At 51.0% G+C, this 264,657-nt stretch overlaps 9 protein-coding genes and 1 long non-coding RNA gene across 10 annotated transcripts; 3 read left to right on the top strand and 7 right to left on the bottom strand.

Moving 5' to 3' along the window:
- The first annotated feature begins 20,731 nt into the window (after positions 1–20,731).
- FSCN1 (fascin actin-bundling protein 1) lies at positions 20,732–28,607 on the top strand. Its single transcript, XM_081092971.1, has 5 exons — positions 20,732–21,678; positions 26,254–26,410; positions 26,527–26,648; positions 26,859–27,026; positions 27,414–28,607. The coding sequence occupies exons 1-5, from the start codon at positions 20,847–20,849 to the stop codon at positions 27,614–27,616; spliced, it is 1,482 nt and encodes a 493-aa protein (XP_080949097.1). The 5' UTR covers positions 20,732–20,846; the 3' UTR covers positions 27,617–28,607.
- Positions 28,608–34,426: 5,819 nt separating this feature from the next.
- Positions 34,427–158,699, bottom strand: RNF216 (ring finger protein 216). The gene is made up of 18 exons (XM_081092963.1): positions 158,571–158,699; positions 156,666–156,709; positions 146,054–146,173; positions 139,087–139,220; positions 137,536–138,219; positions 135,713–135,789; positions 135,239–135,341; positions 130,887–131,051; positions 127,345–127,459; positions 124,708–124,847; positions 123,391–123,441; positions 121,575–121,712; positions 119,304–119,452; positions 118,721–118,799; positions 67,679–67,776; positions 53,661–53,883; positions 37,499–37,568; positions 34,427–37,180 (listed from the first exon to the last, which is right to left on the bottom strand). Exons 3-18 carry the CDS (start codon positions 146,118–146,120, stop codon positions 36,861–36,863), a joined length of 2,613 nt encoding a protein of 870 aa, XP_080949089.1. The 5' UTR covers positions 146,121–146,173; positions 156,666–156,709; positions 158,571–158,699; the 3' UTR covers positions 34,427–36,860.
- On the top strand, positions 47,054–50,232 carry LOC308520425 (glutathione peroxidase 3-like). The gene has a single exon (XM_081092969.1). It carries the CDS (start codon positions 48,684–48,686, stop codon positions 49,377–49,379), a length of 696 nt encoding a protein of 231 aa, XP_080949095.1. The 5' UTR covers positions 47,054–48,683; the 3' UTR covers positions 49,380–50,232.
- Positions 158,700–182,024: 23,325 nt separating the features above from the next.
- Positions 182,025–182,996, bottom strand: LOC308520321 (olfactory receptor 10AC1-like; the record flags this gene model as incomplete). The annotated part of the gene is made up of 1 exon (XM_081092808.1): positions 182,025–182,996. The coding sequence occupies one exon, from the start codon at positions 182,994–182,996 to the stop codon at positions 182,025–182,027; it is 972 nt and encodes a 323-aa protein (XP_080948934.1).
- Positions 182,997–193,369: 10,373 nt separating this feature from the next.
- On the bottom strand, positions 193,370–195,374 carry LOC308520427. The gene is made up of 3 exons (XR_013996091.1): positions 194,535–195,374; positions 194,247–194,377; positions 193,370–193,705 (listed from the first exon to the last, which is right to left on the bottom strand). It is a non-coding gene; the product is annotated as an uncharacterized lncRNA (long non-coding RNA).
- Positions 195,375–198,623: 3,249 nt separating this feature from the next.
- RBAK (RB associated KRAB zinc finger) lies at positions 198,624–203,224 on the bottom strand. Its single transcript, XM_081092967.1, has one exon. It carries the CDS (start codon positions 202,369–202,371, stop codon positions 200,863–200,865), a length of 1,509 nt encoding a protein of 502 aa, XP_080949093.1. The 5' UTR covers positions 202,372–203,224; the 3' UTR covers positions 198,624–200,862.
- Positions 203,225–205,175: 1,951 nt separating this feature from the next.
- Positions 205,176–214,020, bottom strand: LOC308520320 (KRAB domain-containing protein 4; the record flags this gene model as incomplete). The annotated part of the gene is made up of 4 exons (XM_081092807.1): positions 213,941–214,020; positions 212,818–212,876; positions 205,966–206,092; positions 205,176–205,477 (listed from the first exon to the last, which is right to left on the bottom strand). Exons 2-4 carry the CDS (start codon positions 212,830–212,832, stop codon positions 205,176–205,178), a joined length of 444 nt encoding a protein of 147 aa, XP_080948933.1. The 5' UTR covers positions 212,833–212,876; positions 213,941–214,020.
- Positions 214,021–216,164: 2,144 nt separating this feature from the next.
- Positions 216,165–221,847, bottom strand: LOC308520319 (speedy protein E4A-like; the record flags this gene model as incomplete). Its single annotated transcript, XM_081092806.1, has 7 exons — positions 216,165–216,218; positions 218,362–218,436; positions 218,593–218,761; positions 219,609–219,694; positions 220,034–220,092; positions 221,042–221,215; positions 221,742–221,847. 7 exons carry the CDS (start codon positions 221,845–221,847, stop codon positions 216,165–216,167), a joined length of 723 nt encoding a protein of 240 aa, XP_080948932.1.
- Positions 221,848–233,879: 12,032 nt separating this feature from the next.
- Positions 233,880–244,403, top strand: ZNF12 (zinc finger protein 12). Its single transcript, XM_081092966.1, has 4 exons — positions 233,880–234,400; positions 237,005–237,131; positions 237,370–237,465; positions 240,299–244,403. The coding sequence occupies exons 1-4, from the start codon at positions 234,386–234,388 to the stop codon at positions 242,143–242,145; spliced, it is 2,085 nt and encodes a 694-aa protein (XP_080949092.1). The 5' UTR covers positions 233,880–234,385; the 3' UTR covers positions 242,146–244,403.
- Positions 244,404–252,452: 8,049 nt separating this feature from the next.
- Positions 252,453–261,892, bottom strand: ZNF316 (zinc finger protein 316; the record flags this gene model as incomplete). The annotated part of the gene is made up of 6 exons (XM_081092805.1): positions 261,864–261,892; positions 259,074–259,464; positions 258,690–258,802; positions 257,769–257,895; positions 257,184–257,297; positions 252,453–254,749 (listed from the first exon to the last, which is right to left on the bottom strand). The coding sequence occupies exons 2-6, from the start codon at positions 259,435–259,437 to the stop codon at positions 252,453–252,455; spliced, it is 3,015 nt and encodes a 1,004-aa protein (XP_080948931.1). The 5' UTR covers positions 259,438–259,464; positions 261,864–261,892.
- Between the last annotated feature and the right edge of the window lie 2,765 nt (positions 261,893–264,657).

The raw sequence follows: 264,657 nt of genomic DNA, 5'->3' as shown, positions 1-264,657 counted from the left end.
GACACCCCGGGCTGAAGCCACTGGACACTGGACACCGGGGCAGGGCGGGCAGGGGCGGGGCAGAGGAATGCGGTGGAATTCAGGCGGCGTCAGGAAGAGCAGGGCTGGTCTCTGGTCCCTGGATGAACCTGCGCCCAGAGGCGCACACCCTCGCTCTGGCCCAGGCCCCGCTCCCAGGCAAAGCTCACGTCTGGTGACAGCAGTCAGGGTGGTGATTCTGGGGGCAGGTAGCAGCTGGGGGGGGGGGGGCACAGGGAGCTTCCTGGAATGGCAGCGTCCTGTGTGCTGGTTGGGGTGACGGCTGCTGGCCGACAGCCGCATGGGGCTGTGCACTGAGGGGGTGGCGGCGACTGTGGGGACATGACACCCAGGGCAGGATGTGAAGGCACGCACAGGACACGCGTGCCTGGCACAGGGCTGGGTGGCTGTGGCAGGGGCTCAGGGAGAGGCGCGGAGGGTGAGGGTCCCGCCGCCCACAGCATGGCCTCCATTTGAGAAGCCGGAGCCGAAGAGGTTCGGGGGGAAAAGCTTCCCGGGCCTGGAGGTGGTTCAGTTCCCCTCGGTGCTTTTCCGTGTATTGGAAACGGTTCACACTTTTTAGGAAGAAGCCGGTGGGGAGACGGGGTCGAGCTCTGACCGTTTCTTGTTCGGTGCAACGCAGTCACCAAGAACTCCCTGCGGTGCATGAGCCCCCGCCGCTCAGGTGCTCAACAAAGGGGTCTGGCGTGGGGACCCCCTTTTCCTCAGTCCCCCTGGGAGAAGGCACGACTTCCTGGGGTGGGGAACCAGGGTGGGAAGGTCTCCACCTGCAGCTCCTTAGGCCAGTGGCCTGGCCTGGCCTGGCCGGGAAGGCTTGTGTTTCTGACAAATGGGGCCAGCCAGCCCCATGCCCTGCCCGTCCCGTCCCGTCCCGCCTGTCCTGTCCCCGGGGCCAGGGTCACTCCAGGTGAGGCTCGGGGACAGCACACTCAGCAGGACGCAGGTCACCTGGCCTCCGAGTCCACATGGCCCGAGCCTCAGGAGCCTCTGCGGCGGCGAGGACAGGCCTGGATGGGGTGCCAGCCCGTGAGGCCTGCAGCCCCGCTCCCAGGGCACTGTTGGGGTGCTGGGAGCCCGGAGGGCTGTGGGCAGCCCAGCTGGAGCCAGCAGGAAGGAAGGGAGGAGGGTGTGGGGTTAAGAAAGTGCATTTGGGAAAGGAGAGGGAAGAAGAAAGAGAAAGCAAAAGGGGGGTCGCACCAGGTTCTCGGGTGAAAGCCCCCGTGACCCCCGGGAAAGAATCTTCCCAAACGCGGAGGTTAAGTGCCGAGGCCAAGGTGAGCCAGCTGCGGAAGGCAAGGTCAGGGGGAGGTGTGAGCAGGAGAGACTGACAGGCTTGTGGGGGTGGGGCAGGGACAGCAGCGCCTTTGTAGAGGGTGTGAAGCTGCCCAGGGGAAGGGAGGCCCTGAGAGTAAGGAAGGAGGGGCGGGGCCCAGAGGAGTGGGGTCGGGGAGTCGGGGGTGGGGGGGAAGGGAAAGGGGGGGAAAGAAGTGACTGGGGCTTGGGCAGGATTCGGGCAGGACCTGGTGGAAGACACTCCTCCCTCCCGGGTGCCCTCTAGTGGGAACCTCTCACCCTGGCGAGATGGACCAGTGCTGCCTGGGCTCAATCCATTAGGGACCAGGGACCAGCTGGGTTCTCCCGGTGCCCCCAGCCCACTGCTGGCTCCCCATCTGTAGCTCCCCTCCCCCCTCCGCAGGCTCTGTCTCATCAGGTCTTGCTGGACAAGTGGCTGTGGGAAAGCATCAGGTAAGAGGAACGTGCTTAGGTGCCCAGGGCGCCGCTGCGCCTCCTGGGGACCCTGTCAGTGAGGACGTGTCTCCCCCTTTTCCAGAGGACAGCGAGGCTAGAGGGTCCGCAGGCACCCCGCCTGGGTGCACTCATACACACGATCAGCTGGCACCGGTGGAGCAGTCCCCTTCTGAACACTCACCTGAGGGACCCTCTTGCAGGCTCCACCCTTGTGGCCTTCAGCCCCTGAGCTGGGGTCAGATCCCAGCATGCCCCAGGGCTGAAGAGCAAGGTTGACCTTGGAGGAAATAGCTTCCACTCCAAAAGGAAGTCAAATGCTGCCGATTTCCCTCGGTGGGAAACCAGGTGGATGACGCCACCGCCTTGGGCCGGATTTACAGGTATGAGCGGCACCCAGAGGCAGCCGGCACGGGCATGGCCTCCGGCAGATGGCTTGGCCAGTAGAAGCTCCAGCCCCTCGGTGGCCTACATTCAGTGAGGCGGGCGTGCCGCACGTCCCGGGCAGGACCGGGAGGAAGAATCCACAGGGAGTGACTTGTCAGGGGTGACCTGCTTGCCTCTGAGAAATCTAGGGGTGAGGCGCACCATCATCCCTGGACTCTGTGTGGTGTCCTCCCGGCTGACGGGCGAGAAGGGAGATGGTTCCTGATCCCAGAGGGCGGATGGCACTGCAAGCGGCACAGGCTGTGTGGCAATCTTAAGCAGAGATGGAGCTGTTTCCAGAAAGTTCTACTTGTAGGGATCTTTGATGGAGGGTAAGTGATCGTGGTGCCCTTAGGAATGAAGTCGGCGGGCCATGCACAGAAGCATCACTCGAACTAGGTGACAGGAAAACCCGAAGTCTGGGGACAGGACAGTGAGCTTCCAGGTTTGAAATATGTAACTGAGAGCATTCAAAGAGAAATGCGTACTTACTGCCTCGCAGTTGGTTCTTTCCATTTGTTGACAACCCTAATAAATTATAAAGTTTCCTTTATCATTCGACGCATTTATTTTATGCATTTACCCGTGAGACTCTGGGCAAGGTTCTCTCTGTGGAGCACCCCTGCCTTTCCCCACCCCTCCCCCAGGGTGTTCTCTCTCTCTCTCTCTCTCTCTCTCTCTCTCTCTCTCCCTCCCTCTCCTAAGCTCTAAGAGCCCTTTTTTTGCCTCTGTACCTTCTTTCCTGAGTCCATTTCTTCTATGGCTCACTTTTACCTCTGCAACTTTCTAAATAATCTTTCTCTTAATAAATAAGATAAAAGTGCCATTCTGACCGCTGATGAACGGATAAACAAAATGTGGCGTGTACATGCAGTGGAATATAGTCCACCTTTGAGGGAAGGAAACCCTGATTGGTGCTATGACAAGGGTGAACCTCGAGGACTTTTGCTGAGTGAGTGAGCGAGCCAAACAAAAGGACAAGTGCTGTCCTTCCAAGAACTACCGAGAAGAGAAGAGTCAAATCCTACAAACAGAAGGCAGAGGGTGGCTGCCAGGCGGAGGGGAAAAGGGGAATTTCAAGGGGGTAGGAGTTTCATATTTGCAAGATGTCAAAGGTCTGCACGGCTGTTCCACAACCGAGTGGGTGTACTTAATACTACTAAACCCTAAAGTTAAACGTGGTTAAGATGGCAAGTTTTACCCTGTGTATTTTGCCACAATTTAAAAAGTACAAGATGCAATAAAAACACACTTTAAAGACTTAAGCATTTTAAAAGCATGATGCTTAGCCGGCATCTCTGAGTATCATTGATCACAAGCTAAACAGTCCACAGGCGCCCAGGGCCCGCAGAAAGGTTGAAGTCCCCAGCGCCCCCTGTTGGCAGAGCCCAGCAGGAATTCCGGGCGGCCGGGAATTCTGGGAATTGTAGTTTGCAGTCTCGGGCGAAGCCTCGCCGCGAAACTGGGAGACAACAGACCCAAAGCCGGCGCCCACGCCCACAGGGAACCGGCAGGACGCGAGCCCGGCGCGCCCGTCCTCCCGCTGCGCTCGGCAGCCTCTCACCGGGAACGCGGACGGGGCGCACGCCGGTCCACTCGCCCATGAAGCACGTGGCGCCCCCGGTTGCGGTTTGCACCTGGATAGATTGGCCAGGCTGAGTGCCCACCCCACCGTCTGCGGTCAGCTCGGAGGTGCCCCTGACACACCCCCGCCGGGGCCGAGGCCTCGGCAGTGACCGTGGGAGGACGCTGCCGCGTAGGGAACCGAACGGCGCTCCCTGTTCCCACTCTGGTTGCAGCTGCAGCCTCGGAAGTGACTCAGCGGAATTCCTGGGAACTGGGGCCGGCGGGAGGGGGCGTGGCCCGGGCCGAGGCCCCACCCACCCAGGTCCGCGCGGAGCCCGGGCTCGCCCACCCTCGCGTTTTCCGCACCCGCTGCAGGCCTTAGCGGGCACCACCAGCCCAGGGTTGGGGGAGGGCGGTCGTTCTAGATGGGAGTGCAGCCTGAGCTGGGAGGGGGTGGGGAGGGAGGAACTGGAGACTTGCGCGGTGGGGTGGGGTGGGGTGGCGGGGATTTCTCCCGATCTTCCCGGAACCTCCATCTCTGAGCCTGGCCATAGGTGGGGGTGAGGCTCTGGGGTGGGGTGGGGGCTGGTTCTGTTTCCAACCCCGGGGCCCAGCGTTTGGCAGGTGGCGGGCGAGCAGAGTCGGTCCCGCCTGGACTTCCCGGGTGACTCAGCTGCGGGTCAGGCCCGCTCCGGGACTAATTGCCTCCTGAATAAAGGGGATCAGTTAGCGGCCTTCCGGGGTGACCATTCCCCCCGGTGGCAGCCTGGGCCGCTGTGTGGGGGGGTGGGGAGGCGGGGAGGGGCGTTGCTGGGCAGGCTTGGGTGAAGGGCCGAGCGCTGCACCAGGGCCGCGGCGCCAATGTTCGAAGAACCGAGCCTCAGATTTCCAAATGCGGGAAATGGGCGGGGCGGGGTGGCGCTGCGCAGGCGAATGGTGCGTCCAGCGTGGCCCCGCGCCCGGGCGCCCTCCCCGGGGAAGCCGGCCGCGGCCTCCGAGACGGCCCAGGCGCCTGTTTCCTCCGAGGGCGGAAGCGGGTTGGACGCCTCCCAGGCCCGGCAGCCCCGGGGCAGCCGAGCGCCACCTCCCACCTCCCGATTAGGGTGCGTGGGCACCCAGCGGCCACCAGGTGGCGCCGGAGACGCGCCTGCCACGCCAACTGGGCGGGTCGTCCCCAGAAGAGTCCCCAGACCATATAGAAGTTGCTGGGCCCGGCCCGTGTGGCCCAGTGGTTGAGCGTCAGCCCGTGCACCACGAGTCACTGGTTCCGTTCCCTCGGAGGTGACTCATGCCCGGGTTGTGGGCTTGATCCCCAGCTGACCGATGCTTCTCTCTCATCAATGTTTTTCTCACTCTCACTCTTTCTCTAAAATCAATAAAAACACTTTTTTTTAAAAGAAGCTTATTGGACAAAAAGAAAAAAAAAGCACTGAGTTGAAAAGCTGTCATATACAAGTAACACAATCATTATATATTTAAGCGGTGACATTGCAACTGAATCTGCCTCTTCCCTCCCAGAGGCGGGGACCTGTCCTGGCTGGGTTAGAGGAAAGAGCTGCCGGTGATTCCCAGGGTACCAGGTTCCAGCCAGTGAGAGGTGGGCAGAATTGGGAGGGCAGGGGAGGGGAAGGGAGGGGAGGGGAGGGGAAGGGAGGGCAGGGGAGGGCAGGGGAGGGCAGGGAGGGGTACAGAGCAGGAGCTCATCCAGCCGGTAAGAGGGTGGGTGGGGTTGGGCAGTGCAGCAGAGGGGGTGGAGGTGACATCTCTGTGTTGCCCAGCTGGGGGCTGGCCAGGGTTTGTCCCAGAGTGGGCTCAGGGACGTTAGTGGAGGTGGTCCTCACCATGGTGTCTAGCTCCGCTGGACACTGATTGGCCACCCTGGGCTGTGCCTGGCCCTGTCTCCCCGGCCTCACAGCATCCATAGCTCCCCAGGGCCTCAGCCTGACCCTGCTTGCCAGTGGCAGCCGACATTGCCTGGCAGACGAGGTCAGGGAACTGTCTGTGGGCGCAGGGCCAGGAGTGACACCCCAGGTCCTCAGGTCGGAAAGGCGTAATAAGGAAGCCTCTGCCCAGAGTCAGGGTGCGTAGGGCAGTGTTTCTGACCTGGGAGCAAAGTGGGGGAGCCCTCAGGGTGACCAGGCCTTGACCCCACCCCCAGCCCAGACTTGACCAAGGTGGGGAGGTAGAAGGGCCCTGTGTCAAAGTATAATTTCCCAAAAGCTAAAATCATGACTCTTGTACAATTAGAGAATACACAGTTGTCAAAGAGTTAATTCAACTCATTAATTAATGAGGGAAGAGTGAGATGGTAAAGCTGATGCCAAGAGCCCTTTGGAAAGGGGTTTGTATGATCCATTTTATTTAATTAATTAATTTATTTTTCGAATTAAAGAGTCACATTTATTGCAATCCGGGACTATGAGGGGCCATTCCCCAAATCTCATAGTCATAAGATGGTGGCAAAACCAGACTTAAATAGGCAAAGATCACAAAGGTATTGATTACATCCCAGGGTTTGGAATGAGGAACCTGGCTCACAAAAAGCAGTTTACAGAAGCAGAATTAAGCATGTTAATCATAGTTTTGGGTCTCAGGGTCACGGAATTGACAGAAATACATTATCTAGAGCCCGCAGGTCTGGAATAAGGAACCTAGTTTGCAAAAATCAGTTTAAACAGCATGTTATAAACACATTATCTAGAGCCCTTAAGTAACCTGGGTTAAACTTAGGCATGTTATCCAAATTACAGTTTTGGGTCTAGAGCCCTCTGACCTTGGGATAACGGTGCTGTCCTTCCCAGGTGAAGGAAAATGTGCTTCCTAAGACCAGTGTGACCACAACCCAGGGGATATTCACAGTACAATCAATAAGGCATTTAATCGAATGGGATGATTTATATAATTCAGAAAATCAAAATAACCTGTCTGTATGATTCATTTTAAAGTGCCAGGGTGATCGCTTCTCGGCCTTTTGGCTAAGATCAAGTGTAATATCTGTTCTTATCAGTTTAAAATGCCAGGGCGAGATTCCGAAACTCTATTTAAAACCCTGATTGCTCCATGAGACGATCAAGAGGAATCTTTGGTTTTGTATCAGATACAAATCCACAAGTTAACCTGTAACTTCACCAAACGCGAGCCCTTCATTAATGGTAATTAGCAAGGCAGACAGAAGCTTCCTGAAAAGAATCCGACCAGACATTTGTCCCGAGAGGACACACCGATGGCCAACAGACACGAAAAGATGCTCAACGACGCTGCTCACCAGGGATCGAGACCCACCTCACGCCTGCCAGGGGTGATCAGCAAAAGACAAGAAGGGCCCAGAGCTGGTGAGGATGCGGGGAAGGGGGCCTCCCGCACTGGGGGAGGGGGGGGAGGGGGAGAGTGTAAATTGGTGCTGCCGCCATGGAGACGCCTCAAAAAATTAAAACTAGGACCAGCCCCAGCCATTCCAGGTCTGGGTGTTTACGCAAGAAAATGAAAACACTGATTGACAAGATACACGCGCCCCTGTTCACTGCAGCGTCAGTTACAGCGGCCGAGGCTGGGAAGCAGCCGGGTGTCCCAGAGCCGAGCGGATGAGGACGTGGGACGGGCGTACAATGGATGCGACGTGGCAGGGACAGGCAGGGTCTCTACCGTGTGCAACAGCGCGGATGGGCCAGGGGTGCAGTGCTGAGCGAAGTAAGTCGGACAGAGGAAGACAAACCCCTAGGCTTTCCCTCCTGCGGCGAATCTAAACACAGTACATGAACCAACACAGAACAAAGTCACAGACACAGAGGACAAGCTGGTGGTTACCAGATGAGCGGTGTGTTTGACCACCGTAGTCTAGGAAACACACACACACACACACACACCACAAACAGACACACACACCACACATACACACACACCACACACACACACACACCACACACACACACACACCACAAACACAGACACACACACCACACATACACACACACCACACACACACCACACACACACACACACACACCACACAGACACACCACAAACATACACACACCATACACACACACATACACATCTCACACACCACACGCAGACACACACAGAGACACACCACACACACCACACACACACACCACACACACACACACACACACCATACACACACACACACCATACACACACACACACACCACACACACACACACCACACACACACACACACCACACACACCACACACACACCACACACAGACACACACACACCACACACACACACACACCCCACACCACACGCAGACACACACACACACACACCACATACACACACACCACACACACCACACGCAGACACACACACACCACACACACACACACACACACCACATACACACACACACACACACACACACACCACACACACACACACAGTGACTAAAGGCCCGGTTCCGCCTGGACTTCGCTGGGTGAGTGGAGGAGGAACGCTGGTGTGGACTGGAGGCCCCTTCGGGGTAACTGCCTCCCTTCGCTCCGGCCGGAGCCTGGCTGCTGTCCTGTCCTCCTGTGCCTGCGTGTCATCTCAGTCCCCTGGCCCCCCCCCCCCCGGGCGTGGACCCCTCGCTTTCCCGCCGAGAGGTGCCCCAGCCCACGCTGGCCACCCCCACGGAGCCCTGTCCACTAGCGGGGCTCAGGCTTCAGGCCCCACTGCTCCCGGGGAAAGGAAAGGCGGGAAGAGGCGGGAAGAGGCCTCCTCCATTGGGCTTTGTCCCAGAAAGTCACGCCCAGTGCGCTGGCCTCTGCGAGGACCGATCCTGTCGCTCCCTCTCAGGTGGCCCTGTGCCCGGGGGGGGGGGGGGGGGGGCGGGTTTCCAGGGCTGGGGGTCTGGGTGGAGACAGACCAGGTTGGAGGGGGGGACGCGGTGCCTGGGGAGGGCTGGGCAGGGCCTGGGCCTTCAGAGAGAGGCCTGAGGTGCTCTCCTTCCTTCCTTCCTGAGACCATGGGCCCCGCCTGTGCCTTGGAGATAAGGGCCCAGTCTGGGCGCAATCACAGCCTCTGGGTGCTGTATGGGAGGACAGCCTCCCCCAGCCTCTGGTCCCCCAGCCTCTGTCCCCCAGCCTCTGGTCCCCCAGCCTCTGTCCCCCAGCCTCTGGTCCCCCAGCCTCTGTCCCCCAGCCTGTGGTCCTCCAGCCTCTGGTCCCCCAGCCTCTGGTCCCCCAGCCTCTGTCCCCCAGCCTGTGGTCCCCCAGCCTCTGGTCCCCCAGCCTCTGGTCCCCCAGCCTCTGGTCCCCCAGCCTGTGGTCCCCCAGCCTCTGGTCCCCCAGCCTCTGTCCCCCAGCCTGTGGTCCTCCAGCCTCTGTCCCCCAGCCTCTGTCCCCCAGCCTGTGGTCCCCCAGCCTCTGTCCCCCAGCCTCTGGTCCCCCAGCCTCTGTCCCCCAGCCTCTGTCCCCCAGCCTGTGGTCCCCCAGCCTCTGGTCCCCCAGCCTCTGGTCCCCCAGCCTCTGTCCCCCAGCCTCTGGTCCCCCAGCCTCTGTCCCCCAGCCTCTGTCCCCCAGCCTGTGGTCCCCCAGCCTCTGTCCCCCAGCCTCTGGTCCCCCAGCCTCTGTCCCCCAGCCTCTGTCCCCCAGCCTGTGGTCCCCCAGCCTCTGGTCCCCCAGCCTCTGGTCCCCCAGCCTCTGTCCCCCAGCCTCTGTCCCCCAGCCTCTGGTCCCCCAGCCTCTGTCCCCCAGCCTGTGGTCCTCCAGCCTCTGTCCCCCAGCCTCTGTCCCCCAGCCTGTGGTCCTCCAGCCTCTGGTCCTCCAGCCTCTGGTCTCCACACTCCGCACCTTGAGCCCTTGTCTGGTCACCCTGCCCTGGCTCCAGGACTCAGTCACTCACAAGGAAAATGTTTGTTTTTTTTAGTTTTTACATTTTTTTGTTAACCCTCATCCGGGGATATTTTTCCATTGATTTTTAGGGAGAGTGGGAGGGAGGGAAAGACAGAGAGAAACATGGATGTGAGAGAAACACATCGATGGATTGCCTCCTGCATGTGCCCCGACCAGGGCTCAGGCCGGGGCGGAGCCTGCAACCAAGGTAGGTGCCCTTGACCAGAATCAAACCCGGGACCCTTTGGTCCACAGGTGGATGCTCCACCCACTGAGCCCAACAGGCCAGAGCAGCCTGCCTGTTCTTGAGCTTCAGGCAGGGGAGTCGCACAGCGCGCGCTCTTGCCTGTCTGCGAGCGGTTGCTGGTGTTCACATCTTGGCCGCTCACGGGGAATTGAACGAGCCAGGCCCTGGACCCCGATGAAAAGGGGCTGTGGCCCCAGCTGTCGTGGCTCAGTGGTTGAGCATCAACCCGTGAACCAAGAGGTCATGGTTCGAGTCCTGTCAGGGCACATGTCCAGGTTGCCGGCTCCATCCCCATTAGGGGGCATGCAGGAGGCAGCCAATCGATGAATCTCTCTCATCTGTTTCTCATCTTTTTTTTTTTTTATCCTCACCTGAGGATATTTTCCCATCGATTTTTAGAGAGAGTAGAATGGGGAAGGGGAGACAGAGAGAAACACCGATGTGAGAGAGACACATCGATTGGTTGCCTCCAGCATGCCCCGGACCAGGGCCGGGAGCCTGCAACCCAGGCGTGTGCTCTTGACCGGAATCAAACCCGGGACCCTTCAGTCCGCAGGCCGACGCTCTATCCACTGAGCCACACCAACTAGGGCCGTTTCGCTCTTTCTATCCCTCTCCCTTTCTTCTCTTTAAAATTTAATAAAAACATATTGAAAAAAGGATAAGGGGGATTGCAGGCCCAGCACCGCGGTCTGTCAGCCTGGCGCACAGGGGAGGGGGAGCGAGCGGCTTCTAAGGGCCCCTCGGTTAGGATTTGCCTTCCGTTGGCTCTACCAGAAACCCCCAAACTGGGCCACAGGCTGGGGACCCTGCCGCCCTCGGGCCCCTCCGTGACCCGCGAGGCTGGCCCCGCTGCTGGGGGCAGTGGCCACTGCGGGCGTCCGGGCCTTGCACCCCATCCTCTCCATCATGGCCTCATGTGGTGGGGCTGGGGGTGGAGGTCGGGGGGACAGTGGGAGGCAGAGGCTCCATCCGGCCCCGTGGCCTTGACCTCAGCAGGCTGTGGCTCCCCAGGGCTCTCTGGGCACTGCTCCCGGTCCCGTCTGCCGGGCTCTCCTGCTGTGTCAGAGTTCTGCCCCCAAAACTGAAACTGCTTTCCAGGCGCATCCTTCCGGGCTGCCCCCCTCCCTGCTGACTCACCCTCCTGCCACCTCACCTCGGCTCCCCCTCAGCCACAGGCCGGCTCCTTCAACCACTCCCCTCCCCTCCCAGGAGGCGCTGGGCGGGCGGCAGCTGCAGCGGGGGCCCCCCCTGCTCAAACCTCCCAGGCTAATCCCTGGGCTCAGACCCCCAGGGCTGTCCTCTCCACACCCTCTCCTCCCCGGTGCCCCAATCCTACTCCAGCGGCCCCTACACCGCCTCCCGTGCCGGCTCCGGGGACGCAGCACCCTTCCCAGGACATTTCCCCACAGCCCTGAGAGGGAAGCAGTGCTATACCCATTTCACGGATGACAAACTGAGGTGAGAGAGAGAGAAAGGAAGGTAGAGGACAGGCAAGGGCGGAATCCGGGAGGCCATGCACCGTCCACGTGCAGCCTGTGTCTTTGCTGAAGGTTGGCATGTCCACCCGAGCTCTCCGCCCCCGAGGTCTGTGTGTGGTCCTGCCCCAGCCTTCATGTCTCTGTGGCATCTTAGTCACCAAGCCAGGCCTGGTCAGTTCACCAACGCTGTTCCACTTACTCCCCCCGCCCCCGCCCCCGCCCCCACCCGGTCCCTGCACCCACCCTGCTGCTTCCTGTCTCTATGAAAGAGACTCGCGGGGACTCCTGTAAATGGAACCGTGTAGCATTTGTCCTTTTGAGTCTGGCTTATTTCACGCAGGACAATGTCCTCGAGGTCCTTCATGCTGTGGCAGGTGTGAGAACGTCCTTCCTTTTTTTTTTTTAATATGTTTTTATTGATTTGGGAGAGGAAGAGAGAGAAACATCAATGATGAGAATCATTGATTGGCTGCCTCCTCCACGTCTCCTACTGAGGATCGAGCCCATGACTGGGCATGTGCCCTTGAACGGAATCGAACCCAGGACCCTTCAGCCCGCTAGGCCGACGCTCTATCCACTGAGCCACACCAGCCAGGGCCTGATTAACATGCTATTGTACGCAGAGATCGAATTTTGCTTCTCCACGTCTCCCCCGATGGGCATCACGGTTGCTTCTGCTTCTGGCTCGTGTGACTATGCTGCTCCGAACCCGGGCGTGCACGTGTCTGTTGGAGTCCCTGCTTCCAGTTCGTTCGGGCTTGAATCCAGCTGGGGACTTGCTGGGCCTCACGGTCATTCGAGGGGCACGGCTGTAGGGGTGGGCTCCACTCCCGGCCGAGAGCGAGGGAAGGTGGCCGGCGGTCTGGGAAAGGCTCTCGGGTTTGCAGACATCCTCTCCCGGGGAGAGCTGAGCGCCGGGGCGTCTGGGGCCTGCGGCCTTGGGTGAGAGACCTCACATCCTGACCACGCTGAACTCAGCGTTTCCCCCCCGGGGTGAGCGTGCGCAGCAAACCCGGGGGCCTGCGGCTTGGTCCCCGAGGCGCCACCCAGGACTTGAGACCAGGTTACACTTCCTGCGGCACATCAGGTCCAGTCCCGCGGCTCTCCCACCCGCCCGCCCTCGGGCCGCTAGGGAAGGAGCTCAGGAGCACAGGCCCGCGCTCAGTTACACACGCGGGCGGCTCCCCGCGCCTCCATCGCCTCGCACCGCTGGCGTCTTCTCCGCACGTGGCGACCGCGATGCGGGAGGGTCCGAAGTGGCCAAAGCCTCGTTTGGATAAAGTGGGGCGGACGCGGCTGCAGCCCTGGCAGCCGCCTTGGGACTCGGGGCTCAGCCCGAGGCAGAGCTGCCGGTGAGGACGGGTGAGCAGCCGGAGTCCCAGGTCATTCCCGGGAACCGCAGAGGGAACTAACCCTGGAAACTCCCTCCTCAGACTCCTTACTTCTTGCGGTAACCGAGGGCCTTGTTTAAGCCGTTGAGTCCGTTTCTTTTTCTTTTCTTTTGCATTAAAGGCATCATGACTGAAAGAGGGGGTTTCCAGAGGGTCCTGCCACGGTCTAGGGCAGTGGTTCTCAACCTTCTGGCCCTTTAAATACAGTTCCTCCTGGTGTGACCCAACCATAACATTATTTTCGTTGCCACTTCATAACTGTCATGTTGCTATTGTTAGGAATCCTAATGTAAATATCTGCTATGCAGGATGGCCTTAGGCGACCCCTGTGAAAGGGTCGTTCGACCGCCAAAGGGGTCGCGACCCACAGGTTGAGAACCGCTGCTCCAGGGTGAGCGGGCGAGGATGGTGCAGAAAAGCGCCCGGCTGGGCCGTGACGTCTGGCACAAATAGAAGTCCCTCTCCTCCCGGTGGCCGCAGCCCCATCCTGGGGTGCAGGGCTTGTCTAGGGGGCAAGCTGTGCAACCCAGGGGAGGGGAGCAGGTGGGCTCCCGGGAGAGGACACACTCCCGGGCCTCACTTCCTCCTCCATGGAGCCCCTGCAGACCGGCCTCTTGTTCTCGCCCCAAAACTGCCCCGTCCCCACTCAAGGAGCCATCAGTGCCCTAGACCGTTGCAGGGTCCTGGACACACGTTGGGTGGGGGAGGGAGCGGCTGAAGGTGCCAGCCCGGGACCCCGGAGCGGGCAGGCAGGTCCCCCAGGTCTCCATCTGAGCATTTCCACTACCTGGCCCGTGTCGCCAGCACAGCCCGGAGGCCATGCGCTGTGGGCAGCCCCAGCTGCAGGCTCTCTGGGCAAGCAGTCCGGCGCTGGTCTGGGGGACCCCCATCCGCTTAGCCGTGGTCGGCAAACCGCGGCTCGCAAGCCACTTACGGCTCTTTGGCCCCTGGAGTGTGGCTCTTCCACAAAATACCACGTGCGGGCGCGCACGTACAGTGCGATTGAAACTTCGTGGCCCATGCGCAGGAGTCGGTATTTTGTGGAAGAGCCACACTCCAGGGGCCAAAGAGCCACGTGTGGCTCGTGAGCCGCAGTTTGCCGACCACTGGCTTGGGGGACTGCCAGGGCCTGGAGTCCGGGAGGTCGCCGGGCCAGGGAGGATGGAACCAGGACAGGCCCAGAGGCAGGGGAGGGGGAAGGTCTGGCCCGCGGGCCTCTCTGTGTCCCTCTCTGTCTCCGCAGGCCTGACCTGGGTGTCACAGCCTGGCACAGGGGCACACACAGCCTTGCCCACTGGGGCGGCAGGAGGCAAAAGAGCAAAGTCACTCCTAGTTGCTGGGTGCCGGCATCTGTAACTCATGGGACAGCCCTCCAGTCCCCAAGCTCTGCTCCGGCCTCCAGGGCCGCCCAGGCTGTGGCAGGGCCCCCAGACCTGTGCTGCCCAATATGGTTGGCACTAGTCACATGTGGCTTTGCCCATTTCAATTAGTTCCGGTGAAGTCAGATGGAAAGCTCAGCTCCTCAGTCCGCGAGGGGCACAGGCTGTACCAGGCTGCGCTGAGGGCACCGCGGAGGCAGCAAGACCAAATGCTCAGTGGCCACATGTGTGCCTGGAGGCTCTTGTATTGGACAGAGCAGATTCTAGAACATTCCATCATTGCTAAAAGTTCTGTTGGGCCATGCCGGGCCAGATGCCTGCCCTGACCCCTGGGTCCCCTAGTGCTGCCTCCGTGGGCGCTCAGGGAGCAGCCAGGAGCCTGCCCAGAGGAGGTGGTGAGGTCCGGTGGGTCCTTAGGATGAGCAGGGCTTGGCAGCTGGAGGGACAGGGAAGGGAGTGGCAGGCCACAGGAACAGCATGTGCAAGGCACGGAGGCTGGGAGCACCCGCCGTATAGGGATGGGGGTGAGTGAGTGAGGGGCAGGGGAGGGGACACAGGAGATGGGAGGCTCTGGGCTTTGGGCCCTGGGGGCCAGGGACAGGGTTAAGCTGAAGGGGCAGGACCAGACCTGCACTGAGGAAGCCACGCTGCCTGAGGATGGTGGAGGCAGCTGCACGGGAGGGAGAGCGCTTCTTGTCATTCTCGCCCCGTAGCCCGGGGGCTGGTCACACACCCAGAACCCGCTGAGCTGGGAAGAGACGCCCTTGATCCGCAGCTGAGCCTGGAGCTGAGGGCACTGGCGGCAGAGGGCCCGTGAGGACGCGGGAGGAAGGTGACCATGAGGCCTCCGTGCGGAGAGGGAGTTAGGGGACCACGAGGGCCCGTGAGGACGCGGGAGGAAGGTGACCTCGCCATTTGACAGACGGAGCTGAGGCCGAGCCGCCTGTGCTGCTGAGGTTTCGCGCGCTGGGAGCCCTGTCGCAGGTGCAGTGCCTGGCGCAGGAGTGGGGTGGCGGCCGGTGGGGGAGGTCTGAGGCCTGGCACCAGCCAGCAGCCTCTCCATGGCCCAGGATTGGCCCTGCTCCTGGCAAGGACATGTTGGCAGGCCATTGGCAGGCTGGGGCTCCGCCGGGTGCTAATGTCCTCTTAATTAGCCGGGCGCTTGCCAGGCACCCGCCACCGCGGCTCAGGGCAAAGCCTGCGGGGCCTCGGAGGGACCAGCATTGGCCACGCTGTGGGTGGGTGGGTGGCCAGGGGGCCTTGGAGCTGCCTGCAGAGGCCACTCAGGTCCCCTCGGGCGTCGCCATCCAGGAGGAAGACAGAGAGAGGATTTCTGGGGTCACAGGGATTTTCAGTAACAGCCACAGGGCAGGCCAGACGGCACCCCCTTGCTCCGGCGGAGCCAACTCCACCCCGCTGAGCTCCTGTCCCCCAGCAGAGCACCGCCTCCTCCTGGAGCTCATGGTAACTCTGAGGTCCCCCCCAAGACAACAGCTCATCATGGGGGCCCCTCAGGCTTGGTTCCTGCCTTTGAGGGGCTACAGTTTAGGGACAGGGGGTGAGGGTCACAAATCTGGCAAATCTGATGAGAACCATGAGCCTGGGTCCTGAAAACTACACGTCTCTCCTTAAAGCTCGGCCAGAGCCTCTGGTCTATCCGTGCCTCAGTTTCCCTATTTGTAACCGAAGGCTCTGAAGCCAGTGATTGGCAGGGATGCCTGCAGAGATGGGGTGATGGGTGTGGCCTGGATGGCACAGCTGGCGGGCCCCGTGGGCAGCGGGGAGCCGGGCCTGCTAGGATCCGCCCTGGACTCCGCTCTTCCCACGTGGGGCTCCCGCGAGGGGCACAGGCTGTACCAGGCTGCGCTGAGGGCACCGCGGAGGCAGCAAGACCACAAAGACCCATTCACAGGCCCGGGCCCGGGGCTGTTGTCACGGGGAACTGAGCGCGGACGTCTGTGCAGCTGGGACGTGGCCAATGCTCTGGCCCCTCACGAGACCTGGGCCGCGCTTGTCTCCCTTGCAGAAAAGGGAAACTGAGGCTCGGGCTCCGCCACAGCCTCTAAGGGATGCTGGCAAGAAGCTCCCAGGACGACGTCACCCGCTTTCAGGGACAGAGGCTGCGAGGGGCCCAGAGAGACAGGTGCGGGCGTCTCGCGGGGACTGAGAGGCAGAGCCTCAGAGCTGGTGTGGGGGGCCCAGGAGGGAGCAGGTGTGGGGACACCCCGGCGGGAGCCTCAGAGCTGGTGTGAGGGGGCCCAGGAGGGAGCAGGTGTGGGGACACCCCGGCGGGAGCCTCAGAGCTGGTGTGGGGGGCCCAGGAGGGAGCAGGTGTGGGGACACCCCGGCGGGAGCCTCAGAGCTGGTGTGGGGGGCCCAGGAGGGAGCAGGTGTGGGGACACCCCGGCGGGAGCCTCAGAGCTGGTGTGGGGGGCCCAGGAGGGAGCAGGTGTGGGGACACCCCGGCGGGAGCCTCAGAGCTGGTGTGGGGGGCCCAGGAGGGAGCAGGTGTGGGGACACCCCGGCGGGAGCCTCAGAGCTGGTGTGGGGGGCCCAGGAGGGAGCAGGTGTGGGGACACCCCGGCGGGAGACTCAGAGCTGGTGTGGGGGGCCCAGGAGGGAGCAGGTGTGGGGACACCCCGGCGGGAGCCTCAGAGCTGGTGTGGGGGGCCCAGGAGGGAGCAGGTGTGGGGACACCCCGGCGGGAGCCTCAGAGCTGGTGTGGGGGGCCCAGGAGGGAGCAGGTGTGGGGACACCCCGGCGGGAGCCTCAGAGCTGGTGTGGGGGGCCCAGGAGGGAGCAGGTGTGGGGACACCCCGGCGTGAGCCTCAGAGCTGGTGTGAGGGGGCCCAGGAAGGAGCAGGTGTGGGGACACCCCGGCGGGAGCCTCAGAGCTGGTGTGGGGGGCCCAGGAGGGAGCAGGTGTGGGGACACCCCGGCGGGAGCCTCAGAGCTGGTGTGGGGGGCCCAGGAGGGAGCAGGTGTGGGGACACCCCGGCGGGAGCCTCAGAGCTGGTGTGGGGGGCCCAGGAGGGAGCAGGTGTGGGGACACCCCGGCGGGAGACTCAGAGCTGGTGTGAGGGGGCCCAGGAAGGAGCAGGTGTGGGGACACCCCGGCGGGAGACTCAGGAAGGTGCCTGAGAGGGGGGCAGCCCCAGCAGCCGCCCCAGCCCGCCCGCCACGTCTGGTTGGGCTGCGAGGCCAGGGTTCCAGTCCTGCTTCCATCACTCCCAGCGCGGAATGTAGTTGCCTTCCTTTTCCTTTTCTTCAAGATAGATCGATTTTTAATTATGGTAAAAGTCACATGACATAAAGTGAGCTATTTCCAAGTGCACGGGGTTCTGTAGCGTTTAGCACCTCCACAGCGCTGTGCGGTCACATCTACCGCAGACATGCCTGCCCCAGGGACCTCCCACCAGGCAGTGCTCCCCCTCCCCAGCCCCAGGTGCGCCACCTGCTTCCTCCTGGTCCCCTCATCTGGGAACAGGGAAAGGAAGGTTTGTGGGAAGCGCAAGTGGATATGGCCCCTGCACGGCGCCTACAATTCTCCTGGTTGCCAGTGATCTCACGCCGGTTGGGAGAGCCCAGGTGAGAGGCCCCGCTGGGCCCGCAGCCCTCGCCCCAGGATCAGGCGGGAAGCACAGCAGGAACCCACAGGCCCCGAGAAGAATGGGGCGGAAGTAGCCGTGGTGACAGGGGGTCACTGGGACGAATCGCCAAGGCATGGGAGCAAGATGCACAGCAAAAACACCCAAGCCAAAGCCGAATAAACAAAACAGAAATCTTCAGTAACAGAGCTATGCCTTTCTATATCTAAGTACCTATCAATGTCGCCTATGTAGCTGTCAATCAATCAATCAATCAATCAATCAATCAGGAAACTGCCTGTCTGCACCACCCGGGTTCCCTCCTCGCCTTCCCCGAGTCTCCGTGACACTGGACACTTCCGTGTCCGGCGAGGTCACACGGTCCCGTCTGCAGGCCCCGCCTCGGGTCCCTCTGGGGAGGAGGGACACGGACGCTATTGTTCTGGGCCCCACAGGAGCCAAGCAGCACCTGAGCCGCCCTGGGCTGGCCACTGGGCAGCCTGCTGCCTGGTCTGGGAGGGAAATGAGGCCACTGGGAAGGGCTGATCAGCCAGCTCTGAGGCCGGTTTCCTGAGCCTTGGAGACGGAGCCCCCCTCTCTCCAGCGATGCCGCCTCAGAGAATTCTGTGCCCACTGCAGGTGAGCAGGGCTGTCCCACAGGAAATCTCAAGGTGACCCTGGCACAATGCCAAGGACAGGAGCCAAGCCAGGTGACCTTGGCACATAACTGCCACGGACAAAGCATAGTGAGTGCCCCATCACCAAAGGCCTTCAAGCAAGACCGGGCAGCTTTAGGTTTTATGTGGTGCATGGGCCACGGCTGGGCAGAGAGAAGCACAGAAAGCATTGGTTTGTGGTTGAGGGTTTCACTGTTGGGGGGAGGGGGGAGGTGTTCTGGCCAAGGCAGGACATCAGCAGCAGCCACCCAAGTGTCAACGCACGTGGGGCAGTAAACGAACCTGGCCCGGCAGACAGCGGAATATTACGCAGCCAAGAAAAAGAAAAGGCAGCCGCTTACGCACTGGAAAACTGTGTGAAGACACACCAGGTAATAAAAGCAGGTGGAAATACTGTTTAAAATGGAGAGAAGAAGAATAAGAATAAGAAACAGAGCCACGCTGGCTTGTGTTTTTGTAAAGAAAGCAAAACACAAAAAACAAGTGTAACAGCGGGTACCGAGGCTGTGGCCTGGGAATGGGGAGGGGGAATGGAGGCCTTTTTACATTCTTGGAGTTTCGAACTCCGTCAGGGGTTCTCAACCTGTGGGTCGCGACCCCTTTGGGGGTCGAACAACCCTTTCACAGGGGTCGCCTAAGACCATCGGAAAACACATATATAATTACAGATTGTTTTTGTGATGAATCACTATGCTTTATGTTCAATTTGTAACAATGAAATTGGGGGTCACCACAACATGAGGAACTGTATTTAAGGGTCTCGGCATTAGGGAGGTTGAGAACCACTGAACTACGTGAACGTACTGTCTATTTGGAAACAATCTGGCTCGCGGCATTCTCCAGCCATGCCGCCAACACCCAGTCTGGCACCCACAGCCGTCCCTAAATGCCTGCTGTTACTCAGCCCCCTCACCTCTGAGCCTGGTGGCGGCCAGATGCTCGGGGCCTCCTGAACTAGGTCTTCCTGGGTCCTGAGAGTGGTCAGAGCCGGTGTCTGAGAGGCCTCAGGGACGCTCTGCCCACCTGAGTGGGGGATTGATATCTCTTCCACAAAAGGAGAAACGGAGGCTCAGAGAGGGGAAGTAACTTGCCAAAGTCACACAGCCAGTGAGATCCTGGGTTTCAACGTGATTTCCCAGCATCCAGAGGGTATGCTTTGTGGGAGGGATGCTATGGGGGTGCCCACCGGGGCCCCAGGCTCTGCCAATAAACCCACAAAGCTGAGAAGGTCACACCTCCTGCCCCTGGAGGAGAAAACACCTTGGAGGGGGTTCCTGGGGGAAGCACAGGCTCAGAAGACCAGTGCAGTCCCTCTGCTTTCGCCTGGAGACCTCGTGGGCAGCCTGTGGTCACACTGGCATTCCAGGGGCCTGCCTGGCATGTGGGGAATGTCCCTGCAAAGGCCTTGCCCTTCGGAGAGGCTCGGAAAAGGGAAGTGCTCCTAGATAGGGTGAGGCGCGGGCTGCAGCGAGTCCCCTTTGGAGGGTGGAGAGTTGGGGTCCTGGAGGATGAGGGTGTCACCCCTCCCTGTGCTGGCTCCGGGTCCTGTGACGTGGGGGTCCCGGGTATGAAATGGAAGGCACACTGGCCCCAGAGGGGGGACCTGGGCTCAGACCTTCAGGGCTGCCCAGCCTCTAGCACCCCCTGCCCTGCCCAGTAAGAGGGCACACTGCCCACCCACTGCCCCGGAGGCCACTGCCCAGGAGACCTATTGGCAGCCAGGCTGGGTGGTGCCCGGCCACTGGGAGCTGGTCTTCAAGGCAGTGTCCCCAGAGCGAGGCCTCAGGGAACCCCACCCCCCTCGCTGGGAGGGCCTGACTGCAAGGCCAGGGCTGGGTGAGTTGGGGTCTGCAGACCCCTCCCCAGCTCCTGGCCCGCCCACCCTCCACCCCAGGACCCACAGGCCCTCGCAGGGGCTCTGGCGGCTCCTTCAAGGCTCTGCTCCAAGGCCACCTCCTCCAAGCAGCCTCCGGGCTGCCTCCGCCCCGGGCGTTCCAGCGTCTCCCCACAACCTCAAACCTGGCTCACGCTTCCTCCCGGCTAGGCTTGGGGTCGGGGCCTCCGAGGGGTCTGGGCTCTGAGCGAGTCCTGAGTCTGCGGCGCTGCGGGGGCCCTGGCATTGGGGGCAAGGATGGCGGCCAAGGTGGGGGGCCACAGAGGCCCGCGGGGCAGGAGGAGGGGACGCGGCGAGCCGGGCCCGCCGCCCGCGCCCCCGGGGCCCCGGAGCTGCCGAGCCGGCTCCCGCGGCCGCGAGCCCCCTCCCACGCCGAGCCCCGCAGCGAGGGGGCGGGGCCTGGCGGCGTGACGTCACCCGCCTATAAAGGGGCCGGGGCGCGGGCGGCTTTGTGCAGCGCTGCGGCGGAGCGCGCGGGACCGCGGTCGGGAACAAAGAGCCGGGCGCTGCCGCGGGGACCCGCCACCGACCGCCGGGCCGCGCCGCGCCGGGGCCTGCCGCCCGCCGCCACCATGACCGCCAACGGCACGGCCGAGGCGGTGCAGATCCAGTTCGGCCTCATCAACTGCGGCAACAAGTACCTGACGGCCGAGGCGTTCGGGTTCAAGGTGAACGCGTCGGCCAGCAGCCTGAAGAAGAAGCAGATCTGGACGCTGGAGCAGCCGCCCGACGAGGCGGGCAGCGCGGCCGTGTGCCTGCGTAGCCACCTGGGCCGCTACCTGGCGGCGGACAAGGACGGCAACGTGACCTGCGAGCGCGAGGCGCCGGGCGCCGACTGCCGCTTCCTGATCGTGGCGCACGACGACGGCCGCTGGTCGCTGCAGTCCGAGGCGCACCGGCGCTACTTCGGCGGCACCGAGGACCGCCTGTCGTGCTTCGCGCAGACCGTGTCGCCGGCCGAGAAGTGGAGCGTGCACATCGCCATGCACCCGCAGGTCAACATCTACAGCCTGACCCGCAAGCGCTACGCGCACCTGAGCGCGCGGCCGGCGGACGAGATCGCCGTGGACCGCGACGTGCCCTGGGGCGTCGACTCGCTCATCACGCTGGCCTTCCAGGACCAGCGCTACAGCGTGCAGACCGCCGACCACCGCTTCCTGCGCCACGACGGCCGCCTGGTGGCGCGCCCCGAGCCCGCCACGGGCTACACGCTCGAGTTCCGCTCCGGGAAGGTGGCCTTCCGCGACTGCGAGGGCCGCTACCTGGCGCCGTCGGGGCCCAGCGGCACGCTCAAGGCGGGCAAGGCCACCAAGGTGGGCAAGGACGAGCTCTTCGCCCTGGAGCAGAGCTGCGCCCAGGTCGTGCTGCAGGCCGCCAACGAGAGGAACGTGTCCACGCGCCAGGGTGAGTGGGGACGCCGCCCCCGCCACCCCCCACTCCCGTCCCCGCACAAAGCGCACTCCACCCCGGGCCTCCCAGTCTCCCGCCCTTTCTCGCCTGCGGCGCCGCCGCAGTCCCGAGCGCTGCCCGGTGCGCCCCCGCTAGGCGCCCCGGCCGCCTCGTCCCGCCCCGGGACTGGCGCTCCGGCCCGAAGGAGGGGGCGAGGGGTGGGGCTTTGCCCAGCTCCGCGCGCCGCCGCACCACCCCCACCCTGGCCCCTGGTTTGCGGCGCCCCGGGTGCCATTCTCCGACACCCTGGCCCAATCCGCGTTCTCCCCACGCGCGCTGATCCCTCGGGTCGGCCGGCCCAGCCTGGGGGAGGGGACACCCCTCGCCCATTTCCTCGACCCCCTCCCCGGGTCAGCGGACCTTTATCTCAAGGGCGGAGGCGAGGGTCGTCACACGCCCGGTAGCGCCCGCGACCCCCCCTTTCGAGGGCGGGAGGGAAGGCTTTCATCTCCGCGGGGTGCGCTCCGCCTCCCCGCCCTCCCGGCCTTTCTCCACCTCCTGCGGTCGGGAGGGGTCGGCCTCCGCTGGTGTGAGGCCCCCGGGGTCTGCCCTTCCCCCCGCCCTCCTCCTGCGCCTGCCCTCGTCCGAGGCCGCGGCCTTTGTGAACAGGGGGGCGGGCTCCTCGGCAGGGACCTCCCTCGCCCCCTTTGTCCTGCTCGGCCTCTGCAGATGGGAAAACCAGATGCGCCGGCGGGGGAGGGGAGTCCGCTTTCTGCGGGTCCCCCCTGCGGAGGACTTCCCCCCGCGGCCCGCCAGGCACCCCGCCCTGCGCCCTGGGCTTCCCCGGCCGGGGCGCACTGCTCCGCGGTCGTCCGAGGGCAGCTGAGCGCCAGCCCGGAGCCCGCTGGCAGCCCTCACCCCCGAGGGAACCCACCCGAGACCCCGGCCTGCAACTGGCTGCAGGTCCCTGCTTCCTCCCCGGGGCCTCCCGCTGACCGGGCCGTTTCCTAACCAGAAGTGAGCCCCACTTCCTTCCTCAGATCCCCCCTTCCTTCTGGCGTCCCTGCCCCTTCGGTGAAGAAGGCCGTTGGTTCCTGGCAGCAGAGGCCCCACTGAGGGACCTTTGGGGTCTTGCTCCCCCGGATGGAGGTAGCTGGGTGGAGCCCAGCCAGTGCCCCCTCCTGCGGGGCTGCCTTCCTGCCGCCGGCCACGCCTGCCCTCCCCGCTGGGGGTGGGTGAGGCCTGGAGAGGTGAGGCCTGCTGCCTGCTCACCGCTAGGAAGGGGCGAGCAGAACTGGGTCTTTTGACTCTAGAGTGGGCTCTTATCTGCACCCCTGCCGCCCAGCCTCGGGGCACACGTGGCTTCCGGTCTGTTCTCACTGCGCTGGGTGGGGCAGGTCTCCCACTTGTTCAGCAGACAATGAGCCCCTGACAAGTAAGACAGGCTGAGGCCTGAGTGCTGAGCAAGTGGGCATGTGGTGGACTGTTCCCTGGGGGCTGATGCTCTCACTGGGAGGTGACCAGCATCCCAGAGGGCAGGCAGAGGCCTGGGGTCCAGGAAGTATATCAGGATTCCAGATTATATTGGGGGGGGGGGGCTATCTGAGACAGGCGCTTGAGCTGCCCTGAAGGCTGTGTACAAGGTAGCTCAGGTGTGTGGCCTGCTGTTGCAGCACAGCCTGTGCAAAGGCCCCGGGGCAGGGAAGGGCCGAAAGCCCAGCTGAGCTCGCTGTGGCAGCCACGGGCCAGCCTGGACAGATGCCTGCTCCTCTAGGAAAGCTCCCTGGGGTGTCATGATGTGATTCAGGCTGATGGGGCAGAAGCAGTTGGAACTTGGGCCAAGAGAGGTGTGTTGGCTCATCTGTGAGTTTAAGGGAACATGGAACCGGGGGAGGGGGCTTTGGGGCCTGCTATTGGGGCTCTGTTGGCTTCAGATCTTAGGGTCTTAATCCTGTTCTCACGTGAGCTGACCAAGTCTTTGGGGCAGGGGGGTGAGGAGGAACGAAGGACCCAGCACTGGCATTGGGGGTGGGGTGTCTGCAGAGGCCATTTTGGACAGGCCTGCGTGGCTCCCGACACACACACACACACACACACACACACACACACACGCACGGAAAGGCAGCCAGGAAGGAGGAGGATCCTGGACTGGTGGCTGAGGGATGTGAATCATCCCAGGCCTTCAGCTGTCTGGTGGGGGTGGGGTGCTCCCACGGAAGCTGCAGCCTGCTCTCCTGCCTCAGTTTCCCCATCTGTAGGGCTGGCTCCAGGCTGCCCTGTGCACATTTTCAGCCAGCCTTTATATCAGGGCCACAGTTTGGGGCAGGGTTTGCCGCCAGGGAGTGGGGGCCTGGCAGGTGGCACACATCTATCCTGGGTCCTGGGGAGCCGTGTGGCTGTGATCACAGGTGAGGACGTGGCTGGGGCAGGGGTGGAAGGTGGCAAGGGCACTCTCCTTGGGAACCTCACCTGCCCTGGGCTCCAGCCAAACCCTGGGCAGTGCCTCATTCTCAGCTGGACCTGCAGCCTCCTTGTGGCTGCCCGCTGCGCCTGGGGACTCCGTGCTAAGGAAGTGCCTGGTCCCAGCCGCTCAGAGGCAAGGCTGGCTGGCTGAGGAGGGCTTTGCCGGATGTAGAAGAGTTCTCACGAGGTGGGACGTGTCAGGACCAGGGAATGGCTTAAGCCAGGGTGGAGGAGGCATTTGAAGTACTCAGGTATTGGCAAGAGTGACCAGAAAGAGGGGAAGGGAAGGGAGGGGGGATGGGGCCAGGATGCTTCCAAACCCCTCCTCTAAACTGAGTGAGGTTGGGGGAGTTCCCTGGGAGTTTGGGAACTGCTAAGGCTGAGCGGGGTGGGGGTGGGGGCCAGGGTGGTGTCAGGCAGGGAGGGGGTGGGGGATCCCAGTGTCTGGGGGTCTGGAGGAAGGGGGTGGGTGTGCCCATGGGCTCCATGGAGCCCCGTACCCTGCCTCGCCAGGGCTCCTATGGCCTATGACTCAGGTTTTCTATGCTGCTGTTGATGTAAAGAAAAATCCCAAAGAAAACCCTGTTTCCATGGCAACCCAGCTCCAATTAGAGACTCCAAGGCCAAGAGGGGCCTTTCCTTGCCTGGGCCTGGCCTTGGAGCCGGGAGGGGCCTTGCTGGATCGCAGGGCGGCGGTAGCCCCCCTTCCCCCACCCCTTCCTGTTGGGGTTGGAAGACCTGGTGTCTACGTGGCACCAGGCCCCAAACCCTCTCAACCTCCGGCAGAATGGAGAGGCGGGCCCTCTGCCAGGCAGAGTGCAGCTGAGGCGGAGACGAGGTGTTCCCCACGGCGCCCGCCTGGCCCGCTCTGGGGCCCTCGCTGGCGGGCCTGGGCCTTTTCATCAAACCTGGACACCCCGGGTGTGGGGTCTGAGTGGGGAGCAGATGGCAGGCATGGCCCTGGGCGTGGAACGTGCGTGGCGGAGCCTCCCTTTGTTCCTCTAGGAAGGAGGATGCAGTGAGGACTCCGTGGCTCGAGCCCACACGTGCCCACATCCACTGTCCACAGAGCGGAGGGCAGAGGGCCCGGCAGGAGCCTGAGTGTCCACCTTCCCTCCTAGAGCCGCCAGGGCCCAGTACTTTCCCTCTGGGTGACCTTGGTCAAGGACACCACCTCCCTGCCTCAGTCTCCCTCTTTGTGAAGTGGGGGTGAAGGTCCCCACCCATTGGTGCTGGTGTGGGGCATGTCATTGGGTTAAGTAGGGGCAGACACCTTTCAGGCCCTCGGAGCGGCGGCTGGAGAGCTAAGGGTGGGCCCCTGGGAGGTGCGCTCAGACCCCGGACCCACCAGCCCCCAGGTTCCTGGTCTGAAGGGACACTTGACACCCATCACCATGGTCCTGACTTCAAAAAGGCATCAAGGCCCAAAGGTAACACCCTGAGCCCTGGCAGACTCCCGTGGCTGCGGTTCTGAGAGCCCAGGGCCCTGGGGATGTGAATTTGTTCTGTTGGGACAAATGCACAACGATGCAGATCATATGCAAATCGAGATGTGCAGGGGGCGGAGTGTCCGCAGGGAGGCCAGGGTCCCCGTGCTGCGGGGAGCTTGGGAAGATGTGTGGCTTCGTGTTTACGCGTGTGCACGGGTGCGAGCTTCCTAACTTCCTGAGAGCCTCAGGTTCCACTCCGGGGGAGGAGGGCGTGGCCTTGGCCACCTGCGCCCCCAGGAGCCGCACCGCCACCCTCTCCCTCTGTCCTCTGCCCCTCTGTCCGCGTCGTCATGGTTTTTGGTTGTTTTTAAAGCAGATCCCCGGCATCAGGGCCTTTCATCTTGAAACGTTTGTAAAATGAGGCCTCAACTGCCACATGCTGAACAACAATTAACCCTTCGTATCTCATCGAGGGCCACGGGGCGGTCCCCGGTCGGCTCCCCGATCGGCTCCGGAACATCTTTCTAGTTGGTTTGCCGGAAGGTGTCGGTTCTGTCACCAGAGAAAGTGACATGGACAGGATGCAGCCGGGTCGCTCCTGGCTGGCCTGCTCTGTCCTTGCGGTTCGGCGCCCCGGCGTTGGTGGGATGGTGGGAGGAGGGCAGGCGTGGGTACCAGCTCGAGGCTCTCCCCCCAGGTATGGACCTGTCGGCCAATCAGGACGAAGAGACTGACCAGGAGACTTTCCAGCTGGAGATCGACCGCGACACCAAAAAGTGCGCCTTCCGCACCCACACGGGCAAGTACTGGACGCTGACGGCCACCGGGGGCGTGCAGTCCACCGCCTCCGCCAAGTAAGTGCCCGGGCCGCCCGGCACTGCCCGTCACTGCCCGTCACTGCCCGCGCTCTTAGCAGCCCTTCCTGGGGGACCGGGCCTGGGGGCTCCTCTGACTGTCCCGCCTCCCCCAGGAGTGCCAGCTGCTACTTTGACATCGAGTGGCGCGATCGGCGGATCACACTGCGCGCGTCCAATGGCAAGTTTGTGACGGCCAAGAAGAACGGGCAGCTGGCCGCCTCGGTGGAGACAGCAGGTAGCCGCCTGAGGGTGCCCCAGACCCCCCTCCCTGCCGGGTGCAACCGTGGTCACTCACCAACACCCCTGAGGCCTGCCCTGTGCTGGGCCTCCCCCAAACTCCCTGCCAGCCCCACCCCAGGGCTGGCGGCAGGGCCACCCCAGGTTCCCGCTCTCCCAGCGTCCCAGCCACACCCGTGTGAGCTCACGCCCCTCCTTCCTGGGCCAGGGGACACGGAGCTCTTCCTCATGAAGCTGATCAACCGCCCCATCATCGTGTTCCGCGGGGAGCACGGCTTCATCGGCTGCCGCAAGGTCACGGGCACCCTGGACGCCAACCGCTCCAACTATGATGTCTTCCAGCTCGAGTTCAATGACGGCGCCTACAACATCAAAGGCAGGTTCTCCTGGGGGAGGTGCTGGGTGGGCCCCAGTGTCCAGGCCAAGGAGAGTCCTCGTGCCGGCCCCCCCCCCCCCCCCGCGGCGCTGTCTCTGGGGCTCAGCCTGGCCTCCCTGTGACTGGGCTTCGGTCATTCCAAGCCCCAGAGGGCAAATGTCTTGAGGCCACCAGTGACCCTGGATTGGAGGGAGACTTCCCAGCCCACCCCAGACTGGATGGGGCAGGAGGAGCCAGGTTCCCAGAAAGGATGGGCAGGGGAGGACGCACCCTGAGTTATGGGACCAAAACTCTGGATGGGTGCGAGGGAGGCTTGGGTGGAAGCGGAGATTGCCGGGTGCGGAACAGACGGGGCCTGACGGTCTCGCTCCCCCGCCACCCCCCCAGACTCTACAGGCAAGTACTGGACGCTGGGCAGTGACTCCTTGGTCACCAGCAGCAGTGACACCCCTGTCGACTTCTTCTTTGAGTTCTGCGACTACAACAAGGTGGCCATCAAGGTGGGCGGGCGCTACCTGAAGGGGGACCACGCGGGGGTCCTGAAGGCCTGTGCGGAGACCATCGACCCTGCCACACTGTGGGAGTACTAGGCCCTGCCCCCCGCATCCCTGTCACCCCTCCCCTCCCGCTAATTCCTCTCCAGGTGGCGCCGCCACCCTGGCGAGCCCCTTGCCTTTCCTACGGTGTCCCCCCTGCTGCCCTGCGTGGCCTCTCCCGGGCGGTCAGCGCTGCGGCCTGGCCCTTAGCAGGACTGGGGACCCTCCGCCCTCTCTGCTGTGGGCGAGGCTGGCACCTCTTCTGACCTCAGACAACTCTGAGCCTTATTTCCCCCAAGTGGCTGAGGAGCAGTGGGGGCTAGAGCCCTGGGTGTGGCGGGGGTTTAACTGGAATCTCCTGCCCCTCCCCCCAGCCGAGGTTCCCCCCAACTTCCCAGGGGCCGGGCCCTTGCCCCAAGCCCTTCGGTGGCCCCTCGGGAGGAGCGCCTGCAGGGCCGGGGGCTGAACCAGAGTGCCCGTCACCTGTCCCCTCCGCACGGAGAGGACTGCCCTGCCCTGCACGTCCCCTGTGCTCCGGGGACCCTGCCCCTGTCTCTCTAACCCTGGCCAAACTGGAAGCAGAAAATGACCAAATCAGTATTTTTTTTTTTAATGAAATGTCATTGTTGGAGGTGGCGCAGGCAAGCCTCGGGCGGCATCTCCAGGCCTCTCGCTAGTGGTGGGGCAGGGAGGGCACCTCCCCAAATCCAGAACCTGCCTCCACCTCCCAGGGGTGCTCACTGGCCCTGCCCTCCTGCCCCCCTGCTCCCCTCCAGCCAGCGTATTGGTGCTCCTTGTCTGACTGGATTCTGGGTCTCGGTGGGACGAAGCCGCGTGTCCCCCTCAGCTGGGAGCCTGTGAGGAGACACCCAGCCCTGACCCTTGGCTCTCAGCCGCACCCCTGCCAGCCCCCCACCCCCTGTCCGCCATGCATCTCACTCTGGGTGTCTTGGTCTTTTATTTTTTTGTAAGTGTCATTTGTATAACTAAATGCCCATGATAGTAGCTTCAGACTGGAAAGAGCAAATAAAATAACACAAAACCAGCACCGAGGCGGCCTGTGTGTGGGATGAGAGCAGCGGGGAGGGGTGGGCCAGGGCTCTGAGGAGCCAGGACACCTCCGGGGACAGAGGACCCTGCAAAGGGATGGTCTGTCCCTGCACTGGGGTCCGACTTCCTGGTTCCTGCATGTCCTGCCGCCTGGGGCCTGAGGCCTGGGCAGGAGGCTGAGGTGGCCAGCGCCTGCATGTTTAGAGCGTAGCCATCCAGCCAACAGCGAACCAGGTGAGCACACCCGCTCAGGCAGGTGGCCTTGACTGGAGCTCGAAGGGCCAGGCCCTTCAGTAATGCAGGAGGGCCTGTTCCAAGGGGCCCCGGCCCCTTCCAGTGGGCTGTCTGGTGGCACAGGGCCTGGGAGGGCAGGCTGGGAGGGGGCACAGGGCCTGGGAGGGCGGGCTGGATGGCCCAGCTTGCTGACCACGTGAGTCCTTGCATCACAGCAGGATCCTGGCCCAGCTCTGGGTGGGAGGGAGGCAGGCCTTTTCCCACCTGTAGTTTCCAGGTGCAAGGGGAGACCTGGGACCTGAGCCCACGGTGACCACCACGTGGCCAGCAGCGGGGATGCTGGGTACCCATCTTACCGAGGGCCAGAGCAGCAAGTCAACCTTCCGTGTGGAACAGGGTGCCACGTGCGTGTGCAATAGGGCGGTGGTTGAGGAGGGACAGGGACAGGGATGTGCAGTGCGGGGGGGGGGGGGGGCGGGGGCGGGGGGGCGGGGGGGGGTGTAGGGGGAAGGGAGGGGAGGGCACTTGGGGCTCCGCCAGCCTGGAGCCGCCTGGTTCCCACTTCGATGCGGGAGCAGTCAGCGGAAGCGCTGATTGGCTGCTGATGACGAAACTGAGATGCCTGCGCTGTGATTGGTGGTCCCTGGGGGAGTCTCGAGATTGACAGGAGCAGATGGGGGCTACAAAGGGATGCTGGGCCTCCAGCTGTGTCCTGGCGGCCAACCCGCGCCCGTTAAAGCCGGGCTGGAGGCCAGGAGCGGCTCAGTGACGTGGAAGGAACAGCTGCGCGTTCCAGGCCTGGGGGTGGGGGACGGCGGGAAGGGGTTCGTTTGGGGTGGGGACCCCAGTCGGGCACTTGTACATCCTGCGGGGTGAGGTAGCTCCCTGCGGTGCCAGGGGCAGGAATGGCCTGTCCGGGGATGTCCCCAGGGTCCCCTCTTACATCCCCGAGGCAGGTACTGACTACCGTTAATTCTGCAGAAATGGCTCCTGCGCGTTGGGAGGCTGTGGGTCCCGGGGGAGAAGGAGGCGCAGGCTTATGGGGGAGGCGCTCGCACCTATGGGAGGCGCAGGGAACCCACTGCCCAGTTGAACGGCGCCTTCCCCGGGTCCAGCCCAGGCTTGTGCCGCTCAGTGGCGTGTGCTCAGGTGTGTGGACAGATGTGCACCGTGTGCAGGGCGTGGGCATGGCCTCCACACTCTAGAGTCCTGTGTGGGGCTGGTGCAGCCTCAGACGCAACAGGGGGACAAGCACTTTGTCCCCAAGGAGCCGCCCGCAGTGGTGAGGGACCACAGCCTGCGGACGTCAAGGGCTGAGCGGGTCCTGGGAGGGTTCTAAGGGCAGCGAGAAGGGAGCCGCAGTTCTCCCTCCTCATCCTCACCTGCCCGCCCAGGCCGGCACTTCCTATCTCATTCTCAGCCCGCAGCCGAGGCTGGGATTGCCCCCTGTGCAGCGGGAGGTCGGGGTTACAGGGTGAAGGCACGGTTACGTTTGTGGGGGGAGGCGTAGAGCTGGGGGTCTGCACACACGCAAAACCCACGGGGAAGATTCTGGATACCACACCCCAGGACAGCCTGGGCGGACTTTCCCTGACCACAGACTGCTGGCCCACGCCCTCTCCTGAGGGTTTTAACGGGCACCTTCATGGTCAAGCCACAGTGTGCTGATGGAGAGGCGACTACAGAAAATGGTTCACCCACTGAACCCTGCGCGAGAGGGAAGACGCGGGTGGGGCGGCGGGCGCGGGTGGGGCGGCGGGCGCGGGTGGGGCGGCGGGCGCGGGTGGGGAGGTAGCCGCGGGTGGGGCGGCGGACGCGGGTGGGGCGGCGGGCGCGGGTGGGGCGGCGGGCGCGGGTGGGGAGGTAGGCGCGCACGAGAAAGGGATGTTGAGAAGGCGGCTGGGGAGTCTGGCGGGAGCTAGTTAACACCCGCCTCGCTGAGGCTGCGTGAGGATGAGGCCCGCACACCTGGCTTCCCAGTTTTGTGAAACGTATTGTATCATCATAGGAAAAACCACACAGGAAGGAAATGCAAACTATCAGCAAAAAAACTTACCAGCAGTTACAGACTAAATCCTCACCTGAGGCGAGAGCGAGATGCGAGGGAACATCAATGGCTGCTCACCTTGAACCAAACCCGCTACCTTGTGGTTCACGGGATGACGCTCGGACCAGCTGGGCCACCGGCCAGGACTAGCAATGGTCACCTTTATCCCACGAAGCACTCCTCTTTCTTGATACTTTTCTCTGTTTTCAAATTTTAAAACATTTATAAGTGGCAACTGTGTATGTAAAAAGCGATACTTGCTGGGGTGGACGCTGGGGCTGGGGCGGTACAATCACAAGTGCTCCTGACCTGACGCCGCTGGAGCTGGAGAAGGGGGCGAAGACACGGGCGATGCCTCCAGGAGGTGAGGGGGGGGGGGGGACCTCAGGCGGCGGGCAGAGCGTGCTCAGCTCTCGCGAAGCTTTGCAGGGAGGAACCCGGTAACGTCATCAAAATGCCCCCAATCCTCTGATTCCCGTGCAGGTGGAGGTGTGCGGGGCGCACATGGAAGCATGTGAATTCCCGCAGCGGGGAATGCAGAGTAACTTGTGGCCATTCTACACAGAAATCTCACCGGCCCCAGCCGGTTTGCCCAGGGGATAGAGCGTCGGCCTGCGGACCAAAGGGTCCTGGGTTCGATTCTGGTCAAGGGCACGTACCTTGGTTGCAGGCTCCTCTTGTTAACGTAAAAGCATTCAAACCTGTAAAGAATTTTTGTGAGTTTATTTGAGCCAAACTGTCGACAATTGCCGGGAAGCAGTATCAGAAGGGACTGGGATAGTGCTCCGGAGAATGGAGGTTTCTCACCTATTTTTATACACTGCAGTCAGAGGAGGAGATGTAGGTGGGTTACAAGAAATCCACTGGTGACAGATTAGAGAGGCGGGAGAAAGCAAAGTGGAGAAACCTCTAGAATGAATAAAAAGATAACAGACACATCACTTAGGTGGGTAACAGTCAACAATGAACATGGTAACAATAACAATGAAAGAATTTATGCTCTCTGTCCTGGCGCCCGGGCCTGGGGGGTCTGGAAAAAAGGGAAGTTACAAGTTACCCTGACATTTCAAGGGTGTGTTATCGTAGATGCAAAAAGACAATTGGCTCAGTTAGGTAAAGGTGACCTTGCCAGGGAAGATACCGGCCTATGTGAGGTGACTACCCACCACAACTGCTTTTAGTTCAAATTTAATTTCAGACCATCCTTGTGGTTACTTTAGGTCTTAGAGTTTGCAAGACCGCCATGCAGGCCTTCCCTGAGCTGTCAGGTTAGCACGTGGCCCCTTTCGTCCACTCTCCAGCCCAGGCCCTGTTCAGGGTGTGTGCAGGGGCAATCAATGTATTTCTCTCACATCGGTATTTCTGTCTTTCCCTCTCCCACTCTCTCTAAAAAAATCAATGGAAAAATATCCTTGGGTGAGGATTAACAACAACAAATTTAATTCACTTAAAAACAAAACAAAATCCTAGTCGGTTTGGCTCAGTGGATAGAGCATTGGCCTATGGACTGACTGAAGGGTCCCGTGTTTGATTCGGGTCAAGGGCACATGCCCAGGTTGTGGGCTGGATCCCCAGTAGGGGGCGTGCAGGAGGCAGCCGATCAACGATTCTCTCTCATCATTGTTTCTCTCTCTCTTCCTCTCTGAAATCAATAATAATATAAAAAATCAGTGGAGCCCTGGCCGGTTTGGCTCAGTGGATAGAGTGTCAGCCTGCGGACTCAAGGGTCCCAGGTCCGATTCCGGTCAAGGGCATGTACCTTGGTTGCGGGCACATCCCCAGTGGGGAGTGTGCAGGAGGCGGCTGATCGATGTTTCTCTCTCATCCATGTTTCTAACTCTCTATCCCTCTCCCTTCCTCTCTGTAAAAAAATCAATGAAATATATGTAAAAAAAAAAAATCAGTGGAAAAATATCCTTGGGGAGGATTAAAAAAAATCTCACAGAAGGCCTAGAAAGGACAGATCAGAGCTATTTCAGAGCCACAGACCTGGAGAGGAAGGCAGAGAGCGGGTTGCAGGGCAAGGTCTGAAATTATTTTTGTAAGAACAAAGGCCCGAGCCCCTGTGCGGGTCTGGAGTTGCAGCATGCCAGCAGACACGTGTGACTGTTACGTGGATGAAGAAAGATTGTAGCAGTTTAGGAAAAGAGCCATTACTCTAAAACTAGAACGGCCTTTCCAAGCAAGAGGCAACCAGCCTCTATTTGAAATCAGTGAGAACAGCTACGCAAGAATGACTAATTCAGGCGGAAGCCCAGAGAGCGTTCGGATTAGGAGACAAAGCAGGAGCGCTTAGGAGAAGGGGAGGGGACAGTCACCCAGAGAAGGAAGGTGTTGCTTAGGTGCAGGCAGGCTAACAGTGATGTTAATGAAGTGTCCCCAGGTTTCAGCTGCCCGTCAGGTAGGCGAATCTGCTTTCTTGTATCTTTGCACAAATCTTTGGGACACAGTGTCGCCCTAGGCCCAGTCCAAAGGTCGTTTTAGACATTTTAAAATTCCAAAGATTTGAGGCCTCAGGTAACCAAGGTGGTTCCTCCAGGATGTTAGCTCTGGCTCTGCTGTTGTTAAATGATGGAAACTGTAGCGGCTCTGATATTGCTGCAAAGGTGCGACACGCCCAGGAACAAGGACTAGGCAGCACAGGTAACTACAACGCACCGATCCCATGGGAGGATTTCTCTCAGAACACAGGTGACCCTCCAACAGCGCGGTTTGAACGGTGCGGTCCACCTATGCGCGGATTTCTTTCCATGGACCCTCTCAATGTGAACCTGCGTGCTTACGGGCCACTGGCGCTGGGAACCCAGGCACCTGATGAGGGGCGACTGGAGTGAGATTCGGTTCCCGACTGTGTGGCGGTTGACGCCCCTTACTGCATTGCTCAAGGGTCAGCTGTACCTTTTTCAGACATACAAAAGTAAATAAATAAAAGAATCATTCAATAAAATGCTGCAAACAGCAGGAGAGGGATAGCCCTGTTTTATTAAAGTTTTGAGCTCCCACCTGTGCCCAGAATGCCCTCCAGGACCTGGGGCCGATTCCTGCAGGTGGGAGCCTGGAACCCAACAGGAGGTGCTGTGATGGGGCCGGTGGCAGGAAAGAGGCCCTCCAGCCGTAGGGCAGGACCCAGTGCTGGGCTCCTGTGCTGGGCGGGCACCCTCTGCTTTGTCTCAAGACTCAGAGGGTGGGTGTCCCTCATTCTCCCCCAACCGTCAGGGAGGTGGGGTGGAGCTTCTGCAAGTGGCTCTCGGGGAGCACCTGCTGCAGCAGCCAGGAGGAGGGGCTGACCACAATTCCTCAAAGGGCATTTTGTGCCAAAAAAAAAACAAAAAATAAGCCACTTGTGCCCAATCCGGTCCACTTCTCTCCTGGGCAGGGGAGGAGGGAAGAGCTTCCTCCCCAGCGGCTGCTGCACTGGGATCAGATCCGGCTGACCCCTGTGGAGTGGTGCTTAGATCACTCACCCCAGGAATCTGGGGACCCTGTGGTTTCATGGGAGCAGTGGGGCCATGCAAAGAAACAAAACCAGAGGGGAGAGTGCACAAACATTTATTTACAAAAGTCCAAGGTACATATGATACAGGCTCTGTACATAGTAGTTAAAACAGGGTTATTTTATGTTTTTACTACCAGAAAGTAAAGAAAACATTTAGTAATCATTTCTGCTATTTTTATAAAGTGACAGATCATGCACTTTTAAGTTTTAAAATCCTTTGCGAAGTGCAAATACTAAATTCCTCTCTCCAGTTTTAAGGCAAGTGGAGCGGGACTGTCGCTGGGCGGTATCTGGCTCTGGGGAGCACGCCGCCCAGAGGGGAAGGTGTCAGGCGCCGCTGAGCATCCTGCTTGGTCCCCAGAAAGGGGCTGATCTCTGTGGGTTCCTGTCACTTGCATCTTGCAGCCACTGGCTTGTCAGATGATTACGGCCCCATCTCTGCCCCAAACCCCATCACTAGCAGGACAGCTTCTTGAGGACCGGGGAACCAGGTCCTGCCTCCAGGGCCCTGAGGTATCTAGAGGGTCAAACAGGGTTGAACTCATGACCTGTGAGCCTCACTGGCAGGAATGCCTCCCGGGGAGCCGGGTGGGTGAGCAATAGCCAGAATTCTCCAAGGACAGGTTCTCAGGTTGGCCTGGGGGGGCCATTACTCTGTTTGTTGCATGCCAGGTCCCTGGGAACTTGCTGGATGGCAGTGACAGGCACATGCTACCTGCCCCAGGCCCTCCATGGAGCCACAGAGCCCGCTGTGGGCCAGAGGTGGAATGAACCCACTCAGGCCTAGGAGGCTAGGGTGAGCGCTGTCACTAGCGGGGCAGGGCAGTGCATGGGCTCACCCTTCCCACGGGCGGGATGTCTGTTGGGGGCTCACTGTTCTCAGAGACCCCCCTTTGGGGAAGAAAGCAGAGGGCACATGCTTTCTCAGGTCCTGTCACTGCCATCCAGGCTAGCACCGAGGTGCAGGTAGCCCCCGGCAGCGGAGACCAATGCAGGCCTGTCCTCATGGATCCCACCTCATGCCCAGGTGCCCAGCTGCCTGCACAGCCTCCCCTGAGGAAGGGCAGTGCGGGGCAGCTTAGCACACTTATCCGTTCTAATTCTGGAAACATCTGAGAGGCCGAAGGCAGCAGGTGGCCACACGCAGTGCTGCTCACGTCCTGCCGCGGTGAGCAGGCCTGGGTGGCGCAGCCTCTGAACAGGGACAGGGAGGGTCGTCGGCTCCCCCTCCTCTCTGAGGCCTGTGGTGCCCTCTGAACTTCTGGGAACGCCCCGACATCAGACACAGCAGTAGAAACTGGGCCAACACAGGGAGCCAGGCAGGCTTGGCCCAAGCGGAGGCCTCTGCTCTGCACACGGCAGGGGTGAGGACAAGCAGGGACTCCAGAGCCTCAACGAACCTCAGGACAGGGCAGCGGCTAGGCCTGCCGAGCACCTGGCGGGGCAGCACCTTGGGCGGGTACTGAGCACAAGCTGGGGCCTCTGTCCCCCTGGAGAAACCCACTGCCCCCAAGCCTCAGGGGAGCTGCTCCCACCTGGTTGCTGACTGAGAAGGCTCCCGGGGAACTGCTGCTGCGAGAGCCACCAGACCCGGTATAGCTGCCCCAAAAAGGCCTTCCATTTGGCAGAGTCTCAGGGCCTTCCGGCTGCCTGACCTGGGATAAGGTGACTTCCCAGGGACTGCGGGAGACTAGTGGGCCACGGAAAACAGTAAATGCAACGTAGCAAATGCGAACATTTTAGGTAAGTCACAGAATAGAACCCACAGCACGATGGTCTCACCTGAGCAGGCCGAGAGGAGAGGACAGACCTCTGAGCTGTCACCAAGGTGGCGCCCTGGGGTTCTGGGCGTGGGGGACATGGTCTGTAGCTCCCCCACCTTGCATGGTGCTCTTGGGCCTGTGGCCACTGCTCTGCCCTCTTCACGGGGTCCAGCCGGCTCAGAGCGCCTCACTCTGGGGCTCCAGTGCAAGGGGGTGCTGCGGCACTGGCCTGGGGGACACGACTCTCACCTCTCTCCAAACGGCACTACTTGTGGCTTCAGCTTTATCAGGACCCTGACAGCTGTGGCGAGGAAGGCTTGTGCGGTTTCTCACCAAGACGCCCGTTGTCTGGTGACGAGGGGATGGAGGCAGGCCTTCCCGTCTCTCTGCAGGGAGCAGTAACGGGGCCGAGGTGACCACCTGCACCAGGGGCCATTCACTGGCTGCTAGGATGGCAGACCTCTTCGGAAGGGGGTGCGGCTGCCCCCGAGCTCTGGTCAGCAAGAACTAGGCCGCCAGCCACTCTTCCAGGGGAGGTGGCCCTTCCTAGGGAGGGAGGGAAGACCAGCCTATGCTTTCAGGAGTCAAGCCCATCATCCCTACCTAGAGAGCCTTGCACAGCCACTGGCCGCGGGGTGGACGGGGGACCTAGCCAAGCCCCGCCTGCACACGCTGCTCACTGGGGCGCCGAGGGGCAGGGCGAGGGGGTCAGAAGCGATGGCGCGGCTGGGGGCCAAAGTGCATGGGCAGGTTGTGCTCCAGGGGCAGGTGGACGGGGGCAAACTCGTAGTTGACCCGCACATTGGGCAGAGGCGGCACGTAGGGTGCCGGGATGGGACCCATGTTGAGGGGGAAGTTGTTGAACATGGGCCGCACGGGGGGCAGGGCGAAGTGGGGGTGCACGAAAGCGTAGGCGGGGATCTGCGGCTGGTGCAGGTTCTGCGGGACGGGCCTCGGCAGGGCTTCCATCCTCTGGACTTTCTCTGGCGGCTTCTCCAAGGGGGGCCCGATGCGCTTGAAGGTGTTCTCTGAGGAGAGAAAACAGGCTGAGCTGAGACTCCCCTTTAGAGCCAGGGCCTGGAGGCCCTCACAGGAAGCCATGTCATGCTCTGTGGCCTCAGGGTGGGCCTACTGCCTTAGTCTGGTTTGGCTGCTCCTTGTTCTTAGCTGCAACCTACCCCTTGGGACCTGCCTGCCATCAAGGAGGCGCTGAAACTGTATCTAAGCTCTCGGGCTTCCCACAGGGAGCAGGACGGGATGGAGTGTGTCTACAGCCACCTGAGACCAAACTCCCGGGTGGCCCCGGCCAGGCAGGGCCTGTGGAGGGGAAGGGGAGAAGCACTTGCCTCCGTTCTTTCTTTTCTGTTCCTCTTCGGCTTCCTTCTGGATTTCCTCAATTAGCTTCTCATCATCTTCCTAGAAGAACAACAAGGTGACAGGCTGGCTCCCCACCAGCTGCCTGCAGTGGGGGCCCCACCGGGACACTGGGACGCCAGTTAGCGCTGCTCAGCAATGGGTGAAGCCAGAAACCTGCTGCTGACCAGTGGGCCTTCATGTCACTCGTTGCCAGCTCCCTGAGAACCCTCCTTCACCACGGGAGGGGTTCAGGGCAGGGGGCCTGGGGCTGGGCCCAGCCTGCTTTGTTCGCTCAGCTACAGGGTAAGCAGAGGGAGGTCCTGTCTCATGCAGCTGGGGGGGTTGGGGAAGCTAGTAAGGCTGGGTGGGCAGTGCCCGATGATCCCAAGCTTATAGCCTCTGAGCCCAGCAGCCTGGCTGGCTCCCTCCCTGCGTGGGCTGCACTAATGTCTGCTCAGGCCCTCGAGCCCTGAAGCCAGCCCTTAGTGCCTCGGCGGCTGGAGGGCTGTGGAAGCAGCAGCACCCGCCAGTGAAGCCCGGGCCGGGTCTCGGTGCAGGAGGAAGGGCACAGCAGGTTCAGAACAGACCCTGCCACGCCCCTTCCCAAACTCAACACCTGGTGGACCGGCTATGCTGACTGGCACTTCAGACTTGGATTACCCAGCCTGGGGGCAGGAGCCAGAGGGGCTATGGGCAGGGTGCGGAGCAGGGCAGGACCCTGCAGGCCACATCAGCTGCACACTTACACGGAGTGACAGGCAGGCCTGGTCTGTTCTGGGTCTTCCAGCTGTGGCTCTAGGAGTTAAGAGCAGCCAAGCTGGAGACGTGCAGGGAAGGGCAGTGGTGTCCAACGTGGGGGCAGGAGCTTTGGTGCTTCAAGAGCCTGCTGGACACCGTGTTTCCTCCGGCTGGGTGTGCTCTGGGGGAGCAGTGTCAGTGGTAAGTCTGCATTTTCCACACCGACCTGAGGCTCTGACCGGCTGAGCCTCCCATGCAACGTCTCAGATGTGGGTGGAGTCACAGAGCGGAGGACGAGCTGGGAAGGACCCTGGGAGTCCCAGGCCCAGAGGAGTGTGGCAGCGCCTGGTGGGGCTGAGCAGTGGACGGTTCGCAGATTCACTCCGCGTGGCTTTAATGTCCCAGCCAAGAGGTCGCCAGGTAGTCACGAGCCCCTGATGCTGTCACTCAGTCAGCGTGTCAGATACCTGCGCTGTGCCAGACACTGTTCTACGTTTATGGTTCACCTTCTGGTCAACAGCGAGACGGATGGAATGAGTGAACAGCTACATAATATTGTCCCTTTCTTTGCAGATAAAAGCTTTTAGGACAGAGCCCTGGAGATTGGGCTCTGTGGGCAGCAGTGGGCGCCTCACTGAACTGTGCTTCCATTCTCCAGGCCTCAAATGATGGTCTGGGTTCAATGGTCTCAAGGACTCTTTCCTACTCTGACATTTGAAAATCCTTATCATTAGACACCCAGCCTCGCCTGGCCAGCTGTTCTGAGCAAGGCAAGGGGAACAGGAGACGTGACAAAGGTTAAGACCCCATCATGCATTTTGGACGCTGCCACGTGCTTGAGCACGTAAGAGAATCGCATGTCCTGGAGGAATGCTGGTGGGTGTTATGTCCACTCCCAGGTAATGCATAAAAACGCTAAAAAAATCCAAGATGCGGTCACCCTGCCTCTCTGAGAACACACTAAACAAGGAACTTACTGCTCTACAGGGCATTCACTAAGCCAGTCAACACAAAGTAACTCAGGGGCTGGTGGACAGTCTGAGGCCTTCATGTGAATGTCAAGGTAAGTTCTACCAGGTATCCAGACTAAGAGCTGGCAAACCTCTACTTTGGTGCCAGAGGGAAGTGGTGAAGGAGAAGGGAAGCAGGAGTGCAGTGAATACGCCTCGCAACAAGTAACCCGGGGCGAGCTGCTGAGCACCCGCGTCTCAGCCCCCCATGGAAAACTGGCTGCTGGAAGGATGGATGAGCCCCAGTGTGTGAAGGACTCAGCACGAGGCAAGCACTCATGATTAAAGGTAGGAAAGTCTGACAGACGGCAGGCTAGAGTTCAGAAAGATGAGAAGTTTTGAGAAAAAATGGTACAGATTGGGAGATGCCCCCAACATTTCTCTCAGTGGCTTCTTTAGGTACAAGTGACAGGTTTCTTGACTGGTTATTTATTAATTATAACTATTAGTACTACCTTCACCATCACCACCACCACCACCACCACCACCACCACCACCACCACCACCAAGTCCCTATTTCGACCACATCACCTAAATGTGCTTATGCCCATCAGTCCCCAGAGGAAGGCTCAAGGCCTCTGACAGCACAGAGGGCATCTTAGAAATCCCTATTCCAGCTTCCTTATAGCACAGAAACTGAGGACCCAGAGAAAGTTGTTCCAAGTTACGGCAAATGCTTTATACTGTCCTACGGCATCACTCAAGTAGCTTTCCTGGAGGAAATTCGGAGGTCTGTGAAGGTGTCCCTGTCCCACTGCTGACTTGGTGGGAAAATCTGAAGGGTGTATGCACGGCTTCTTTCCAGGGTCAGTACTGAGAGCCATGGCCAGCGTGGCTCAGTTAGTTGGGCATCATCCTATGCACCGAAAGGTCACCGGTCAGATTCCCAGTCAGGGCACATACCCAGTTGTGGGTTCAATCCACAGTGTGGGAGGCAACTGGTCTGTTTCTCTCACATTGATGTTTCTCTCTCTCTCTCCCTCCTTCTCCCTTACTTTCTTTCTTAAATCAATTAAAAAAAAAAAAAGCCAGTATTGAGAGTTCAGTATACATCAGGCCCTGCGCTGGATGCGCAGCAGAGAAGAGTTCTGTCAGGGTAAGTGAAGAATGAGGGCAAGAGAGATGCCAGGTCCCCTCTCACTGCTGAGAGGCACCTGCCTGATTTTATTTATCGACGCGTTCCCTGTGCTAATCCCATGCTCCTGGTGGAAGCTCCACCTGAACAGACGCAGTTTAAGGGTTCCCTCAGGTGGGTCTGGGGCCCTTGCAGAGGTGAGTGTGAACTGAGCTTCTCGATGCGGATCTGCCAGCTTCGGGAGGGCAGGGCGGCAGGTGCTCCTGCCGGCACAGAAGCCTCGGCTGCCATGGAGACGCTCCCTGGCGGAGGGGACAAGGAGCCCGGGAGTTCTTCTTTTGAAGAGAGCCACCGGAGCGCTCCCCTTCCTTCCTTTGCTCTGATCACGCCAGATCTGGTGAGTGCACTCAAGGGCATTTGTCCTTAAGTCCTGTCCTTCCCCCAGTAGGCAGTGCCCTTAGAGTCCGAATTCTGTCTGTATTTCACCAGAAAATGTCAGCACTCACCTATTTTGAGCAGCGATTGTTAGCATAAATAACGAGTAAATTGTCATTTACACCTAGAATATGGGTCAGGAGTTTCAGATTTCAACTTTCTCCAACTGGTTGGAATCACAGGACACTGTGTTTAGAAACTAAGAACTGAAACACTGGCTAACAGCCCTGGCCAGTGTTGCTCCATGGCTAGAAAGTTGCCTTCCACCCCGCCACCCCGGCCCCCAGGGTTGAGAGTTCAATTCCTGGTCAAGGACACATACTTGGGTTGCAGGTTTGCTCTGCAATTGTGGGAGGCAACCAATTGATGTGTGTTTCACATCAATGTTTCTCTCTCTCCCTGCCCCCCCCCATCTTTTTCACTCTCTTTAAAAATCAGATTAAAAAAAAACCCCAAACACTGTCTAACATATATTTTTTTAAAATTATAGTTTCAGCCAAATATTTTAGATTATAAAGGGAAGATTTCTTACTTCATTGGGATGTAAATCCTTTCCACAAGCAGCTTCTCATAAGCATTTTAAATTCCTCAAGTAAAGAGTGAAGACAGACTGAACTGTATACTTTTAAAATAGCAAGTTTTATTTTTATTTTATTTTATTTTTCTAAAATATATTTTATTGATTTTTTACAGAGAAGAAGGGAGAGGGATAGAGAGCCAGAAACATCGATGAGAGAGATCGATCAGCTGCCTCCTGCACGCCCCCCAGTGGGGATGTGCCCGCAACCAAGGTACATGTCCTTGACTGGAATTGAACCTGGGACCCCTGAGTCCGCAGGCCGACACTCTATCCACTGAGCCAAACCGGTTCGGCAGCAAGTTTTATTTTATATGTATTTTTCTACAATTAAAAAAATTAATATTTAAAAAAAAAGAGAAGGTAAGTACAGGGTTATTTTGAGATAAAACATGAAGACTGGCTCCTATCAGAACACTTCTTGGGTTTGGGGTTGAGTGACAGATGAGGCACCGAAGCGCTCTTAGAGGGAAGCTTCCTCGGGAAGCATTCTAGGCACCCATGGCCATCATTCACAGTAAATAAGGGCATTTGTGGAAAAGGCTTGCCATTCTGCAAATCTAGGACACACCCAGGCTGCTGGACATGGAGAACAATGGGAGGAAAGAAGATGATGTGCGGGCCAGGTGCGCCGGGATCACAGAATTCATTGTCCTGCAGGGGCTGAGTCACTCACAGGAAATCCAGGCGAGCTGGAGGGCTGTGAGCCAGCTCTTACTCCAAGTACCTCACACAGAAGTAACCTTCCTAACTCCCCGCGTTAAGTACTAGTCATCAATCCCCACACTACAGATGAGGAAACGAGGCCCGTCTCAGAGCCTGAGCTCTTCCCCACACAAACTATAGGCTTCTGAACGGGAGCTTCTGGAGCAGGGAGCCTGGAGACCAGGAACCCTGCCCGCCAGCCCTCATCACTGTCAGAGGTGACTATTTTTAGGCCCTGCTTTGTTCTAGAAAGAGTGTATCTTTCCCATCTTGAAATACAAGAGGGTTTTTTCTTTCTGGAATGGACAGAACTCTGAAATCTCCTTTCGCCACTAAATGCAGAGTAAGGCAAAACAAACATCCCAAGGAGATAAACAACCAATGCAGCCGAGAAGGGGCTGAGAAGGGGCCATGTCCCTGGAAAGCTTTTGGGAAATCTTACTTTCTTGGGGTCATCTCACATAAAAGTACATGTGCCAGCCCTTAAGCAGGGGTGGGGACCCTTATTTCTGCCAAGGGCCATTTGGATATTTATAACAGCATTCTGGGCTATATAAAATTATCCACTTAAAAATTAGCCTGCTATATTTGGTCAAACATTTCATTAACTCACCCCTAATACCTTGGCAGGGCCAGACCAAATGATTTTTCGGGTCTTATGTAGCCCGTGGCCAGATGTTCCCCACCCCTGTCTTAAAACGAGCCATTTGAACTGGCCTCCCTGGCACCGGGCCTCTGAGGTGAAGCCAGCAGACTGCTGCCCCAGAGTGGGAGTGGGAGTGGGGACTCAGGGAGCTGGAAACCTCAGGTGCAGGCTGGGCCCCACCCGAGGCGGGAGGACTTGCTGGCTCATGGCAACTGAGCTTCCCATCACCCCTGACTGGGTGCTGTTCTTGGCCACCTCGATGGTGGAACAAACACTTCTGATTTCCCTGCCCGACACGTTTTCTTAGGAAGCCACCGAGTTACTTGTATACATATTATGACGCCCCATAGACTTTTCTCCTGTCACAAAAAGCCCATGGTTTTGATCCTCAGACACATTAACCTCACCAGCGAGATCGCAGGGCACACTGGGCCTATCCCACCGGTTTGGCTCAGTGGATAGAGTGTCGGCCTGCGGACCGAAGGGTCCCAGGATAGATTCTGATCAAGGGCATGTACCTGGGTTGCGGGCACATCCCCAGTAGGGGGTGTGCAGGAGGCAGCTGATTGATATTTCTCATCAATGTTTCTAACTCTCTATCCCTCTCCCTTCCTCTCTGTAAAAAATCAATAAATTAAAAAAAAATACATATATATAAAGCCCGAGGCTTCCCCCAGAGGCTCTGCTCGGCCCTCCGTGTGTGCCGCTCCCGTCCTCAAGCTGGCTCTCCAAGTGCCTTCCAGGCCTCACAGGGCTGCCGGGTCTCTACCCAGGAGCAGCGGGCTCCGAGGCTGTGGTGGAGGGAAACCAGAACCAGGGCAGAGCCTGGCGCTCCTTCTGGGCTGACAGCCCCAGGGGTGGCTGGTCACTTCTGGACTCTGCAGGCAGTCACAGGCCGCTGGCCCTGGGAGTTAGCCATTAGGGCCCCTCCAATTGTTCTGCCCTCAATAGGGTTGGAGGATAAACGGAACCTGCTTGAAACCTGCGCTCCCCTTCATCCTCCCTGGCGAGAGGGACAGTTGTCTGTACTCACTGTGCTGGACACACCGTTCACACCTTGGTGGTGAACGGCCACCAAGGGTGACACCCCCCACCCAGCACAAGTCTCCCTGGCCTTGGCTCGGGCTTTAAGACAGACCCATAGGTCTGGGTGAGCCTCCTCTCTGCCTCCCTTCTGGCCTCCTAATCTCAGTGAACACTTTCTAACAGGTCCACAGAGCGTTCCTGTAAGCACGGCTGGGCTGAGGTGGGAGGGAAGACGCTGGTGAGCGATCATTGTCCCTAGATGGGTGGCTCTCAAAACACCAGGTGGAGTAGCAGTGAGCCACGCATGCCACTCTGAGAACTGTGACGGGAACACGTGCAGCACCCACAGTGTGCCGCGCACGGGAAAAGCAGTAGAGCAGAATGGGACATGGAATCTCACCGGCCAGTAGGTCTGGAGGATGCTTTATTTATTTATTTAAATACTCTTATTGATGTCAGAGAGGAAGGGAGAGGAAGAGACAGAAACATCAATGGTGAGAATCACTCATCGGCTGCCTCCGGCACACCCCTTACTGGGGAACGAGCCTGCAACCTGGGCATGTGCCCTTGATGGGAATTGAACCCAGAACCCTTCAGTCCCCAGGCTGAGGCTCTATCCACTGAGCCAAACCAGCTAGGGCTGGAGGACACTTTAAATAAAGAACCAAGCGGGTTGCATCTTAAGTGGGAGAAGAGTTTATTTCCTTCCTTTCCCTGAATTCCTGAGCTCAGCAGGATGCAGAAAAGTGCTGGCCTGACACGGAGACTCTGGCGCGCCCGCTTCACGGGAGGTGGGTGGGGAGCGAGGCCTGGCGGGAGCATGAGGTGGACGGCGGGCTCAGCCTTGCCAAGTAACGACTCGGCATGCAGCGCTGGCAGGAAGTGAGGCAGAACTCACCACAGGTTCTAATTAAGAAAAAAACTGCCACAAACCCCAACTCCTTAACTTGTCTTTCAACAAGCCTGCGGCGCAGCCAGGCGCAGGGTCTGGACAGGAGAGCATGAGGGGAGAGAACACTCACCACTCGGGCACTAACACCGACCGCCAGCCACAGGTTGAAAGCACCTAAAACCGACACTCAGCCCGGGCACATGGCTGTCTAGTCAAAGCTGGGGACAGGCCTGAGCCTCTGTTTCCGTCAGCATTTCTGTCACCAGGGCTGGCTGCCTGCCTGCCGGCTGTCCAGCCTCCTGTGACCAGGGAGGGAAGATGGGCGACTTTCCTTCTTCATCTGACTTTTCTCCCCTTAGAAAGGTGACTGGGAACTGCAAGGCAACTACTGCTTCCCGCTTGCGATACTGGGGGTTGGGATCCAGGTCATGTGTGGCCACAGCTGTTGTTAATAAACTTGCAATGATTTCATAAAAGGCTTCCAAAGAGCTGAGGATTTAGTTTCAAATTATTCCCAGATCGACTGCAGATCGCTGAGCAACAGCAGAGTCTTACCCCCCCACCCCCAGCTGTCCCCCTGCAACAGGAAATTGCGGGGGGTGGGGGGTGGGGGGTGGGGTGACGCTCAGCCTGGAGGGGCACACGCTGTGCAACTGGGGTCTGGACCGCGCTGGGGAGAAGCAAAGGCGGAGGCTCTGGGCTGCCTTCTGCAGTCTCTCCTGGGGCGAGGCCCAGCACCACACACCTTTCTGTCCAGAGCTCCCCAGGGCTCTGAGGCAGCCTGGAGTGTGGTCATATTGTGACTCCTCTCAGGGTCTCAGGGTTAAGTGCTCAGCCCGGGGCCTGCTGGCATTTGCTAAAGACAACACATCCCCACCCGCCATGCTTACTGGACTGAGCCGTGCTGTGTCCTCCTGGGGAAAGTCCTCTAGTGACATCCAAATGCCATCAGGGACACTCAATTTGGAGGGGCCAAGCCCCCTTTCTACCACCTGCAACTTGCTCAACGGGGAAGGGGTCCCGTGAGGGTCCCACCCTGTGGAGGCTCACTCAGTTCACTGGGCTCAGGGACCCCGTGGGGACCCTGATTGGAGAGCATCTTTACTTGGGACCTTGCTCCAGGACATGGAGGCTTTCGGAGGGGAAGGAGCCGACATCTGGTCCAAGACCTGGACTTGCATCCGGTTTTCCCAAGTGACCTGAATGTCATTTTCATCATCTGTATAACAGGAAAGTGGCCCTGCCCCCAGCTGTAAAGGCAACAATGGTATTTAAAACAGTGACTAGAAATAACATGCTATGGCCAAGTGTGGGAGCTGGGGGATGGGGCAACATGAGGGCTCACTTGATTCTTTTTCTTTTTATAGAAGGTAAATTTAAAAAGTTAAGAAAGCCTGGCTAGAGTGGCTCAGTTGGCTGAGTGTTGTCCTGTGCACGAAAGGTTGCTAGTTCGATTCCCGGTCAGGGCACATACCTGGGTTGGGGGTTAAATTCCTGGTTGGGGCACATACAGAGGGCAACCTATGATGTTTCTTTCTCTCTCTTCCTCTCTCTAAGCATTTCCTTGGGTGAGGATTAAAAAAAAAAAAGTGAAGGAAAAAAAATGCCGAGGCCAGAAATTAGTTACCAACCTCAGGTCTGGAATATCTTCTTCCAGGGTGGGTTCCCACCTTTCCTCATCAGCCCCCCCCGAAGCACTCTTCTGCCCCTCACTGCTGCAACAGTGCTTCCTTCCTCGGCCGCTGCAGCCAGGTCTCCAAGCTGCCGGGCCTCCACATGAATGACTGGGGATGGACACCCCTCCTCTGACCCATTACTGACCAGTCTCCAGCCAGTTTATTCATTTGTAAAAGTGGGATGACACGTCTGCCTTAGGGAACGGCTACAGAATTAAAATATATGAACGCATATGGCGGTCACGTCCAATCCACTGCAGACTTGGGAAAGGTAAGTAGGTTTCCTCACCAAAAGCCAGGAGATAACGGCACCAAAATGCAAACTGGCTGCAAAAGCCTAAGGTTTTATTTGAACTGAACATGCTTTACACGCCTACATTCAGAAAACAAAGTTGTAGAAAACAATTCTGTGCAGTTTCTGGTAGCCAAAACCCATGATCAATACCGACTTTGTTTTGTATTAAGGAATTCTGCCAACCTGGTAGGGTCCAGGCTGCCAGGTGACTTCTGAACACAAACTCCCGCAGTGAGGCAGGAAGCGTGCGCCCCGCCACTCACGCAGCCGCACTCGGCCAAGGGAAGAGTCAGCATATTTGGATCCAGTCAAGTCCCGGGAGAACCCTCCCCCATTGCAAATGTTTGTTCACTTGTGTGTTGGGATTTCGCTTTGCATTCTGGCCCCTAAACCAGAGAACTGTGGTTTGCTGTGACTATGTTTGCTACTCTGTTTTTTTCTTTCTAAAATGACATCTTGTTTTTGTAAGACTCTTGGTGAATGTTTGGTTTATTTTAGATAACTAACAGAAAGAGAACGTTACCCTTCACCATGTTAGCTCTCCAACATGAAGTTAGTTTGGGTTCCCAAGCAATCGCTGGTCATTAAGGATGAAAGCGCCACTTCTCGCTAACGCACGGACCGCTCCCCACTGACAAACGAGACTTCCCGGCCCTGTGGGCTCATTAGGCGGAAAGCAGGCTCTGCCGACAGGGCCTGTTTGTTTCCCTGAACTGCTGAATGGCTTTGTGTTCTCAGAAGCCCCAACAGATGCCGGGCTGGAATTCAATCGGTCTCCTGGCGAGAATTAAGGAAACGGCTGATCCCAGTTTTGATGGGAACGGGACACGAAGAACAAAATCTCTGGCTGTGGCTACCAGAGGAAACCGAAGGGGTTTGTAGGTGCCCGACCTTCCTTCCCAGCTTGTTTTAAGCAAATCCAGAACCTTTCTCCGAGGAGAAGACAACTCAACAAGAAGACAAGGGGCAGCCGCATGCTATGGCACCCAAACAGGGTAACAGAACAGGAGAAACCTTTATCATTGATTCCACGCGTGGGAAGAAAGGAGGTGGCAGGAGAGGGACTAAGAACCGGAGGAGGAGCAGAAAGAAAACCAGCACTAAGAATAGGCCAGCCTGCCGGCATCCTCCCTCGTGGTCCTCCCACTCTGCTCTTTGTTTCTAGAGACAAGATGGGGCGGGGGAGGAGTACTTCTCAGGAGCTGCAGCTGAAGAAAAAGGATCCTGTTTCCCCACCTCGTTCCTAGAGATGCTCAGCCCCCATGGCTGCTTGGATGGGGCAGCGGAGGGAGCCAGCAGAATGGCCGTGACCTGAAGTTCTGTCCCCACAGCAGCATGGCTCACCTTGCCCAGTGCTCCCTGCCCTGCGCCCCCGCCACACCCCGGCCACAGAAGGACGGCTCCTCTCTTTACTAAACTCCCCTTTCTTTCACGGTTTTTCCTCAGCGATGGGGAGGGCAGGGGGGTACTAATCAGCCTTATGGGGTCACAGAGCTGTGGGATAAGAGCAATTCCTGGGGCCTCGCCCCAACGTTCTGACCAATGAGGAGGTTGTTCCTCACACTCAGGTGCCTGGTTTCCAGAGGACTCACTGCTTTTCAAAGTTGGTGGCTCTGTGGCCCGCAGCCCGGTCTGCTGTGCTGTCACGGAGGCCTGTTATCCCGACACCTCTTGTCAGGCACATCTAAGCTGCTCTGCTCCAGGGCAAAGACCTTTTCTTTGGCTTATAAAATACTGGCTCGAACTGTGTATTTAAAAAAATTATTTTTGTTAATCCTCACCCAAGGATATATTTTTTCTCACTGATTTTTAGAGAGAGTGGAAGGGAGGAGGAGAGACTGAAAGAAACATTGATGTGAGAGAGACACATCGACCGGTTGCCTCCTGCATGTGCCCAACCAGGGCCAGGGATAGAGCCTGCAATCGAGGTACGTATCCTTGATCAGAACAGAACCTGCAACCTTTTGGTCCGAAGGCCGATGCTCTAACCACTGAGAAAAACTGGCTAGGGCTTATAAGTCTTCCTTTTTAAATTTTATTTTAAAAAATTGATTTGAGAGACGGACAGTGGCCCGGGATCAGCGGCCAGGCCAGTCCCAGATGCACCCTCCGCGCGCCATGGCCCGGCTGCTCCGGGCATCCTGCCTTTTCTCCCTGCTCCTGGCCGGCCTCGTGCCGAGCCTGGGGCAGGAGAAGTCAAAGACGGACTGCCATGCTGGTGTGAGCGGCACCATCTATGAGTATGGAGCCCTCACCCTCAACGGGGAGGAGTACATCCCCTTCAAGCAGTATGCCGGCAAATACGTCCTCTTTGTCAATGTGGCCAGCTACTGAGGCCTGACGAGCCAGTACATTGAACTGAATGCACTACAGGAAGAGCTGCAACCATTTGGTCTGGTCATTCTGGGCTTCCCCTGCAACCAATTTGGAAAACAGGAGCCAGGAGAGAACTCGGAGCTCCTACCTACCCTCAAGCATGTTCGACCAGGTGGGGGCTTCGTCCCCAATTTCCAACTCGTTGAGAAAGGAGATGTGAACGGGGAGAAAGAGCAGAAGGTCTACACGTTCCTGAAGAACTCCTGCCCTCCCACCTCGGAGCTCCTGGGCTCGCCTAGCCGCCTCTTCTGGGAACCCATGAAGATCCATGACATCCGCTGGAACTTTGAGAAGTTCCTGGTGGGGCCGGACGGTAAACCCATCATGTGCTGGTACCACCGGACCCCGGTCAGCAACGTCAAGATGGACATCCTGGCCTACATGAGGGAGCAGGCAGCCCTGGGGGTCAGGGGGAAGTAACCGAGGCCTGCCCCACCCTACGTCCACCACGCGGGGCCAGGGAGGGACTCTGTTCAGGAAGGAACCCCGTATCTCTAGCCACACTACTCCCACAACAGACCCTTCTTACTATACAAGGCCCCAGTGTGCACACAGTGTGTCTGTACTGCTGTGCACGTGGGTGTTTGCCCACAGGTGTGAGATCATGTGTGAATGCACCTGAGTGTGCAGCCACATGTGTCTACCTGGACGAGTACCCAGGAATGTGTACCAATATGTGCCCACGGCTGTGTGCTGTGGAGAATGCTAGAAAATAACACCCTTTCTCTCCAGTTCTCTGCCCCAGTGATAATTCACTGAGCCGAGCCCAAAGAAACCAGCTCTAGATGCAATTATTCTGCTCTCCCTGGGCCTCAGCTTTGGGGCCAGCATCTCCCCCTGCCTCCAAGTACCACCACTGCAGTGCCCAGAAGTTCCTGGGTCTACCACACTGTCCACCCTCCCTCCTCTCCTCTGTACGTGTCTCGCTCCTTCCTGAAGGGTCCTCCCAAGCCCCTCCCCCCACCCCACCGAGCTCCCTGAGCAGCCAAGGCAAACGTGAGAGTAAGGGCCACGTTCCCCGCGTCAGGAGTGGCGTCTCTATGAAGGAGGGGCCCGAAGCCCTAGTGGGCGGACCTCCCCTGAGCCTGTCTGAGGGGCCAGCCTTTAGTGCATTCAGGCTGAGAACCCCAGGCAGGGATGCCACCCCTGCTATTTCGGAGGATGTGCTCTCACCCCTCACCCTGGCCCATTGGCATAGACTCACCCCCACCTGCCCAGTAAAGGCCTTTCTGCAGAAAAAAAAAAAAATTGATTTGAGAGAGGAAGGGAGAGAGAGAGAGAAACATTGATGTGAGAGAGAAACATTTATCAGTTGCATCCTGCACCTACTCTGACCAGACATTGAACCCGCAACTTAGGTATGTGCCCTGACTGGGAACTGAACCTGCCACCTCCTGGTACACAGGATGATGCTCCAACCAACTGAGCCACACCAGTCGTGCTGAACTGTATATTTAAAAAAAAAAAAAAATGTTTCTTATTCATTTAGAGACAGAGGGAGGGAGAGGCTGAAACATTACTTGGTTGCCTCCAGTCCATGCCCTGGCAGGGGATTGAACCCTCAACCCAGCTTTGTGCCCTGACTAGGAATCAAAGTGGAGACCCTTTGGTGCATGGGACAACACTCAAGCAACTGAGCCACATGGCCAGGGCTGGACTGTGTTTTAAAGATCCTTGGATTAATAACCCAATCTTTAAAAATTGGGAGAGTTCACATTAAAATACATATTTCTAGCCTCTTTGGAAAATTTGCAGCCATGGTAACTGAATATAATCTCACCTGGCAACAAGCTGTGGGAGCTGAATAGCAGCCCACACCTTCTCCTGTTTGCTGCAGTCCCTACCTACCACACCCTACTGTCCCCTAGACCTGGCCTACTCAATGCTCACCAATCACTTATATTACTACTCGCCCTTGTGGTAACGTGGGTCGTGACCCCCAGCTGCATGCTGTTTTGTATTTTATGTGTCAATCTTCCCATGCTTCCTCCCCCCCTCCATGTTTTAAAATAGATAAATAGCATTGCTTTTTATAGCTGTATACTATACTAATGTGAGCATCCAACCCCTGGGCTGTCCACCACTGTTACATGAGGGAGAAATAGACCTTTACCTTGTAGAAGCCACTGCTATTTTGGGGCTTTCTGATATTCACAGACAAATTAATCCTTATTTTAAAATAGGAATTTTTACTGATTTCTTAAAAAAGAATAAAAAATATATATAATCACTGATTTCAGAGAGGAAGGGAGGAGATGGAGAGAGGGAGAGAGGGAGAGAGGGAGAGAAGGAGAGAAGGGGAGAGAGAGAGAGAGAGAAACATAAATGATGAGGGAGGATCATTGACTGGCCACCTCCTGCACACTCCACACTGGGGAAGGAGCCCACAACCCAGGCATGTGCCCTAACAAGGAATCAAACCAAGACCTCCTGGTTCATAGGTCGATGCTCAACCACTGAGCTACGCCAGCTGGGCTTTACTGATTTCTTATTGAGTCACATTACTCTTTAGATATTAACATATTAAATTACCTGTATCACATATATGTTACAATTTCCCCTTGTTTCTCAATCCACATGATAGCCAGTGTGACCTTGAAAACTTAAATCAGGCCAAGTCACTCTCCTACAGAAGTCCGGCAACAGCACCCACCACACTCGGTGAGACCTATCCACAGTCTGGTTCTTTGCCCACCTCTCTTACGTTCCTTCCTTAGCTCACCACCTGCAAGCCACACTGGAAACTTTTGTCCCCAAAAAGGCTCAATTTGTTTTATTTCCTTGGCTTGCCTTGCTGCTTTTCCTCCTCCCCAGACAGGTCTCCCAGATCACTCTGAGGTTGGCCGCCTCCTCCAGCTCTTGTCCTTCCCTCTCACGGTACTCTCATTATTCCTACACAGCACCCACTACATGAAGGATTCTTGTTTTAGGCTGTAAACTTCATGAGGACGAGGCTTTTCTGTCAAACTAGTCCTGGCAACACTGAATAGTTAAGAATGAATCTATCATTTTCCTAGTGAATTGAAATGGTATTTTTTTCACATTAAACTTGTATGGGTCTATTTCTGGTGTCTATTTTGTTCCTCTGATCTAGCTGCCTATTCTTTTATCAGCCTATATGGTTGTTGTTCTTTTTTAAGTATATTTTTATTGATTTCAGAGAGGAAGGGAGAGGGAGAGAGAGAAACATCAATGAGAGAGATTGGCTGCCTCCTGCACGCCCCCTACTGGGGATCGTGCCACAGCCTGGGCCTGTGCCTCTGACCAGAATTGAACCTGGGACCCCCTTCCGTGTGGACGCTCTATCCACTGAGCCAAACCAACCAGGGCAGCCTATATGGTTTTAATTAGTTTAGCTTAACAGTAAAAATTAGTCTTATTTTCAAAATGATAGGTAATTTTTCAGGGAAAAGTCCTACTGAATTTAAATGGGAATTGCAGTGAACTAGATGACTTTGGAGAGAACTAATTTCTCTATAAATACCAAGTCTCCTATTTGAGGGACAAGATGCTTCTCCATCATCCAGGTCATCTTCACTGGTCTCAGGTGAAAGCTGAGGAGTGACTGGCTGTCACTGGGCACTCCCATGGGATTTGGTGCCCTTCCTCAAGGCTTTTCATTTGCCCAGCCAGCAGGTACTCACTGTTAGGCTGAATCACTTTTTGGTAGAACAAGTCTTCTCACATGTCACACTGCTATCCTTATAGATCAACTTACAAAGGACTGTGATAGTTTCAAATTTAAAACTATTTTAAGAACAACTGATATTTCTAATATAAAACTATTTAAGAACAGAGCACATTTGTTCATATGTTCAAATCTCTTTCTTGTCCTTCGATACGGTTTTCCTCACATTTCTAACTAAAGTTCATTTCTAGGGTATTTGATGATTTATATTGCTGCCGAGTGGCATTCTGTGTACTTATTTTGTATCTAGCCATCTGCTGCTTCTATAGCCTTCATGTTGATTATTTCGTCTTTTCTCAGGTCTAACATGGTGGATCTGCTTTTCTTCTTTACACATCAAAGTGCTTACAACAGAGTCTGACACATGTGGGTGCCCAATAAACATTAGCAATTATCTTCTCCAATACCTGTACCTTTTTTTAAATTCTCTTAACTAGTTGTACTGACTAGCAGTTCCAGAATAAAATAGTGATAGTCTTACATTTGACTTTTTGGGAACGTGTCTATGTATTTCATTATTAAATACATGCTAATATTGACTGCTTTGAACTATGGACTTTAAAAATATATTAAGTAAAGCATCCTTCTAACACTATTTTTTAAAGCTCAAAATCAAGACTGGCTATCTGATTTTTTTTTTTAATATTTTTTATTGATTTTTTACAGAGAAGAAAGGAGAGGAATAGAGTCAGAAACATCGATGAGAGAGAAACATCGACCAGCTGCCTCCTGCACACCTCCCACTGGGGATGTGCCCGCAACCAAGGTACATGCCCTTGACCGGAATTGAACCTGGAACCCTTCAGTCCGTAGGCCGACACTCTATCCACTGAGCCAAACCGGTCAGGGCAGGAGTAGTTTTTTTATTACTCAAGTTTTTCCTGTGGTTATTGGTCTATGTATTTCCTATCTTTTCACAGGTCACAACATGTCATGATATATCACCTTATTTCATTATATTATCTTACTGACATTCCCCCTACAGTGCAATAGGCAGCCAGGCATTCACTTACAGTGGGGTCGGTCCAGAGAGAACATCTCGAACACTCCTGGCAGGGGGCTCCTGGAGAGCGAGGATGCTGGCAGAAATGGTCATACCCATTGATGGATACTCGACAGAGGTAGCACATTTGGGCTCCGCAGCGGCAAGACATGCGGTTGCAGCCTTCGGATTTGATGAGGCCCGTCCCACATTTATGGCATTTTCTAATGCGAGCAGCAGTCATTTTCTCTTCACTGAAAACAAAGACAAAAACACATGATTGGAGACAGCAGGGAAGACGGAGAGAGAAAAATACGGCTACTCTGTATGATTGCCTAGCCCGTGGTCGGCAAACCGTGGCTCGCGAGCCAAATGCAGCTCTTTGGCCCCTTGAGTGTGGCTCTTCCACAAAATAGGGACTTCTGCACATGGGCCACGAGGTTTCAATCGCACTGTACGTGGTATTTTGTGAAAGAGCCACACTCAAGGGGCCAAAGAGCCACATAAGGTTCGCGAGCCACGGTTTGCCAACCACTGGCCTAGCCCTTTTGGTGACATTCAAAGAGCCTATGTTTTGGACCTGAGAACTGGGTTCTGTCGATCAGTTGTTAACTTTCAGTAAATTACTCAATTGGAGACTCAGTTTCCTCATTTTTAAAATTGGGAAAACACAGCTTTCTCATAGTGTTTTGAGGATTACAGGCAAAATACAAAGTACCCTGGCACAGTGCCTGGCACAAAGCACTTAGAAAATGACAATCTAGCCAAAACCGGTTTGGCTCAGTGGATAGAGCGTCGGTCTGTGGACGGAAGGGTCCCAGGTTCGATTCCGGTCAAGGGCATGTACCTGGGTTGCGGGCACATCCCCAGTAGGGGATGTGCAGGAGGCAGCTGATCGATGTTTCTCTTTCATCGATGTTTCTAACTCTCTCTCTCCCTTCCTCTCTGTAAAAAATCAATAAAATATATTTAAAAAAAAAGAAAAAAAAAAGAAAATGACAATCTATTTGTTATAGGAGTCTCTGTAGTCTTTGTAGGCTTAAAATGGAGAGAAACACTCAGGGTTTTCTGAAATAATGTGTTTTATATATACAGAGCTGGGTAATGGAAAGCCAGTAAGACTAAATCTTAGTTATATTCACACCTTGGACTTTTAAATATCTGGCACAGGGGTGGGATAGACACAGTTGGGGGTGATCCAATAGCCAATGAAATCCCACATTTCCAGACTCCCTGGCAGCGAGGGATGGGCACACATGTGACTCAATGGGAAGCCTGTGGGCTACAAGTTTCCAGAAGCATTTCAGCTGATGTGGAAGGGCAGGTGACTATGGTCAAAACGACAGCTTGGCTCTTTGTCATGAGCCGCCACTACTGAACTAGTTACGTCCACGATGCTCTGTTCATCACACTTGCTACCATGGCCTATAATTCTTTACGTGTCTGTCTTCCTCTAAGTTGAGTTCTCTGAAGGTAGAGAGCAGAGGCCGGGCTGTCATTACCAGTATGATCTTGACAGGAAGGTGTTAAAACGCTTCCTGGGACTAGGGAAGAGCATGGAGGACCCACTAAGTGGACAGCCCTACAGATGGGACGCCCCCACTGCTCCAAGCACCATAATGACTGGAACTACCTGGGGATGGGTTCTGATTTGCGCCTCTCTCCTAAGGCTGAGAAAACGCAGCCTTCGGCCTCCACTACTCCAGGTTTCCTGCTACATCAGAGCAGCCCTGGGAGCCAGGGCACGCACGGGTTTTTCATGACTTATATTTATAAGATTGCTGTGGTAGTATGCTCCTGAGAAGCCAGACCATTCTTTAAAAATAGAAAAATGCGTTAGGAAATTGGCTGCTATTCGTTTAGGTCTAATTTCTGAATGACCGAAAAGGAAGGAAGTCAGAACTCTGGCTTGAAAAGAATTTAAACCCAGTTCAAGTTACAGAACAAACGAGTTCTAAGTTTTGCTGAATAGGAGACATTGTCAAGAAGACAAAATTTAAATACAGTGCATTTACTATTGTCAACTAAATAATATAGTACATATGTTCATTATTTCTGTTACTGAGCAACTGTGAGGACACCTGTCAATGCTTCATGTTAAGGCTTACAAGGTTCTAGTGAAAAAATTTCCAATTTGAAATGCTGTGACCGAAACACAATTGAAATTTTCTAAAGCACAGACTTCCTGCGTCAGAGCGCCCTGAAGACGGAAGTGTGGCTTTCAGCCACCACACTCTGGTCGGCTGGGGCTGGCTGACTTCTTCCCTGGGAGCTAGTAGGCTGTAGTGTGGGAGAGCAGTGACTGAAAAGAACCCAGGTTATACAGGTCTTCCTGAAGGTTTGGAGAGAGGGCGTGTTTGCTTACTCTGTTGCACCACACTGTCAGCCACCAACGTGAAATAACAGTGGGTGTGGTGAGGGAGAAAAGGCACTTGAAATGGGCAAGGAATATGCACAGGTTGAATGCAACTCAACACTGCATGAATAGCCATTCGAGCGAGTCCTTTGCTTTTGCAGAAGAACAGTAGTAGGTAGGGCCAAAATGGCCTTGTACCAAAAAGGACTGCCATCCTGGGACTGGTGACCACCTGCCCAGGAATAAAAATGCAACTGGAACTGGGGTAAATCAGTGAGTTCTGGGAGGAAGGTGATTTGGCAACTAGATTCTAAACGAGACAGGAAACAGCCCCACAGGATGTGTTGCTGTTCAGAACAGGAAGAGAGGACTGAGTTGCAGCTGTGTCTGCTGACCTCATGCTCAAACAGGAAGGCTCGCTCCCTCTTCCACATAACCAGCAGAAACCCTACGATTCCAAGCCTCTTTTCTCACTTTTTTTTTTAATTGAATCTTTATTGTTCAGATTATTACATTTGTTCCTCTTCCCCGCCCCCCCCCAATAACTCCCCTCCTTCCAGTTCCCACCCCACCCTCCGCCCTCACTCCCCACCCACTGTCCTCATCCATAGGTGCACGATTTTTGTCCAGTCTCTTCCCGCATCTCCCACACCCCTTTCCCCCCCAAGAATAGTCAGTCCATTCCCTTTCTATGTCCCTGATTCTATTATAATCAACAGTTCATTCTGTTCATCGGATTATTTGATTCTTAGATTCACTTGTTGATAGATGCATATATGTTGTTCATAATTTGTATCTTTACCTTTTTCTTCTTCTTCCTCTTCTTAAAGGATACCTTTCAGCATTTCATATAATACTGGTTTGGTGGTGATGAACTCCTTTAGCTTTTCCTTATCTGTGAAGCTCTTTATCTGACCTTCAGTTCTGAATGATAGCTTTGCTGGATAAAGTAATCTTGGTTGTTAGGTTCTTGGCATTCATCACTTCGAATATTTCTTGCCACTCCCTTCTGGCCTGCAAAGTTTCTGTTGAGAAATCAGCTGACAGTCGTATGGGTACTCCCTTGTAGGTAACTGAGTTTCTTTCTCTTGCTGCTTTTAAGATTCTCTCTTTGTTTTTTGCTCTTGGCATTTTAATTATGATGTGTCTTGGTGTGGTCCTCTTTGGATTCCTTTTGTTTGGGGTTCTCCGCGCTTCTTGGACCTGTAAGTCCATTTCTTTCACCAGGTGGGGGAAGTTTTCTGTCATTATTTCTTCAACTAGGTTTTCAATATCTTGCTCTCTCTCATCTTCTGGCACCCCTATAATTCTTTTTTTTTTTTTAATTAAATCTTTATTGTTCAGATTATTACATTTGTTCCTCTTTTCCCCCCCCAATAACTCCCCTCCTCCCAGTTCCCACCCCACCCTCCGCCCTCACTCCCCACCCACTGTCCTCATCCATAGGTGCACGATTTTTGTCCAGTCTCTTCCCGCATCTCCCACACCCCTTTCCCCCCCAAGAATAGTCAGTCCATTCCCTTTCTATGTCCCTGATTCTATTATAATCACCAGTTCATTCTGTTCATCGGATTATTTATTCACTTGATTCTTAGATTCACTTGTTGATAGATGCATATATGTTGTTCATAATTTGTATCTTTACCTTTTTCTTCCTCTTCCTCTTCTTAAAGGATACCTTTCAGCATTTCATATAATCCTGGTTTGGTGGTGATGAACTCCTTTAGCGTTTTCTTATCTGTGAAGCTCTTTATCTGACCTTCAATTCTGAACGATAGCTTTGCTGGATAAAGTAATCTTGGTTGTAGGTTCTTGGTATTCATCACTTTGAATATTTCTTGCCACTCCCTTCTGGCCTGCAAAGTTTCTGTTGAGAAATCAGCTGACAGTCGTATGGGTATTCCCTTGTAGGTAACTGAGTTTCTTTCTCTTGCTGTTTTTAAGATACTCTCTTTATCTTTTGCTCTTGGCATTTTAATTATGATGTGTCTTGGTGTGGTCCTCTTTGGATTCCTTTTGTTTGGGGTTCTCCGCCCTTCTTGGACCTGTAAGTCCATTTCTTTCACCAGGTGGGGGAAGTTTTCTGTCATTATTTCTTCAAATAGGTTTTCAATATCTTGCTCTCTCTCATCTTCTGGCACCCCTATAATTCTGATGTTGGTACGCTTGACGCTGTCCCAGAGGCTCCTTACACTATCTTCGTATTTTCGGATTCTTTTTTCATTTTGCTTTTCCGGTTGGGTGTTTTTTGCTTCTTCGCATTTCAAATCTTTGACTTGCTTCTTGCGCTCCTCTGGTCTGCTGTTGGGAGTCTGTATAGTATTCTTTATTTCAGTCCGTGTATGCTTAATTTCTAGTTGGTTCTTTATCACAACATCGAGGGTCTCATTAGATTTCTTGTAGATCTCAATAAGTTTATCGGCGGCTTCTAGACAGTTCTTGAGAGACCTTAAAAGTGTGGTTCTGAACTTAATATCCTCCATTGACAATTTTGTCCTGTTTCTTTGTATCCGCATTTTTTATGCTTTCTTGGTGCACCCCCTAGTGGTCTTTGTGCGCAGTCTTGTTGTAGTTAAGCCTTGATTGTTGTAGTTAATACTAGGGGGATTTGACCTCCAGGCCAACTGGCTGTGAGAATCAGCTGTGTCTGCAGTGGGAAAACTTCTATCCTCTGGGGAGGTGCTAATCTAGCCTTTGCCTGAGGCTCTCCGGCAAATGGGTCTGTGCAGGGCTTGGGCGGGGCGGGTCGCACGGGATCAACAGGGCGGGCAGAGGGAGCACTTATGGCTGCTCTCAGTTCCGTCCCCGGAGGCTCTGCCTCTCAGAGTCCCAGCAACAGCTGCAAACCTCGGAGAGAAAGCTGCCCTCGCGCTCCGACCGATGCCAGACAGTCCCGCTTCTCCCGTTTGAGTCTGGGTCCCTAGAGACTTGCCCAGAACTGGAGCTCAGAGCCTGAGCCTCCCTCCCGATTGAAAACAACAACTGCGCCCTCAGCCACCAGCCCGCTCTGCGCGCGCCTCCACACCTTTGTATTTTCCGCACTGCGCCTCCTCTGAGTCTCGGTATGCTGTTCTCTTTCCTTCTAGTTGAAGAATTGCCCCTCAGCCAGCCTTCCTGTGGTTCTGGGTGATGTCCGTTCCGTCTTTTAGTTGTATTTTTGAAGTGGTTGCTCGAGGCAGCAAACTCCGGTGTTTACCTATGCCGCCATCTTGGTTTCTCTCTCTCACCACTTTTAAATACGCTGGGTGGGAACTCACTCTGGGCGCTCTCTTCATTTCGTGGGCACATACTATTCAAATCTTAAATGGCTTTCCTTTGTGAGTGTGTGTACATTTTTTTTTCATTTAAATTCTTTATTGATGAAAGTAGTACGTGTCTCCTTTCTATCCCATTGATCTCTCCCCGCCTGCTCTGGCCCCCCAGCACATGCCCTTACCCCCTAGTGTCTGTGTCCATGGGTTATGCTTATATGCATGCATACAAGTCCTTTGGTTGATCTCTTACCACCCCCACACTCATACAACCCTCCTGCCTTCCCTCTGAGGTTTGATGGTCTGTTTGATGCTTCTATGTCTCTGCATCTTCTATGGTTCATCAGTTTATGTTGATCATTATATCCCACAAATGAGTGAGATCATGTGATACTTGTCTTTCTCTGACTGGCTTATTTCACTTAACATAATGCTCTCCAGGTCCATCCATGCTGTTGCAAATGGTAAGAATTCTTTCTTTTTTATAGCGGTATAGTATTCCACTGTGTAGATGTACAACAGTTTTCTATTCCACCCATCTGCTGATGGGCACTTAGGCTGTTTCCACATCTTAGCTATGGTGAATTGTGCTGCTGTTAACATAGGGGTGCATATATTCTTTATGATAGGTGTTTCTCAAAATTTTTTTTATTGTGGTAAAATACAAAAAAACGTACTGCTTTAACCATTTAAAGCAGATGGCGGCATAGGTAAACACCGGAAAATTGCTGCCTCCCACAACAACTTCAAAAGTACAATGAAAAGACAAAACGGACATCATCCAGAACTACAGGAAGGCTGGCTGAGTGTAAATTCTATAACTAGAAGAAAAGAGAAAAGCACACTGAGACTCAGAGGAGCTGCGGAAGTAAAGTGCAAAGGTACGGAGGCTCGAGCGCGCGCACAGAAAGGGGCTGGTACCTGAGGACGTGGCTGTCTTTTTGAATCAGGAGGGAGTCACAAGCTCCCGACTGCTCTGAACTCCGGTTCCGGGAAGTCTCTGGGGACCCAGGACTCATACGGGGAGAAAGTGGACTGTCTGGCAGCAGGCAGAACTCTGAATTTGAGGGCGGCTTTCCCTCAGAGGTGCTTGCAGCAATTATCGGGACACTGAGATGCGCGGCTCCTTAGGGCAGGGCTGAGGACCAGCCATAGCTGCTTCCTCCACCCTTTGATTCTCTGAGACCCCGCCCCACCCAGGCTGCGGCAGAGGCTTTTGCATATGAATGCCCTGGCCCTTTGCAACCTGAAAATTACCTAACAAATTGCAGCTGGGCCAGACAGACCCAGAACTTCCAAGAGAAGGCCCAAGGCCCCACAGCAGCTTGCATTGCTTCACAGCTGGGCCTCATCAGGGCACCTCCAAACTCCAAAAAAGGAAGGGGAATCTGCAGTTTTCTTCGTAGCTCCTGCTGGGTAACCTCAGGCAGAAGCTAAATTAGCACCTCCTTAGATCCAAGAGCCAGTGTACCCAGTGGTCAGAGGGGGACCATCCAGATTACAATTCCTCAGATCCATAAGGGACACACTCAGGGCACAGACTCAGTGAGCACCAAAGCCCCACTGAAGCAAGTCTTGCCCCAGAAGGGTGTCTTCAGCACAGAAGTTCTCCCACTGCAGACACAGCTGATTCTCACTGCCAACTGGCCTGGAGGTCAATTCCTCCCAGTGATCCTCCAACAATCAAGGCATAACTACAACAAGACTGTGCACAAAGCCCACAATGGGGTGCACCAAGAGTGTCCACCTCAGGTAACTGGGAAGGCTGAGCCACTGGGCCCTACAGGACACCTAGCACACAAAACCACTCTACCAACAAAGGGAAGCATAAAAAATGCAGAGACAAAGAAATAGGTCACAAATGACAGAAATGGAGGAAAGCAAACGACTGGATATAGAGTTCAAAACCACGTTTATAAGGTTTTTCAAGAATTTTATGGAAACCGCTGATAAATTTAGTGAGACCCTGGAGGATATGAAAAAAGACCAACTAGAAATTAAGCATACACGGACTGAAATAAAGAATACTATACAGAGATCCAACAGCAGACCAGAGGATCCCAAGAATCAAGTCAAAGATTAGAAATACGAAGAAACAAAAAATACCCAACCGAAAAAGAAAAATGAAAAAAGAATCCGAAAATATGAAGATAGTGTAAGGAGCCTCTGGGACAGCTTCAAGCGTACCAACATCAGAATTATAGGGGTGCCAGAAGATGAGAGAGTGCAAGATATTGAAAACCTATTTGAAGAAATAATGACAGAAAACTTCCCCTTCCTGGTGAAAGAAATAGACTTACAAGTCCAGGAAGCACAGAGAACACCAAACAAAAGGAATCCAAAGAGGACCACACCAAGACACATCATAATTAAAATGCCAAGACCAAAAAACAAAGAGAGAATCTTAAAAGCAGCAAGAGAAAGAAACTCAGTTACCTACAAGGGAGTACCCATACGACTGTCAGCTGATTTCTCAACAGAAACTTTGCAGGCCAGAAGGGAGTGGCAAGAAATATTCAAAGTGATGAACAGCAAGAACCTACAACCAAGATTACTTTATACAGCAAAGCTATCATTCAGAATTGAAGGTCAGATAAAGAGCTTCACAGATAAGAAAACGCTAAAGGAGTTCATCACCACCAAACCAGTATTATATGAAATGCTGAAAGGTATTCTTTAAGAAGAGGAAGAAGAAAAAGGAACTTTTACCATTTGCCACAGCATGGATGGAACTGGAGAGCGGATAAATACCACATGATCTCACTCATTTGTGGAATATACTGAACAACATAAACTGATGAACAAGGACTGATCCAGAGACGGAGAGGCATTGATTGCACTGTTGGGCCTTGGAGGGAAGGTAGGGGAGGGTGGGGGTAAGGGGGAAAGACCAACGAAAGGACTTATATGCAAGCATATAGGCCTAACCAATGGACCCGGACAATGGGGGGGGAGGGAGGGGGTGAGGGCATGAGCGGGGGGGGGGGGGGTAAGGAGGTAGGGGGTAACGTGGGGATAAGGACACATATGTAATATCTTAATCAATAAAAAATATATTTAAAGTGTACAAATCAGGAGCATTTAGTATATTGCCTAAGTTGTGCAACCATCAGCTTATACCTATTAAACAGTCCCCTTTCCCTGCAATGGCTAATCTGCTTTCTGTCTCTAATGGATTTGTCCGTTCTGTACACAGGCAATTATCCATATGTCTACAGACATTTCATATAAATGGAATCATATAAGATGTGCCCTTTTGTGACTTACTTCTTTCACTTAGCATGTTTTCAAGATTCATCCATGCTGCACCAAAGGGGAACCATGCCCGGTCAAGGGTATGTACCTGGATTGCAGGTTCGGCCTTGCCCCTGTTCAGGGTGCATGCAGGAGGCAACCAGTCAATGTGTCTCTCTCCATTTGTAGGCCTGAGAAACTAAAGAAACACGTTACCTGCTCCTAAAATACAATAGGACAGGTATAGGATAATAGTTACAGATATTCTAGTTCAAAAAGGGAGAAAATGGAAGGAAAAAAGGAGTCACTAATCCCAATCAATTTGGAAATCCAGCCGGGCAAACTCATATTTCAGACTCAAGAATAATCCTCTGTGGTTTGAGGCTCTGTGCTCTTGGCTCCACTTTCTGAGCAACCTTTTTCTAAAGAAAGGTAGCATATGCTTGCAGCTGAGCAGTTTTTAATCAGCCTGTTTCCTGCTTGTCGGACTTTGGGCGGCCGACAGACTTCTTTAATTTCATACTCCCTGTCTCTTCCCGTCCAAGCTGGCAGTGTTTCTACTGATGTCAAATTCTCAAGAACCTTGTGGGTCACCGAAACCGGTTTGGCTCAGTGGATAGAGCGTCGGCCTGCGGACTGAGAGGTCCTGGGTTCGATTCCGGTCAAGGGCATGTACCTGGGTTGCAGGCATATCCCCAGTGGGAGATGTGCAGGAGGCAGCTGATCGATGTTTCTCTCTCATCGATGTTTCTAACTATCTCTCTCCCTTCCTCTCTGTAAAAAATCAATAAAATATATTAAAAAAACAAAAACAAAAACAAAACCGAACCTTGTGGGTCTTCCATTGATGTCACAGGGACTCATTCCATTAGGCATGCAGTGCATTTACAGGTATTTCCTAGATAACCCCACCTCTATTTTTGACTTCTGCTGAGATGGCTGAGGGGTAATGCTCTAGTTTCCTAAGGCTGCTGGGTTAGATTGTGAGGATCTGTGTTTGTATGACAATACTCTCGACATTCTGAACATATCCTTGTTTGTTTCTCTAGGGCATGCTTTTCCTGACAGTGAGCCTATCCATTTTAGGGTCTTTTCTCATCTGGATTGGATGAGAATTGCAGAAACAATGACATCCTGTTCCTTTTTGTTAGTAGCTCTTCCCTCAATTTATCTCTTTCCACTTGCATTTTCCTCTCTTCAACACTATGCAGGACACACATTAGCTAAGCTTTCTGCCATTATATAGTAAGAATTCCCTTTCCTCCAGTATTTTTTTTTTTTTTGGTTTATAGCTTTAATATAGAAAGCTCTTAAATATTCTGAACTCTATGTATGACATTGAAAATAATCCTTTATCAGTTTGTCATTTTTATTTTATTATTTATTTTCTTTATTGATTAAGGTATTACATATGAGTCCTTATCCTCCTATTTCCTCCTTACCACCCCCCCTTTTCATGCCCTCACCCCCCTGGTGTCTGTCCCCATTGGTTAGGCTTATATGCATGCACACAAGTTGTCATTTTTCTTTTAACTTTTAATAGTGTTTTCAATTTTGTAAATTAAATATAAAGTTTCTAAACTATGTAGACTGAGGGAGGGATTAATTTTTTAAAAACAAATAGTTTTTCCTCTTTGCTGCATCTACTGCGAGGATGAAGACCATTCTCAGCAATCAGACTGTGGACATTCCAGAAAATGTGGACATCACTCTGAAGGGACGCACAATTATTGTGAAGGACCCCGGAGATGCCCTGTGGAGGGACTTCAACCACATCCATGTAGAGCTCTGTCTCCTTGGAAAGAAAAAGAAGAGGCTCTGGGTTGACAAGCGGTGGGGAAATGGAAAGGAACTGGCCACAGTTCGCACTATCTGCAGTCATGCACAAAACATGATCAAGGTGTTACACTGGGCTTCCGTTACAAGATGAGGTCTGTATACGCTCACTTCCCCAACAACGTCGTTATTCAGGATAATGGCTTCCTTGTTGAAATTAGAAATTTCTTGGGTGAAAAATGCATGTGCAGAGTTCGGATGAGGTCAGGCATTGCTTGTTGAGTATCTCAAGCCCAAAAAGATTTCCAGTTGCCACTCGAATATTTCCTGATTCAATTCCAGAAGGCCTTCCTGTCAACCCAATTCCACCCCGTGAAACGGGGCGAGCTGCTGCTGAAAGTCTGTGATTACTGGCCATTGTTTGTTCACTTTAACCACTGTGCGCAGAAGGAGGGAGGTCGCCAGGCTTGGGGAAGCCACCACCCGGAGTACCAGTCAGCCCCACAAATGTGACCACCCACCCACCCACCCTGGCGCAGCCTTCCCGGGCCCCCTTTTCCTCCAGTTTTCAATCACAGGTTCCCATTTCCTTCGGAGTCCTCACCAGCAGCGACTTTAGTGTCCATATTTCTACTAACAGTCTGTTGATGGTGATCTAAGTATTCTCTAAGGCAATTTAGGTTTTGCCCAGAATGTTCCTCACTTTCTTCTGAGCCTCCAATTGTGGAGTTTCTAATGTCCATATTTCTACTAAAGGTCTGTTCAAGACAATCTAAGTTTTTTTGCTATAATAATTCTCAAAATTCTTCCAGGTTCTACCCATTGTCCAATTCCAAATCCACATGCACATTTTTAGGTAACTGTTACAGCAGGGTTCCACTTCTGGTACCAAAATCTATGTTAGTTTCCTATTGCTGCTGTCACAAGTCATCACAAATTTATTAGCTTATTAAATAATACACATGGCCCTGACCAGTTTGGCTCAGTGGCTAGAGCGTCGGCCTGTGGACTGAAGAGTCCCAGGTGTGATTCTGGTCAAGGGAATAGACCTTGGTTGCAGGCACATGCCCAGTAGGAGGTGTGCAGGAGGCAGCTGATGGATGTTTCTCTCTCATCGATGTTTCTAACTCTCTATCCTTCTCCCTTCCTCTCTGTAAAAAATCAATAAAATATATTAAAAAAAATAACACACATGTACGATTTTATAGTTCTGTGGATCTGAAGTCCAGCACGGGTCTTATCAGTCCAAAATCAAGGAGCTGGCAGGCTGCATGACTTACTGGAGGCTCTAGGAGAGAATCTGCTTGCTGCTCATTTGGGCTGTCAGCAGAATTCAGTTCTTTGAAGCTGGAGGGCCAAAGTCCCTGTTTTCTTGGTGGCTGGAAATAGAAGGTCGTTCCCTGCTTCTAGTTGCATTCCTTGTTCATGGCCTTCTTTCTCCATCTTCAAAGCAGCAATGAGAGGCTGAGTCCTCATGTCTCTCTGATTCTGTCCATCACTGCATCTCCAACTGGCCAGAGAAAGACACTCTCTCTGCTTTTAAGGGTCATGGGAGTAGACTGTTTACCTGGAGAATCCAGAATAACTCCCCTTCTCGAAGTCCATAACCTTCATCACACCTGGAAAGTCCCTTTCGCCTTGTGAGGTAGCATATTCCGTTCATGGGTTCTGGAGATTAGGGCATGGAAATGTTGGGGCCATTATTCTGCCCACCAAATCTGAGGTAAAGAGCAGCCAGGAAGCCATCTGCCTAGATTTCAAATTTCCTCTATGCACTTACTACCTGGGGAACCACGGTAAGTTACCTGGGGCTCTCTGTGTCTCAGCTGTGTCATTTGTAAAATGAGGGTAATAGTACCGACCTGTGATGCAGATTTGGAGGCTTTTAACTACTAGTAAAGTAACAAAACCTGTTCCTTACCCTTCAAACTTAATCTGGACATAAAACCACCCAGCTGGAGACTACATATGGTGCCTACCTGGGAGCAGGCCACGGCCAAGTGACTCAGTCTAGAGCAGCCGTGGGCAAACTACGGCCCGCGGGCCGCATCCGGCCCGTTTGAAATGAATAAAACTAAAACAAAAAGACCGTACCCTTTTATGTAATGATGTTTACTTTGAATTTATATTAGTTCACACAAACACTCCATCCATGCTTTTGTTCCGGCCCTCCGGTCCAGTTTAAGAACCCACTGTGGCCCTCGAGTCAAAAAGTTTGCCCACCCCTGTTCTAGACCAACAGGTATGAGCAAAAGGGATACATACTCGTATACTTTCTGGATCACTTACAAATCAAAGAAAAGCTGCCTGCCTGGCAACTTGTCTCTCTCCCCCCTCACCTACAGGCTGGAGTGTAAATGTGGCTGCAATCAAGTCCCAACCTTAGGTAATGGTGAAGCAATGAGATAAAGGAACCAGTGTCTCTGAATGACCTCATGGGACAGCTCTGCCCCACCATCTGGCAAGGCTGAACTACTACTATATGAGAGAAATAGACTTCTGTGTTTGTTAAGTCAATGTATTTAATAAATTAATATTTGTAAAGCGTTCAGCCACATAAGGAGTGCTACACCGCAATGACTTATTACTGACTGCATTAATATGCATTCTACTCAATGTCACAGGCCACCAATGACAGATAAAAGCAACAGCCCTGGCCGGTTTTGCTTGGTGGATAGAGCATCGGCCTGTGGACTGAAAGATCCTGGGTTCAGTTTTGCTCAAGGGCATGTACCTTGCTTGCAGGCATGACCCCTGGTCCTGGTCAGGGCACATGCAGGAAGCAACCAATTGATGTTTCTCTCACGTCGATGTTTCTCTCTCTCTGTCTGTCCCCCTCCCTTCCACACTCTAAAAATCAATGGAAAAATATCCTCAGCTGAGAAGTAACAAAACAACAATTAAAAAGCAACATCAGTACCATCTAACCTAATTAAAATATGTTATTGTTTATTTATTTAGATAATAAGAAACCAACCTATACTGAATTCATATATGCCAGGCATTTACTATGTTACATTTGGCCCTGGGAATAGCTCTATGAGGCTGCAGAGATGAGGACATGGAGGCTCAGAGGTTAGGTCACTTTCTCGAGATCACTCTAGACCAGGGGTGGGCAAACTTTTTGACTCAAGGGCCACAATGGGTTCTTAAACTGGACTGGAAGGCTGGAACAAAAGCATGGATGGAGTGTTTGTGTGAACTAATATAAATTCAAAGTAAACATCATTACATAAAAGGGTACGGTGGTGTTTTTTTTTTTTTAGTTTTATTCATTTCAAACGGGCCGTAGTTTGCCCACGGCTGCTCTAGACTGAGGTAGCTTGACACCTTGTTCTCTCCACAATGCGCACTGCCCATCTGCCAAAAAGACAGGTTAACGTGTAAGTGTTGCGAATCAGTCAACAAACCCCTCTGAATTATGCTACTCACATAGATGTCCGGTACTTGATGTCATCCTTTTCAGCCAGCTCTTCACAGGTGAGGCCATTGTGCTCCTTCCAGAGTCCCTGACACTTCCTACAGGTTTCCTGCAGATAAAGCAGACACACAGACAGCTCCTGGTGAGCAGGCCCCATGCAAGTTCTGCTCCACAACGGGGAGTGGGAACGAAGCTTCACCTGGCCTGCAGTCTCCCAGAGGCTCTCTCTCCTCTTAACAGGCACCTTTCTGCAGACATCTCAGTGGAAGAGGGAGGATCGTTAGAAGAAAGCATGAGACAGTTTTCTCTCCTTAAAGCAAAGGGATGCATTGCTTCAACACCAATTTGTATAAGGCTTTCTAAAGTGCCAGGAGACATCTGGAAACCCCCACAGAAGACAGATTTAGACTTGGGGTTTTAAAAAATAAAATACTGTGAGCTGCTTGAGGACAGGGTCTGTTGGGGTCTTATTAATTTCTGCAACCCCTATTACACCCAGTGTCCCAGTGTTGTCTGGCACAGAGCGCTCTTGGTTGAACTGAATGGAAGAATGGTCTACAAAGGATTACTAGGAGTCCTTAAGGGAGGCATTCCCTCAGGCACTCCTCCCTCATAAACGTGGAACATTCTCCATAGCTTAACTTCATTTATAAAAAACGTGAATTTAAAAATTACTACTTTTTATTCCAGGATCCTTCGTAGTTTATAAACTGTCACATCAATGATGAGAATTAAAAAAAAAAATTAATCCAATTTAATTAAATTCCCATAAATGGAAATTACAACCCCAATAAGTACAGTAAAGAAGGTAGTGTCAGCTTTAACTGGGGACCGACTGAGCCTGGGAGACAGTGAAGGCTTGAGGAGGTCGCCTGAGACCTGGAAGATGAGCCAGAGAGAGAGAGAGGAAGACAGCATCTGGCAGGGAGCAGCAGAGAAGCTGGCGGGGAAGCGGGACCGCCGACAGTGAACGTGGGCTGCTGAGGCCACAGGGCCGAGAAGGGGTGACTATCAGTTTGACTTTTACCGTAAGAGCACCAGGAGGGTGTCCAAAGGTGCCTCGCATGGAAGTAACATCATCAGTTTTGTGATTTTAGAAGATCATTCTTCATGGAGAACAGATTGGCAGGAGGAAAGAGTGGATGCCTAAAGATAGTTAGAAAGCTATTAAAGTCACCCAGGAGAGAGATCAAGGAGGCCCACTCAGATTTAGGGAGCCAGGTGAGGGCATGAAGGAAAGCTGACAGATTGGAGAGAAATTTAGGACGCAATGGCTGGTGTGGTGATGGGAGTGAGGAGAGGGAGGTGTCAAGGATGACACTGGTTTCTGGTTTGTGTAACACAAGGTAACAGCAACACAGAGGAGCCTGGGAACCGTGGGCAAGGCCTGGTGTGGGTAGGGAGAGGGCAGGGTTTAAGATCCGGTCTGGAATTTGATCTGGGTGGTGATGGCACAGGTGACCTGTGGGACACCCAGCAGAGACACCTGTCAGGCACTCAGGTGGGTGTAAATGTTTAGCATTTGGGAGTGGCTGGGCTAGAGATCACCAGGAGACTTAATTATATTTTCACATCAATTCTAGGAACATCTACCACTATATTCTCCACTCATTATTGAACATTTCTAATATATATTGCTAAGCTGACTCTAACAAGGCACAGAATAGTATGCACAGCATAGATGCCACCATTTCTACATAAAGAAGGTGGTGGGGGTAGAAGACAGTGATAGATAAAACCAACCGGAAAGGGTACCCAAGAGATTGGTAGTACTGACTGTCCTGAGTGGCTGGGAGGCAGGGCTGAGACTTCTCACTGCAGGCCTTTTGAATCTTATACTATATAGAATGTATTATCTAATTAAAAGATAAACAAAATTTAAAGAGAGAGAAAAATGAAATGGACTGTTTAGGGAGCTGAGAACTTGAACAACCCTGTAAAAAGGCGGCAATCAATGCAGTGAGGTGGTGGGTAGAGATGAGCGGATCAGAGATTCTATATTAAATGCTGTTGCTTCCCAAGTGAACGATTTTATCTGTTCCACTAACCACATCCCTGTCAGTAAACAGAGGCTAAGTCAACAGTGATTTAATTATTACACACCAAAATGTAAAGCAGCATCAACCCCATTTTTATTTTATTTGTTAAAAAATATGGTTTTTTAGGTATCCAAATTGGAAAAGAAGTAAAATTGTCATTATTCACAGATGACATGATATTGTACATAGAAAACCCTAAAGACTCCATAAAAAAACTACTAGAATTAATAAATGAATTCGGCTATGTTGTAGGATACAAAATGAACACCTAGAAACCTATGGCTTTTTAAAAAATATATATTTTATTGATTTTTTACAGAGAGGAAGGGGGAGAGGGACAGAGAGTTAGAAACACAGATGAGAGAGAAACATCAATCAGCTGCCTCCTGCACACCCCCCACTGGGGATGTGCCTGCAACCAAGATACATGCCCTTGACCGGAACAGAACCTGGGACTCTTCAGTCTGCAGGCCGACGCCCCATCCACTGAACCAAACCGGTTAGGCACCTATGGCTTTTTTATACACCAATAATGAACTCACAGAAAGAAAACTAAAAAAAAATCCCATTTATCATTGCAACAAAAAAATTAAGATATCTAGGAATAAATTTAACCAAGGAGGTAAAGGACCTGTACTCAGAAAATTACAGGATGCTGAAAAAAGAGATAAAGGAAGACATAAACAAATGGAAGAATATACCATGTTCATGGACTGGAAGAATCAACATCATTAAAATGTCCAAAGCAATATATAAATTCAATGCAATCCCCATTAAAATACCAATGGCATACTGCAAAGACCTAGAACAAACTCTCCAAAAATTCGTCTGGAATAAAAAAAGACCCCGAACAGCTGCAGCAATCTTGAGGAAGAAAAACAAAGTTGGAGGGATCACAATACCAGATATCAAGCTATACAACAAAGCCACTGTTCTCAAAATTGTCTGGTACTGGCACAAGAACAGACATATAGATCAATGGACTACAACAAAGAACACAGAAATTGACCCAAGCCATTATGCTCAATTAATATTTGACAAAGGAGGCAACAGCATACAACGGAGTCAAGACAGTCTCTTCAATAAATGGTGTTGGGAAAATTGGATACATGCAAAAAAAAAAAATGAAACTAGACCACCAACTTACACCATACACAAAAATAAATTCAAAATGGATAAAGGACTTAAACCAGTAAGAAGGGGAAACCATAAAAATCTTAGAAGAAGCCATAGGCAACAAAATAGCAGACATTTGTTGTAGTAATATCTTTACCGATACAACTTCTAGGGCAATAGAAACTAAGGAGAAAATAAACAAATGGGACTACATCAAAATGAAAAGCTTCTGCATAGCAAAAGAAACCATCAACAAAACAACAAGAAAGCCCACTGTATGGGAGAACACACTTGCTAATGTTATCTCCTATAAGGGTTTAATCTCCAAAATTTATAGGGAACTCATACAACTTAACAAAAGGAAGATAAACAGTCCAATCAAAAAATGGGCAAAGGACCTAGACACTTTTCAAAAGAGGACATACAGAAGGCCAAGAGACAGTACGAAAACACTAGAGGCCTGGTGCACGAATTCATGCATGGGTGGGGTCTGGCTGGCTAGGGGAGGGGACGCAGGAGGTTGGTGGGCTGGCCCCGCCCCTTGGTCAAACTCCTGGTCAAAGGGACAATTTGCCTATTGGGCTCTTATTATATAGGATACTCAAAGTCACTAATCATCAGAGAGATGCAAAGCAAAACAACAATGAGGTACCACCTCACACCTGTCAGAATGGCTGTCATCAACAAATCAACAAACAACAAATGCTGGAGAGGATGTGGAGAAAAAGGAACCCTCTTGCACTGCTAGTGGAATGCAGACTGGTGCAGCCACTGTGGAAAACAGTATGGCGTTTCCTCAAAAAACTTAAAAATGGAACTCCCATTTGACCCAGTGATCCCACTTCTAGGAATATATCCCAAGAAAACAGAAACACCAATCAGAAAGGATATATGCACCCCTATGTTCACAGCAGCACAATTCACCATAGCTAAGATGTGGAAACAGCCTAAGTGCCCATCAGCAGATGAGTGGAACAGAAAACTGTGGTACATCTACACAGTGGAATACTATACCGCTATTAAAAAGAAAGAATTCTTACCATTTGCAACAGCATGGATGGAACTGGAGAGCATTATGTTAAGTGAAATAAGCCAGTCAGAGAAAGATAAATATCACATGATCTCACTCATTTGTGGAATATAATGAACATCATAAACTGATGAACAAAAATAGATAGAGAGATGCAAATCAAAACAACAATGAGGTACCATCTCACACCTGTCAGAATGGCTATCATCAACAAATCAACAAACGACAAGTGCTGGAGAGGATGCGGAGAAAAAGGAACACTTGTGCACTGCTGGTGGGAATGCAGACTGGTGCAGCCACTGTAGAAGACAGTATGGAGTTTCCTCAAAACACTACAAATGGAACTACCATTTGACCCTGTGATCCCACTTCTAGGAATATATCCCAAAAAAACAGAAACACCAATCAGAAAGGATATATGCACCCCTATGTTCATAGCAGCACAATTCACCATAGCTAAGATCTGGAAACAGCCTAAGTGCCCATCTGTAGATGAATGGATTAGAAAACTGTGGTACATCTACACGATGGAATACTATGCTGCTGTAAAAAAGAAGGAACTCTTACCATTTGCAACGGCATGGATGGAACTGGAGAGCATTATGCTAAGTGAAATAAGCCAGTCAATGAAGGAAAAATACCACATGATCTCACTCATTTATGGATAATAAAGAACAAAAATAGATACAGAGGCAGAGCTGCCTCGAACAGACTGTCAAACTACAGCAGGAAGGCCGGGGAGGGTGGGGGGGCAGGGAGGGGGTAAGAGATCAACCGAAGGACTTGTATGCATGCATATAAGCATAACCAATGGACACAAGACACTGGGGGGTAGGGGAGGCCAGGGGATTGTCAAGGGCGGGGGAAAAAAAAAGGAGACATATGTAATACTCTTTGTAATACTTTAGGCAATAAGAAAATATATATTAAAAAAAAATAAAGACAAAGAAGCATTGAACAGACTGTCAAACTTCAGAGGGAAGGCAGTGGGGAGGGAGGGAGTAAGAGATCAACCAAAGGACTTGTAAGCATGCATATAAGCATAACCAATGGACACAGACACTAGGGGGAGGTGAGGTTATATGCTGGGGGGGGGGGCAGGGGGAGGTCAATGGGGGAAAAAGGAGACATATGTACTACTATCTGTAATACTTTAAATAATAAAAAATATATATGGTTTTTTAATGGAACAGACTGATGAATTTCAGAGGGAAGGCAGGGGTGGGTGGGTGGTCAGTGATTAACCAGGGAATTTATATGCATATATGGACACAGACAATAAAGTGGTGAAGGCCTGGGAGTGGCAGGTGCAGGGTGGAGGGGGTCAATGGGAAACAAACAAACAGAACATCTGTAATAGTTTCTACAATAAAGAAAAAAATGGGTTTAAAAATTGATTTTAGGAAGGGGGGGGAGAAAGAGAGAAACATTGATGTTAGGGGAAACATGGATCGATTGCCTTCCGTACGCACCCCAACCAAGGATGTACCCACAACTTGGGGTGCCCTGACCAGTGATCTCTCAGTGCACAGGGTGACGCTCAACCAACTGAGCCACACCAGCCAGAGTTAAACCCCATTAAAAAAAAATCCTCATCCAAGGAGTGAGTATATACTTTTTTCTCATTGATTTTTAGAGGGAAGGGAGGGGCGGGGAGGGAAGGGGAGAGGAGAGGAGAGGGAGAAACACTGATGTGAAAGAGACAAGATTGGTTGCCTCCTACATGCACACTGACTGGGAGCAGGGATCATCAAACCTGCAACCCAGGTACGTGCCCTTGACCAGGAATGGAATTTGAGACTCTTCAGTGTACGAGTTGACACTCTAACCATTGAGCCATGCCGGACAGGGCTGGACTCCATTTTTTAAAGACCTATGCCTGATTATTCTGGGAAACTAAAGGATAAACAACAGCTGGAGAATAGATGAACTGGTATCTGGATCCTAACCTTCATAACAATACTAACTTAGCCATCTGCCAGGAATAGCAGCTTGAAAACAATGCACCGCATTTAGATGGTGCTTTGTAGCATTCCCGGCGACCCAGTTATTAACTCATGAGCTCGTCTGCAGAAGAGAAGCAGCCATTTTCCAGGTGAGGCCCAGGTCCACGACAGCAAAATGACCTGGCCAACCTGCATCAGTGTGAGGGGTCACTGAAGCTACCACTCATTCCACAACCACAGCGGTGCTCTCGTAGGCCCACGTGTGGGCTTCAGCCATGGTACTTCTCACTGAAGGGCCCCAGGGCCCAGAGAATAAAACTAGGATGTCTGTTGAAGAATCTAGCTAGCTAGACATTGAAACTCCTAATTAAAACAAGGGAAGCACACAGCAGGCCGGGTAAATTTAACATGTGGAGCTTTCTCTTTAAAAATGTACCCTCTCTTCTAAACACAGTATATACTTTACTAAATTGTAACTCTTTCCTCTCAAGCACAGCCAGACTTTGTTCCTAGACTCAACAAACGCTTAAACAATATTCGGCAGAAGAAATGTTCTTGAAGGTTTCTAACATGAAGAAATCACATTCCTCAAAGTGAGGTTAACGAGAAAGTCCCAAGGACCACTCTGGAAGGCACAGCGCCCTTTAATCCGTAACTTCTAGACACGGAGGCCAGGCATATCGTGGCCACCAGATCTAATGGGAGACACGCTTTCACGGCCCGCGTGCATGTGCAGGTCAGGCGGGAACAGCGGAACTCATCCTCACCCAGAGACAGCTCAGAAAGCAGCTCCTTCCGCCCAAACGGGGAGGGCCGTGCACAGGCCCGTTACCTGGTTAAGAAGCAGCTACCAGTCCCTGTTCTTCAGGACGTCAGAGAAATTTCTGGTTAAGTTTTATGTTGCCCTTTAGTCCTCAAGATACATCAAGGTGTTCTCACTATTCATTAAGGGCCTAACTTTCCTTATAAGGAAAACACTCCACAGCCTCCCCTCATTCATTTACTGCTGCTTAAATAACATTTTATGGGTAAGGCAGAGGGTTAAGTCTGGTTTCAGCTGACCCTACCAGGGAGCTGACATTTCTTCATACAAACAGGTTCCTCAAAGACCAGCAGACACTGTCCTGGTCATCACCTCGTCTACACACAGCAAGGCCTCCTGCTGCTGGCAAAGAGCCTGAGAGATGAGACTAAGGATTCAAGTCCCCAGACTCTGTCCTCCTTGCTCACCAGGCCTCCAGGACTCTGAAGGTGTGGGCGCCCCGTGCACCCGGCACCTGATCTGCCTGCCTTCCAGCCCCGTCTCAGGAGTGGGGCACAGCAGAACTGAGAGCGGTGCTCTGCTCTACACAACTTTTCTGATACAGTGGCAGCCACAACCACAGGCTGTGCGTCTACTGCGCTCGAGAGGGGAAGTCACGACAGGGCAGCAAGCTGTCCGGCCTTGTCTGAGGATGCTTTGGTGGCCTGCAGAGGCTGAGACGAGTGGCAGGAAGAGTTCAGCACAACTGGAAGAGTCTATGAAGGCGCTGAGGGAGAAGTCCAGAGTAACTTCTGGGTGTCTAACTTGGGACACCAGTTGGGCTGGTGGAAACGTGGATCTGGACCAGGGATGCAGGAGGAGAAGCAGATCTGAGGAGGGTGGGAGGACGGGTGAGAAGGTAAGTTTGATTTTAGACTCCTGTCTTTATTTGTTCTCGGTGTTTGAGGAATTTCTACAATTTGTCAAGTGCTACATGAGATGTTGGGGATATGGCAATAAGCAAATTAGATTCACTTTCCACCTTCTTGGAGTTTATGTTCTAGTGAAACAAACAGATTAAACAACAATATGTACTAACCGCAACCATGACAGGAACGTTTCAGAGGAAAAGCATCGGGTGCTGTGAATGTGGAACAGTGGCGTTCAGTCAGTCAGGGGTCAGAAAAGCCTGTTTGAGGATGTGACACTGAGGCTGAGCCCTGAAAGTGGGCAGGCTCGCAGGTATGGGGGAAGGATGCTCTGAGCAGAGGGTGGAGGATGTGTGCCAGCTCTGGTGAGGAAGAGGGCCTATCTCATTCCCGGAGTGCAGGGGAAGTTGGTGTGAATGGAGTCCAAGCGGCGGGGTGGGTGGGTGGTGGTGAGAGTGGACCATGGTCAATGCTGTGTGCAGGCACTGAGGCTGGAGAGAGGAATTTGGAAAGCTAGGCTGAGTGGGTAAAGTGAAATGATCTGGTTCATTCTGGCTGCTGATGGCGGAGGGACGGCTAGCAAGGCTGTAGGATCTTGCAGGAACCCATTCACAAAACTAGGGCCAAGTGGATACCTTCTAGGGCAGTGATGGCGAACCTTTTGAGCTCGGCGTGTCAGCATTTTGAAAAACCCTAACTTAACTCTGGTGCCGTGTCACATATAGGAACTTTTTGATATTTGCAAACAGAGTAAAACAAAGATTTATATTTTTGATATTTATTTTATATATTTAAATGCCATTTAACAAAGAAAAATCAACCAAAAAAATGAGTTCGTGTGTCACCTCTGACACGCGTGTTATAGGTTTGCCATCACTGTTCTAGGGGAACAAGCCCTATAGTCTGAATTCTATTCTTGGCCAGACTTCCTCCACAGTCCTCCACAAGCTGCTTCTTGAACTAAACTGTGCCAACAGTGATCCCAGACCGACTGGGACTGGGGAAATGGCAGCATGCCTATCTTTTCTTACCAGGAATAAGAGGGCTGCTTTTCTTATATGGTTTCAGAAGGGACTTTATTATTATTTTTAGGAGATTCTTTTTCAATTTTGGCTCTTCAGATAATTTCTCACTGAATGTTGCTTACAAGGTAGGACACACCTTTAACAAGCACTTTGAACTCTCACATCCTTCCCACCACCCCGCAGTTCTGGCTCTGTCTGGGTTCCAAACTCAAACATCTTCTGGTACAGGGTGCTTTACACACACATCTCATTCAATCTTCACAAGCAACTCCAAAGAAGTACTGGAACATTAGCCCCATTTTAAAAAATAGAATTTTAAGAAAAAATATGTTTTTATTGATTTTAGAGAGAGAGAAAGGAGAGGGATAGAGAGATAGAAATATCGATGAGAAACATCACATTGATTAACTGCCTCCTGCACACCTTCTACTTGGGATCAAGCCTGCAACCTGGGCATGTGCCCTGAGAGGAAAATGAACCGGGGACTATTGGTTCATGGATCGATGCTCAACTACTGAACCACACCAGCTGGGCCCTATTTTATTATTATTTTTAAGTGAGAAAAGAAAGGCCCAGAAGCATATTAACTTGTTAAGGTCACAGAGCTATGGAATCAAGTTTGCCTGATTCCAAATCCACTTGCTCTTTCCCCTCATGTGTGCCAGCACAGTGTTTGCTAGCAAGAACAGGCCATTGTTTACTGGAAAACTCGAGGGCACGAGGGTATGAGATAACCCTGAGGCTATAATGGGCATCTGTGTAAGGAGACCACAGATGAAAGATCATCAGGGTCTGAAGGCGTAAACCCCAGCCACAGCTGTGTAGGACACGGGCTTCCCCGTGCTTCCTGGAGAGCTGGAAATGATCCATTAAGACACAGGATGGACTGAGATTTCTTAATGATGATAGGAACCTTCTAATCACAGAGCAACCCTAGACTGGACTCATGAGGAAGTGGCTGTTCCTGCCGCCTTCAGGCAGCTGCACGTCTGGCGGCACAGAAGGAAGTGTTTTTAGGTTCCCATTACAGACAGGCTCCACAGGAGTGCCCCACTGAACTAAATATATCAGTTACTTGGTCCTCTTCAACCAGCCCCTGGGCCTTTACTTTTAAATACTTGCCACTCACTTCTCTAAAGGTAGCCAGGATGATGATTCGTGATCTGTCAATGACAGTGCTTGAGATCAGCACCACCACACACTACTCTGGGTCCAAGTCCTGTTCTGAGTGACACTGGTAATGGAGATGATTTCTGCACTGAAGGAACAGTGGCACCTTCAAACCCCGCCCGCCCCCCCAAAACAAATACCTCCCAGAGCAGCGGTCGCCAACCTTTCGGACCTCGTGGGCCTGACCACCATCCTGGAGTGTCCACAGCGACCAGGATCTGTTCTCAGCAAAAGATCGGTGAATGACAAGGCCCCGGCCGTCCTAGAGCCTACATTCTGGGAGGGGGGTGAGTGGACCACTGGACAGGTGAACATGTGCTCCGTGGGAGTGGCGTGGGCGGGAGTGCAGGCAGGGATGAAGGGCACCTCGTGCAGAGCTGGTGTTTCAGCTCAAACCTGAAGGGTATCTGGTGGGGCAGTGGGTGCAGAATGAGGAGTCGCATGAGAGGAGCTCAGAGAGGCAGCATCCCCAGCGGGCCTCACAGCTTGTCCAGGGCCGGTACGGTTGGCCTCCTGCCAGTGCCACACGCCTGACACCCTCAGCCATGCAATGCTCTGCCTAGATGTCCTTTCTCCTCTGGCAACATACACTCATCAGTTCCCATTTCAAATACCAGAGGTCTAGGAAACTCACATGAGCTGGGCAAAAGCTGGCATTCTTTTCCTGGACTCTGGGAGCAAGCGGCTCTCACTCTATGACAGCACCTTTAATAGTGTCTTGTAATCATCTGATTACATCACATCTCTAAGGAGCCAAGCACTCCTTGTAGCAAAGACTATGCCCTACTGATCACTGCAGACAGGCTTGAAATGGAGGGCTCAATTCATCTCTGCAAAAAGAAAAAGTTCTCTTTGAGCACCTATTTTGTGCAATATGGAGATGCACTAGCGAGTAAGCCGCAAATTCTTGATTACAAGGAGCTTATTTACGATCCACCACACTATGCCTTAGTTACCTTTGAATTTCTAGGGCTTCACACCAGGTCTGACCCACACAAGGAGCTAAATATACAAAAAAATGACAACATGACAGCGAGAAGGCAGTGGCAAGACAAAGCACACTCCCCGCTCCATGCAGAGGCCCCACCACTACTCCAGGGCCTTCACACGTAGACGGGGAAAAAGAACATCATTTCCTATCAGGTCTTCAAATTTATAATTGTGTAAAGTATAATGATGATTTGTCATTGTTGTTAATCTTCACCCGAGGATATTTTTTCCACTGATTTTTAGAGAGGGTGGAAGTGACGGAGGGGAAGCTGGAAGGGGAGAGAGGGAGAAGTGGAGAGGGGGGAGGGGGGAGAGAGAGAGAGAGAGAGAGAGAGAGAGAATTGATGCGAGAGATATATCGATTGGTTCCTCCCACACCTGCAACCAAGGTACATGCCACTGACCAGGAATTGAAACCAAGACCCTTTGGTGCCTGGGCAGACCTCTAACCACTTACAACACCTGCCAGGATTATAATGACCATTTTATGAGAAAACCAAGTTATAGAGACACTTTCAGGTTAATTCATCAGGGTTTATGTTGTGAGGATACAGGTTATATATGTATTTTTCATCATGGTTCCTTCCTTTGCTCCCTAACTCCCTTCCCCAATCTAATGCACAAAACTGGAAAGATCAGTTAACAGCCAAATGCTTGCAGATGGTGCTTGAGAAAGTACTGAATACATTTCTTTTTTAAAAAACATATTTCTATTGATTTCAGAGAGGAAGGGTGAGGGACAAAGAGATAGAAATATCAAAGATGAGAGAGAATCATCGACTAGCTGCCTCCTGCACACTGGGGATGTGCTCTTGACGGGAATTGAGCCATGACCTCCTAGTTCATGGGTTGATGCTCAACCACTGAACACCACCAGCTGGGCTCTTTTCTTTTTTTAAAAAAAATAATAGTTTATTGATTTTTAGAGAGAGAGGATGGGAAGGGAGATAGAAACATTGATGTAAGAGCGCAACACCATTGGCTGCCATCTGGGGATCAAGCCTGCAACCCAGGCACACACCCTTGACCAGGGATCAAACTGGCAACGTCTTGTGCATGGGATGACACTCAACCAACTAAGACACACCAGCCAGGGCTGGATATATCTGAATTAACACGTTCCTTATTGACTTTCTCTTATAGCTTCGATGTGTGGACACTGATCTGTTTCCATGAAAGGAGCCTCTGGCGTAGGGGTGAGGTCAGGGCTGGAAAAGCAGTCCGCTGGCTCGGCAAACAAAGCTCCCCACGGGCTCTGGAGGTCAGCTGCCACCCAAAGTCTGACCGCAGGTTCCTTCCATCCCCACTGACTAGAACGAGAGGTCCCAGCCTGCCCAGGGCCACTTTCCTTACACGACAAATGAAATTCAAACATTAATTCTTTTAGCGCCATCTCGCAATTATCTGATTGCATCACACCTCTCCAAGAAGCGGAGCTCTCTTTACAGGGGGTTTCTGTCTTTTCCCAAAGTAAATCATCTCTTGGAGGCAGGAGAACCTAGATTTCTAAATGCAGAAACTCAAATCTTGGCAAGGCCAGGTGACAGCTCTGGGCAGCATTCCTGAGAAAAAGACTTTTTGGGGAAGATTTCATATTATTGCTTTTAGTGGTCATGCACTAAGTTAGGGGGATTCTAAACCAGGTGTGTACTGGCTGTGCACCTTACCATTCTATGTACAGAGCAGAGCCTGGAGAAAGAAATCCCCAAGTCTTACTCTGCAGATTAGTAAGGAGCCAAGCACTCCTTTCCTTTGGAGCCACCAGAAAGAAGTAGGGGTGATGATAAATTGAAACAGGTGGCCTCAACTTTGGTTTCTGTGCTAATGCTGCCCCCTAGAGACAGAAAATTATAAAGGCACCGAGACCAGGTTTACACTGCTTGGGAGAGGGCAAGGCTGGAGAGGTACTGACTGGGAAAGAAAGCCAGCCATAAGTGCCTGCATTTTACTACCACAGGGAGCAGGACTTTTACAATAAAGTAAGAGGTCAATGGTCAATGCTTTCAGGAATACATACAAGTTCTTTTGTTTTGTTAATCCTCACCGGAGGATATTTTCTCCATTGATTTTCAGAGAGAGTGAAAGGGAGGGGAAGAGACAGAGAGAGAAACATCAATGTGAAAGAGACACATTGACTGGTTGCCTCCCGCATACTCCCCAACCTGGACTGGATCGAGCCTTGCTACTGAGGTACGTACAGTGCCCTTGACCGGAACTGAACTGTGATCCTTCAGTCCATAGGCCAACACTCTATCCACTGAGCCAAACCAGCTAGGGCTACAAGTTCTATTTTACCTTTACTGAAATAACACAAACAAAAATACCAACTCCTATATAGCAGTTAATCAAATGACTATTTCTCTCAAATGCCCATTTATATAAAAGAATCATTGGGACGCTATCAGCAGCTCCCAAGGCAATGCCAGGAGGTGGACACTTATGTCTTAAGGAGAAAACCACCGAAGGAAGAAGGCTAGTGCTGGGTGCAGAGAGGAAGTCACTCACAACTATAGAGTGGGGCTGGGGAAGGCCGCTCTGAGAAGGGTGTTTAAGCGAAGGCTTAAGAAAGGTGATGAAGTGAGCCTTGGGGTGCTGGGGGAAAGAATCCAGGCTGAGTAAGAAAGAGAAGGAGTGAGGCAGAAGGTCAGTAAGAGCTGAATGGGATAGCCAGTTAGCCTGGAGGTCAAATCACCCCTGGTATTGCCGACAACAATCAAGGCTTAACTACAACAAGACTGCGCACAAAGACCACTAGGGGGTGCACCAAGAAAGCATAAAAAATGCGGAGACAAAGAAACAGGACAAAACTGTCAATGGAGGATACTGAGTTCAGAACCACACTTTTAAGGTCTCTTAAGAACTGTCTAGAAGCCGTCGATAAATGTAGTGAGATCCTCAAGAAATCTAATGAGACCCTCGATGTTATGATAAAGAACCAACTAGAAATTAAGCATACATGGACTGAAATAACGAATACTATACAGACTCCCAACAGCAGACCAGAGGAGCGCAAGAATCAAGGCAAAGATTTGAAATGCGAAGAAGCAAAAAACACCCAACCAGAAAAGCAAAATGAAAAAAGAATCCGAAAATATGAAGATAGTGTAAGGAGCCTCTGGGACAGCTTCAAGCGTACCAACATCAGAATTATAGGGGTGCCAGAAGATGAGAGAGAGCAAGATATTGAAAACCTATTTGAAGAAATAATGACAGAAAACTTCCCCTTCCTGGTGAAAGAAATAGACTTACAGGTCCAGGAAGCGCAGAGAATCCCAAACAAAAGGAACCCAAAGAGGACCACACCAAGACACATCATAATTAAAATGCCAAGACCAAAAGACAAAGAGAGAATCTTAAAAGCAGCAAGAGAAAGAAACTCAGTTACCTACAAGGGAATACCCATACGACTGTCAGCTGATTTCTCAACAGAAACTTTGCAGGCCAGAAGGGAATGGCAAGAAATATTCAAAGTGATGAATACCAAGAACCTACAACCAAGATTACTTTATCCAGCGAAGCTATCATTCAGAACTGAAGGTCAGATAAAGAGCTTCACAGATAAGGAAAAGCTAAAGGAGTTCATCACCACCAAACCAATATTATATGAAATGCTGAAAGGTATCCTTTAAGAAGAGGAAGAAGAAGAAAAAGGTAAAGATACAAATTATGAACAACAAACATGCATCTATCAACAAGTGAATCTAAGAATCAAGTGAATAAATAATCTGGTGATCATAATAGAATCAGGGACATAGAAAGGGAATGGACTGACTATTCTTGATGGGGAAAGGGGTGTGGGAGATGCGGAAAGAGACTGGACAAAAATCGTGCACCTATGGATGAGGACAGTGGGTGGGGAGTGAGGGCGGAGGGTGGGGCGGGAACTGGGAGGAGGGGAGTTATGGGGGGAAAAAAGAGGAACAAATGTAATAATCTGAACAATAAAGATTTAATTAAAAATAAATAAATAAATAAATTTTAAAAAAAGAGCTGAATGGAAGGCGGGTGCCTGGGTCCTGGCGGCGATGATGAAGACTGTGGCATGTGCCCACAGTAAACAAAGGTTAAAGAGGATGCTCTCTACAAGGATTTGCGTGACACTGGTCCAAAGCACCCCTCCATGCTGGCACCCCTTTTCATGGAGAGCTCCCACCCCTCTGCACTTCACTCAAAGGCTTGAAAGGGCAGGAGGGTAGAGGCTATAGCTAAGCCCCACCCAAAGTTGTGTTGAGTGACAGCAGACACTCAACACAACAATACGAGTTTGTGGAAGCGAAGTTATTTATTAGATACAATTTTTAAACTATGAACTGCAACCCACTGGTGGGCTGTGAATGCATTTTAGTAGATAATGACCGGTGGTGGTTTTTATTTATTTGTATTTTAAACCAGAAAAGATACTAGAGTGCATTTCACATGTCAGGTATTTACTTTGTAAAACTAATTTTCCAGTTATACATACGTATATTTATGTACATTTATATATGTATTAGGTTTATGATAAAATATTACTATAGACACCAGTCAAAACAGTTTGAAAACCATTAACTTAGGATTCATTCATTCATTCCAAAACCTGAAGTTTCTTTCAAGGATAAGAGAGGCTATTCCTCATAATAGGAACTCCCAGGGGCCACTCTGAGGAATTGAAAAATGGCCCACCTCCGTTTGCCCTGGCGGGCATGCTCTCAGTGAGCAATAACGCAGGAGGACCGGGAAGGACAGCGGCGTGCAGGAGGGCGCGGGAGCAAAGCAATGTATTAGGAAGTGGTGGCTCTAATAACAGAGCATTTCCAACTGTCAAAAATAAACACTGCTAGAACTTGGGTAGAAACGAGCCCAACCAGACCTCTGCTCACTGCAAGGAGACTCTCAGACTTCCCGGAAGCTGGGCCTGGCAGCAGCAGCCAGCAAAGCCAGCTCTCCCTGCTCGCCTGTTACCACTTCCTGCAAGAGAGGCTCCAGCTCTCAGGAAAACCAAAGGCTGCACCGCCCACGCAGGATCGCATCTCTATTCTCACGTGCCAGCTAACAGGATGGGTGCTGGGGGAGGCAGACAATAAGGGTCCCTCACCGGACAGAACCGGGAGAGAAGGTGCGTCTCCCTTAGTGTTAACAGGAGAAACGCCACCTGTTTCTGGGGGAGATCGACAAGTGGCCCAAGAGGCAATGCAAACCAAACAGGAGGGCATAATGGCCACTGCAAGTTCCAACAGAGGCTATGAAAAGGGGAATCACACTCTCTACAAGCTGAGGACAAGGGACCTGCACTGCAGCTCACCACCTCTGGCTCTGTCACAGCCACCATCCCGCAGCGCTGACAGCAGGCCATGAGAAGACTGGCCCTTTCTCGCTGCCTTGGTTCCCTCTCAGATGTGCCTCTGGGCACAGCGTGCCCTGGAGGCCGACCTAGTGTCCGCTGGCAGCTCTATCTGTGACACAGTAGCATTCTGTTGGCTCAGTCTCATGAGGTCTTGGTTTGGGCCCGTGTGAAAACCCAGCCCTGCACGAGTGCAGGCAAACAGAGCCTTGGCCTGGCGTCCATTTTCTGTGCATCAGCATCGCTGGGGCTGCCACAGGGAGAGGCAGGCCCTGGGACTCTGTTACAGCTGGTGCACACCTCAATCACAGCCCTGCCGCCCTGTGAGGAGGCCCTGCCTTGGTGGCTTTTCCTGTAGGACAGTCATGACTGTTCCCTCTGTGATTTGGTTTTCCCTCAAGAGAAGAGCAAATAAATGTTAATTAATGTCCCTTACCCAATAGGCTGCCTAGTTTCCTTCGATGGATTCCTGAGTAGACAGAACATACACTCTGACCGCTCCTCTTCGCCGAACTTAAAAAGAAAGGTTTTCTTTTCTGCCTGCTTTATGTCAGCCTAGGTCTGATGACACACTGTGAGCCACGTAAGTGGAAAGACAGGCCCTGCATGCAGGCCTGGGAAGCAGGGACAGAGGCCATCTTATCAGCATCCTCCCCAGCCCAGACTGGCAACAGGCCGGGAGATTGATTCAGCTGGGCCTTGACCAGGCTGGCCAGGTGGGCTGCAGGAGCCCCTGAGGTCTCCTCCTCATGACTAACGCACGAGTTCAAACAACCTGCCAGGTGCTGAGCAGCTGTCAGTTAAATGAGGGAGCCAGTGTTTCTGCTCAGGAGTCAGCAGGGGACAGGAAGAAGTCGGTTCAGGTGTTCTAGGTGTTCAGGGGAGGGGCCTGGGGAGGCTGCACACAGGAGCGGGTCTGGCTGAGGCTCCAAGGGGGAGGAAGAGTTGCCCAGGAGAGGATGGAAGGTGCTACAAGTACAAACTCGGAGATGAGAGAGAGCCTGGCTAGTGCAGCAACTCAAGGAGTGTGTGGCTGGGACAAGCTACTGGGAGAAGGACTGTGTGGCAGGGGAGAAGCCTGGCGAGGCCCAGGAGAGCCAGGGCCAGATGTGTAAGGCCTCCTAAGGGGTGTCCTGAGAGCCAGGGGGCGCTACTGGGGGCTTCAGATGGGGAGCATGTGTCTTTGCTTGGACACTGCTAAGGTGCTCCCCTGGCCAGAGGTGCTTGAGTTGCTCTCTCTGGATTCTATCACTTGACCCTTGGGGATCCCTTGGTCAGAAAATCTACACAATTACTGGTATTTCCTGGGCTTTAGCCTAAGAAGCTGCAACCTATAGGTTTGTTGTGTCTTAACAAGAGACATGGACTGGTGTCTAGTGGCCTCTCCGCCCACTCACGGGGGGACAGGCACACATGTGCTCAATGTGGGCATCCCCTCTGCTCTATCTGGACCTGCTCAGACTAGGTTATTGACCAATTTGTCACGAACACCAAACCCCACCTGTGGGCAGTACTATATCTGGCACAGCGCTACCTCTGGGTGGGAGAAGTAGTTAAATACCCAGTAATTGCTAAGATTCTTCTGAGCCCCAAAGAATAAAACAGGGCCTCTGTCTGCCTGCTTACATATGGTAATTAGTGTGGTGGGACCAACAGAGCAGTGGGCTGGAAAGGCCTTTGTGGAGATAACAGGACATGAGAAGAGAATGGGGAAGGATGGTCTAAGGCAGTGGTCGGCAAACTCATTAGTCAACAGAGCCAAATCTCAACAGTACAACGATTGAAATTTCTTTTGAGAGCCAAATTTTTTAAACTTAAACTATATAGGTAGGTACATTGCTATTAACTTAACCAGGGTATTCCTAAGGCGGCCTTTGCTAAAAAACGTCCTCAATCTGATTGAGGTACGTTCGCTGAGGTCGACCCCTTCCAACTCGCCCATCCACACTCGTCTTGTTTACTTGTTTCAGATAGACGAGCGTGGATGGGAGAGTTGGAAGGGACCTCAGCAAACGTACCTCAAAACAATGTTCCTCCCCCACGCTCAATCAGATTGAGGACGTTTTTAGCAAAGGCCAGTTTAGGAGTACCCTAATACCTATATACCTACCTATATGGTTTAAGTTTAAAAAATGTGGCTCTCAAAAGAAATTTCAATCGTTGCACTGCTGATACTTGGCTCTGCTGACTAATGAGTCTGCCGACCGCTATAGTATGAGAACTGTGACATTCAGAAAACACTGGCCTTCCTTGGGCCTCAGGTTCAAAGTGCTTCCCCTCCAGCCATTGTCCCAGGCTATTCCAAGGCTGACCTTGGGCCTCTGACCAGGTGTGTCCACCAGCTGGGGTGCTCCAAAATGGGGCAGGTCAATGCCGGAAATAATCTCATCCAAGGCCCACATTCCCAGTGGGTGGGGGTTATTATTTCTTAAAGACAAAAGCAAGTCAAAACGAACTGAACCAAATTAAATTACCTTCTTAAAAAATCTAACTGGTGGCCAAATTTAAGTAAAACACCACTACAGAAAATACACACATGCATGGACTTCCCACCCACTTTGAGGGCACTCTGACAGAGCTTATAGAGTGGGAAATGAGTTTATTTTGTACTGGCATTACTTCTCACCTGCTGAGGTGTTCATTTCAGCAAGTGCATGTTACTTAGAGACTGCTGAACACACACTGCCACTGTGTCAGTCACGGGGTCCCCAATTATCCTATTTTCCCCGCCTGTGAACACTATGGCACAGGAAGGGGAACATGAGATAAGGTCTGCCCCTTGTAGGATGTGATTGCTAATGAGCAATGATTGCATTCTTGAGATTCTTCCAAGCTTTCTACTATGATGGAGGGGGAAAGGGGAAACCTCTCGATATATATAAAAGAAAGGGAATGAAATATAAGATCCAGTCCATGATTCAAAGGCCTGTATACAGTTTTGGGTAGATTGTAATAACAGCAAGCACTTACAAAGGTATTGTTCTAAGCTATCAATCAATCAATCAATCATACCTACACTCAGGATCCTCAGTTTCAAAAGAAATAACTAAGAATCAGTCTGTGGTGCAGCCACTGTGGAAAACAGTATGGCGTTTCCTCAAAAAGTTAAAAATGGAATTTCCATTTGACCCAGTAATCTCACTTCTAGGAATATGTCCCAAGAAAACTGAAACACCAATCAGAAAGGATATATGCACCCCTATGTTCACAGCAGCACAATTTAACAATAGCTAAGATCTGGAAACAGCCTAAGTGCCCATCAGCAGATAAGTGGATTAAAAAAACTGTGGTGTATCTATATAATGGAATACTACACTGCTATAATAAAGAAAGAACTCTGACCATTTGCAACAGCAGGGATGGAACTGGAGAGCATTGTGCTAAGCAAAATAAGCCAGTCAGAGAAAGATAAATATCACATGATCTCACCCATTTGCGGAATATAATGAACAAAACTGATGAACAAAAATTGATGCAGAGACAGAGAAACGGAACAGACTGTCAAACCTCAGAGGAAAGAGGAAAGGCGGGGGGGAGGGGGGGGAAGGGAGGACAGTAAGAGATCAATCAAAGGACTTGTATGCATGCACATTAGCATAACCAATGGACATGGCCACGGACACTGGGGCGGTAGGGGCTTGTCCTAGAAAGTGGAGTGGTCAGGGAGGGGTCGATGGGGGGGTGCGGGGAGAAGACATGTAATACTTTAAACCAGGGGTGGGCAAACTTTTTGACTTGAGGGCCACAATGGGTTCTTAAACTGGACCGGAAGGCCGGAACAAAAGCATGGATGGAGTGTTTGTGTGAACTAATATAAATTCAAAGTAAACATCATTACATAAAAGGGTACGGTCTTTTTTTTTTTTTAGTTTTATTCATTTCAAACGGGCCGGATCAGGCCCGCCGGCCGTAGTTTGCCCACGGCTGCTTTAAACAAACAAAAAAACACACAAAAAAAAAATAAAAAAAAAATCAGTCTGGAATTTGGCCAATTGCTAATACTGGGGGTTAAGAGCCAACAGCTTACCCCTGTTCTGGTATTTACTGTCCATCATCTTAGGAGTGTTGCTCAGGGGGAGGTCATCTATGTATGCTGAGACCATTAGGGCTACTGACTGAATCAATTCCCAGTAAAAGTCAGGGCAAGGGTATACTGGAATGTGAAGTAGTTGGATAAACAGTTTCTTGTTCTTTTCCCAATTCCTGTAGAGGCCAGTGGGTTCCTCTTTTACATACAATGGCACACAGCCCCATGCCCCACCCTCAACGCAGGACCACACATGACGATCAGTCACCAGGTTCTGCAAATGTGCTTCTGTTACTAACTGCAATTGTCTACCTTCTACCTGAATCCTGTCTTGATCTCAGAGGTGCTGGAGTTGCCTCTCAGTTCAGAGATAAGCACTGGGTGTGGGCTTGCTTGTGAACTGGCAAGCATCCCAACAGAGCCAGATTCTAGGCTTACTGCATTTGTGAGGCACTGGGGCCCTCTGCTGGCTGCCTGCTGTAACTGTTAGCTTCTCACTAGACCAAGAAAATATAGCATTTTCTTGCTATAAAATCCAGATTGTACCAGAGTTGTGTGCTGTTGCTCAGAGGCAACTGAAGAGACAACTCAGTCATTACCAGCACTCAAGTATTTCTTGTTACCATGCCTAATGTAGAAACCTCTTTCCTGTCAGGAAATCTATTATCTGGGGCCAGAATCTAAATTCTAATCCTGTTTTATCTTCCATCATTTATCTAGAGCAGTGGTTCTCAACCTTCTGGCCCTTTATAAATACAGTTCCTCATGTTGTGACCCAACCATAAAATTATTTTCGTTGCTACTTCATAACTGTAATGTTGCTACTGTTATGAATCGTCATGTAAATACCTTATATTCAGGATGGTCTTAGGCGACCCCTGTGAAAGGGTTGTTCGATCGCCAAAGGGGTCTCGGCCCACAGGTTGAGAATCGCTGGTCTAGAGTATTTAAGGGGGGAAAAACCCATCCTTGGCTTTGAACAAGTGTCACATCGTACAGCTACAGAGAAACGACTGCATTACCATGTCTCCAACAGCTTCTCAGCTTCTGGGAAGAAAACCACGAGCCCTGTCCCGGGACCCACTCTCTCGAGTTTATTCCAGGGTTTTCTCAGAGCCTCAGGGTCAGGCAGGGCCTCACCACCAAGCAGCCTGACCAACCATGTCAGGACCCTTTCTCTGTTCTCACTTACAAATGTCAACAACGAAGCCCATACTTCAACTTGGATCAGTTTTCTGTCTGGCAGGTTGGCCAAGCCTCACTGGTCACACTTACCTGGTCAGCTTATAATACTTAGATCAAAGTGTCCGATCAACACCACCCCTCAATCCCGATTTTACAAACAAAAAAACCCGACCCAGAACAGGAAGGCAAAAGATCAAGCTCAAAAGCAAGCTCAAAGCTGAGACAGAATTTGCGTAGCCTCAAAGGGTGGTGGCCCCAGGGGTCTTCTCAAGAGCTACAACAGCGACCAAAGGTGACAAACTCCGAGCCAACAGCAGCCTTGCTCCCAACCGTGGCCTCACAGCACGTCCTTTTGTTTGGGTTCTTTCTCACACTCCAGCTGCTCTCCTCATGGCAGAGCTAATCAAGAAATGCCTGGCCGGCTGGTGTGGCTCAATGGTTGAGTGTCAAACTATGAAATAGGAGGTCACGGTTCGATTCCAGGTCAGGGTACATGCCCAGGTTGCGGGCTCCATCCCCAGTGTAGGGTGTGCAGGAGGCAGCTGATCCATGATTCTCTCTGCATCATTGATGTTTCTCCCTCTCCCTCTCCCTTCCTTTCTGAAATCATTAAAAAATATATATATAAAAAAAGAAATGCCAGCACTTGATGGGGGGGGAGGGGTAGGGAGGGTAAGAGGGGATAAATGGTGATGGAAGAAAAAGAAATAGTTGTACTTGAAATGCCAGCGTAACTGTCCAGCTGGCGAAGGACAACTGTGAGAGCACGGTGGGTGCCATGCTCCAGGACAAACTGTGTTCACCTGGTTCCCCTTTTCTAAATTGCCAAGCTGTCAGGTTCTGTACCTATGTCTGGCCCACATTTGTTTTTGCTCAAGTTGGAACTTCAAAAATTCCTATTTGTTTTGATTCCTTTGGAATCATCGCAAAGCAGTCCTGCACAGGTGCCAACGTCCCTCTGGAAGGGCAGCCATGCAGCACAGGATACTGTTCAGCTTGAGGCTCAAGAACAGACAGCACTTTTCCTTTTAAAAAAAATGGGCATGTACTGGAGGAAGGATAACCATGTGAAACCCTTCAGAAAGAAATTTGGAATTGTTTTGAGATTCTTAAAAAAAACAACCTGATTATCTTGGACCCCAGAGTCCTACTATAGGGATCTATCCTCAGGAATAAAATTCTACAAAAGAAAAGCCTTGATGTACAAGGCCATGCATTACATTATTCACAGCAGCAAAAATGGACAATACCCTATATTTCCAACTCAGGGGTACATGTAAGTCAATCGAAGCACATGTGTTTGATGGAATGACAGCCATGCATGACAGGTTTGCAAACCATGTAAGAATGTAGCCCTGTTGCTCAATGGTTAGAGCATCAGCCAGCGGACCGAAGGGTCACGGATTCAATTCCCGGTCAAGGGCACATACCTCTGTTGCAGGTTCCTCAGCCCTGGTAGGGGCACATGCAGGAGGCAACCAATCCCCCCCCCCCCATTCTTTCTAGAAATCAATGGAGAAAATATCCACTGGTGAGGATTAAAAAAAGAAGGCAGAAGGCACTTATGTCATGCTAAGCAAAAAACAAATACACAGGGCACAATATTATCCATATGGAATGATTACAATCACATGGCAAAAACCAAATGCCCGGCCCTGGCAGGTGTGGCTCCGTTGGTGGGGTGTTTATTGTCCCGTGCAACGAAGGATTGTGGGTTCAATTCCCAGTCAGGGCACATACCTAGGTTATGGGTTTGATCCTTGGTCGGGGCGTGTATGGGAGGCAACTGATTGATGTTTCTCTCTCACATGGATATTTCTTTCTTCTCTTTCCCACTTCCTTCCTCTTTCTCTAAAATCAATGAAAAACATATCCTCAGGTGAGGATTAAAAACCAAATAAATGCAGGACCACGAGCTAAAGTTGCAGCACCACATGGTGGAAGGAGCAGGGGCCAGGAGGCCAGAGGGATCTGTGTGACCCTGAGCAAGCCCTGCCCTCTGCTTCCTCATCAATGAAAATGGGGAAAACAAGTACCCGGGAGGGTTTCTTTAAAGAGAAATGAGAAAATGTATGTGCGCAATAAATGGCAGCAGTGACAGAGAGACAGGCAGTGCTGTCACACTCTTCGCTACACCCTGAGGTAGGTGCCAGAGGCACACGGGCATTGTGATCTCAACTATTTCACTAGAACTTTCCAATTCTGGCCCTGCAATTCGCAGGTGTGTAAACGGGAGTAAGCCCTGAGCCCCAGCGCCCCATCTGGTAAAATGGGGATAATGCTGCTGCCCCTTTCAGGGTTACTCCGAGGGTGGGGAATAGTTTTCAAGTGCTTGGCACAGCAGCAGATGACCAATGAGTCGGACAATTACTACCAGAGGGGTGGCAGTTAGATCAGTGTCTTGGGATAAAATCGTAACAAGCGCAGGATGAGCTGAGCAGTTTGCAGTTTGGTTGCTCTGGCCATTATCAGAGTCCAACAGGAGACAGGATGTTCCAGTTTCACTCTGGATGGCGATGGGGGAGTTCTGTTTAAAGAATTACGGTAACATTACGCTATGACAAGGTACACAGGGTAAGACAGCTAGCCATGGCTGACTTAAGGGCTGGATAACAGTAGACGGTGATGTGTGAAGAATAAGGGGCCCAAAAGCAATTCTACCTGGCCAGTAGCTGGCACTGATCTTTGATGGCTGAATATGAGTTTCCATTAGCTGGGCTTCCTAAGCTGCACCCTGCATTATAAAAAGAAAAATAAATCCTGAGGTGCAAACTACTGCCCGATTTTGTTATCTCTGACTTGCTCCAGGAAGCACCAGCCACACTCCTGCTGTCCGAGGCTCCCTGTGGTTTCTGGAAACACACGGCTGGATATGTCAGCGGCAGTGAAGATTATCCCGGGGGTCCTGTACGTCCCCCGTTCCACTCAGGCCCGAGTGCCTGTGCCCCGGCTGCTGAGTAGCAGGGGAGGGAGGGGATACTTCCAGTGGCCCCTCGGAAACAGGAAGGGAAAAGAAAACCTTTCCTTGTGTAGGGAACACCAATTCAGAGTATCAAGTGACAGGCCTCACTTTTTTTGAGGTGGCTAAAGGAGAGGTCAGCAAACACTGACTCATCTCCCCTGGAGAGAAAGTGAGACCTGCTAGGCAGTCTGCCGCTGCTCCCCATCAACAGGTGGGCGTGGGCAAGGGCACAGGGACTGCTGATGGCGAGCTGCACCCAGGAAGCAGCTTCTGCTGGCCACACCTCTGCTTCCCCTCCACTAGACCACCTCTGCCACTGGCTGGACCTTCCACACTGACTGACAAGCCAGACTCCTACAGAAAGAGGGGAGCAGTGAGTTGCTGGGCTTGGGCTGTAGGAACCTGGGAAGCTCCCCATGATCGCCATCCACTGCAGCTGTGTGGACACAGGGGTGGCTCTGCTGGCACAGCAGCTGAGAGGGAAGGAGCACCGTGAACCTGAACAGTCACCTCCTCTTTGCCCACAAGCTCCTTGCCCTCCGCCTTCAGAACTACAGGATAAACGTGACTAATGTGAGGAGAGGTGGACTCCCACCGGCCGGGTCTGGTTTCTGAGCCCTTTTGTGGGCCTGTGCCTTTTCCTACGCTCCACACGGGGCACCAGGGTCGAAGGACTCAGGGTGTGAGAGGATTTTCCAGGCTCTAGAACAGTGATTCCCAAAGTGGGCGCTACCGCCCCCTGGTGGGCGCTGCAGCGATCCAGGGGGGCGGTGATGGCCACAGGTGCATTTGTTTTAACTTTTTTTGTATTACCTTTCTATTCTGAGTTCAATAAATAGTTTCATAATTTCAAACTTCAATGTTTCTAATTTACACCTTTCTTTACTATATTTTACGAAAAAGGTAGAAACATTAATGCATATATCTTTGTTTAATTGCTATTAAAATTTTAAAAAAATTAATTTCCAGGGGGCGCTGAGTAATATTTTTTCTGGAAAGGGGGCGGTAGGGCAAATAAGTTTGGGAACCACTGCTCTAGAATCTGTTCTGTTGCCTCGTTTTCCTGGATGCTATGGGATGCACACCAACCACTACTACTTTGAAAACACAAGCTAAACCTCAGAAGACAAAGTCCTCCCCAACCAAAAGGACAAAGTGATGAGCTGAAAATAGGAGAGGAGAGGGGAGGAGGGAGAGGGAAGCAAAAAGCCAAAGGCTGAACCTGAAGTCATGGTTTAGCCCCTCGTCTCACAGTCACATCCAAATGGCAAGTCACCAAGGCTGCAAACATCTACCTCAGAAGTAATTAAATCAGATTAATCTCGGGGAAAAAGAGCTTTCAATATTCAAAGCCCCATTAATCCTCATACCTCGTAATTAAATATGTATGTTAAGAAGGCTTAGACAAAAGCAAAACATTTTCAAAATGTGAATTCTTTACATTTACAGCAGTATAATGTATTCTAAGTACTGATCTTGTAGAAAACTATGTAAAAAATTCAGTGAAGCACACACTGTACAAACAGGGCAGAAAGAATGCAGATGCAATCTCAGTGCACACCGAGCTGCAGAAATGCGCCTCCATAAGCATCTTCACGCCCAGGCTCCACATTATTCACCCAGTGATAATGGTCTCCACGTAGCCAGCCTCTCCCTGATCCCCACCCCTCCGGTTCCTGTTGGAAGTCCTGTGCTTCTGCTGTCCCTTTGTTCATCTTCTGGGGGTAATCTCTCTTTAATAGCCAACCATTAGAGAATGGTCACCTAACACACTGTGTCTTGGAGGGAAAGTCCCCGATCTTCCGTCCATTTCGGAAATAGAGTTGCTGCCTCATGCTCTCTAACCAAGTCAGAGAGCCCCCCCGCCGCACAGAACCATGAACAGGAGCTGGACCAGGAATTAGCAAGTCCATTTTTCCGATAGGCAGTCAGAGTAAATGATCTGCTGAAGGTCACAAAACAAGTAGATTAGAGTCTGATGAAATGCTATTGGTTCCATCAGTGCTTTCAGGAAAGGCTGCCGCAATGCACACAAGTCACCTACAATGGGCCCTAAGTATTTGTCTAAATTGCAAGGCTCTGTTAGAACTATAATTGTCAACTATTTCTTAAAATACATACGAGCTGGTGTTATGAACCGAATGTCTGTGTCTCCGAAAAAGTCCTAGGTTTAAATGCTAAACCCCCAATGTGATGGTAATAGGAGGCAGGGACTTCATGAATGGGACTCATTATAAGCTCTCTCTGCTCACTGCCACACGAGGAAACAGAGGGAAGAAGACCATGTGCAAACCAGGAGCCGGGGGCGGGGGGGAGGCTCCCCAGAAACAAATCTGCCTGCGCCTGATCTTGGACTTCCCCGACTCCAGACTGTGAGAAATAAATGTTTGTTGTTCAAGCAGCCAGTCTATGGCGATCTGTTGTAGAAGTCTGAGCTAAGGCTGCCCGGTTTGGAAGACCTGTCAACAAAGCTTTTCCAGGCAGTGCTATTTGTGGTGATGAAGTTCACCTATAGAAGATCTTAAATCAAAAGCAGAAGCCCTGATTATTCCAATTGGATTCATTACCATGTATCTGTCAGGAATACCAGATTCAAAACAAAACCTAGAAATTAAGAAAACAAGTAGAGTTTTTAGAAACCAAAGTACTCATATCTAATTTCTGGACAAAGGATTTTCATATTGATAGCTGTGGATCTAAACAATATCTTACATTTCTTCTAGGTCCAAAAGTCTGTGATAAGCCCCTTTGTCCCTTTCAAGATCTGAGATCAGCAGAGCTTCTGCCAGAGGAGAAAACCAAGGTAGAGAAACTAAATGCCCAAATGAGGAGGGATCAAGAACAAGGCAAACCGTTACCTTTTGTTTATCCCCAAGCCCCAGGGGAGAGAGACATAGAGAACTCACCCACATTTTCAAGGACCCATGCCTTCCTGCATAGATAGGTATCATTATACCCATTTCACAGATGAGGAAACCAAGCTACTAAGAGACTGAATGACTTGATTAGATCACACAGGTTTTGCTTAAAATTCTACTGTCATACCACAATTAAAATCCTTTCATACTCTTTCTTCTGTTTTCTATCAGAAAAAAAAACCTAGCTGTTTTGACAATTTTACTTACATTTGATGTTAAATCCTGGGGGTTTTGGACATGAAACTAAAGATGTGACTGACTGGAGAAGTAAAAAAAAATCAGAGGAACGAATCTGCTCAATGAACAAAGTCTTTGTGTTCTGTGTACTGATTCTGTTCCATGAGAAAACTTAAACCACTTATTTCAATATCAAAGTTTCTGCTTAATGACTTTTCACTCACATCTACACGATTATAGAGACCCTGACACACCACTCTCGGTCTAGCAGACGGAGGCGCACTTCCATTCAAGTGAGTGATAGCGTTTTACTATCTGAAACATCGCACGAAGCTCTGCCAAGCTCTCCTGGAACAGTCACAGGGTATCTATCATATGATTCAAGTCTGAATTCCGATCACTGGGCAGCAAGGACACCAGGCTTTCATTTTGCTGTTAAAAGCACAGAAATGAGCAAAACGGAAAGGAATTTTTGGCACTGATTAGCCTGCTTTCAATGATTTTCCATCTGCTCCATTGTCAACCTGGGCTGGTTCACCCTTCTCAGGCAACCTGGTGGTTCCCCACACTCGGGAGGTGACCATATTGATGCTGAATTTAGTGCGGACACAAGATCAGCCAAGCGCACTACAGCCCGGAACTCCTGGGCTCAAGTGATCCTCCTGCTTCAGTCTCCCAAGTAGCTGGGACTACAGGCGTGCGCCACTACATTCAGCTTCTTTCAATTATTTTTATTTTATTTATTTATTTTTAAAAATATATATTTTATTGATTTTTTACAGAGAGGAAGGGAGAGGGATAGAGAATTAGGAACACTGATGGAGAGAAACTTCGATCAGCTGCCTCCTGCACACCTCCTGCTGGGGATGTGACCGCAACCAAGGTACATGCCCTTGACCCGAATCGAACCTGGGACCCTTCACTCTGCAGGCCGACGCTCTATCCACTGAGCCAATCCAGTTAGGGTTTCAATTATTTTTAAATTGAGAGGAGTAGAGTAAAAAGCTATAAAATATGTAAGTAGACAGTAAATGAAGTAGAATGCTAAAATCTGGATTTCCATCCTGGAGTCATTGGGTTTCTTTTTCTTCTTAAATCTCTGTTGACACCAGTGAAAGAAAAAAGATTCATGTACACACTAAGAACTACTAACAGGTACAAAAGAGTGATAGCCCCCTTCTCGTTTTAAGCCTTCCTTTTGCAGGTTTGTTTCATTTCAAAAAAACAGACATATTTAAAAGAAAATCGTCTACATTTATACGCAAGGAGCCAAAAGCTCACACCGCACCCAATGTCCCATGCTTTCATAGAATGGAATAAAGGAAATTACCCTTGTTTCCTTAACCCTTTGAGTGCCAACCAATATCCTAGGAACTACGCTAAAATTGCCAAGGCATTTTTGCTGATTTTACAGCAGTTTAGGAAAAAAATTATGAATTGCAAGTAAATGAAGTTACATATTCAAAAACTTAAGGAAACCTTTACTACACGGACATATTTAGCAATATCATCATCACTAATAAAAGCAGACTTAGAACTGGACATTTCGAAGCTTTGATAGCGCTCCCGGCACTTTTGGCAAAAGACAGGAGGAGCTCGCCGGCACTCTAGGGGTTAAGTGGATGGGGGAATCTTTGGGGCACTATGCTTCTTCAGTGAAAGAGCCGGAAGTCAAGGCTGTAAGACAGAATGAATGCCCTGTAGGACGCTCCACCACCAGTGCACGTGGCACCCGCGGAGAGCCCTGAGCCCCGAGGAAGGAGGGCGTTGGGGAGGAAGGAGGGCGTTGGGCCGGGCTGCTCAGTGCCCCTCACAGAACGCCGCCCCACCCACACAGCCTTCAGTGTCCTGCTGGTGGCGGGACATGGGAAAAGTGACAGGGTTTACTTTCAGTTTTTGAGAACCATGACTCACACTCTCTACTCTGGCCACATGTGTAGTATTAAAAAAGAAAAAAGAAAGCAACAGAAAAAAGAACATCTCAAGAGCGGGAGGCAGGGCACCTAGAAACCCCTGGATGCTGTTTTCGAGTGATCAATAATTCGTCTTTCACAAAGCTGTTTTCTTTTCAAGAAGCAGCTAAGCTTTATGTGCTCTCAAAACGGTCTTTCCTGCTTTTCAACAATTAAAAAAAACATTACTTCAAAGTAGTTTTCCTTTTCTCTTTGGTTTTCCACAAGTAAAATTCTAGAGCATAAGAAATGTAGTTTCAGGGTTGTAATCCAGGATGGTAGACATGAGTAAAATAATTTAGATACTCACAGTTCAAGAAAGTGGTTATGCAAGCAGGCAGGTAACCCATGTGTGCAGAGTTCAGCTATATTTTATTTTACTCAAATCTTTAAAATCCCTCTCTACTTCCCGTTTCTCTAGGAGGTCTGTATTCCTCAGAAGCTGGGTCAGTTTTTCCTAAGGTTTCCCAGGTAACATTAATGGTCTGAGATTTATCAATGGCTACAGCAGAATGAAATTCTCTCCCTGCAGCACACACAACTTAGGCCGTGGGAGGAAGTGCTGCCCTTCTCTCTCACAGAAACCATCACACCAGCTCACACTGGCATGTCAACCCCTGTCTATCATATTCGTACCCGCTGGCCATGGAGTTGGGACTTGAGGGCATGAGGGACTTAACTAACAGATGAGCAGACTCAGACCTGGAGGTGAAGGGCCGATTCTAGCACACAGCAGAGCACAGCCGAGTGCAGTCCCCCAGGCACTTTCCCTGCCGGCTCCTTTTGGCTCACACAACCACCGCAAAGGCCCTGTTTTCCCAGGGCCTGCTCTGCCAGAAATGGGATTCTGGATGTCTGTAAGTTCTGATAGAAGCGAATCCCCTTCTCGCACCCTGCTCACCGACTGGGGCCTGGAGTGACTGATGGGAAGCAGAACACCTCTCCTGCCAGCAGGGGCTCTGCTGCCGGGTAGGTCTCTGGTGAAGGCCCACCTCTACCCGGAACAAAAAGAGCAGACACCAAGCAACGTGGCCGCAAGCAGTATTTTACTGTTACGACACTGTCTCCTGACCCACTTCACTCCCGGCTCCTTACTTCGCAGTCAGAAGCAGTAATTAGTAATGTCAGTGTTCTGGCTGGATTGCTCCAGGCCCATTAATAATTCAAGAGTAGGACCAGGATGAATGCATAAATGTACAACAGAGGTTTCAAGGTTAAAAGCAGTAATGGAGAGAGCTATGGCGGGTGTGTATGTGTGTGTCTGAGAGAGAGAAAGAGAGAAAGCGCGCGCTAGAAAGCACCTTAGGGGCAATATGTATGGCAAAGCACAACTTCATCGTGTCCTTGATCAAGCAGGACGGCTTCCTCTCTCTCCTGGAGTGGACATGTGTCTCTGGCCACCTGGCAGGGAGTGAGTCTGTGCTGTGTCCAGTGCTGGAGTTACTAGTATATGAAACTGAGGTCAGAGGAAACTACACCAGTATCTTTCAAACGTATTTGTGATGTCTTAAATGACTTCTCTTATAAAAGGCAACGCCTGCTTGTGCAGCAGAACTATACGTCCTCACTGCTTTTCCAGGAAAGTTGAGGCGAGTGGTGCAGAACAGCCCTGGGTGTGGCAGCCAGGCACTCCTTTAGCGGGAGAGGCGAAGACTATGCTGTTCTAAATGCTTTCATTTCTCTGCAAATCCCCTCGCCAGTGTGTTTCCAAGGGGGAGGGGTTCCAAAAGGTACACTATCTGACATTCCTACACAGAGCTCGGCACAGCAACAGCAAATAAGCCTGCAAACCATGCCTAGGAAAGGATCAGCATGGCTATTTGAAAAGTATTTGCTTGGAAGATGGGGGAGGGTACTATGAAGCAACAAGGCCGATAGGCATCCGTCACTCTTAAGCTGTTCATATCCACATCAACTCCTGCAGAGAGAAGGGCTTGCTACTAACCCTTTCACGTGTCCTTCACATACCGAACGTGAACTGTGTACACACCAGGAAAGCAACAACTATCTGCTGCTTTCACAACCCAAAGGCAGACGCTTTAAAAACGGTCATAGCAATGCTCGGGTGAATCAGAACCCTCCTTACTTGTTAGTCAGAAATAGTCTCTGTGGGAAAAGGAAGCAGTTGGAAGCAGTCCTGAATCACAATTACGGAAAGCTGTTTATTCCCAAGGGGCTGACTTCTGGGCCAAGGTTTTCTTTCTCGCTGCCTGCACACACACCCAGCAGCTGAGTGTGTGCTGTGGGCGGGGCTCCCGCAAAAAGGCCAGCGGGAAGGCAGGGCTGCTGATCCAGCTTTCCACTTGCCACAGGCATCTCTCGCCTACCACCTGCGGCAAGGCATTCCTTCTGAGGGTGGTAAGGCAGCCAGCGCCACAGGACCCAGGAGAAATGACTATGGGCTTGAAATTTACAAGCACATTTTTAAAGTCACATGTCTTTCTTTTCACGTTCTCTTAAACAATACAAAATAAAATCGTTTTGCTTTAAAAGTCAGAGATGACCTGGGCTGATGAAAATGGATGCAATTTCTTAAATTGAAAAAGTAACACGCACACAACCCTCCATGAGCCTCCCTCCCCCACAGCAATTCCCTGCAGCCAATCTCTTATCTACCCTTCCACACAGATTGGATGCACAAATCAGCTCACATCTCCTCCTCCTCCTCCTCCCCATTTGAGACCCAAACAGAAGCACACTGTATACTCACTGTGCTGCACCTCGCTTCTGTCACTTACTACATCTTGGAAACAGCTCCATGCTGGCATAACTGGACCTATGTCATTCTTTTTAATGCTATGGTGTGTGCCAGGGGTTGGCAAACTACAGCTCATGGGCCAGATCTGGCCTGCTGCTGCCAGTTCTGTAAATATACTATCATCTTCATGGATCACAGCCATGCTCATTTGTTCCCGGATCGTCTACAGTACTTGTGAGCTACAAAGGCAGAGCTGAGTAGCCGTGGCAGAGACTACAAAGTCTGAAAAGCCTAAAATATTTACTATCTTACTCTTTATAGGAAATCTGTGCTGCCATTGTATGGCTGTATTTAACCTGTTCCCTGTTGATAAATGCTCATTGCTTAAAATTCCCTATGAATAAACCCTAAATGTTGAGAGGCATTCAGAAGGATGAGGAAAGAAAGCAGGAAGTAGCTGGGAAGAGGCCGGCAGGAAGAAGCAGGCTTAAAGAGGGAACTTGGGGCTATTGAGCTCTAACCTCTCAAGTGTCACTTCCTCTTTTTAGAGGAAGTAAGAGGCAAACTGTAGGTCTTTTGATAAGAGGAAATTCCCCTTTGCTGTATCAAAGTTAATCCCAGTGTTTGTGTTTTTTCTAAATTAGGCAAGACCGCCTGCAGCATACTGTGACCAAATTAGGAAGCAATCAGGCTGATGTCGCTAGCTGGTCACTGGCATGCAGAGACAGTGATGGATGAGGAAGGAGACTCCATCCCAGAAGGAAATGCTATTTGCTCAAGAAATTAGCCTTATAAAAATTATTATGAACAAGAGTTAATAATTGTTTTATAAGACAAAATTTATGTTCTGCTGCTGACAAAAAAAAACAGTTTCCAAGGTTTTCACAAGGAAAGAATGTGTGAGGTGCACAGTGGAGACAAATTCTTTTGGGCATTCTGTTTATTCCAAGGGCAGTGAAGGTCTTGAAAAGTACCAGGGGAAAATATACCAATTAGCTCTATGACAGATTAATAAGCTAGTCAGTTTTACGCTATTGAGAAAAAAGAATTTAGAAAGATTCTGCTAAAGAAGAACTGTGTACACTTCCCATTTGACAACTGCCTACTCAATCACTTTATTTGCTGGAACAGTAAAGTTTTAAACTAGTCTTACAGTTTCCAACAAGGTCTAGGAATGTAATATTGAATCATTCATACTGAGGTGGTTTCCGCCACTATTACTCAAGTGATATTCTCTTTCAGGAATGACTTCTGAGTTAACTCTTGATTCTGAGCCAATGAGCTCAGAATCCATTCTGACCACCAGCACTATCTGGGCAATAAAATTTAACCTTGGAAATCCTGCTTTCCTCCCAAATTTCCAGATCAGCAAGATTCTTGGACATGGTTTTTCCCTTAGGAATGTGCTTGGTTGAGTTCCAACATCTGCTAGGAGATCAGACATGCAGTTAGAATCAAGGTAAGTTTAAGCAACAAATCTGTTTTTTACAGAAAAAGCTTCAAGGGAGCCAGGAAAAAGAGGGGGCACAGTTCTTGGCTGAGTCTGAGATGCTGCTCTCTTCAGGACAGCAGTGGGTCCTGACGGATCAGGCAGAGGCCTGGAGCAGAGATCCGGGTGAGTGGCCACGGGGCTCCTGTTTTTTTTCTTTTCTTTCTGTCTTTCTTTCTTTATTTAGAGAGAGTGGAAGAGAGAGGGAGAAACTTCGATGTGAGAGAGACACCTCAATTGCTTGTCTCCTGCATGTGCCTAAACCAGGGCCAGGGATTGAGCCTGCAATCAAGGGACGTGCCTCTGACCCTTCAGTCCGTGGGCGACACTTTAACCACTGAGCAAAACTAGCTAGGGCATGGGGCTCCGGCTGAAATGACATCTGTGCTGCCACTCAGTCCATGTTGAGCTGGGACCCCGGTTCCCCCGCAGGTTGCATAAGGCAGGAGCTCTGTAGCCAAGTGCTGTCCAAAGAGCTAAGTGTCTGCTCCCTACTTGCTCCCATACTGACTCTGAGTATCTGTTTACGTCACCTACAGGACCCATGGATTTTACATGGAACACGACACAGAAGACAGCAGTGGGCAAAAGTAGGTTTACAGTGAGTACAGGTATTATTTATTACTAACCTACTTTTGCCCACCCCCGTAGATACTTTCTAAAGACCTGGTTGACTGACACACAAACCCACCAATTAAAAAATGTATTTCTATTGTCAAGGATTCTGTGACTCACCACTGACTGAGTCAAACTACATTACTGGACCACTGAGGAAACAGACATGTAACCGGAAGACGGAAGTTTGAGGGTTTCTTCAAGCTTCTGAACCTGGCATGAACTTCTTCCTTCATCTGCCCACTGGAGGTGTCTGGGCTACGTGATCTCCAGGGACCCTTTTTAAGTCCAGCATCTGCAATTACAAATGGAGAGACCCAAATGCCCACAATCTAGGGCAATGGGCAGGTTCCTTGCAGTTCCTCATAACAGGGTTTGAACAACACACCCATGAGCCCCTGCTGAGTGCTCGGTGCTCGGATGCACTGCCGCCTGCAGCCGGCCGAGGCAGCGCCGGGAGCCGGGCAAGCACTGCTGCTCCTGCTGCGCACGCCCGGCCCTGTCCTCTGCTCTCTCCCTGCAGTGGAGGCACCGCAGCTCTGCACAAGCTCTGCTGGCCTTTTATGGTAGAAAAATGAATTGCATGCCCAGCAGTGGAGCTGAGAGAGATGACAGAACGGAAAGTTGCCATTTGTTGTGGTTTTGGCATGAGAGAATAGAGTTCCCCTGTCAGCCACCCTGGATGGACAGTGCCAGCCAGGCACTCAGTGAGGAAAGCAAGACCCCACCAAACTGTTCCCAGGTGCAGTCCTCGCCTGCCTTGCCTGCAAAGGGGTGTGTGTGTGTGTGTGTGTGTGTGTGTGTATTTTTTTTATTGATTTCAGAGAGAAAGGGAGAGGGAGAGAGAAATAAAAACATCAATGATGAGAATCATTGATGGGCTGCCTCCTGCACGCCCCACACTGGGAATCGAGCTGGCAACCCGGGCATGTGTCCTTGACTGGAATCTAACCCAGGACCCTTGAGTCCGCAGGCCAACGCTCTATCCATTGAGCCAAGCTGGCTAGGGTAGGGATCTGTTTATTTATGAGCAGCATCAAACCTTATTTTTGTGTAAATGCATATTTCACAAAATGAGGTATAAAAAGGCTGTTTGTGTTCTGTTGAAAGATCTAAGCAGAGGTGCCCCAGAAAACAGGGTTGCAGTCAGATTGCATCAAGGAACAGAATTAATTTCTCTGCACAACAAAGACACAGAACTAGAGCTGGGCAGGGAGGAGGGCTCACTCTGAGACGCTGTGGCTTTTGTCGTGGCTCAGGCTAGCCCTGATCCCTCTCTCCTGTGCGGCTCACAGGGACAGGAGCATGGCCCTGAATTCCAGCTAAATACATTCCCTGGGAAAACACATCAACATCCAAGCCCCTATGGTAACAAACGGCAGTTGATGCCATGGTGCCTTCAACTGTTTGCATTTCTGTCAGGAGGCCCACAGGAAAAAAGCAGGCCTCCCAGCAGCTGGGAAAACATGTTGCAAAAGGAGAATGAGGCAATTATCTGTACGCACATCAGAGTTAGGGGAATTAAGCTTATCTGAGTGAGAGGAATTAAGCTCATCCAACATGCTTTCAGCTGGAAAACAAGTCTTTTTAAATGAGTGGCGAAAAAACCCTTGTGATGGCTGCACGAGTGCTTCCATATTTAAGGCACCGGAGGACTAAAAACACAGGCCAGCCACACAACTGCAGCGATGCAGCTGCTAAGTAAAGAGGGGCCGAGGTCCTGTTTTTCTGCAGCAGCAAAGTGGCTCCCGCCATCACTCCTGACTGTTGCCACCTCTGCCCTGCAGCCTCCAACCAGTCCTCAGGAGACACTTTGTGTCTCCAGGCCAATCCAGTCCCACTGAGGCCTTTCGGAGAAGGGAGAAGAACTTCAGCAAAGACCTGCACCACCACACGAATGAGCTTTGGGACGGGAGAGTTTACTGACCGAGGACTACGGTACGGAGCCCTGTGTATTTCCATGTCTCGGGTCACTAGGTTACTAGAAATGACCCATTATGATTAAACTGACAAAGCGGCCAGCATCCCTAACATTCTGTATCTAATCTCTCCCCAACTCCCACTTCCTTTCGTGGCTCTACAATGTCCATCTTCCCCAAACAGCACTCTGATCACATCATCCCTGCCTCAGGCCGGCCACAGCTCTCTGGGGCATCTGGAATCAAATCCACCACCCTTATTCTGCTCTGCAAAGCCCTCTTCCATCTGGAGTCTGTCTATCTTCTGAGACCTATTTCCTCCTGCTCAGTCACATCTGTCTACTGGCTGACCCTTCACACAGTTTTGCTCGAGTCACTCTCTGGCCTTGGAGTCCTTTTTTATCTCCACCCATTAGGTTACAACACGGCCGTTAGGCCAAGACCCAGTTCTTTCATAAAGTATTTCTCAATTGTGCCAAATCACAGTGACTGTCCCTCTTCTGACTGCCTCTAGCCATCACCATCACCGTCTCACTTTTCAACTGTCTGCACGTGAGCTGGCTTCCCCTGCCCAGATCTTAGGTTAGGGCTGTGGTGGCCCCTTTTGTAGTTCTTCAGGCACAGTGCTCAATAAGTAACTGCCGAGTGAACGACCAAATAAATTCCAACCAAAGCAGTGATCTCCCACCTGTCCTGGCACAAGCCTATGTGGAGGGAGTGGCTAATGAACCTGTTCAAAGAGGGAAGAAATGGCTTAGCTGGTTTGGCTCAGTGGACAGAGGGTTGGCCCACTGACTTAAAGGTCCCAGGTTTACTCCATTCAAGGGCATGTACCTTGGTTGCAGGCTTGATCCCCAGCCCTGATCACAGCCTGTGTGGAAGGCAGCCAATCAAAGCGTCTCTCACATCAATGTTTCTCTCTCTCTCTGTCTTTCCCCCTCCCTTCCACTCTCTCTAAAAATCAATGAAAACATATCCTCAGGTAAGGAATAACAACAACAATAAAAAACAGGGAAGAAACCTCGGTGAGGTGGAGGGGCAAGATCTTCGTTAGCTTCTTCTGCACAATGGCTAGGCAAAGGATTTTAGGAAAAAGTGCGTCCAGAGAGAAGAAAAGAGGGGAAGAGAGGGAAAGAACTGCACAGGTAGGCCATGGTGGTGATGGTCAGGGGCCAGTGTGGAGAAAAGATCCACACGGAGAGATGGGCACTGGCCTTGGGGGAGAAGAGGAGGTTTTTATGGGAAGTGAGAGGGCCGTGGAGCTAAGACGATTGTGGTAATACAAGCAGCAGCCACAGGAGATGTTTTTAGCAGCAAAATCCGACAGAAGAGGGGACAGGAAGGCAAAAGGACACGCTGTGGTCAAAGACAAGAGAAGAAAAAATTATAATCTACCTCACTCTCTTTGGGCTAGAATCTGGATCAGCTTCTCAGACACAGGGAGCTTTTGAAACTTAAATGCTTTTCATATGAACTTCTGATGAGAAATAAAACTGAAAAGTGCTTTTATGAGGCTACAGGGATTTGATCTGAGAAGTTTCCTTAGCTTACTTCTCTTTGAAAACCAAATGCCAATGTCAGTTTGAAAACTCTCAGTATTCTAGAAGGTACAGGCTCTGGACTAGAAGGACACTTAAGAGGTCACAGGCCCCTCTCCTGGCCTCGAGGCTAAATCACATGCTGGAAGTTGTGCTAGAGCAAGGAGCTGTGCAAGGCTGTGCAGGAGCCTTCGGAGAGTTCCCGTGCAAGGCCCAGGCTTCCGGAGCCCGGTTCACTGGTTATATTATGGCCTAGGATCCATTATGGATTCCTTACAGGGAGCTGAGGTCTGTTTTCTCAAAGTTGGAAAACACCAGGTCACCAGCACTTCTATGGAACCACCTTGTACAAATAGAGAAACTGCCCACAAAGCCTCCCCTCCTCCAGGATGACTAGCCCTCAAATCTCCCCACAAAGAGCTGGAGACATTTTCCTGTTATGTTACAGATTTCCCTCACATCTTTCAAACAGTGGCAATGCTGCTCTGGCCCGTGTGGCTCAGTTGGTTGGAGAATCATCCATGCACTGAAGGGTCGCAGATTTGATTCCCAGTCAGGGCACATACCCAGGTTGCAGGTTTGATTCCCCGGTCGGGATGCATACAGGAGACAACTGATCGATGTTTCTCTCTTTCTCCCTCTTTCTCCCTCTCCCTTTTTCTCTCTAAAATCAATTTTTTTTAAAAAAAGTGACCATACCACAAAATACATAAAACATTTCAGTAAGGGTCTTTCCAGTTCCCAAGAGTGAGGTACCTCAAAGCAGCAAAGCAACGTAGGTAAGAGTACAGATACAGAATGTCAAACAGACCTAGATTTCTTCAGCTGGTGTTTTTAAAATTAACTTATTATGAAAAAATTTAAATATATCCAAAAGTAGATAATATAATGAACCCCATGTATCCATTACTCATCTATCTATCTATCCTATCTAATAAAAGATTAATATGCAAATTGACCACCACTCCAACACACCAGATGGCTGCCCCCATGTGGACACAAGATGGCCGTCAGGGGAGGGCAGTTGTGGGTGATCAGGCCAGCAGGGGAGAATAGTTAGGGGTGACCGGGCTGGCAGAGGAGGGCAGTTGGGGGCAACAGGCCTTCAGGGGAGGACATTTGGGAGAAACCCAGCCCTGCAGGGGAGGGCAGTTGGGGGGGGGGGACCAGGCCAGCAAGGAGGGCAGTTAGGGGCAACCGGGCCAGGAGAGGAGAGCAGTTAGGGGCGACCGGGCCAGCAGGGAGGGCAGTTAGGCATCAATCAGGCTGGAAGGGGAGTGGTTAGGGCAATGATGGCAAACCTTTTGAGCTCAGCGTGTCAGCATTTTGAAAAACCCTAACTTAACTCTGGTGCTGTGTCACATATAGAAAATTTTTGATATTTGCAACCATAGTAAAACAAAGACTTATATTTTTGATATTTATTTTATATATTTAAACGCCATTTAACCAAGAAAAATCAACCAAAAAAATGAGTTGTCACAGGTTCACCATCACTGGGTTAGGGGGTGATCAGGCAGGCTGGCAGGCAGAAGCAGTTAGGGGCAATCAGGCAGGCAGGCAGGTGAGTGGTTGGGAGACAGCAGTCCTGAATTGTGAGAGGGATGTCCCACTGGGATCGGGCCTAAATGGGCAATCAGACATCCCTCGAGGGGTCCCAGATTGGAGATGGTGCAGGCACACCCCCGTGCACAAATTTTGTGCACTGGGCCACTAGTCTATATATAAAAGGCTAAGCGACTGTCTGACCAGCCAGTAGGTATGACACGCACTGACCACCAGGGGAGAGACGTCGGCTCAATGCAGGAGCTGCCGAGCTGCAATGACTTGGCAGCAGTGGTTCTTGGGTGATGCACCCTAGAACCAGAGAGGAGGGAGCTCGATTCCATGATGTGTCACCTGAGAGCCGCCCTCTCGCAATCTAGGACCCCTCGTGGGAAGTCGAAGAGCCGGTTTTGGACCAATCCCCGCGGGCCAGTCTGGAGGGACCCTGCTCACTCTGCAGATGCCCTTGTAGCCACGGCACAGCCCCAGGTGTGGCCGGCCAGGGAGGGACCGTGGGAGGTTGGCTCCAGGGCATGTCCAGCCCATCTCACCCAGTCCCACCTCACCGGCCTCCTTCTAATTAATTTCCTTTCCATGTGCACGAATCCGTGCACCAGGGCACTAGTGTTTAATAATGATCAACTCATGGCCCATCTTAGCTTACCTAGACCGTATCTACCTCTTACCTCCAGTATAATTTTTTTAAAATATATTTTTACTAGAGGCCCGGTGCACAAAAATTTGTGCACTCGGGGGGAGGGGAGTCCCTCAGCCAGGCCTGTGCCCTCTCGCAGTCTGGGACCCCTCAGGGGATGACCACCTGCTGGCTTAGGCCCGCTCCCCAGGGGATTGGGCCTAAGATGGCAATCAGACATCCCTCTGGCAGCCCGGCAGCCCTTGGGGGATGCCCACTTGCCAGCAGGGAGTAGACCTAAGCTGCAGTCGGACATCCTTAATGCTGCTGAGGAGACGGGAGAGGCTCCCACCACCGCTGTACTGGCAGCCATCAGCCTGGCTTGTGGCTGAGCAGAGCTCCTCCCATGTGAGAGCGCCATGACCACCAGGGGGCAGCTCCTGCATTGAGCATCTGCCCCCTGGTGGTCAGTGTGTGTCATAGTGACCAGTCATTCTGCTGTTAGGGTCAGTTTGCATATTACCCTTTTACTTTATAGGATAGAGGCCTGGTGCATAGGTGGGGGCCAGCTGGTTTGCCCTGAAGGGTGTCCCGGATCAGGGTGGGGGTCCTGCTTGGGTGCCTGGCCAGCCTGGATGAGGGAATGATGGCTGTTTGCAGCTGGTCACACCCCCTTCAGGGTGGGCGTCCCCACTGGGGTGCCTGGCCAGTCTGGGTGAGGGGCTGAGGGCCATTTTCAGGCTAGCGGGTGACTGAAGCTCCCAACCTCTCCTTTTTTTCTTTTTTTTCTTTATTCTGGGATTTATTTACCTTCTATGGCTGTCACTGGAGCTGAGAGCCGGCTCCAGCTCTGAGACCTCGGCTGCTGAAAGCAAGTATCTGGTTTGTTTAGGTTCTATAATTGTAACACTGTTGCGGTCCTGCTCGCTCCAGCTCTGAGGGCTGAAAGCAGGTTTCTGAGGTTTATTTACCTTCTATAATTGCAACATTGTTTCTTAGAGTGCAGCTCAGAGGCCGGCAGCGGCAGGCAGGAAACCTTGGCTTCCTCCATCACTGGACCAAGCAAGCCTCCTGTTCGCTTCAGCTGCCTGGCTGCCAGCCGCCATCTTGGTTGGCAGCTAATTTGCATATCTCGCTGACTAGCCAATGAGAAGGGTAGCTAAGTTACAATTAATTACCATGTTTCTCTGTTATTAGATAGGATTATTGATTTAAGAGAGAAAGGGAGAGGGAGAGGGAAAAAACAATAGAAACATCAATGATGAGAGAGAATCATTGATCGGCTGCCTCCTGAACACTCCAGACTGGGGATGGAGCTTGCAACCCAGGGATGTGCCCTGACCGGGAACCAAACTGTGACCTCCTGGTTCATAGGTCGACATTCAACCACTGAGCCACGCCGGCCCTCCAGTATAATTTTGAAGCAAATCCCAGATCACAAATCATTTCAGTTGTAAGTATTTCAGGTTATATCTCCATAAAAAAAAAAGAACTCTTAAAATCAACCCATCCTACCAAAATCACACCTGAAAACACACAAATAATAGTAAGGAAGGAAGCCCTGGATTTGACTCCTGATGTTGCCTGCTAACTGTGTGACTTTGAGCAGATAAGGAGTAGAAAACCCCTAAAACTCCCTAAGGGTTCTGTTGGCAGGTAACTTGACTCCCATCTATTTTAACTATGATGTGAAAGCCCAGCGGCATTTGCTCTGACTTTCTGGTAGAATGGCACAGCAGAGTAGCTTTGGGTTGTGGGCCTCACCCCGACCTCAGAGGACTGGACTTAGTTTCTCAGCACTGCTCTTCTGAGTTTCCAAGGTGATTCCGAGACTGTCTTCTCAATGGACATGAGCACATAGTGCAAACAGAGAGGATGTGGCTGCCATTTAGTTTCCAAAGAATTGGCAGGGCCAGGCTGGTGTGGCTCACTGGATTGAGCATTGTCCCATGCACCAAGAGATTGCTGGTTTGATTCCCAGTCAGGGCACATGCCTGGGTTGCAGGCTCAATCCCCAGTAAGGGGGCATGCAGGAGGCAGCTGATCAATGTTTCTTTCTATCTCTCCCTCTCCCTCCCTCCCTCTGAAGTCAATAAAAACATATCTGGTATTTTAAAAAACAAGAGAGATGGCAGGGCTGGCTCCTTAGCCAGTTACATGAACGACAGTGAGTCTGGGAGGTTGATCACACTTAGAACAGTACGCTGGCCACAGACAGAGGCATGCTTTTCTAACTGTGATCTCGGAGACGGTTATGTGACTGAAGGGGGCTGGGAAGGTGACAGAGGCCTTTCTCATTCTCTGTGTGCTTGTGGGGAGGCCACGGAGGAGGAAAAGGCTGTTTACATTTCTCAGCCACCACACGGCAATCGGAAGATGACCTTGAATTCAACAGCGAACACGAAAAATCCCGCAGCGGCAGCGGTAGCCTAGGCTTCACTCTGACTCTGCTCAATGGTCTCTGAACATTCATTCCTCTTTGCTACGGCTTCCCTTGCCCACATTCTTCCTCCCTGACATAGGCACCCACGGGGATAGAGGGTGTTTTCATGCTTCTGTCATCACCATAGCAACAGCTTCTCTTCTCCCTGGAAGGCTGGAAGCCCTGCAGTGCTCTGTGCTGAGAATGCAAAGAGGGAGCACTTGCTCTGTACTCCAACATATATGCACACACACACTCCTTCAAGGACATCGCAATGAGAATCACTGAGAAAATTAAGATGTTGACACCTGCTAACATGCAATTAGGGTAAAGACAGAAAGGAGGCAAATGACTATAAAAAGATATTTTGTAGATATTAATTCTTGAGGTTTTTTAACGTGAGATTTCTAAAGACTTTGAATCAAAATGCACTTCTCCTTTGATGAGGCCACAGGCACAGAAAAATGACATTAAGTTATTTTAGCAAAACATATAAAAGCACTAAACAAGTAATGTGTGGTTTCCAGAAGTGGAGGCACTCAAAGCTTATTTATGATCCTTTACGGTTTGTGAACAGGGTTAGGCTGTGATGAGACTGATATATTGTGGCCACAAAAACCATGGAACATGGTCAGACTTCTACTTTAATCAAGTGACATGTTCTTTTTCTACAAGGACAGTAAATGGTGACAGCTCCGAACTTCAGGCCTGCCTGCTGCACTGGAGGTGGGTGGCGTGATCAGGCCTCAAAGGTTAGTGCACTCCCAAGAAGACAAAAAAAAATTACCAATGAGTGGTTAAGACAAATCATGGGTTTTTAATCTTCATTTTGCAACTAATTCTGAGATCTCCAGCAAAATGTACTATCGTTTTTGTTCCTAGGCCCTTTCTACATTCATCTCTTTGAATAGCATTCCTTGGGATACCAATACTTTTGGATAGAGATTAAAAAAAAAAAAAATCAATGAAAACCCAGAGAGGAGGGGGCAAAGAAGTGTTGTAAACCAGGCCATTGAGACTTTGGAGGGCAAACCCACAGGCAGCCGTCTTTAGGACAGCTCTCCACAGGGTAGCACAGGGTCCCTTCTCTGAACTTGAACAATGTGGGCTGCAGTGGGAGCAACAATTTCTTACAGAACAAATTCACTAGCAAAAAAATCCCCTTTACATTATAACATGCTGGTAAGAAATGAGTTTTTAAAAAAATATTTATTTTTATTGATTTCAGAGAGGGAGGAAGAAGGAGAGATAGGAACATCAATGGTGAGAGAGAATCATTAATCGGCTGCCTCCTGTACGCCCCCACACTGGGGATCGAGCCCGCAACCCAGGCATGTGCCCCGACCGGGAATCCAACCATGACCTCCTGGTTCACAATCACTGAGCCACACCGGCCAGGCAGAAATGAGGTTTTTTTAAAATACATTCATGTGCCACATAACATTTTGGTCACCAACCATATACGATGGTGGTCGCCTAAGATTATAATGGAAAAACAAATCTAATGTACTGCCAGTCATATAAAAGTATAGCACATACAGTTACATACAGTACATACTTGATAATAAACAAGTATGTTACTGGTTTATGTATTTACTATACTTTAAAAAAAAGATTTAAAAATTCATTTTTAGAGAGAAAGGGAGAGGAAGAGAGAGAAACATTGATGTGAGAGTGAAACATCCATCGGCTTCCTTGTGCACAACCACCTACTGGGGACTGAGCCTGCCAACCCAGGCATGTGCCCTGACCCAGAAGCGAACCAAACTGAACTAGCAATCTTTCAGGGCAGGGGCTGACACTCACCCAAGCCAGACTAGCCAGGTCTATACTATACTTTTAATCATTATTTTAGAGTGGACTTTGTGATTTTGCATAGTAACCTGCTGTACAGGTTTGTGGGCTGGGAGCAGTAGGCTACATCACATAGCCTAAGTGTGAGGTAGGCAGTACCATCTAGGTGTGATGCCTGCAAGATGAAATTGCCTGAAGACACATTTCTTAGAACCTGTCCCCCTCTTTAAGCAGCACATGACTGTACATGATTTGAAAAACGAAGGTAACTGAGGAGTCATCTTTTGGTCCCCCATCTGCCTACTTTAGGGGAACTCCATACTCTTATGGTAGATTTGACAAACCTGGGAGAAGTCCCTCCTTTCTAGGAATTCCTGTCCTCACCTGAGCCAGCACGCACCTGCACACCTGTCAGCATCAGTCTCCGCCTGTTTCCTGAGTGAGGCAGGGTCAGGCACTGGAGTAAGCTTACCCACCTTGTGCCTCAACTCCACCCGCCCCCCCAGCTTTACTGAGATACAACTGACATGCCATTTACTTTCCACCAAAGCTCTACGATGGAGGTACAACTGTCCTCATTTTACAGACAGAAAATGTGGCTCAGGGAGATGACCCTAGGTCACAAAGCCAAGAAGTGGAAGCGCTGGAATTAAAGCATGAGCAGTTTTAATGTCAAAATCCCTGTCTTCATTACTGGGCAAGACTGTCTCCTTAGCTGCAATGTTAGTGCGAGCCATGATTTATCTACTATTCCAGTACAGTGCCGGACCCAGAGTAGCGAGTAGCCCATCAATAAATACTTCTCACATACTGTCTTCAAAAGAACTCGCAAAACAGAGAACTCACTAATCAAGACCAGCAAAAGGACTTTTCCTAAGCAATGCTGACAGAGGAGAAACTCAAAGCCTCTTCATTCTGAACTGAATAGGAAATTCTGATTTGTCTCTCGGAAGGTGGCAACATTTTAACCATCTTTTCTTCACTGGGGGCAAGGCAGAACAATGCCCATTTCCTGGGGGTCAGGGAATGAGCCCACACTGGCAGCTCAGCCTGCCAGATGCCTCACCGGCAGGTGCACTGCACCACCTGGCGGAGAGGCAGCAGTCAACCTTTGAGAGTTTGAAGGGCAGGAATCTGAGGGCTGCGTCAGCCCTCAGGAGGGTCAGGCATGGCGGTGCCGCCTGAGCCCTCACTTCAGTCCCCTTGCCTCTTCCAAGGCCGGCCCGGAGGGAGAGGCAGCTATTTTCACCACTCAATGCCCAAATCAAGGGATAAAGAGTATGAAATATAGGAATAAAAACTATTTCTGTGGGGCTGATCAGAAACAAAAACAAATGTTTTATCCAGATTGGCATTTTACTTTAACAGATGTACATTTTCACCTTTCCCTATTTTGGGTAGATGTTTATCTCCTTTTAAAATAAGCACTGCAAACAGCAGCAGATAAGGTATTTATTTGGCTTTTATTGGAAAGGTAGGGTGGGGAGAGAGGTAAGCAGTATTTGTGTTTGTTGCTTTTATCCTTCACCCCTACTCGAAGAACCAGGTTCTCTCATCATAGTGCTTGATGTGAAATGTCAAGTAAGGGAGCATGTGTGATTATCAGCCCAAATCTCTCAAGAACCCAGAAGGCCTATGATGAACAGATTCACTATGCTGTTTGCTATGGGGAATTTTAAAGAATGGAAACTGACAAAAATACTGAAACCTCACTGCTCTGATGCCAGCTCTACTCAGTGCTTGATGGGAGGGTGGCTCACTGGAATGGGGTTTGGGATCCACTCTGGAATTATATTGGGGTAGAGAGGTCTCCCTTCGGGTTTTAGCCCCCCAGTTTACCATCACCTGATGTCACATTTCAGTGTCCACTTCACAGGGAAGGGCTCTGCAAGGCACTCATGAATATCACTGCGGCCTGAGGTCTTAAGCTATTCAGCCCAAACCCTCACGCTCTGAAGGAAGCACCTCCGAGCAGGAGAGAAACAAGGCAGGCTGAAGGTCAGAGAAGGACCCCTCCCCCACTTCTTTTGTGGACCTGCATTGCGTACCATGGACTTCCACACCAGCAAATAAATGAGTCCTCCATTGGGGACTTAAAACTCTCTTTGTTACCTAGACATTTAGTTCTTGTCAACGTTACTTCCTGAATAAAGGTCTTCCCTGACAGCGGAACAAGAGGATCCAGATTCATTCGTATCTAGATCAATGTCAAGTCCTGTGCTCCGCACAGGAGTCAGCTGACTGGCTGGGCCTCAAATCGTAGTGCTGCTAACCAGTGCCAGCCGTCCACAGTCACAGCTGGAGCCGCCCTGACACGGACAGCTGGTCCCGCCTCATTTACATTCTTTTCACGCAGCCGTCCATCTACTGGAGGGGCTGCAGATGCCTCGTTTTATAAAGCAACACACTGGTTCACTGCAGATGTGAATATCAGTTAGATTTCATTTCCGTGGCATCATAACACTGAAAGCTACATAGGATAGGAAGGGGCCTGGAAAGGGTGTGAAAAAATGAGCAGGGAAGAGAGTTGGTGGGTGAGAAAGATACATTAAAACCAAATATAAGTGACACCTGGAAGAGACGAGTGGTTACACCAGGGGTCCTCAAACTACGGCCTGCGGGCCACATGCAAATACAAATATTGTATTTGTTCCTGTTTTGTTTTTTTACTTCAAAATAAGACATGTGCAGTGTGCATAGGAATTTGTTCATAGTTTTTTTTAAACTATAGTCCAGCCCTCCAGCGGTCTGAGGGACAGTGAACTGGCCCCCTGTTTAAAAAGTTTGAGGACCCCTGGGTTACACCTTCACTTTCTCAGGCTCCCCTACAAGACACGGAACTCAGCGTTCTTCAGTTACTCTCATTCAAGTCTCACCACCTGATGGCCTCTTCTTCAGCCCTTGCCTTGCCTCAGGAGTACTCTTAAACTTCCACCTGGTGGCCCTGGCTACCTTTCTGGAAAGCTCTACTTTCTTATGAAGCAAAGTTATGGTTCTGGAAAAATAGAAAAGACTCAACAGGGAGATTTCTGACCCTAAGAATAAATATTCCAGAAGCATTGCTTTCAAATTTCCTTTTCTCCAACACTGCAGTCCCACACCCAACACATTCCTAAGAGCAACATGCTGAAAACAAACTGATGAGTCCTTTATCAGAAAAAACAGGGCGGGTGGGCACCGAGGGCTGTGACATAGAATTCCAAAACATCAGTGACACAAAGACTCTTTTCTCGTTTCATCAGGGATAGTGTCTTATTCTTCAGGAATTTCAGGGGAATGATTGCAGGCACTTGAGCCCTCCTCCAGAGACTGTATTAATATAAACGCCTCATCTCAGAGTGACAAGCTCCTGGAAATCGAACTGGAGTTTAGATTACTGGCAAAATCACTACAGTGAGGAAGCTGATGCCCTTAGTCTCACATGGACCAAAATTAGTTCAGGATGAACGGTTGGTTTAGCCACGTAACTAAGAGAAAGGCTGTCATAAGGAGAGTCTGGCTGAACAACACGACATCTTGGACATTACATTCTGAATGCATGTAGTGGTTTGCTTTGGTATTAAGCCTAAAAGAATTCTGTAAATGCTGCTTACAAGACAATGTTTTACTGACACACACATTTTAAAATGCCCAAGAGAAAAACCTTTCCTTACGGAGCATCAGTGCCACCTAGTGGCAACTCTTTCCATAACTCATAATAAGGATGGACCTCGGTTGTAAATGCAAGCTCTCCCCATTCAAAGGACAGGGTGGAAACTTCTCTGCAACCTGCTGTCACTTCCTCAGGTTCCCATAAGACATGATTTTCACTTTATTATCCACGGTGGGCCATACACTAGAAGACCTTCCCCTAACAGTAGAAAACAAGTCTAGAGTGTGAACGGTATTATCCACAGGCAAGGGTCAAGTTCTGAAGTATACTGTAATGGACAACGCCTTAATGATGTAAAACATAACTGAGAAACATAATATTTGAATAAATGTAAAGACATACTTTAAACTTAGATAGCAAGACTCGATATTTTTAAGGTAATAATTTCCCTAAACTCATCTATACATTTGATAAGATTCTAATTAAAATGCTACCAGCTGTTCTCTAATTCCTAGCTGGCCCCAGCTCCATCCCCTGTTTCCCCAGCTCCCTGCTGCCTCCTAGTCCTCTCTGTCTGCCCCCTTTCAATGCTTTTTACTCCAAACTGCACAATCTTCCCCTGCCTTGGTCTCTCCTCCTGTGTTCCTGAGCCTAGTCACTTACTACCCCTCCCCTGGGAACTGGCTTCTCAGGTCATTTCACTAAGGACATTCCCTTTGCAGAGACTACATTTCACTTGTAGTGACCACATTCCATGACCTCCCCTCCGGTTAAGCATAAAGAAGTCTCCGCCCAGAAAAAGCCCGCCAAAAGTCCTTTAAAAGCCACTGACTCCCATCATTGGGTGCTGGAGCCATCCAGGCTCAGCCACCTGGTGTGTGGATGATCCCTCACCACTCTGGCCACGTGTGTTCCTCCTTCAGCGACCTAACACTTACCAAATAATAAAGCACCTACTATGTACCAGCCATTGGAAAACATATGCATACCCTCAAAACGCAACATGTCCAAAACAGAATGGATCTTCTCTCCTGGGATCTTTATTTCTATTCTATTTCCAATTTTGAGTGAACAGCGCCATCATCCACTTAGTAGCCCAAACCGGAGCAGGGACTCACCTGGACTTCTCCCCACCCCCCAGTCAGAATATTTCCTTCTAACCCTGTCTCCCTCTTACCTTTCAAATCAAATCTGCTCCTTTTCTCCACAACCACCCCCCCGCACACACCGCATTAGTGTTGGTTCTCAGCATCTGCATTACTCAGAATGTACCAGGTGATGCTGTTGGGAACAAACTCAAAGCTCAAAACGAAGACATTTCTACAAGTCTATCCTGGCAGAAGGAAAAGAGACAGTGAACTATATGCTCCTTTTTCTTAAAATTGTGGTAAAAGACAAATGACACAAAATCCACCCTATTAATACATTTTTTAAGTGCACAGTTAAGTATTGTTAACTATATGAACATAGTTATACAGATATTTTTTAAAATATATTTTTATTGATTTCAGAGGAAAGGAGAGGGAGAGAGAGAGAGAAACATCAACGACGAGAGAGAATTATTGATCAGCTGCCTCCTGCACCCCCCACACTGGGGATTGAGCCTGAAACCCAGGCATATGTCATGACCTGGAATCGGACTGTGACCTCCTGGTTCATAGGTCAATGCTCAACCACCGAGCCACGCTGGCCAGGCAAGATCTTTGGAACTTTCAAATCTTGCATAACTAACATTCCACACCCACTGCATGAAAACTATTTCCCCCTCCCCCAGCTCCTAGCAACCACTTGCTACTTTCTGCTTCTATGAGTGACTACTTTAGATACAACCTGAAAGTGGAATCATACAGTATTTGTCTTTTTGTGACTGGCTTATCTCAGCATAATGTATTCAAAGTTCATCCATGTTGTTGTATGTGTCAGAATTTCCTTCTTTTTTAAATGCTGAATAATATTCCACTGTATGGATAGACTACATTTTCTTTATCCATTCATTCACTGATAGACATTTAGACTGTTTCCATTATCTTGCTTATTGTGAATAATGCTGCAAAGAATATGGAAGTGCAAATTCTTTTCAAAATCTGTTTTTGTTTATAAAAATGTTTTTATTGATTTTGTTTTTTTAAGAGAGAGGAAGGGAGAGGGATAGAGAGATAGAAACATCGATGAGAGAAAAGAAAGATCATGATCAGCTGCCTCCTGCAGGCCCCCTACTGGGGATCGAGCCCAAAACCCCGGCATATGCTCTGACCGGAAACTGAAATGGCTGGCTAGCTCAGTTGGTTAGCATATTGTCCTGATATGCCAAGGTTGTGGGCTTGATCTCCGGTCTGGGCACTTACAAGAAACAACCAATGAATCCATAAATAAGTAGAACAACAAACTGATATTTCTCTCTCCCCCTCCTACTCTGTCTCTTTAAAAATCAAGAAAAACAGCCAGGCGTGGCTGTGTTTGAGTGTTGACCTATGAACAACATTCAATTCCTGGTCATGGCACAGGCCCAGGGTTGCGGGCTCAATCCCTGGTGTGGGGCATGCAGATGGCAGCCAACCAATGATTCTATCTCATCACTGAGGTTCCTATCTCTCCCTCCCTCTCCTTCCCTCTCTGAAATAAATAAATATATATGTGTGTATACACACACACACACACACAAATAATTTAATTAATTAATTAATTAATTAATAAAAATCAAGAACAACAACAACTCTAAGTGATAGCTCACAAATTTTAAGACATTCTTAGTACAAAGAAGAAGAGTCTGGATAAAGAGAAGATTTTCAACAGTGAGGTGACTGAATAGCTTTGGTCTCACCCAACACAATCAATTCTTATGAGAACAGCTGAGTGAATATATCAGACATGATAATATGCCACCACGATGCCCAGCTCTTTAATCAAAGAAGTGAGGTTAGGACTTTGAAAATGGCAGAGTATTAAACTATTTTGGCACAATAGGGTGGTGAAAAGAGAAACCAAGAATAATGCTGGCCCTGTGGAAGAAACACAAACCTCTTCACATCTCACATTACAATACAGGAAGATGGCATAAAACAGAGATCCAGAACCCTGTGACTGCAATTCCGCCATCTCTGAAACCATGTCAACCACCATTCACAAAGTACTGATTTTCATTTGCTTTCACACACACAAAAAACAGCACTCAAACCCTTCTCACAGGTCAGCACACAGATAACCAGTAGATATGCGTGCCATTAGGGTAGCTCATACCTTAATTCAAATATAAATGTAGAAAAAACTTTGCCTCCCTACCTTTCGGCAGCGAGGATTGGGACAGCTGAACCTCTTCACGTCACTGTCCAACAGAGCAGGGAAGCTGCAGGAGGGGCACCTGGAGTACAGCAGAGGAATGTCACTCAGAATAGCAAACCCTGATGTGGCTCCATGTCACTGTTCATACTACGACGGACTTTTCAGCTCTCGGCCACATCTCCTTTCACTCCTTACTAGTCATTAAAACATGGACTGAGGTCTGCCTTTGTGCTGGCCCTGACCGGAAAACGCAGGGACCATTCTGGGTCCTGCCTCAGTCAGTGCAAACCATCCAATAAACATACGTTTCGGAGAACGCCTCACATCTGTCACCGTTCCTCTGGCCCCATGTACAATGTTGTACCTATAAGCCAGAGAAGCCAAGGGATATAGGCAAAAATACGAAGTGCAGATTTTTTTCCATTAATAAAATTATTCTTTTATTGCTCGGCAAGAAATGCCAGAAAAAATGGAAGTCATAGCTTTGTTACAGGATTTTCATCACCTGCTGACAGTACAGTGCTCAGGCAGCTTTCCTAGTGGAGAGAGTTGACAGACCACACTTCCCAACTCTGACACTCACCTGACCAGCTCATCGGCATAGGCTGCAGTGACCTCTTCTTCGGCCTTCCGCTCATAGTATTTACACAGGATGGTCTGGGGTAGCACCTTCTCCAGTTCGCTGGTTGGGAAGGAACATGTGCAGCTGCCTTCCATGCAGCTAAGCTCTGACTGGAATGAGGAGGTCAGGAGGTAAAGAGAGAAAAAAAATAAGAAAATTTAACCAAGGTTTCAAAAAATGAAAAGCCTCAGTAGTTACATGCATCTAAGCAAATAAATCGTGATTAAGAACACAGGTTCTGAGATTATAATCTGTCTTCTGAGAAACCATACTCCAAACAACAAGGAAACCATGAGACAAAAACACAAAGTCCAGCCCTAACCGGTTTGGCTCAGCGGATAGAGCGTCGGCCCACGGACTGAAGGGTCCCAGGTTTAATTCCGGTCAAGAGCATGTACCTGGGTTGCGGGCACATTCCCAGGAGGGGGCGTGCAAAAGGCAGCTGAATCGATGTTTCTCTCTCATCGATGTTTCTAACTGTCTATCCCTCTCCCTCTCCCTCCCTGTAAAAAATGAATAAAATATATTTAAAACAAACAAACCCCACAAAGTCCATATTTGATTTTCCCAAAAGACCTCTATCAGCCCAAACCACAGTGCAAGACGATGGAAAGGGGATGAGGAAGGGTAAAAGGCTTAGCAGATTGGAGGGAAAGTCACAGTGTAGTGTCTGAAAGGAGATACCCGTGAGCAGCAAGCTGGTTCCCTCTGCAAAGGCTGGATGTCTACACACCTTGGAAGGCCGATGTGAGTGGTAGGAGGGGAGGGAACCTACAGGAATATAAACGAAAAACTGGAGGATTGTTTGAAAAGCCCCCAGTTCCTACTCCTTCAGATGGTGTCAGGTGACTAAAACTCTTCCAGGAGAAAGAACAGTCTCTGGAACAGCCGGACCAGAGGGCTCTGGACTTCATCTTCAAAGCCACTTACAGCAGGTTGAGCCCTCACACCACAGCACTTGGACCAATTTTGCTGCTCTTGTCCATTTTTAAGAACCCTTGTAATAATAGTGGGCCCACCTGAATAATCCAGGACAATCTCCCTATTTTGAGGTGCTCCTATTAGCAACCTCAATTTCCCTTTGCCATAGAAGGTAGCATATGCACAGGTTCTGGGGATAAGGAGGTGGACATCTCTGGGGGTTGGGGACATTATTTCACCAATCACATCCCCTCTGCTCATTATTATTACTCAGTCCTTCACTAAACCATAACTGACTTTAGAATAATTGATGAGTGATCTGATTATTGGTTGGGTGTTTAGGAAAATCAACTTTGGTTTTAAAGTATTCATCCAGGCAAAACAAAACTCCTTGCTGTATTACTATTCTACTATCAAGAGAAACTGACTCTGTCTGGTAAGAGAAATGTGGTCTTGTATAAAATAGTTACTAATTGTAATTCTATATAATAAAAGGTTAATATGCAAATTATTCCCTTGGGAGTTCGACTGACCAGGAGTTTGACCGCTTGCTATGATGTGCACTGACCACCAGGGGCCGGCACAGAACGAAGGAAGGCCCCAGCCGGCAGCCGGGGGAAGGAAGGCCTCGACCAGCCCTGATCGGCCCTGATCGCTGGCCAGGCCTAGGGAACCTACCCGTGCACAAATTTCTTGCACTGGGCCTCTAGTACAACTATAAAGTCCTTAAAAAAAAAAAAATCAGTTAAAATTACTAATTTGCACTCATATATTCAAACAGGCTGCAAAATTCTCTTTTTTATTTCATCCTTCATTTTTCTTTTTATATTTTTTATTGATTTCAGAGAGGAAGGGAGAGGGAGAGAGATAGAAATATCAATGATGAGAGAGAATCATTGATCGGCTGTCTTCTGTACGCCTCACAGTGGGGATCGAGCCCACAACCCAGGCCTGTGCCCTAGACCGGAACTGAACCCAGGACCTTTCAGTCTGCAGGCTGATGCTTTAGCCACTGAGCCGAACCGGCTGGGGCTCATCCTTCATTTTTCTCATGAACAGGATGAGGGAAGAAGCAGGTCCTCCACGGCATGTAGGAACTCCACTCGCTGAAAAGACACCTGCTGTGCTCAGAACCAACACAATCACAAACATCAGGAATGTCTAGGAATCACACTCATCCATATGCCTTGGCAGCGTCCCACCGCCCTCCAGAAAAGGCACTTCCACGAGGTATTTACACTTGTCTATAAATGTGGTCTCCTCAGACTCTGTGAATGTTTCTTATCTGTGGGCGCATTCCACAGTTCTTACCTTTCCAGATCCAAAGACAGCCTCCTGGGCATATCTGATGAGACACTCTTTGCAGAACAAGTGAGCATCTGCACACTGAGTCAGCTCCTCAAATGGAAATTCCCCATAGCAGCAGCGGCACTCAATCAGCTGGCCATCCTGCAGGCCGTCACAAACACACATGAAATTCCCCACATTCAAGTATAGGGACAACAGGTTTCATATTCCCCCACCCACATGCACCCAGAGGGAAAGAGCAACCCCTAGAAGCCATAAAACAACCATAAGCTGTTTTCTGCTGTATAAAGGTAGCTTGAGATGGCAGTACATTTTTTTTTTTCAGCATAAATATTAATACACTAGAAGCCCTCTTGCAATCCAGGACCCCTCGGGGGGTATCCAACTGACAGTGTAGGCCTGATTCCAGGATAGGGCCTAAACCAGCAGTTGGACATCCCTCTCGCAATCGGGAACCGCTGGCTCCTAACCGCTCACCTGCCTGCCTGCCTGATAGCCCCTAACCACTTGCCTGCCTGCCTGAACTGGCCTGCCTGTCTGATCACCCCTAACCACTGGCCGGCCTGCCTGATTGCCCCTAACTGCTCGCCTGATTGCCTGATCACCCCTAACCACCTCTGCCTCAGCCCCGCCGCCACAGCTTCATCCAGAAGGTTGTCCGGAAGGTCGTTTGGCTGTCCGGTCTAATTAGCATATTATGCTTTTATTATTATAGATAGTTAAAGAGAGTGAGATTTTCACTTTTTTGGCGTCATCCTTGGTTTAACGTTATCATATTCATGAATTCTAAGGTGCTAGCAGAACTATACCCTCTGCAATCACATTATATTGCTAATAGGATTATAAGAGTCAGGGACAAGTGGCATGACCGATATTAGCTAAAAAGCTTCAAAAGTTGGATTTTCTCGCCTGGCTGGTGTGGCTTATTGGTTGAGTGTCAACCTATGAGCCAGGAGGTTCGATTTCCGGTCAGGGCACATACCCGGGTTGTGGGCTCAGTCCCCAGTGTGGGGTGTGCAGGAGGCAGCCAATCAGTGATGTTTCTATTGCTCCTTCCCTCTCCCTTACTCTCTGAAATCAATTTTAAAAAAATATATATTTTTAAAGTTGGATTTTCTCTTCTTGTTATAAGATAGTTGTGTTAGAACCATGGTCGGCAAAGTGCGGCTCGCGAGCCACATGCAGCTCTTTGGCCCCTTGAGTGTGGCTCTTCCTAAGACTTAGGAGTACCCTAATTATGTTAATAACAATGTACCTACCTATATAGTTTAAGTTTAAAAAATTTGGCTCTCAAAAGAAATTTCAATTGTACTGTTGATATTTGGCTCTGTTGACTAATGAGTTTGCCGACCGCTGTGTTAGAAGATCACATCCCAAACCAAACTTTATCTTAAGGAACCACCAAAGCTTACTACGGCAGCAATCACAATTCCTACCATGTATTATAAGAAAAGGCTGCTATGAGAGGAGCAGCGAAGAGTACAAAAGCCACCTGGCCCTCAGGTCATACAGATCTCTGCCTCTAACTCGAAGCATTACTTGATTCTAAATTTTCCTCTAAGAGTTCATTCCAACGGCTTCTAGAAGGTGTTCCTTAACAGGAGCACTTCTATCATCTTCCCTTCAATTCTCATCCAGTCTGGTATTAAGAGCAACAATAATGTTTCAAGTGTCTGACTATAACATGGTACAAACTCAGCAGATCAACAGGAGATTATCCGGGAGCCAATGTGCCATCAAAATGCTGAGGACATGTGATAAGAGAAAACAGCCCATTAAAAATACCAGAATAAATGAATTAAGTGAGTTTTCAAAATACCTTTTGATACTGTTCTTCATTCATCTGCAGAGCAAGCAGAAAGTCTTCATGCTGAGGAACAAAATTCCAGACATGCAGACACAAATTTAGTAAAGATGCCACAAACCGTTTAGAATTCATTGCCATAGACATAAAAGAGCTATTAGTAATAGTCATCTTTTCAGTTACATGGTTTACCAGTTTAAAATTTGTTTTATCACATTTTGACCCCCAAAAACATTTTCCAATACTCTGACAAAGTGGCAAAAATGTGCAAAGTGCTTTTGCTGCACCCTATGGTCGCCTCAAGCGAAGCCCTTGTGCCACTGAATGGCAAGCTGCTGAATTAGGCACTTTAAAATGATTGACAGAAAAACTGTGATAATGCAAAATTAGGTATTTGGCAAATATTTTCTCAAAGGGAATGAAGTGATTATTTGTGACCAATGATAAAATTCTCAATCTCAAGCAGAAATTAGAATTTTTGAGAAGTCGTCTTGATCCATCTGTCACAGAGCTACCTGTCCACCTGTCATTAGGTGACATAGCCTTTTTGAAAAAATGTGTGCATGTTGAAGAAAATGATGACTACTGATATAATTTGGTACCACTGGCTTGACTCATGCTAAGGCATCATTGCTTTTGTTTTATTAGTATAAATTCAACACGGTGAAGAGGTAAATAATGTCTTATTACCACAAGAGATCTGACCTTGCAGACCCCTAAAGAGTCTTGGGGCTCTGGCTGGTGTGGCTCAATGGATTGAGCACTGTCCCGTGTGCCAAGAGGTTGCCGGTTTGATTCCCGGTCAGGGCACATTCCCAGGTTCTAGGCTCAATCCCTGGTCAGGGTGCATGCTGGAGACAGCCAATCCATGTTTTTTCCCCCCTTCTCTCTCTCTCTCTCTCTCAAAAAAAAAAATCAATTATTAAAACAAGAGCCTTGGGGAAGTCAGGGGGATCTATGGGTCATACTTTCAGAGCTGCTGGTCTGGACAATAAGTATTAAACAACCAAGATACATAATCGGGTTGGCTGGCATCTGATGGAGATTTGGAAGAATTAAAGAGCTCAATGGCATCTTTCTCTGGTTTTTCTCCACCATTAGGGACTGAGGGGGTCAAACACAATGTGTGCTAAGCTCCAATTAAATTCTCTGCCATAAATCTGAGTCATGAAGCTGTGAACTTCAGTATTATTACAAAACCGTTTTCCTTTTAGAAACTTAATTTATTCAAATCAATCACACAAAAGAAAGGCAAATCTTAAAAGACAGTTTTATGCTAGCCCTAAAAGCAAACCAGAATCCCAGAAACACACTCCATGCACATCTTCCTACCTCTGCCATCTCTTTGACTTTCTGTTCATAGAACTCCTGCTCTTGCTGCACAGCTGGATGGAGGGAACGCCGGTCATAGGACCTACAATGCCGCCGCTTATTTTCCAGAAAGAACATCCTTTTTTCTATTTTTATGTCACCTACAAGATACGACAATGCAAAATCATGCAGACAACTATTTGCTAGGAATACAGGCCAGCCATTCTAGTCTTCTGTGGCCTGGGCCCCACCGACTTTCTAGAAGTACGTTCCGTTCCTCTCCTGCACGCGCCACCACTTGGGGAAACTGAGCTCTAGTCCGTCCCCTAACCTACATGCGCTTTTTGACTTCCGTCTTTCCCCGTTTTATACTCCAACTGGAGCACCTCTCCCATACCATCAGTTTTGTGCTATGTGAATATACCAGTTCATTATCCATTTTACTGCTGAGGACAGGTGGGGTTAGTTCAGGGTTAGTATAAATTGGTCTATTGAACATATGTCTACAATTCAGTCAAGCACACGGGAAGGAATGGAATTGCTGGATCAGCTTGGAAAACTGTGCCCGTTTCCCAATGTCATTCTTCCAATCTACACTTGCCCCGACCAGCGATGTCAGGGAGTCCCCGTCATTCCACACCCACATCCACACCTGGCATCATCAGTGTTCAATTTTAGCCATTCTGTAGGTGCATGCACATGCGTTTTATGTATGTTTTTAAACTTTTTATCTTGAAGATTTCAAATACAAAAGCTGAAAGAATAAGACCTATATTCACAATAGATAACACTTAGAATAAAACACAACAGAATGACAAAATATTACATAATATAAAATTGGTCTGTTCAGGTTTTCTATTTCTTCTGTTGATTGGTAATTTTCATTTTCTAGAAAATTGTCTATTTCATCCAGATTTTCTATTTACCCACAGAAACCTGTTCATAGTAAATCTTTTGATTTTCTCAATATTTAACTTTATCAGGTTCCAGACACATTTTCTAGCATGGGCTAGAACTTCCAGGACTATGTTGAATAACAGTGAATAGGACATTCTTTTTTTTTTTTTTTTTAAACTATATTTGTATTGATTTTAGAGAGGCAGGGAGGGGGGAGAGAGATAGAAACATCAATGAGAGAGAATCACTGATTGGCTGCCTCCTGCACGCCCACACTGGGGATTGAGCCCTGACTGAGAATTGAATCGTGACCTCCTGGTTCATAGGTCGATGCTCAACCATTGAGCCATGCCAGCCGGGCAGGACATCCTTTCCTTGCTCCCAATCTCAGAGGTGGGGGAGAAGGATTCACCTACCATTAAGTCTGATACTAGGAATAGATTTTATTGTAGACATTAGTAAGCTGAGAAAGCTCTTAATTCCTAACTTTCTGAGAGTTTTAATCATGAATAGGTGTTAAATGCCTTTTCTACATCAACTGATACGACCAGGTGATTTTTCTTTAGTCTATTAAATAGTGTATTGTACTGATTTGTTTTTGAATAATGAATCAACCTTACAGTTCTGGAATATACTCCACTTGGTTTTGGTGCATACTAAAAATTATTTTTATGCCCTTGACAGTTGGGCTCATTTGGTTGGGCATTGTCCTGAGCACTGAAAGGTCCCTGGTTTGATTCCCAGTCAGGGCACATACCCAGGTTGTGGGTTAGATCCCCAGTCAGGGTGCATGTGGGAGGCAACTCATCGATGTTTCTCTCACATCAATCAATGTTTCTCTCTCTCTCTCTCTCTCCCCCCTCCTCCCCCTCCCTCCCTCCCTCTCCTTTCCCCTCTCCAATCAATAAAAATATATCCTAAGGTGAGAGTTAAAAACAAAAGTTAAATGGATCTCTAATTTATGAATATTAAACTACTAATGTATATCAAGTGTATTTTCTATTTCTAACTTCCAATGTCCTTAAAGATGATTTAATAAGTACAATATAAGAACCGGAATCTAAAATTAAAAGGGATATATCTGAAACAAGGGGCTAAAATGAAGTTAACAGGGAAAAATGTCAGATGCATCAAAACTGAGAGACTTTTTTAAAAAGCAAGGTGGGTGAACAGACAAGTTTATTTTTTTTTATTTTTTTTTTTAATATATTTTATTGATTTTTTACAGAGAGGAAGGGAGAGGGATAGAGAGTTAGAAACATCAATGAGAGAGAAACATCGATCAGCTGCCTCTTGCACACCCCCTACTGGAGATATGCCCGCAACCAAGGTATATGCCCTTGACCAGAATCGAACCCGGGACCCTTGAATCCGCAGGCTGATGCTCTATCCACTGAGCCAAGCCGATTAGGGCGACAAGAGTTTAATGTGAGCCAAAAGTTGGACATATTTGATTTCACAAAGCAACAACATTCTTAGGCTGTATGGACTTATGTACAGACTCAAAATCACAGCTGCTGTCTTTACACAGCAGATCTCACTTGGAATACTTTGTCTAGCCTGGTACACCCAAACTTTCAAAAAGATACATACTGACAAGCTAGTGAAGTGCACACAGAGAAGGAAAATCAAGATGATGAAGTGGCAACAGATTCCAAGTCTTTTCAGAGGCAAGAGCTACAACCATAGCAGGAAATTTCCGAGGCAAGTGTGTGTGGGAAGGGGACGGTTTTGCACAGCAGCGTCACAGTTTGCCATTACCTTGTTCAAACTTGAAATCTATGTAAGAATACTGGTTCATTTCTTTTCTCTTTTTTCTTTTTCCACTGGTTTCTGGTGATAGCTCCTGCCATTTTTTAATGGCATCAGAAAAGGCCTAAAAATTGAGAAAGAGAAAGATTACCACTATAAATAGGACATGAGAATACCTGGAACACAGGCAATCCCCAAATTTCATTTTGCCTCAGTTTCAGCTTCTCCCCTGCATGGCTTACAGAAACAGGTAGTGGCAAAATAAACAGGTAGATTTAATTATTTTTGTTTTCTCTGACTTTGATGAACTGCTACAATGGCAGAACCAAAAGGCTTGCTGACAAATTAAAGGGCAAGGTAAGTAAACAGAAACTGCTCAAACTGTCCTTGAATGAGTGCAGGTTAAATCACTAAACAAATGGCTAGGGAGCTGTACTGCACAGACATCCCCTATATGGTGTCATCCTGGTCATCACTCCCAGGCCCACTCCCCACATTCCTTCCTTGCTTTCACCTTTGTCCTGGAGCACAGAGTTCTTATGCCAGTGATAATCCCATCTTCCATACCTTTTCGCTTTTCCCTTTTTTATTTAATATTATTATTTTTTGTTAATCCTCACCAGAGGATATTTTTCCCCGTTGCCTTTAAGAGAGAGTGGGGGGAGTGGGGTAGAGAGAGAGAGAGAAACATCAATGTGAGAGAGACACATTGACTGGCTGCCTTCCACATACACCCCAACCAGGGGGCGGGGTATAAACCCACAACCCAGGTATGTGCCCTTGACCGGGAATCGAGCCCATGATCCTATGGTGTGTGGATGACACTCTAACCACTGAACAATACCAGCCAGGGCTTCTCCCCCCTTTTTTAGATCTTCCCATTTAGCATTTAAATGAGCTACAGTCTTTGCCACTGAAAGTCTAGTTACATAGACAAGGTAAGTTAGATGTTCAGAATTCCTTCTTTTCAAGACCTGCTAGTTAGAATTCACACCTACGCACCTCAAAGACACCGTGTCTACGTTTTCTTGCCTCGTAGCCTTTTCCTATGGTCTCCAGTGAAGACATCGATTATCTGAGACGGTTTCAACACCACGCTCTTCATTTCTTCCCTAGTGCTCTCGTAGACATACTCCTCTCTTATAATACCATGGTACTGTTTTAATCTTTTTTAAAAATCTCCTCAAAAAGAAGGAACACTCTTTGGAAGGAAGTGAACTGTGTCCATGATGCCAGTGTCCTCAAGGGATAATAGCCAGTAAGGCTCGGAACCTCCCAGGGACAGAGGAACAGCAGACGCTGAAGCACAACTTTTCTTTTCACTATTTTCCAGCATCTCTCCCTCCAGCTCGCTCATGTTCACTAATCAATACCCACTGGCAGTATTAGTTCCAATGGAGAGAATCAAGAACACAGTCCAGTATGATTTTTAGGATATTTGTGAAAACCGCCAAAGCTCCTTTAAAGAATGACATAAAGACACTATAACGGCCCTGGCCAGTGTGGCTCAATTGGTGGGCATCATCCCATGCACTGAAAGGTTGCTGGTTTGATTCCTGGTCAGGGCACATGCCTGGGTTTCAGGTTTGATCCTGGTGGGGGGTCATGCCAGAGGCAGCTGAAACACAGCCATTGATGTGTTTCGCTCACGTCGATGTTTTTTTTCTCTGTCTCCCTATTTCTCTAAGAAATCAATTTAAAAAATCATAAAAAAACACCACTGTAACGGGCATTTGATGACATAAAAGCTGAGGACAGAGACTGGAGCCTGGGGAGGGGAGAGTGAGAACTTATAGACTGAAGAGAAAATGAAATGATTCTTGGAATCTGCTTCAAAATAGTCTGGGAGGGAGGAAGTGGGTGGAGATCAAACAAGATTGGGCAGTCGCTGATAATTACTGAAGCTGAGTGATGGGTTAAGTGTGGGTTTATTATAATATAATCTTTTTAAAAATATGTGTTTGATGTTTATTAATAATAAATGGGGTGAAAATCCAGGCAAATGTGATTGTCTTCACAGTGAACATACGTCCCCTTAGCTATCATCATGTCTGAGGAGCAGCACACACAGGGGAGACATGTTATTGCTATAACTACAAAGTGGAAGCCTTTTACATCCCTGTCCCCCCGAATGTCGCTTTCTACAGGGCAGGACTCTGCATCATCTGCACCGGCAGAGAGAAGTTGTAATTGAGGCGACCAGAACTCAGCCAACAGTGCTTTCCCTTCAACACGCCATCATTTTCATTTAAATAACATGTAAAGTTTCAAACTATCCACCAAAATAAGCAGACACCATAAAAGATATAAAGGGCCAGTAAGACAAGGAAAGGGCTAAGGAAGGTATAAATGAGGGAAACAGCCACAAAATTCTACAACCTCCTACCCAAGTAACAAGTGGGCCGTGGGATGATCAAACACCTTTGGCAGGGACATTACTAATGAGGACCCCCCTTCCCCAATCACTTCTCCTCTGCGCTCCCTGGGAGCTCAGAAAACAAGCCAGGCCCCATTGCAGCAGTACAGCGCTAGGCAGGGCCTCAAGATAAGAGTCGCAGCTTTCTTGCAGTTAATATTTTCAGAGGGAAGCTCATTCACTTTTCAATGACAGTACAGGCATTCCCTAGTTAGTTAACCTGGGGAATGAGATTCAGAAATAGAAACCACTAACTCTGTATTCCCTTCAGCGTAAATTCACCTAAAATTAACCTATGATCAGGAGTTTGTTGACAGCTGCCTGGATCTTCTTGGCAATTTAAAGGTAGAAGGATCTGACTCAGCATGAAGTCACGTTCACCTGGGGTTCACCATCCTTCAGGTTAAGACGCAGTGGGTGCACCATTAAGATAACTCCACATTTATTTGTCCGTTGGAAAAAAGCATACTGTTTGCTGGGAACAAGAACTTCAGCAGGAGAAATGAATTTCATGGCAGGAGAGGAAGAGGAACAAGCCAAACACCTGTTGGTGCTCTCTTCTGTCCTGACCGCCACGAAACAGGTGCTGTGCAGATGTCACTAATGAGGCATGTCTGCGTTACCCGCTAGTGACCAGCACTCTTCTAAGCCTTGGGATGAAGGCCCTCAAGGGGAGTCTTATTTAGGGCCCCAGAGTCGGTGGACGCTTTCAACGGACTGCCACCTCTCTTCTGAGGCAAACCACCACTCCCAGGGCAGTGCTGCGTTCCTGGGTTCTTTACAAACCCGCCTCAGGGACCTGATAGCTAAGCTACTTGGGACAGGATTGTGTGGCCTGCCCTAAGCCAGAAAGCACATCAGGGAGGAGCAGCACTGGAACACATCCTGCATTTCAAGATAAAATGCAGTACCCTTGTCTTTATGGTCAAGCCAGAACTTCCCTGCTTCTAATATATTATTTCTTTTCATTCAGTTCTTCCTAATCAGCAAATACCTTTGTCTATTTATCTTCACCCTGACAAAGCCATTAGCCCTTTGCCATCATAAACCATCCCCATTTCTACAAGCTGAGCTCTTCCTTGGTTATTACAGGCAGTCGTCTTCCTGACCCCACCAGGAAGATGAAGGAGAGCACCTTTCGGGTGATTGCATAGTGTCCTTTGAGCTCATGCAGGGCCCACTTAATGTCCTGGCTGCTGAGCATTTTGAAGTCGGCCATCAGGAGGTCGGCAGCTTGGATGAAGCAGCGCTGGTCAAGAGGAGCCAATTTAGAATAGTCAAAGAAGTCTACCTTAGGCAACTGAAACGAGAGAGAGGCACAACATTAGAGGCCAGAGGAAATCATCGGAAGGATTGCTGACTAAACAACAATCTCATTCATAATTACTCATAAGGAGGTTACCAGCCCTGAATAGAGATGAAGAAATGGTGATTCAGAGAAGTTAAATGACTATCTGGAGTCTGGAGACTAGTTTTACTAGTAAAAAAGTATAGCTGGGGATTTGAACCCAATCTTTCAGTCATCTTCTTTCCACAAAATGTTTAGAAAATTAAATTTTTCCTGCTATAAAATACGTAAAAGAGGTAACTCAAAAGAATGTGTGGGGAATAGAAAGATGGAGCAACAGACCCCAATGAGGCAGTTCCAAACTATGTTGTCCTTCACCACTTATCTTAAATGCTCCTTTGGACCACAAATAAAGATAATGATTAAGATATATACATATTTTTTTGTTAATCCTCATGGGAGGATATTTTTCCATTGATTCTAGAGAGAGTGGAAGGGAGGGGGAAAGGGAGAGAAAGAGGAGAGAGAAACATCAGTGTGAGAGTCACCTCAATTGGTTGCCTTCTACACGTCTTGACTAGGCTGGGGAAATTATAACCCAGGTATGTGCCCTTGACGGGGAATGGAACCTGCAACCCTAGGTTGTGTGGGCCAACGCTCTAACCACCGAGCACATAGGTCAGGCAAGAATTTTTTTAAAAATCTTCACCGGAGGATATGTTTATTGCTTTGAGAGGAAGGGAAAGGGGGGTTGAGGGGGAGGGTAAGAGAGAGAAATGAACCTGCAACTTGGTATGTGCCCTAACTGGGAATCAAATATAGGCTGATGCTTCAAACAGTTGAGCTACCAGCCAGGCTGATAATGATTAGGATTCAAAAAGTCAAACTTTAGCCATAACCGGTTTGGCTCAGTGGATAGAGCGTCAGCCTGTGGACTGAAAGGTCTCAGGTTCGATTCCGGCCAAGGGCATGTACCTTGGTTACAGGCACATCCCCAGTAGGGGGTGTGCAGGAGGCAGCTGATCGATGTTTCTCTTTCATCGATGTTTCTGACTATTCCTCTCCCTTCCTCTCTGTAAAAAATCAATAAAATGTATTAATAAATAAATAAAAAGTCAAACTTTATATTTTGATACAGGATTTGGTTACACAGGTGTATGCATTGAATATAAATCTTACATCAAAACAATAAACAGTCCAGAGGATGTGGTTCAGTGGTTGCAGTTGGATTCTTGGTCGGGCACAGGCCCAGGTTGTGGGCTCAGTCCCCAGTGGGGGCCGTGCAGGAGGCAGCCCATCCATGATTCCCTCTCATCACTGATGTTTCTCTCTCTCCCCCTCTCCCTTCCTCCGAAATGAGTAATAAATAAGTAAAAAACCAAAAAACCATAAACAGCCTTGGCCAGGTGGCTAAGTTGGATGGAGCATCATCCCATTCACCAAAAGGTTGTGGGTTTGATTCCCAGTCAGGGCATGTACCTGGGTTGTCAGTTCAATCCCTGGTTGGGGTGTGTTTGGGAAGCAGTGAACCAATGTTTCTCTTTCTCTCCCCCTTCCTCTCTAAAATCAATAAACATATCTTTGGGTGAGGATAAAACAAACAAAAAACTATAAACAGATACTGAACTCTAGGCAATGATCTGCAGGCTGAAGTATGTTTTCGGCAGTATATCAATGCTTTTGAGATTTACTTTTAAATACATTATAATGAAATGAAATACAAGAGAGAGCTGCTGATGGACAGAGGGACAGATGGGTGGCAAAGTGGATACAGTAAAATGTTAACTTAAAATACTGCTGGATATATAGGTGATCAATATGAAATCTTTCAACAGGACTCATATTTAAAACTTTTCATGTTTTCAATTTTCAATGTTAAAAAATAACTGAGATGATACAAAAAATCCTGGCCAATTCTTGTTTCATTTTAGGAACTTACTTTGTAGGATGAGCGATATGGAGGATTTGTTTAATTTTTTGTGAGAAAGGGAAGAATTAAATTCAGAATTCAAAGTGGCTCAGATGGGTAAATCCCACTAAAGAATAAATATATTCTGAAATCCGCTGGAGAACCAAGATGGCGGCATAGGTTAACGCTGGAGTTTGCTGCTTTGAACAACTACTTCAAAAGTGAAACTAGGACTGTCTAGGGTGGGGGGATAAAATGGACACATATGTAATACCCTTTGTAATACTTTAAGCAATAAATAAAAAAAATAAAAAAAAAAGTGAAACTAAAAGACGGAAGGGACATCACCCAGAACCACAGGAACGCTGGCTGAGTGGAAGTCCTACAACTAGGAGGAAAGAGAAACGCATACAGACACTCAGAGGAGGCGCAGTGCTGAAGTCAAATTCTGAGGTGCGGAGTGCGCGGAGCGGGCTGGCGTTTTCAATCGGGAGGGAGTCGCAGACTCTGAGCTCCAGATACAGGCGAGTCTTTGGGGACTCAGACTCAAACGGGAGAAGCGGGACTGTCTGGCTTCGGTCAGAGCGAGTGCAGCTTTCTCTCTGAGGTTTGCAGCCGGTGCTGGGACTCAGAGAGGCAGAGCCCCTGGGGACAGGACTGAGAGCCGCCATAACTGCTCTCTCCGGCCCACCCTGTTGATCCTGTGTGACCCGCCCTGCCCAAGCCCTGCACAGAGGCATTTGCCGGATAGCCTCAGGCAAACGCCAGATTAGCACCTCCCTAGAGGACAGAAGTTCTCTCACTGCAGACACAGCTGATTCTCATAGCCACTTGGCCTGGAGGTCAAACCCTCCCTGGTATTAGCTACAACAATCAAGGTTTAACTATAAGACTGCGCACAAAGACCACTAGGGGGTGCACCAAGGAAGCATAACAAAATGCGGAGACAAAGAAACAGGACAAAATTGTCAATGGAAGATATAGAGTTCAGAACCACACTTTTAAGGTCTCTCAAGAACTGTTTAGAAGCCGCCGATAAACTTAATGAGATCTACAAGAAAACTAATGAGACCCTCGATGTTATATTGGGGAACCAACTAGAAATTAAGCATACACGGGCTGAAATAACGAATATTATACAGACTCCGGACAGCAGACCAGAGGAGCGCAAGAATCAAGTCAATGATTTGAAATGCAAGGAAGCAAAAAAAACCCAACCGGAAAAGCAAAATGAAAAAAGAATCCAAAAATGCGAGGATAGTGTAAGGAGCCTCTGGGACAGCTTCAAGTGTACCAACATCAGAATTATAGGGTGCCAGAAGATGAGAGAGAGCAAGATATTGAAAACCTATTTGAAGAAATAATGACAGAAAACTTCCCTCACCTGGTGAAAGAAATGGACTTACAGGTCCAAGAAGCGCGGAGAACCCCAAACAAAAGGAATCCAAAGAGGACCACACCAAGACACATCATAATTAAAATGCCAAGAGCAAAAGATAAAGAGAGAATCTTAAAAACAGCAAGAGAAAGAAACTCAGTTACCTACAAGGGAATACCCATATGACTGTCAGCTGATTTCTCAACAGAAACTTTGCAGGCCAGAAGGGAGTGGCAAGAAATATTCAAAGTGATGAATACCAAGAACCTACAACCAAGATTACTTTATCCAGCAAAGCTATCATTCAGAACTGAAGGTCAGATAAAGAGCTTCACAGATAAGGAAAAGCTAAAGGAGTTCATCACCACCAAACCAGGATTATATGAAATGCTGAAAGGTATCCTTTAAGAAGAGGAAGAGGAAGAAAAAGGTAAAGATACAAATTATGAACAACAAATATGCATCTATCAACAAGTGAATCTAAGAATCAAGTGAATAAATAATCCGATGAACAGAATGAACTGGTGATTATAATAGAATCAGGGACATAGAAAGGGAATGGACTGACTATTCTTGGGGGGGAAAGGGGTGTGGGAGATGCGGGAAGAGACTAGACAAAAATCGTGCACCTATGGATGAGGACAGTGGGTGGGGAGTGAGGGCGGAGGGTGGGGCGGGAACTGGGAGGAGGGGAGTTATGGGGGGGGGGGAAGAGGAACAAATGTAATAATCTGAACAATAAAGATTTAATTAAAAAAAAAAAGAAAAAAAATATATATATATTCTGAAATTCTATTTTCATGGCTAGTCTTTAAAAATGTGTCCTGACAAAGCACTTTCTTCTCATAAAGATGATGAAAAGAAGCAGAGCATTTCCAGGTAGAGACGGCAAAACAAGAACTCAATACTTGCCTTTAACTCATCTTGACTAGCAAGCAGGCTGCTACTAGGGTTGATAATGACTCGATCTTCTCTCTTTGGATAATCTGGGTTTTCCAGAAGAAAATTACAAAGTCTGCAAAAATAAATGAGGTTATTTTCATACTGCTTCCAAATCCCACACTTGCCCATTGATTCAAACTGTTTGAAAAATGAAGTCCTGCGCGGCCGGTGTGGCTCATTGGTTGAGCATTGACCTATGAACCAGGAGGTCACAGTTTGATTCCTGGTCAGGGCACAGGCCCGGGTTGGGGGCTCGATCCCCAGTGTGGGGCGTGCAGGAGGCAGTCAATCAATGATTCTCTCTCATCATCAATGTTTCTATCTCTCTCTCCTTCCCTCTCTGAAATCAATAAAAACATATTTTTTCAAAAAATGGTTAAATTATAAATTTTTGTTTTACTACAATAAAAAAAGAAAGAAAGAAAGGCATGGTGGTATACTCACACATTCAAATCATAATAATTCTTCAAATGAATTAATTCCTCAATATAGCCAGTTGCTACATCTGGAAATCTTGCTTCCTGGAAAGGAATAAAAACATCTGTACATTTCACCCATTAGAATGTTTTCAAATTGCAATAAAAACCAGATGTCAGCCCTTGCTGGTTTGGTTCAGTGGATAGAACGTTGGCCTGTGGACTGAAGGGTCCCGAGTTCCATTCCAGTCAAGGGCAGCACATGCCCAGATTGTGGGCTCAATCCTCAGTAGGGGGCGTGCAGGAGGCAGTTAATCAATGATTCTCTCTCATCACTGATGTTTCTCTCTCTCCCTCTCCCTTCCTCTCTGAAATCAATAAAAATATACAAAACACACACACACACACACACACACACACACACACAGCTGTCAAATAATTACAAACTAGTCAAGAGCTATAAAGCAAGTTTGTGTCTGGCTTAAAACTCCACACCAGGTGCCCAGATTTATCTGTCTATACAGAATATGGAAAGATCCCTGGAGATCACCTGGTCCTTCATTCTTTCAATAAATATGGAACATTTCTGCCCAGGCAAAGGGATTCAAAGTGGAATAAAGTGCACTCTAGTGCTTACCCTCAGGAAGCACACAACCTAGTGGGCCAAATGAAAAGATCTAGTGAGGAGGGTTAAGAGAGTGCTCAAAGGCAATGGGAAGCAGAATCAGGACATAAAGCCCTGTACTGTTAATTTTTTTGAGAGGGAGAGAGAGAAACATTAATTTGTTGTTCCACTTATTTATGCGTTCACTGACTGAGTGGGATCGAGCCCACAACCTTGGTGTATCAGATGACGCTCTAATCAACCGAGCTACTTGGCCAGGGCTCTGCACTACTTTTTATTGATTGATTGATTGATTGATTGATTGATTTGATTTTTTTACAGAGAGGAAGGGAGAGAGATAGAGAGTTAGAAACACCGATGAGAGAGAAACATCGATCAGCCACCTCCTGCACACTTCCCACTGGGGATGTGCCCACAACCAAGGTACATGCCTTTGACCGGAATCGAACCCAGGACCTTTCAGTCCACAGGCTGATGCTCTATCCACTGAGCCAAACCGGCCACGGCTACTTTTATTTTTTTAAAAATATATTGTCATTGATTTCAGAAAAGGGAGAGAGAGAGAGAGAGAGAGAGAGAGAGCGAGCGAGAAACATTAATGATGAAAGAGAGTCAATCGGCTGCCTCCTGCATACCCCATCTGGGGACTGAGCCCAAAACCCAGGCATGTGTCCTGACCAGGAATCTATCTGTGACTTCCTAGTTCATAGGTCGACACTCAATCACTGAGCCACACTAGCCGGGCTGCCCTACTATTTAGATCAATGTCAGCCAACAGAACTTTTACAAAGATGGAGATGTTCTACTCTGTGCTTTCCAATGGAGTAGCTGTTCAGCCCATGTGGCTATCGAACACTTAACATGTGATGGGTGGCACTGAAAACAAAACTTTAAATTTTATACACATTTAAACCTAGCCAGCTGCATGAGCCTACACATTGGACAGTGCAGCTCTAGGTAATTTGGTAAACCTGCTTTAAGGTTTACTGGGGGGATTGCTCTTATGACAGCACCAAGTTATCCATAATCTACAGCTAGAATCCCAAAGGGCTTGCTGGGAGTTTAAAAATAGATTAAGAAATTCTGATTTAATTGTCATGTTTCTCTTCTATTCTATAAATGTCCCCCTTAGGAAAGTGAAGTCCACACACACAATGTTTCTGCAATAAAAGGAAACTCAGTATATTTAGTGTCTATACTTATTTACTTAATGAAATCAAACTTACTGTTTCTTCCACTAGTATTGCAACAACTTCTTGGTCTACTTCATTAGCTTCTTGCTCCCAAAGGTTTTCCAAATTGGGCTCCTGAGATCCTTGTAGTGGAAAGGCTGGGCCTGGCTCGTCGTCGTCTATTGCTAGCTGTTGGTCTTCAAGCTCTCCTAGAAGATGGGCGGGCTGAGAAGAGGGGCCTGGAATGCCGTCGTGCTGGGGTTCTGGTCTTGGAAAAGCCGGCCTTGGAAAAGCCAGCCCAAGGGGCTCATGCTGATAGAACAACGGGCCCAGTTCTGCTTCAGGCTGCCGCTCCTGAGGAACAACCTGGTTTGCTCTCTCACGGGGCTGTTGGTTTAGAGACTGGAAGTAAGGAGGGTTTTCTAACCAGCAGTCATCTTCGATGGTCTGATCATCTAGCATATCAGTCGAGTCTCCGAGGTTTGATAGAAGGTCTGTCTCTGAGTCTTCAGATGACTGGTTCTGAGTGTCCAAAGGATCATTATCTGGAATAAGAAGGCCATTTTTTCTCCAGATGATTTTTGGCCCTGATCCGGGGTTGACAATATCATTTGTTGCTTGGTTATGACTTGGCCCAGGCTTGGGTTCTCTTTCTGTTTGGCCACTTGGATTAATGAATTCAGAAACTCCAGGAGGCCCAAGATCCAGAAATTCATCGTAGTCATCCTCAGAATCATCCTGTGCCCCAGAATCAAACAATGAGCCGTTATACACTGCAAAATAGTTGTTCTTATTTGATTCAAAGGCTGCTCTAGACTTTTTAGGCCTTTCTTCTCCCCAACTTTTGAGATCTTGCCACTGGGCAGCTGGTTTGATGAGATTGGGTCGTGATGTCTGAGGTTTACTTGTCTAAGAAAAAATGAAATTTTAATAATAATTCAATTTCTTTCCTATGTCTATGGCCTCCTTATGTACTTATATGCAGCTTCTGAGATAGGACAGGAAAGAAACAAAAACACCTTCATCCACAAAATTTATCCTTCACACTTGTGGTAGCACTGAAATCTGATCATACTATATTCACTATCAGAATAAAAGTAGCCATTCTTATATTGAAGTCTGAATTATAGTTTGAATTATAATTTCATTTAAAACCACTAAAACAGAAACTACTGGAGAGAAAATAATGAAAAAATGACAACACATTAAAAAAATGAAAAACAAGTTTTTTTCCTCCCCACAAGACTAAAAAAATTTAGATAACAGCAAGCATTGGTAAGGCTATGGGACACTGGCAATGAAATTAGAAGAGTACTTTGGCATTATTGACTAAAATAAAAAATGTAGCCCTGGCCAGTGTGGCTCAATTGGTTGAGTATCGTCCTGTGCAACGAAGGATCACTGATTCAATTCCCCGTCAGGGCACATGCTCCGGTTGTGGGTTCAATCCCTGGTTGGGGTATGTGAGGGAGGCAACCAAGCGATGCTTCTCTCTCATATCGATGTTTCTCTTGCTCTATCTCTCTTAAAAAAATAAATACAATTAAAAATAAATAAATAATGTATATCCTTATGCTCATCATGGGTTAAGTTTAAAAAACTCACTTCTGTCAGGATGACATCATCATCCAGGTCCTCTTCGTCATGTTGCTGAGAAGCTGAGGTGACCATCATTGGCACTCCTTCTTCATCAGAGTCATCAGAAATGGTGATGGGTCCGTCTCTGAGACTGATCCAGTCTAAAAACAGGCAGAAAATACTGTTACCAGGAGGTGGGCACAATCACATTCTGTTCTTCAGATTTCAGTTTTGGGATGCAAAAGGTCATGTCTAAAGCCAAGTTCGTGGCTAGTGGTATCTCCTCAAGTGACACATACCTAAGCATTAAGAGCCATGTTTCCATGCTGATCTTTGCCAACAATACATTTTGGGAACCACTTGAGAAAATCTGACAATTCCTTATGCTCTTTTTCCTTACAATTCCTTATCAACTTTTTCTTATACTCGGCTGGAAAAATCTGTTGATGAATCTGTCAATTTCTTAAAATTGAAATCATACCTACCTTCATGTCTAATCCTCCCAGGGAATAAAACACTGTCATTCAAACTGATAGGTTTGAAAAAAATTTCACTCAAAATAGTAAAATTTTTAAGATTTAAAATATTAAGATGTGCTCATCTTAGCCATAACTTTAAGTATCATTTATAGAAACATATTTCAATGTTTTAACCAAGCTATAGCATCTTTGATAGTAAGCAATTTAACTTTCCTAGTTTCTTCTTAAATATAACTAGAGCTAAATATTATCTAGATATAGTAATTGTTTGCCCTATAACTCCTTCAATTTGTCTGAAGATAGATCATGTTGGATGTGAATTACTGAATATCTGATATTTTTTCCTGTATAGCTCCATGGGACTGTTAAAGCTAAAATGGGCAATGAAGTGAAAGTGCACTAACTGTGCTAGAAAATAAATATTTAAGAAAAAAGAGCCCTAACCGGTTTGGCTCAGTGGATAGAGCATTGGCTGCGGACTGAAAGGTCCCAGGTTCGATTCCGGTCAAGGGCATGTTACCTTGGTTGAAGGCACATGCCCAGTAGGGGTTGTGCAGAAGGCAGCTGATCGATGTTTCTCTCTCATCGATGTTTCTGACTCTCTATCCTTCTCCCTTCCTCTCTGTAAAAAATCAATATAATATATATATAAAAAAAGAAAGAGGTCTCACATTACAAATTTTGAAATTTCTCCATTAAACCTCTAACCTTCCTAAAGGTTAATGCCTCATATATGTATTTTATGGTACCAAATGAACAATTTGAAAAGCAATCTAAAATCAATTATCTCATTTCATTCCTGCAACAGAGCTGTGGTAATGCCAGGGATGGCAGTTTAAAACAGGTTAAGTCTGTGTGCTCTAAGATCAGATTGCCTGGGTTAAAATCTCAGCTCCACCACAGGCTCAGCTAGCAAAAGGCTGCTGTTATCTATCTTTTTAAACATACATTTTCTCAACATTAAAAAAAGGTGAACAATGGTGCCTATCTCAAGTAACTGTATTAGTTGAGAAAGCTCACATATAATGCCTATTTTAGTACTTGACACACAGTAAAGTTGCCTGATTTCAAGTCCATTGTTACCTATACAGTAGAGTGATAAATCTAACCAATTGAACAGAGTGCCTGGGAAGTACATGACAGAGGACGTCTGGTTAAATCGGGCAAAATGAATTCAAGTGATTATCATCACTACCTCCTGAAACCTCACGAAAATGATAGTAAAGGAACCTAAAAGCATAACCTCTCAAGTACACAAAGAGAAAGGGAGATGACAGCTGGCAAGAGATAAACAGATGGCCAGAGCTCTAGCAGAGTGGAGAAGGCTCAAATGCAACCTGCAGAGACGGCAGCCAATCAGAAGTGGCCTAATTCATTCTGCAGAATCCTACATTTTCTTGAACAAATATTCTTAATTACTGTATGTCTTTTGTCATTTTCAGTCTTTAAATGTTGTTTTTGACAATTTTGTCTAACTTTATCGTTGATTTTGGGGAGAGAATTTGCCAAGCTTCCCACTTGGCCATTCAGAAGACCCACCCTGTGGAGGTCCACTCTAGCTTCTGAGCCATAGAAGTACTAGATACCAGGCTGGGGTCAAGAAAGGAAAGGGGTGCCACTGAAACAGCATAATGAATAAGACCCCCGCTACCTTCTGCTGCTTGGCTCCCTGAATGCTGGCAGTCTTAGATTCCACATGCAGGAAACTGTAGATTCTTATCTGATAGAATAAGCCCCAAAAAAGGACCCAATGAAAAAGCTGGTTTGAAATCCATCATCTTACAGTGAAGCCCAATGGTTGACAAGATCCTCAACACTCCATAAACACATTAGCTTTTAAAAATATACTTTAAATAATTAAAGTATATATAGCAAAGTCTATGAATCAAGTGTATAACTCCATGAACTAATAATACAAAAAGTCCATACCTGTAACCTGTAAAACCACCATCACTAAGGGCAGCAAATACAACATTTCTAGCATATTAGGAATTTCTTAACTCCGCAGATTAATTTTCCTTGTTTTTTTAGTATATTCTTTTGTTTCTAGCTTTCTACATCCAAGATGTAAGAAATAATATATCCAAGATGAATCCATGTTGCTGCATGTTGCAGTAGTTCCCCTGCTGTATGTAATCCACTATATGACTACTCCTTAAATTAATTATTCTCCAGCAGATGGATATCTGGGTTGACTCCAGTCTTGGCTGTCCAGGACAATGCTGTTAGGAACATTCTTGGACATGTCTCTGGGTATACTCATTTCAGTTGGGTACATTTTTTGATGGGTCATATGGAAAGCTTATGTTCACTTTTCGTAGACAAAGCCAAACAATTTTCCAAATTGTTTACACCAATTTACACTCCCACCAGCAGTGTAGAAGAGTGCTTTTTACTTCATGTCCTTATTGGTACACAGTCAGGCTAAATCATGAATATATTACTAAAGGCCCGGTGCGTGATCAGGAGGGACCCTGGGAGGGCTCCAGGGCGTGTACGGCCCGACTTGCCCAGTCCCGACAGGCTGGACCCTAGCAGAAGCTAACCTACCAGTCGGAGTGTCTGCCCCGTGGTGGTCAGTGCGCATCACAGCAGCTGGTCGAATGGTCAGACACTTAGCACATTAGGCTTTTATTAATAGGACCTACAGCTGCTTTCACAATGCAATGGGAGAGCCGAGTGGTTTCAACAGAGACCATATGACCTGCAAAGCTAAAGTGACTGTCTGGCCGTTTCAGTTTGCTGAGCCCAGGTATAGGTTACTAATTTCCCAGCTTTATTTTTTATTCAATATATGCATTTTAGTTCTCTTGACATTTAGCTTTGTTTTCTTATGCACATATAAGTTTTCTTCAAAACATGATATTAGATGCATCTCATAAGCTTCAATAGATTGTATTTTCACTATCATGCAGTTCAAAAATTTTCCCCATTTTCATTGTTGATTTCTTTGAACCATGGGCTGTTCTGAAGTATACTATTATCCATACATATAGGGACTAATTATATTTCTATAACTGATTTATGACTTAATTCCAACATAGCTAGGGAATCTACATATATAAAAGCCTAAGCAACTGAACAACCAGAACGACAGGTCAACTGGTTGCTATGACACACACTTACCACCAGGGGGCAGATGCTCAACGGCAGCGCTGCTCAGCTTACTGACCTGTCCTGGAAGCCCACCAGCCCGGTGGCAGCCACTCCCTCCCTTAGTAGTCCTGCAGGTCTGATCTCTGGAGAATGGGCCAGGCACCAATGGAACAGTGCCACCGGCCTCCTGAAAGTTGGCCTCGGGCACCACGGCCACACCCCCTCCCTAGACACTAAGCAAGGAAGAAAGGATATAAAAGCGGCCGCCAGGAGGCCCCCTACAACCAGCGTGAACATCAGTGGGATGGATCTGGATCCCGGGCTGGCAAGGGCATCCCACCACCTGCCCAGAGGGCCGATCATGTGCCCCCTCTGCCCCTGGTACCCCACCTGTGCACGAATTCGTGTACTAGGCCTCTAGTATAATCTACATGATTTCAATCCTCTGAAAATTGAAACTTGTTTTGTGGCTCAAAATATGGTCAATTTTGGTAAATACATTGGGTCTATTTCATACATGTCTATTATGCCAAGTTTGGTGATCTTGTTCTTCCAATATTCTATATCCATACAATTTTTGCGTGTCCTTGGCTCTCTCCCAGTTATTTAAAGAAACATGCTAAAATTTCCCATTATGAGTGTGGATTTGTTCATTTGTTCATTTCTTCTTCTAGTTCTGTAAGTTTTTGCTTTGTGTATTTTGATACCATGTTACTAAGTGTGTAGGGATTAGAATTGTTTTATCTTTTCAGTGCACTGACTCTTTTATCATTACAAAATCGTATTAATACTCCTGGCTGGAATGTCTATTTTACCTGATAATATATAGACATGCCAGTTCTTTTTTTTTGCTACTATCTGCATAATGTATCTTTTTCATTCCTGTAGTTTTAAACTCTAATTTACCTTCATATTAAAGCCTATTTTCACTAGGTTTAGAATTCTAGGTGAATATTATTCAACAATTAAAAAGGACTAAATTACTTATACATGTAACACATGGATAAATCTCAAAATAAATGATGTTGGGCAGGATAACTCAGGCACAAAAAATACATACTGCATGCTTCCATTTATATGAAATTGTATAGCAACAAAAGGCAGACCAGTGGTTTCCTTAGTCCAGGAGTGGGGTGAAGACTGATTGCAAAGAGGCATAAAGGAATCTTTCTGGGGTGACAGAGATGTTCTATGGCATGACTGAGGTGATGGTTATATGGGTGTATTCATTTTTCAAAACTCACTGAACTATACACTTAAAATGTGTGCATTTATTGTATGTAAATGATCTATAATAAAAGCATAATATGCTAATTAGACCAGACGACCTTCCATTTGAAGCTGGGGCTATGAGGGAAGCCTGGGTCCCAGGTGCCAGAGGGAAGCCGGTGCTGGCAGCCAGGGGAAGGAAAGCATACTCTTGCATGAATTTTGTGCATCGGGCCTCTAGTAGCTCAATAAAGATGATTACAAAAAAAAACCTGTAAGGGTTGGCATAATAAAAATTATTAATACAGCTAATAAAAACTAAACAACTCTGTATGCCTAAAAACAGTCTTCATGATGGGTGCAATACATAAAACCTGTCTAACAGAAAAATATACCTCCAGGGAGCACCCTTCTTGTTGCTTGATGGGATGCTCCCCAATTCATGAATTGCTTAATAAAGCCAATTAGAGCTTAAAAAAACCACCACCACAACCACAACAAAAAATTCCTCCAAAGTCAATGTTTTCCCAAAAGGAAATTATTGTTCTTAAAGAAACTTTCAAGTATATTTAAGACTTAATTAAAAAATACGCCGGAACCGGTTTGGCTCAGTGGATAGAGCGTCGGCCTGCGGACTGAGGGGTCCCGGGTTCGATTCCGGTCAGGGGCATGTACCTGGGTTGCGGACACATCCCCAGTGGGAGATGTGCAGGAGGCAGCTGATCGATGTTTCTCTCTCATCGATGTTTCTAACTCTCTATCTCTCTCCCTTCCTCTCTGTAAAAAATCAATAAAATACATTAAAAAAAATAAATAAAAAATAATCACAACATTAATTTATACATGTTCAGAAAATTTGGAAATGAGCATATATACAAAGTATATCTAATATTTAAAACTTTCTTAACCACAATAAATTATAGCTATAATCACTACCAAGTAAGAATATACAATTTAGAAAAGCCTTAAAAAATCAGTATTTCCGCCCAGCCAGTGTGGCTCAGTTGGTTGAGTGTCGTCCCAGGCTCCAAGAGGTCACTGGTTTGATTCCCAGTCAAAGCACATGTCCAGGGTTGCGGGCTCAATCCCCAGTGCGGGGCCCGCAGGAGGCAGCCAATTGATGTTTCTCTCTCATCAATGTTTCTATCTCTCCCTCTCCCTTCCTCTCTCTCTAAATTAAAGTATATTTTTAAAATCAATATTCCTGCCGTAGCGGGTTTGGCTCAGTGGATGGAGCGTCAGCCTGCAGACTAAAGGGTCCCAGGTTTGATTCCGGTCGGGGGCATGTACCTTGGTTGTGGGCACATCCCCAGTAGGAGGTGTGCAGGAGGCAGCTGATCGATGTTTCTCTCTCATCGATGTTTCTAACTCTCTATCCCTCTCCCTTCCTCTTTGTAAAAAATCAATAAAATAAAATCAAACAAACAAACAAAATAATAAAATTTGCTCAATTTTAAATGCTTCGAAAGCCAAATATATATAATGTATCCCCTGCTGGAAAAAAAAAGTCATCATAAGCACAAAATATTACCAATTGGAAAAAACAGCCACAAAAAAAACCCTGGTACAACCTCTTTCATGAAATTATACTTGCAAAAATGATCTTTCCTACTCATGGGCTTAAAATTTTTTCTTAGTGATGTATAAATGTGTACCAGGATTTGGCAGGAAATTTCATATATGTTTAGGAATGAAGTTATAGAAATGCAGGCTTCCTTCCCTTTATGAAGCAATGAATTTCCCCAAATTTAAGACACCGTAAAATGAAAGAATACATGTCCTAAAATTCCCTATAAGGCTAAACCAGAATCTCCTGGCAAATACTTTAGCAACAGCTTTAGTACTTTTTGGTCTGGAGGAGTATTCCTTTGCAATCACTATTCCTTCAAAAACAGAGAATTGCCACTTTTCTCAAACTCCAACTTCTTAAGGTCCAAGGACTACATGGTCACAGCTCTTTTTAGACTGTTAATTCATAGCATATTAATCTACTTGTGATGGAAGATTCTTAACCTTCAGTCATGCCATTAGGTATCACCATTTGACACAAAATTCTAGTCTGGTAAGTCCATTTACACCTGATGCTCTGAGACCTAAAAATGAGACATTTCTGGGTTCTGCATGGTGCAAAACAGGTTCATTTTAAAGAAGATATAACTGTAATACTAAGGGAAAAATGGTAAAAGGAGAAAGTGAGAACCAACACTTACCTTGTCCCTGGTGGCAGTGAAAGTTGTTCAAGTGAATTACCTCTTCATTGTTATTTCCCTCTGCCATTTTCAAATGCAGACATACACATTTGCTTGCTAATATCTAAACATGGTGACTACCTGTTCCAAAGGGACAAAAAACGAAGAAAAAAAGAACATTAAGAATGAGGGAAGTATTAAAACTCTTCCCATGTATCTGGTGAAAACACCACAAAGAAAAAAACCTAAATGAATACATAACTAAAGCTAATAAAGCCAACAAAAGAGGAAACAATCCTATATAATAAAAGGCTAATATGCAAATAGACCGAATGGTGGAACGACCAGTTGCTATGACGCGCACTTACCACCAGAGGCAGATGTTTAATGCAGAAGCTGCCCCCTGGTGGTCAGAGTGCTCTCACAGGAGTGCCACTCAGCCAGAAGCCGGGTTCATGGCTAGCGAATGCAGCAGTGGTGGTGGGAGCCTCTCCCACCTCAGAGCAGCACTAAAGATGTCCGACTGTTGGCTTAGGCTTGCTCCCCGTGGGGAGCAGGCCTAAGCCCTCAGTTGGACATCCTGAGAGCTCCTAGACTGTGAAAGGGCGCAGGCTGGGCTGAGGGGCCCCACCCCCGAGTGCATGAATTTCGTGCACCAGGCCTCTAGTGGAATAAATAAGAACAATTACTGCAAAATAACATATAAAAGATAAATAAAAGATCAAAGGACAGGTGGGACATATAAAAAACAAAAAGTATACTTAAAACTCAATTATATGGCAACCAGTGGAATGGGAGGAAATATTTGTAAATCATCTAATTGATAAGGGGTTAAAATCCAAAATATATAAAGAATTCATATTACTTAACACCAAAAATACAAATAATCCAATTTAAAAATGGCAAAGGACCTAAATCCTTTCTTCCAAGTAAGATATTCAAATGGCCAACAGGTACATCTAAAGACAACATCACTAATCATCAGGGAAATGCATATCACCTCACATCTGTCAGAATGGCTATTATAAAAAAGACAACATATAACAAGCATTGTGAGCATGTGCAGAAAAGGGCACCCTCCTACACTGTTTGTGGGAATGTAAATAGGTAACATAACTGTGCAAAAAAGCTTGACACCTTATAATTACAGTGGAAGATATATGTCCCCTAAAGACCCAACAATCCACTGCTAGAAGTCTGAATTATAGAAACATAGTTTACATGTATCAGGTGTATGCACAAGAATGTTCACAGCAGCATTAATTCTACAAGCCAAAAACTAAAAGGGACATACATCAATGATAGAATGGACAAATACATTATGGTATATTCATATAATTAAAACCTTATACAGAAAAAAAAAAATGAAGCCATTACAGTCACATACAATGTGGGTAGATATTAAAACATAGTTACTGAGTGAAGGAATCCAGACATAAAAAGTGTGTGTTTTGTGTGTGTGTGTGTGTGTGTGTGTGTGTGTATGGACTGATTCCATTTAGATAAAGTTTAGGCACAGACTTAAACTTAGTTGTTTGGGGTGAAACTTATTTCTGTGTTATATTACACTATGAAAAGTTAGGGGAAGCAAATCCATTATAAGGGAGGTGAAAGTGGTTGCCTATGTGAAACAGCAATTGGGAATCAGAAGGGGAGCATTATTACTTTTAATTCTTTCTATAATTTGATTGTGAACCATTTTTCCTGCTTTCCTTTGAAAAATTACAAGAATGAAAATCAATAAATAAGAACCAAAAGGGTATAATTGTACCTGCTATGGGGCCTCTTTAGTTCCAAGATCCTATCTGCAACTTACCCACTCAAGATTTTTCTTTATACCTAAGAAAATCTCAATTTTCTTTGCCTTCCTGGGAGAAATTATGTACTTTAGAGGTAAGCTCCCCACTCGCTTTCTCTCATTAACGTCTACAAAGATAGTCAAATAATATCAGCATTTTCCAACTTAGATTATTGATTTTTTTTACAGAGTGGAAGGGAGAGGGATAGAGAATTAGAAACATCGATCAGCTGCCTCCTGCACACTCCCCACTGGGTATGTGCCCGCAACCAAGGTACATGCCCTTGACCAGAATCGAACCTGGGACCCTTCAGTCCGTAGGCCGACGCTCTATCCACTGAGTCAAACAGGCTAGGGCTCAAATGTAATTTTTAAAAAGTATTTTGAACACTTAATTATAACAACCAAGTTTCTTATTTCTTCTTTTACCACAACTAGGTTTCTTCAGTTTTACACTGTAAATCAAAAGGAACTGTGATTTATTTTACATCTAATTAAGAATGTCAAGCTTGTAGTTAAGCAAGTTTCTTCATGAATAGCACACAGTGGCCCAAAGCTGCAGTGTGAAAAAGAATCTGATGAAATTTCTACTTCTAATTTCGCTGTAAAGGTCATTCAACCCCCTGACATTCAGTCCTCTCATCTGGGCTTCAGATCAGACTGCTTAGGTATAAACCTGGTTTCACCATTTAGTAAACCAGTAACTGCGCAAAACACTTAACCTCCTTTTTTTTTTTTAATATAGTTTATTGATTTTTTACATAGAGGAAGAGAGATAGAAACATCGATGAGAGAGAAACATTGATCAGCTGCCTCCTGCACACCTCCTACTGGGGATGTGCCCACAACCCAGGTACATGCCTTGACCGGAATCAAACCTGGGACCCCTCAGTCCGCAGGCCAATGCTCTATCCACTGAGCCAAACCGGTTTCGACAAACACTTAACCTCTTGAGTCCAGTTCCTCCATTTGTAAAATAAAAACATGATTTTAAAACCAAATTGAGTTAAATATAGTGCCTGGGACATAGCAACTGTCACATTATGACTATTATTATTATCTGTGAAACAGAAACAGCTATTCTTATCTTGTAAGGCTGTGTTGAAGATTAAATAAAATATGAGAAAGCAGCCTAGGCCAGATGGCTGTTGGCTGGAGCACTGTCCGGACACCAAAAAGTGGAAAGTTTGATTCCCAGTCAATCACATACAGAGGGCAACCAAATGATGTTTTTTCTCTCACATTGATATTTCTCTTTCTTGCTTCTTTCCATTCTCTAAAAAGAAAACCCCAGCCCTGACCGGTTTGGCTCAGTGGATGGAGCGTCGGCCTGCGGACTCAAGGGTCCCAGGTTCAATTCCGGACAAGAGCATGTACCTTGGTTGCGGGCACGTACCCAGTGTGGGGTGTGCAGGATGCGGCTGGTTGGTGTTTCTCTCTTATCGATGTTTCTAGCTCTATCCCTCTTCCTTCCCCTCTGTAGAAAAATCAATAAAATATATTTTTTAAAAAAACAAGAACAAAATATCTTCAGGTGAAGAATAAAATACATGTGTTTGTGTGTGTACATGTATATATGTGTATGTATATATACATACACATATATACATATATATATAGAGAGAGAGAAATTTTTGTGTATGGTAAAAGCCATCAAAACAAGAGCTTTATCACAAGTATACAGTAGATACAGTGTTTATTTATAATAAAAGTTGGCAATGCAGCCAAACAAGGGGGGAACAAGTGTATTTTTTCTCTTACAAGTTACCTTTCACTAGTATTAAAACTATTCACAGTAAAACCCTTACTTCTCTCTATAAAAGATACTTTGTTTTCTCTCTGGAAGTAGCAAGAAACTATGTCTTTCACTTCTTGATCACACAACTGAAGAAAATAGTTAAACAAAAGTGAAATCCAGAAATTAGAAATGCCACCCAAAAAAGATGATGTCAGTTCTTGCCTCTTCCCTTTATTATAAAAATTATGTTTATGACTATATTTTATAGTCAAATATCAGTTAATGCTTTCAAAATAAAACAAAAAATTAGCACATGCCCTAGCCGGATTGGCTCGGTGGATAGAGTGTCGGCCTGTGGACTGAAGGGTCCCGGGTTCAATTCTGATCAAGGGCACATGACCGGGTTGCGGGCTCCATCCCCAGTGGGGGCGTGCAGGAGGCAGCCGATCAATGATTCTCTCTCATCATTGATGTCTCTCTCTCTCCCTCTCCCTTCCTCTCTGAAATCAATAAAAATATTTTTTTTTAAAATTAGCACATATTTTATAATTTCCTAACTGTGAAGAATCTTTGCTAGTACTACTATATTTTTAAAATTTAAGTAAACTTAGATGACAGTTACTCCATTCTCTTCCACTCCAACAATTGTCCTTCCTTTTATGGATGAATCATCATGAGAAAACATTCACATTTTATGTATTTACTAGAGGCCCAGTGCACACTTCATGCACAGGTGGGGTCCAGGGCCCGCCTGCCCCAATCAGGGCCGATCAGGTTGGGCCAGCCAGGGGGAGGGGCCAAGAGCGGTTGGCAGGTCGGCCTCACCCGATTGGGGGGTGGGGGTGGTGGTGATCAGGGGCCACAGGCGGTTGGCTGGCTGGCCCCGCCCTCCTGTCAAACTCCTGGTCAAGGGGACAATTTGCATATTAGCCTTTTATTATATAAGAGGATTTATTTTTGTTAATCCTCACCTGAGGATATTCTTCCCTTGATTTTTAGGGTGGAAAGGAGGGGGAGATGATTGGAATCAAACCAGGGACCCTTCAGTCTTCGGGCCAATGCTCTATTCACTGAGCCCAAATGGCTATGGCAAGAGTTCATATTTTAATCCTTTTCTACCTATGCCCTTGCCTATATCTTACTCACAGCTTTATTTCCGGTGTCTCACAGTCGATTGATAAATTAGTGGCCCCAAAAACACCTTTCTGTCAGAGACTGAAACTGTGAATCACAGCCATATGTAAACAGAGTCAGGTAAAATAGCATACGTGACAATCAGTTTCTCAGGGTTTTCCTCAGTTATAAAGTATAGCCCATAATAGAAAACTTGGAAAACAGTCAGAAAAAATTGGGAATCACGCATGGTTCTTTCATGCAATTTTCTGGTTTTCAGAATTGCATCTTTGCATCCTCATGGCCAGAGACAGATGGGTCTGTCTCTAACAATCATTTTCTTCTCATTCTTCTATTCATGTTACTTCTCCATTTTTCTTTCCGATGCATATTCCTAGAGTTTTGTAGTGTTCCTGCTTTCCATAGTAATCTCCATAAATATGCCTGTCACTGCTGTAGACACTGACTTGGAAGTAATAAAAGATGTTTCAAATGTATTGAATTAATCTCTGAACATTCCCAGGGAAAGGTGGGCAAAGCAGAGTCAAGTACAGGCTAGGAGAAGCTGACATGCTCATCATACCAGCCCCATACAATGCCTCCTCCTAACATATTTTTTTAAAAAAATATATTTTATTGATTTTTTACAGAGAGGAAGGGAGAGAGACAAAGAGCTAGAAACATCGATGAGAGAGAAACATCGATCAGCTGCCTCCTGCACATCTCCCACTGGAGATGTGCCCGCAACCCAGGTACATGCCCTTGAACAGAATCGAACCCAGGACCCTTCAGTCCGTAGGCCAACGCTCTATCCACTGAGCCAAACCGGTTTCGGCCCTCCTAACATATTTTTCAAGTGTCTATAAATGAATTTTGCTCTTCATTCAAATTCTAGCTTCTTAACCAGTATTTGGATATCTATTCTTTCTAAGACTGTACTAACATTTAATCAATATTAAATCAACACAACAAAAAGTTAAAAATGGCTATTTCTAAGTAGTAAGTTTAAAGTTTATATTTTTTGCTTCCTTTTATTTTCTGATTTTTCTATACTAAATTGGTATTATTTACATTAACACTTAAAATTAAAATGCAGTAAAAGAATTCAACAAATATTTATTGTGAGCCTGCCACATTGTGTAAATAATGTGTTATACATCATGGTGAATAAATATCAAAAAATACAACATGGATCTTGCCTCAAGGAACTTGAGAGTCCCATCAATAGGAAAATCCAATCCTATCCTATATAATAAAAGCCCAGCGATCGAATGGTGGAACGACCAGAACAACTAGTCAACAGGTGGATATGACACACACTGACCACCAGGGGGCAGACGCTCAACGCAGGAGCTGCCCCCGGTGGTCAGTGTGCTCCCACAATGAGAGCGCTGCTCAGCTGCTCCTGCAGTGAGCTGATCCCTGCAGGCCACACCCCCCACCAGTGCATGAATCCCATGCACTGGGTCTCTAGTATTCATATAATTAACTACCGAAAAAGTATAAAGTCATTAGTGCAATAAAAAGACTATTCCAATTGGGAAGGGCAGGCAGTCAGGAAATGTTTAACAGAGATAGCAGTATTTAAGCTAAATTGGATGTTGTGCCAGCTCCAGACTTAGCCTTTAAAGGACGCAGCAGCTTCCATCTTGGGCTCTTGAAGCTTAGTCACCATGTGGAAAGCCCTGACACACAACATGGAGAGGGAAAGGCCAGTAGGACCCAGTCTTCCCACAGTCTCTGACAAGGCTTGGGAATGAAGAAGCCATTTTGGAAGTGGGTCCTCCAGCCCCAGCCACCTCATTTGACAGCATGTGGATGAGAAAAAACATGGCCCAGGTGAGCTCTTCCCAATCACCTGACTCACAAAACTCTTAATAAATAAAATTGTTGTACTAAGTCACTAAGTTTGGGTGTGGTTTGGTATGTGTCAACACCTAACTGAAGCTCAAATTTTATTACCTATCCAATGGGAAGCAATGGAGAGTTGTGCTTTAAGAAAACCAACCTAGCCCTAACCGGTTTGGCTCAGTGGATAGAGTGTCGGCCTGCGGACTGAAGAGTCCCAGGTTCGATTCCGGTCAAGGGCATGTACCTCGGTTGCAGGCAAATCCCCAGTAGGCTGTGTGAAGAAAACAGCTGATTGATGTTTCTTTCTCATCAATATTTCTAACTCTCTATCCCTCTCCCTTCCTCTGTAAAAAATCAATAAAACATATTTTTAAAAAAAGAGAAAAGAAAAGAAAATCAACCTAGTTGTAATATATGAGACCGACTGTAGAAGACATACGGTGGCAGGAAACCCAGAAACAAGAGCTAGTAAAGTCTGAACTAGAGCTAAAAGCAAGCAGGGGAGGAAAAAGATACGAGATACCCACTATAGAATTAGATTCAATAGGATTTTTGTATGTAATTAGCCATCAGGGCAAGAGGAAGAAAGGAGTCAAAGGTGATTTAGATGTTGAGATCAGGTAACTGAAGGATGGTGATACTATTAAGAAAGAATAAGGCAGGTGATGAATTCGGAATAAGAAAATGCAATGCGGAGGAACCAAGATGGCGGCATAGGTAAACACCGGAGATTGCTGCCTCGCACAACCACTTCAAAAATACAACTAAAAGACGGAAAGGACATCACCCAGAACCACAGGAAGGCTGGCTGAGGGGAAATTCTTCAACTAGAAGGAAACAGAACAGCATACCGAGACTCAGAGGAGGCGCAGTGCAGAAAATACAAAGGTGCGGAGGTGCACGCGGAGCGGGCTGGCGGCTGAGGGCGCGGTTGTTTCAATCGGGAGGGAGTCTCAGGCTCTGAGCTCCAGTTCTGGGCGAGTCTCTGGGGACCCAGACTCAAACGGGAGAAGCGGGACTGTCTGGCATCGGTCGGAGCGCGAAGGCAGCTTTCTCTCTGAGGTTTGCAGCGGTTGCTGGGACTGAGAGGCAGAGCCTCTGGGAACAGGACTGAGAGCAGCCATAACTGCTCGCTCCGCCCGTTGATCCCGTGCGACCTGCCCTGCCCAAGCCCTGCACAGAGCCATTTGCTGGATAGCCTCAGGCAAAGGCTAGATTAGCACCTCCCCAGAGGACAGAAGTTCTCCCACTGCAGACACAGCTGATTCTCACAGCCAGTTGGCCTGGAGGTCAAATCACCCCCGGTATTAGCTACAACAATCAAGGCTTAACTACAAGACTGCGCACAAAGACCACTAGGTGGTGCACCAAGAAATCATAAAAAATGCGGAGACAAAGAAACAGGACACAAATGTTGATGGAGGATATAGAATTCAGAACCACACTTTTAAGGTCTTTCAATAATTTTCTAGAAACTGCCGATAATGAGATCTACAAGAAATCTAATGAGACCCTCGATGCTGTGATAAAGAACCAACTAGAAATTAAGCATACATGGACTAAAATAAAGAATATTATACAGACTCCCAACAGCAGACCAGAGGAGCGCAAGAATCAAGTCAAAGATTTGAAATGCGAAGAAGCAAAAAACACCCAACCGGAAAAGCAAAATGAAAAAAGAATCCGAAAATACGAAGATAGTGTAAGGAGCCTCTGGGACAGCTTCAAGCGTACCAACATCAGAATTATAGGGGTGCCAGAAGATGAGAGAGAGCAAGATATTGAAAACCTATTTGAAGAAATAATGACAGAAAACTTCCCCTACCTGGTGAAAGAAATAGACTTACAAGTCCAGGAAGCACAGAGAACCCCAAACAAAAGGAACCCAAAGAGGACCACACCAAGACACATCACAATTAAAATGCCAAGGGCTAAAGACAAAGAGAGAATCTTAAAAGCAGCAAGAGAAAGACAGTCAGTTACCTACAAGGGAATACCCATATGACTGTCAGCTGATTTTTCAACAGAAACTTTGCAGGCCAGAAGGGAGTGGCAAGAATTATTCAAAGTGATGAATACCAAGAACCTACAACCAAGATTACTTTATCCAGCAAAGCTATCATTCAGAATTGAAAGTCAGATAAAGAGCTTCACAGATAAGGAAAAGCTAAAGGAGTTCATCACCACCAAACCAGGATTATATGAAATGCTGAAACGTATCCTTTAAGAAGAGGAAGAAGAAAAAGGTAAAGATACAAATTATGAACAACAAATATGCATCTATCAACAAGTGAATCTAAGAATCAAGTGAATAAATAATCTGATGAACAGAATGAACTGGTGATTATAATAGAATCAGGGACATAGAAAGGGAATGGACTGACTATTCTTGGGGGGGAAAGGGGTGTGGGAGATGCGGGAAGAGACTGGACAAAAATCGTGCACCTATGGATGAGGATAGTGGGTGGGGAGTGAGGGCGGAGGGTGGGGTGGGAACTGGAAGGAGGAGAGTTATGGGGGGGAAAAAGAGGAACAAATGTAATAATCTGAACAATATAGATTTAATAAAAAAAAAAGAAAATGCAATACATGTTAATTTTAATAAATAGACAAAAATGAAAGACCTAAGGTAGAATGCCATCCATAATTACATGTATAATTATGCAAACAATTAGTCTGGAATTTAAGCAGAGTTTAAAAGAGCTCTAGCCCTGGCCGGTTTGGCTCGGTGGATGGAGCGTTGGCCTGAGGACCGAGGAGTCCCAGGTTCGATTCCGGTCAAGGGAATGTGCCTTGGTTGCGGGCGCATCCCCAGTGGGGAGCGTGCAGGAGGCAGCTGATTGATGTTTCTCTCTCATCGATGTTTCTGGCTCTCTGTTCCTCTCCCTTCCTCTCTGTAAAAAAACAATAAAATATATTTAAAAATAAATAAATAAATAAAAGCTCTAAAAATCCTGTAATCAGTATCTTTCTACAGTAAAAGTTTTAATAACAAAATTAAATTAAAAATCTTCATTGGGTAGGCTAGAGTTTAACATATAACATTAAGATTTCCCTTAAAAAATTTTTTTTCCCCTTAACTGTCAACTGAATATCGGTTCAGAAACTAGAATAGTTAAGTAAGCACTTTTTCATCTACAAGGGGGTAAAAAAAAAAAAAAAAAAATCAATGTTTTCAATGACCTTTTTATAATTGAATTCTCTTGACACCATCCTTTTTTTCCCTGCCTACAGGTTCTACCTTCGATGTTTTAATATAGCACTGAGAGTTTGTTTTTTTTAAGCCACAAAACTCATCACGGTAGAATCAAAATCCTTGCCATGGCCTGCAAAACGCTGCCTCCTGACACTTGCTGACACAGCTAGCCTCACCTCCTCCTTCTCCCCCATTCACCATTCCGCGGTGATAATGGCTGTTTCTTGAGTGTGCCGTGCTCCTCCTTCACTTCCAGCTCTTTTCTCCGGCTGGATAACTCCTCACTGCCTCTCACTGACCAAATGAACTCTACCATCCTTCACTTCATCTTAAATGTCACTTCCTCAGAGAAAAACTTTTCCTGACTATCCCCATTATTCATGCACACATGTCTCACTCCTTCAAAGGACTTGGCACACTAATAATCTACAATTATTTAGGAAGCTGTGTTTAATATCCACTTCCTCTGCTAAAACAAGTTCTAAAAGGTGGGACCTTACATCTTATTTGTTCCCATAGTCCCAGGACACAGCACACTGACAGACACAAATTAATACTCCATAAGAGCCTTTTGAATAAATATCCACTGGTATAGCAGGATAATTAGGAGCATGAACTGGAATCAAACTGATTTCAAATTCTAGTCAGACACTTGTAAGCTTTGTGATTAGGTAAGTTGTTTTTCAGCACCTCATTTTCTTCCTTTTAAAAATAAGAATAACAAAACCCATGTCATTGAGGATTAAGAGTTACTATATGGAAACCACTTAGAACAATATCTGGCACATAGCATCATGTTATGTCCTATTATGATTAGCAACGAGGATAAAATAACATGGTTAGAGCCCTAGCCGGTTTGGCTCAGTGGATAGACTGTCAGCCTGCAGACCAAAGGGTCCAAAGGGTCACGGGTTTGATTGCCGTCAAGGGTACATACAGAGCTTGCAGGCTCCTCCTGGGACTGGGCCTTAATCGGGGTACCTGCAGGAGGAAACCAATCAATGTGTTACTCTCATTGATCTTTCTGTCTTTCCCTCTCTCTAAGAAATCAATGGGAAAAATGTCCTTGGGTGAGGATTAACAACAACGACAAAAGCATGGTTAGGGCCTGGGTGCTGTGGCGCAGTGGCTGAGTGCCAACCACGAACAGGAGGCCACGGTTCCATTCCCGGTCAGGGCACATGCCCAGGTTTCCAGCTCCATCCAGTGGCAGAGTGCACAGGAGGTAGCCGATCAATGATTTTCTCTCTCTCCATCTCCCTTCCTCTCTGAAATCAATAAAAGTGTATTTTTAAAAAAATAACATGGTTAGGTGTGAAATTAGTTATGATGTCTCCGAAATCTTAACAGAATATGGTACGCACTCATAAAACAGCAGCCACCAGCCTGAGGGGGTGGCTCTGTTGGCTGCAGCTGGTGACGCACACCAAAGGGTTTGATTCCCTCAGGGCACATGCTTAGGCTGCGGGTTTGATCCTGGGTCTGGCAAGAACCGGAGACAACCAATCCATGTTCCTCTTTCACACAGACGTTTCTCCCTCTTCCTCCCCTCCTTTTCCTCCAAAATCAATTAACATATCCTCTGGTGAGGGTTAAGAAGAAAAAAAAAAAATAGCTACCCTGGACGGTGTGGCTCAGCTGGGCGGTTTTCAGTTCAGGGCACAGGCCCGCTTAGGGCTGGATCCCCCCTGCAGGCGGGCAGCCTGTGGCTGTTTCTCTCACACACACCTCTCTCTCTCTCAATATCAATAAAAATGTTTTGCTTTTTTTTAAATAGCAGCTGTCAGCAAACACGGATGCTCTCCTCTATCCTACTTTATAAACTTTCAGTCTCCCCGACCCGCACCAACTTCCTTCTTGCATATCTCCACAGGCTGAAGCAGGCATTTAGGTTTCACAAGGAGGGCCCAGGTCGGGCCGGCTCTCCAGCTATTTCCTCAAAGTCAGCTGCTCCCTGCCCCTCACCCTCGCCGGAGGGCCGGTTCCTGGCGGCAACGAATCACAAACAAAAGCAGGGCAAGGCCAGCTCTGCGCGCTCCTCCTTCCTTTCGGACAAGGTGTTCGAGGCGGAGTCGGTCCCGGCCTCTGCCCGCGGGCGCACAGCTTCCCCCTCCGCGAGGAGCGCGCCCGGGACAGGCCCCGCCGAGGCTCTCAGCGCCGCGCCTCCGAGCCTTCCCCGCGGTCCCGGCGGCTGCCTGTGGGAAGCCGCCCTGGAACCAAGCGGGCCCCGCAGGCACTCGGCGCGGGCGGCCACGGGGCTGAAGGGGCCCGAGGTGGTGGCGACGCGGTGCACAGGGTGCGGCCCCGTCCCGCGGGCGCATCGCTCTGGTCCCGCGCCCCGCGCCCCGCGCCGCGGGCACGTCCGTCAGGGTCGCCTTCTCCGCGGCGGGATCGGGCGCCCCTGGACGTCCTCCCGAGGGCTGCGGAGCTGTCGCCGGCTTTCGGGGGACACACCCCCCAGGGCGGGGTGCGGGGCTGCGGCCCGCCAGCCCCCGGAGTTCAGTCAGAGCGCCTCGCCCCCCGCGCTCCAGGCCGCGCGCGGCTCCACGGACGCCGCCTCCCGTGAGGGCGGACGCCCAGGAAAGTCGGGACTTTCGGCGCCTTCGCCCTCGCGCCGCAGGCCGACGGGCCGGCCCGCAAAACTTCCCGAAGTGACGGGAGCGGGGCAGGGCCCTCCGGCCGCGCGCGCCTTTGTCGCTCCCGCCTCACGGCCGCCCCGCGCCCCCGCCGCCCCTCACGGCCGAGGCCCCCGCCCGACCCCGCGCTGGAGGAGGCGCCGGGCGGAGACGCCACTCGCCTCGGGAGCCTGCGGAGGAGCCGCGCGCCCGCGGCCGCCACTTACTCGCCACTCAGCTCTCCGGCTCGCGAGGCGGGCTTGGAAGCCCCCGTCGCCGGGCGCCCAGTCCCCGCAAGCCGTAACCGGCAGCTCCGTCGCGGCCGCGGAGGCCACCGCCGCGCTCCTTCCGGCCCCGCCGCGGCGTCAGCGCGCGCCTGCGCACAGCGCCCCCTCCCGACTGCTGACAGGAAGAACCATAGAGGCACCGGGCGGGGCGAGGGGCTGGGGAGGGGACCATAGAGAGGGCCGCCCGGCCGCCGCTCCCTCCGCTCCCCGCCCACCGAGGCTCGACTCCCCCTCCAGGCGGGAGGACGGAAGGACCCGAGACGCCCCCGACCCCGGGAGGTGTGGCTGGCGCCCTAGAGTGTTTGAAAAGGGCGCGGGGGCAGGTGGCCTGGGAAATCCACCGGCTGTGCACCTACCACACCCGCTGCCTTTGCAAGTCATTCATTCATTCAACACGGATCTTCGGAGGCTTCCCGTGCGCCAGGCACTGTGCTAGGCACTGGGGATACACAGGTATGGAGAGAGGGCCCTGTTCTAATGAAGCTTATGTGTAAGCCGGCAAGTCAATAACTAACTTGAGAACTAACTAGCGACCTAACTCACTCAAATATTGGCTCAGGCAGGAGGTGTTCAGGAAAAATAAAGTGGAGAAAGAGAAAGGGATAGAGAGTGAAGGGGATAATAGGGTGGTCGGGGAAAGTGTCTTCTGGTGGGGGCGGGGACATTGAGCAGAAAACTGAATGAAGTTAGGGGGTGAGCCAAGGTGACCACCCGGGGGAAAGCACCTCAAGCAGATGGTATAGAAAAGGCAAAGGCTGCGAAGGGGGATATGCCTGGTGTGTGAGGAAACAGCACGGCTGCAGCACAGTGAGAAGGAATGGCGTTGGCGAGGTGGTAGGGGCCCACATCACAGAAGGTCCTCATAAGGAATTTGGACTTCATTCTAAGTGGGTAGAGAATTGGGAGCAGGGGCATGGCTGCATATGCTTAAGTTTTGCAAAGATCCCTCCGGTGACTATTTAGAGAATCGACTATGCAGAGGTAAACTCAGAAGTGGGAAAGCCACTTAGGAATCGATCGACAGCAGGAGTCTAAAGAAGAAGTGATGCTGATATGGACTCGTATGGCCAGGGAGGAGGTGGTGAGTGATAATCAGATTAGGATATTCCTTAGAGGTAGAGCAGAGAGATTCACAGATGGATTGGATGTGGGCGAGAAAGAAAGGAAGGAAGGAGTCAAGGATAGCCACAGGTTTTTGGCTCGTGTAACTGGGTAAATGGTGGTGCCATTCACAAAATATGGGGAGAAATCAAGAGGAACCGGTTTGGGTCAGAGCAGGGAGACGTGAACGTGCTTTGGACATATTCAATTGCCGACAAACCGTCAGTGGTGATTTCAATGGGCAATTACAGTCATGCATCACTGAAAAGGGGTATCTTCTGAGAAAGGCGTCTGTAGGCAGTTATCGTTGTGCAAACACCATCGAGTGCACTTACACACACCGAGGTGGTACCACCCCCTCCCCGTCCGGCCGTGTGGTGCACAGCCTGTTGCTTCTAGGCCACAAGCCTGTACACATGCTACTGCACTGAATACTGTAGGCAATTGTAACACAATGGCAAGTATTTATGTACCTAAACATAGAAAAGCGACAGTAAAAATACGGTCTAAAAGACTTCTAAAAGGCTCACCTGTACAGGGCACTGCTGAGCCTGCTCCGTCTTATCAGGAGGCCACGGGAGAGCCCACGCCGCCCTCTCACTGGACAACGAAGCAGCAGGGCTTTTGCCAAATTTCAGACATTTGAGCAGTTTCATCGCACTGTTTCCCTAACCCACTCACTGCCCATTAGTCATATTTTTCTTTAGAGTGATTCTTTTTTTTTTTTTGATTAAAATGTATCTATTTAAATAGAAAAAGGTTATTTAATATATAAATAAAAATACAAGTCTCACTTCCCATCAGCAGTAAGTAAGCATAAAATCAGACTCCATTACATAAAACAATGTTACTGAATTTTTAAAAATTTATAATTACACAAACTAATAAACTACAAATAAAAATTAAATTGGGGGAGCCCGGCCAGCATGGCTCAATGGTTGAGCGTCGACCTATGAACCAGGAGGTCAGGGTTCAATTGCCGGTCAGAACACATGCCCCGGTTGCAGGCTTGACCTCCAGTGTGGGGCATGCAGGAGGCAGCCGATCAATGATTCTCTCCCATCATTAATGTTTCTATCTCTCTTTCCCTCTCCCTTCCTCTCTGAAATCAATAAAAAAATATTTTTTAAAAAATTAAATCGGGGGAATTAAATCAAATCAAGCTGCGAAATGTATAACTGAAAATAAGCTTCGTTAAGAGAAAAAATGGACTCAATTGTTATCAGTCAGAAGTAAAGAGATAGTTGGTCCTTGTTTTTAGTTTAAAGGATAAATGAAGTTCTATGTCAATAAGAGCAGTTACTTTTTTTTTCTTTTAATGTTAATCAGCATCAAGAATCAAAAAGACCAAAAGATATCCCCCTGAGGTTAAAACTATTGTCAACAAGTGGTGTTTTGCTATTTTCCTGAGAAGAAGCATGGAAATTCCATCTATGGAATTCCATGTCACCTGTACAGGCTCTGGTTCTACATCCACGCAGTCATGGTGGGGGTGTGAAGCATACTTAAGCACTCAGCCTTCCTGATGAGTCAGCACAGCACTGCCTCCTTTATTTCATTTTCTGGTCACAATTAGATTATGTGCCTATGACCTGTAAAATCATTCATAATCGTAGAGGACTGCTGTTTTCACAATTTGTGCATCTTTACTTTGTTTCCAAGAGCTTACCTACAGTATTGGCATCAGCTTTATCTAGATAAAGCTGTGCTAGTCTGCCCATGGAGGAAATTATTCCTGAACTCTGTCTGCTTTCAGAAGTAGTAATTTCCTGCCATTCTGGCTCATTGTGTTGTGTGTGTTTTTATCAGTGTTATTGCAGTATAATTTATATGCAATACAATGCACCCAATTTAAGCGTTTGGACAGATTTATATGAGAGATGCAAATTAAAACGACTATGTGGTATAACCTCACACCTGTCAGAATAGCTATCATCAACAAATCAACAAATGACAAGTACTGGTGAGGATGTGGAGAAAAGGGAACCCTAGTACACTGCTGGTGGGAATGCAGACTGGTGCAGCCATTATGGAAAACAGTATGGAGTTTCCACAAAAAATTAAAAATGGAACCTCATTTGACCCAGTGATCCCACTTCTAGGAATATAGCCTAAGAAATCTGAAACACCAATCAGAAAGAATGTATGCACAATTTACAATAGCTAAGATCTGAAAACAGCCCAAATGCCCATCCGTAGCTGAGTGGAAAAAAAGCTGTGGTACATTTACACCATGGAATGCTATGCAGCAGTGAAAAAGAAGGATCTCTTACCCTTTGAGACAACATGGAGGAACCTGGAGAGTATTATGCTAAACGAAATAAGCCAGTCAGAGAAAGACAAGTATCACATGATCTCACTCATATGCAGAATCTAATGAACAAAATAGATCAAGACATCGAAGCATAGAATCTACTACAGAATCTCAGAAGGAAGGCAGGAGAGGGTGGGTGGGTGGGAAGAGATCAACCAAAGAACTTGTATGCATATATGCATAATCCATGGATACAGACAATAGGGTGATGAAAACCTGGGGCAGGGGGCAGGGGCGAGGGCTGGCTAGAGGGGGTCAATGGGAGAAACAGGGGAACATATATAATACTTTCAACAATAAAGATTTAATAAAAAAGGTTTGTTTTTCTTTCTCATGATTGCTTTGGCTATTCAGTGTCTCTTGAGATTCCATGTGAATTTTAGGATGGGTTTTTCTATTTCTATAAAAAACATCATTGGGATTTTGATAAGGATTGCATTGAATCTGTAGATTGCTTCCTGTAAAATTGACATCTCAACATTATTAAGACTTCCAGTCCATGAATATGGGATGTGTTTTCATTTATTTGTCTTTTTTCAGCAGTGTTTTATAGTTTTCATCATACAAGTCTTTCTCAGCATGAATTTTTCCGAGTCCTCTATGTTGTTTATGTGTGTCAGTAGTTTATTCTTATTATTTTTGAGTAATATACCATTGACTTGCATGGTTTGCTGACTTCCATGGGTAAATTCTCCCACCAACTTGATGTCAACTGCCATGCAAAATTCTTTAAAATGTAAAAGCCATCTTTTGCAAGATGTATGAGCTGAATCCAGCACCCCGCTGCCAAGACAGGAGATATTTTGGCATCTCCTGTTCCACTTGAGTCTTAAATTATTCCTGCTGATCCAGGTCTTGTTTCTGATACCCTGGGGTAAGCCCCGGTTACCTCTGTGAATTTCCTCATCCATCCTCAACCTTTCCACCCCGATCCACAGCCGGCCCTGAATTCTGGGTACTGGCTCTGTCTCCTTGACCATTCAGCACGCCAGAGGCTTTCTGGAGCTATGGGGCTGCCCCTGTCTGAATGGCACATCTGCTGACCGAACACACCCAGCCCTGAGAAAAGCCTGGGACTGCTCTGCTCCTCCGGTGGCCGCAGAGAAATTTCCCACCACAGTGTGGGTTGAGACCACCGCAACTCATGGTGTCTCATGCCGCAGGACTCCCAGGGTCACTCTGAAAGACCTTACTGTTCCTTGGTTAGCTCTTTCACATTTCCCAGCGCAGCGTTTCCCGCCCTCCACATCTGTCCATGCCTTCCCATCTTACCTGCCATTACATTGAGGAGAATCACGTTACCTAACTCAGTTGCAAGGCTATATTGGCATATCCTGCATAGATTCCCTCAATTTCCATCTCCAAGCCTACCCAGATTTCCAGAGCATCCCACCGTCTCTCCTTGCCCTTCCACGTGAGGAGAATGTGCTCTTTTCCTAAGTGAGATTGACTCCTTTACCCTCCCTCTGGTTTCCATCTCCTCTCTTTTCTACAGGGTCCTTCTTGCATCACCTACCCTCTGTCTCCTGAATATTCAAAATTTCCCACTCAGTTGGGTTCTTCCCTCAACATATTCATACATTGAACTATTTCCCCTCTTTACACACACACCCACACACACACCCCTTCAGTTCTGGATCCCACTCTAGCTATTATTCCCTGTTGGGCCCTCCCTTTGCAGTACATCTTCATAAAAACATAACCCTCCTCATTGCTCTCACCTCCCCAACCTCCACTTGCTTCTCAACCCCAGAGATCTAGTCTGCCCTCCCTAATCCTGGAGTCTCCTTACACAGGGCAGTGAGTCAGCAAGCCAGCGGTGTGCTGGATCAGGTAGCGCCCCCTGTGTGCAGTGCTTCCCAACTCTGCGTTCAGTGAGGTCGCACTGGTGGCTTGAAGCAGGCCTCGGTGGGAGCATTTGCACCGCAGAATGGAGCGACACACCTGAGCTCTCCGCCCCCAGAGAGCCGGCCGTTAAACTTTTACTAGCACCCCATGAAATCCAGTGGCCTCCCTCACAAGGCAACGCTTTCCCTCCCAACCATTTCCCTGGTTTCCGGATATTTTCCCCCTTCCCACTTGATAATGTCTGATCTGTTTTCCTGCTCTGTGTGAATTTTTCCATTTTGGCTTCAGGTAAGGATTGCTCTAACCCAGCGGTCGGCAAACTGCGGCTCACGAGCCACATGCGGCTCTTTGGCCCCTTGAGTGTGGCTCTTCCACAAAATACCACGTGCGGACGCGCACGTACAGTGCGATTGAAACTTCGTGGCCCATGCGCAGAAGTCGGTATTTTGTGGAACAGCCACACTCAAGGGGCCAAAGAGCCGCATGTGGCTCGCGAGCCGCAGTTTACCAACCACTCCTCTAAGCTTTTTTATTTTATTATTTTGTTTTTGTTAATCTTCACCTGAGCAACCCTTCGGTGCAAGGGCCGGTGCTCTCGAACCACTGAGTCACTGCAGCCGGGGCAAGGGGACTCTTACCATCCCACAACCTTCTCGATCACTATCACTGGTCAAGTAGAACTTCGGGGACCGAGATCATTGAAAATGGTCTCCAGTCCTGGATTTGAAATTCAAGAATTAGGAGGTATGTGAACAACTGAAACTCGGTAAAATTTACAATTGCCTTTGATGATATGCATACAGGGAATGTGTTATCGGTGAGACATTGAGGCATGAGGCACTGGAAGCTGTATGTTGAGTAAAATTAAGTATGACCTGTTTAACTATTGCAACATGTTTATGGCAATAATTTACTGAACACATTTCCAAATACTTCTGCAGCTCTAAGTTTATTTGCATTTAATTTTATCTGTTTCGGTTGACAGTGGAGAACTTAGTCTCTCAAAATAAACATTTATTAAAAACTAGAGGCCCGGTGCCTGAAATGCATGCACTGGTAGGGTCTCTAGGCCTGGCTGGCGATCAGGGCCGATTAGGGCCTTCCCTCGTTCTGCACCGCCCCCTGATGGTCAGCGCATGTCATAGCGAGTGATCAAACTCCCTGTCTCCCGGTCAAACTCCGGAGGGGACACTTTGCATATTAACCTTTTATATATATAGATTACTAAGGTTTATAATGTCACTCATAAGATGAAAATCCAGTGACCATTTCCATAGAAAACAATGTATTGGAACTAGTAAGCTTTGAAATTGTGATTTAAAGCACCAAGGCATTTTACTATCTCCCATAACGCTGTGGCCCGACTGGGCTCAGCTGGGCGGTTCTGCTCCTCATGCCGTCACCTGGGACTGCATCCTCTAGCTGAGTGGCTAAGATGCTCACTTGCTTGGCTCACAGTTGGTGCTGGCTGATGGCTGACAGCTCAGCTGGAGCCGAGAATCAGAGAGCCTTGGTTCCTCTCCCCACAGCCTTCTATGTGGGCTGTGATTCTTTAAAAAAGAAAGAAAGAAAAGCTGGATTCCATAGGGAGCATCCCAAGAACGAACATTCTAAGAGAGAAGCAGCAGAAGTGGCCCGTCTGAGGACCTTCGCTTGGAATTCTCAGAACATCACTTCTCCTGCCTTCTATTGGGGAAGTGGAGTTGGAGAGTTCCCACGTTCCCGCATTGTCCCGGGAACAGATGAAATGACAATGATTCGATGATGTATGTTGTAATCTCAAGGGTAACAACTACAGAATAATGAAATTATATATAACATGTTAGTGGAGCAGAACTAGAATAATTAAAATACTCAACCCCACCTTAAAGCAATACAATCTGAAAGTAATAATGAAAGCAGGCTGAAAAATTCCACGTTTGAAATGAAGTAGCATATTACTGAATAAGTCAAAATGGAAACTGCCAAGGCAACCAGCACGATTCAGGGCAGAATGAGAGGAAAACTGCTCATGTCAACTCACGGCAAAAGAAGTACCTAATGACAATGGTGTAGTTTCAACACAGTTATTAAGAAACAAAAAAAGTCTAAATCTTGACCTCCAGAGGCAAACCCAAACCAACAAGAAGACAGATAATAAAGATAAGGTCAACTCAGACAGATGTGCTGCCATCGACATGTGTGGCCGCTCCCTCCTTCCACCCACCCCCCTCCTCTTCAGGGAGCACGAATGCGGCCTATTCTGATTGCTGGGTAGGGTGACATTTCTCCCTGAGCCATGTGAACCCTGGTTACCAAAGGCCCTTGGTGGACCTTCGTTCTTGACCTTCCCCATTATCGCTAGGCCCAGAAGCTCTAAGACACAGTTCAGTGGCTCTCTGGAGCTCCGGGCATCCTCTTGCCTCCTCCCCACATACATCCCCACCCCTGATCCTGATGATCACCAGGGTCTGTTATCCCCTCCAATGAGCGACTACTTTCTTTGCCTGCTGGTCCATTGGCAGAAGGGGGCCCAAATGACCAGGGAGCGGCCATAGCTTTTGGCTAAGTGCCATCCTTACTGGGTGCCCTGCTGTAAACACCTCCACTCCCCACCTCCCGGGGACGTTCCTCTCTGCAGACTTGCTCTGCCTCCAGCGGTCAAACATCCCCCCTTTGCCTGTAACGGCGCAGCACAAAGCTTCACATTTGAAATCAGCCCAGGAATCAGCCGCCGAAATGGACACTCCCAGGCTTGTCCTATCTGAATCACCATCCAGCCGTTCTAAGCAATCCAAACGAAGAACAGGATGCAAAGGCTATCGGAGCGGCAAGTGGTGCTTTTTGTCTTTTGTTTTCGTTTCTGTCTGAATCTAAGGGGCTGGACGAAGTGAGCACCATGGCCACTGGGCTCCAGGTGACCATGATTCTGTGACTCGAGGTTGCTATGGGGACGGGATCAAATGCTTCCCATGCACAGCGTGCACTGTTGCTAAGGTAATTACAGGCATCTTCACCGGCTCCATCAGGGCCTGCTTTGTCACAGCTATTAACCCTGGGATAAAATGAGGAAGGGACATCAGCTCCGTGGGAGGTTCGAAGGGAATGAAAAGTTCCACTTGCTGGTTGGCCTCCTGGTGACAGCCGGCAGCATGGCTGGTGTGGGAACTGGTGTCTTCAGGAAGCTGGTTCCGGGTGGAGTCAGTGACTGCCTTTCACAGGGACCTGGCAGGATGTGGCTGGAGGGCCTGCCGGGAGCCACAGGCCAGCTGAGGAAGCCAGAGGCTGGAGACCTGTGGTTCGAGGCGGGGATGGAGACTGGTAAAGGGAGCACGAGGGGAGTTTCTGGGATGATGGGCAACTGCATACCCTGACTGGGTGTTAGTTACATGGGTGTATGCATTTGTCAAAACTCACCACATTGCACCCCAGCTCTGTGCATTCACATAAAATGTAAATTTAATCTCAATAAAGGCAATATTTCAGATGAGACAGGGAGAAGGCCGCCCCCAGGGACCATAGGAGAACAGCCCTAGAGTGGCTGTAGAATTTATTTTCTGTGATGGAGAGATAGGTTGGGCCTGGCCGGCGTGGCTCCGTGGTTGAGCATCGACCTATGAACCAGGAGGTCACAGTTCCATTCCCAGTCAGGCAGGGCACAGGCCCTGGTTGCAGGCTCGATCCCCAGTGTGGGGCGTGCAGGAGGCAGCCGATCAATGGTTCTGTCTCATCGTTAATGTTTCTGTCTCTCCTTTCTCCCTTCCTCTCTGAAATCAATACAAAAATTTTTTTTTTTTTTTAAAGAGACAGGTTGGCCTGCGCTACAGTGTGCGAAGCCTGCGTTTTGAGGCGGGACGTGCTGTCCGGGCCCTGGCGCCATCTGCACATTGCCCACCCTTGCTCTAGCCTCTGAGGATGATCCTGTCAGCCTCACTCTCCTTCTCCTAGTCGCATCCCCATCCCACTCCCTTGTCTTGTCATACTTGGCTGCCCTCCTCCTTCCCAGGACAGGGACGGTGGCAGGAGGGCAGAGTGAGGAGGAGTTAGGGAAGCGGGCTTTGGTCCCCACCTGGTCTCTAACCCACTGAGCACTGGCTCACCCCTGGGTGCGACCTGGGGTTAGTGACTCTCAGGGCCTCCGTGAGGGGACAAAGCACATGAAGTGTGCTGGACAGGGAGCGGGAGCTCTGAGGGCGAGGAGACAGAGGCAGGAAAACATGGGCTGAAGGCAAAGATGTCTGCACTGGGGCTCTGTGCTTCTGTTTGGGGGGCAATCAAGAAACAAATCAGCCGAAACCGGTTTGGCTCAGTGGATAGAGTGTCAGCCTGTGGACTGAAAGGTCCCAGGTTCGATTCCGGTCAAGGGCATGTACCTTGGTTGCGGGCACATCCCCTGTAGGAGATGTGCAGGAGGCAGCTGATCTATGTTTCTCTCTCATCGATGTTTCTAACTCTCTCCCTTCCTCTCTGTAAAAAATCAATAAAAAATATATTTTAAAAAAAGAGAAACAAATCAGGTGTGCATGCTTATATAGGGTTCTTGTCTCTAACTTTAGGAGCATTTTCTACGTTACAAATAGTAACCCTTTGTCTGTGACATCCATCACACCTATTTTCCACAGTCAGTCGTTAGTCTTTTTATTCTGGTCAGGGGCTTTTATGCTATATAAATGTTTCCATTTTTATTCCGTCAAATGTATTAATGTTGCCCACTATCATGTATGGATTTCAAGTCATGCGGAAGTTTTCACCATCCCAGTTATGGAGGACTTCCCCCCAGTTCTCGTCTAATACTTGTATGGCTTCATTTTTTAAAAAAATATATTTTATTGATTTTTTACAGAGAGGAAGTGAGAGAGATAGAGAGTTAGAAACATCGATGAGAGAGAAACATCGATCAGCTGCCTCCTGCACATCTCCTACTGGGGATATGCCCGCAACCCAGGTACATGCCCTTGACCGGAATCGAACCTGGGACCTTTCAGTCCGCAGGCCGACGCTCTATCCACTGAGCCAAATCGGTTATGGCTATTTTTTATTTTACACCTAAATCTCTGGTTCATTTGAAATGATCGGGTACATGGTTTGAGGAATAGATTTCATTTTATCTATTTCCATGAGGCCCGCCAGGCATCCCCGCCTCACATATTCAAGAGCCCTTTCCCCCGCTCACTGGCTGGCGGTGCCATCTGTACTGGGTACTTACTTGTTTTGCACCTGCAATTGGTTTGGTTTCTGGATTTTCTTCCGTCTATGAATGGGCCATGTTAATGATGGATGCTGTGTGTATGTTCTGATATATTGGAATCTGGCTGTATCTCAAGCATTATCTAGCTATTCTCATTTGGTCTTTTCTCAATTATAATCAGCTTGTTTTTAATTCCAGGACAAGAAAATGCACGGTGTTTTTATTGAGATCATTTTAAGTTTATAAATTACCCTAAGGAGGGTGGACATCTTCATGAAATTGTCTTTTTACCCAAGAATGTGGCCTGTCTTTTCATTTGTTCATCTCCCTTTTTGCCTTTCCTTTTTCTATTAGGATGTTAGGTATTTTAAGATTATGCTTAAGTATATCCAAATCTGATACAGGAAGTAGAAATAAAAGGAAAAGCGCCCTGACTGATTTGGCTCAGTGGATAGAGCATTGGCCTGCGGACTGAGGGTCCCACGTTCGACTCCAGTCAAGGGCGCATATCCGGGCTGTGGGCTCAATCCCCAGTAGAGGGTATGCAGGAGGCAGCCAATCAATGATTCTCTCTCATCATTGATGGTTCTCTCTCTCTCTCTCCTTCTCCCTTTCTCTCTGAAATGAATAAAAATATATTTAATTTTTTAAAAAATATATTTTATTGATTTTTGTTTGTTTAAATATACTTTATTGATTTTTTACAGAGAGGAAGGGAGAGGGATAGAGAGTTAGAAATATTGATGAGAGAGAAACATTGATCAGCTGCCTCCTGCACGCCTCCTACTGGGGATGTGCCTGCAACCACGGTACATGCCCTTGACCGGAATCGAACCCGGGACCCTTCAGTCCACAGGCCGACACTCTATCCACTTAGCCAAACCGGTTAGGCATATTTTATTGATTTTTTACAGAGAGGAAGGGAGAGATAGACAGTCAGAAACATCAATGAGAGAGAAACATCGATCGGCTGCCTCTTGCACACCCCCCACTGGGGATGTGCCCCCAACCAAGGTACATGCCCCTGACCGGAATCGAACCTGGGACCCTTCAGTCCACAGGCCAACGCTCTATCCACTGAGCCAAACTGATTAGGGCAATATATTTAAATTTAAAAAAAGGAAAAGCAATTCAATGTTACAAAAAAAAAATTACCCTTTTCCCTCCTAAAAAAAGCATGAACTGAATCTTATGGGCTGTTTCCAATACTAATGCTAAGTACTGATACGCAACTTACTTTTTGAACATATTGATAGCTAAATAAAATTGATTTAATCATTTTTAAATCACATATGACGTTTATGGCCCCTAACCTTTCTGTTTCTCAGACCATACATGTCATTAAGAATATTATGCTCTGGCCGGGTGGTTCAGTGGGTTGGAGCATCATCCTGTACCCAAAAGGCTGTGGGTTCCATTCCCAGTCAAGGCACATACCTAGGTTGTGGGTTTGATCCCGTCTCAGTGCTTAGGGGAGGCAACTGATGGATGTATCTCTCTCACATCGATGTTTCTCACTCTCTTTCCTTCCTCTCTCTCTCAAATCAATAAACATATCCTCCAGTGAGGATATAAAAATATGTATTTTAGACCAGTAACATACTTAGCTATTCAAACTCTACAGGCAATTTTCCAGCAACATTGTAAAGTTAAAAGTCCAACTTATTGACACTATTATTTAATAGAGGATATCTCAAAGTTTGGGTTTTAGTAACTTTAACAGCATGAGTGGTATAAGCATATTAAAAAAGCATCATTTTAGTATATGTGCTGCCGAAGCGAGCACTAAAAAGCATCATTTTAAAGTTGCAATTTTTCTTTTTACCTTCACTTTCTTCGTGAATATTGAATAATAAACTTTTAATGGCAAGTGAGGGGAAAACCACACAGAAGAGTAGCTAACCAAAATAAACAGAATCTGCAGAAAAATACTGACAATTATATCTCTGAAAATACATGAAGACCAACCGAAAAAGAACAGGCCAAAGGCGTTTATTCAGAGCTCGCCATAGAGCAAAGGGGTCAGTCAGTGCCCCCTGGCTTCCGCAGGCAGGGGGAGGGGCAGCCTTACAGCCTGCAAAAGGCAAGGCTTCGGTGGGCTCTCACTGGGGGCTGTTGGCTGGGGAGGCTGGAGGCAGCTTAGCAGAAGTGGGGCGTCCTATGCGATTGGTGAGGGGTGCATACTTGACATTTCCTGGTTGATCCTAACTTCAAAGTGGGGACAAAAATTAGGGAAGCTGTCAGTTATTGATCAAGCCCAGGTCCTTTGGGGCCAGCTGTTACAGAAGTTACTGTTTAGCTTCCCGGAATGTTTTAGAGATAGCAATCTGGCTTCCTGGGCTGTTTACTGAAGATAAGGGGTTGGTTTCTCCCCCACCCTCCACTCCCACCCCTTGACGTGCGGCCAGGCAGGTCAGAATCCTGTTTCTATACGCGGTCTGGCCACTGTCCGCGTGTATATGCGGTATCTCAGAGGTATAGCTTCCGGATTGCCTTATTCTGCCATGAGCATAACGTTTCGGCAGGGGTTCCCTGAGACCTGAGAATTACTGCAAGGGTTCCTTCAGAGTGGACACACAGAGAAAGGCTGCCTGATTCTTCACCTGGGAATGGGGATCACCATGCCTATTTCGGGAGGGGCACGCGGACCGAAGAGCAGGTGTAAATAAAGTCCCCTCACCTAACAGGCTTTCTGGGACGAGGCTTGCAGCCATGTCGGACTTGGAAAGCTGGGGCAGCCATCAGCCGCCCCCCAGAGGGGGCAGGGCTGGGGACAGATCAGATCTGGGGGGAAGCCGCCAGGGCGACGTAAGAAAGGGTGCGCACACGGACAGCCACCCGGGCCAGGCCGTACTCCTCTCGGGACAGCCCAGGGCGCCACACCCACCACCACGCCTGCCTTCACACCCGCCGCCACTGTGGCAGGAAGTGCCTCAGGGCTTACCGGAAGCCGCCTCGCCGCGGAGGCTCCTGGGAGTTGTAGTCCCCACTCCCCAAGACCAGGGGTAGCTACGCACTGTTGCGAGGTCTCCAGTGTGGTCGGCGCACTGCCGGACCCCAGGCTGGTCTCGGGTGGCCAACACCGGGGACCTGGTGGGTTCGGGCGCCCCCGTTGCACCTCCGATTGGAGGTTCCTTCCGCGCCAGGCTGTGGAGCGGACACGCGTGGCGGACTCCACGCTGGGAAGGGTGCTCCATGCGGGTCGGTGGGCCGCTCGCTGCCCCGCCGTCTTCTGCAGAGGGTCGGGGTTCCTGTCTGGCTCGGGGAGGGTGCTGCAGGCAGGTCTCACTGCATCTCTGTCCTCCCGCAGCGCGGCCACATCCGAGTTCGCCATCCGCAGGGGCCCAGTGACAGCCTGGCTGGGTCAGCTGGGGGCCAGCTCTCCCGCGAACGGTCACCCCGCTTTCCCGATGGTGGCTTTGTTTCTGTCCCTGGACCCTGAGCTTCTCTGCGCACCCAGGTCCCTGAATGCGGCTCAGGCGGCCCGGCTTCCTGTGGGCAGGAGGGACTGACGGGGAAAGGCCCCCCCTCCCTCCCTGCCCTGGACCCACATCGCAGCCAACCGGAGGCTGAGTCCAAGGGCTGTGGAATGATGGTTATCTCAGGGATCCACAGTGCCTGTCTTCCTTCCAAGAACCTGTTGGGTGTCTGTGTCAGGGTCCCGGGAAGCACAGGGTCCCCTCCTTGGCTGAGGTCCTCTTGGCTGGGGGTGGGTCAGGTAAACAGAACGGGGTTTACCTGACCTCCGCGGCTCCTGGTTTCTTTTCGTTTCCACTTTCAGGGTTTACTCCTTTTTTCTGCTCCCGTCTTCTGAGTTGAAGGTCATTAATGTTCAGTTTTATTTAATGCATTTCCTAGGGCTGTGATTTTCCTCAGTATGTGCACTTATCCACCAACTTTGATATGTAGTGCTTTTGTAGTTGTCATACATATTTTTGCATTCTTTTTGTTATTTTCAAGTTTTATTGCTTTTTCGTTCAGAGAGTGGCATCTATGCAATACTGATTTTTTAAAAAATATATTTTGTTAAGTTTTTACAGAGAGGAAGGGAGAGGGATAGAGAGTTTGAAATATCAATGAGAGAGAAGCATCAGTCAGCTGCCTCCTGCACGCCTCCTATTGGCGATGTGCCCGCAACCAAGGTACATGCCCTTGACCGGAATTGAACCTGGGACCCTTCAGTCCGAAGGCCAACGCTCTATCCACTGAGCCAAACCAGTCAGGTCTATGCAATACTGATTTTTAAAAATATTTGCTGAGGTTTATTTCTTAGCCTATCAATTTTTTAAAAAATTTTTTTTATTGAGTTCAGACAGCAATGGAGAGGGAGAGAGAAACATCAATGATGAGAGAGAATCACTGATCGGCTGCCTCCTGCACACCCCCTACTGGGGATGGAGCCCACAACCCGGGCATGTGCCATGACCGGATTCAAACCTGGGACCCTTCAGTACCCAGGCCGACGCTCTATCCACTGAGCCAAACTGGCTAGGGCATAGCTTGTCAATTTGTATCAAACTATCCCAAATGTGCTAAAAAAGAATGTATATTTTCTCATTATCAAGTACAGTGGGGCCTTGACTTATGAGTGTCCCGACTAACGAGTTTTTTGAGATACCAGCTGTCTCTCAGCCGATTTTTTGCATTGAGTTGATAGAATAATTTGAGTTAACGAGCTCGGTCTCGGGACGAATTAAAGTCAAGGCCCCACTGTACATTCTTCTGTCTGATTCAATAAATCAGCCCCTAAGTTATCCAAATGTGACGCATCCTTACTCTTCTTCTTGTGTAGCCTCGGGAGTCATTTCTAAAACTGTCCACTAGAATCTTTCCCTGTGGCAGCCGCTTTGTCCGTTTCTCCTCGCTGCCTCCGTGTTTGTTTTCCGCGCATTGGCGCCACATCCGCATCATGCCCACAGACGCAGACCTAAAGTTGTGCTGGCTCCTGGCCCTTGCGTTGTCTGTCTGCAGTGGGTTGTTCTTTCCAGCTTTTGTATGTCTTGTATTTTTATTTAACAAGTTCCAGACATTGTGTGCAGGCGAGAAGAGACTTCTGCGGGGCTGTCGCCGTATGTGAAACCGGAAGGGCAGGAGGTACATGCCCTTGACCAGAATCGAATTTGGGACCCTTCAATCCATGGGCAGATGCTTTATCCACTGAGCCAAACCAGCTAGACCAGTGATGGCGAACCTTTTGAGCTCGGTGTGTCAGCATTTTGAAAAACCCTGACTTAACTCCGATGCCGTGTCACATATAGAAATTTTTTGATATTTGCAACCATAGTGAAACGAAGACATATTTTTGATATTTATTTTACATATTTAAATGCCATTTAACAAAGAAAAATCAATCAAAAAAATGAGTATCATAGGTTCGCCATCACTGAGCTAGAGTGCAAACTTTTTTTATAAGCAGAAAAACTGCATTGTAAAATAACATTAAAAGTATATGTAATAAATACATAAACCAGTAACATGGTGGTTTGTTGTCATGATCATGTATGTACTGTACATGCCTGTATGGGCTACACTTGTGCACGACTGGTAGTGCGGGTTTGTTCACATCAGCATCACCACAGACCGTGAGTCGTGTGTTAGCTCTGATGCGATGGGGGCTACGATCTCATGAGGTGATATTCTCAGCTCCACTGTAACCTGAGGGCACCACACTGCACATGCGGCCCGTCGTTGACAGAAGGTGGCTACGGTGCATGACTATAGCGGAAGCAGCACAAATTATTCCTTGTTTGGTGCTATTTGTGGCTCGCCCTGCCTCACGCTGCTGCCCTCCACTGTGCAGAGGCCACATGATGGCTCTTTGTGGGGTGCACAGCCTGCGACACCAGCAGGGGCTCCCCAGCAGACTTCTGTGTGGAACCCCGACTCCTGGCCCAATGGTTCCCCTCAGGGCGGCATTCCTCACCCAGCAGGCAGCCTGCGTGGTCAGTGTCCTGCAATGAAATCAAGCCCACTGGCCTCCCCCACATCCCCGTCCCAGGAAATGCGGACACTGCGGGTGCCCTCGCTCCTGCCCCCTCCTCACCTGGCCGCCGTGGGGGGCCTTGGCCAGCCTCTAACCTCCAAGTTCCTCAGCTGGGCAGCTGGCACCTGCTCTGGCTTCCCGGCGCCCTGAACTGTCACAGGCGCTGTCTCGTGTTTCCCTCCTGTGAACTGTGCGCCTGAGTGTCTGCAGCTGGACACACATCGGCCTGGGGTGCGGTCACCCCACTTTCTCAGCTCCATCCAGTCTCCAAACACAGTTCCCTTGGACCCGCCTCTCCGGGCTGGTGCGGGGAGGACCACCCATCCATCTCTCCTCCAGTAGATGGCGCTCCAACCGCTTCCCTCCCAAAGGGAGAGGTCTGCTGGGGCGTGTCTAGCAGCTGCTCCTCAGAATTTGGGTTGCTTGGGGTTTGGCTGAAACTCTCAGGCACCTGGGAAACTCCGTCCCCCCACCTGTTCCTCACCTGTGAGCGCACACCTGCTTTTTCCAGTCTCTGATATTGCTGGAAGGTCTTTCCACGTCAGCTATTTCTTCTCTATTTTAAGTCGATGCAGAGCTTGGCATGCTTTAACTGTATCATAACTCACCAAGCAGGCGTTTATTTGTCAGCACTTAGTCTCTGGTTTTTAAACACACCCCCAGGACTCCTTGTGGCGTTTCCATAATCCTAACCTTTTACTGGTAGTGTCTCCGCAGACTGCTCGTGGGTCCAGCGCCAGTGAGCCCCGTCCCCATCCCCGTAGGCACGCACCTGGTGCCTGGGCAGGAGGGAGGTGAGTGGCGTCCAGCTGATGCTTCGGCCACAGTAAGTTTGCTCCTGGACCTTCGTGTCTGTTCCCGGGGAGGAGGAGGGAAGGAGGAGAGGCACCAGGTCTCGTCCCCTGTTTGGTAAGTGGCAGAGCCAGGCCAGGCCCGCGTCCTAAGCCAGGACAGTTCCTAAGAAAAGTCACTGTTGACAAGCTGTGGCGAACAACCTTAGCAGGAAAGACGCCCTGGGGATGCTCAGACTGCGGGGAACCCCTCTCCCAGAGGGCAAACCTCATCGGACATCACAGAATCCACACCGGGGAGAAACTGGACAGGTGGCGTGAGGAGGTTGTTATCAAGAAGTCTCAACACAGCTGTGGACATGCTGCAGGTGGGAAACCCTCCAGCGAGAAGCCCAGTGCCACTGTGCGCAGAGATTCACCCCAAGGCGACAGGTACCACTTTAGAGAACTGGGAAAAGCCTGTGCTATTTTTAAAAAATATATATTTTATTGATTTTTTACAGAGAGGGAGGGAGAGGGACAGAGAGCTAGAAACATTGATGAAAAAGAAACACCAATCAGCTGCCTCCTGCACACCCCGCACTGGGGATGTGTCCGCAACCAAGGCACATGCCCCTGACCGGAATTGAACCTGGGACCCTCCAGTCCCTAGGCCAACACTCTATCCACTGAGCAAAACCAGCCAGGGCAAGCCTGTGGTCTTAAAACGAAGGCCAGGATGGTGATGACACTCTAGAGAGGCATATACCCTATAATAAAAGGCTAATATGCAAATTGTCCCCTCCACCAGGAGTTCAACCAGGGGGCAGGGCTGGCCAGCCAACCGCCCATGGGCCCTCCCCCTGGCTGTGCACAAATTCGTGCACCGGGCTTCTAGTTTATATAGAACATACTTAATTACAACATGCATCTGTAGCTACATTAACTGTGACTATTGAGCTTTGACCTATGTGAATAAATTAAACTATTAAGCAACAGATCTAACAGGTACCAGGACAATCCCATGGGTATACAAGGGTTCTGTGCCTGTGGAGCTGCAAAAAAAAAAGAATTTTACTTATTTACAAACTACATTGGTCATTGAACATAACAGTGACCTAATATCTAGAATAACATCTGTCAAGTGTTTCCACACTAAATCCTATTTGTCTTTGGAACATTATACATTTTAATGGGAAAAACCTGAATTTATTATTAAACCAGATGGCCACACACACACACACCCTTTGGGGTTTTTTGTTTGTTTGTTTACTGGCAAGTATTAGAGAACCCCCTGGATCTGGAAACCAACACTTTCATGACATCTGACATTGCTCAATCCCCTAGTTTGTAACTTTTGTTTGTATAAAATGTATAAGCTTAGGATTCCTTTCTCTGGCAAGCTGGTGGACTGCCTAACGTGAAAACTATTTGACTAGAGACCACTAGAAACAATCTGCTTATATAAAAGCCTAGGCAACCATTACGACGAAACAACCAAACGACTGGTTGCTATGATGCACACTGACCACCAGGGGGAAAACGCTCAGCGCAGGAGCTGCCCTCAGCCCGCAGGCCCCAATCACCGATGGGGCCTGCCAGCCAACCTCCCGGCCCCTCCCCCTGGCCAGCATGCCCCGATCACCTGATTGGGGCCGGGCCCCTGGGCCGGGACGTGGAACTGGGGGTGGGTGGCGGCAGACACAGCCCCTTTCCCAGGGGGCCAAGGGCTGGCTCCCTCCTTAGGGTGGTAGGCCAACCTCTCCGGTCCCTCCCCCCATCCCTCCCTCCTGGCTGGCTGGTCCCGATCACCTGATTGGGGCCAGGCCCTGGGCTGGGACGGGGAGCCAGGGGTGCTGGCGGCAGACGTGGGTGGCTGGGGGAAGGAGGAGGCAGGGAGGTGGGGAACCGCATGGTGGCAGTGCCTGGGTGGTGAGGGAGGGAGGAGGTAGGGAGGCAGAAGGCAGGGGACCTGATTGGCCCTGATCACCAGCCAGCCCTAGGGACCCCACCTGTGCACCATTTTGTGCACCAGGCCTCTAGTCTATATATATAAAAGCCTAAGTGACCACTCCACCATTCAACCTGTAGCTATGACGTGCACAGACCACCAGGGGGCAGACACTCAATGCCCAGGCATGGAAACATGAATCTCAGAGGGAAGGGGGGACAGGGAGGGTGGGAAGAGATTAACCAAGGATTGTATATGCATACTAGAAGCTCAGTGCACAGATTCATGCACCGCTGGGGTCCCTAGGCCTGGCCTGTGGGGATGGGATCGAAACCAGCAGTCCAACATCCCCTGAGGGGTCCCAGATTGCGGGCCAGTCCAAGGGACCCCACTGGTGCATGAATCCATGCACTGGGCCTCTAGCGAACAATACCAGATAACTTTCTTTCCCAGGCATAATCCAGCTTACAAGGAAATAAGTGAAGTTCCAGGTGCCAGCTAGGAAGAGGGAACTGAAAGCCACAATTAAGTTTGTGAGTTGATGCTGCAGCTGCCTGTGGGTTTAATTTTGTTTACCCAAAAAACTTGGGTGTTAAACTAACAGAGGATGTAAACCACAGCCTTGGACACACAAGATGGAGAGTTGGCACTGAAATAACTCAAATTCAGACATTTCAAAAATCCATGCATATAAGGGGGGGCGGGCATATTAGAGGCAATCTGCCCATTTGCACAGGAAGCTTGCCTGTCACCCCTTGGATTCTGGTGGGAAAGAATTTATTAACTTGCTGATTCGTAAGCCTTGACCAGCAACTCACATGAGTGAGAATCTCCAATTTGCCTCTTCATTTCCCAGTTAAAAAACTGAACAATTGACACAAGTTTGTCCTGGCCTTTAAAAAACAATTTACAGAAGCAAACAAAATATTTTTGGAGGAAGACACATTCAGCCCATGTTTGTCAGGATTCTTAAATACGAACCCCAAATGAGTTGGTAATGCAAAATTACAAAACATGAGGAACCAAGCCACCAGGAAAGTCAACAGACTCTTTAACAAAATAAGAACTCCAAGTATTTTAGGTAATAGAAAAACCGGAAATTTTATTAAAATGACTATCTTTAGAAAGAATTAAAACAGCCCTAACTGGTTTGGCTCAGTGGATAGAGCACCGGCCGGACTGAAGGGTCCCTGGTTCCAGTCAAGGTCTCGATCGATGTTTCTAACTCTCTATTCCTCTCCCTCCCTCTCTGTAAAAAGTCAAGAAAAATATTTTTAAGCCCTAGCCAGTGTTGCCCAGTGGATAGAGCATTGGCCTGCAGACTGAAGGATCGATTCCGGCCAAGGGCACATGCCTGGGTTGTGGGCTTGATCCCCGGAGAGGTCATGCAGGAGGCAGCCCATCAATGATTCTCTCTCATCATTGATGTTTCTATCTCTCTCTCCCTCCTCTCTGAAATAAATTTAAATAAATAAATAAACAAGAAAAAGCTGTTTAAAAATATTTTTTTAAAAAAAGAAAGAATTAAAAACAAAAACCATATGAAAGCAATGTACAAAGAAACATAATTGGCTTATTTGGGAATGAAACGCAGCATACAGAAGTGAAAAATATAGTCTTTGAAATTTAAAACTCAGCATTAAAATACTGGGCGAGAACGTGTCAAACGGTAGATCAGACTCAGCTGAAGAGAAAGCAAACAGGAAGACAGAGCTAGCAACTCGGTAGAGCAGCGGTTCTCAACCTTGGCTGCACATGAGAATCACCTGGGAATCTTTTTAAAATCCTGATTTCTGGGCCTCATCCTCCGGAAATTCTGTGTCTTTGTTATGGGGTGGGGCCACAGCATTAGCCACAAAGAAACAGAATTTCCGGAGGATGAGGCCCAGAAATCAGCATTTTAAAGAGATTCCCTGGTGATTCTAATGCGCAGCCAAGGTTGAGAACCGCTGCCGTAGAGCGAGATGGGAATGGGAACCAACGGGAGACACAGGAAGGCAGAGAACATGGAAAAAAAGCAAATACTCAGACAGATGATGGCTCAGCCGGGACGGGAGTCAGGTGTGGGCAGCGCAGGGTGTGCCTGCTGGGCAAACACAAGGAAATTCACAGCTGAGGGTAGGTCTGTGCAGTTTGCTGAGTTACTCCCTAAACTCACCGCCTCGGATGCGTGGTCTCGCCCCGCGGCCTGCAGGGCCTGAGACGCCAGTCCCCCAGAGTCCCCGCAAAGGGCAGTGGCTGGACGGGTCCAGCCCTCGTGACCCAGTCTCCCTGCCGCCAGCGCCGCGTGCCCTGCGCCCCCTTAGGGGGGACCCCCAGCAGCTTACCAAGACCAGGCTCGTTGGTTTTGAACTGAGCAGGCCCGCCCCAGCCGGGAACCCCAAAGTGCTCCCGCAGGGGCCCTAGGAGAGGCTCGAGCCCGTCCTGCCTCTCTCGGGGGCGTTTGCCGGGACCTCCGCGTGGCCCCTCCCGCGCGCGGTCTACTCCTCCGGCCGGTGAGGGAGGAGCCCCGTTTCCGTTTCTCCCGCGGCTCCCCGCCCCCCCACCCCCGCACCACGCGTGTTCATTAGCAACCGGCGCGGGGAAAGCCTTCCCTCTGCAAACGGCCGGCCGCTGGTTCTCGTGTGGACGGGCCACCGGGGTCCCCGGCCCGCTGCCCGCCTTCCCACCGCAAAGCGCCGGCTCCCAACGAAGCTCCAGAGCCGCCCTGGGCCTCGGGGCGCTGTTCCCTCGAGGGGGACCCCCCCCCGCCCCCGGGCGCATTCCCCGCGGGTGTAGAGGGTGTGTTCCCGCCGCCAGCACGCGCCCAGCTGCCGGCTGTTAGGGGAACTGGCCTCGGATTTCCCACGGTCCCGTCGCGTTAGCTAACGGCCAGGACACAGGATGGCAACCCTGCCCGGGTGCGGGTTACGGGGGGAGGTGCCAGGCAGTGCCCTCAGAGCCGTGGTCCTCACCCTTGGCGGCACATGGGAATCACCTGGGACTCTCAATGAGGCCCGGAAATCAGGATTTTAAGAAGATTCCCGGTGATGCTAATGCGCCGCCAAGGGTGAGAGCCACCGCCGTGGGGGCAGGTGGAAGGGGCTGCTGCGCCTGCGGGCGGCGCGGGACCCCGAGTCCTAACCCGCCGGGAGGGGCCGCCCTCTCTGGGATCGCACGGCTCCGGCTCCGGCTCCGGGCGAGGCGAGTGTCCCGGCCCGTCCCTCTGGGCCGCACACCTTGCTGCTGTCGCACCCCGCACCGGACCCAGGGGGTGCTCTGGGCCCCACTCCTGGCGCAGGATGGCACCACGTCTGACGGCCGATGCAGACAGCCTCAGCTCCCGGTGCCCGCGCCAGCGTACGCGCCCAGCAGGTGAATCGAAGCCCCGCAGCCTGGGCGCTGCTCAGCCTGCTCCTCGGCTGCCTTGGGCCCGGGGGCCACACCGGCGACCGGCCGCCCTGCGCAGCGAGGCCGACCCTAAGGCTAGAGAGGTGGCCGCCCTGGAGAGGAAGGTGGCCGCCCGCAAGTCCAGCCGCAAGGGAACCACTGTTGACACCAAGCACCGTAGGTTAGTTTGTCGCCGGCCTTTATTTAAAAGGGCCTGTTCGCTGGTAACGGCAGGTCGCCTTTTTTAAAAAATATACTTTATCATTTTTTACAGAGAGGAAGGGAGCGGGATAGAGAGTCAGAAACATCAATGAGAGAGAAACATCGATCAGCTGCCTCCTGCACGCCCCCTACTGGGGGTGTGCCCGCAACCACGGTACATTCCCTTGACCGGAATCGAACCCGGGACCCTTCAGCCCGCAGACCGACGCTCTACCCACTGAGCCAAACCGGTCAGGGCGGCAGGTCGCCTTTTCATTGCTGTGTAGCGTCCCCGCGGCCTCTGCCAGGCGTGTTGGAGTCTCTTACCCTCAGGAGCAGCTGGATGGTTTGCAGGCTTGTCTGTTAGAAATAAGCTGCCACAAACCCCTACATGAGCGCTCATTTCTCTTCAAAAGACGCTCCTTGCGCCGAGAGTTTGGATCCCCCCGCCCCCCTCCACCCTAGGACGTCGGCAATGCCCGGTGAGCGGTGAGGATCCCGGCTTGGGCGTGGTGCGCGCTACTGCCACCTCGTGGGTGGAGACGGGGGTGCCGCTCACACCCACGTCGCATAGGAAGTCCTCCCGCAGCCGGCAGCATCCCGCAAACCCCCCCATGGAAGCTGCTCGGGTTCCGTCCCGCCGGCCTTGGGAGCCAGGGGTGGCTCCATCAGGGAGGGCGAGTCGGGGCGTTAGGTGCCATCGGCCTGGTGGCGGGCCCCTGGCGGCCCGTGGCTGACCACCCGCTGCAGGGCGCCCCGCACGTCCCGGTTCCGCAGCGTGTAGATGGCCGGGTAGAGCAGCGGCGTGAGGTTGATGTAGACGAGGGACACCAGCTTGTCCTCGTCCAGGGAGCGGCTGCGCAGGGGCCTGGCGTACATGGCGGTGGCGCAGCCGTAGTGCAGCACGGCCACGGTGAGGTGCGAGCCCACCGTGTGGAAGGCCCGGCGGCGGCCCGCGGCGCCCCCCACGCCCAGGATGACGACCAGCACCCGCGTGTAGGACAGCAGGATCAGGGCGAGCGGCAGCACGAGCAGCAGCAGGCAGGCGGCCAGCAGGACGCGCTCCTGCAGCTCGCGGTCCCCGCAGGCCAGCAGCAGCACGGCCGGCAGGTCGCAGAACACGTGGTTGACCACGCCGCCGCGGCAGAAGGGCAGCCGGAAGATGGCCGCGGTGAGGCCCAGGGCCAGGACGGAGCCCCCCGCGCAGCAGGCGGCCAGGAGGCCCCAGCAGAGCCCCCCGGTCATGAGCCGAGGGTAGTCGAGGGGGCGGCAGATGGCCAGGTAGCGGTCCAGGGCCATGGCGGCCAGCAGCAGGCACTCGGAGCCGCCCAGCGCCACGAACAGGCCCATCTGCGCGGCGCAGGTGGAGGGCGCCACGGCCTGGCCGCCGGGCGGCAGCAGGAAGCCGGCCAGCATGCGCGGCGTCAGCACCAGCGAGTAGGCCGCCTCCACGGCCGACAGCGCCCCCAGGAAGAAGTACATGGGCGAGCGCAGCGCGGGGTCGGCGGCCGCCAGGCCCAGGATCAGCAGGTTACCCGCCAGCGTGGCCAGGTAGAGCGGCAGGAGCAGCGCAAAGAGCAGCGCCCGCAGCCACGGGGGCCACCCCGAGAAGCCCAGGATCACAAACTCCCGGGGGGCGGTCCCGTTGGCCCAGGGGCGCATGGAGGGATGGGGGGCGGGTGTGCGGGCTGGAGTGGACAGGCACGGGGACCCCCTCCCAGGAAACACAGCCCTCCGGGGCCACCCTTACTGCTCACACCCGCCCCGCCCCCAGGACTCGGACTTCTCTGCTGTCCAGTACCTTCCACCCCTTTCCCACAGCCCCGTCCTCCGCCCTCCGCAGTCAGCTGTGCGGGGCTGCGGCCCGCGCTCCCTCCGCCTGCCCTGACCGTGCACCTGCCCGCGCCCGGGTGCCTTCTTCTCAGCGCCCCCCACTCCTGTCCCTTCCAGCCTTCTAACCCCGCGGTGTCCGCACCCACGGGGCCAGGCGGCCCAGCCCGCAGCGAGGAGATGGAGCTGGTGCCTGCGGGGAGCCGACGGAGGGGATTCCGGTGTCTATGGGACAGCCTCCTGCTGAGCGGGCAAGTGCTCCTGCGGGGTGGAGACGTCCCTCCTGCAGACAGAGCCACGGGGAAGCAGGGGCTTGAGCATCTTAGGAGCCCCGGGCGGAGGCTGGGCGCACGCGCCGCCCCGACCCCCACCCCTGCACACACACACACACACACACACACACGTGCTCCCCCCGCCCCCCTGCACTGCCCCTGCTCCTGGGGCTCACCTCCCAGCTCTGCGCTGCCAGACCTCGTGTGCCCCTCCCCTCTCCTGCCCTGGACTCCGTTTTCTGTCTCACATTTTCCACTTCCTCTGCTCCCTAGATTCAGGACAAACCCATCCTGCTCCCGTCATTTCTCTCCGACTCAGTTACAGAGAAAAACCGGCCAGGGAAGGCGGCCGCCCCCTCCGGATGCAGAGCAGCCTTCTGACCCGACCGAGGGCGGGATGGCCGCCTTGGCTGAAGCTCCGCCGATGGACCCTGAATCTAAAGACCCCCCTCCAGCTGCAGACCCTGAGGTCCCGCCCTGCCCACCCCACTTCCCATTCAACCTGCCCCAATGAACACGCCATTTCCCACCGCACCTCCCCTGCATCTGCGCTGGCGCTGGCCCAGGGCCACTTCAGCATCAGGAGGTCCTGGCCGGTGAATTCGCTGTCTTGACCCTCAGGGCCACTGGGGACCCCATCCCGTCACAAACACCCCAGGCCTCAGAGGGTCCCCTCTCTTCTCCTGACTCTCCTCTTCGTAATCACAGCAGGTGCTGGCCCCTGCTTCCTTCCAATCTCTGCACCAGCTGGAAGACCCTGCACAATGACAGGTACCGGGTCCGAGCCTCCCTCCAGGGTTAAGTCCAAAGCCCTCAGCACAGCCCCACTGTCCTGCGGTCCCTCGCAGCTACTTCCAGCCTCATTGCCTGTCGCCTGCTGCTCACCCAGTGGGAGCGAGTGGCCACCCATCTGAGCAGACCTGCCCTTGCACCCCACTCCTGTTTCCTGGAACCCCCTGGAAGAGCTGGGAGGGCTCTGTGCATCCTTCTGGCTGACTCCCACGCTACGTCCTGGCACGTCTGCTGTCCTCTAATTCCACGGCTGTTGTGGCAACTCCATGAAACTCCATCTCAGAATAAAAGATTTGGGCCCTATTTGTTTGCTGAGTTACTGTAAGTGACGGAATTAGTTACTCAGCCCGCATTTCCCCACATGCCCGCCCCACTCAGTGTCCCTATGGTGTCCCTAACCTGGATTTCAGACCCTGGAACCTTGACTCAGAAGACTCAGCCCTTTATAACAGTCAGTGGCCCCAACATCTGTTGGCTCCTCCCCTCAAATGCCCCCCAGCATGGACCATTCATCTCAGATGGGGTGCACGCAGTCAATCAGCTTCAAGGTAGATGCCCTCCCCCAACTACCAGAGTCATGTCTGTCTCCCCACCTGGCCAGCAAAGCCCAATTGTCCGGCCTTCCCCGTGACTCACTCAACCAAGACACACACTCGTCTCCTGTCTTCCTCTTCACGCGCCCCAATCCTTAAACCTTTGCTCCTTTGGTGCCTCCTTCATGCTCGCCCGTCCCAAGGAGCCTTACCTGGTTCCGTGGAAACACTGCTTCAAAGCTCTTCCATACGTGACACCATGATGCCCATCAACACCCATCAAGCTGTCAGAGCAGGCTGGCATCATTCCTGCCTGTCCCACTGCTGGTTCCTCTCCTCACGGGGGCTGGAGGGCACCGAGGCCATCTTTATGGAGCGAAGACCAACAGCCACTGCCTGGTGACCCATGCGGCGTCCTACGCTGTGTGGCGGAGAGCTGGTCGGCGTGCCAGAGCCCGGCTCCTCACCTGGGAGATGAGAGGTGGACCAGACGGTCTTTAAGGTTTCTTCCAGGTCTGATGTTTTTATGGTTCCATCAAAAGCTCTGTTTGTGGTTATGTATTCCCAAGGTAAACCATTTGTTTTTTAAAAACAAGTTATGTTGGCCGGCCAGAGTGGCCCAGATAGTTGTCATCCTATGCACTGAAAGGGTGCGGTTCCATTCCCGGCCAGGCCACAGATCTGGGTTGCGGGTTTGACCCCCAGTCAGGGTGCACACAGATTGATGTTTCTCTCTCACATCGATGCTCCTCTCTCTCTCTCTCTCTCTCTCTCTCTCTCTTTCTCTCTCCCCCCCCCCCCCGCCCTTCCTCTCTCTAAGCCTACCCTCAGGTGAGGATTAAAAAATATATTTTTTGATGTTTCAAAAGCCCATAAGGAAGTTTGAAGGCATGGGTTTAATTTAGAATTCTGAATGATCAAGGGGGACATTACATTAGGTGTAATATTGTTGATGTCAATCTGTGGGTCTTAGAGGCCCTCCGGCCAGTGCACACAGCAGAACAGACCCTTGTGGCAGGCCCGGTGTTTGTGTCAAGTGTCCACTGGCCGGGTGTGCGCAGTGCATTGTGGGATGTGCTTTGCCTCATCATTGGACTCTGAGTGGCCTCAGATAATAGGGCGTCTGGGGCTGCGTCAGGAGAGCGGGCTTCTAGTCCTGCCTGGGATGTTGCTCAAGTCACTTCCTCCTCTGGATCTCAGATTCCTCACCCGCCTCCTTGATGTGGGACTCGGGCTCCGTAGCCCCCAGAACCCCAAGATCTAATTGCCCATTTCGTGGAGTGAGGATGGCCCTGGGGCACAAACAGGCTTTGGTTCACACCCCCCCAGGTCTCAGCTTTGGTCTCAGCTCCTCCTCTGACCGGCGGAGAGACTGAGGGGCCCTGCTGAGACCTTCGAAGGCCCGTGGAAGCGCTTTGGTGATGGGCTGAAGTGAGGGACGGGAAGAGCCTGGCACCGCAGGGCCTGCGTGTAGGAAGTCGTATTGAATAAAAACCCCAAATATCAAGACATGCTCCATGCGCCCCTGGGCTCCCTGCCCCCGGTGACCATCTGGGGAGGGAAGAGCTACCTGGAGAGACCAGGCAGCCAGTGGGGCGAGGACCTGGAGGGGAGCCCGGAGCAGCCCAGGGCTACCTGCCCAGCGCTCCCATCCCGAGACCCGAGACTCGCTGTTCCTCCACGTTCCCAGCCGTTGCCTCTCCTCCCCAACCTCGCCTGCGGCTCTTCCTCCGTGGCCTCCTGGCTCTGCCCTGCCTTCGTGGGCAATACCCTAGGCGCCCACGGGAGCAGCGGACAGAATCACCATAGCTACCCCTGCTGTCGCTATCCTTGGCGTTGGCTGACCCTGCCGTTCGCAGCGTGTTCCAAGCTCGCTGCATGCACAACACTGTCTCATTTGGGCAAGGTTGCCACGAAGCAGTGGCATTACTATTATTATTATTAGTAGTAGTAGTAGTTTACAGATGAGGAAGCTGAGACTCAATGAGATCACCTGTTCACGGGGTCACCCAATGTCTGCCTTGGCTGGGATTTGTCCCCAGGTCTGACTGATTTCCCAGTCTGTGCTGTTATGCGGGGAGTCTCTCCCTCCTCCCCCCGCCCCCCATCTGTCAGTCCTTCCTCACCCAAACAAAGGACATGGGAAAGGACTGGAGGACAGAGAACAAAGCCTCTTAGCGGCCAGGAGGCGCAGAAGCGGAAGGAGGTGTGTGACCAGAAACAGGCGGGGGAGCCTGCCGAGGGCCACGGAGGACAGGTTAGGAGTGAAGACGTGCTGTTTGTCAGTGTCCCCGGTGCACATGGTTCACCAGGCTCTGAGCTAACACAGAGACAGACAGACAGAGACAGACAGACAGACAAAGAGCCAGCCAGACAGACAGAAACCGAGGAGAATCTCCCATGTCCCCCAGCCTTCTGGACCTGACACTCCCTCCTCACATTTCCTCTCCATGGCAAACGTGGGTCTCAGCCAGTGAATTCTACCAGGGGCTCTGCACTCAGTGCCTGGCACCCTCACCCCACAGGAGCCACCTCCCGTGGCCTCCCTGGAGGAAAAAGACCAGAATACGCAAATTCATTAAAGGAGACACCCAGACGCAGGGCCACCAGACCCCAATGCCAGCCCGAATCACACCCTCAGCTCCTCGGTTGACCAGGCCCATTGCCCACTGTTCCAACAAGGATTTCTGAGAGAGGGAGGGGTCCAACCTGGGGTGAGGAGCAGGTGCCCTGAATTCTGGTGAGAAGTGCCAGCTCCAACCACACAATTTGGACATACCTTCCCTGCTTGGTCCCACCCTCGCCATCTCTGCCCCACCTGGCATTCGCCATGTAGCTACTGCATGTGCCTATCTATTTCTCCTTGACCTGACACGTACTTCTCCATAGCTCAGTCCTTCCGCACCTGGAAATCTACTCATTCTTCAAGGCCAAGATGGACCATCAGCTCCTTTATGCTTAAAAAAAAAACAAAGTAGCAGAGTAGATTATAGATGGATTTTATAAAAAATGGAGAGCAGGCAGACTCCACCACATCAGTGTCTTCTCCCAGGACCTTCCCACTTCTGTCCCGAGTGGCCCTCAGTCGGGAAGTTGCCTAATAGGTTTCCCAGGGCCCACTTAAGGGTCTGGTGGATCGAGCTCCAGAGCCTCATTAACGATCTTCTCCCCCCACGGTGGTCCCCGGGGCACATGAGGACTCAGAAGGCTGGGCTGCAGGGATGAGATGGGAGAGGACTTGGGAAATCTGAACGGGGTCTCTAGGGAGAGTCTGAAAATTCTGGGCCAAGGGGACAGGCGGCCAACTCCCTGCAGTGATGAACAAATTGTCAGTAGCAAGAGCTGGGGGTAAACTGGAGCCCAGGAGAATGAGTCTCCCAGAGCAGGTTGGAGACAGCTCCCTGGAGAGAGGAAAAGAAAGTTACTGCTTTCTCCACATTTCCCCAAAGATGGAGCCAAGGAGTAGCCAGGGGACTGGAGATCTCAGAATAGACCGACTAGTGTAATTGATGGGGGTAGAAATCTTCACCACCACCACCATCACCACCACCATCACAACTACTACCACTACCATCATCACTGGGAAATACTGGAAAGTGCTGAACAACAAAACCCAACAACACAGACTTCTTGTGTTCTCATCACCCATTTGCTGAGAAAATAATAGCATTAAAGGATATATATATATATTTTTTTAAACATCTTTTTATTGATTTCAGAGAAGAAGGGAGAGGGAGAGAGAGATAGAAACATCAATGATGAGAGAGAACCATTGATTGGCTGCCTCCTGCACATCCCTTGTTGGGGATCAAGCTCGCAACCTGGGCATGTGCCCTTGACCAGAGTCGAACCTGGGACCCTTCAGTCCGCAGGCTGATGCTCTATCCACTGAGTTAAACCAGCTAGGGCAGGATATATGGTTTTGTATTCAGCTATTCCCATTTAATATTGAATTATACACATTTTCCATGTATTACATATTCATTCTCTTTAACTGTCTATTCCAAGCATTAATTTATTTTTTAAAAATATTTCATACCTGGTTCAAAATGCAAAGGTTATAGCCCTAGCCAGTGTGGCTCGATGGGCAGAGCTTTGCCCGACAAGCATGTCCTACATGGAGAGGGTTTCTTCTGATCTTTGGCTCTTATAATCGATGCGGGATTGAGTGTCCTTGTCCCTGGGTTATTTGGAACGTGTGCAACTAGTAGATCAAAGGGTCTGTTTCCAATGTTGTTAGTTACTGACATGTTGCTCTCCAGTCATAATAGCCCTCAGTGCTTCCATCTGGAACATACGAAGGTACCCCCTTCTCCATGCCTTCGCCAGTACAGCAGCCAGACAGTCTGTTGCTGATAATGCAGTACAAGTTGCTGTCTCAGCATAATTTTCTTTTTTTTTAAATTAAATCTTTATTGTTCAGATTATTACAGTTGTTCCTCTTTCCCCGCCCCCCCTCATAGCTCTCCTCCACCCAGTTCCCACCCCACCCTCTGCCCTTACCCCTCCTACTGTCCTCATCCATAGGTGTACAATTTTTGTCCAGTCTCTTCCTGCACCCCCACATCCCTTTCCCTCCAAGAATTGTCAGTCCACTCCCTTTCTATGCCCCTGGTTCTATTATATTCACCAGTTTACTCTGTTCATCAGATTTTTTATTCACTTGATTTTTAGATTCCCTTGTTGATAGATATGTATTTGCTGTTCATAATTTTTATCTTTACCTTTTTCTTCTTCTTCCTCTTCTTAAAGGATACCCTTCAGCATTTCATATAATGCTGGTTTGGTGGTGATGAACTCCTTTAGCTTTTTCTTATCTGTGAAGCTCTTTATCTGACTTTCAATTCTGAATGATAGCTTTGCTGGATAAAGTAATCTTGGTTGTAGGTTCTTGCTATTCATCACTTTGAATATTTCTTGCCACTCTCTTCTGGCCTGCATAGTTTCTGTTGAGAAATCAGCTGACAGTCGTATGGGTACTCCCTTATAGGTAACTGACTTTTTTTTCTCTTGCTGCTTTTAAGATTCTCTCTTTGTCTTTTGCTCTTGGCATTTTAATTATGATGTGTCTTGGTGTGGTCCTCTTTGGATTCCTTTTGTTTGGGGTTCTCTGTGCTTCCTGGACTTGTAAGTCTATTTCTTTCACCAGGTAGGGGAAGTTTTCTGTCATTTCTTCAAATAGGTTTTCAATATCTTGCCCTCTCTCTTCTTCTAGCACCCCTATAATTCAGATGTAGGTACGCTTGAAGTTGTCCCAGAGGCTCCTTACACTGTTTTCATATTTTTGGATTCTTTTTTCTTTTCCGGTTGGGTATTTTTTGTTTCTTCGTATTTCAAATCTTTGACTTGATTCTTGGGATCCTCTTGTCTGCTGTTGGGAGTCTGTATATTATTCTTTATTTCAGTCAGTGTATGCTTAATTTCTAGTTGGTCTTTTTTCATATCCTCCAGGGTCTCACTAAATTTATCGGCGGTTTCTAGAAAATTCTTGAAAAACTTTATAACCGTGGTTTTGAACTCTGTATCAAGTCGTTTGCTTTCCTCCATTTCTGTCATTTGTGACCTGTTTCTTTGTCTCAGCATTTTTTATGCTTCCCTGTGTTGGTTGAGTGGCTTTGTGTGCTAGGTGTCCTATAGGGCCCAGTGGCTCAGCCTCCCCAATTTCCTGAGGTGGGCACTCTTGGTGCACCCCTTTGTGGGCTTTGTGCACAGTCTTGTTGTAGTTAAGCCTTGATTGTTGTAGTTATCACTGGGAGGAATTGACCTCCAGGCCAATTGGCTGTGAGAATCAGCTGTGTCTGCAGTGGGAGAACTTCTGTGCTGGGGACACCCCTCTGGGGCAAGACTTGCTTCAGTGGGGCTTTGGTGCTGAGTCTGCCCCCTGAGTGTGTCCCTTATGGATCTGAGGAGTTGTAATCTGGATGGTCCCCCTCTGACCACTGGGTACACTGGCTCTTGGATCTGAAGTGGTGCTAATTTAGCCTCTGCCTGAGGTTACCCAGCAGGAGCTACGAAGAGATCTGCAGATTCCCCTTCCTTTTTTGGGGTTTGGAGGTGCCCAGATGAGGCCCAGCTATGAAGCAATGCAAGCTGCTGTGGGGCCTTGGGCCTTCTCTTGGAAATTCTGGGTCTGTCTGGCCCAGCTGCAGTTTGTTAGGTAATTTTCAGATTGCAAAGGGCCAGGGCATTCATATGCAAAAGCCTCTGCTGCAGCCTGGGTGGGACGGGGTCTCAGGGAATCAACAGGGCGGAGCAAGCAGCTATGGCTGATCCTCAGTCCTGCCCTAAGGGGCCCCATGTCTCAGTGTCCCAGTAATCCTGCAAGCACCTCTGAGAGAAAGCCGCCCTCGAGTTCCGAGTTCTGCCTGCTGCCAGACAGTCCAGTTTCTCCCTGTATGAGTCCTGGGTCCCCAGAGACTTCCAGGAACTGGAGTTCAGAGCAGTCGGAAGCTTGTGACTCCCTCCCGATTCAAAAAGACAACCAAGTCCTCAGGTGCCAGCCCTTTCCGCACGCACCTCCGTACCTCTGCACTTTACTTCCGCACCTCCTCTGAGTCTCAGTGTGCTTTTCTCTTTCCTTCTAGTTGTAGAATTTCCACTCATCCAGCCTTCCTGTGATTCTGGATGATGTCCGTTTTGTCTTTTCGTTGTATTTTTGAAGTTGTTGAGGCAGCGATTTCCGGTGTTTACCTATGCCGCCATCTTGGTTTCCTCCTCAGCATAATTTTCATTATGCTTCTCTACAAGTAAAGTTGACTTTTTTTAAATATATATACATTTTATTGATTTTTTACAGAGAGGAAGGGAGAGAGATAGTTAGAAACATCAATGAGAGAGAAACATCGATCAGCTGCCTCCTGCACATCTCCCACTGGGGATGTGCCCGCAACCCAGGTACATGCCCTTGACCGGAATCGAACCTGGGACCTTTCAGTCCGCAGGCTGACGCTCTATCCACTGAGCCAAACCGGTTTCGGCTAAAGTTGACCTTTTTATATTTTTAAAAGATGTTGGTATTTTTGGCTGGTTATTCGTGTTCCTATTTTCTTTTTCTATTTTCCTTTGTGTGTGTGTTTTTTTTTTTCTTATTGGTTATAACTTGTTTTTAATTCCCTGGTTTGATATTTGTCTTCTGTTGTTCTTTATAGTGGGTTTTGCCATGGAGAAATTTTTTTTTTCTTATTTCAATGTAGTCAGACATATTTTCTTTAATAGCTTCTGGTTTATGCATCATACTCATACTGGAAGACTATCCACATTCTAAATAAAAAATACGTATTTGCCTATGCTTTCTTCTTAAACGTTTATGGTTTGATTTCTTAATCATTAAATGTTTGATCCATGTTTATCCTGTAAGATGTAGGTTGGAATCCAATTGTATTTTTACTAGTACTTGTTAGCCATCATTTAAAAAATAAACATTAAGCCCCCCAGTGTGGCTCAGTGGTTGAGCACCGACCTATGAACCAGGTCACAGTTGGATTCCGGGTCAGGGCACTGGCCCTGGTTGCAGTTGTGGGCTCCATCCCCAGTGCGGTGCGTGCAGGAGGCAGCCAATCAATGAGTCTCTCTCATCACTGATGTTTGTATCTCTCTCCCTCTCTCCCTCCCTCTCTCTGAAATCAAGAAAAATATTTTAAGAAATAATCATTAAAAATGACATCATAGACTTACAGAGAAGCACAGAAAGCAATAGTACAGTTGGATGAAACTTCCCAAAGTGAAAAAATAGAACATGACCAGAATTCCAGAACTCCCGGTCCCCTCGCACTGCCCTCCGGCTTCCTTGGAGGAGAACAGCGCTGGTAGCACCTTGTTTCATTCCTGTGGTTGGTATCAAGGGGTGTGGCAATGGCTTTGGACAGGTGCTGCCCACGGCCTTCGATTTTTCCAGACCCCAGTCTGTCCCCAGTGGTGATTGTGGGAAATAAACATCGAATCCCCGGCACCACTTTCTCAGATGAGTGGGCATCAGGCACCCCAGATACGGCAGATGCACAGCAAAGGGTGACACTTAAGTGAGAAAAAGCGTGGAGATAGCGGGTGCCTCAGCTACACTGAAGGGTGATGCCAGCGACCCACAGTCCCTGCACCCGCGGCTGTGCTTGGGGCTCGGGTCGGGATCTGGAGAGCTGTTCCCCTAAAGAAGGCACCCCCCCAGGAGTATCAGTGGGAGAGGGAAACCCCTCCATCCCCTGCGTCCAAAGAGCGAAGAGCCCCCCCCCCCCCCATCCCAGGCGACTTACTCAGGACAGAGCCAGACCCGGGGATCAGCGGCCCAGGCGGCTGTGCCAGTCTCTGCACAGGGAGCTTTGACCGTGACCTTCCTGTGACCCCTCGCGACGCGGCTCTGAAGTGTATTTTAAGGGAGGCTGGAGTTTGGGGGGGGGGTCCCCTCCAGGCACGCGCAGTGGGCTCGACTCCGTGCAAGTCTAACTCTTGGCAACAAAACCCGCAGAGAATCCCACGTGCGCCCCGCGCCCGGGAGAGCGCCTGCAGCAGCCCCGCCGCGGGAGCTCGTGCGGGGGTCGGGTGCGGGCTCAGCTCGTGCGGGGGTCGGTACGAGCTCGCTTTCCGTTGGGGGCAGGTCCGAAAGGAACGCGCAGCTGGCGAGAAAGAACTTTATTTCCAACCGGAGCCGGGGGCGGGGCGGGGCGAGGGCCCGGGGCAGCCCCGCCAGCGCGCTGGCGCCCATCCCCCGCCGCGGTGGCTGGTGCGGGGCCTGGGGAGGGAGAAGCGGGTCTGGGGGGCGGGCTCTTTGAGACGGGGGAGGCCCCAGGTCCCCCGGCCTCGCGGCCCCCCGAGGAGCCGGTGGCGGATGGCCGGTAGCCACGGATGCTTCTCCGGGAGCCGCGGGCCCCGCGGCCGCCTCAGGACGGAGGGCAGCCCGCGTGCGGGGCCGGCTTTCCCGCCGCCCACAGCTCTCCGTCGCCTCCTTTGGCACCTGGGGAAGGACAAGGTGGGCTCCAGGAGGGGCTTCGGGCTGCGAGCCAGGAGGGGTGCTGCCCCCCCCTCCCCAGCGCCCCGTCCTGTGTGGCGGCGAGGCCTGGAAGGCACTGAGCCCACGGGCACAGGCAGCCCCCCTCTTCCGCAGCAGGGCCCCCGCCGGTCCCCTCGGCCCCTCCCAGCCCCTCCCGGGCGCCCGGCCCCCGAGCTCGCAGGAGGCCGTCCGAGTGGTGGATGGCTCTTAGCCAGCCCGTGACCCTCCCTCCCCCCTTTCCTTTCCACCCTCTGACCCTCAAGGCCAAACCAGTCCCAGCCCCCCATCTGTCCCTCCTTGTCTGGGTCCCTGTCCCGCTGCTCGGTCTCCATTCTGTCCCACTTCCTCCTACTCCTGCCTCTCTCCGTCCCACGGGCCCCCCCTAGACCTCTCCTTGGCCTCTCCCTCCTCGGGTCCCTCTGACTTCCTCTCCTGCGTCTGCCGCGCCCCTCCTTCCTCCCCCTCCTTACCCCCCAACCCGACCCTCAGCAGAGGCGGTTGTGACCTTGGGGCAGGTTCTGGGTGTCCTGGGCTCTGGCATTGGGGATGGGAGCAGCGGTGGCGGTGGGGACGGGGCTGAGAGAGAGCAGCAGCAGCATCAGGACCAGTGGGCCCCACATGGCGAGGCAGTCGGGGCTGCAGGGAGGGGCGAGAGGGTGACGGGTGGGTGGTCAGAGGCTCACCTTGGTCCGGCGCCTCCCTCCACCCGGCCCAACCTCTCCCCTCTCCTCCTCCCCTCCGTGAGCCAGGCCCAGCGCCCCGGAGGCCCGCCCTCCCGCCAGGCCCCACTCACCCTGCACCTGTCCGCAGCCCGGTCACCAGCCTCGGGATCCCCAAGGACTGTTAGATGCAGACAGTTGCCGGAGCGGCTCCTGGAGCTCTGGGTGCCTGCTCGAGCCCAAACCACGCCCCCACTTCTGGCCACGCCCCCGCCTCGAGCCACGCCCGCGCACTGTGACGCCCGCACCTCACAATGGCCACGCCCCCAGGGCATAGCCACGCCCCGCTCTTTTAATGCACCCTTCGAGTCAAGACAAATCCTCACCCGCTGGACACACCCCCGTCACCACAGGCCACGCCCCTAAGCCAGAGCGACCTTCTGTGCAGCGAGACCCTGAGTCCCATCCCACCTTGTCCTCTTCCCAGATGCGAGTCCCAACCCTGAGGCAGCCCCCAGCCCAGTCGTCCCCGGAGCCCGGCGCCTGGGGGTTCGCAAGAGCGTGAGCTCGCGGGTCTGCGCAGCTCCCTCCGGTCACCCCTCTGTCCTGCGGGCTCCGGCTCCACCCAGCTGCTCGGCTGCCCTTCCCCGCACCGGCCCGCGGGCTCTCCAGGCCGTCCGCTGGGGCAACCGCGGCGTCGCTCTCTCTTCTCTCGGGGGCCACTGGCCCGCACCTCATGTCCAATGTCTGAACGCCGTGATTTCATCTGTTTTGTCCAGTTTTTTGGCTAAAAATGGAAGATGACAAGTCTGCTATGTTTTGAGTGATGGCCTCTTCATTGAACCTTTCGCAATTTTATCTTTGATGTTCTTAAATTTCACCGTAGTGGAGGGGTGTTTCCGGGCCTTTCCTGTTCAGAGCTCCGACCTTTCTCTCCAGGTCGTTTTGTGTGTGTGTTCTCCCCCCCCCCCCCCCGCCCCACCCCCGCACGTGACATCCACTTACACTCTCCTCCCCTTCATCCGGGGCGCTTCCCCGGATTTGGAGGTTCCTGGGATGCGGCTGAAATCTCGACTTCTAGCCTTTCATGTCTTTCTTCTCACTGAAGCCCCTGCAAACCTCTTCCCACACAGTCTGCTCCCGCTCTGCACCCTGGCTCAGCTGACTGACTGAATCTTTTTGTTTTCTCTTGTCTGATTCCACATCACAATATTAGGCAGGAAAAAATGTTTCCTTGGAAACTGAGCGATAAAGACCAAGGATCTTTGTCTGTGCTAAGTCCGTCCCCGCTTGTGAACCGCTTCTAACGCCCACCAAGCCGAACCCTGTTTCTTTGCGCGGGTTGCTGGAGCCCAGGCGCTCCTGGTCCCTCCTCGGCGGCTGCAGAGCTCAAACGGCCATCCGCCCGGAGTTTTCTCCCGGGAGCTCCCGCAGCCTGGCTGGAGGGCAGGCCAAGCACACTGCCTGTTCTGGGGAGGGAGCGCGGGGGGGCGATTAATGGAGGACACACGTGCCCCAGAACCCAAACACGGCGGGCTGGGGTCGCCGACCTACGCTGTGCACCCCTCTCGGCCGCAGTGCCACAAAGATCTCCCCTCCTGTCTTCTAGGATCCTCACTAAACGTCACACGTCTTCTGCCATGGTGACAGCGCGCCAGCCGCCACCTGCAACCTGCCGCCACCTGCACGCCAGCCGCCAGCCGCCAGCCGCCAGCCGCGGTCCACGCGCGGGGGCGCAGCACTGAGCAGGCGCTCCTCCACCGGGTCCACCCGTCCGCAGGGCCGCAGTGACTTGACGGGCGCATGCGTGGAGAAAGGGTGCACTTTCCAAGTTCTGCTCAGCAGAGGCCACGCTATTCGCGCGTTTCTTCACTCCCAGGTGCCACATCTTCTCCTCTGAGAGCCTGCCCTCTGGGGAGTTTTGACATTGTTTCCACTCCACTCCCTTGGCTCGCAGGGCAGCAGGTCAATGGCAGTTGACCAATTTGCCAGGAGCTATACACCCTTCCGTGTGAAGGGGAATTCTTTGCCGCGCCTGCCACTGAGGCAATAGGGAGGAGGGACTGCACATTTTGCTTCGTTTCTCTGCGGCGGCATCTGGTTTAACTTGGGGGGCCTGTAGGTCACTCATTTCCCCTCTGTGAAGGCCGCGTGGGCGACATTTCTGCGTAATTTGGGACGGAGCAGAACAGTGGGTGAACTTTTGTCCTCAGTCATAAGCGGCCTTGCATTGTTTTTTGATCCATTACAGAGACTTTAGAGACAAAGTGGAAAGGTTAACTGACCCCAAGTTGGGCAGCAGTAAATACGGGGATGGGCAAGGGGCCCTCATGATGACAGGAGTGGGCTGTGTGGAAGGAGCAGCGGCCTTGCGGGACCACGCGCCTCGTGGGTAAGTTGGACCAGGAACAGGCAGCCAATGCGGGCATCAGACCTGATCCTGCCGCTGACCCCTCCCCCAGCAGGGGGCGCAGCTCCTCTGTTCACACTTCCCGCTCAGGCAGGTAGGGGAAGGTGAGAGAAAACGAAGTACACGCTCCAGCCAATGTCACCTGTGCCATCAGCTGAGCCCAATCAAGAGCTCTATTTTTTTAAAAATATATTTTATTGATTTTTTACAGAGAGGAAGGGAGAGAGATAGTTAGAAACATCGATGAGAGAGAAACATCCATCAGCTGCCTCCTGCACATCTTCTGGGGATGTGCCCGCAACCCAGGTACATGCCCTTGACCAGAATCGAACCTGGGACCCTTCAGTCCACAGGCCGACGCTCTATCCACTGAGCCAAACCGGTTTCGGCTATTTTTAAAAATATATATATTTTTATTGATTTCAGAGAGGAAGGGAAGAGAGAAACATCAATGAGGGAGAATCATTGATCGGCTGCCTCCTGAACGCCCCCTACTGGGGATCCAGCCGGGCATGTGCCCTTGACTGGACTTGAACCCAGGACCCTTCAGTCTACAGACCAATGCTCTATCCACTGAGCCAAACTGGCTAGGGCAAGAGCTCTCCCTGTATTTTTTTTATGGTGCAAAGTCTTAGTTAACTTTTTCCTTTACTCACATTGGTGCTGGTAACTGTGCACTGAAAGGGTTACCTGAAACCTTTTAAATACACATCTTTCCATCAAATCAAACTGACCACTACATTTATTTACCTCAAAGAAAGGTCACCTCTGTGATGGGGAAAGAATGCACCCTGTTCTCCGAAGTGTGAACAATTTGAGAAAATAGGAAACGTTTACACACATTAGTTTTTTATTGAAGAGGCAGTTGAGACCCACTCATATGTGCAAAGGTAGGATGACAAAATATGTAATGACCCGTCACCTTTCAAATATTTTACTTAAAATATACATTATAGTAATTAAGCTTTATGGTCACAGTGTAGGAAATTTTAGCAGTTGCCATGGAAACTACTATACAGAGTATTTCCTGCACGGAATTATGCAAAATCTACCATGTACTTCCTGTTCTGCAGCATATTCATACTCATCTAGAAAAATATGGCAAGAATGCTGAGCAACAGAAATGGTAGACATCTGGGATTTTAAAACTTTTTATGGAAGTCTACACACATGCAGACACACAACACACAAGTCCCGCGTGCGCACAACGCTGGGATATTCAGCACCCACATTTCAAATAGAACGCACATCACCAGTGAACCCCGCCCCCCCAGCCTGTGCCCAGGCCAAAAGGTCTCCTGTTGTCTAAGTGCATAGACCAGTTTGCCTGCTCCTATTGTAACCAGGAATCACACATGATGATCGCTTTTGTATGGATTCTGTCATTTGACCGTATTTGTGAAACTAAGCTGCATCATGGTATGTTAATTCTCTGCTTTACAGCATTCTGAGTGGAAACACACCACTGAAGTTCATTCACCCTACTGCACATATGCCTTCAGAGAGCTCTGGGTTTTGCATTCTATACCACGAACATTCCAGTCCATGTCCTTTGGTGGACATCCCGACATTTCTGCTAGGTTTGTGAAAAGCATTTGCTTGAAGTCCTGGCTTTCCAAAATGGTCCTAGCAATTGGCAACGCCAGCGGCAGCATGGACTTCCTGTTCCTTGCATTCTTGCCCACACGTGTTTTCCCATGCTTTTCACTAACTATTTCAGGGGGTGGATGGGAGGACCACATGAAGGAACTGTCCTGGAACTCATGAACCAGGTATGTCTCTCTGTTTTGCAGCTGTTTTTGTTTTTACCTTTATAGCATGGTGAGGTAAGCTTTCCCCTAGGCACTTGAGGATTTTTGATGCTACTGTAAGGGGTATTGCTTCCAAATTTTTCATTTTCTATGTTTACTGCTGGTATATTAAAGCAATTTTTCATAATGAATTTGTATGCAGGGACCTTGCTGACTTTACTCATTGATTCTAATTATCTGTATAATTCTCAGACTTTTCTACATACAAAATCGTCATTTGCAATAGAAGTTTCACTTTATTCACTTTCTTGGCTAGGTTCTTCTGCCCAATTACCTATATATAAAAGGCTAATATGCTAAGTGTCCCTCCACCCATCCAACCGGTTGGTATGATGCGCACTGACCACCGGGGGCAGATGCTCAACACAGAACTGCCGAGCTGCAGTGACTTGGCAGTAGCGGTTCTCAGGTGACGCACCCTGAAACCAGAGAGGGGGAGCTCAATTCCTCTGGGGGCCACGCGATTCCTCCTTCGGCCATGGGTTATGCTTTTGCTGGGGCACTGCTGGCCCCAAATTTGGTTTACTGCACACTTGCATTTGCGTTCCATACCACATACGAAAGCAACATTGCAGAGTGCTCTCACACTCTGGGACCCCTCGGGGGATGTCGGAGAGCCGGTTTCAGCCTGATCCCTGCAGGCCAGGCCAAAGGACCCCACCTGCTGAAGGGACCCTGCTCACTCTGCAGATGTCAGGAGGGACCACAGGAGGTTGGTTCCAGGGTGTGTCCGGCCTGTCTCAACCACCTTCTAATTAATTTCCATTCAATGTGCATGAATCAGTGCACCAGGTCACTAATACTGAATAAAATTAGTGATAGTAGATATCCTGTCTTTGTTATCTTGGGAGAAAACTTTCAATATTTCACCACTAAGCATGTTGCTGACTGAAGTGTAGGATACTCTGTATTCCACTAAAGAAGCTCCTTTCTACCCAGTTTGCTAAGAACACAGGTGAGTGGCGATGTCACCACATTTGTTTCCTGCCTGCTACATTACTTTCCTTCACGTGGTGTCACAGTTACTGATTTTTGATTATTAAACCCTCCCCTTCCTGGAGTAAGACACATCTGATCACTCTGTCTGCCCAGGACGGGGTCATACAACCACTATGAAAGAGCTACAGGCAATCAAATGGATTATCGCGATTGGTTTAGACTAATCAGGACTTACCCTCTGAGTCATGTTAAGAAATGATAGACACCGAACTCTTACATCAAGGCAAGAGAGGAGCAAGGACATTGAGTTAATAAAAATATGTCTGCTAGAAATTATATTAATTTTTCCAAAATACTGGAAATAAGGGGCAGTGCACAAAATAATGACACTGTGTTCATATCAAATAAAAGTATAGATAACGTTTCTGAATTACATAATACTGGCACACTGCACAATCAAACGTATGGGTTAAAAACAGGAGTGGGATGAGCGCTGGGCATATTTTATAGAGTAAGAGCAGCAGAGTTGTCCTTAACTATTGTTTATGAAAATAGTATGTTTTAAAACCTTTTTTTGCTCAAATGTAGTTGAAAAATACAAAAATCACTATTGGTGAGGCATTTATTAAAAACCCATTTATAAGTTCATCAAAAGAATAGAAACTTATGCACTTAACTATTCTTTACCTGTCAAACATCTCCCCAACGTTTTGCCATTTCAATACTCAAATAAGAATACTGCCTTTTCATAAATTATTCAAATCCAAACTTGCATAGAATTATTAGATTGCATTTTTAAAACATGATAGAAACTTCCATATAAGTATTTAATGCTACTGACCTTATTATCAAGTCCTGATGGTTTGAAAACTTCGTTTTATACAATAAAGGTTTACAGGTGATAGCTTCTGATATCTTTCCTATAAACATGTGATTTTACATCAGAAATATGGCTTTTGGTATAACAATTTCCAAGACAAAATATTTTTCCACATTTATAAATTTGGCAGATTTTGTCTTGGTATGACTCCCTGATATGTAAATACAACTTTAATCCAAAATAAATATTAAATATTTATAAAATTGACTCCTGTATAAATTATCTAGTGTCCAATGAGTTGTAGCATGTTCTGAAGGCATTTTTTCCTGTTGCCTTCTTAGAGACTCTCCTTTGTGAAGAGTCAGATGAAAATGAACCTAATGTTTGGATGTTTTTCCCCATTCAAACATATGAACTCTCAGATCATGATATCTGACTCCAAATCATTATTCAGAGGGTTTTTCTAAAACGAGGTCTGACTTTCACAGGAGATTTCCCTCATTGAGCACATTCACATTCCCCCGCCTATGGATTCTCTGGTGGCTGTTGAAGGCTGATCTGTGGTGGAATTTTTTCCCACATTCATTACATTCATAGGGCTTCTCTCCTGAATGAGTTCTGTAATGCACAGTGAGGTACGACTTCTGGGAAAAGACTTTTCCACATTCATTACATTCATAGGGTTTCTCTCCTGAATGGCTTCTATAATGTACAGTGAGGTTTGACATCCGAGAGAAGACTTTTCCACATTTACTACATTCGTAAGGCTTCTCTCCTGAATGAATTCTATGATGTATGGTGAGATATGACTTCTGAGAAAAGAACTTTCCACATTCATAACACTCATAGGGCTTCTCTCCTGTGTGTACTCTCTGGTGTCTAAAGAGGGATGAATTATGGGAGAAGGTTTTCCCACATTCGCTACATCCGTAGGGCTTCTCTTCTGAATGACTTCTATAATGTACAGTGTAGTATGACAAGTCAGAGAACAATTTCCCACATATATTACATTCATAGGATTTCTCTCCTTCTGGAATTGACTGGTGCCCGTCAAAGGCTGAATTTTCAAGGAAAGTTCTCCCACATTCATTACATTGATAGGGTTTCTCTCCTAAAGGAGTTGTATGATGGTCATTAAGATATGAGAATTGAGAAAACTTTCCACATTCACTACATTCAAGGGGTTTCTCATCCGTGTGTACTTTCCGATGTCTAATGAAGGCTGAATTCAAATTGAAGGTTTTGCCACACTCATTACACTCATAGGGTTTCTCTTCTAAATGGCTTCTATAATGTATAGTGAGGTATGACACTCGAGAAAAGAATTTTCCACACTCACTACATTGATAAGGTTTCTCTCCTGTGTGTGTTCTCTGATGTGTAATAAGGGTAGATTTTCGGTAGTAAGACTTTCCACATTCATTACATTTATAGAGTTTCTCTCCTGTGTGTGTTCTCTGATGGTCACTGAGGGCTGACTTGCGGGAGAAGGATTTCCCACACTCATTGCACGGATAGGGTCTCTCCCCTGAATGATTTCTCTGGTGGAGGGTGAGATGCGTCTTTTGGCAGAAGGTTTTGCCACATTCACTACATTCATAGGGTTTTTCTCCTGAATGAGTTCTCAAATGTTGAGTGAGATGTAACTTCTGACAGAAGGTTTTCCCACATTCGTTACATTTATAGGGTTTCTCCTCTAAGTGTGATCTCCGATGTACAGTGAGGGTTCCCTTTTGGCTGAAGGATTTGCCACATACATTACACGCATAAGGTTTCTCTCCTGTGTGAGCCCTCTGATGTATGATGAATTTTGACTTTTTACAGAAGGATTTCCCACATTCACTGCATTCAAAGGGCTTCAGTTCCATCTGTGATCTCTGGTACATATTAAAATTTGACATCTGGAGAAAGTCTGGTCCAGAATCACTCCACTCACAGGGCTTCTCCCCGATATAAGCTCTCTTATGAGTTTCATTGTCTAAGGCTTCCATGCATTCATTATACTCAAAGGGTTTCTCTAAAATATTAACTTTCTGAAGAATACTTTCATCATTTTGAGAAAAGCCTTCCCCATTTTGATTAAATTCATAAGGTTTCTCTCCATGGTGTGTTTTCCCACATTCACTACACTCATCAGACTTCTTTCTTGCATAGCTTCCATCACTAATAATTAATTCTGAATTAGATTCTATATTTTTTCCACAAGAGACACAACTATGAGATATGCTTGAAGGAATAAAGTTTGCTTCTGTGTTATAAGTTTTATCAAATGTATTCTCTCTCTCTTCAATTAAGGTTTTACTATTGATATAGTAAGTTTGCCTTGCACGTTCATCTTCATTTTCTTGGATTCTTTCTAATACATCAACTTTCTTGATTTTTTCTGAAAAGGAATAAAGTTAAATAAACCTTGTGAATCTGAATGTACCAGCTACAGAATAGAAGTGGTACTCAAGCACCCTATTGTGGGGTTAACTCTTGGCTTTTAGGCCAATTTCCACAAATAAAAAATAACTACAAGTGTATAATCCTCTTTTTCCCTTGATTTGTCATTCAACACACACACACACACACACACACAGGTAGAGCTAGGGGAGTCATGGGGAAAGGATAAGGGTGAGGTAGGACTCAGTGTTAGTGGATAAAGGAAGGATAAATTCACTTTGAATACAAGTAGCTTTGTTACTTTACAAATATGTTCAAAACTCTGGTATAAAAGGTAAAATAAACAAGCACAAGTGGTGAGCAGAGAACAAAGGCATTGAAAGAGTGCTAGATCCAGGCAGAGTAAATAGAGGCAGTGGGAGAACGACAACGACTAGATGTATATTCAAAGGAAACATTCACGGATGGATGGTGCTTGGGAGAAATAGGTTATATTAATTGTATATTAAACTGTAAAATCACTCCACAACAAGATTACCACAGTGACATCCTCACTAGCACAGCTCCTTCCAAAATCTCTGCCGTTCTATTCTGCACAGAAATCCAAAGAACAGTCTAAAAGCTCCATTTTCCTCATGTTCAGAGACAGTCCCACAACCAGGGCTCCAACTCCCTCGCCTTGATCACAGTCACCAGGAAGGAGGGTTCCCTGGCACATAAATGTCCCAACGACATAAGAAAGACCGACGGCAAGAGGCCTTCCAGGAAGATCAGCTCTCTGCAGGGTTTGCAGTCTTATTAACGCTCAGTGAGCCTGTCTGCACAGCAGAGCACAGGGTTCAGGAGCACTGGAGCCCCAACACAAACACACTACAAGCTGGGGACCTCGAGCAGTGACAGCTGTGAGGCTCACTCACTGAACTGTGGGCAATAGTGCCTAAGCCACAGGGTGGGCAACAGACTGATTTCATTAGCACATGTGATCTGCTTACAATGGTTGGACACAAAACAAATGCTCATTAAGTTTCACCATTAATTCTCTTTCAATTTTCTGATTTAAACTTCCTGCCCTAACCGGTTTGGCTCAGTGGATAGAGTGTCGGCCTGCGGACTGAAAGGTCCCAGGTTCGATTCCGGTCAAGGGCATGTACCTTGGCTGCGGGCACATCCCCGGTAGGGGGTGTGCAGGAAGCAGCTGATGGATGTTTCTCTCTCATCGATGTTTCTAACTCTCTATCCCTCTCCCTTCCTCTCTATAAAAAAATCAATAAAATATTTAAAAAAAAAAAAAAAACTTCCTAAAACCAGTCATGTCCCTGACATAACACCATAGCTCAATTCTCAATACAAATAAGAGTTAAAATTAATATAATCTATTTCTCCCAAGCGTCATTTGGTGTAAAACCTTAAATATTAGATTCCAAAAGTTGCCCCTAAAGTAGGAACTTCAATCTAGGCATCTTACAGATTATGGGATCCTCTAAACTACTATTAGCCACTCTCACCCACACTTACCGCAATACCTAGGATCTGCTCTGAAACCTACAACATCCTGAGCCCAAAGCCCCAAATACAAACAGGAAAAATCTGAGAAGTTGCCATTCACCAGTAAGATTTTTCATTGCCTGGATTCACAGCATCCGTTCAAACCAGCACTGCACTGGGCTTCCCAAACCCCCGCTGCTCCAGCAAGCTGGCTCCTTGCCACCCGCGAGCCTGTCATGTTCCTGTTCACACCTGTACATGCCATAAGCAAAGGGAGGTGGGCAAGACCACAGCACCGGTGACCTGGGGGGCTCTTTTGAGAAGGAAGGGAGGAAGCGACGGTCGCACTGGCATCTGTCAAGGAAGCATCCGCTGGACCACAGGTGAAGGGTTAGGTGTCAGCTGGATCCACAGCATAAATACAAGTTCAAAGTCCTAACAGTGGGGACTACAGGGACCCTTTTAAGGATCCAAAGAAAAGTAAAGGTGTGGGAAGCAGGTCCAGGGTCAGCACTCCTGAGGAAGGCAAGAGGGTGAACCGACCCCGCTGATGAGACTCCCTTCCCGAACGGCTGCTGTGCACACAGGAGCGGCAGACAGACAGCAGGAGCGAGAGATGGGGACGGAGGAGCTGGCCAGTGTCGCGGCCCCGATCAGCCGAGGGCGCAGCTGGGGGGTCAGCTTCTGCAAACAGCACAAGCACACGCCCTGGGGGGTGGCTGGCCTCGGAGCTCCGGGAGAGGACACGGAGCTGGCCTGTGAGTGCACGGGGCGGGCAGGGAGCCTGGGGACAGGACACGAGCCTGAGGCGTTTCACAAGGAAGGAGAGAAAGTGAAGGCAGAAAGAACACGAGAGTCTCGAGGGGATTCTGTCAGGCTTCGGAATGCCTGCAAAGGGGAATCTGTGCTAACGGGAGTAGCTTAGTCACTGAGAATTCAAGAGCCAGAGGAGGGACCGGCTCCTCAGCGTGGAAATCACCTGGACACTCACAAAGAAGCTGGACACGTGCGGGAGGGAGAGCGCCCTCTGGGCCCGGAGCTGTGACCTGGGCATCAGGCACTGAGACACCGCCTGGCACTCCCGCAGGCCTGGGGGCCCACTTCTGAAAGTGGGATATTCTGCTAACTCACCTGGGCAACCCTGGCACGGAGAGCCTCCTTCTGCCACCCACGGCTCCTCTCCCTGCTCCAACCTGACGATCACACTGGGCTTGGTGCTGCCGTGCCCTGTGGCGGGAAAGGAGACGGGCGGGCTTGGAGCAGTTGCTCCTGCTCAGAGGCTGCACAGTAAGGTGGCCTTTCGCACCTTATCAAAGGCAGAACTTTTGTTTTATTTATTTTTTGTTAATCCTCACCCGAGGATATTTTTTTCCATTGATTTTTAGAGAAAATGGACGGGACGGGGAGAGAGAGACACACATCAATTGGCTGCCTCCCATACATACCAACAGGGGCCAGGGTTCGAATCTGCAACCGAGGTATGTGCCCTTGACCAGGAATCGAACCCACAACCCTCTGGTGCACAGGCCAACCTCTAACCACTGACCCCACCAGCCAGGGCCAAAGTTAGAACTTTCTGATGGAGAAGCAGAGATACAAATACGCTCCCTGGTGCCCAAACAGAATTCAATAGTCTTATCACCTATTTCTTCAAACTTGAGGATAAAGCCATTGACCAGAAGCCCCCCCACAGTTCAGGGAGCCGCTCTGCTCACCCACGGAGACGAGGTGGCTGTAGTTCTCCAGCATCACGTCCCTGTAGGTGGTCTTCTGCTCCGGGCCCAGCTGCTGCCACTCCTCCTGGGTGAAGTCCACGGCCACGTCCCTGAATGACACTGGCTCCTGTAATGGCAGCGCGATGGGAATTGGGAATCGGGACAAGGCGTCCTGGGACAAGAGCTTACCGAGCTCACTGGTCAAGGCAACCAGGAGCCCTGGAACCCTTTTATGTTACAGGTTGTGGGAGGGAAACCATGTCAGAAACGCATGGCATTTGGGTTCCTTCTTGTGTCTAAAAATAACAAAACCCTCAAACCAAAAAGAGACTGTTTTCTGATTCTGCAATGGAAGTAACTGAGTCTGGGGGCTGCGCTCCTGCTCTCAGAAAGCTACACCCGGATCCGGAGGCAGCAGGGAATGAGCACACCCCTATCCCTCCTCAGTTTCCTCAGGTGCCTTTGCCGGCGGCTCCTCCCTTCCCTGCCTCTTGGTGCTGGCGCCCCGACCCGCCCCGGTCTCCTCCTCCCCGCTCCACTGCCAGCTCGGAGCCTCTGACTCTGTCACAGCCGGCTCTCTGCCGACTAAGCTTTCTCCTGCCTCCCGCTGTAGCTCAGCACCACCTGCTCGCACAATGCCCGAGGTGTTATTGGAGCGATGCATGCAAAAAGCAAATTATTATTTTTTAAATATATTTTATTGAGAGGAAGGGAGAGAGATAGAGAATTAGAAACATCGATGAGAGAGAAACATTGATCAGCTGCCTCCTGCACATCTCCTACTGGGGATGTGCCCGCAACCCAGGTACATGCCCTTGACCAGAATCGAACCTGGGACCTTTCAGTCCGCAGGCCGACGCTCTATCCACTGAGCCAAACTGGTTTCGGCAAGAAGCAAATTATTGTCACTTCCTGTTGCAGCTCAGGCTCCCGGGCTCTGCTGGGGATTCCACAGGAGGAGAAGGAAGAGGAGGAGGGGCGAGAAGTGCCAGTGGCAAACACAGAAGCGGCACCAGTGCCAGGGCTGGCACGGCAGGGGCAGGAGGGCCCTTTGCTAGGACAGCTGGTTCACAGGAGGAAGGGATTCTAATTCGAGGGTCAGCTGAGCACACACCACTACTTTCCTGCCCAAGACAAACCCAAAAGCCCAATTCAAAGAAATATGCGGGCGGAGCCACCCTCCAGGAGCACTGGGCACACTGGCTACACCAGCAGGCGCTCCTGAGGAATCAATCCCTGAGATGCGGGGTCGAGTAGACGAGAAACCAGAGCTGCGGACACGTGTACAGGCAGGTGCGGGGCCGCAGTCCAGGTGACAGCAGACTCGCCCACAGAGCCCCCGAGCACCCCCAGGCCCAGCAAGAGGTCCGTGGGGCACAGTGCCTGGCCGACTGAAACCAGCCGCAGGACTCCAGGCAGCTCATGCTTCCTGCTCTGTGCGCAGAGCAGCCAGATGAAGCTGAATCTGGTGAACCCCTGTGGCCAAGCATAGAGGTACATCACACTCCAGACCCCTAACTAGGGTGATGACATACTCACTGTCCAAGCAAAAAAGTTCTGTCGGGCAAATAAGGCCGATGGGACAGCAGGAATGGACGTTAGTCCAGGACCATCTCAGGCAAAGCAGGACAGTCAACTCTCTCCACTGAACGTGGTGTCCTTCCTGGAGGCAACGCTCAGGAAACCAGCCCACCAGAAAGCAGCCGAGCACGCCAGCTCGGCCAAACACAAGTGAGGAGAACCTGCAGCCTGCGCACTGCTGGGGCGTAAAGTGGGGCAGCGGCTGTGGACACAGTATGACGGCTCCTCAAAAACTCAAAAACAGAACGATCACATGACCCAGCAGCCCACCTCTGGGTCTACACCAAAAACACGGACAGCAAGGACTGAAGAGGTATGTGTACACCCGTGTGCAGAGCAGCTTTATTCCAACGGCTACATGGGAGGTAAGCAAGTGTCCACTACCGGATGAATGGATAAGCAAGACGTGGTCTGCGCACACATGGAACATTATTCAGCCTTAAAAAGAGGGAAACTTTGACAGGTGGTACAACATGAATGAAGTTCAGGGACACATGCTAAGGGAACACTCCAATCACAAAGACACAAACACTACGATTCCCCTCACACGAGGCCCTTAGGGGGTCAGATCACAGACAGGCAGCAGGAGGGAGGTTGCTGGGGGCTGGGGAGATGGGGAGTTCGTGATTAACAAGGACGGAGTTTCAGTTTTGCAAGCTGAGAGGCATTCTGGAGACGGATGGCGGTAATGGCCGCACAACAATGTGGATGCACTTAATGCCACTGAACTGCAGCACTTAAAGATGGTGAAGTCAGCGAATTTTGTGTTATGTGTATTTTACACAATGAAAAATTGAGGTGAAAATGATGTGATACCAACCGAATTAGACACATATCCCTCCCATCCCTGCTGCAGCTCTTCCCTCCACACAGGGGAGAGGAGCCAAACGGGCTCATAGCCAACATGCTCACGTTAGCGGTAGCAATTATTACCTCCAAAATGGAAATTAAAAACGTCAAAAATCACCAGCTGAGGGAAACAGTATAAATAAAAGATAAACATCAAAATGAATAACCCAACCACAATAGAATCAAATTCATAAAGAAAGCATCTTATATAACTTTATATTGATTTATATTTTTAATAAATTTACATTTTGTATTGATTTATATTTTTAATAAATTAAGCAACATATTGCTTCCATAAATGAGAACAGTTTGCTAAGAAACAGCCACCAGAGAATACTTAGAAATTAGAGACTGCGTTATTGAATTTTTTCAAGATCCTCAAGTAAGAAGCTTGAATAACAAATGAGACAGAATATATGTGAGGAAGGCTCTCAGAAAATCAGAAACTGAAATGATGAAAGAAAACCTGAGAGGAGAAAGCCAGACGCAACAGGTTCAACATTTTCAGGAAGACGGATGTGGAGGAGCCACAGGAAATGCTAAAGGCAGAGCGGAAACCGGTTCCTGAGCTGAAGGCTCGGGCTCGCCTGCACTCCGAGGGGGCCATCTCACACCCAAAGGAGAGCACTGGGCGGAGGACAGAGATGAGAAATTTCCTGATAAAATAGCCCAGAGGATGAGGGAAAATCCAAACATTACAGAGGAAAAAATACCGGCGCCTTAGTAACTGACATTGTTTCTCCTGGAGAACAGCCGACAACTTTTAAAAGGAAACGCTTCTGAACCTAGAACTGTGTACCAAGTCAAACTGTCACGGACACTTAGCGATGCTCTAAGGCGCTTTCAGAAAAGCGAGAGACGCCTTCTCTAATAAAACAGCTGCCTACAGCGCGACCGCTCCTCGCCACCGGACCCCCAGCGCCAGCGAAGAGGAGCGCGGCCACGGGAGCCACGGAGCCACGGAGCCACAGGAGACCCGCAGGCCGGAGCCCAGTGCTGTTAGGGAGCAGCTTGAGGAACTGCAAACATGTAAGTCCTGTTTCAGGAGGGAAGTGTCAGTAAACGAGCTCCATTCTCCTACTATCTGCAAAGGCTGTGTCAACAAAGGTTTAGACCGCGGACAGGGCCCCACTGTGGGTCCCAGAGCTGCGCTGCCCTGGCAGCGGAGGCAGAGCCGCCTGACAGCAAAGCAGGACATCCACCCAGGAGATTCCAAGGACCAGCCCGGTGAGCTATCGAATCACCGGGAGGAGGCAGTAACCTTCTGGCGTAAGCTAGTCCCCAAGGCCAGGAGGGGTAGGGTTAGAAGATGCTTCATCAGTCGGTAACATGCATACCAATATCACTTATACCAACACAAACATTCAAAACAAAATATCAGCAACAGAACTCAATACCAGATTGAAGAGATCACATATAATAGCTACATGGGACTTATTCCAGGAATTCAGACGAGGTTAATACCTGGCAATCCATTAATATAATGTACCACTAGAGTACGGATCAGAAGGAAAATCTTGTAACTGCAAAGATGCTGAATAGGCCTCTGGGAATATTCAAAATGCACACTGAATTTAACAAAGAAAACCCTCAAAAAATAGAAATGGATTGATACTTCACTAACATGAATATATGTATATATTTACACACGAAGTCTTATAATGTGCATAGTATGTGATATATGCATATGTATGTGATACATATATACATATCTATCTCAATCACACACAAGCACACATGTACACTTTTTAAATTTATACAGACACACACATGCTTGCACGCACACATATGTATGCTTCTGTCCTCTCAAGTTTTAAAGTCAGGAATTTCTTTAATGGGAAACACTAGCCATTCATGAGATGGAAATGCACAGCTCCGGCTTGCGAGGCCCAGCCTGGGCCCGGGGAGAGCTGAGACCGAGGAGAGGAGAGACAGTTAAATGTCATCTACAATCCCGGACCGCAGCCTCCACCTGAAATTAAAAACAGGAAATCCTGGGAAACTGGCTAAACCGAAAGGTGAATGTGGATTAGATAAAAGCATTATATCAATGTTAAACTTCCTAAATTCAGTCACTGTGCCAGGAACATGTAAGAGAATATTCTTGATCTTAGAAGGTTAAATCTGAAATACAGGTTAAGGGAGCATGACATCTGACACCCATTCTCAAATAACTCAGAAAAAAATGTAATACACACAGAGAGAAAATAAAACAGCAAAAGTTAAAAAATGTCAAAAACTGGACCATCTCAGCAGCAGGAACATGGAGTTCTTATACAATCCTTGTGACTGTTCTGTAAATTTGAAGTTTTTCAAAATAAAATGTTGAATAGAATACTCTAAAATGCATAGGGAATGTTTCAAAAAGGTGCAGAACTACTGTGAAGGGATTCAAAGATGGGCCACTGAAGCATCAAAAAGAGTAACAACTTCAATCGCTACCAAATCCATTTAACCCCTGAGCTCGTAGAGATGACAGACTCAAACGCAAAGCCCTGTCCCTCAGGCCGGCCCAGGCTTTGGAAACTGTCCTTCCCTATGGGTCTCAGGGCCAAGCGGAGCAGGTTCTTCTCAGAAGAGTATCCCAGCTCGTACAAGAAGAAGAAGCGGGAAAGACGCTTGTCACCATCGGGTCTCCCCTAGTGAATTCGTGGATCAGGGCAACGGATATCAATCAACAGACCTCACATCACAAGACGAGACAGGAAGGCAATACGGGCTCCCGCAGGAAGAGGACAAAGGCGTGGGCAGCACAGTCTTCCCAGAAGAACTGAACCTAAACCTGAGGAAATGCCCAGACCTAACTACCAACTTTACCAGGAGTGCGGGGGATTTAAAAAGCAAAGTTAAAACAGGCAGCAATGCAATCAGCACAGTCCGCGCTGGGGAAACTGAGGATAAACAACCCAATTTACTTTTTAAACATTTTTTAAAGACTTTTAATTGATTTTTAGAGAGAGGAAGGGAGAAGGAGAGAGAAACGTCAATCGGCTGCCTCCTGCATGCCCCCACTGGGGACTGAGCCCGCAACCCAGGCATGTGCCCTGACCCGGAATCACCAGCGACCTCTCAGCGCCCAACCAATAGAGCCACCAGGGCCAGGGCACAACCCAATTTCTTCAGAAAACAAATTTCAAAGAAATGACACGAGACATACAGGGAAAGTTATCATTAAAAGAGGCCAACTGCAACATACCGCCTCTATTTGTATCCTGATTGAAAAGAACAAATTAAAAAAAAAACATTTAGAAAACTGAAATTTGGACACTGGATCTTACATAACAAAGGACAGTATTGTGAATTATCCCCGCCCACCTGTGGAAAGCCTCTTTATCCTTCAGAGACACATCGAGAACTACAGGTCAATTTTTTTTTTTAAGCCAAGTAGAGGGAGAAAATATCATTTGGAAGAAACAGATGTCACAGGCAGAGGCATGGTCACGTGAGGAAAAGGCCTGGCAAATGTCCACAGGCCTCGACTATAATTAGGTCACTGCTAATCTTCACCAACAGATGCAGGCAAGTGCGCAGGACTAAGCCAAGCCCTGAGGCCTGAAGCGGGAATGGGGAGTGAGCGCACCCTTACCAGAGAAACTCTTTTGTACTGTTTGCTGGGAAACATCTAAAGGACGAACAGGTCAGTGCCCCTTGACTTCGGTGTTATCCCTGGATTAAATAGTAACAATGGAAATGTATCTATTTCGATCACAATTATTTTGGTGCCTGAAAAAACCAAAATATTGTTCTCTTGGGCAGGAGGCCCTATGCTTACAAAAGCGAGTACAAGCCATATATTGCAATGACTTCCCGGTTGCTATTATGAAAGCTATCCACACTGTGTCAACTTTAATAAAGAAAAATTCTCGCCAAAACCGGTTTGGCTCAGTGGATAGAGCGTCGGCCTACGGACTGAAAGGTCCCAGGTTCGATTCCGGTCAAGGGCATGTACCTGGGTTGCGGGCACATCCCCAGTAGGAGATGTGCAGGAGGCAGCTGATCGATGTTTCTCTCTCATCGATGTTTCTGACTCTCTATCTCTCTCCCTTCCTCTCTGTAAAAAATCAATAAAATATATTTAAAAAAAAAGAAAAAGAAAAATTCCCAAGTCCTAGTAAATCTTTACAACCCACAACTAACAAATCACATAGTCTCTTATAGTCTACACAAATCACTCAGTGGGTGGTACTTTCCTTTTCCTAAGATGGTCAAGGGCATTGGTCATATTTGCAGCTCAACCTCAATCGCCCTAAAGTATCCTACCACCTGGACATGTGAATTCGACAAAGATTCTGGTGCTGACCCACCGACACTCTCGGAACTGCATTTCACGCAGCCTTTTACCTAGCTCCACGCTCCCCGTGTAAAGCGTGGGCCCTTATAAACTTCCCAACCTGTCTTACAGAGCAAGGTGGGAAAACTCACCTGGGACTCATGCATTTTCTGCTGCTCTTGGAGAAGTGGGCAGGTTGTTAACAGCGGACCTAGGGGAGCACAAGCAAGTCATTGAAGCCATGAGTACCCTGGCCTGTGTGGCTGGGAACCTTTTGCATGAGAATCGCCAAGGAAAACGCAATAAAATGATGCCCTGCGAACACTCAGATAGGGCTCAAGGGTGACAGAGAGACACACCCAAACCACTGCCACCCCAAAAGGATGGAGGTCATCCGACAGGTTCCTCCCATTGGTGAATATAAACACTGGCTCCGTTTTCAAAAGGTTGGCCACCCTTAAATAAAAGGTGGTTGGGGGGGGGGTGCGGGGGGAATCCTGTTATACTGTTGACCTATTTTCTTACTTTTCTTTCAATTGTTAAAAATCAAGGACTACAGAGGAACAGAGGATGTGCTCTCAGAAACGGGATAAATGTGCATCACGGCGTGGTTTTATCTGACAAGACGTGGTTACTGCTGCACTCACTCTCTTAAGAAAACCGGGTACAGAGGGCACAACGCTTGGCCTGGGAGCCTGAGTCCTGTTCGCGATCCCACCCACAGGCGGACACCCGGGCGAGTCCCGCCCTTCTCAGGCCCGGTCTCCTCCGCTGTCACCGAGGCGGCAGGGCGCCCCCTGCGGGCTCATCGAACCGCGGCACCCGGACGGCACCGGCAGCTCCGAGGGGAGTGGGCACACGCTCAGGCCGGTGAACTGGGTCCTGGGGGACGTTTAGAAACGTCTGGAACCTGGGGAGGGCGGGGCGGAGGAAGGGGTGTTGTGGGTGCGGGGAGCAGGGGCACCTCGAACCCAGGCTGGGACCCCCGAGGCCCCCAGGTGACAGGGAGGTCCCCGGTCCGGGGGGGCGCCCGCTCTGACACGCGGGTCCCCGGGAAGCGGTCCACGCTCCGGCCGCAGACTCCCCTGTCCTCGTCGGGGCGAGTCCCCAGCCCTGCTCGCCGCGGCCGGGAGGACCCAGAACTGCCGCGGCCGCCAGCGCACGACCGCCCGTCGGGACTCGCTGACCCGCCCCCAGGCTCCCGGGGCCCCCGCCTCTGCGCCGACCAAGCCGCGTCCCCGAGGAGCCGGCTCTGGGCCTACGGGACACACTCACTCAGGAGAACGTCCCTGCCGGGGCCTCACCGCCCCGCGCGCCTCGGCCGGGCGCCGCGATGCCGATGGGCCGGGCCCGACCCCGCCGCCGCCCAGCTCCTCGGGCCTGGCCCGCGGGCTCCGGGTCGCCTCCGGGTCCCCGCTCCAGACTCCGCCCGCACAGCCCCGCGCCCGCTGCGTGGCGGCCCGACCGGACAGCGCCCAGCCCCGCAGGCGCCGGGATCGTCGCCCAACAGAAGCCAAGGCTTGGGCACCGGGGGCAGCGGTGACCTGGGCTCGGACAGGAAGCGACAGCAGCGCGGCCGCAGGGCGCCTGCGCGAACACGCACACAGCCCGAGTGCACATGCGCAGGAGGACGCCGGACGTTGCCGGCCGGGGCCCACCCGGGGCAGCGGGACTCTATTTCCCATAAGTCCGCGTGCCGCCCAGTTAGGGAGCGTCTTCCAAGTCTCCCGCTCGTCCGGCGGTGGAGAGGCGCTGCGCGGGGAGAGCTCGCCGCCGGGGCGGGACGCCAGGTTCCCCGTAACTGCGGAATGTCTGCAATGTCGACGCCGCGCCAGGTTCTCGGCGCCCTGGCCTTTCGGTATCTGAGAGCTTAAAGCTTAGAACCAGTGACCACTAACAACCCTGGTAAATCAGGGAAAGGGGTGTGTCATGCTCACTGACACGTGCGGTGTTTAATTAAAATTTTAGTAAATCGAGTTCTGCGATAACTTCATAGAGCCTGAGTCTGGATGCCTCCCCCGTTGGGAAACAAACCCACCCCTGTCACGGACGTGTGTCCTCCGGGGCCTCTCCACTCAGTCCCTCGCCTTTGCAGAGCTGCTCCCAGCTCCGGCACTCCCTGCGTCCCCTGAGCTATCCCAGCGGCCTGCGAGCACCCCGTTATTTCCCTCCTCACTTCTAGAATCCTGGGGACCAGCTAGGATTGTAAGAAGCATGAATCCTGCGCTGGGAGCCGCGACTGCTTCGTTCTGATTGCAGAAGGCGCATGCTCACCTGGCTGGAGCTGCAGTGGGACCTGGGAGCTCACCTGGAAAGGCGGCCCCTCCTCCCCATCCGGCAGCTGCCTATTATCATGGACAGATTAGCAACCTTGTGGCAGGAACCAGAGCCGCCAGCCCTGTGAAGACCCCCAGCCGTGGCTTACCCACAGGCCTTTGCAATATCTGCAGCCTGCACTACCCATTTGGCATCCCTTTTGCCTACTTCCCCGTGTAATCTTTGTCTACTCCGTATAAGCAGCTGGCTTATGGGGGCAGCGCAGATGTTTGGGGGCGACCTGCTGCTCTGCCTGCTGCCGGCAGGACTGGAACACACGCTCATGTAGGATTCAACCCCGTCTCTGCTTCATTGGCTCAAGCATGACAGGCAGCCCGGACCCACTGGTTGTCGGGTTACAGACCCTCACCTGTCTGCCTTCCTGGCCACCTGAGCTCTGACCAGCTCCGGCCGCGCCCAGTGTGCTGTGTAGTGAAGTCTGTGGTGGTCCTTGTCCCTGGGCCTTGGGGGAAGCCCCCCAATCTCTGGAAGCTCCTGAGCGCTGGGGATGTCCGTTACCCATGCTGGGCCCCGTGCACCCCTGGGTTATGCTGAAGGGGTGACTCAGGGTGGTGCCAGCCCCACTCCGGAGGGGAGCGGGGCTGAAGATTGAGTTGGATCAGTCCCGGGGCCAGTGGGTGGAAAGATCGCGCCTGCACAGGGAAACCCCAATGGAACACCCAGGTGGCCAAGGCTCAGGGCAGCGCTCGGGGGTGAACATCTGGGTGCCTGAGGCACAGCCTGCGGACACGGAAGCTGGGCCCTGGGAAGTGCCCGCGTTCTCTGACGCCCCATCTCCCAGGCCTCCTCCATAGGCCTGTGCTCAGGGACTAGCGCCTCTTTCCCCATGCCCACCGCACCCAACAGCCTGAGCTCATCCTTTGTTCCCTTCCCCCCACCCCCCGGGAAATTTTGACAATACCCTCATTTCTTTTCTTTAAAAAAAATTTTTTTTTAATGTTCTGATTGCTTTTTAGAGAGAGAGGAAGGGAGAGGGAAAGAGAGAAACACCAATAAGAGAGAACGTTGATGGGCTGCCTCCTACACACCCCCTGCTGGGGATCCAGCGGGCGACCCGAGCCTGTGCCCTGATGGGGAATCAGGCCCTCGGCCTCTTGGTACCTGGGTCCACGCTCGGTCTCTGGGCCACACCGGCCGGGCCCTCGCTCCTTTGCCGTGGTCTCTACGTCACCACAGGCTCTGACTTTCCTTCCACCACGTAAACCGCAATGGGAGGCTGTGAAAGGGGCGCCCTCAGGGTGAAACAGTGAGCAGTGTGTCGTGTGCCTGTGGGTCTGCTTGTCACAGCCCGCTTCCAGGGAGGCAGGTCTCGCTGAGTCACACCCTCATTTCGAATTTCAGATGATGTGCTGGTGCCTTGGCGCTTTCTCCCGTCTTTCTCCTCTTCCCAAATCCTCCCTCCACGGCGCCCCCTTTCCTGCGTTCAGTCTCTCTCTAGCTTAGGACCTGCCTCAACTTCTATTTTTTATTTTCTACATGAAAAATAATTGGAGATTGTTTTTAAAAGTTAAACAAATTGGTTGAATAATCACACCCCATTCAGCTACATTATAAACGGGTACCACAACACAAACTGTGAAGGTGAGAATTTCATCTTTATTATGCTTCCTCAAGAGATGCGTCGCACCGTGCTCCTTAAGGATCTACAGTATCATACAGACGTGTCATCCAGGCAAGCTAAAAAATTACAACTCAGGCCTCACAATTCAATAAGCAAGGCCAAAAAGTGAAAATGTATAGTTTCAACAGTATGGCAGAACTACCCACCTAGCTGTAAGATAATTGGTATTATATAAATACAATGTAAAAACCCTTAAAAATGCAAACAAAATTATATTCACAAATATATATATATATAACAGCTGTAATGCCCATCAAAAAACTTTTTAGGAGCAGCATGTTTTCAAAACTACGTCTATTTAAAACTATTTAAAATAGATATATAAATGTTAAATATAAGAATAATAATCCCGTGGGCAACATTTTCAAAGTAAAGTGATAGAATGCGTGGCCTACATGAACCCGATGGCTCTAGTTTTATGCTTTCCAGGTGTTCCCCTGCCATTCTGAGCCCCTACACGCCTCCTTCTGATGGGTCTCGTCTACTGAAGTCAAGCATCTAAAAAAATGGAACCTCCGATGTCTACCTCAGGGGAGATTTGAAGGAAGGAATCTGAAATGTTGGGGGGTGCCTTAGGAAGGGATGGAACCTTAAAAAAAACACCTGGTTCCTCTTGTCCTTCTAAGCCCCAGGGACTAGAAGTGGTCCCGGGAGATGTCGTGATAACTATCCGGCTCCTTCTAGAACATTCTGGGTTCTGCGAGGCGATCTGCGCCGGAGGTCCTCGCCCCCTTCCTCGTGTCTGTCACTAGCGTCTGCATGGACTCCCTGCTGGAAACTGGAGTCCCCCCTGGGCTCAGCGATCTGTAATGTAAGAGAGAGAGACGGGATGTCGCATTTCCGAGAGGCAGCGCTCCAGACAGAGAGGTTATTCGCATTCTCAGGCAACGCCAAGAGTCACGTACAAATCCAACTGTGTCTCCAGTCCTCCATCTCCACCCCAACCTTGAACCATCGTTTTCACTTGTGACTCTTTGATGACTCGGAGTCTAAAAGTGACTTAACCGCCCCCCTGCCCGCAATCCGCTGTCCACACTTTGGTCTCTGTGCTAGGTCACCTCTGGGCTTCCAGCCGCTCCGCAGGCCTCACTAACGTGTCCAGCCACACGTGTCCAGCCACAGACCGCGATCCTCGCCCTCACCCTGACCTCAGGTGTAGCCAGAATGCTGACTGCCTGAACTCGGCTGGTGCCGTCCATGTTTGTGTCCTAAGTTGACACACTGGCCCCTGGGGGGAGGGTTAGGGTGGGTTCTTTGGGACGGATTAGGTCATTGGGCGGAGCCCTTGTAAATGAGGTTAGTGCCCTAAGGAAAGACCCCAGAGAGCCCGCTGGCACAGCTCAGCGGCTGAGCGGCGACCTAGGAACCAGGAGGTCACGGTTCGATTCCAGTCAGGGCACATGTCCGGGTTGCAGGCTCCATCCCCAGTGTGGGGCCTGCAGGAGGCAGCCGGTCAATGAAGTGTCTATCTCTCTCCCTCTTCCTTCCTTTGTGAAATCAATAAAAATATATTAAAAACAAAAGAAGACCCAGAGAGCTCCCTTGCCCCTTCCCGTGTAAGGCCGCGTGGTGAGAAGTGGGGCCGTGAGCGAAGGGTGGTGTGTGTGTGAGGGGGGGAGGGGGGAGGAGCCGTGAGCACGGGGCCAGCCATCGGATTTCTCCGATTCCCTAGAGGGAGCCAATTCCCCGGCTGTGCCCGTGAGGACACAGCCCCCCCCCCACACACACACACACCTACCTGAGGCTCGGGGGTCTCGGGCCGGAGGGCGCGGTCCCGCCCCCACACCCAGAGCTGGGGGTAGAAAGCCTGGATCTGGAAGGACAAACAGCCCTGAAAAGGCGGTGGCTCTCAGGTGCTCTCACCTGCCCTTGTCCAGCCCCAACTCTCGCCCCTCAAAGCCCAGCTCCCACCCCCACGGCCCCCTCTCTCCAGCTGACCCCTCTCCCCCAGGCCCCCACGGCCACCCACCTGCTCACACTCTTCCCGCGTGGCCCTGGCCCTGCAGCCCGTGGAGCCGAAGAGCTGGAACCGCAGTTTGTGGAACGAGGGGCGCGGGGAGCAGCTCCCCCCGTAGAGGAAGGGCAGGATGGCCTGCTTCGGGGCGTGGCTGTCCTCCTCCATGTCGCTGGCCAGGTAGCTGGGGAGAGGGGGCCCGTCAGGAGCAGGACGGGGGCCCCTGGGAGGCCAGCGTCCCGGGAAGGACACGGGACCCTCTCACACAGCGCCCTCAGGAGCCCTGAGCGGGCATCAGGGAGCTGCGGGGCAGGGACCGAAGGGCACCCCCCATCCCCTGATGGTGAAGACGAAATTCCACGGGAAGCCGGCCCCTTCCTTTCTTAAAATGTTCCGTTTCCAATCAATCTTTTTAAACTATGTTTTTACTGATTTTTTTTTTATTAGTTAAGGTATTACAAATGTGTCCTCATCCCCCCCTTTAACCCCCAACCTCCCCCCCACACACAAACTCATGCTCCCATCCCCCCGTTGTCCATGTCCATTGGTTTGGCTTATATACATGTATACAAGTCCTTCTGTTGATCTCTTCCCCTTACCCCTGCCCTCCCCTACTTTCCTTCTGGGGATTGATAGCCTGATCACTGTTTCTCAGTTTTTTACTGATTTTTGAGAGAGAGAAACATCGATTGCCTGCCTCCTGCCCGCCCTCTACTGGGGCCCAAGCCAACACCCAGACAGGTGGCCCGACTGGGAACTGAGCCAGTGACGTCTTAGTGCCTGGGACGATGCTCAACCACTGAGCCACACCAGCCAGGCGCTTTATTAGGGTTGATATTAGGGTTGTTGGCTTTTACAAAACAAGCAAACAAACAAAAACAGTGTAAAAAACACTGTATTACAATCCTGTCATTTTTATGAACAGAATAAACAGTACAAATAGGTTGCAAAGCTAGATGAAAGCTCAGAGACCCCTCCCCTGCCCCGCCCCGCCCCAGGTGTGAGGGCGGCCTGAGGCCAGCGCTACTCACAGGGCCAGGAAGAAGTGGACGCGCTGGTACTGCCAGGAGAAGAGGCCCGCGCGGCCCAAGTCCGCCACCACCATGGCCAGGAGGTACTGATGGGGGGGGACACAACAGAAGCCTCACCCTGTGGACCGGGGAGGACGCTGGCTGAGGGCTGGCGCTCCGATGGCCAGGCTGAGGGCCGGGGGCCTGTGTTAGGACAACCCCCATCAGAGGGCCTTTGCTTGGCAGGAGCACAGGGGAGTCCCGAGGCCCGAGCGAAGAGGGGACCTGGCGTGTGAGCCACCACAGGGGCAAGCCGGGGGCTCAGAGCCGGGAGCGGGCCGGGCTGCCGTCCACAGCCCACACCGCAGGGAACCCCGAGGGCCCCAGGACGTCAGGCCGGAGAGGACATGGCTCGGAAGCCCCCTGCCCCCCGGGAGGCAGCTCACCTTGTCGGAGACCCTCAGGTCGCTGCCCCAGGCCAGGAACCGCTGGATGACGGGGTCCTCTGTGAAGAGAGGCACAGGTGGCCATGGAGCGCTCGGGGGGCGTTTCGGGAAGTGACCAAGGGTGCGGCTGAGAGGAAGAGGGACGGGGAGCAGTGGGGACCCCCCCCCCGTGCGGGTGACTGAGTGACGGGGGTGGGGGGTGGCAGTAGGTTCAGGTCTTCCATCCTCAGCAGCGCTCCTGGCAGGAGTGCACCTGCAGAGGCCACAGCCACCCAGCCGCGTCCTCAGGTGGCACCCGTGGGTGGGGAGGTGGCCTTGGGGCCCTGCACGCGGATGGTGTCTGATCCACGCGGTCAGGTGCAGGGAGACCAGGCTCTCCGGGCAAGTGCAGGCCCTTCCGAAGCCCAGCCTGACCCCCGAGCTCAGCCGTGGGCAAACTACGGCCCGCGGGCCGGATCCGGCCCATTTGAAATGAATAAAACTAAAAAAAAAAAAGACCGTCCCCTTTTATGTAATGATGTTTACTTTGAATTTATATTAGTTTACACCAACACTCCATCCATGCTTTTGTTCCGGCCCTCCGGCCCAGTTTAAGATCCCATTGTGGCCCTCGAGTCAAAAAGTTTGCCCACCCCTGCCCTAGCTCCTGAGGGCCCCGGGGAGCGGGCACCGTCCTCCCAGGACAGCACCCACCACCTGCAGGCAGTTCTCCTGGAAGAGGGTGGTCACTGACATTTCTTCTTTTTTAAAATATATTTTTATTGATTTCGGAGAGGCAGGGAGAGGGAGAGAGAGAGAAACACCAATGATGAGAGAGAACCATGGATCGGCTGCCTCCTGCAGGCCCCCCACTGGGGACTGAGCCCACAACCCGGGCCTGTGCCCCGACGGGACTCGAACCCTGACCTCCTGGTTCACAGGTTGATGCTCAAACCCCGAGCCCCGCCCCGGGCTCCTGTTTTCTTTTTAAAGAAGAGTCTTGGCGGGCTCTCCAGGGCCCCTTCGTACCGAGCAGCCTGGCGAAGGCCTCGTGGTGCTGGGGTAGCTCTGGAGACACGCGCTGCCTCTTCAGCTTCATCCTGAGCCCACGCAGGCTCACCACGACCCAGGTGTCCCTCGTCCCCGGGGCGGCCTCCTCCTCCTCCTCCGTGGACCGCTCCCTCCTCCCCTTCCGGCCGGGCGCTGGGGCCGCGGGCAGGACCCCTCCACCCAGGGCGCTGAGGAAAGACACCAGGCCGCAAAGGCATGCTTTTGTCTTGGGGGTTCAGCTCTTATTCACCCAAACCCCACCCCCACTTCACCCCACCTGTCCCCCCAAAACAAACCCCTCCGCTCTCTCCAGTCTCAGAATGCTGGCCTTTCCCAGCCATCTCTGCGTCCCCAGCCATCTCTCCTCTGGTGATGTCCACCTGCCCCCATTCATTCTATCTCCGTCCTCAAACCTGCCCCTTGTTGGAGATCATTCTCCCAGGGCTGCGGGGAGGGTCCCTCCCGCTCCCCCCCTGGCCTTCTCTCCTTGAATCTCATCTCCTCACCCCTTCCTTCGGTCAGGCCTCCCTTTCATGGGGATATTCTTGTGCCCCACTCCCGTCCGCTCCTCCAACCCCTGGCTTTCTGGGTCTCCGCGTTGGGTGACGCACACCCTACGCAGGCCCCCTTCCGCCTTAAGTAGTCAGCCCTCTCCAACCCCTCCCATCCTCTTCCTCACCTGCTGGTCCTGAGCCCTCATCCCCTCTCACCTGCAGGGGGTCCCCGGAGGAGTTGGGCTGAGGGCTCTGGTTCTCAGACTGGAAAATTAGTTCCCCGCTGGTCATGCACGCTCCCACACTCTCCCGTTAGAGCAGTGGTTCTCCACCTTGGCTGCACATGAGAATCACCTGGGCATCTTTTTAAAATCCTGATTTCCGGGCCTCATCCTCCGGAAATTCTGTTTTTTTGTTATGGGGTGGGGGCCACAACATGAGTAACGAAGAAACAGAATTTCCGGAGGACGAGGCCCAGAAATCAGGATTTTAAAAAGATGCCCAGGTGATTCTCATGTGCAGCCAAGGTGGAGAACCACCGGCTTAGAGAAACCTAGACCTGCCCTGTCCACACGCCTGGATCTGGGGGGAGCACAGGCCCCTCTCCCCTCTCCGAGCTCCGGGAAGATGCTGCTGCCCCCCTGGGCCTTACAGTCAGGAAGGCGGGAGCCTTGACGCCAGCAGCCATTCCAACCTGGCAACCATTTCCTGAGCTCAGGCCTTTCCAATCACCGTTCAGAACCGCTGGCACGCCCAGGCCTTACAAGACTGGGGGGGAGGGGGGAATTGAGAAAGACAAAAAAATAAGGAAAAAGGGAGAACTCAGGGCCGCGGGCACCAGTGTGAGGACTTCAGGAGGAGGGCATCGCGGGGGTAGAGGGAGATGGAAAAACAAAATAAAATAACGAAGAACAAAGGGTCCCAGGTACATGGACTTGTCGGATTTAAAAAGTCACTTTAGCCTAACCGGTGTGGCTCAGTGGACAGAGCGTCGGCCGGCGGCTGAAGGGTCCCGGGTTCAGTTCCGGGCCAGGGCACATGCCTCCGCTGCAGGCTCGATCCCCGGCACGTGCAGGAGGCAACCAATTGAGGTGTCTCTCACATCGATGTCTCCCTCTCTCTCTCCCCTTCCCTCCCGCTCTCTCTAAAAATCAACAGAAAAATATCCTCGGGTGAGGATTAAAACAAACAAACAAATAAATAAATAAAGGAGAAAACGTTAACAAAACAAAAAGACACTCAGTGTGGCGGAGCCTGGTGGCTGCAGCCGGATGTTCAGGAATCCGTTCTGGGGGACACGCATCCTCTCGCCTCAGGCGCCTTTTAGTGCCAGAGACACTGAAAACTGAAATCCCAGGAACGTGTCCATGTGCTCCGATCGCGTCTGCAATGTGGGGGAGGCTACGGGCCGCTCAGAGCCGCCCTGCAGCCCCAGCTAAGGAACGCCGGCCTGCGCACCCACACGTCGCCCAGTCGTGTGTCACCCTGGCCCCGGACACTCCCTACCGCTCGCGCACCCGATGGGGACAGGGTCACACACACAGAGACCAGTGGGAGGATCTCCAGGGCAAGACAGGAGCGATGTCCTCTGTGCAGGTGGGAGAACGGACGCAGGAAGGAGACGAACCAGCTCGGTGTCCCGCAGGACAGGGGACCTTCTTCTGAAGCGCCTGCCTACCTCATACCTTGCTATTCATCCGCCACTGGGTCTTTCCTTCCCTCCCTCCCTCCCCCCTCTCTTTCCCCCTCCCTCCCTCCCTCCCTCCCTCTCTCCCTCCCTCCCTCCCATGATACCGGCCACAGCTGGTCTATCCACCCCCCTGCTGGTGGACACTCCCTTGTTTCCACATTTGGGCTCTGAGTCCTGCTTTTGATCCATTGTCGAAACTTTGAGGAGAAATTCAACGTGTGGTCAAACTTGTATTTTTTATTTTGATCACTTGTGTGTTTCCGCTCCACCCGCATCAAGGGCGCGTGCAGTCCAGCCCGGTTACCCCGAGAACAGCATGGAGAGTCCTCGGAAAACTAAAGGTAGGGCCGCTCTCCGACACAGCAATCCCACTCCTGGGTACCGATCGGAAGGAAATGAAGACAGGATGTCAAAGAGAGAGCTACACCCCCATTTTATTTTTTTGCTGCAGCATTATTCACAATAGCCAGGACGTGTGTCCATCAACAGGTGAATGGCTACAGAAGATATGATACATGCAGATAAAATGGGATGTTATTCAACCACGAGAAAGGAGAGAACCTTGGCATATGCACCAATATGGATGGACTTTGAGGGCATTGATGCTGAGATAAGCCAGACAGAGAAAGACCAAAACTGCACGCATCACTAATATGTATAATCTATATATATAAACTCCTAATATGCAAAGAGACTGAACAGAGGAACAAATGAACAACCGAACAACCGGTCACTATGACGTGCGCTGACCACCAAGGGGGGTGCGTGGATCATGGCGGGTGTCAGCCGGGGCGGGATGGTGGAGCAGGTGAGCAGGGGCGCCAGACCAAGGTGGGGCGCTGGTTGCTGTCATCGGGGCGAGCCTCTGGGGGTTACTGAAAATTCTTTGCACTCGCACCTGCTGCCGGCGCCCGGCCCCAATTGCTCTGTGCCGTCAGTGGTGCGAGTGGGGCCGGCACCATCAGCATGTGGGAGCGGAAACAGCAGAGGATGGGCCGAGACCCTCCCCTGTGCCCACTGCAGCCTCGAAGCACACAGTTCCTTTCAAGGTGCACGAATTCGTACACTGGCTCCTAGTCTAAAATAAAAAGAATCAAACTCATAGAAACAGAGAGTAGTAAAAAGGTTGCCAGGGGCTGGGGGTGGGGGTGGGGGTGGGGGGTAGGCTAGGCTGGCGACGGGTACAAACATTCAGGCATAAGATGAACGAGGTCTGAGGATCTCATGCACAACGTGGTGACTGGTCAATAACACTGTGTTGCATAATTAAAATTTGCTAAGGGAGCATGGCCCGGTGGCTCAGTGGTTGAGCATTGACCTTTGAACTAGAAGGTCAGGGTTCACTTCCCAGTCAGGGCACATGCCGGGGTTGTGGGCTGGATCCTCAGCGTGGGGTGTGCAGGAGGCAGCCGATCCATGGTTCTCTCTCATCATTGTTTCTCTCTCTCTCCCTCTCCCTTTCTCTCTGAAATAAATAAAAAATATATGTTTCTAAAAAATTTGCTAAGAGTAGAGGAGCTTGTGGTTCTCTATGGGAATCACACCGCGATGGAGCGAAGTCTAAGACTGTCCCCCCGGGGACCCAGGGCCTCCTGTTTGCAGCTGGAACTTGCCAGCTGGGCGGGGTCTCGGGGACCAGGGCACAGCCCGCCCCCCCCCCCCGCCAGCTCCCAGGGCCACGGGAGGCCCCGCCCCCCATGAGCGTGTCCCCTGGGCAGCAGCTCAGAGGTGGAGGATTCTGGTGACAGATCCCGGTGACCGATCCCGGTGACAGATCCCGGTGACAGATCCCGGTGACCGATCCCGGTGACAGATCCCGGTGATCGATCCTGGTGACAGATCCCGGTGACCGATCCTGGTGACAGATCCCGGGGGCGGGGCCAGTCATCGCCACCGAAGTCAACAGGAGGAAACACAGGCGAGGGGGGCGGCTTCTCGGGGACCACGTGTCACGTGTGAACCGGCGGGAGGCGCGGGGCTTGGGGTCCGCACCCAGAAGTGAAAGCAAAGGAACGACCGCGGAGAGAGAAGCAGCTCCCCCCGGAGCCGAGCGGGGGAGCCAGGCCCCTTAGGCCCTGGGCGGGGGAGGGGGGTGGGGGGGGCGGGGACCCCTCCTGGCCCAGCGGTTCTCATCAGCCAGAAAATGCCCTGCTCGCCCTGGAGACCTAGCGGGTCTGGGGGGTGAGGGGAGGGGGGATGGGAGAGGCTCAGGGCCTCCGGGGGTCAGCTCGGGAACAGAGGAGGCCCGAGCCTGTGCCTGGTGGTGGGGCTCTGCCCAGCGACCCCCGCAACTACCCCGATCGGCTACACGACCCCCCAACTACCCCGATCGGCTACACAACCCCCACCTACCCCCATCTGCCTCGCGGGCCTGGCTTGGACCTGGAGGACTCACCACGCAGCACAGGATGGAGCTCAGGCAGCAGGCGGGGGGGGGGGGGGGCGGGCGGAGGAAGAGAAGGAACTGGGGGGAGGGGGCGCCTGGGGCGGAGGGGCTTCCCGAGGGGCACGGGGCGGGGCTACCAATGTGCTGGGACCAGCAGAGCAGCACCCACACCCACCCCAGCGGGAGCTGCCTACAGGGGGTCGACGGAGGGGCCTGGGGAGCAGACCCTCAAGAACCCCAGAGACCAGAGAGCCTTCGAGCCCCCCCAGCCGAGCCCCCCCAGCCGAGCCCCCCCAGCCAAGCCCCCCAGCATCTCGCAGGCCTGGGGACTGGGACTGTCCAGGGTGTAACAGGGAATTTTCCACGGAGGAAATTGGTTACCGGTGTGTGTGGGGTGGGGGTGGGGGGGGGGGAGTCTGGTTACAGGACCTTAAATTCAGAAACGTGTCCCAATGGGATGTCAACTTTCAGAGGGGGACCCCCCCTGGTTCCTTCAGTGGTTACAGCATGCCCTGCCGGAAGATGGTCCATCCTTGTTGTTTCAAGGGACCTGGCATATATTGCATACTGTTCTTAATATGTTTGCTCCCCTTCTTGGCGCTATGTGTTTTAACCAAGGTCACCTCTCCGAGAAAGGTTGTTTCCCCAGGTAGGGATTTCCCCCTGAAGTTAGGGAGGGGATAAAACCCCTCAACTAGTACACTTTTAGAGGAGAAACCAAGATGGCGACATAGGTTAACGCCGGAGATTGCTGCCTCGAACAACCACTTCAGAAAACAACTAAACGACGGAACGGACATCATCCAGAACCACAGGAAGGCTGGCTGAGTGGAAATTCTACAACTAGGAGGAAAGAGAATATCATACCCAGACTCAGAGGAGGCGCAGTGCTGAAGTGAAATACTCAGGTGCGGAGTGCACGCGGAGCGGGCTGGCGGCGGAGGGCGCGGTTGTTGTTTTCAATCGGGAGGGAGTTTCAGACTCTGAGCTCCAGATCCGGGCGAATCTCTAGGGACCCAGACTCAAACGGGAGAAGCGGGAATGTCTGGCTTCGTTCGGAACTTGAAGGCAGCTTTCTCTCCGAGGTTTGCAGCGGTTGCTGGGACTCTGTGAGGCAGAGCCCCTAGGGACGGAGCTGAGAGCAGCCATAACTGCTCGTTCCAGCCCACCCTGTAGATCCCCGGGGACCCACCCTGCCCAAGCCCTGCACAGAGCCATTTGCCGGATAGCCTCAGGCAAACGCTAGATTAGCACCGCCCTAGAGATCCAGCACAGAAGCTCTCCCATTGCAGACACAGCAGACTCTCATAGCCAGTTAGCCTGGAGGCCAAATCACCCCCGGTATTGCCGACAACAATCAAGGCTTAACTACAACAAGACTGCGCACAAAGACCACTAGGAGGTGCACCAAGAAAGCATAAAAAATGCGGAGACAAAGAAACAGGACAAAACTGTCAATGGAGGATATTGAGTTCAGAACCATACTTTTCTTTTTTTTTTTTTTTTTTAATTTAATTCTGGCACCCAGGTTGTCTCTACGGACTTTATCGGCGACACCCACTCGTCCGTCTTCGATGCTAAAGCCGGCATCGCGCTCAACGACAACTTCGTGAAGCTCATTTCAGCTGGCCCGTGTCTCTGCGCCGCTCCCGGGGGCCCGGCCCCACTTCCTCCCGCGGCCGGCGCGTGAGGGCCGAGCGCCTCCCCTGGGCGCCGACTCCCCGGGGGGAGACCGGCCCGCCCAGAACCATACTTTTAAGGTCTCTTAAGAACTGTCTAGAAGCCGCCGATAAATGTAGTGAGATACTCAAGAAAACTAATGAGACCCTCGATGTTATGATAAAGAACCAACTAGAAATTAAGCATACACGGACTGAAATAATGAATACTATACAGACTCCCAACAGCAGACCAGAGGAGCGCAAGAATCAAGGCAAAGATTTGAAATGCGAAGAAGCAAAAAAACACCCAACCAGAAAAGCAAAATGAAAAAAGAATCCGAAAATACGAAGATAGTGTAAGGAGCCTCTGGGACAGCTTCAAGCGTACCAACATCAGAACTATAGGGGTGCCAGAAGATGAGAGAGAGCAAGATATTGAAAACCTATTTGAAGAAATAATGACAGAAAACTTCCCCCACCTGGTGAAAGAAATAGACTTACAGGTCCAGGAAGCGCAGAGAACCCCAAACAAGAGGAATCCAAAGAGGACCACACCAAGACACATCATAATTAAAATGCCAAGACCAAAAGACAAAGAGAGACTCTTAAAAGCAGCAAGAGAAAGACCGTCAGTTACCTACAAGGGAGTACCCATACGACTGTCAGCTGATTTCTCAACAGAAACTTTGCAGGCCAGAAGGGAGTGGCAAGAAATATTCACAGTGATGAATACCAGGAACCTACAACCAAGATTACTTTATCCAGCAAAGCTATCATTCAGAACTGAAGGTCAGATAAAGAGCTTCACAGATAAGGAAAAGCTAAAGGAGTTCATCACCACCAAACCAGTATTATATGAAATGCTGAAGGGTATCCTTTAAGAAGAGGAAGAAGAAGAAAAAGGTAAAGATACAAATTATGAACAACAAACATGCATCTATCAACAAGTGAATCTAAAAATCAAGTGAATAAATAATCTGATGAACAGAATGAACTGGTGATTATAATAGAATCAGGGACATAGAAAGGGAATGGACTGACTATTCTTGGGGGGGGAAAGGGGTGTGGGAGATGCGGGAAGAGACTGGACAAAAATCGTGCACCTATGGATGAGGACAGTGGGTGGGGAGTGAGGGCGGAGGGTGGGGTGGGAACTGGGAGGAGGGGAGTTATGGGGGGAAAAAAGAGGAACAAATGTAATAATCTGAACAATAAAGATTTAATTTAAAAAAAAAAAAGAAAAAAAAAACAAAAAAAACCCTCAACTAAATGCCAGGCAGGTAGTTAATCACTTTAATTACGAACAATCACCCTTAAGCTACATAATCTTTACTCCCTGGAATAGAGATAAGAAATGCCCTAACCTTTGGAATAGAAATTGATAGGATTAAAATCAACTGGTATAAATACAGATGTAAGAAGACAATAAAACACAGAACCTGGCTGGAGAACCTAGGGAGAGAACCTGGACAGAACCTGCCTGGAGTTCCTGGCTAGGCTGCTGATCAACTGAACGCTGTCTCTGTGTCATTCCTTCTTCGCTGACTCCGTCCACACCTTTGGGGACCCCTGGACCTTCTGGGGTTGGACCCCAGGAACAGCGGTCCAATGGCGGACTGAAGGGTTGCTGGTTCGGTTCTGGTTAAGGGCATGTACCTCTGTTGGATCTGGTTGAGGCACGTGCAGGAGGCAACCAATTGTCCATGCCTCCCTCCCCGCCCTCTCCCTCCCTTCTACTCTCTCTCAAAACCAATGAAAACATATCCTCGGGTGAGGATTAGCCAAAAAACAAAACAGTCCGGCTGGGGTTGCTCAGTGGTTGAGCGCCGACCTATGAACCAGGTGGTCAGGGTTGATTGCAGGCCAGGGCACATGCCTGGGTTGCAGGTTCCATCCCCAGTGGGGGGCGTGCAGGAGGCAACAGAGCCATGATTCTCTCTCATCATTGATGTTTCTCTCTCTCTTCTCCCTTCCTCTCTGAAATCAATTAAAAAAGAAAATATTTGAAAACCCACAAATTTCAGAGGGGGGCTGTGGGGGAGGGGCTGGGGGAGAGGGGGATAGGGGGTGGGGAATGGGACCGGCACTTGGAGGGAGGCGGGCGGGAGGTGGGAGACACACTTTGATGATCCCCTTTGTGTCCGGAGCATAAGGGGTCACCCCCAGAAGTGCTGCCTGTGTGTGTCGCCCCACCCCAGCATCCGGGGACCTGGGCGCCCATCCCTCCCCACCCCCTGTGATGCTGCAGGAGTGGGCGGTCGGGCCATCGGAGACAGTCACACCGAGAGCCTGGGACCAGGCCGGGTTCCACGGGACCGTGTTGGCCGGAGAAGCCGTGAGTCGGCTGGAGTTGGGCCCAGGTCAGAGCCACGGAAACGCAAGCCTGAGCCCAGGCCCTGGGCATGGAAGGCAGAGGCAATGTGCGCGTTTGCCTTCGGAGAACACGGGCAGGACGGCCAGGGAGGCGCAGAGAAGCCAAGGACTTGGCCTCGTGTCCCCAGAGAGGAGAGGGTGGCGGCCTCATCACCCCTCCACTTCCTGCGATCCTGCCGTGTAACAGTCCACTCCACCCAGATCCCTGTCCCCTCAGCTGACTTGCGTGGGTTTCTGTCCTGGGAAACAGATCATTTCCAAGTCAGACATGGGCCCGGAGGAGCGAGTTGAAACAACAGACCATCCGAGAAAATGCTGGCGCCGCTGGGGAGATGCCTCGGGGCGTGATGGGTGGACAGGGTGCCCGCCCCACAGGGTTCCCGGGGCGGGGGCTGTACCAGCAGCTCATTCATGTTCTTTTAAAAATATACTTATTTTTACTGATGTCAGAGAGAGGAGGAGAGAGAGAGAGAGAGAGAGAGAGAGAGAGAGAGAGAGAGACCCAGCGGGAGGCCAGGCCACGTGCTGCAGCCCAGCGTGGCTCTGAGCGGAAGGGCCACCACGGGTTGTGGAGGGGGCGTGGCCGCTGGACTGACAGGGCGGAGAACCAATCAGAGAGGAGGAGGCGGGGCTCCTGGGTCTCCCGGGTCTTCCGCTGAGCCCGTCAGAGCTCAGAGCACGTGGAGGAGGTGAGAACCCGGGGCCGGGCCCAGGCAGGCCGGTGCTCCGCTCATCTGCCCCGGGAGGCTGCAGGTGCTGGGCCAGCTGCCCTCCTTTACCTGTGAATTCGGAAACGGGCGCAGAGCAACGCGCCCTGCCCTGGTCCCAGCTCAGGCCGAGATGTGGGCACTGCCACGGGCCATCCGTCTTTCCATCCGTGAGAATGCAGGCCCGGGCCGCACGAAGAGCAGCAAGAACTGGAAACGGCGGTCCTGGCTCCACAGCCCCTTCCGGGAGCAGCTGCGGAGGAGCGCGGGCTCCGTGCGGGATGCGCTTAAGGCTGCCGACTGCGCTCGGGAGCACGACCCCCGCCCCCCACCAGCCCCCCCGCCTGTCACCCCGGGAGCCGGGGCTGAGCGCTGGGCAGCGCTCGGAGCTGTAACCGCCTGCTCTTCCTGTCCCGGGACAGGGGAGGGTTCCCTTTCCCTGGGGATAAAGGCGATCGGCCGGCACGAATGGCCCCCAGGTGCCGGAGGAGCTTACAGTGGCTGTGGGAGGACGGGTAGCCCATGGTGCCGCCGAGGGTGAGCGCAGGGTTGTGAGGGCTGTGCCTGCGCAGCAGGTGAGAAGACGAGGTTCCTTTTTTATCTGGTTTAATGGTTATTCAACAACAAAACTGTTTTCTCTATTTTTACATTTGTGGACATGATTTCCTGGGTTGCAGGAGATTTTATTTTTTAACTGTGTAATATATGTGTTTTGATTTCACAGAGGAAGGGAGACGGAGAGACAGAAACATCCATGATGAGAGAGAAGCATGGATCTGCTGCCTCCTGCGCGCCCCCTACTGGGGATTGAGCCCGAAACCCAGGCACGTGCTCTTAACAGTGGTTCTCAACCTTCCTAATGCCACGATCCTTGGATGCAGCTCCTCATGTTGTGGTGACCCCCAACCATAAAATTACTTTTGTTGCTACTTCATAACTGTAATTTTGCTACTGTTATGAATCGTCATGTACATATCTGATATGCAGGGTGTATTTTCATTGTTCGCAACCCACAGGTTGAGAACTGCCTTAACAGGATTCGAACCCCGAACCCTTCAGTCCGCAGTCCTACGCTCTATCCACTGAGCCAAACCGGCCAGGGCAGGAGATTTTACTTTTAATCTCACCCCTCCCCATCAGCTTTTTATTTTATTTTTTTAAAAATATATTTTATTGATTTTTTTTACAGAGAGGAAGGGAGAGGGATAAAGAGTTAGAAACATCCATGAGAGAGAAACATCCATCAGCTGCCTCCTGCACACCCCCTACTGGGGATGTGCCCACAACCAAGGTACATGCCCTTGACCGGAACCGAACCTGGGACCCTTCAGTCCGCAGGCCAATGCTCTATCCACTGAGCCAAACCGGTCAGGGCAGCTTTTTATTTTATTGTTTGATTGATTGCCTGGTTTTATTTTTCTTTTATTTTTACATCTTTATTGCTGAAAGTATTACATATGTCCCCCCTTTCCCCCCTTTGACCCCTTCTAGCCTGCTCCCGCCCCCCACCCCAATCTCCCCATCAGCTTTTTGGAAACACAGTTGTATTATTTCACCATAAAGAGGGGTTGATCCTTGTCCTGATGAGCCCATTTTTGAAAAGTGACACTTTAGCCCAATTATCCTCCTTCCGAGGTAAGATCTTCTCACCTTTTTCCAATTGTATTTACTGATTTTTATAGTTTTACGCATTAGTTGTGAAATCTAGAAAAGCTACAATTTCTATTATCCTTCCTTCCTTGGAGAAACTATAGCGGGGCATTTATTAATTCCTAGTATTTTGGTGAAACTTCTAGTATTTCAGATAAGTGGACATGATACACCCCTCTGTTCCCGCGCCCGGTTGTGGGGGATTGAGACACCCTTCCTTGATCCCCCACAGGAGGGAAGACAAATGGGAACCTGGCATTCCGCCCCAGCGGCGAGCTCTCCCCGCGCAGCGCCTCTCCACCGCCGGACGAGCGGGAGACTTGGAAGACGCTCCCTAACTGGGCGGCACACGGACTTATGGGAAATGGAGTCCCGCTGCCCCGGGTGGGCCCCGGCAGGCGACTTCCGGCGTCCTCTTGCGCATGTGCACTCGGGCTGTGTGCGTGTTCGCGCAGGCGTCCTGCGGCCGCGCTGCTGTCGGCTTCCTGTCCGAGCCCAGGTCACCGCTGCCCCCGGTGCCCAAGCCTTGGCTTCTGTTGGGCGACGATCCCGGCGCCTGCGGGGCTGGGCGCTGTCCGGTCGGGCCGCCACGCAGCGGGCGCGCGGCTGTGCGAGCGGAGTCTGGAGCGGGGACCCGGAGGCCACCCGGAGCCCGCGGGCCAGGCCCGAGGAGCTGGGCGGCGGCGGGGTCGGGCCCGGCCCGTCGGCATCGCGGCGCCCGGCCGAGGCGCGCGGGGCGGTGAGGCCCCGGCAGGGACGTTCTCCTGAGTGAGTGTGTCCCGTAGGCCCAGAGCCGGCTCCTCGGGGACGCGGCTTGGTCGGCGCAGAGGCGGGGGCCCCGGGAGCCTGGGGGCGGGTCAGCGAGTCCCGACGGGCGGTCGTGCGCTGGCGGCCGCGGCAGTTCTGGGTCCTCCCGGCCGCGGCGAGCAGGGCTGGGGACTCTCCCCGACGAGGACACGGGAGTCTGCGGCCGGAGCGTGGACCGCTTCCCGGGGACCCGCGTGTCAGACCGGGCGCCCTTCCGGACCGGGGACCTCCCTGTCTCCTGGGGGCCTCGGGGGTCCCAGCCTGGGTTCGAGGTGCCCCTGCTTCCTTCACCCCCAACACCCCTTCCTCCGCCCCGCCCTCCCCAGGTTCCAGACGTTTCTAAACGTCCCCCAGGACCTAGTTCACCGGCCTGAGCGTGTGCCCACTCCCCTTGGAGCTGCCGGTGCCGTCCCGGTGCCGCGGTTCGATGAGCCCGCAGGGGGCGCCCTGCCGCCTCGGTGACAGCGGAAGAGACCGGGCCTGAGAAGGGCGGGACTTGCCCGGGTGTCCGCCTGTGGGTGGGATCGCGAACAGGACTCAGGCTCCCAGGCCAAGCGTTGTGCCCTGAATTATAGTTATGTCAAAGTTTCTTAAGAGGTTTTTTTGTTCTCAAGTTTGTACAAAAAATTTAAAGACTTAGCCCTGCTTGCGTGTATGCCTTCACTCAGCATCCTGTGGACTTCCTGGTCTTGTTAAAAGAGTAAGAAAATAGATGACTGTAACAAAATTTCTCTTTATCTTCTGTATATAAAAGCCCAAGTGACCTATCCGCCAACTGTCCGGTAGCTATGATGCGCACTGACCACCAGGGGGCAGGCGCTCAAAGTACAGTGGGGCCTTGACTTACAAGTTTAATTCGCTCAGAGACCAAGCTCGTTAAGGAGCTTGTTAACTCAAATTACTCTATCAACTCAATGCAAAAAATCAGCCGAGAGACAGCTGGTATCTCAACTAGTTAGTTGGGACACTCGTAAGTCAAGGCCCCACTGTACAGGCATGGAAACATGGAACAGACTGATGAATCTCAGAGAGAAGTGGGGGGAAAGGGCGGGAAGAGATTAACCAAAGATCTCATATGCATACTAGAGGCCTGCTGCGGTGGGGTCCCGCAGCCTGGCCTCTCGGTCTGGCCTGGCTTGTGCGGATTGGGCACAGACTGGCAGTCTGACATCCCCTGAGGGGTCCTGATTGCGAGAGGTCGCATGCCAGGCTGAGGGACCCCATGGGGCACATGCACCCGGCCTCTAGGGTATAATGATGGAGGATTTCTTCAATAGGCTTTGATGTTCATTCACTAATGAGAAATGTACCCACTCAGTCACCACGGGATGTGGGAGTTACACACACACAGGTGGGCTCTCATCATTCTCCCAGTCACTTCTGAAGGTTTAAAGAGACAGTCTCCCAAGGTGTCTGATGGGACTTTCTGGAGAGTTCTTACGCAGGAAGAGTCGTCCTTGGCAGGCCAGATCACTCCTAACTTCGCCGCCTGCACTTTCCTTCTCCAGGTCAGCCTCTGGTTTCACAGTCCTCGTTTTTCCAAGAGCAGCAGAAAATGAATAAATCTCTGGTGAGTTTTTCTGGTTACATATTTCTTCCCTAGTTTGTTTTATAATACATCTCTTGGAGGTGAATAGTTCAAACTTTAAAATGGGAAAGCAGACCAGATAAAGATATAATCAGACAAAACACAGAGCAGCAGGTCAGCAGCAGGCATTTATCATGTTTGTATGTGTAGATAGCATGATCCTCCCACACTCTTAAAGCCAAAGCCAGAGATACTCCCCAGGTATCTCTCCCATCACCTGTTGGGGTTGCACCGCAAACTGTGCAGTGACGTGTCTGGCACAGATTCCCCATGTCCCATCATGGTTTATGTGGCAGCCTGCAGCCTTGGTCTGTCCCTGCCCCTCTCCTGAACCCAACCTGGTAAAGGCCCCTGTGATCTAGCCTACGGATGCCTGGAGGTTCGCCAGTCCTAGCCTCAACCACTCCCGCCTCACCCATCGGCAATGCCCTGTGTTGGTTTCTGTACAGATCTTTCCTTGGACTTGGTTTTAAGAGGCAGTTCTTTCTCTCCAGGAGCTTCTATTCTCCTTGGAGGAGATCATTCATAAAAGTAGTTGTGGGAGATGACAGAGCCCCAGCCCCCAGCAGTGCATGGGAAGCTCTGTGGTGAGGGTGAGCACAGCCTGGGTGTAACTGTCCCTTCTGAGTGTGAGGCTCGGTCACTGGGCGGGGAAGGGCCGGTCTTGGTATCAGGATACTGGTGTTTTCTTTTCCTTTTCTTGTGACTTACAGTCTTAAGTGTTTATAAATTTTTCCAGTTTGAGTCACATTAGTAAACATTGTTTTCCAAGTTTGTTTTGTTTTCCAGGATTACCATATAATTTTGTAATATTTTCATTTTGAAAAATTGAGAACTTGGTATTTTTAAAATTTTTCAAAATGAGCAAGTTTGTGTGGGTGAGATCCCCTAGTTCAAGAGTGCACTCTTCAGTGAGTGCTGGGTGTAGCGTCTTTGGTGGCGGCGGCGGAGGCGGTGGTGGTGGTGGTGGCGGTGGCAGCGGTGGCGAGAAGGAGGAATTCCTTGGTTTGGTGGTTCTTCCCTTTCTGTCTGATCTTAGTCTCCTCTCCCAGGCTCTGGAGCCATGTCAGTCGCTTTCCTCAGAAGGCCACGCAGACGGCGTAGAACTGCTGAGTGGAGGCGTGGCGTGTCTGAGTGTCTTCCTTTCTCCTGATGTGCAGGAGGGAAGAGGACTCTTGCTGGCTTGGGGACCCTTGGGCCACAGCCTTTGCCCCAGTAGGCTCTCGCTGTCCCTGGTGAGGCCGGAGGCTGGCTAACGTCCTCTGGGGGACACTTTTTTCTCCCAGTCTTTACCAACGGGGTCCCGTGCTTCCTCCCTTTCCCGGCCTTTACGACAGGCCTCGGGAATGTGAGGCGCCGGTGTTCCCCTCCCCACTGCGGGAAGCTAGCTCTCAGGGTAGTGACTGGGATGGTCACAAAGTATTCTCACTCCCATGCCCCACGTTCCAGCCTGTGTGACAACATCTAACACTTCTCATCCTGTGACCATACAGCTGTCCCTGACAGCAATTGGTCTGAGGGGTCTTCTGAAACACTGTTACTGGTTGTTCCTTCGTCTTCTGTAACTAACCTAACATCCTAAATATCTGCAGTTCTGATTGGTTTCTTAATTTGTTATCCAAGTTTCCGAAACCCACTTTCTTAAAATTAAAAGTGCCCGCAAAGCTGCTTTTTTTTTAAAATCCTCACCCGAGAATATTTTTTCCTATTGATTTTTAGAATTGGTAGAAGGAAGGGCAGGCGAAGGGGGAGAGAGAGAACTATTGATGTAAGAGAGACACATTGAATGGTTGCCTCCTGCATGGACCCTGACTGGAGCTGGGGATTGAACCTGCAACCCAGGTACATGCCCTTGACCGGGAGTCAAATTCAGGCTTACCATGCAGGACAATACACGAGGCTGCTGCTGCCTGGCTTGTCTGTTGCTTTGGTAACGGGCAGAATTGCAGACTGGCTCCCGCAAGCTGGAGGGACAGGTTTGGACAGGAGCAGCAGCTGAATTTCGGGCATGTTGAGTTTGAGATCTGGGACCTGTCGGGAATTTAGGAGAGAATCTGGGCTGGTGATACACGTTTGGTAAATGCCGATACATAGGTGGTAATTAAATCCATGAGGCCAGATGGGAGCACCGTCTGGTGAATGCAGACAGCAAAGAGTACAGGAACCAGAAGGGAACCCAGAGCCCTCCATCTGGGGATGACCTGGAGGGAGGAGGAGCCAGCCGAGGAGACTGAGCAGGAGCAGCTGGGAGCAAGAGTAGAACCAACACTGATCGTGTTCTGGAAGCAGAATGAAGGAGCAAGTGCCCCCCGTTTTCACGAGTGCCCCTCAGGACTGTGCCCCTCAGGGGCAGGCTGCTTCTGCCTGTCTGAGTCTCCCCAGCAGCCAGGAGTCTGGCTCACAGTCAAGACCGTTTCTTTTTGGGTGTGAACTCTCAGTGTCTGCCTGAGAGCTTCGTTTCCCTCCCACAGCCTGTAACATAAAAGGGTTCCAGGGCTCCTGGTTGCCTTGACCAGTGAGCTCGGTAAGCTCTTGTCCCAGGACGCCTTGTCCCGGTTCCCAATTCCCATCGCGCTGCCATTACAGGAGCCGGTGTCATTCAGGGACGTGGCCGTGGACTTCACCCAGGAGGAGTGGCAGCAGCTGGGCCCGGAGCAGAAGACCACCTACAGGGACGTGATGCTGGAGAACTACAGCCACCTCGTCTCCGTGGGTGAGCAGAGTGGCTAAGTTTCTAAGACATAAGACATAGGGGATTTCCCACACATTGTCTGACTTTGAATTTGATGGGGTAAATGTGAATAATATGTTCTGGGCACCAGGAAGGGCATTTACCTCCCAGTGAATCTTGGCACAGGTCAGAGGGGCACTTCGGTTGTGAATCTTGTAAGGCACCACTTTCTGCAGAAGCCCAGCAGCCAGGCTCCAGTTCTCTTTCCTTTCTGCAATAGGGTGTCACCTTGTCAAACCGGAAGTGATCATCAAGCTGGAGCAAGGAGAAGAGCCCTGGAGAGTAGAAGGAGAAGTCCTACTTCACAGTCGCCCAGGTGTGTTTGGGAGGTGGTGAGGAGGTGACGGCTAACTTGGCAGTGTTTTTCTGGAACTGTTCATGGTTCCAAATCTTCAAAAGTGACTAGAGGTGGTTAGCTACCTGACTCTCACTGCAAAGATGTCCTCCTTCCCCACAAACACTTGTTCTAGAGCTTTTCCATGCTTACCTCCCGGAACCAAATCCAGTCGTTTCCTCTTAAACCTCGGGTCTCGCTCGCTCTTGCGGCATTTTCAGTGACCCATTGTCATAGATTCTCTGTGTTTTGGGGCATTCATAAGTCTGTTACTACAATATAATTTATATGACCTTATGTTAGTGCCTCCACCTCCTTTAAAGTGCATTGCCTCAGATGTGTTTCTCTCCCTACTTCCACTTGTCACTTCTCTTTGAGGTAAGATCCCAGACCCTGACCTGGGCCTCAGCCAGTGAAATCTGTTCACCTGTGTGGTCATGTGGGCTTGTGCTGCTCATTATTCCTGAGCCCCAGCCCTTCCTCAATGTGGTAACAGCAGGAACTGGGTCTCCCTCTTTTCCCGAGTGCTGTTCATCTTGTCTCTCTTATTTCCAGTTGCTCTTCTGTCCCCAGTGCCTTCATAATGAGGACAATGTACAGAGAGGAACTGTGACTCATTCCTCCTCCCGAGCCTCCACAAATGTGGATCTGCTTCCTCCTTCAGGGGTTTGTTCTGTAAAGGGCTCCTCCTGCCCCAGGTCTCCGGGGTTTCTGTTCATTGGGTTTATGTGCCTTGTCTGCCCTGTCCTCGGGGGGTACACCTTCATTCTACTTGGATTTGCAAGGTGGGTTTACCCGAAGTTCCAGTTAACCCTTCAATCATTTCACAGGATGAGCCTACAGTGATTCCCTGTTAATTCCCAAAGAACTTAACTTCCTCATCCTCTAAGAATAACCACAATCATAGCCCTGGATTGCCTGGAAATCAAGTTGTTTCCAAAAACGCTGCTAAACTCCATTTACTCCACATTACAAAATGTGTTCTGTTCAGGTGATCGTTGTCCCTACAGCTTCGCCTTTCAGTGGGGTGTGCTTCATCTGGCCAGGTAACACATTCTCTGAGTCGGAGCTCAGATTTTCAAACCCTTCCCTCCTTGAAGTTTTTCCTTTGAACTCTTACCCTTACTCTAATTGCTTCACACCACTCCTAGGTCTGATCAAGGAATCTATTATCTGATGGTATATATTTTTAGCTTGAGGCTCATTCCTCCCCTGGATTATAATCCTGTAAAGAAAAGAGCATATTCCCTTCGCTGTAGTATGTGAAGTGTAGTACACGGTTATTTCTCTTCTTATCCGAGGAGCCAGACAGGTGGCAGAACTTTTTTTTTTTTGTAATGTATTTTTATTGATTTTAGTGAAGGGCGAGAGAGATATAAACATCAATGATGAGTGGGAATCATTGATTGGCTGCCTCCTGCATGCGCCCTATAGGGGATCGCGCCCGCAACCCGGGCATGTGTCCTTGGCTGGAATTGAACCTGGGACCCTTCAGTCTGTAGGCCGCTGACGCTCTATCCACTGAGCCAGCTAGGGCAGCAGAACTTTCTTGTCCCTCATTCAGAAGTAATTTACAGGTCATTATTTCTGAGCATGCATGTCTAACTCACATCTCATATATCCTGTAGGTACTTGACAGATGCCCACGTGATTGAGATTAAGAACAGCTTCTCTAATTTCTATTTAGGGATTCAAAAGCTACAGGAAATAGAGTCATACTTCCTAAGAGATAGGTTTTGGTTAAGAAAAGAGAACAGAGCCCTGTGGAGTAATTTGAAACCCAGAATTTCACATGGGATTTTAATGTTCCACAAGGCTGATTCACTGTGCAAAAAGGATTGTGTGGAGAGTAATTACATTCAACTTTAAAGAAAAATGGAGCTACTGGAGATGAGATAGGATTTGAGAAGTGTTTTCTCAAAGCATGGAAACCCCCTGAGAGGTTTTGAGTAGACCAAGGCTGGAAGTCAAGCAGACGGAAAGAGCAGGAACAGAGGCTTGGGGTTGAAAGGGAGCTGGGTGTTGGCGGTGCCACAGCATCTCGGGACAAGCTGATACATCAAGCCTTACACTGTGGGCTCTCTCTCCCAAGCTGATATGAATGATGCTGTGTGAAGTTCTGCTTCTCCTCCTCCAAAACAGATCCATCCTTGGAGAGGTATTCCGACCCTCCTATCCAGCAGTGCTTCTTGTTGCTGTCACTGGACTCCATTTGTGGCAGTTCTCTCGTGTCTGTATTGTCAGTCATTCATCGGCATCCTGTCTGCTGTTCTGTGTTTCTATTTTACCTCAATACCCAGTTTTGAACAAGATCTTATAAAGTAGTAAAAGTCAAAGATACTTGTGTTTTTGTCAGTTAATTCCCCCCTTTTGTCACCACTGGGGAGAGGAAGAAGAAGGGGGGGGGGGGGGAGAGATTTTTCAAACTAAAGAATACAAGGAGCCCTGGCCATTTTTCTCAGTGGTTAGAGCATCGGCCCGAGGACTGAAGGGTTGAAGATTTGATTCTGGTCAAAGGCACATGTGGGGAGGCAACCAATTGATGTGTCTCTTTCCCATTGATGTTTCTTTCTCCCTCTCTCTCTCTCCCTCCCTCCCTTCCTCCCTTTCATTCTTTCTAAAAAAATCAATGGAAAAAATATCCTTGGGTGAGGATTAACATACACAAGAAAAAGAATAAGGGGAAAAGGTATGCATGGAATTATTTTCATCTATGAAGCTAGCATCTATGCCACAACCAAATGCTTATGTATGTCTCATCCCGAATCTTATGAAGGAAGATGTACAAAATTTGGTTAATTTTGCCTCTTTTCAGAAGTCTGGAAAGTCGACCTGATAGAGAGAGTCCAGGAAAGTGAAGACAAACATTCCAGGCAAACTCTATCCATCAACAACGAAACCCTGATTGAAGTGAGGGGTGATGTTCTTGGTAAGACTTTTAATGTGGAAACAAACCCTGTTCCTTCAAGAAAAACATCCTATAAATGTGACTCATGTGAAAAGAGTTTAAAATCCACTTCAGAATATATCAGTAGTGATGGAAGTTATGCAAGAATGAAGCCTGATGAATGTAGTGCCTGTGGGAAATCACTTCTCCATGTGAAGCTTGAGAAAACTCACCCAGGGGAGAAATCTTATGAATTTAATCAAAATGGGGAAGCTTATACTCTAAATAAAGAAAGTATTTATCAGAACATTCATATTTTGGAGAAACCCTTTGAATATATTGAATGCCAGAAAGCCTTTCAAAAGGATGCAGTTTTTGTTAATCCTATGGAGGAGAAGCCCTATAAGTGGAATGAATCTGAAATAGCCTTTCTCCAGATGTCAAACCTCAGTGTACATCCAACATCTCATATGGAAATGAAACCCTATGAATGCAATGCATGTGGGAAATCCTTCTGTAAAAAGTCAAAATTCATTATACATCAGAGGACTCACACAGGAGAGAAACCTTACGCATGTAATCAGTGTGGGAAATCCTTCTGCCAAAAGGGAACCCTCACTGTACATCAGAGAACACACACAGGGGAGAAGCCCTATGAATGTAATGAATGTGGGAAAACTTTCTACCAGAAGTTACACCTCATTCAACATCAGAGAACTCACTCAGGAGAGAAGCCCTATGAATGTAGTTATTGTGGAAAATCATTTTGCCAGAAGACGCACCTCACCCAACACCAGAGAACACATTCAGGAGAGAGACCCTATGTTTGTCATGACTGTGGAAAAACCTTCTCCCAGAAGTCAGCACTTAATGACCATCATAAAATTCACACAGGCGTGAAACTCTATAAGTGTAATGAATGTGGGAAATGCTTCTGCCGCAAATCTACCCTCACAACACATCAGAGGACACACACAGGAGAAAAACCCTATGAATGTAACGAATGTGGAAAATTTTTCTCTCGGTTATCATATCTCACTGTACATTATAGAACTCATTCAGGAGAGAAACCCTATGAATGTAATGAATGTGGGAAAACCTTCTACCTGAATTCAGCCCTCATGAGACATCAGAGAGTACACACCGGAGAGAAACCATATGAATGTAATGAATGTGGAAAATTATTCTCCCAGTTGTCATACCTCACTATACATCATAGAACTCATTCAGGAGTGAAACCCTATGAATGCAATGAATGTGGGAAAACCTTCTACCAAAATTCAGCCCTTTGTAGACATCGAAGAATACATAAAGGGGAGAAGCCCTATGAATGTTATATATGTGGGAAGTTTTTCTCTCAGATGTCATACCTCACGATACATCATAGAATCCATTCAGGAGAGAAACCTTACGAATGTAATGAATGTGGGAAAACCTTTTGTCAGAATTCAGCCCTTAATCGACATCAGAGAACTCACACTGGAGAGAAAGCCTATGAATGTTACGAATGTGGAAAATTCTTCTCTCAGATGTCATATCTCACCATACATCATAGAATTCATTCCGGAGAGAAACCCTTTGAATGTAATGAATGTGGAAAGGCCTTCTCGCGAATGTCTTACCTTACTGTACATTACAGAACTCATTCAGGAGAGAAACCCTATGAATGTAATGAATGTGGGAAAAAATTCTACTACAGATCAGCCTTCAATAGCCATCAGAGAATCCACAGGCGAGGGAATATGAATGCGCTTGATGTGGGAAGGCTTCTCTGAAGTCAGACCTCATTTTACATCAGAGAACCCTTTCAGTGTAATGTATTTAACTCCTACCTTTGCTAGGTCAGAGTTCACACAGGGGAAAGTGGACCCACCACTGTGCATTACTCAAACTTGTAATCCGAGAATTCACAGGGTGGAAACCCCAACTACAACAAGACACACAACTTGTTGGATACCATTCTGTAAAATGTGTGAACACCTAGAATGTATATATACTTCCATGGAGTCAGACTGTTTCATATATCAGGGAATTCATTCCAAGGGGAGATCTGTCATTTTACAGGATGTGGAAAACACTCCTCTGGAAATTATTAATACTAAAAGTTATGTTTCAGATATAATATCAAGTTTTTTGTAATATATATATTGTGGATACATGTACTCCTTGTGTAAATAGAAGCTGTAAGGCTAGCTGATCAGGACCACAGTACAGCCACATTAAACTCATACATGAGTGTGTCCTGAGCATGTAGGTCTTTGTTAACCTGATTTTTAGAATGGTACATTACAGGGATTGTATCTTCATTTGGAATCATGTTTGAAAAGGCAGTGTATTCTTATTGGAATAATTTTAAGACATATGTAGGATTAACCACTTTAATAGTACAGCCATGTTAGTACTTAGTATGCATTGCCATTGAACTAATATTTGGTATATATAAAGTATGTTTCTTCTTGTACTCTTTCCTAGCACTTAAAAATGTATTTGATTATTGTTAATGAACTAAATAACTAAACACTGCCAAAATGAAGTCAGTGTTTTTTATAATGTTCACAGCTATATCTGAGTCAGCAAGAGATAGAAAATGATGTATAAAATAGATAGAAAGCTGCATAGATAATTTTAAATTGTTAATGCCAGAAGTCACAAGTAGTGAGAAAAACTGTATACATTGAACTCTATACATTTTAAAACTGAACTTAAAATATTCCTGTTTTTATCTAATTTCTCATCCATTTTTTTTGGATGCCTACACAAATGTAAATGTGCAAACCACCATACTAGATAATTTAGGAATTATGTGTATTTTTGATATGATAGTATTTTTAAACATTGTGCTCTACTCCTTCCTGTTCCTGATTGAAGAACATGTTCACGTGGGTTTGTGACAGACATTGTTGAGTAACCACCCTTGCCACTTGCTCCTTACTGTTTGCTGGCAGAGTTTGGGTATCCATGGAATGGGGATAAATCCTGATCAGTTTCAACCAGTAATGATAATCCCTTTCTCATTACCAGCAATGGGATGGTCTTGGGACCCAATTCTAGACACATATACAAAGGAGATACCAAACACGTTATTTTTGGAAAAGGTTTCCTCAAATATTCAAGGAATCCTGCGGTTGACGTGGAATCTTGCATTGAACGTTGCCTTGCTGGGAAGTGATGCTTGGTTATGTCTCGACAATGACGTATAACTAAGTGTGGCAGAGCAGAAAGACGAAGAACTGGGGCCCAGGAGGGGATGCTGAGCCACTGGACCAGCCATCCATGGAGCCACTTCGCCTCAGGACTGTTCTTCTGTGAAAGACTCAATATCTTCTCCAGCCAGTGGATCTGGGGTTGCTCTTTTATTGATAACTGAAGATACAAAGTGACACTTCTGTAGGAGTCACACACCTGAGAAGTGGACTTTAGGTAAATCATTTATTTTGAGGTGTTGATATAGAGATTTATCTTATTTTCTGTGAAGTTTGATGTAAGTAGGTTGAGCATTAGAAACAATTAAGTGTATCTGTTTCCATGAATCGTTAATCACCAACTTAAGGACCTTTGGAACCTGATATAATCTTTCTTTTTATAATGCATGGCATAAAGTTTGTTTAGGTTCATTCATATTATTCATAGATTGTTGCTGCACTGTTAGTTGACAACATATGGTGTAAGGTAAGATCCTACTTTTGTTCCCAGTGGTTAGCCTGATGCCTGTGTTTTTTGAATAATTTATTCCTCACCATTGAGATGAATGGCCACATTTTTTCATTATTTCCACCACCCGTGGCACCTGTTCTGTTGCTCAGCACTTTCCCTCTGTGTTCTTCTAGGACGGTGATTGTGACTGTGCCACATAACAGGACTCTAAGGTCTGGTAGGTTGTAGAGTTCTGTGTAAGAACCATGTATTCAGTTCAAGAGGCCACCCCTTCAGTATATTTGTTGAAATGCTATCTACCAAGGTTTCCACGCTCATGTGTCATCATTATAGCTTCAATACACAGTATGCATTTTAAGTAAAATATTTGAAAAGTTTACATGGTTTACCACGTTCTTTTTTTCTGATGGAGCCCTACACATGGAAGGGCTGTACGTGTACGTGGTCCTACGTGGCCTCTTCAGTAATCCAGAAATGTAATCGTTCAGTTTCCCAGATGTCCGTGTTGTCATGTTATTATATCTCTGAAGTTAGCATGTTCTGGTTTAACTGGCCCTGTTTCTCCTCTTCCTGTAAGTACTGCCTGTGAGGTACTTGAAGTAATGGTTTGTCTCAGATTTGATGGAATGGGACATCTGAAAAGGTCTGAACCATTCAGGCCATCGTGGAAGAGACCCAGGCAGAGTTAGTGAGAAAGCAATGTGGCTGGGTCGGACATTGAACTGAAGACAGTCCAGACAATGTGAGTACTTGCTTTGTGAACGCAGAGACCTCATGAGTGGCGTGAGCAGATTAGGAATCCTGAGGGGTTTTCCAGGCCTGAGCAAGAGGCCACCCCTTCCTGACACGTGGAGGTGAGATTCTCCCATTTTTAAAATCGTCCTAGGGTTAGTGAAGCATTGGTTCAATTGTTGCTCCCATGGCCTCTCAAATAGGCAAAATGAAGACATGGGCCACATTCTACCTGAGACAACGGTCGCCCTCTTTATTCCATTTCACTGTGCCTGGCTGGGCCATCCAGGCAAGCTCCCGAAAGGACGATGTTCCTAGGCCACCTGCTTGCAGACAATGGCCAGCTTTATACAATGCCTCCAATTAAACAGCAAGGAAATACTTTTTTAAAAAAGAGCCTCACTTTTTATTTATTTTTTAAAATATATTTTGTTGATATTTTACAGAGAGGAAGGGAGGATAGAGAGTTAGAAACATCAATGAGAGATAAACATTGATCAGCTGCCTCCTGCACACCTCCCACTGGGGATGTGCCCACAACCCAGGTACATGCCCTTGACCGGAATCGAACCTGGGACCTTTCCGTCCGCAGGCCAACGCTCTATCCACTGAGCCAAAACGGTTAGGGCAAGGAAATACATTTTTAAATCATATTGCTTTTTTCTTCTCATCACAGCGATATCTACATCACAAATAAATTGCTTTGCTTTCCTTGAATTTGAAGTCTTATGACTCCTGCCAAATCGAGGAACTAGCACAGGCTGCTGACTTATTTCCATAGCCCAACTCTGAGATGCCACTGAAGTAAGAGCAGGTCACGGGCCACAGGACTAGTCTGAATGGGAGCCAGCTCTGCAGGAAGAATGACGTGGCTCCTCCCGGGAGGTATTGGCAGCCAGAGGCTGTCGGGCAGCTGAAGAAAACTTGGAATAGTTTCCTACACTGTACACATTCTCGCCCTCCATGGTGCCTTCATGAGACAGTTGAGCATCAACCTATGAACCAGTAGGTCAGGGTTCAATTCCCGGTTGTAGCACATGCCCAGGTTGTGGGCTCAATCCCCAGTGTGGGGTGAGCAGGAGGCAGCCAAATCAGTGATTCTCTCCGATCACTGATGCTATCTATCTTTCCCTCTCTCTTCCTCTGAAATCAATAAAAATGTATCTTTTTTTAAAAAGACACTATCATCACAGTAAAATGCAACCCTCAGCACGACAGAAAATACTTTCAAGTAATTTGGTGGCTGTAGGACCACATGACCTACACAAATGACAGGATCACATGACCTACACAGACCAAAGCTACTCACTCTTCATTTACCTGGAAATAGGCTTTTAATGAAACTCCACTTTTCCATCTTCACATCTGAACACACTTAATAACATAGACAAAAGCCATGAAGTCCACTGGAAAATAAGGGATAAAGAAAAGAAACTCACCTGGGATTTGCTCATTTTTTGTTGTTCTTGGAAGAGTGTGGAAACCTGGGAAGGCATTCCTGGAAACTGGAAGAGGAGGAAAGAGGAACGGAATGAGAGCTGGCTGGCCCAGCAGCACCTCCACTGTCCTAAAAACCTCCACACGCCAGATGGTAACCTTCAACCCTGGAGGAGGAGAGGGTAACACCCGTGCCTTTCTAACTCCTTAAATCTGCGATGTTCACTCCTTTAATTACCTGTCTCCCTCTCACTAACACAGAAACATTAAAACAGAAGTATCTCAAAAGACGAAATAGGACACCTTAATTAAAACTGGTATTGAGGGGCGGGGGGGGGGGGGGGGACCCTACAAGGTCTATTTTGTACATCCGAGAATCCTCATAAGGCTTTCGAAAAGGGGAGAGGTGCTTAAACACAGGCCTTTAAAAACAAAACACAACCGTTTCTTCCACCTGAAACCTGTATAATTTTGTTAACCAGGTCACCCCAATAAATTCAATAAAAAGGAAAAGATAAGAGTCCCTTCCCCACCAAAAAAAAAAATCCTGTTTCATCTCATTTAAAGGGATGTTTCTCCAAAGGGCCTTTTAGGAGGAATTTGTTTCCATGTGACTGTGTGGCCAGAACCAAGGCAGGAATTGGGAACTCTGACTTCTCCCGTTCGCTTATTGATCCTAGATGAGCCATTTCTCCTTTTACATTTTTTTTTTTTTTGCCTTCAGTCAAATGACACAATCGATAACCCTGCAAACCCTCCCTGAACTGCTCTTGACCCGTAAGATGAAAGCCAGAGTAGCCCATCCCCAGATGCGGGCATGCTGCCTGGACGGGGGTAGGAAGCTGCCCGGATTCTGCACAGCATTCGTGGAGAATGAAGGGGGAGGAGGTGCCATTTGGGGGTGGGTGGGAGTTGAAGGCAAAGGCACCCGCGCCACGGAGTCCGCCAGCACCCCGACAATGCGAGCGATTTCTCCCGGCCCATCCCTAGCGACCGCCAGTGCCCGCGGCCTCCTCCCCGCTGCAGGGGGCGCGCAGCCTCTGACGCTCTGACGGGCCTCAGGTCGGAGGCTGCAGAGGGGGCGGGGTTCTTCGCGGTTATTGTCCGGCCCTGACGCCCCTTCCTTCCGGCCTCGGTGGAGCTGCTGGGCCCCAGCAGAGCCTGGAGGACAAGCTCGCTTTAGCCGGAACCTCCACGGGGCCCGGAACCCCCCGGCGGCACTCCTACGCGCGCCAAGCAGGAGCTGGGACGAAGGCGGGGGCACGGCGGATGCGCGCCCGACAGCTCAGGTGCCGGGTCTCCCTAACCGCGGGCAGCTCTGCAGGCCGCGCTCGACGGTGCAGCACCGTCCACGGCGCTCGGAACCTCCAGGAGCCTCGGGGCTGGGACCGCCGCCCGCATGCGGCGCACACACTTCCGGCGCGGACTGCGGCCTCGGGCTCGGACCCACCCCGAGGACCGCGCCGACGGCAGCGCCGGGCTCCGGACGCGGTGTCCGCGCAGGGCGTACAGCCGGGCTCACCTCCACTGCCTCGTCCGCGGGGCCCGGGGTCTTCGCTCGCGCCCCTACTCTGTGGACACGGCCCCCACGGCCTCCGGACGCCCGACGGTAGGCGGGAGCCCGCCGGATACCGCCCAGGAGCGACGCGCGCCTGCGCACAGAGCTCACGCAGCGCTGGTCCCACGGGAGGCTCCGCCCACACGCGGGGCGGGGCCTGCGCGGAAGCCTTCCCGACCCCCCACCCCCACTTCTCCCCTCCTCCCCGACGTCATCGCACCGTGGGCTCCTAAGCGGACTCTGGCCCTGGGATGGGGGCCTCCCTCTCGCCGCCAAGCGAGGGAGAGACTGGGTCATAGAGATGAGATGTAACCAAGTGAGCGCAGCCACGCAATTTTTTACAACATGAAGGAGAAATAAAGGAGGAGGCAAAATGTAAGCTGCCATGCATGAAAACTGGAAGGCGGTCCAAATGCACATCAACGAAAACAAAAAGAGCATTTGGAGCACGTTCTCCCAGGGATGGCTGCGCTGAACCGGGAGGTCGCATCTTTCTGACGTTTTTACCAAAGATACTTCTATTGATTTCAGAGAGGAAGGGAGAGAGAAAAATCAATGAGAGAGAATCATTGATTGGCTGCCTCCTGCACGCCCTCTACCGGGGATGGAGCCGTGAAGCCTGCAACCCAGGCAAATGCCCAACCGTGACTTCCTGGCTCATGGGTCGAAGCTCAACCATCGAGCCACACCGGCTGGGCTGCCATGAAGAAAAAAGAAAAAAGGATCAGGAGGAGCCAGAGAACAGGCCTGGGACAAATGGGCAAAATAGTTATTTCTATGTAAGGTAAATTTCACCTCCATGTTAAAAAAGGAAGAAGAATCTGTTTGGTGTTCCCAATTTCCTAGAAATGCCTTTAGAAGTACATAAATCTGCCCAGCCTGCGTGGTTCAGTGGTTGTGCATCGACCTATGAACCAGGAGGTCATGGTTTGATTCCCGGTTGGGGCACATGCTTGAGTTTCAGGCTCCAGCCCCAGTAGGGGGCGTGCAGGAGGCAGCCTGTCAATGATTCTCTCTCATCATTAATGTTTCTATCTCTCCCTCTCCCTTCCTCTCTGAAATCAATAAAAATATATTTATAAAAATAGAGAAATGCAAGCCATTCACCTCTCTGCGAAATGGACAAGATGAAAACAACTGTTGATGTCCTGTGTTGGTGAGGCCACGGACCAAAAGCACTTCCTCACTGCACTGGAGAATATGCTATTGGACTGGAGTTAGCCTTTCTTGGTGGCATGGAGTTATAGCCAAAAATGTAAATATGCATGCCCTTTGACCCAGAATCATGAACAGTTATATTAAAAATCTGTATGACTGCACAAAGATATATGTGCAAGAACCCACATTCAGCCCTCGCTGGTTTGGCTCAGTGGATGGAGCGTCGGCCTGAGGACCCAAGGGTCCAGGGTTTGATTCTGGTCAAGAGCACGTATCTTGGTTACAGGCTCCTCCCCAGCTCAGGCCCTGGTCCGGGCTCCTTCAAGAGGCAACTAATCAATGTGTTTCTCTCACATCGTTTCTGTCTTTCCCTCTCTTCCACTCTCCCTGAAAATCAATGGAAAAATATCCTCAGGTGAGGATTCACACACACACAGAATCCACATTGCAGCATTGTTCATAATAGTGAGACGTTGGAAACTACCAAATCCCCATTGACATCAATTGTGATACGTGCATGGAATGAAATGCTGTGATGGTGCAGTTAAAATGAGTGAGGTAGCTGTCAGGGCGGAAAGAATGTCATATATATATTATGTGATAAAATCAAGTTGCAAGAAAATATATCAAGTATGTTCATAGTTTTAAAACATTTCCACGGACATGGAAGCAATGTGCACCCACGCGCCCTGCAGAAGCCACGGCCCCTAGTGGCTGTTTGTGGTATGACTCTTTAGGGCACGAAAAGTGTACTTAACGCATTTTTGTACTCTTGGAATTCTTACAACTAGCGTGCATTTTGTAAACAGGAAAAAAAATTAAGTAATGAACGATCATAAAGCTTTATTTAATAAATATAACCAAAAATTTCAAAATGCTTTATTCCATATATAGCCAATAAAAGAAAGGAAAGAAGGGACAGAGGAAATGTGTGAGATGATGTGGGTCCGGAGAAAGGGAGGAGGTTGGGGGAATGTGACTGGTGAGAACAGGAAAGTAACGAGTGTAGGTGGAGGCAAGAGGGGTGCTCAGGAGCTCTGACTCTCGCAGTGCCACCTCTCATGGGTCACCTCTCACGGGCATCCATCCCTCCTTGGCAATGATGGGAGATGCTCAACTGGCATTCTCGGAATGAATCAGGACTCCAGAAACTCGGAAGTCCTCTCTCAACCAGGAAGGCTGCCTTTTTGTCTATGACCAACAAGACTGAAGCCCCCCCGGCCCTCCCCACTAAGATAAAAACAAAAACCAAGAACTTGGCTGGCCAATGGCGAGCTCCAGCGGGGAATACTTTCTTTCTGAACAGACTATTTAAGATCCTCAAGGCTGTCCTCTGGACTAGTCTTTTTCATTAAATCTGAAATCCTGGTTCTGTTCTGATGCCCCCAAATCACATTTGAAAACAGTTTACTACACAGTCATATTTCCAAATCCATGGGGAGGATGGGAGGGTCAGACCTGGTCTGGGGGACACCATGTGCTGCGAAGTCAATAAATCAGTTCAAAGGTAGGTGCTTAGGGCCCTGGGGGAGGCACAGAGCAGGGGACCCTGGATGGCGCTGGGGCCTCTGAGGAGGGGTCTGTGACTCAGGCACGTTTCTGGACCACCAGGAGGGGGCCCATGGGAAGGCTGGCCCAAACGACCCTAAACGCAATACTGTCCCCATATAGCTGAGTGTATTACAGGACTCTGTGGCAGTTGGGGACTCCCAGCAACACGTGGTGGACACAGGCAGCAGGGTCAGAGCTCACCGGGGCTGGCTCCTCATGGACCAATCCTGGTTTCCTGAAAGAAAAACTCCTAGAAAATGTTTGCGGAAACCGCATGGGCCTGAGGCCTCTCAGAGCCTCCCCAAGGGCAGCCAGGAGCGGCAACAACACGGAATTCAGTCAGAAAGCTTGTTTCTCGTCTTTATTAAAGCTCGGTCCTCCTGCCCATGGCCCGGAGGGCAGAAGCAGCTGGGGCCAGACCCCAGCCACGTGGGGCCAGCCCAAGGTGCCGTGGCCCTTTCTGAGGCCCCTTTCCCACAGGGAGGAGAGGCCAGGGGCCAGCACCCTGCCCTCCTTACCACCGCCCCCACCCAACCCGGCTAATTCATACCACCGCCACCCAGGCCTCTCCCCACCCACTGACTACTGGGCCTCCTACTCGCAGCCCCGCAGCTTGGCTGCTGGCTCCCAGGCCACGTCTACACTAAAACAGAAGGAACTAGGTCTAAAAAGGAATGCAGTTGCGACAAAATCTGTTTTCTGGTCCCACTCGGACAGGCCAGAGGCGCTAAGGATGGGAGGGGTCTTACACGAGCTGTGCCTCAGCTGGCTGCCCAGAGGTCCTAACCGCCTGCTGGAGTGCAGGGTGCCGGCCAGGTGTGGGCCTTGCATAGTTGGCGGCTGGGTTTGCTGTTGAGCCAAGGGTTTGTGCCTACGCCCCCCGAGGTGGCCACCACTGTGCAGACTGCCTGCTCTGCGAGCAGAAACCATCTGCTTCCCCCGTGGAGTCAGGAGAAGCGGGGTTAGAGGGACCTGCAGGTGTCTTGGGCCCTGATGGTGGGTGTTGGAATGATCTTGGCACCGACCTCAGTCACGTGACACTGGTTATTACATCTAAGTGAGCCCCGGGCTGGGCCTCGTGTGCCACTGACCCCAGGAGAGATGGCAGTCGGAGGGGTGAAGGCTGGGGCCGAGGCCCCGGATCTCTGAGTGAGCCGCCTCAGGGCCGGAGGTGAGCACCAAGGACTCAGAGGAAGGCGGAGAGTGAAGCGACCGGCGGGACTAGCACCTGGCCCACCTTGGTGCTCCAGTGGGGCACGGATGGCGGGTGACCCCAAGAATAAGGCTTTAAACTCTCCGGGCCTGCGGACACCTGGGGCCCGCCCACCCCGGGGCCACAGATTAGGGTTCTGGCTTCCCTCCTCCCCGGTTCTTTGGGCCGTGGAGATAGAAATAAATCAACTTTCTCAGCTGCAGCTCCACCCTAGGGCGGGGGGGTGGGGGGGGCAGTGGTGTAGGAACGTGGTCCTTCGGAACCGGAACCGCACAGCTTCCCCGAGGGCAGCCTTAACTCCTGTTGGTACTTGAGTGTAGAAGGTCCCTAAGCCTCTCGCTGAGGGCGGAGGATGGCAGCAAACCTATGGAGCAGCCCCGCTTGGCCTCCCCGCCGCCCGCCCCCTGACAAAGGGCTTCCCCTCTCGCTGTAAGGCCCGGTTACAGACGCCTCGGCCACCTGTTCTGAGGCCCCAAGTCAGACCCCCAGTGAAATAAATACATGGCCTGGCACCCTACCCCCGGCTTCACGGCACCGACTGGGGATGGTGCCATCTTGGTCCGGGTGGCCGCCCGCCCTCGCCTCCTCCGTGTGCGCCCCCACAAGCCGGGCTGTTGGGCAGGAGGGCGGGCCGAGGCCAGGCCGGGGCTGAGGGTAGGCACCGCACTAGGACTGGGCCCTCAGCCCGGAGGCCAGAGGAGGGGCTGGCGCAGCAGCCGGCACCCTGGCTGCCGGGAGGGCTGGTGGCCTCGCCGGCTGCGCCACCTTCGGCCTCGGCCTCAGAGGACGCCCTCCCGGTAGGCGCCCGAGGGCGCCACGAACGGCGCGGGCTCGGAGCTGAAGCTGGTCCCGCCCGCGAACTCCAGCAGGGTGCTGCCCCGCTCGCCCGGGGGGGCCGCGCCGGCTCCCGGCGGCCCCTTGGCGGGCGCCTCGGCCGGGGGCGCCGGGGCGGCGGCGGGGCCGGGCGCGCCCGCGTTGCGGTGCGTCTTCATGTGCGTGAGCAGGTGCGAGCTCTGCGAGAAGCGGCGGCCGCAGCTGGCGCAGGCGTAGGGCCGCTCGCCCGTGTGCGTGCGCTGGTGCGTGACCAGCACGGAGCGCTGCGAGAAGCGCTTGCCGCACTCGGGGCACGGGAAGGGCCGCTCGCCCGTGTGGCCGCGCCGGTGCTTGGCCAGGTTGGAGCGCTGCGCGAAGCCGCGGCCGCAGTCGGCGCAGCGGAAGGGCTTCTCGCCCGTGTGCGTGCGCCGGTGCCGCTTGAAGTCCGAGCTGTGGCCGAAGCCCTTGCCGCAGTCCGGGCAGCGGTGCGGCTTCTCCTCCGCGTGCGCCCACTGGTGCCGCGTCAGCGCCGCGCTCTGCCCGAAGCGGCGGCCGCACTCCCCGCACGCGTAGGGCCGCTCGCCCGTGTGCGCGCGCCCGTGGGCGGTCAGGTGGGCCCGCCGGCTGAAGCCCGCGCCGCACACGCCGCACACGAAGGGCTTCTCGCCGGTGTGGCCGCGCACGTGCGCCGCCAGGTGCGAGCCACGGGCGAAGCGGGCGCCGCACTCGGGGCACGGGAAGGGCCGCTCGCCCGTGTGCGTGCGCCGGTGGCGCGCCAGGTGCGAGCCGTACACGAAGCTCTTGCCGCAGTCGGCGCAGCGGTGCGGCCGCTCGCCCGCGTGGTAGCGCTGGTGCTTGGCCAGGGCGGCGCGGCGCCCGAACGTCTTGCCGCAGTCCGAGCAGATCCACGGGCTCTCCTCCTCGGGCAGCGCCGCGGGCGCCGGCTCGGCCAGCAGCCCCCCGGCGCCCGGCCCGAACGCCCGCAGCCCCGCGCCGCCGCCCCCGGGCCCGCTGCCCGCGCGGAAAGGGTCGCTGGCCAGCCCGGCGCCCTCCACCAGGGAGAGCCGGGCCCCCAGGGGTCCGGGCAGGGGGCGCCCCTCGGCCGGCAGCCGCTCCCGGAAGTCCGGGAGGCCCAGGACCGGGAAGCCGTCCGGGTGGAGCCAGGACTTGGGATGAACGGGGAAGTGGAAGCCGAGCGGGTGCGAGGAGGAGCCCGCGCCCGCGCCCAGGCCGTTGCCCACCTCCAGGAAGCGCCGGCCCGGCTTGGGGTCCTCCTGGCCCTGGGGGGCGGGCGCCGCCGCCTCCTCTCTCGCCTCTGCCTTGGCCTCTGCGTCCGCCTCACCGGCACCAGGTCCCTCGGGCCCCGCCTCGGCCTCCTCAGGCCCCGCGGCCAACACGGCGTCGCCGGGCTCCCGCCGGGGGCCGTCGCCACTGGGCTCGGAGCAGCCGCCGCCGCGCCGGTGGCGCTGGAAGTCCGCGCGGAGGCGGAAGGCCTGGCCGCAGTCGGGGCAGCAGTGCGGCCGGTCGGCCGTGTGCACCGCCTGGTGGCGCGCGAGCGCCGAGCTCTGGCTGAAGCTGCGGCCGCAGTGCGGGCACGGGTAGGGCCGCTCGCCCGTGTGCGTGCGCTGGTGCGTGACCAGGTAGGAGCGGCGCCCGAAGCCCGCGCCGCAGAAGGCGCAGCGGTAGGGCCGCTCGCCCGTGTGGATGCGCCGGTGCGTGACCAGGTGCGACTTGTAGACGAAGCGCTTGCCGCAGTCCGGGCACGGGAAGGGCTTCTCGCCCGTGTGCGTGCGCTGGTGGATGGCCAGGTGCGAGCGGTACACGAAGCCCTTGCCGCACTCGTCGCAGCCGAAGGGCTTGACGGCCGCGTGGTAGCGCTGGTGCTTGGCCAGGCGGGACCGGTGCGGGAACACTTTGCCGCACACGTCGCACGTGGTCTCGGGCCGCCCGGCCTGGTCAGCCACTTGGCCTGGGAACGCCCAAGGTGCCAGCAGGTTCACGCCCGGCTCCTGGCCAGGCAGGAAGGGCTTCACCTCCGACCCCTCGGCCAGGGCCCCGAGGCCCCCGGGGTCGAGCCCCCAGCCCTCCGAGGTCTGCCCCGAATCCGAGTCGTCAGGGCCCCACGTCCCGGGCACGTCCCCCACACCATAGGCCGCCGACCACAGCCCGGGGGGCTCGCTCTCCTCCTCGGCCACCTCTGCCAGGAAGTCCTCCTCGTCCTCCTCCTCGTGGTCCTCCATGTCGTCGGTCCAGAACCAGGCACCTGCGGGGAACAGGGGAGGCAGGCGTGCTGGGAGGAGCCGGGCCAGGGGCCCTGCGGGCTTTGCTCGTCGCTCCTCCCTCTCTGGGCTCCTCTCCACCAGCCTGAGGTTGGCCAGCAACCAGGGGCCCTCCTTGCCCCCCAGCAGAACCAGGAAAGCCTGGCCCGGGCCAGGGGATCTGGGGCTCTCTGCAGGCACCCCAGGAGGCTCTACCAACGGTGCGGGCACAGCCCCAGCTTCCCTGTGAAGCCGTCCCCAGCTTGGCTTTTTCTAAGTGGCTGTGCCTTTGGGAAATGGTCCTTCGTCGGTGGAGACTGAGCTGCAAGCCACTTCCCGTCAGGAAGGGCAAGGAGTCCCAAGTTCCTGCTGTCCTGCCCCCTCGGTGCAGAGTATAGACTGGGGCCAGGTGCTAGGGCTTCCTGGCGTACAGTGGGAGTGCCGGTCGCCTGCACACTGGAGGGAGCTGTATTTATGGAGCAAGCACCCTCACACCGGGAACAGAGGAAGCCCCGCCCCATGCTGTCTCTGTTCACTTCATGCTGTGTCCACCAGCCTGCACCCTGCTGTAGCCGCCTGCGTGGGAGAGTCTGGCCAGAACCCAAACCTTAGATGTGCCCCAACTTGTCAAGAGGAATAAATTTATGTTCTGCAAGGTTACATCTAGAAACACAGAAACCGCTGGACTAGACCAGTCAGCATCTGTCCTGCCCAGACCCGGCAGTCCTCAACGGGGTCGGCTGCACGGAAATAGGGGGGTGGGGGGAGGGGCAGCTTAGCAGACAGGCTGCAGTTAACGCATCCTGCAGAGAGACCCCAGCATTTAACACTGTGCTTGGATCCCACACCTCAGACTCCGCGGATGGCTGGGGCTGGGGGTGAGGGGTGGGGGAGCATCCCAGGCTCCAAGCTGGGTTCACCGGCACATGGTGCTCCACCCCAGGACTCTCCTGGAACCACGGAAAATGGGGTCCAAATAGATCCTGTGACGAGAGACTGGCCAATGCCAGCCCGTGACCCCTTCACCTCCAGGCGGCTTTTCTGAGATTGCCTGTACACGGGACACACGTCCCTCTAAGACCAGTGGTTCTCAACCTTCCTAAAGCCGCGACCCTTTAATACAGTTCCTCATGTTGTGGTGACCGCCAACCATAAAATTATTGTCGTGGCTACTTCATAACTGTAATGTTGCTATTGTTATGAATCGTCATGTAAATATCTGATATGCAGGATGTATTTAGGCGACCCCTGTGAAAGGGTCGTTCGACCCCCAAAGGGGTCGCGACCTACAGGTTGAGGAACGCTGCTCTAAGACCCTCTGGGACAATCGGCTATCCCAGTCTCATTCTGGAGGCGGCAGCGATGTGTCCGGCTGGCCAGACCTCCTGATTCTGAAGTCGGGACAGATCCCAGGAGGGTCCCAGGAATGGGCTCCTGGGCAGACGGCCCACCTGCCACCCAGTGGAACGCGAGGCCCGAGGCTGAGCCCACCGCAGTCAGTGTCCGCGGTGCTGCTGTCCCACACGCCGTCTGAGCACAAAGCACGGAGAAAACTCTCTGGAGAACACGCTGTCTGTGCTGTTCTGTATTTTTTTATTTTAAAACACGTCTGTGAGTCTATTCAGGCACATGACTGGCATGAGACATCAGTGACCCTCACTAGACTGGGGTCACTCCAGCCCAAAGCCCAGTGCGCCTCCTGTGCAAGGCCTTCCCGAACCTTCCGAAACACTGAGACGCACAGGCCTCCGCGAGACACCGCACAGAACCCACCGTCCGCCGTCCTCAGAGGAAACTACAGATTTAGTTCACATTCTTTATTCTCCAGACGAGTGAGGTGAGGCCCAGACAGATGGGGGGACAGAGCCAGAGCCAGGTTCCAGGCCCCCAGAGACCTCTGCCCCCTGAGCTTCCCGTAAGAACCTCTCCAAGTCTCCCCGGAGGCCCAGGGCTGCCCGCCCGCCTGGCCAGAGGCCTGCCCCTGGGCTTCCCGGGGAGAGGGGGGAGCTCAGAGGGACCCACTGTTCAGAGATGCCGAACGGATGGAGAAGCCTGAGGAACGGCTTGGGCAGTGCCAGGACCCACAGTCCACTCTGCACCTGTAGCCCCTCTGAGCCGGTCACTTAACAACCGGCCCTCATTTGCAAACAAAACCAGACAAGAAATACCCAGAGACTCCAAGGCCAGGACAGGGTCACTTGTAAAGCCGCCTAAAAGGAAACGAGGTTCTCTAGGGACCTCCCAGCCCTCGCCTCTCCGCAGACTGAGGCCGAGAGAAGCCAGCCCACGAGGCAGGTCAGCCCGTGTGGCCGCCCCGGCTCTGCAAAGCCCACCCACAGCTCAGACCACCAGCACCAGGCCAAGGTGAAGGCCAAAGTCGGGCAAAGCTCCGAGAAGCGGTGTTGGCAGAAACCCCACAAGACTCTGTCTCACGCTCACCTGTATAGACGCCAGTGACAATGTCTCCCTCCTCAGGACGGGGGCTGTCTGGGACCCAAGGTTCCTCTCCTTGTTCCAGCCGGAAGATCAGATCCGGCTTGGGGATGGGGTACCCTGGCATGGAGAAAAGCAGACAGGCTGTGGCTGTGCCTGAGGCCGCCCTCACACCATACAACACTGTCCCCTCCAGTCCTCAGTTCCTCTCTCCTCCATCCTCCGAAGACCACCGCCCCCCGCCCTGCCCCTCTGGAAAATCCCACACTCCCCTCTTTCAAGCTTTGCCCGATACCCTGGCTCTCCTGCCAAGCCCCTCCACACACCTGCGGGGTGCCCACCCCTCTCCTCCATCACCCCTTGAGACCTGGCATCTCCAGAACATGTCCACTTGGCTCATGGCACTACTGGGCAATACTGGGACCCCCATAACCCCACCCACCCATCCAGAAGCAGGGTTGTCCATGGGGACCCCCTGGGCGGTGGGCTGGCACCAGCACCCCCTTCTCCAAGACCTCGCGGCTCCAGACAGCTAAGCCCCTGGCAGCCCTCGCACTGGACTGCCTCCTGGGGACAGAAGGCCCTGCTTACCCAGGGACACCAGGATGCCGTAGTTCTCCTGCATGACTTCCTTGTAGAGGTCCCGCTGCGCAGCAGCCAGCCTTTCCCACTCCTCCAGGGAGAAGTACACAGCCACGTCCTCAAAGGTCACCAGCCCCTGGGGAACAAAGCGCCCGGTCACTGCTCCAGGCGGCCCCGGTGAAGGGCAGGCCCCCAGGGGAGAGTGAAGATGACCGCAACAGGATGCCCGTGGCCCTGAGACAGAGAACCCAGCGGACAGAGCCCAAGCCCGTCACCGGCAGGCCTACGGAGCCCGACAGCACGGGGCTTCCTGGCCCGGCCATGGCCCTTCGAGGCAGGGACCCCATTCCCATCCAGAGAGGAGGGCCCGGGCTCACAGGGTGAACCCCCAGCGCGCATGGGGCAGGGCCAGGATTCACACGGAGGCCAGGGGACGCCGAAGCCCAGGCCTCACGACTGTGCTGTGTGGCCGCCTCGTCCCCTCCTACTTCACTGTTTGCCTCAAGCCAGTGGTCACGTCAGCAACGCGAGGGCCCGCACCTGGGTGGACAGGTGGCCCCAGCTGAACCGACTGTGGGCACAGGAGCCTGATCTGACCGGCTCCGCAGGAAATCAGAGCCCGGACAAGTGACGGGCACTCCGGGGAAGGGGCACAGCCTGACCTGGGAGAGGAGCTGCACAGCGCAGGTGAGTGGGCGGCGGGCAGTGCGACCAGGACATTCCAAAGGCCTGGGAAGGGCCGGCCCAGGGGAGTGGAACCGCATCCCGCGGGGCTCAGGATGCCTGGCACTTCCTGCAGCCATGTCCCAGCTCGGGCTGGGCTTGGCCGAGGGCCACAGTGCCCCTGCCACAGGGGCTCCAGGCAGCAGGTGCCAAGCCCCCAAGGAAACCCTGCCTGGTTACTGAGCTCTGAAGGAGAGGGCAGCTCACCTGCGACCCGGCTGTCAGGAAATCCCCCTCCTCGTTCTCCTCCTCCTCCTCCTCCTCCTCTTCCTCCAGATCCTCCTCCCTAAGCACAGCTGGAACCCGGGAGGCCTGCAGAGCTGGGGGGAGAAGTCTCCTAGGGGCCACTGCCTTTAGCAGGGGCCTCGCCACCCTGGCCACCTCTGCCCATCCAGCAAGAGGGGCAGGAGCTCCTAGCTGCACCCCATTTCAAAGCCTGGGCCCTGGCATCCCAGCAGCAGCTGCAGCTCCAGCTCCAGCCTAAAAGGCCACAGAGCTCTGCTGGCCGGCCGGCCCCCGCTCCTACCTGCCCCCCCCCGCCCCCCCCCGCCTTCCCTCCTTCCCTCCCAAGGGCCAGCTCCCTTCTCTCACCCTTTTTCTGCAGAACTGGGGACCTGGCACCACCACGGCTCAGGCGCGCCTGGGTCCCCAACGCTGGACTCCGCTCCTCTGCCACCACCTCCACGTCCTGGTCCTCCTGCAACTCCACCGCCACCTGCTCCACCGGCCATCCTCGCCCTGCCCACGACCCGGTGGCCTCCGACTCCTCCACCACCTCCACCATGCCCTTGTCTTCCTCTTCTTCCACCTCGATCTCCTCCTCCTCCAGCTCCTCCGCCTCTTCCCCCTTCTCCTCTTCCTCCTCTTCCTCCTGCTCAGGATTGCATTCCGACCCGTCCTCCGCCCGCTCTGGCTGGGCAGCCGGAGAGCCCGGCGCCGTGTGCAGGGCTGCCATCTTCTCAGGAGGACGCCTCAGCGCGGCCTGAAACACAGACGGGCGGTGAGGAGCCGGCCCCGCGCGGGGGAGGGAGGCAGGCGCTGTTCCCCCACCGCACAGCAATGGCCAGAGACAGGTGGACTCCACGCAGCTCCTCCCAGGGCCCAGGCCCAGGCCGGGCTCACTAGCACCCAGGCGCCACCTGTCCCGGCCCTCACGCTCTTCCCGTGGCCTCCAACCCCATTCTGGCCTCAGGATCACTGAGCCCAAGGTCACAGGAGAAGAGCTACACCCAGGAGGCCCCCAGCCTCCGGCCTCTCCCAGAGCCACCTCCGCTCCACAGCCCTCTGGGGTGAAGGGGCCTGAATGTAGAAGCGTGAGCTGGTGGCCCCGCAGCCACCTCCGGGAGGCCAGCCCTGCCCAGCGCCCGGGGCAGTGAGAATGCCAGCGGGTTTCCCAACTGCCACCCACCTCCGGCTCAGAGGAGGGCTCTTCTCACCCAGACCTCAGGCTGCACATTCAGGCTGAGCCCGGACACCATGCCAAGATGCCAAGCCCGACAGAGCTGCCTCCTGCCCCGCCCCGCCCGGAGCTGCCTCCCACAGCCACAGCCGGGCCAGTGTCCAGGGCCTCGCACTCAGAGAGCTCCAGGCCCTGGGACACACCGACCCCACGCTCGCCTGCCTCAGCACCTGGGCGCAAGCCAGCCCCTCTCCCTGGAGCCCCTCCCCCCCTTCCTGGCTCAGGCGCCCGAGGCAGCCCCCGGGCCGTCCCACACGGTGCCCTGGCCTTTCCCGCGGCACCCATGTTTTTACACTCTGCTCACTGCCCGTCTCCCGGGACAGTCACCCCTAAGAGGGCAGACGTTCCCTCTGCTCGCCACTGAACGCCCCACGCCAGACACAGAGAGAGAGAGAGGCTCAAACGTTTACCGAAGACATGACTCTGAGGTCTAGTCAACGTGGTGAACGTGAAACTTTAAAAACTCGGTGTTTTGAACGTGAAACTTTAAAAACTCGGTGTTTTGGCCGCACTGTCCCCTTCTAGACCTGACGGGCCGCTGGCGAGGGTCCCACCCAGAGGTTCGGCCCGAAGCCCCGTCTCCCGAGAAGCGACCAGAGAAGGGGAAGGACTAGCAGCGCGGAGGTCGGAGGTCACCCTGCAGGTGGGACCGGGCCCAGCACAGCCCGACACCCATATGCCCCGACCCAGCACCCAGCACAGAACGGTTCTGGAAAATGGACCTCGGTACCTGGAGCACTGCGTTCACTCGGCGCCCCCAAGGCCGGGCGTGTGCTGGGCACGCTCCGCAAACCTGCCCTCTCGCCTTCCTCTCTGCCAGCGGCCAGCCACCGACTCCCGCTGCTCACTCCCCACGTCCAGCGCCAGGGCCGCAGCCACAGAGGGTCCGGGAAGCAGCAGCATCAACACAAACCCATCACCCCGGCCTGACTCCGCGGGAGCCCTGCACCCCAGGATACGGTGCTGCAAACTATTAGAACTGGGGTGACAAAATGCCCTCCATGGGGAGCAGGGAGGACACCCCAGGACAGAGAGAAGTGGCCGAGATCGAAACCGTGAGAAATGCTGCACAGAAGTGGAAAGAGACCCAGAGGAGGGGAGCGTGGGTGCCCGGATCCCGGCCTCTGGGCGCCTTCCAGGTTCTCTCTCCTCCAGGGAAGCCTTCCTTCCCCACGACCAGGTGCTCACTGCCTGGCCACGGGTGTGGGTGCCCTGCTCTCCTGGGTTCGGGGGTGCAGGTGTATCCACGGACCCGCCGGGTCCCTCACCACGCAGGCCACTCCCCCGACCTGCCCGCACTTGTTGAAACAAACAACTGCCAAGGCCTCCTGCACACCTCCCCGCCCGCCCATCGGGTCCCCCAGGCCAGCCCCTCTCCCGCCTCTGCGGCCACAGCGGGCAGCGCAGACCCCATCCCACCCGGCCTGGCTGCCCGCGGGCCTCCATTTGCAGACCAGGCTCTAAGCGGCTCCGGGTCAGGCCAAGCCCCTCCAGCCTCCCGGGGCTCAGGGGTCTGGTCCTCCCACCGGCCATGGCGGTGACAGCGCCTCCCAGATGGGTGTGTCCCGGGGTGGCCACAGCCCCACCCCCGCCCCGCGCGGCGGCGATCACCCCCGGGAGTCGTGCGTGTCCCCCCAGCCCGCCCCCTCCGCGCTGCCTCCCCACAGGCCCTGGGGTCGGAGCCGCCCCAGCGCGCAGGCCCGAGCGGGGGGCGCAGGTCCCAGCGGCGTGGGCGCGGCCCCCCAAAGCCCCCGGCGCGCCCTCCCACCCGCCAGGCGCAGGCCCAGGTCCGGGGGCCCCGGCGCCACGGCCTCCCGCCGCCGCCCGGACCGGCGTGGAGGGGCGGCCCGGCCCCGCTCGGCCCCCGCTCGGCCCCCGCCCGGCCCCCGCGCACCTGCCCCGCCGCCCCGCCGCCCACTCACCGCGCGCGCCGGGCGCCGAGCCGCCGCCGGACGCCGGGCCTGCGCGCCCCGCGCTACACAAAGTGACGGCCCGGGAGCTGCGCGGCGGCGGCGCGTGGGCACCGGAAGTGCCGCCGTCGGCCCCGCCCCGCCCGCGCCCACGGGGGGGAACTTCCGGTCACGCGGGGTCGAGCGCGGCTCCCGGAGGGGGCGTGAGTGGAGCGAGAGGAAGCGCCGCGGCCACGGCGCTCAGCCCGGACCCGCGGGGAGCTCGCGAGCACCGCGACCGCGCACCGCCCCCCGCGGTCCCGCGCGGACCCTGCAGACTCCCTCGAGACCCCCGCCCCCCGCAGACCCTGGAGGGAGCCCCCGCCTGTCCTGTGACCCCGCACCCGAGGCCACGACCCACCCCTGGGGACCCACCCTGCCGGAGCCTGCAGCTCAGAGCGCACCCCTCCCCGAGCTCACTCCACCAGGACCGGGAGCCCGCTGGATGCCCGGCCCCCAGGCCACGCAGGCGGGGCACCCCCCAGGACCGGGCTGTGGAGGCGTCCCTCGCAGCCCGGCCCCCGGGGCTCAGGACGGGACTGCTGGGGGGGCCTGAATGGAGGAGGAAGGTTACTCAGGGGCCGGGCAGCTGGACAAATGCAAGAAGGGCCTCGGGCAGAGGGGGGCCCTTGGTCAGCACCACGGGGAGGGCCCGCCTGGGGGAGGGGCGGGGCGGAAGGGGGCGGGAGGGGGACTCCGGCTGTCCGTCCACCGCAGCCTCTCCAAACCTGTCCCATCCCCCGGAGGCAGCTGAGGGCTGGGGGGTGGGGGGGGTGCGCTCTGGCACCCACAGAGGGGGCCTCCCGCCCGGCCACAGCGCCAGCGGGAGTGGCGTGGGCCCCCTTCCCAGCGCGTCCTTCTGTCTTCTGTAGTGGCCCCAACGTGGGACTCTGCGGGGCAGGCTCGCTCCAGAGCCTCAGCTCCGGCTGTGAGCTCAGGCCCACACAGGGCTGGACTGCTCCGAGGGGTGCAGCCGCCCACAAAGCCTCGACCTCCCCAACCCAGAGCACCAGCCTGCCCTCCGACCCCATCTCTCTCCTCACGATGATTGGCTCCGGCTGCTTTAAACGTCTTAAAATGAATAACTAACACTTAAAAGTGGGGGGGTCTCGTAGGAAATGATTGAAAAATCCTAAATTCTGCCAACACAGAGCCCCCGGGGCAGGGCATGGTCAGAGGCCTGCGGAGTGACAGCCTACCCTCCCGCCTCCCACCGGGCCCACTTCCGGGTGCCACCCTGCCTGGCCCTGTGGGTCTCTAGCCCTCACGGAGCACCCCATCCAGGTCTGGGGGAGGCGATCCTGAAAGGGACAGGGTCAAGTGGGGTCGCGAGTGGGGAATTTCACTTTTTTGAGGCTAAAATAACCACAGACATGAAAGCTCCCGTCCAGTGGCTCGGCCTCATTTCCACCGAGCAGAGGGCGGCCTTGCCCACTGTGCTCCCTGGCACACCTGGCTCCTGACGTCACCAGTGGGGTGGGGAGGGACACGCCTAACTGCCCTGGGACACGCTGGCCGAGGTGGACTGGGAGTCCTCCACGTGGCTGCCTCGCTCCGTGTCCTGGCTGGCCAAGCTGTGGGGACTCTGCCTGCCACAGGCAGGAGGAAGGAGAGGCCCCTGGGGGCCGTGGGGAGGGGCCCCTCAGGGAGAGGAAACGAGGGGCAGTGGGGGGACCAGGGCAGCAGCCTCGGTGTCAGACTCTGAAGAGGGGCCGCCAGCTGAGGGACCTCCCAGAGGTGGCCCGTGGAGTAGGGAGAGGCGTCAGACTTCACCCCCTTGAACCCTGGTCTTGGGTTGGGTATCAGGGGGGACAGACCAAGAGGAAGTCCAAGGAGATGCGGGGTGACCCAGGTCCCTGCCTGACAGGGTGGAGGGCTCTGAGGCAGGAGTAGAGATGTTAGCTCTTTGTTTCATCTGCCCCCTACGCCCCCCCCCGCCCCGTTAGGTCTTTGCCTGGCTCTGGGCCCTGCGGCGCTCTCCCTCCACATTGCCAGTGGATTCAGCTAAGGCCCCCGCTGGTGGGATGCGATGGGCGGACAGGGCTGGGGTGTCCCTGCCCGTCACAGCCCACCAGCGGCCCATCTCCACGCCTGCAGCTCTCGGGCTGACATCCTCTCTGCCCCAGAACCTTCTGGTCCGGGTGCATCTCGGGGCTCCGCTCCTGGCCCCGGGGCCCACACTGCTCCCGTTAGCTCTCCTACATTCAGGTCCTCTCCCCCGCACCACCCGGGGATGGAGGCTGGCAGCTGGGCCCCGTGGCCCACTAGGCCCTAAGAGACCGTGCCGAGGCTGGGAGGACCTGCTGGGGGCAGAGGGCTGTGGATTGAGGCAGGAAGGAGGATGGGGGGATGTCCCAGGGCAGTGGGGGTAGGGAGGTTAGCACAGTGGGGACCGGCAATTGCAAAATGGAGAAGGCCTGCAGGGCTCACCGCATTCCCAGGACAGCCCGTGGGACCAAACACAGGAGTCCAGGCTCAGCCAAGGCGCCAAGCCCACCCACAGGACACACAGGCCACTGAGGGCTCTCAGAACACAATGACAGTCGTGCGGGCAGTGACAAGAGCCCCTGGATACAAGTAGAAACGAAAGCAAAGGGGTTTCTGTGTTGGGAATAATTGGGAATCGAGAAGGGTCTGATGCGTTTTTATTGATTTCAGAGAGAAAGGGAGAGGGAAAGAGAAAGAAATATCAGTGATAAGAGAGAATCATGGATCGGCTGCCCCTGCACTCCCCGAACTAGGAATGGAGACCGCAACCCGGGCATGT

Source organism: Myotis nattereri (assembly GCF_964212035.1).
Source record: "Myotis nattereri genome assembly, chromosome: 5".
In the NCBI taxonomy this organism is placed as follows: domain Eukaryota; kingdom Metazoa; phylum Chordata; class Mammalia; order Chiroptera; family Vespertilionidae; genus Myotis; species Myotis nattereri.
The sequence above is the reverse complement of the archived record's forward strand: the minus strand, read 5'-3'. Positions and strand labels throughout refer to the sequence as shown.

Excerpts from the sequence above, each read along its gene's own strand:
- FSCN1 (XM_081092971.1), top strand. The coding sequence starts at position 20,847 with ATGACCGCCAACGGCACGGCCGAGGCGGTGCAGATCCAGTTCGGCCTC. Across the intron at positions 21,679-26,253 it reads GAACGTGTCCACGCGCCAGG|GTATGGACCTGTCGGCCAAT; the intron begins GTGAGTGGGGAC and ends CTCTCCCCCCAG. Across the intron at positions 27,027-27,413 it reads CGGCGCCTACAACATCAAAG|ACTCTACAGGCAAGTACTGG; the intron begins GCAGGTTCTCCT and ends CCACCCCCCCAG.
- RNF216 (XM_081092963.1), bottom strand. The coding sequence starts at position 146,120 with ATGGCAGAGGGAAATAACAATGAAGAGGTAATTCACTTGAACAACTTT. Across the intron at positions 131,052-135,238 it reads CTAGTCAAGATGAGTTAAAG|TTGCCTAAGGTAGACTTCTT; the intron begins GCAAGTATTGAG and ends CTCTCGTTTCAG. Across the intron at positions 127,460-130,886 it reads ACTATGCAATCACCCGAAAG|GCCTTTTCTGATGCCATTAA; the intron begins GTGCTCTCCTTC and ends CTCAATTTTTAG.
- RBAK (XM_081092967.1), bottom strand. The coding sequence starts at position 202,371 with ATGGAAGCCTTAGACAATGAAACTCATAAGAGAGCTTATATCGGGGAG.
- ZNF12 (XM_081092966.1), top strand. Across the intron at positions 237,132-237,369 it reads CAGCCACCTCGTCTCCGTGG|GGTGTCACCTTGTCAAACCG; the intron begins GTGAGCAGAGTG and ends TTTCTGCAATAG. Across the intron at positions 237,466-240,298 it reads CCTACTTCACAGTCGCCCAG|AAGTCTGGAAAGTCGACCTG; the intron begins GTGTGTTTGGGA and ends GCCTCTTTTCAG.